The sequence below is a fragment of the Sciurus vulgaris genome (assembly GCF_902686455.1).
Source record: "Sciurus vulgaris genome assembly, chromosome: 3".
Lineage (NCBI taxonomy): Eukaryota > Metazoa > Chordata > Mammalia > Rodentia > Sciuridae > Sciurus > Sciurus vulgaris.
The window spans coordinates 144,533,309-144,803,014 of NC_136463.1; the positions used below are offsets into that span (position 1 = coordinate 144,533,309).

Below are 269,706 nucleotides of genomic sequence, written 5' to 3' on the forward strand. Positions count from 1 at the left end.
AGAAAGGGAGAAAGGAAGAAAGAACAAAATAAGGAGAGAAGAGAGGAGAGGGAAAATATAGGTCTGTAAATCAAGACGACAGAGTGTGGTCCTGACCTTACCAAGTCATTTAATATTTGTCTCTTGATTTAATCTTTGCCTCTTGATTTCTCACTCATAATAATATTTAGCCTGTCTCAGAATTGTTGCGGGTACAAATAATTATAAGAAGATACTTCAAAAAAGTACTGAACATGTATTTTGTAATGTGAGTTAGCATTGTTATTCATGTGGAATATTGTTTGATCAAAGCTGCACTTTCTGCAATTTAAATCCTCCAACACATTTTTAGCTCAAATGATGAAATCTAGTGCATTATTTCCGATGGGGCTTTCCAGGCATTTTGAGAGAAGCCAAAAGCTTCAATCGATAAAGATGTCTGTTTCATTGAAGCAAATGTTTAAAACATCTCCTACTTACCAAAATATCTGAAATCCCTATCTTCCTCTTTCTTTTGGTTTGAAGAACTGAAAGCTGCATGCCAAAATATAAAAATCATAGGAAAAAAGGAAATTTTCTTTCATGTCTATGAAATAAAATGTGTGGCAAATTGTTTGTGAAGAGAATAGAGGAGATGATTTGAAGAGCTGAGTCATAGATGACGACCCCGGGGAAGATATTTCTTCTTTCTTTTTTTACTTTCATGTTTCAATCATTATTTTTTCCACATTTTGATCAGTGCAAGGTAGTTGTACGTTATGGTGGGATTTGTTGTTACATATTCATACACACACACACAATCTAACAATATAACCTGGCCAGTATCATTCCCCAGTATTTCCCTTGCCTGCTCTCTCCTCTGTTCCCATTCCTCTATTCTACTGAGCTTCCTTTGATTTACATGAGATTTCCCTTTCCCCCACCTTTCTTTTCCCTTTTCCTCTCTAGTTTCATGTATGAGAGAAGACATGACTTTTGGATTATTTCACTTAACATAATTTTCCCTAGTTACATCCATTTTCCTACATTTGAAATAATTTCATTTTTCTTTGTGCCATTGTGTATATATACACATATATATTCATTCATCCACCAATGGATACCCAGGCTGGTTCCATAGTTTGACTTCTATGAATTGTGCTACTATAAACTTGGGTATGTAACAGATGTTAGTATGTTTGTATGTATATATCACTATAGTAGATGACTAATTTTTTTTTTTTTTTTTTTTTTTTGGTTCCAAGGATTGAACCAGAGATGCTCAACCACTGAGCCATATCCCCAGCCCTTTTCATTTATTATTTTGAGACAGGATCTTGCTAAGTTGCTTAGGACCTCACTAAGCTGCTGAGACTGACTTAAAACTTGTGATTCTCCTGCCTCAGCCTCTCAAATGGCTGGGATTACACTTGTGCTCCACCATGCCTATCTAAGATGACTAATTCTTTAGAACAAATATAATGGTGTGATATAGCTGGGTCATATGGTGGTTCCATACCTAGCCTTTTGAGGAACTTCCATACTGATTTCAATAGTGGTTGTACTAATTTACATTCCCATCAACCTTGTAAAGTGTCCTTTTTTCTTTACATCTTCTCCAGCATTTATTATTGTTTGTATTCTTTTTTTTAATTTTATTGTAAACAAATGGGATACATGTTGTTTCTCTGTTTGTACATGGCATAAAGGCATGCCATTTGTGTAATCATAAATTTACATAGAGTAATGTTGTTTGATTCATTCTGTTATTTTTTCCCTTCCCCCCACCCCTCCCACCCCTCTTTTCCTTCTATATAGAGCTTCCTTCCTCCATACTTGCCCCCCTCCCTAACCCTAACTCTAACCCTAACACTAACCCTTCCCTCCCCCCATTATGTGTCATCATCCACTTATTAGCGATATCATTCTTCCTTTGGCTTTTTGAGATTGGCTTATCTCACTTAGCATGGTATTCTCCAATTTCATCCATTTGCCTGCAAATGCCATAATTTTATCATTCTTTATGGCTGAGTAATATTCCATTGTATATATATACCACAGCTTCTTTATCCACTCATCAATTGAAGGGCATCTAGGTTGGTTCCACAGTCTGGCTATTGTGAATTGAGCAGCTATGAACATTGATGTGGCTGTGTCTCTGTAGTATGCTGATTTTAAGTCCTTTGGGTATAGGCCAAGGAGTGGGATAGCTGGGTCAAATGAAGGGTCCATTATTGTTTGTATTCTTGAGGACTGCCTTTCTGACTGGGGTGAGATGAAATCTCAGTGTAATTTTGATTTGCATTTCCCTAATTGCTGATGATGCTGAACATTTGTATTTCTTCTTTTGAGAAGTATTTGCTTAATTCATTTGCCCATTTATTTATTGGATGATTTGGTTTGGGGGTTTTAAGCTTTTGAGTTCTTTATATATTCTGGTTATTAATTATCTCTCAGAAGAATAGCTAGCAAAGATTTTCTTCCATTCTGTAGGTCCTTTCCTCCCATTCTTGTTTCTTTTGCTATGCAGAAGCTTTTTAATTGAATGCCATTCCATTTATTAACTGTTGGCATTATTTTATTTCTTATTTCAATGAGAGAATCTGAGTAATGGAACACAATGGTGGGCTTTATCAAATTCTTTTTCTGTATCTAATAAGATGATCATATGCTTTATGTTTTTAATATATTTATATGGTGAACTACATTTACTACTTTTAATATTATATTATTTTTATATTCTTGGGGTAAAACCCATTTATTTATGGATTTTAAATATGGTTGAAATATGGTCCAAATATGACTAGGTGTTTTTTACTAACATTTAAAAATAATTTTGCTTTTATTTGTTTTGTGTTCTATTCATTATATCTATTCTTGGCTCTCATGTTGCTCAAAAAACTTTATTATTTCTTGTAGGGAACATCTGGGGGTTTATGTGAACATCTTTTGTTTATCTGAATTTCTGGATGTGGAATTCTGTACTGATGGTTTTCTTTTTCTTTCAGTACTCTAAACAAGTTGAATCATTGTTCTGGTCTTACCTAGTTTCTGACAATAAGTTGGTTTATTTTTTTCTTTTAACTTTGTTCTTTTATGTCTCTTTTTTTCATTATGCTTACTTTGAAGATTTTTCTCTACCAGTGACTTTTCAGAACTTGATTATGATGTCCCTTTCTGGAGTATTTTTTAAAAATATTTACTCTATGTTTGCTGCAATTCTTGAATATGTTTGTTTATAGTTATTAGGATGTTTTAAAGTTTTAAAACATTGTTTCTTTAAAAAAAATGTGTTTCCTCATTTCCTTTCCTTCTGAAATTTCAATTGTATATACTTTATATAACTTGATACTATCCCACAGATTATTAATATTGTCACTTTTTTTATTCAGGCTTTTTTCTCTCCTCATGAGTTCAACTTGGATAGTTCTATGTCTTCAAATTAACCAACCATTTCTTCAGATTTATCTGGACTTCTATTAATCCCATCTGGTAATTTTCATTTTATATACTATCATTTTCATTCCTGGAAGTTTAATTTTATTTTTAATGCATTTTGTTTCTCTCCTCAGCATTTAAATTTTCATATTGGGAGCTTCTTATGGTTTAGATATGAGGTGTCCCTCAAAAGCTCATGTGTGAGACAATGCAAGAATTTTCCAAAGTGAAATGACTGGGTTAGAGCCTTAACTTAATCAGTGCAAGAATTTACTTGAATGTATTAACTGGGTGATAATTCTAGGTAGGTAGGCTGTGTCTGGAGGAGGAGGGTCACTGGAGTGTGACTTTGGGGCTTATATTTTGTCCCTGGTGAGTCAAGCCCTCTCTCTGCTTCTTGATGGCCATGTCCTGAGCTGCTTTCCTCCACTACACTCTGCTACCATCATGTTTTGCCCCATCTTGGTCCCAGAACAAGGGAGCTAGCTGTCTATGGACTGAGACCTCTGAAACAATGAGCACCAACTAAACTTATCCTCCTCTAAAGTTGTTCTTGTCAGATCTTTTGGTCACAGCAATGAAGCAAAAAGAGGTCTCCAATTGGGGTCTCATACTGCCAGGCTCTGTATGGATTTCTTCTTCCTGTGCTATGACTGGAGTCTCTCGGTGGAATACTCATAGAGCTTACCTGGTTTGCTTAGCCTTTCTCAGAGATCATTGCCTTACCCTGTTTTTCACAGTGTAAAAACTATTGGTTTGTCATATTTTGCCTGGTTTTGTTTGCTTAGTTGTTTGGATTTTTGCTGGTTTAATGCCGGGAGTAAAACCAGTTCCTGTTACTCCACTTTGGCCATGGCCTTCATTTTAGAAAGAAATTGACAGTATTTTTGCTTTTAGCATGTTAAATCATGCTTTGATTTTCAGTATGTCAGAGATACTATAATATTATTTTCTGGCTCATGCTTTCGACAAGAAATGAACTATTATCATGTTTCCAATAGCTTATTTTTCTTCCTGGTCATAGATCACATTTTTCTGCTTCTGATGGTCTAGTATTTTTTATTGGACACTGGACATTTTTGTTTTCCATTGTCATGTGTCTGGATCTTGTTATCTTGCTTTACTTTTTTCCTGTGTGTGTGTGGGTGTGTCGGTGTGTGTGCGTGCTGAGATTTGAATCTAGGGCTTGAGCATGCTAGCATGTACTCTATCAATGAACTAGACCCCCAGCATCTGGATCTTCTTGTCTTTATGATTCCTATATCCTTAGACCTGTTTACTCTGCTTGGATTCCCTTACCTTGTGTTACAGTCCATAAAGTGTCTTCATGTAGAAAGCCAACCTGATCATAGGAAAAAATTGATCTGATTCTTTTTCCTCAGGACTCAGTTTCCTGCACTGCCTATAGTTTCTAACTTCTAAAAGGTGTTTCTCTCTTTTTTCCCTCCTATGTTGTATCCAGTGTTCTAGTTGTTTACAGAGACAGCACAAGTCCAACACCAGTTATTATAACATTTTTGTCAGAGGTACAAATAGTTACATTATCAAAAATAGCTGTCCAGTGAAAATGTAAATAATAGATAAGGGTTTCCGTGTATTAACCAATGAAGAGTATATCATAAGTCATGAAATTCTTAATTTTTATTGGATCATATTAATTATATAGAATAATGGGTTTCAATTTGGTATATTTATACATACACATAAGCTATTTTGATTAATTTCAATCCACTGCATCTCTCCTTTTCTTCCCATCCTCCCTCCCTTGATCCTCTCCCTGTTTTACTGATCTCCCTTCAATTTTCATGAGATCCCTTTTTTCCAACTTCCATATATGATAGAAAACATGCAATCCTTGACTTCATGAGTCTGGCTTATTTCATTCAACATGATACTCTATATTTCCATTCATTTTCCTGCAAATGACATAATTTTGTTCTTCCTTATAGCTGAATAAAACTCCAGTGTGTAACCATCCCACATTTTCTTTATGAACCATAGTTATGATTAATTAAATATCACATTCCTGAGGCCCTTCTCAAATTAAATTGAAGAAGTTTTACATTTATATTCTCTATTTTTATACACAACACTCAAAACCCGCATTGATTAGCAATACACAATTTTTGCTACAATGCACACTTGTAGGTTTGGTATAAGACTTTTTTTTTCTGATGTGGCCTCATTCCCCTTAGTTTTATAAAGAGATACTACATGCCATAGGAGAATTGGTTATTGGGGACAGACTCAACGATTTCTAGATGGATTCTTCTAGAAATAAAAAGGTATGCTATACAGTAGGTTCTCAGAATTTTCTCCCTGCTCACATTAATCCTTCTCTTTTGTATATCTCATCCCTTTCTGTATCTGTTAAAATTTCATGCCATCTTCAATATTTATATGGTATGTCACCTTTATCTATTCTTTCCTTGTCAATATCCTTAAATCAAGACAGCTTTCTCAGCTGTCTCCACATCTCTTTATTTATACTTCACAAAGGATGTTTATCACAGTCTAATTTGTTTTGTAATTATTTATGTACCTGTCAAATTTTTCCTCCTAGGTTGTGAGTTTAGCAAGACCAAGTTATTTTAAAAAGAGCAAACCTGGCTCCTTTCTAGTATCTGGCCTCCTGTCTTGTCATGTGATCTCTGCCACTTGTGTGCATTCCCACTCTGATGCCACCTGCCATGTTGTGACAAAGCCATGGGGTCCCCTCACCAGTTCTTTATAAAGTTCCCAACTTCAGGTATTTGGTTTGAACAATAAGAAATGAATGAACACTATTGTTTAGCAGTATATCATTGCATTTTGTTTGATTTTGAGTTTAGATTTTTGACTTGTGGCAATCTTGTGAAAAAAAGTTCAATACAGGAATAAACTTGGAGATTATGGTCATAATCTAGAAATATGTTTCTAGATTATGGAAGCCGGGAGAGGAAAAAATCCATATAATCTATTTCAAAGACAGAATTACTAAAGCCAAGGGATCATTTAAAAGGAATATATTTTATATAGTAAGTGCTTCTTTAGAGATATGCCCTTTATAATATTTCTAATACTAAAAATATTAAAGTATTCATTTAGTTTATTGACATAAATAGTTTGCCTTTTGACCTTTGCTGTGTGGGTGGTTCCTTGTGGTTTCCAGGGAACAGGGAAAAGAAAACCCACAAGCTTTCTCCCTAGAAGGTCTGCACTGGGACTTTTAAAGATAAGGAAATAAAAGCTAAATTATGTACTTTTGAGTCACATTTAAGGTGTGGTTCTTTATGATCTTACTAGGCAACAGAACCAATATGCAGATCTTGGTCTTTTAACTCTAAGATAGGTCTTTCTCTCTAGGTCATAATAGCTTGAATTTGATTTTTTAAAATTCACCACACCCATCCTTTCCCTGTATTTGTTTTTAAACCAAATATATCTTACCATCTATCTGTAATTAGTCTGTACAATATCACTATTGTTTTCAGAGTAACTTTGGAAAACCCCAACAATTTGGGCAATATTTGCAAATTGTAGTTAATTTAAGACTATCTACACTAAAAAAGATTTTAAACTTTAAATTAAGAGGTTAAATTAGCCAGTTTTATTGAGACAAGAGCATTAACTTGTAATTTGTGGTTGACTCAAAAAAGTGACTCTTTGGAAGGGGGATGAACTGGGTATTCCCCGAGTCTTCACGCCAACCTAGATCAGGCAATTGAAGCAAAGCAGAATGGCTTAGAAAAAGCATATTCCAGCCAGGAAGGCACTCAACTCCACTAATTAGGCCTGGAAACTGGTTCAACTGCTGAATCAGAAAGAGCCAAGCAAGAGAAGTCTAAAAAATATAAAATGTTCTCTTGTGATATGCAGGTGGGATGCAGTAATTGTCAGGTTAATTTAAATCATCTTTAGAGAGTTGATATTCCTCCCATCTTGCTAAATAGTAATTTAATTGAGCAATTTCCCCAGTTTGAACTAGATTGGTTGTTCACCAAAGGGTCTCATGGACTAGAAAATCCAGTCGTTGGGAGATAAAATGTCTTAAATTAGCATTGCTCATCAGTGGTGGAATTCAAATGGGCCCCAGTGGTTCTGCATGCCACTACTTGGCTATGGACCACTTAGACCGTTCAGTGCAGTTAAAGTGTCATGTATTTAGTGCCTATTATGTAGAAGTTATATGTTGGGTACCTTACTAACTGAAAGTATTACATCTGAATACTTTCCTAATGGATTGGGCTACTTGGGAGGATTTCAAACAGTTTGTCATAGGGTTCTCTCTCTGATTGTGAGGAGGAGATACTATTTATCTCCTGAAAAGTTGGACTGATGGGGGTCATGCTGAATGCAGAATTTCTGCAGTCCCACCCTCCCCAGTGGGAATTTTGACAAACTCAGGGCATGGAACAAGTGCAGACAGGGATTTGGTGGTTTGGAAGAATTTAGGAGGTAAGACCCCAAGATCTACTTTTTGATCCTAGCTAAGAACCCGACTTAATTCTAACAGGATATGGTGCATTCAGGGTTTAATGGCCACTTCGGTGAGTAGGGACCTATTTCTTCTGCATCCCTGCTCATCTATGCATTAATTTTATTTGAATAGAGATTTGTTCTCTGGGAGTTTCCTCCTCTGAATGGGAGAGTTTACCTTCTGATGATTGATGGTGGAGAGGAGAATTGACAAGACAGGAAGTCTTTCATAAAATCTGTATCTTACTGGTGCTTTCTAGAGCAAGTAGAATTCTTCACAGGAATGATAGGAGGTACCATGTTCCGCTTCCTGGTGGGTAAAGGGACAGAAGAGAGTGAGGTCCAGGTTTTTCTCCTCTGAATAGAGAGTTTTATTTTCACTTGTATTTTAAACATTCTTTTACCTGCCGATGATTAATGGTGGGAGGAAGAGGGCAAGACAGGAAGCAGATAGATAAGCTGACAAAAATGACAACAAAACCATTTTGATGTCTGAATCATGACAGAAAGCCATTTATGAGTTATGTTCTATTATTTGATGTTGAAGAGTAACACAGGCATAATTAAAGTCCCTCAGCCCAGTGCTTTATCCAGAGAGATCTTTGCAGAAATCCAAGCAGTATTTATCTCATAAAAGCAACCTTGTTTTATGGAGCTCATTTATATGACAGCTTTATAACTATAATGTCTAGACTATGGTGCCAGAAACATGGTCCCAAATAGAACCTCTCAGTACCCACAGCACTGAAAGCATGATCATGCATACGGTGTTGTGGGGGAGTATATTTTATAGTTTTTTTTTTTTTTTTTTTTCCTTTTTCAACACCCTTTCAATCTATTTAGAAGGTGAAATTGTGTCACTTACTGGTTTAATTTTTTTCTTGGTGATCATTTGGCTACCACTCTATAGACCAGGCTATAGATATAAGTTTTTAACTAAGAATCTTAAGGTCAAAAAGGATAGTCATTAATACTTACTGGGGACTCAAACTGTGAGACCATCTTGAGTCCTTTCTTAAAATCCAAATTGACCTGGTGGAATTTCATGATAATGGAAGACAGAACAGTGGAGTAGAGGAAGGAGAATGGGAAGGAGGGAGGAGGGATGGGGAAAGGGAAGAATGGTGGAACGGATCTGACCTAACTTCTTATGTATATATATGAATATGTACATAGAGAATTTCACTTTTATGCTTTCCTGTAAGGCACTAATTTAAAAGGAAATTATAAATAAATAGAAAGATCAGTAGAATAGAGGAAAGGGAAAGGAGGGAGGAGTGGAAGAGAAAGAGGAAGTACTAGGGACTGAATTAGAGCAAATTACCTTCCATGCTTGTATGATTATGTCAAAATGAACCCTAATGTTATGTATAACTAAAACAAACTAATTTAAAAAATTCCAAATACCCCCTGTAAGGATATATCACTAGGTTAACAGCTTAAAATATCTTAGCATAGGTTAGTTGGAAGTTATCTGAAATAGAGTTTTCAAGCCGTAAAGGAAGTTACCTGAAAAGGAGGGTGACCGCAGGAGAGGAACAATAACCAGTGCCACCGGAGATAAAGGTCACTCTAGGTCCAGTGCTAACGTTCTCTTCCCAAACTTCCCGTAGGACTGCTCAGGCACCTCTGATCCCAAATAAAGTCTGACTCTAGGGCCTAAATTATTTGGGGGCAGGGAAGCTCATCCCCCATTGTTGCTTTACAGCCTGCCTCAGCATCTAGCAGGGAATTGGGAAATGCTTATAGGAAGAATGAAATCTTTAATCCGCAGGTTCATGCCTAGTTATAATATTAAACTTTCTCTCTTGTGCCATCCTGTTTTTGAAAGAAATGGCTCAAGCATTCCAGAAATTGAGATGGTTATCTTTTTTCTTAAGCCTGTAGAAAAGAATTCAATTTCTCTGTGAGATAAGTAGATTTGATATACAACATTTATGGAATTTTTGATGTGTGTACACACTAGTCTATCACTTTATACAGACCAATGTATTTAATTCTCACTTCAACCTTGTGAGGTCAGTTCTATTGTTATTACCCCCTTTGGACAAATAAAAAAACTAAGATATGGAATTTAAGTCTACTTGCTTACACATTTTATCTTTTTACTGTTAAATAAGAGAAAGGTGATGAATGACAATTAGAAAAAAAGTTCTTCCTATTTTTTAAATCAAACTTCATTATATGCTTAATAAAAATTAAATGCAAAAAGAAAGAGCCCGGAAGTGGTGGCACGGGCCTATAATCCCAGTGATAGGGAAGGCTGAGGCAGGAGGATCACAAGTCCAAGGCCAGCCTCCACAAATTACCAACACCACGTCTCAAATTTTAAAAATTATAGTAATAATAATTAAAAGGGCTGGGGACATAGCTCAGCAGTAGAGCAACCCTGAGTTCAATTCCCAGTACCGAAAAAAAAGTTAAAAAGAGGAATTCATTTTTCAGGATCCTAGCAAAGTACTAAGTGTATCGTCGGATAAGTCTATTTAGTTTCTAAAATCCTTGTGGACTTGGAGTTAGGTATTTTGAGTGAAGGACTCAAAATTGTATGAACACCATGTCCACCAGGTGGCACTCATTCCTCTGAATGAGGGGCATGGGTGGGAACCCTTGTGTTCTCGTCCCCCTTGGCAGAAAGGTTCAAGTTCAGTACTGGCCTTTAGTTTCCTAGGCCCTCAACTTTTGTCCAGGGCAAGTTGTCGAGCTGTCAGAGCCCTCAAGTGCATGCTACCTACTTTGCAGGAAGTGGAAGAAAATTGTTAGGAATGTAGTCAGTATCCTATAACGAATGGATGCGGGGCTCTATTGCAAATCCAAATTCAAATGCAGATTTCTTCAAATCCCAGCCCTACAGTTACTAGCTGTGTGATCCTGGGGCAGGTTACATGACATGTGCTCCAGGGTACTCATCCCTGAAATGGGGACAATTGTACCTACTTCACTCTGGGTCACCTGTTGTAACTCGTGCTCTGTTCACAGAGGGCCCAAATAAATGTTCCATGAAGTAGAATTAATGCCCTCTGTACCTAGGCATTCAAGTATAATCACAATTTTATTTGGCTCAAAATATGCTATTAGGGGTAGGACCTTGGTTTCAGTTTTATCTGGTAATGTTAGGATTATTTGCTGGTTGTACGTTGGTTAGAATAAGAAATATTGATTAAGCATCTCCAATGAGCCATTTAGTCACTTTTTTTATTTTTATTTTTTCAGAATTCATTTTGATTCATTGTACACAAATGTGGTACAATTTTTCATTTCTCTGGTTGTACACGACGGAGAGTCACACAATTCATGCAATCACACATATACATAGTATAATGATGTCTCATTCCCTCCTCTCCCCTCATTTGCCTCTACACAATCCAGTGCTCCTCCATTCTTCCCTTATCCCCTCTCCCATCACTGTTATGTATTAGCATTCACTTATCAGAGAAAACATTTGGCCTCTGTTTTTTTGGAATTGGCTTATTTCACTTGGCATGATATTCCCCCACTCTATCCATTTACCTGCAAATGCCATAATTTTATTCTTCCTTATGGCTGAGTAATATTCCCTTGTGTGTATATACCACAGTTTCTTTATCATTCATCTATTGAAGTGCATCTAGGTTGGTTCCACAATCTAACTATTGTGAATTGAGCTGCTATAAACATTGATGTGGCTGTGTTACTGTAGTAGTATGCTAATTTCAAGTCCTTTGGTATAACCCGAGGAGTGGGATAACTGGGTCAAAAGGTGGGTCCATTCCAAGTTTTCTGAGGAATCTCCACACTGCTTTCCAGAGTCACTTATAAGTGCTACTGCTACAGAAATGAGTCAGGCAAATCCCACCCCCACCCCCATGGAGTTTATGATCTGGCAGGCAAGATAAACAGTAAAGAAACAATGACATGGCTGGGCGTGGTGGGGCATGTCTGTAATCCCAGCTGCTCGGGAGGCTGAGGCAGGAGGATTATGAGTTCAAAGCCAACCTCAGCAATTCAACAGGGGAGGCCTTAAGCAATTTAGTGAGACTCTGTCTGAAAATGAAAAATAAGAAGGCCTGGGGATGTGTCTCATTGATTAAACCCTCTGGTACCAAAAAAGGAGAAAGAGAAGGAGAAGGGAAGAGGGAAGAAAAAGAAGAAGGAGGAGGAGGAGGAGGAGGAGGAGGAGGAGGAGGAGGAGGAGGAGGAGGAGGAGGAGGAGGAGAAGAAGAAGAAGAAGGAGGAGGAGGGAATAGGGGGGAGGAGGAATAAGAGGGGGAAGAGGAAGAAACGATGACATAAAAGTAAATAATCACATATGTACAAAGGAAAGTAAAACAGATGGATCTAACCCAGCCTGGGGCTCAGGGAAGGCTTCCAAGAAGAAATAACAGTAGGGGTAAGAGGGAATCGGGCAGGAAAAAGGAGGATAAGAATTCTAGGCAAAAGAGTGGGCCTTTGCACAGGCCTCAAAGTGGGAAGGAGGTTGCAAATTCATGCTGAGCAAAGTCCAGTGTGACTGCAGTGGGAGAAAGAGTCGAGTGGAGAGGCTGGAGGCTGGAAATGTCAGCTTGCTGAGCAGAAAGAAGTTTTAAAGGGTTTTAAGCAAGAAAGTGACGTCAGATGATGTGGCTTTAAGAAGTACATTTTTTAAAACTGTCATGATGACTGAAACAAAGAGACAGGATTGAGAGAGTAAGGTTGGGTTGGGAGAGACATGGACTTGAGAGGATTTGTGGATTAGGTATGTGAGGGAGAGAGTCAAAATTTTCTGGTTTAAACAAGAGGGTAGATAGTGTTGCCACTTCCAAGACAAGTAACCATGGAGAAGTAAATAGAAGTTTTGGAGTTTCTTTTTAGGATTAGTTTGAGGCCAGAGAAATATTCAAGAGGAGCTGTTAAGAAAGTAATTGTAAAGAAAAATAATGTGATGTCATTTTCAGGAAAATGGATGGAATTTGAGGTCATTCTGTTAAGTGAAATAAACCAAATTCAGAAGGTCAAGGGGGCCATCTTTTCTCTTCTATGTGGAAGCTAGAAAGAAAAAGGAAGGGAAGGGGGTTAGCTCATGAAAATCAAAGGGAGATCCATAGAGATCTGTAGAGAGAGGGAGGAGGGGAGGAAAAGGGGAAATACAAGTAAGTGACAGAACGGGCGTCATGAGACAGTTGCTACCACCAGAAAGAAAGCCAGGTACCAAGATTTCTAAGTTACTGATGTGAAAGCGCTGATAGCTCAGGAGAAGGACAGATGCTGCCCCAGCAACCTGAAGTGTTTTTAAAAAACAGATTTGAATGTGTCACACTCACACATAGAGCATTTCAGTTACTCTTAGGAAAAAGATTTTTAAAAATCCTTGACTTGACCTGTGAGGCCCATTCCCCTCCAGCTCCAACTCCAGCTCAGGATGCCCCTTCTCAGAGCATTGAAGATGCTCTTTCCTTGTCCTGGAAGGTTCCCTCCTCACACAGCCCTCCAAAGGGTTAACAGGTTACCCTCTCCTCCTCCTTTAACATTAGGTATCAGCTGAATGTCACTGACTTGAAAAGAGCCTCCTCCACCTTCAGACTAGTTCCATGACATCTTCCTTCATAACAATTATTACAAATTATCCTATATAGGGGTGTGTGTGTGTGTGATGTCTAAAAAATTTATTTTTGTGTCTCCCCACATATCTATAAGCCCCATAAAAGTAGCCGCTATGTATGTTTTGCTTATTATACCTGAATGACTAGCACCTAGGAGGTGCTAATAAATATTGGTTAAATGAAGAAGAGGTTAAGTGACTTGCCCAGTCACTGACTGGACATACTATGAATAACAATATGAATATTTATATTAACATTTATAAAATGTGTTCATTGCATTTTACACCTTTGTCACTTTTGCATGTATGTCACAATGGGTGAATGACACAGATGGACGTGCTGATGGTGAAGAATGTGAAAACTTAAAGAGGTAGTGATAGAGGCAGCACAGCATGGATGTTTGAGACCACAGAAGTCTTCCCTGATCCCTCGCACAGAATGAGGGTTATGCCAGAGAGAGGCGGTCCCTTTTGCATAATCGTGGGCAGCTTTATTCTGTGCTGGTCTGTCCGTCCTGCCTGACCATTGTGGAAACTAGCTCCATGCAAGCCTGTTCACTAGCAGGCTATGCTGAACAAGTCTTACACTTGCCTGAGTGTTGAGAGTTAGACTAAATGAAGAACAGGTCAGTTTCTCAGATGAATCCCCAGCAGTTTCTCATCTCTCCCATTCATAGTTTAACCATTCAATTAAATGTTAGATATCAAAATGCCTTCACCTACTGCCGGAGTATTTTTGTTGATGGGTTATCTTATTACCCTTTGGCCCTTCTTCTACTTTGCATCTAGATCATGGTCTCCACTGACTCAACAAATAAACAAGAATTTTTCTCAGTTGGGCACAGTGGCACACACCTATAATACCACTGACTCAGGAGGCTGAGGCAGGAGGATGGCAAGTTCAAGGCCAGCCTCAGCAACTTAACACGACCCTAAGCAACTCGTATAGACCCTGTCTTAAAGTTAAGTTAAAATTAAAAAGGGTGTTAAAGCATCCCTGGGTTCAATCCCCAGTGCAAAGAAGAAAAAAAAAAAAAAAAGAAAGAAAGAAAGAAAAAAGAAAAAGAAAAACATTCTGACTTGAGTTCAAATGTGTAAACTTTACAGGGAATAAGGTGTTCTCAGGCAAAGTTAATGGATTTGAAAGAACACATCATGATACAAGAACAAAATTTTCCACCAAAAAGGGTCATTTGATGGGCCAAGATTAGTGAGTTTCCTTGATTATCAGAGAAGAAACAAAGACGTCAGCTGCTAGCTTGTTTTGGATGGGGACAATAGGAATACCCAGGTAAGTAGAAATAAATTCCCCTACTTGCAGGTAGAGCCTGAGAAGGCTTCAAGATGTCAGAATAGAGATACTGTGGACTTTAGCCACAAAGATTATGCAGATGCATGGATGTGAGGCCACCTCACAGAGTGCCCAGCCCAACTTGATGTGGTTCTGGGGATTCTCCTGAAGAGCACAGAATAGCTATAGGCCCTGGGCAGCTCTCAGTTCCCACCCCAGGCCCAATGATATGAAGGGGTCTCAGGAGGAGGTTTAATAGCGAAGACCATCAATGGTCTATCCAAGCAGCCCTCTGGGTGGGTACAATTCCGCACAGACCAGATGAGGCTACAGATCTCAGAAAATGCCAACTGGGTACCTGCCTATTCCCCTTGTTCCCTTCCCCCACCATCTTCTTTCCCTCCTCAAACTTAGTAGGAAAAGGAAAGAGTTCGTCTTTGAATTGCTCTGCCACTGAAAATACAAACCTGATACTAACGGTAGACATTAACTATTTTCTATATTAATGTGCCTTTTTTATTATGGAGAAATAAAATACTTTGGTCCACACTTGAGTGTGTGGATATATTCTACATGTGTTTGCAGTTATCTTTTTCTTCATTAATGTCTGTTCTCCTTGTTCAAAATCAGCCACAGTTTTTTGAGTAGCTTTATTTATACAAAATTTGTTGGATTATCCATTTGAGTCTCTCAGCTCTAACTTCATTTGTAATTTGTATAATTTCCCTCAAGTATTCGTTTTTCACATTGAGACAATAATTGTTTATCAAATACCTATCATGTCCAAGGCCTTTCTTGCCACCTTATGCTGAGGATGTAGTGCATGTCATCATGTCATCAGGGGACTTGTTATTGGAAGTGGAGACAGGGTGTGGCTGAGTACGCTGAACATGTACTGGCTTTAGGTCAATACCTAAGAGGGGATTTTAGCCTGTTATTTTTATTTCTTGGCACTAGGTATTTAACCCAGGGGTGCTTAACCACTGAGCCTCATCCCCAGTCCTTTTTTGTTTTTTTATTTTGGGACAGGGTCTCCCTAAGATGTTTTAGGGCCTCACTTGTCATCTTCCTGCTGCAACCTCCCAAGATTCTGGGCATTACAGGCGTGACCCACCATTCCCAGCTGCCTATTATTTTTAAATACATGTATAATTTGTTTGCAAAAATGACAAATGTTTAGTTGAGAAAAGTTGCAAAATATAGAAGTAAATAAATTGCACCCACACACTCAAAACCTATAAAAATAGAAGTAAGTAATGTTCATATTTTGGCGTATAACCCTATTTAGGCCTTGTAAAAATGTCTCACAATCTATTGGAATTTGTTGTTTAATGAAATCCTTGATATTCTACTCAGTGTGTGTGTGTGCGTGTGTGTGTGTGTGTATGTGTGTGTGATTTTTGTTTTCTTCTAAAAAGACCAAGGCAGTATTATTTGAGAGTTTCAATGACCAAATGTATTCAGGAACAAATATAGTCCAATGATGAAATAAAAATTCAAAAATGTATTACAGATTAGGAAAAAAGTTTTAGGATTCTGGCAGCTGGATGGGGTGGGAAATTAAAACACAACTTGAATCTGATCCATACAAACACAACTTGAATCTGACATGAAAGTTATTGTTGACTAACTCAAATGTTACCTCCTCACTGAAGCTTTCCACATTCTCTTAGGCAGAGTTAGCCAGCTTCTTCTGTGCTCCCAAATATTTTTGCTATCTACATATAATGATATATTCATTATTTTAATAAAGATGTTATATACAATTATTTCTGTATTATATTTTAGAAAGGCAATGTGGCATTGTGGTTAACATAAAGTCTGTTTTCTTTCATATGTGGAAACTAGAGAAAAATAGGGGAAAGCAGGCAGTGGGAGGGATTGAATATCATAAATATATAGGGAAGATCAGTGGAGTAGAAGGAGAAGGAATGGGAAGGAGGAAGGAAGGGAAAGAGGAAGAAATATGGAATTAATTTAACGAAATTATGTTATATGCTATACAAATGTACCAAAGGGAATTTCACCTTATGCACATGTAGAAAGTACCAATCAAAAAATAAATAAGTAAATAAGGTCAGTGGAGCAGAGGAGGGAGAATAGGGGGAGGGGGAGGGAGAGGGAAAATGGGATTGAAATCAAATTCCTTGCATGTAAGATTTTGTCAAAATGAACCAAACTAATATGTATAATTATAATGGCCTAATAAAAAATGAAAAAGGACATAAATTCTGGATTTAAATAGCCTGAGTTCAAATTCCATACTTATCATTTGCTAGCTATATGAACTAGGACAAGTCACTCAGCCTCTGTGAACCCTGTCCTAATTTGTAAAATAGTTATAATATCACCTATTTCATAGAGTTTCTGTGAGAGCCAAATAGGACAATATTTGCAAAATACTGACCCATCCCAAGACAGAGTCAATAAATAATAGGTGTAATTATTACTGTTACGGAACTTGCCATATTGCATTGCTATGAGTGGTTTAGGAACGCCTTTCTCTTTGGACAGAGGGCTGTGGGTTCTGACCTCTGTCATACGTATTTTCTCCTTCCTTGCAAAGTAGCTGATAAACACTAGGCAATTTATAAACGTTGCTATAAGAGAAAATAGCTATAAAAAGTGCCAGACCAAAAGCCTTCTCCCCAGAAGTCCTGCACTGTTATGGAGATAATCTAGAACAGACTCAAACTGCAAATCACTAACTCCTACTGTGAATATTCTAAGAGCACGTCTACTTTTAATACAAGCAAACATTTATTGAGTACTTATGTGCCAAATTTTGTTCAGTGATTTACAGTTTATTTAAACCACTTTCTAAGGTGGATATTGTATCTTTTTTAACAGATGAGGAAACAGAGGCCCAGAGACAGGGCTGTGGAGTCTGTGATTTCTGACATTTCGTTTGGATCCAGGAGTAAAATCCTGGCTGTCCTTCCATTTAACTACCTAAGCAGGAGGTGAGGAAGAGAAGGTCCATATGTGTTTCTTTCTCTTTAGTGTAAAATGTTTTTTCTGGGTTTTTTTTTTTTTTGTTTTTTTTTTTTTTTTTTGCAGAGTCTTTCTTTTCTCTTCTGTAAAAACAAACAAAAGAAATTCTTGCTTCATTCATGATTTTACCCCTGCTGAGGATTCCAAAGGAGGTCCTTAGAAGGACTTCTCCCCTGCAGAGCCCAATTCCAGGATGCCAAAATAAAATGCTAGTACTCTGCTGAAAGGCAGAAACATCTCAAGCAGTAATTATTTTTTTGAGAGGAGTTTGAAATAGACTTTCAATACATTAAAAAAATAATAGTTCAAATCCCATCTATATATAGAAACAATTAAATCACATGTGAAACAATAAAACTATCAATAGCTAAATAACCTTGAGAGGAAAGGCACTGGGAATTTTTAAAAAACTGCTCTCAAAGAGAATATTTTATCCCAGGTGACCTGTACCGCTGTGTTAATGTCATTTATCAATTATTTGTTCACATTGCCTACATGAGTGAAAGATGTGTTTTAAAAATAAGAAACGCCTTGGAATTATTTAACTTCAAGTAAGCTGACTGGAAGCCTTCCAGGTTCTACATTGCTCCTATTGACCAGAAGCCTTCTGACTTGGGAAAATATTTTTATTTCCCTCCCCCTTTTCTAAATGTCCTACAAGGACCTGTATTAGGATGGGAAACATTCTCTGAGTCCCAAAGGAGCCTTCCATTTGCCTGAAAGAGATACTGGACTGTGTGCAGAGAGGGGCCAGGAGAGAAGTGAGGGAGATGCCTCCAAATGACTTTTTCAAACATTCTATGCAGATTTCTTCATTCATTGTAACAGTTGCCAGATGACAGATAAAATGCGATTCTGGAGAGCTTTATATTATTTTTCTTTCTCATACATCATAAAAGATGCAAAAAAATGTCAACTTTAAGAAAACAATGGCAGGGTGCCCAGTGTATTTATTCAAAAGTTTCTTTAGAGTTTATGGCGAAATTAGACACAGAAACAGCAGAGGCCACTACATCAGCTTGAGATCAATTGCTTTTCTTCTCTGAGGAAATAAGTGAATTAAAAGTAAGGAAGAAAAAAACGTCCAGGCCCTTATAGTATGAAGTTTGCCTTATTTTCTCTAACCTTGCCACCATAATAACCCAAGATACTTCCATCTAGTGAAACCAACTTCTGTTGTGCTAATAAAAATTGACACGTGAACTCTGTAGTGAATATTTAAAGCAATTTAACCATGAAGGTAGTTGGTGCTTGCTCAAGAGTATTTTCTATAGTAAAACCAGTAACCCTTCTTTGGAAAAATCTTGGAAAAACAATGTCATTGTGGAACTTTCTTCTGGAATTGAGGATGGGATTGCTTTGGGCTTTAACTTTTGGAGGGAGATAATTTTCTGAATGGATGAAATGAAAGATGTAAGGTACTCAGAGTGGCAGGTAAGGCCTCTGTTCCAGGTACATAGGGGCATTCATTAATTGCTGAGTAAATGGAGAATGGTCATATACCTATGTTTGGAACTGTCTGGAACACTACAGACATAGTCAGTCTCATTTAATTCCATTTATTGTGAATTCATTTCTTCCTTCACTTCATAAACAACTGCTGATGCCTTCTGAGTCAGGATCTGTATTTGGAAATGCAACTATGAACATCACAGGTACTGGCGTTTATGGAGTTGGCCTTGTAAAAGAGAGAAAAAGCAGAACAAAACCATAAACCAGTCAATGTCCCCAGGTAGTACAAGTCTTCCTGAGTCTGGTCCTGTCCAGCACTGGGTTAGGACATACCTGATGTGAGAAGCAACAAAGAGGGCCTCTCTTGGGAGCTCCTCTCCCTGACCGAATTCCTAGGGGGCTGATGGGCTCAACCTTCCTCATCTGAAGGGCTCAGGATGAAAAATGGAATCAGGAAAGGGTCACTGCACCAGGGAAAAAAGCCTGTCAGAATAGTAAACAAATTTCCTCTGCCTTCTGCTAAAAATGCTCATTTAGGCATATCAGACTTGATTTGTACTCAGTTGCATCTGCTACGGAATAATCAGTTCTTGTAAAGTGAACCGATTTTCTCAAGAACGTGGGTTTGTGATTGGTTCTGCAGTGAGGGTCCAGAGGTTTCCTGCCTTTCCTCGCCACCTACCCCCTTATCACTGCCCTCCTTCCCTGTTTGGCTTCATGTCATTGAGAGGATAACATGGACTTGATATTTTCAATAAGCCTGGTCCACCTTCTCCTTTAATCCACTTCATTTGTGGCTCTATAAAAAGGGCTCTATGTCCCTTTTACTTTCTATGTGGAAGTAGTAATAATTGTTTTCAATGCATGAGATTTCCCTACCATGCTGAAAGAGGAAACCAAAGTCTGGTTCCATTTATTGCTTTTGATCCTACTTTCAGGCCCGCCCTTTGAGTCTTTTACATATGGGGGGCAAGTCCCAAAACAACAGATTGCTGACTTCAAGCATCAGATGCTAAATGCTTGAATTGTCAAATTAAAATCTGCATTAAGACTCTGATGCCTTTATGTTATCGCACAGCCAGTGTTGAGCCTATTTTTTAAGTAGGTCCATTGTTGCCGTCAAGTGTGATCCATTGTTACCTTTCCTATTAACCAGTGCGACCAGATCCTGGAGACCAAGGGCGTGGCATGCAACCAGTCTGGCAGCACTTAGATGGCTTATCCCTGTTACTTATTATCCCTGTTACTCCCCTGGGCAGGCCCATATGGAGGTGGATGACAACAGAGAAGCCAGGCAGCTATAGGAGGTAATCCCAGGTGGCCCTATTTCATGCCAGGCAGGTGGAAGGAATGCAGTTGGAGCACCCTGAAGGGCAACTTCAGGCTATGGTGTTGCATGTCTGAATAGGTGTGGCCTGTCTGGGGACACCAAAACAGCACACTTCTCAATTAGAAGAGAGATGGGAGAGACGTATCTGGTAGTCTGTGAATTAAGGATCAGGACAGATTGTCAGGTGTTGTAGTCAAAAGTGGTGACCCAAATTAAAGGAAGGCCTTCACACAATGAACATGTGTGACACTTACTGAAGAGCATCCCTAAAATGTCCCTAGAATAAAATGCCTATATGGTCTGAAAATACCTAACAAAATTAATTTTAATATCATACCACATATTGGTACATGTACTCACCTTTTAATAGAAAATTCCTGCATGTCTTAGATATCCCAGAGTTGCTTCATGTATCAGTTATTCATTGTTACATTAAAACATCCCAGCTCAAAACGACAAACTTATCTCATATAATTTCTGAGACTCAGGAATTCAGGAATAGTTTAACTGGTTGGTTCCATCTGAGGGTCTCTCAGGAGGCTGCAGGTGAACCTTAGGGGGGGTGGAGGGTACAACGTTTTCAATGTTTAACAGTAAGCTGTGTGAGTGTGGCTTAAGATCAGGGGGCTTCAGCTGCTCACCATGTGGACTCCTCAAGGGCTGCCTGTGTGTCCTCAGAACATGGCATTTGCCTTTCTCTAAAGCAAGTGACCCAACAACAAGGTAGAAGCCAAAATATTTTTTGTTTTTTCAGTGCTGGGAATGGAACCCAAGGCTGCATGCATGCTGGACAAGCAGTTTTCCACTAAGCCACATCCCACAGTTGCTTTTGTTACTGATCTTAAAAATACACAGTCTCACTTCTGTCATCTTCTGTTTGCCAGAGAGGAGTCACTAAGTCTACCCACCCTCAATTCCCTGGGTGGGAATTGGGTCCCAACTTTTGGGTGAACTATTGGAGAATTTGTGTATATATTTGGAATTGTCACATGCAGTATTCATCTGAAATGTCAGGAAAGTGGTATCGTCAAGACCAGCTTCAAATTTTGTGAGGCCCTGCGCAAAATTAAAGTGCAAAACCTCTATGTAAGAATTATTAAGAATTTTAAGACAGTGGTAATATAGAATTAAACCAAGTGCGTGACCCTCCTAGGCATCTGTCCCTGTGCTAGGTCCAGGTCTCACAACCTTAAGTACAGTGGTAAGAGCAGGAGCTTTGAAGTCAAGAGTTAGAATCCTAGCCCCACTGCTTAAGTACTGAAATTCTTAGGAAAATTAATCTCTTGAGTTTCTGTATTTTTCTAAAATGGGCATGATTAATTTACCTATCACTTAAGATTTCTTTTTTTTTTTTTTTTTTGAAGTCAGCATAGTGTCTATCTTAATGTTGGCACTTGATAAAATGTAAAAATTATAATGATCACATTTTCAAAGAGCTTTAGGCTGGAGAAAAGAAGGATGGAACTGGTAACTCAGATGGGTTATTCAGCTGATGATAATAAATGTCTTAAAGTGGGAATTGCATCTGAAGGTCTCTGCAGGACCAACATCTCTTTTACTCAGTGTGGACTCATATGTTCGTCAGTTTTGAAAACCTTGGCGTGTAAGTTACAGCAAGAATGTCTTGGAAGATATTTTTTAGAAATGGCACACTTTTAGCATTGCAACAGGTAGGACCAGGACTATGGTTTTAAGAAAATCCATATATGAAGATCAGGGTTTCACTGGATGCTTTAACAGTAGGCATTTATCAGCACCTTAGAAATGGTTGCCATGAACTACTTGCTATTAATAACTCAGTTGATGAGACTGAATATTAAACAGGAACTTTCCCTTAGCAATAATCTCTTTGGGTGGCTCAAAAAATAACAGCTAAAATTCTTTCTGGATGAGGACTTGGTATTGGCAGAAGGATTTTATGAAACAATTGATAGCTTTGAGGCTTTCTGTTTTCTTTCTATGCAGCTGGGCAAGGCCTTGCAAAGACAATGACGATCCATCCAGTGGGGCTGTGTCAATGCCCCGTCATGGCTCAGGTGTGTCCTGACTGGGGCTCCACCTGTGCCACTTTGGAGGTTCTATTTCGTGCCAAACAACTGGCTTCCAAAAACCCTGTCAACTGTTTCCATGTGGACCTTATTCTACTAAGTTTTGTTGTAGTTGTTGCTTTTTTTAGTACCAAGAATTGAACCCCAGGGTGCTTAACCACTTTGCCACATCCCCAGCCCTTGTTATTTTTTATTTTGAGACAGGGTCTCACTACGTTGCTTACAGTGTGGCTAAGTTGCTGAAACTGGCTTTGAACCCGTGAACCTCCTGCCTTAGCCTCCCAGGTTACTGGGATTACAGCAGGTGTGTGACACTATGCCCAGCTTCTACTAAGTTCTTTTTTTTTTTTTTTTTGGGTGCTGGGGATTGAACCCAGGGCTTTGTGCTTACAGGGCAAGCACTCTACCTACTGAGCTATCTCCCCAGCCCATCTACTAAGCTCTTAACTAAAGTTTATCTTTGGAACAAAACCTTTTTGCTCATATGGCAAAATCCCATCTGCCCGCTGAAGGAGTGGAGTCCACAGAATCCAGGTAGCATGTACTAGACTTCAGACCACTGAGTGGTGCCTGACAGGTAATGCAGGCTCTGGAGATGCCTCTTCCTAAAAGAAGTTCTCATTAAGGACTTGAGAAAGAAAAGCAGGCCGAGGTGCTGGTCCTTATCTGTGTGAGCAGCTTCACAGGAAACATTAAGAAAAATAGTAAGAGTTGTGTTCTTTCACCACACGTTGACACCACAAAATAAGCCCGGAGTAAGAGTGGCAGGGTTTGTTTTTCTCCATAACTCTAGGCGGTGTCCCATTCTTAGCAAATTGTCTTCTATTTCTCAAGGAACTTCTTTATTTATTCCCCAACCCAAAATTAGTTCCTTAATTTGAAACAGCCATAAACAAACATTACTGAAGTGATCCCCTGGGCTCTCTTCTCCCACACCCTATCCCCCCCCACACACATTTTTTTTTCCCCCTGCTGCTTTGTTTGTTCTCAGTTTTTTCCTTTGTGCTGGATATAAAGAAGGACCCACAGTGGTTTGGCTTTCTGAAATCCCTCCATGAGTTTCTTGAAAGATACTTAAATTCCATTTTGACAGGAGAGAATTAAATTTACATTAATTTTGATCAATTACGTATTAAATCTAAACAAGCTTCAATAGCATCAAAGCACAAATTTCAGTACCCTACTGGTTTCCAAAGGCACTTGCAGTTCTATAATTCTTTCCCTGGCCTATTCTAACCGCACTGCACAGTGAGTATGAACGGAGCCTCTAATCTGAGCCGCCGCTCTAGATGACTTGGAGAGGGATTCCTGTCCTCTCTTCCCCATCACTTCTTCTCTTTTTTCTTTGCTGCCCCTCTTTCCTTTTCTGCCTGTCTTCTTTTCACCCCAGTTTCCTACCCCATATCAATAAAGAACTCTCTATCCAGTTGGCTTTCTTCTTCAAACTCATCTCAACATGATCGTTGTAAAAGGGAATGTGTGCTGGTCATTTGCCTGGGTGCTCTGGCCTTTGCCCTGCTCTGTTCTCCTTCACAGGGGACTGCCTTTTCCAGCTTCCTTGCCCTCTGGTATTCTACACAGGCTGAGCCAATGGGAGGCTTAGGAAGAGAGGAGGGTGGGAGGAAGGGAGAAGCCAGGGAATTTTACCTCCTCTCTGTTTTGAGTAGTTTCTCTGGCAGGCTGCTTCTCTCTGACTCCAGCTGCTGTCAAACAGCACCTCACATGTTGTCTCAGCATCTGCCAGAAATCCCCCCACTGTGCTTCTGATTCCTCTGACATCTTATCTTCCAGGCTCTGTTAACACCATTTTAACACCAGCCCTGGGTGAGTTGGTGGCTTCTGTTTGCTGTGAGTCTTTGGGTTACCCCCACCACTCCTGTTTTACTCCTTAATTCTGCTTTTCCCATCACATGCCTAACAAGTTCCTATGTTAAATTCCCTCTGTTTGAAACACCTACAGTGGTTTCTGTTTTTCTAATTGAACCTCAACTGAAACAAAGGTTCAAGATGATAAGAACAATGATAACAAATGTTTCAGATGAGCAGTTCTCTAGAGTGGAACGTTGCCATGTATTACCTTATTCTCTGTTCCTTTCAGTTTTTATACATGCAGTAAATCATGCAATAGCAAACAGTTGCCCAAGTTCAAGGTCCATGGTAAATCTGCAGTACACATAGGTGGGAAAATGAGGGAAACAGCGTATTTCATGCGTGTGCCTGGAGCATCCAGTGGCTTATACTCTCCAAAGCTTGGATAGCAGAATTCTCTGCCCTTGCCTCACTGTTATGGGTTTTACAGCAAACTGTTACATGAGATGTGTGAGGGACTTTCCCTTTCGTTTCCATCAGTGTGGGCATGTCCCATCTGTTTTGTGTCACTGCTTCAATACTTGGTAATGTGGTTTTAGTCATCACATGTTTGGTAAACTTGAATCTCAACTGATAGCAACACATTCTTGCTGAAGAATCTGAGAAATATTTGATGTAAACCAGTGATTTGTAACATTCTGTAAGCCAAAGGTCTTTTGAAAAAACCTAAGGATTGGTCAGGATCCTCTCATCAGAGGAATATTCATATTCACCACGTCTGTGAGCCAGAATGTGTACTTCTCAGTGTGCGCAGATGTGCCTGCCACATACGTGCACATACATGCACACACACCTACACACAAAGGCAGACATGCACTTAGACACACACCCTTTGACATAAATCTCAGCAGGTTTGCAATCCCAGATTAAGAAGCCTACAACCACCCTGTATGATCTTTGGTCATATATCCACTTATCTTCTATCCGAATCCAGGATGCCTTGGGTGGTACCTAGTCGTGTAACTGAAGTCTTATAAGTAACTTATTTTCTTTTCATTCACCTCCTTTTAAGCAATGAATTTAACTTTGAAACACAAAATCTGCCAGACATTATTCATCTGTCAGATACTTTGGACTCATCCTAAGGCAGATATTTCCATGTTTAACTTGTGTTAAAAGATCTCTCTACAGTGATATTAAAAGTTTCTGCACGGAAAACAGTAATTTCCTTTGAGATATTCCTCTTTCTTATTGGCACCACATAAGATAAAGTTCTGTGACTGGAGCAGAGATTTATGGAGTGTTATTGTCAAATGTATGTGTATGTTGCTTTCCTGTGGTGAAAGACCCATGACCCCAGACTTCCGCCTGGGGATTGATTTGGGACCCAGTGTAACATGTATACTGTAATAAGTCACAGCGAGCACAGCCATTCAGCCCCTGCCATCCCATGTGGGCTCCAGGGGTGAATAATTTTGCTCATTCTTTTGGCCTTGGCAGTGGTTTGTCAGGGACTGGACTCGTTCATTACTCTGAGAAGTGCTCAGCTGTGAAATAAGTACTGAAAAGATGAAATGGAATTGATCCTGAGCCATTGTGACCTTTCAATCCCTTGTAAGCAAGAAATAAGTATTTAAATTGGCCCATAAATCTTTTTGAGCTTAAAAGTTCATAGATTAAAACTACTTATGGGTTGACTTGGGCAGGAAAAACATATGTACTAGCTCTAAAGTAGAGAAAGAAGCCATTATGGAACATTAGTGACAAGCTAATTGGGGTGAGTTTGTTCCTGCAGAAACGAGAATTCCTGAGCATCATGGTGTGAGGACTTATATCAGAAGTGTAGGAAAGGTCAATTCAAATAGTTTAAAATGAAAAATTGGCTTTATTTTAAACCGTGGCTATCTGTTATATTTTAGTTTTTGAAATATAATCTTACACACACACACACACATACACACACACACACACACTACTTGGGCTTTGCCATAAGAAGATTGGATAATAAGTGATAAGATTGGATAAAATGAGTGATAAGAAATGTGTAGGAGCTATGATGGAAGATACCAGAAACACTTGCATTCATTCATGAATGCAACAAACATTATTGAATACCAACTATATTCAAGGAATTATGTCAAACACAGAAATCAGGAAAAGAAAAACCTAGTTCTGCCCTTAAGATTGTCTCAGTATAGTGAAAGAGATTGTGAATTAAAAAAAGGTGATTTGATCATGGTGTGGGTCTCTCTGTGATAGAAATGTAATGTGTTATTTCAACACTGAAGAAGAGCTCCCTCTTTGTTTCAGGGTGCTAAGAGACCTTTTCGAAGGGGTTGCGATTGGGCAGAGATGATGATTTCTCTTCCCATGTGGTGTATGAGGCGCTTGTGAGTTTCTGTGCTGAACCTGTTGAATTTGATGTGCGGTAGACACTTGGACACATGGAACTTAAGCTTAAGAAATAAAAGTTTGAATGTCATCAGTAGTAAGCCCTGGGTGTGGGTGGAATAGAAGGGTTGAGAACAGACCCTAACTGAGGCGCTAGCATTTAAGGGGCACAGGCAGAGAGCAGAGAATGCTAGGTAATATTAAAAAACTCAGCAAGAGTGGCAAGAGGAAGAGAAGGGGGGAGGGTTGGTAAACAGTCAAAGAAGCAGAAGGTTTAAGACAGCACTAGGGCATCTGTGGCAAAGGAGTCAAATGATGGAGGAGTCAAATGAAGCCTTGACCATGTGGCGACGAAAAGATCTCTGAGGTCGCTAGAAAATATTTTAATGTAGTCATAGGAACAAAGGCTCAGTGTGTGAAAGGAGGTGAGCAAATGGAAACCACGGACTCAGCTTCTAAAAACCTTGACCAGTGGAAGACAGAGCTTTGCAATCCAGGTTCCTCTTTCAGTAAACAAAAATTCAACTTTGTTACCTCAAAATTCTGATCAAATTGAACACAGATCTCTTTCTGATTAAAGAAGACACAGCTCAAACTTCTGAATACTTTTATCCACTAAGCAGACTTTCCCCCCTATCTTTACTCAATTGTATTTAAAAGCATTTTTTTTTTCAAAAATGTCTTTATAGGATGATATAAAACATCATTTACTCCTTAAGACTTTGCCGGGCCCTGCCATCCACTGAGATTACCAATGTAGATTTCATCTGCACACCCAGTACAGTGATAGGCATTGGGGGCAGTTACACAATCTTTAAGTTCCAGGCTTGATTTCTAAAGCAAGAAGTCATGGATAAACTATTGAATGGAAATCAGGTAAAACTATGACGTTTGCAAAAGCGACTAGCCTAGATACAGTTAGCTGGGAATGTAAAGATACCACCTGTATTAGTTTGGACTGCTATAATGAAAAGACCATGGATAAGGCCATTTAAACAACATCTATTTCTAATGGTTTTGGAGGTTGGGAATCACGGTGTTGGCACATCTGGTGGCACATCTGGTAAGTCTTCTCACTGTATCTTCATGTGGCTGGGAGGGCAAGCTCTCCTCTCTTTCTCTTCTTATAAGGACACTAACATTGTGAGGATTGAACTTTCATGACCTCATCTAAACCTAATGACCTCTCAAAGTTCCCACCTCTTATAACCATTCCACTGAAGATGAGGTTTCAACATATGAATTTGGGGGTGTGGGGACATAAACATGCAGCACATAATACCAGATACAAGCCCTCCCATGCAGGTAATGGGCTGACCATTTTTGAGGGCTCCAACAGAAACATGTTCCCCTTCTTCCGTCTCTATTGGCCCTCCCTCTATTTCCTACTTGGATCACTCTCCTTTGCTTTAAGACAAGCTCATCAAACTGGCTCAGGGACTTTGGATGCACCACCGTTGGCTGGTGGTCCTTCTACTGACATACTTCTCCTTCAGGGTGGCCAGCCACCAGGCCTGTGATTGACAGGCTTCCTCAGCACTCCTACTTAACGCTCATGTTCCCACACTACTCCCATAACCTGTGGGTACACAGCTTCATGAGACAGAAAGAGGAATCTCTTTTGGAAACACATGCAATTAAAAAAAATCCAAGGATCTACATTCAAAGCAAAGGCTGTCCATGAGTCTTTAGTACAAATCACTCAGCATGGATTGGTTGTCAGATTGGCCATTTTCAGACTTTTTTTTTTCAGCATGAGGATTGAACCCAGAGCACTGTACCACCAAGCTACATCCACAAGACCTTTATATTTTTTATTTTGAGACAGGGTCTCACTAAGTTACTGAGACTGGCCTCAAACTTGTGATTCTTCTACCTCAGACTCCTGAGTTGCTGGGATTACAGGCATGTACCACCATGTCTGGCTATTTTCAAACATATTCTGATGGAAAAGATCACCAAGTACTGACATGTTTGAAGGAAAGACATTAGAAACAGTATGAGAGAAATATTTATTTTTCAATAGGGCCAATTTAGAAAAACACCAACAAAAAGTTTACAGTCCAAATATTTTTTTCCAAAGTGAAAATATACCAGGTATAGTGGCACATGCCTATAATCGCAGTAACTCAAGAGACTGAGGCAGGAGGATCCCAAGTTCAAGGCTAGCCTTAGCAACTTAGCAAGAACCTCAGCAACTTAGCAAGAACATCAGTAATTTAGTGAGACCTTGTCTAAAAAATTAAAAAAAAAAAAAATGAAAAGGGCTGAGTATGCTTTACAAAAAGTACCCCTGGGTTCAATCCTTAGTTAAAAAAAAAAAATAAAGAAAAGTAGAAAAAGAATTTTCCTGATTATACAAAAATATATGTTTATTAATTCAAAAATTTGAATGTTGTATGAAAAATAAGTAAATATAGCTTGAAATTCTAAAGTCCTTTGGGGAGGGCATCATTTAAAGATAATTCAAGTAGTTACTTTGATATTTTACTTTACTGATTAAAAAATGTTGAGTATCTTTTTAGTTACTCAATTTTTGATATGTGAAATTAGATATGTAAATGTTTGAAAGGGAGGGACAAAAAAAGCAATTTTCTAATCTTGTATTTAGAATTGTAATCCTGACTATACTTGAATCCCTGGGCCTCTGTGTGCACTTGGGGTTGGGTGGGCTGATGAGGGCTGGAGCAGCCCAGGACCAGCACGAGGGCCTTTTTTGCATGGGAGCTGGGAGGATGTCACCAAAGAAAAGTGAGTTACCTCTGAGGTGTCGAAGACCCCAAACTGAATCCTACCTTTTCTCGGGTGCATTGGCACATGCCTGTAATCTGAGTGGCTCAGGAGGAGGCTGAGGCAGGAGGATTGCGAGTTCAAAGCTAGCCTCAGCAAAGATGAGGCGCTAAGCAACTCAGTGAGACCTGTCTCTAAATAAAATACAAATAGGGCTGGGGATGTGGCTCAGTGGTTGAGTGCCCCTGAGTTCAATCCCCGGTAACTACCCCACTTGCAAAAAGAGGTAGGATCTATTTTTTATTTTTATTTTTTGGTACTGAAGATTGAACTCAGGGGCTCTCAACCACTGAGCCACATCCCCAGCCCTATTTTGAATTTTAGTTAGAGACAGAGTCTCACTGAGTTGCTTAGTGCCTCATCTTTGCTGAGGCTAGCTTTGAACTCATGATAGGCATATGTTGCCACTGCACTCAACTTAAATCCTACCTTTCGAGAGATCACAGATCCTGTCATGTTCACAATCCATCCTTGGGATGGGACCAAATAGACACTCAATAAATACACGTGGCCCTCGGTATCCATGGGGTTTGGCCGCTCGTGGATTCTAATGAATGAGTATTGAAAACATTCAGGAAAAAAATTTCATTTATTCCGAATGTGTACAAACTTTTTTTTCTTGTCATCATTCCCTAAACAGTACAATGTGACGTTTATTTACCTAGCATTCACATTGAATTTGGTATTATAAATCACTTAGAGCTGCAAATACCACATCATTTTAAATAAGGAACTTGAGCATCTGTGGGTTTTGTGACATTCCATTGGGTGTCCCAATCCGCCTTAGGTACTGTTGGGTGACTGGACTTCTTAATCTAGGGCAAGTGTCACCGACTTTACTGCTTTGTCCTGGGGCAGGGATGCCTGACTACAAGATGGGAGGAGTCCTCAGGGCCAAGGTGCTCACCTGTCTGATAATTTAAAGTTACAACACCAGTAGGGACAGAATATTTAGGCACCAGGAAAAATAAATATTTAGGACAGAATATTTAGGCACCCCTGCTAGGCTACAGCTGTGTGGTAATAGTTGCATTAGGGTGATAAAGATTCACGCAGAAAATTGTATAGTTATAAAAAATGCTTTCTATTCTAGCAGTAGAAGCATGCCCTGAAGGGTCCTATCAGGGAGTGGATAAGAATTTTTGAGGAAACTTCAAGATAGCAAGAATGTGTGAAGCAACTTAGAGACCCTATGAGAAAATATCTGAGCCCATGAACTGTGCCATAGTGCTCTCAGGTCCAAATTCAAGATCTGTGGAAACCTTGCAAAGCTCTCACTCATGGTGTAGGTGTTGGGGCTGAGGAGGTTGGAGACTGGCGAGAAGGTCTTCAGGAATCTAAGGGTGACGCCTGCTCTCTTCTTAGCCATGTGACTCAATTTCCAGAGAAACACATTTCAGCATGTGTTAAACGCCTTCTAATAGGGAAGGTGTTTAAGTATCTTTTCAGTAAACATCAAACTTGTTTTGGGGAGTTGGGTTCCTTGTCAATGGGCCCACTTGGTTTAATTCTTCCTCCGTATGAGGTAGGCCATTCTGATTTTACTCTCTTTAAAGATTTTTCCAGCTTTATTAAAAGTTTAAGATCACCGCTGCAAATCCATCAACAAAATCTGCTTTTGCTCTACCTTATTCTCTGGCAAGACTTTGAAGTTGCTCTGAGTGCCATCTGAAAAATCTTGTCTGAGATTATAGGCCAATTCAACAGTCTCAAAAAATATTTGGTGTAATTAGTACATCAATTCAATTATATGTATTGGGTAGTTTGTATATTCAAGGCTCTGGGGACACACGAGTGAACCCAATGGACAAATCCCACACCCATGGAGTTTCTCATATTGCACAAAAGTTAAGATTGAGAAAAAACAGGAGATTGAGCTCCTAACGATTAAGTCAAATTTTGGTTGATTTTGTCAATAGTCACTAAACCAGATTATAGGACATTTTGACCATTGATAAATTAAGAGGTGTTTGAGTTACTAAATTATCTTTCTCTATCAGCATTTTCCTTCACTAAGACCTTTAATGAATGTAGGCACTAATTCAAATAAATGAACATTTAGTTTTAAGAACTGAAGCAGAACAGAATATTATTTCATATGTTTGCTAAATTGCTCTTTGGTACAGACAGCTGATATTTTTTCTTTTGCCATTTTCTTTTCCATACAGTCCTCCTCAGATCTCCTCAGCAACAAAATGACAAGCTCCCCAGTATTGCTGGAAAAATGAAAATAATTTTTAAGTTTGGAAAATAAAATCCAGTCATTTTTCAGATTGATTTATTGTGTCATAGCAAGGTTTTGCCCTAATAGCACTAACTTGCTGCAGCTTGAAAAGAAATAGAAAAGACAATTCTTAATCATTGAAATGACAAAATGCTAAATTACAAAATGTCGGGGGAAAAAATTCAGGCAATTTAAATTTCCTGGCAATGGGTCTTCAAATAATTTATTTGAAGCTAGACAAATGTATTTTTGTGGAGAAAAAAATTACATTTTGAGTTTCACTGCCTGATTTTAGTGCTCAATTACATTGTTTTATATATATATATATATTTTTTTTTTTTTAATAAAGAACAGTTGTTTTTGACTTTGAAATAATTGAGTACCTACAAGAAAAACTGTGAGCTTTGTGAATTCCTTTCTCTCTCTCTGTTATTTTTGGTACTGGGGCCACTTTACCATTGAGCTACAGCCCCAGTCCTTTTTATTTTTTATTTTGAGAAAGGGTCTTGCTAAATTGCTGAAGCTACCCTTGAACTTATGATTCTACTGTCTCAGTCTCCTGAATCCCTGGGATTATAAGTATGCCCCAGCACAACCAGCTCCCCTCTATTTTATTATCAAAAACCCTTAGTGAATTTTTCTACATGGGAGAAATTCCATCAGTCTTTTTACCCTCTAATATTCCTGTTCTCTAATATTTATCTATGATTTTTTAAATACTTAGAGTAAGAGTTAGGTTTTTTACTGCTGAGACCTGGGGGCTGACAATAGTACAGAAAGATATTTTTAAAAAATACCTAATTTGAATTTCAAATAATATCTTAACACTAAGCACTTAGTTTCAAAGTACTCTTTAAATATATGTATATATATATATATACATATATATATGTTTTTTTCTGCATGAAACTAAGAATTTCTAATTCAGTGCTTACGCTGTTTGGAAGACTATTCTAAACAAAGAGATAAATACTATGAAAATAGGATAATACTTACTTTAGGGGACAAAAGGGAAAAAATTTTAAGAGCACACAGGTTAAATGCTCACTGAGGTGAAAGGAAACATGAACCAAAGAGCTGAACTGTGAAGCTAGAATGACTGGATTCACATCCTGCTTCTACTAACTGTATAACCTCAGGCAAGTCACTTAACTTTTTCTGCCTCAGTTTTATCATCTCTAAAGTGGGATGATAATGACTACCTACCTCACTGGGGTGTTCTGAGGATTACTTGAGACAATTTAAATATATGCAGAGCCTTAGGAATGTTCTCTTAGTGATCTAAGATGACTCTTTTTTGGGGGTTGGTGAGGGGAAAGTTACCATAGTAAAGACATCAGGGTCCAGTTAAGGATCACTGTCAGGAACAAGTGAGTTCTGAGTTTGGTTTCAAAGAACAGGTAAAGTGGATGAAAATTAAGCATTTGGGTGAGCAAAGGAGGGAAAATATGGCAAAACCAGAAATTTAGAGCTAGTTGTAAAATACCTAAAGAAAGAGCGTATGAACGTTCAGGCCCAAATTGCAAAGCTAGCTGCAGACAGGCTCAATGACAAAATCATCATGACGTCTAGTCCACTACTAGGTTTGTTAACACTAAAATGAGGCAGAAGCAGGTCACATGGTTCTCTTCTAGGTCTTTTCTCCAGTGTTAAACTTTTAAAAAAATATTTTTTAAAGGACTCAGGTAAAAACAATAAAGAAAAAAATAATCCTACATGCTTAGTAGCAATTTTTTTATTACTGTTATTTCTGTATTTTTTCAAGAATAGCAACATTTTAATTGTTTTAATTTAGATCATTGCATATTTTCATAAGCATACTTCTTATATTCTTTTGCTCTTATAATTTGATAATTTCTGTTTTTCACCCTAAACACTTAATAATAGTATTTATGCTCTTCATACATTGTATTTCCTCAAAAACAAAAACAAAAACAAAAACTGAGGAGAAAGAAATAAATGCCTATGTAGTTGACAGATTTATTTACTCTTGACAATTGTGAGAACAACCTTAATCTGCTTTCCTTAAATTCAGAAGTTGTTGATTGATTGACTTTTGAGAAAAGAACAGTCAGGAAGTTAAAGGTATGTTAAAACTTCATGGTATGTATTCAGAAGTTTAGATTTTGAGATTTATGAAAACTAGGTTAATGTTTTTTTGTTTGTTTTTTCTCTCGGTACTGGGGATTTGAACCCAGGGCCTTGTGCTTGTGAGGCAAGCACCCAACCAACTGAGATATATCCCCAGCCCTGGTTAATGGTATTTTTAAAAAGAGAATCAAGGCTTGCTCTAGAAACATTTTTGACTTTCTAATAGTTTCTTGGTTAATTTTCTGTGTTTATTAGGATATGTTCAACAGTTCTCAGTATTTTCTTCTTTGAACTTGCTGAAAAATAGAGAAAGCCTCAGTTTTCCCTGCTATGCCAGGTCCTTTCCAGAAGGAGAACTATTCTGACTTAAAGTTCCTCATCTCTCACTGAGGCAGGGGCTCCTAACCTTCCCCCTCGAAGCTCTTTCCATAGTCCTATCAGCACATACTTCTTTTCTCAAACCTAGCCAATTTCCAAGATCAAAAGGTTATAGAAATCCCTCATTCCTTAAGCTATTTTTCACATTTTGTATTCGTGAACCTGTCATTTGCATATCTGCTGTTTCTGAAAAGCTGGATTGACCAGTAGAGGTCAGAGGTTCCATTACTGCCAAACTACTAGAAGCAGTCTCTTTGCCAAAAATCTGAGTCCGGGCAAAACGGAGAAGTGAGTCTAAATGTGTTGCCAGGTAGCGTGACTGTGTGCTGTCTGTTGTAAAAGCTGGGATCTCCAGGGTCTTCATTATGCTAGGTTATCATGGCTGGGGACAGTGTACTTGATAGCTGGTGCTGAAGACCACAGACTCAGTCACTGAGCCAAGTGTCTTCTGCTACCTCACAACCAACCTAGTGACAGCCTTTTATTATTATTGTGATCACTCATGTTTCTGGGGAATGACTTGGCTGAGCTGGGGTTTTCTCTCTAGGTCTCTCCTACTATATGGTTAGTCAGTGACTGGGGCTGGAGTCTCCTCAAGGACTCTGTAAGAGATTGATAAGAGGTTGTAGGCTGGGTCCTCATCTGGCACCATCAGCCTGAACATCCTCACATGGCTTTCAAGTGGCTTCCTTACAGCAGGGCAGCTGGGCTCCCAGGGTGTGTCCCCAGCGGGAGGGGAGAATGATGTAGGTTTCAAGAATTACATAGCAACATTTCTGCTGTATTCTATTTGTTAGAATCAAGTCACTAAGTCCAAGCCATCTTCAGGAGGAGGACATTGAGATGCCACTCTTTAATGAGAGGAGCGTCAGAATTTGTGGACCTATCTTCAAAACACCATAGTCACTTATCAGCTGGAAGACCTCTCTGTCCTTGGCTTCCTGATCTGTAAGACAAAAACACTGAAGTGATTTACCTCATCGGTGAAGATTAAACAAAAGTAGTGCCTGGTACTCAAAATATGTTTGTTTAGACCATTATGGTGCCCAGTGCAGATCTGACCTGTTGCTGACGGTGACATCAGTGATGGTATAGTTCCAAGCAAATGCAATCTGAGGAGGTCCCACCTTTCCAAACGTTACTGGTGGCATTTGATAAATCCCAGGGTCTGTGGTTCTTATGCCTGTGGGAACAGAGTTACTATATATGGTCTGAATTCTTTGGTTCACCTCATTTTAGTGACAGTTTCCAGATATAGGTCAGTCCACTTAAACCTGGCCCCATTTATGGCAATTTATTTCATTATAGGATAAAGTAGTTAGACTCATGAGTAATAATTACTGTGTCTACAGTGCTTTTAACACCTCAGCCAAGTAATCGTCACCTCACCCAGTTGAGTAAGTTTGGATGAGCACCCTTCAATCCTCTGGGATGAGGAAACCAGAACCTGGGTCGAGTGGCTTGTTCTAAATTCTACAGAGTAGCAAGAGGGCAGATGGAATAAGAAACTGGGGGTTCTGATTTTCTGGTCCCTTCTAGTGTGCCGAAATGAATAACCCATTATTGGTCGTTACCCAATGCCAGTTAGAACACTATATTGACTGCAATGCCACTGAATACACTGTATTTTAACATGTATGCGATGTTGTTTAAACCGTCATTCATTTGCAATTCAGAAAATTGACCAGCGTCTATGTAATCTTAGCGGGACGAAGTAAGGTTAATAGATAATAAGAGCTTTGTAAGTGAAGGCACGTGAAGAGTCGCTTAGCACTTTTTTCTCTTTCGGCCAAATTAATATTTTCTTATATTCTTGGATATCCAAACTTTTTTGTCTAGGGGAGGAAGAAAAACTGAGAACATTCCCACTCTGCCGGTGTTTGCCCTAGGTTGGCTTCTAGCTGTGCAACGCCGTGTTTATCACACAATGTTAGTGAATCTGGGAGCAGAAAGGGTGAGAAAGACCAGAGCGTTCTGATCGGGCCGGGCGGCCGCTTCTGCTACCTTTTCTACTTTTTCCTCGCACTTAGGCTCGCCCCCCGCAGGGGTCGGGCCGCGGTTCTGCGAGGCAGCGCGCGCTCACCGGGGGGCGCTGTGCGGCCTGCCCCGGGCGGCCAGAGGTGAGTCGGCCGGGGGGCGGTGGCTCTGGTCCTGCCTGCGCGCCGAGGGGCGAATCCCAGGCTGCGAGGTCGCCGCCCCCGCCCCTCGGCCGGCCCCTCTGCCGCTGGGAGAGGGGAGTGGCTGGCGCCTCCGCCGCAGCCCAGCACTCTGCAGCCAAGCGCACACGGGAGCGCGGCGCGGAGGCGGTGCGGGATCGTGGGCGCGCAGACGACCGGCAGCCGCGCGCAGGACATCCTCGGCGGAGCAGCGGCGGCTGGAGCCCCGCAACCTTGGGCTGGGCCCGCGTCCCAGAGCGCCTCCGGGGAGCTAGGACGACAGGAGGCGGAGTGGCGCCTGGCGAGCTAGCGCCCGGCGAGGTAGCGCGAGCGCTTTTCCTCTCCTCTGCCCTTCCCGCTCGGCCCGGCCCCCGCGCCTTTGTGCCCGCGGTCCCCCTGGCGCTCCTGCAGCCCGTGGGCGCAGGTCAGGGGGTTCTGCAGTTCCTTGGGGCGAGGCGGCGCTGCGGGCAGAACCTTGGCACGTTGGAGGTCGCGCAGCGTGGTCGTGATCCGCAGTGGCTTCGGGGGCGGCGGGAGAGGAGGGCTTGTAAACTAAGTTGCTCTTACTCCGCCTGGTCCTTTTTGTACCTGTGGGCAAAGTGGAATCCAGATTCCCCCAGTCCACTCTCACTCCCTCCGGCCCACAGCTGTTTCCTGGCCTCACTTCTATGGAAGGACACGATGTGGCTTTCTTTGGGAAGGAGAGTAGAGGGAGAACAATGGGGCGTCCTGGGGAGTGGGGTTCAGGTGCGGTGTGCCCTGGCGGCGGCGGGGGGAGGAGGTGCCCAGGAGCCGATGGGACTCCTTTCGCGTGCAGCTGCGCTCTCCTTTGTTCCGCCACAGCGGAGGGGGCTGCCCTGGGTCTCGTTTCCTGCCCAGGATGGGATTGATTCACAGACCCAGAGAGGGAAGGGGAAGGGGGCGGGGCTGGAATGGAAACCAGATTGGGAATGGGAGCCCTGGAGGGTGCTGGGGCCGGGAAGAGACCTGGGGAGGGGGTGATGAGAGTGCGTTGGGGAGTTAATTACAAACACAGCATTTTGTCCAAGGGCCCTGTGGGTTTCTGGAGCCCATTTGTAGCGCTTTGTTCAGGCTACGACCGAGCATTTGTTGTTGCAACAAGTTGTGTGCTTCCTTGAGTTCTAGGAGCTCCCACTGTTAGTTTGCTGAAAGCAAATCTTGGTTAACAATGGAAGAAAGCTTTTTTTTGGTTTTGTTTTTAAGATTTAAAAAAAAAAATATGCTACGATGATTTGTATGTATGTGTATCAGGATCTGTGTGTATAGCTAGTGGATATTGGCTGGGATGGGTACAGGACAAATTTTATAAAATCAATTTTGACATAAAATAATTTTCTCCATTGATAAGTATACCAGTTTTCCAAAAATGTTGGGTTGGGGGATGGGACCACCAAACAATTAGACATTGCTGAAAACAAATGGATTACATTATGTAGCACTAAATTGAAGAACTCTTTTATTGTAGGTCTTCAACACACCACAATACCATTTGGATTTTGAGCTAGGGAGCCATGGCTTTCAAACGGTGTGTACTTTCACTCTCCCTGTGAGGACCATGTAGAATAAGAAAGAGAACACTTTGTATTATGATGAATGGGATTTTTTAAAAGGGGAAGGTGGAATTAAATGTAATATGACAGGTATTTGTTAAGTGACCTGTTCCTAGATTGGAATCAAGAATCCCAAAAGCATTGGCTGACCTCTGGGGGGAGCCATGGGGATTGAACACTGGGTGCTTTTTGAATGGGGTATTCCAAGCAAAACTGTTTTGGGAGGAGGCTGACATTTGCTGGCATTCATGGTAGGTGCCTATGGGACACTGGTGGAAGGATCCCAGAGGCTGACTGAGGGTTAGAATTACTGTGGTGATAACTTAGGAGACTTGCAGTTATAGTAGTCTGGTTGCAGACTGGGCTGGGCAGTCGTCCAGCACTGCTTCTGACAAGCCAGAGGGTCTACCATTAAACTGCCACTTTGGCCATTCACTTTAAGATGAACCAAGTTGGAAAACCTATTAACCTTAGAAGGCAAATTAGGAGCTTACGCTGGGGGAAAAAATGCTTCCTGCCCACTAAGTGGTAATGGAAAAGATCTGTACTAGCTACTGCTGAGGATCTGTCTTTTTCGTGGGGGATGTGGTCACATTTTCAAGCCAGGCTGAAAAGCAGTGGGACTTGTCCTCAGGAGCCATTATGATGTGAGGTTAAAGTGGGATAGTGTCCAACCATCAAGCTGTTTGTCGTTATAACTAACACACTGCCTGGCAAAACATTGTGCCATGGACAGCCAACAGAGGGACTCTTTTTGTTGTTGTCTTACCATTCCTGAGTTTTGTGAATTGTTTTGTAAAATACAACACAGTTGGATTCCCCCCAAGAGATGTCTATACATTAACAAAATGCAAAGCCTAAGAACATTACTGCTGCTAGAGACTGGATGGGGGAATCCTTAAATAGCTGGTTTCTGGCCTCTGGCTGTCCTAGTGGATGCCCAATTGTGTGATAAGGCTGGCAGCAGGCTGCACCCCCTTCTTGGGATAAATCACCACTTTGTCAAGCCTGGAGTTTAAGACTGACTTTCCCTGGTTGTTGTACATTTATGTAAAGAAAGGAGGCCTGTCTTCCATTTGCAGGGAGGGAGTGGGGGTGAGGTGGGTAGGTGGCATTTGACTGAGAAGATCCTGAGCATCTTCAGTGTGTGGTATTCAGACTTTTTGTGTTTGTCCTCCTTTTGGGTGAGACTTTCCTTTCCACCTCCATTCTACTGTTTTCAATAGCTGGACATTTGGATTTTAATTAGGTAGGCTAATAATGATTATAGTTATCACTTAGTGTTTCTTATGTACAACGAGTTTTCATACATCACTATATTAATCCTCAGAACAACTCGACAAAACAAGTATTATCTCCATATTACAGTTGAAACTGAGGCCTGCAGGAAAGTACAGTTTTCTCCTGTCTTGTACTGTATTTGTATAGGTGGCTAGTAAGTGCTGGAGGTAAGATTTGAATTATTGGTTCCAAAGGCCATACTCTTTAAGTAGACACTGTATGCAGATCTTTTAATAATAGGAATAACAGCAATTTGATAGTGTAGTTGATTGACCCTTTCCAGATTTCAGATCACTTTCACATGCATTGTAGTTAATCCTTTCAAAATCCATTGTGAGATAGATTAGGAAGTCCAGATTGGTGTGACATGGCAACTCTTAAGGCTATATTGTTCAAAAGCTATGTGTTATGGCCTGTGTGAATGAGCTTTAAGTGCATGGAGCTTTATTTTTAGAAAGTTAGTCTGCACACATTTAAAATAAGTTCCTTCCAAACATTTAAAATTGGTAAGAATGGAAGTAGGTCTTATACAGTACTCAAGCATTCTGTGCTTCTTGAAATCTGTTTTAGCCCTTTTTATCTTGTAGCCCTTAATAGAACACTGCACTTTGCTCCTTAACTGAGAACCAGTGCCATAGTGTCCTTTTAGAAGAGAAATAAGGAGGGAAGGAATGTGCTATAAAGAGGAAGTGGGACATCAGAATTGGAAACACACGCAGCAGGCCGTGGATTTTCCCAGCACATGCCTTTTGCCCTTTTACAGATGACATTCTTCCTTAGGGAAGTGTCAGGGGTCTTTCTTTACAGTATCCTCTGAGATCATCAAATTTCTGAACTCTGTGGGAACACACATTCCACATGATTTCTGTGCTCACAGGGGAAGCACTGGTTTGGGCATCAATATAAAAGGGGAATAGAAGTGGTATCCCTCCTTGGGGTGGAATGGAGAGTGGTGCTGGCAGGACGTACACGACCTTGACCAAGAGTGATCACCAAGTGCATGAGTAGAATGGAGTTTAGCACTTGGCATCCTGACTTGTTTATGGATTTCTCAGAATGCTCCTGGGCAAGTAGAAAAGTCAATATTGGCTTTTTTGTGTTTCTAAGATAAGAATTTGAAGACTGAAAGTTCTGCCTGGTTTAATGATTTCAAGCTGGAACACCATTGGGGTCTTGCGGGTCTATGTTGTAGGTGGCAGTAATTTTAGTCTCCTTTTGCCATTAAATTCTCCTTTGGATATTTTTAGAGGTTTGCTTTTTGAGGGGAGGTAGACACTCGGCCTGCTGAGTTCTCTGAGGTGAGCCCCTTTCATCCGAGCAGCTGAGAAGTACCATGGGGGAGGAAGAAGGATGCTCTGCAGCTTTGTGCTGTTCACCCTTTCGTCAGCTGGCTTTTCAGTGTTCAGGACCTTCTTCATCAGTTCATATTTTATTAAGCCCAGGGCTGATGCAAAGGGATGCATTAGACTCCTTTCAAAAGCAGTAAAGGAAATCCACCATGCTGCCAAGGACAGTGCAGCAGGGCAGATGGGTGGGCCTGGACAGTGGATGCTGGTGAAATGAAGAAAATGACTGTGACAGCTGTGGTGGCCCAGGCGGAGCGACGCATGCTGCCAAGGCAAAAGCTGCAGACAGACAGAGGCTAATGAGTGGAAGGAAACTGCACACGAGTGCCAGCTCCTTCCCTGGTCTTGGTTTTATTTCCATCAACCTGTGGTGATGTGAAAAAGTTAGGGTGTAGGATTCAGTGGTCCAAAAAGTGGTGGTGTATCTATCAAGTGCCATTCTGTGGGGAAGGGTTTAAATAACTGGCTGCATTGACACATAGTGAGGCCATGTCAGGCCTCACACTGAGTGCCATTTAATCCTCGTCACTTGCCCTGAGATCAGGCTCCTCATGTGCTTTTCAGAACAGCACGCTGCCACCAAAAGGTAGAGTATACTATGAAATGTTGGGGCCACTTTGAAGGAGTTGGTTTTAAGGTGCTCGAGGCGAGTGCCCACCTGAGAGGGAGCCTCCCTCCTTCCTGGCTTGTTTCCATTGTCTCCTGGAGTCAGGGTCCCTGCGAGTGCCCTGGGCTGTCCATAGCTAGGAGAATGGGAACTGTTTTTCACATTTCTCTTCCTCTCTGGCTCTTGTGCTTGACTCCCCAGTCCTGTCATTCTTTTCCCCCAAATAAAGGAGACTTGGTGAAACAAGGTCCAGGCTGCTGGCCAGAGAGAGCAACTGGTCCCTTTCCGGTGATCATTCAGTCCCCCTACTCCCCTTGTCTTCTGCATGCCATGTTTGTAGGGAGTTCACCTGTCTGGGCTTCAGCCTGCCTGTGAGCGGTATGCTGCTGGGCATCGGGCAGGAGCTCAGGGGCTAATGTGAGAACCAGTTAGTGTGTGTGCCCCGCAGGGCTGGGACTTAGGAGTCTTGGACGAGGTTTGGCATGGAATGTATAGTCTTCCAAGACAGGCAGTTTTAGATATTGTAGTCTTGAAAAAAAAAGAGAAAATTGACATTCTTCCTTCATTTATCCAATAAACAACAACACTGAGCTTCTAAAAATATCAGGTGCTTGTCTTTCCTTGATAGCGCAGGGGCCTAAAAGGAAACCAGAGCTCTGCCTTCCAGGGACTTTCAGTCCAATCCTGTGTGGACTCAAGAGGCTCTGAGATTGCACAGATGGCTTAATCTTGCTCTTAACACGGAGATGCAATTTAGTTTTTCAAGTATTTAAACTTGTTAACAGAAGGAATTGGGTGGGTGGATCTGGTCAGTGCATACTATATGCATGTACGAAAATATCACCTGGGCACTGTGGCTCACGCCTATAGTCCCAGAGACTAGGGAGGCTGAAACAGGAGGATCATGCGTTCAAAGCCAACCTCAGCAAATCGAGATGCTAAGCAACTCAGTGAGACTCTGTCTCTACATAAAATACAAAAGAGGGCTGAGGATGTGGCTCAGGACTGTTTCCCTGAGTTTAATCCTCAGTACCAAAAATTTTTTTTAAAAAAGTACAATTAATATGTACTAATAAAAAATGTTGGAGCTGGGGACGTAGCTCAGTGGTAGAGGGCCTGCCTAGCATAGGAGGCCCTGGTTTTGTTTCCTAGTACCACAGGGGGGGAAAGTTTCTACACAATTTAATTGAGCAGATTATTATGACTTAATGATTTTTTATAGCATATGTATGCATGATGTGCCTACTCATTTCAATGGTTTTGTGAAAGCATTTTCAAGTACTGCATCCAAAAAATAAAAATAAATACACATGCATGTGCGTGCACATGCGCGCGCGCGCGCGCGCGCACACACACACACACACACACACACACACACACACACACCCACAGACTCCAAAGAACCTTGATTGTAAGATTCCTGCTGGCCCCACTTAACATTTTCCAGTGTATAACTTCTTTCTCATTCCTCATTGCTACTTCCTTTTTAATTGTTTATTATTAGACCCTGCAGTGCTGTTTGCAGTGCTCAGATTGCAAATATGCTTGGTTCCTAACTGATCATTTTTTCACTTGAAAGTGCTTTAAAAGGATGGCCTCTGTTGCATTCATTTTTTGAGCCACTGCCTAACTGCTTTTAGGAATAGCTTCATTTTCATGAACATTGATTAGGCTCATGCCAATTTACATGACTACTGATTTTTGTAGTCCTCATGCAATCTACTTAATAATCGTACTAGACGGACCACAGTTTTGACTTACTCGTGATACTGTGAGCCATCTAGGAAGGAACCCCACTTGCCTGAAATCTTCAGGTTGTGGAGAGGTGGTCGCAAAAGTATATGAACTGCTACACTGGTTCAAATTCAGGGCTTATTTCTTTAGTATTCTATTGGGGCAGAGAAGCTGTTAGACTCTTCCATGTCAGCTTTATAAGAGTTCAGGAATGTCTTTTGAACATCCGTAATTGCATAATCTCTTAAAAACCTCTCATGCATGTAGTTAAATTCATCTTGAATTGTTTATTTTTATCCTTCATTCTATGTATTTCACACCTTCTTTAAAGATAGAACTTGACTGAATTGGTGTTTTGATTTCAAATCCTCTAGTTCTGAAATGGTAGAATGTGACGTTGTTATCTCCTTCATTGTACTTGAGACCTTCTCAGGTTCAAAGTTAACAGGGACAAATCTAGGAACTTGAACACCAACTCTTCTGACTTCTCACTGCCTCCCCAAACCCTCTAAATCCAACTTTAGTGCCCATTTTCTAATAGTTGGTCTCCTTTTGACCTCTCTGTTTTGCTAATAGCCTTCTCATCATCATGAATTTGGATTGTCCTGCCTGCTGCATTTTCTGTACCCTTACATCCACCCAGTCTGTCACTGTTTGGCTTGTTGTTTCCTTAAATATTTATATTCAAACTCTTACACCCTATCCTGGTTCCCATCTTTATAAGACTGGGTTACTAGAGTGTAGCATTACCCACAGTTGGTTGTTCTGTGAGAAGTTAGAAGGTTAGAAATTTAAATCTCATAAAGTTAGTAGATGTTGGTGTGAAAAAGGGTTCTTTGGCCAAGGACATGTTAGAATTGCTGGGTTAAACAGTGTTTCAGGTAAGTTTGTTTGCAGCATGTCTTCTCATGGTCTTTTTTATAACTGCAATGTGATTTTCCAAGAGAGTTAAATAGAATTGGCATGTCCCAAATCATGTCATGGCTATACACCTGTGGGGGGGGGGGATCACTTTTTCTAGATAACACCCCTGTTGTCACTTCATTGTGTCGTTTTATATCTCTTATTCTCTGACTTTCTACGGGGGTGTTTCCTATATGAGCCATGTTTGGTTCATTCTCAGTTGCTTTTTTAAAATCTTGTCCTTCTGGATCTTTCCTGCTCCCTGAAAGTCCTTTTCTACCTATCACATGGACACATCTTTTTTCTTTTTCTTTTGGTACCAGGGGATTGAATTCAGGGGTACTTAACCACATCCCCAGACTTGTATTTTATTTTGAAGCAGGGTCTCACTAAGTTGCTAAGTTGGCTGGCCTTGAACTTGTGATATTCCTACCTCAGCCTCCTGAGTAGCTGGAATTACAGGCTTGTGCCATCTTTTTATACCCAGTTTTTGTTCCCCACTTCTTTGCCACCTTTCCCTAGACATGCTGTTCTTGCTCTTCTGAATTTACAGTGCTTACTGTTTGACAAGTTAAAAAAAGAGAAAATATTTGAAACACAATAAAATACTGAAAATAACATTAGACACCCATCAAAGTGAAATAGTTGGAATTCACAAAAAAATGCCATTTTCCAGATTCGTGTCAGTTGATGCATCAAAGAGCATGTTCTACTTTTCTTTCCCAACAAACAGGTTAAGTTGTTCTCCCAGCTTGTTGCTTGTGCCCCCCACCTTTTGTGTTATTGCATTTAAATAGAAATTCAGGGAGAATTGATATCTTTATGGTTTCATGGCTTCCCATATGCAAACCTGATAACCCACTCTTTATATTTAGGACTTTTATGTCCTTCAGTAAAATTTAATAAGTAATTTTAAGTATCAAACTCTTTCACATCTTTTGTTAGATTTATGCCAAGGACGCTTTATGGTTTTTGTGGTCTTTGTGAATGGATTTGGTTAGTACATTTCTGATTGGTGTTTCTGATGCACAAGAACGGGATTGATTTTGTATTTGTTCATAAATGATTCTTGATTGATTAAGTTCACATCTAAACATATATTTGCCATGGAAGCCTGAAGTCAGATGGCTTTTTAATAGAGCATGAAATAACTAAAGCTGTATTGGAAAATCACAATTTACTTTAATTTTAAAATTATATGCAATACTCATAGAAGTAAGGAAGGGGCGACTTTGAGCTATTCAAATGCATTCATTGATTCATTCATCAAATATTTGGCTTTCTACTGTGTCTCAGGAACTATACTAAGTGTGCAGTCTTTAGTAGTGATGTGGTTTCTGGCTTTCATGAAGTATAAGGGAGAGAGACAGTACAGAGATGAACACACAATGGTATATTTTCATGAATTGGGTGGATTCTGTGAAGGAAGAGGATGGTGTCTGGAGAAAAAGAGAGAGAGGGAGAGGGGAATTTAGGTTGGGGTACAGGGGGCATGTTTGAGGGAGTGTGTATTCACGCAGCTACCAGAAAGATGAGTTGGTGTTAGAGGGAGAGTCGGAGGGAAGAACCTTCCAAAGAGTGAAAAAGAGGATCCAGAGCCCTGAGACTTTAGCCCCAGAGCCTTTAGCAATCAGTGACTCAGATCAAGTTATTACTTCTCAGTAAATCATCAGACTGGTTTATTTAATAGTGTTTAAATTATGACAACATGGAGATACTTCTTTTTGATCAATATAACCATGGAGATATTTCTTTTTGGTTAGTATACTCTCCTCCCCCAAATGAAACTGCTAAAATAAGAGAGAACTGCTCCTACAGATGTGACCTGAACAGATCATTTATAAAATGACACCTCCCCTTGAGTATAGTCTCCTTTGACGATGGGGTTTTTTACTTTTTTTTTTTTTTAAATACTGTATATTGAACCTTGTAGTGCTTTACCACTTAGCTACATTCCCTGCCCTTTTTATTTTATTTTTTTATTTGGAGACAGGTCTTGCAGAGTTGGTCAAGGCCTTGCTAAGTTGCTGAGGCTGGCCTCAGATTTTTTATTTTCCTGCCTCAGCCTCCTGAGTCACTGGAATTACAGGTGTGGACCACTATGCCTAGCTGTTTTTTTGACTTTCTGTGGTGTGAAAGTGATAAGTATTCAGTAGAACTACTTTGGATCTTGGATTTTGCTCTTTCCTAGGCTGAAGCCATTTATGGCACATTACTTTCTCCAGATGCTGGGCAGTGGCAGTAAACCTTGACTCCCATTCAGCCAGAGAATCTCCAGGATTAACAACCTGTGCTCCACCAGGACCTGTGTTGCTAAGCTACACGGTTCTGTACATTAGTTGTATTAAATGCATGTTTTCCATTTATGATTGATATATCAGGATGTAACCCCTTTGTAAGTTGAGGAGCACCAGTGCTGCTTCTGCCGTTGCCACTAATGCTGGCGTCTGTTGGTGTGTCCTGCTCAGCACCTTCCTTCTGGGCTTTGCACTAATGGACTTCGTCCTTGCTCAGAGGCCAGTCTGCCCTTCTTGGAAGGGGTCTTGGGCGGGCCCCTCAATGGCTCTTCCAGTGGCTCAGTTCTCCCCTTTTCCTCCCTCCCACCCATCAAACTCATGGTGAGGACTTGGGCTTGACCACAGGGTAGGGAGTGGGAGGGAACGTGTGTTACACACTCCCTGTCCCACCTGGAATTGCTGCTATTCTTGGTCATTAAGGCTTTGCATCTGGGCCACGTGCATCTGAATTTTACACTGAGATGAACCCTCTTTAGTGAGAAGCAGTGTTGGTGCACTGGTTATGGGCTGGACTCGACAAAGTATTGGTTTTGAGACTTGACTTTTCTGCTTAGCGTTAGTAACCTGTATCATTGGGCTTGTAGCTTATTCTGTGTCTGTCTCCATTTCCTCATTTGCAAAATGTGGGTAATGATAGAACCTTCTTTGGGTTGTAGGCAGGATTAAATGAGCCAGCGTATGGGTGGTCCCTAGACTAGTGCCTGCACAGCACAAGCACTCAGGGGACAGGGAGCATTATTACCACTGCTTAGTGTTTCCATAGTGGATTCCTGGGGTTCCCTCTTCCCCTACCAGGTATCACGTCTTTCTGAATCCAAGCGGTGCATGAGTTGTTTATGACTGATGTGGGATTTCAGCTACTTCTTTGAAAAATATATAGGAAGAAAGGTGGCAAGAAAAAGATCAAAGTGTTAACTGTGATTGTGTTAGGGTAGTAGATTGAGGTGACTTTTACTGTTGTTATCCCTCTATTTTCTAAATCATTTATAATCTGGTTATCTTACTTCTGTACTAATAATACTGTAATAAAACCATGTGAAAAAAGAAAGGCCCGACTAGCAGCTGCCCGGTGGTTTGATAAAGGAGGTTGGAGTAGAAGGAAATTCTGAGGTCCCAGCTCTAATGGCCTTTGTAGGTGGGATAATTTCCACCTTATGCTTATAGGTATAGAAATGCAACTGTATGCACACATCTTTAGAAGGAGCCCCACAGTCAGAAGATGGGGATGTTGTTCCTTGTGAAACTTTCTTTGAACGTTGCTTTTGCTGTGACCATTCTTTTTGTTTCTGTCTGTGCTTCCCTGATGGGCCTCTGACCATCTGTTACTTCCTTCTTTGGGTCTCCGCTTACTCCTCCCCTTTCAAAATCGCTCCTTTTAGTGCCCCATCTTTTTTCTTCACTTGCTGTTATGCATCGTGACACGATGCACACACTTCTTCGATACAGAAAAAGAGTAGGAGATTTCTTCACTGACTATCGTGGGAGAGTGATGCACACATACATTACATTCAATTTCCTACTTTTTAATGGTCAACAGATAACTTTTCACCCCCGCAAATCTAACTTGCTTTTAATTTACTTACACCTAAAATTAGTTAATTTACAAACTAACTCTGGGGGATCTGTGGACTTCTAAAGGCACCAGGAATTTGGAGGACAGGGAGCATGAAGGTTGAGAGGAGCGTTCCCTGTTGACTGGTTTTGCCTAGGGTTGTCTGTGTTGCTGCCATCTTGGTGTGTGTCAGGAGTTTTAAACTTTTCCAAACTGGAAGAACAGAACTCTGGAATATTACCAGAAGATATTTTTACAAAGGAACCGTGTAAAATTTGACCAATTTCCTCAAAAGCTCATTGATTCTAATGATGTCCGTGATAAGTTCAGTGAACATTCTGGCTTTCCTCTCATGCTCCCTTCTTTATAACTGAAGGGAGAAATGGGCTTTCCTGCAGCTTGTTTGTTTACAGGAATTTCTTCCTGAGCAGTGGCATTCTATAAGTATCTCAGAATTATCCTGACATAGAACTCAAAGAAGATGTGTGGGTTGCAGCTGTGTTGCTTGGTATCAGTGGAAGAGCTATTTGAGAAATACTGCTAATTTCAGTGAGATTGCACAGTTGAGAGTATTTAGGTGAATGAAAGGAGGTGCTGTCTTCCTGTATCTTATACTGTAATTTTATGATGTTTTTCATCTCTAACGGCCAGTGCCAAATTTGAATGTAAGAAATGTATTTATGATAGTTCCTTCTCTGGTTGAAGGAAGTGTAGTGTGCTTGCAATAAAATTTGAATTTATAAAATGGGCATACTTAGGGTTTAGTGCCTTTCAAAAGTATTTGTCCCAGGAATTCTTTAAATCAGAAACAGTACTTCTTTTGAGGGCAGCAGTTGAAGGAGAGTTGGTCTGTATGTATTGCTCACTGGGTTTTGTCACAGAGCTGCATAGGTGCTGGTGAGGACTTCGTGGACTCTAAGATGTGACACCTGACACTCTCCACTCTGTGGGCAGAGAAGATGCCCCTTCCTTACAGTGAGCCTGTGAGGTGTCTGATGTAGGCTGCTTCACCTTCTCTCTGGTTTAGCTTCCAGCTTTACAATTGTTCTCTTGGCAGCAACTCGTACATGGTGATCTTTTCCTATGAGAACAGTTAATAACTGTGGCAGATGTTGGGAGCCCAGTTCTGCAATTGTGCAGCTGTTTATATGACCAGTTGGAGTTCTTGAAATAATTAATCAATTTTGCGGCTCTCATGCTGAGAGCTATATGTGTAATAGGATTTAGGGGAACCTTTTAAAGTGGGCACTTGTACTGATACTGCAAGCGGATGTATCAGGGAGGTGGAACAGGAGCTGAAGGGACACAGGACTTCCCTAGTTGTCCTGAAACCAAGTCCCTCAGAGAGTACAAGATTACTGGAACTCTCTTTTGGATATTTTGTATTAGAGAATAATTTTAAGAACATTATAAAAGGTTTGGAAAATGGAGTTGAAAAGACACTTTTGAATCTGTTCCCTTAAAATATCAGCTACAGTCGTTTTTGAATAATCCTTTCCAAGCTTTTTGTCTGCACGTTTAAAAATGTGGTTGTAATCATAGAGGACATTTTCCATATTGCTGTATAGTTTTTTAAAATATGTTTTTACTTGAAGTTGTACGTATTTGTGGGGTACAGTGTGATTTTTCAATACATATGGTATTTGTATTCAGTGTGTAACGATCAGATCATCACCTCAAGCATTTGTCCTGTGTTTATGTTGGGAACACTGCCTGGGTTTTGAAATGCATTTCATAGTTGTATATTTTTCCACTGGGCATATAATTTCTGAAACATCCCTTTATTGTTGGGCATTTGGGTTGCTTCTCCCACTTCGCTGTTGTAAATAATCCTGTGGATGAATCTTTTGGAACTTATAACCTTTTCTATATTGGGAGATTTTCTGTCAGTAGATATTAAGGGAGAGATGATTAGGTCGGAGGTGGTTGTGGAGACTTTGCACCCTCTTTAATCATGGGGTGGATGGACTGAGCAGATTGGGGTGCAGGGGAGTAGGAGTGTGGGACAGTGCCCAAGGTTTGGGATCATATGATATTGGGAGTGGTTGGTATGGATAGGGCTGCAGGTGAGGGGTTCAGTTTGGGACTAGCCAGGGGTCGGAAGTGGATGACCAGGTGGAAATGGCCACACAGAAGCCAGGTGGGGGAGAGTGTAAAAGAGGGACAACAGACAGATGGTGACATTTTATAAGAGATGGCCTAGAGGCATGTGCTGAGTGATGGGAACCCGGAAGGATGGCAGCTGTCAGCGGTAGGCTGTGGGTGAAGAGACTGATAGGCACTTGCTGAGGGCTTGCAGGATGGCGTGTCAGTTGCCAGGGCTGCCATAACTGAATACCACAGACTAAGCAGCTTCAATAGCAGCGACCTATTTTTGTACAGTCTGGAGGCTTGAAGTCCAAGATCAAGGTATCAGCAGGATAGGTTTCTTGGGAGACCTCTTGTTCAGGGTGCCAATGACTGCCCGCGTGCTGTGTCCGCTGGTGGCCATCCTATGGTTTGTCTCCTCTGTGTCCTACTCTCCTCTTATAAGGGTCCATTCTCATCATCCCATTTTAACTTCAAGTTAGACTTTAAAGGGCCTGTCTCAAAGAGAGTACATTTTTGATGTACTGTTGTGAGGCTTCAACTATGAACCTTGAGGGGACACAGTCCATGGCACACAGACGGCTATTCTACATCCAGTGACCCACTGGTCTCCCTCCTTGCCCCATGGCCATCCCTCCCCACACCCTGACACTCTGCTCCCTTGGTGTTGGTGGCCTGTCTTCTGTATCTCCTCCTGGTCCCTTTGCCCTGGTTTTGTAAGGTTTGGGCCTTGACCTCTTCTTGGAATCAAGCTCATCTGTCTGTTCAGCTCCCTCAATCGTAACTCAGTCTCCCGTGGCTCAGGTTTTGCTCTTCTAGACATAACATTCGTTTCAGATGAATTTGAGACTATTTTGTTTGATTATGTGGATAAAACCATTGTGTAGTCCTGCCCTTGTGGTTGCTATTATTGTGTCTGTCAGCTCATGGTTGAAACAAAACAAAACAGAACAAAACATAGTGGGACATTGATTTAGGTCAAGGTTCAATAAAAATTTATGTTTTTAGTATACCTTTATATTTCACAAATAAATATTTTTCTCCTCAGAATTTGGTTTTGGGTTCCTTTTCTTTCAAACCTACTTTGGTTAAAATAAAACTTAGTGGGTTAATGTCCCAGTAGAGTCTGGGGGCAGAATTATTTTGGCAGCTATGGTATCTCTGCCTTTTCCTCCAAATGTATTAAGGCTACATGGAGTTTAGCATCACATTTGATGCTGTGCAAGGAATCTTTACATGGATGATATTGATGAAGGGGTCAGGGTTGACTTTTGAATATATGTTAAACTGTGTTTAGTTGTTTTGGGTTTCTAGTATGTATATGTTTACCTGAGTTTGGTCGTTTTGGGGTTTCTGGTATGTATGTGTGTCTTAGTCCATTTTCTGTTGCTGTAACAGGATACCTGAGACTGGGCAACTCATTATCAAAAAAGGCCTGTTTTAGCTCGTGGTTCTGGAAGTCTCAGAGCCTGGCACCAATATCTGCTCAGCTTCTGGTGATGACCTCGTGGCAAAAAGTAAAGGCAAGTGGGCACATGTGGAAGAGAGAAGGGACAAAGGAGCTGTCCTGCCTTATAACAGATTACTCTGGAGAGAATAAATTCATTCCCTTGAAAACTAATCCTGTCCAAAGTGGAAGACATTAATCCCTCCAGTGACCTAATCACCTTAAAGGCCACCACCTCTCAATACTATTACCTGGAGAATTTAAGCTTTAACATGAACTTTTGGTGGGAACAAACCATATTCAAACTATAACAACATATTATTTGTTATCTGTCACAGTAGGCTATTGAAATATATCAATATTATTTCTATATGAAAGATCTTATTTTGAAGAGACTGAATATTAAGTTTCTAAAAGCATATAAATCGTGGCTGTGTCAACTCTGGCTACTTAGACAGGAACACTCAACTTTCTCTGGGCACCTTCATTCTTTTAAAGAATGTGACTTTTCCCAAGAGGAACATTTATCTATGCTGACGGTTTTAAAGGTGTATAGTTTTAAAGGATGAAACTAAAATTTTTAGGTTTTAATAGTGATGTACATGTTTAGTCTTTTAGCCTTGTGGAATGACAAGTAACCTTGGGCTCTTTACTCCATGGCTGGCTGTAGGTTTGAAGGGTTATTTTTGTGCTTTCTCTAGTGACTGAAACACTTATAACTGCACATTTGGGACAGGATCATTATAGTAGTTGGATATAGTTTGAAAAACCAACCAGATTTTTTTTTTTTTTTTGTATTGGGGATTGAACTGAGGGGTACTCAACCACTGAGCCACATCCCCAGCCCTTTTTTGTATTTTGTTTTGAGATAGGGTCTCACTTAATTGCTTAGGGCCTCACTAAGTTGCTGAGACTGGCTTTGAACTTGGTGATCCTCCTGCCTCAGCCTCCTGAGCTGCTAAGATTACAGGTGTGTGACACCGTGCCTGGCAACCAACCAGATTTTGAACTTGGTAACTAAGCAGTACTCCTCATTGTTAAATTGCCTAGATGCACAGCCTTAGAGACAGCTACAGGCGCGTATGGCACCGCAGATTGGCTGAATCAGTTGGTGTGTTCTTTCCCTCTGAGGAGTGTCTTGATGCCCACCCTACACTGGCCTTCAGCTGGAGAGCTGCCCTGGAGTGTGTTACCTCTTCCCACCAGATGGGGTATTCGTGTATCCAGACTCGACTCTTTATTCCCAAGCCTGCATATGCCAGTTGTGCTTATTATCATGTTCAATATAGTGATCTTAATATGTGTTTGAGAAGAATTGTTGTTTCTATAAAAATCTATTTGAATGCTTTGGAAACCACCTGATGAGACTGAACTTGATTGAAGCCAATCTAGGAGCAGCTGAGGTAACTCTAAAGGATTGGAGGGATCATAACATAAAAATATTCTAATATGGTCTGTCATTTGGAGTTGTGATCATATAAAACCCAAGAGTCTTAGGATGGATAAAGGTGGTGGCTCTGCTCTGTGTTGTCCTTTTCCTTAGGGATGCAGGCCCCTCTGGACATCTGCGATCCCTGCTGCACTTTCAGGCTACCTGCCTGAAGTCACGGGCCATTTGTGAAGGGGGATGCCATCTCCCACGCCAACTTCCCAGGTGCCTTTACAGCCTCACTGTTCTTCAGAGAGATTTGAACCTGGTGGATGACGTCTTTGAGAATGGCTTGTGAAAAAAAGACACAGAGTACTACAGTCAGTGGACACACCCAGAGAAAGTGCTTCAGCAAAAGATTGGCAAATGAATGTATGTTTATAGAACTTAATTTAAAATAATGTTTAGGCCAGGTGTGGTGGCATATGCTGGTAATCCAGTGACTCAAGGGGGCTGAGACAGGAGAATTCTAAGTATGAGGCGAGCCTCGGCAACTTTGCGAGACCCTGTCTCAAAATAAAAATAAGGCTGGGGATGGTGTTCAGTGGTAAAGTACCCCTGGGTTCAATCTCCAGTACAAAAAAAAAAAAAAAAAAGGTATACATGTGTATAAGTCTTCTTAGGCCTTCTAAATTCCACCTTAAAATTTTTTTTTTTTAACCAATCAGTCAAGCTATTGTCCTTGTGCATTTAGGTAAGAGGGCCTCTAATTTAGTCTTAAGCTCTCCTATCTCTTTTGCACCTTCCATCAAATTAGTCTCCCTCCTTTTATAATAGATTTGTCTGTGACTTCTTTTGCACCTCTTTTGTTTCATTTTCATTAGCAATCCTGTAGTTCTTATTCCTGAACTACTAGATTTGAGCCCCAGTTGAATTCCCTGTTGCTTGCTGGTCTACTTTTGTGCAGTGCGCAATCTGAACAACTACACAGAGTGCTTCTCCCTGTGTATAGTCACTCTACCAACAAAATCAGATTATCCCCTCTTTATACCTCCTTTAAATTTTTAATGTCTCTGCTATATGTTAGATATGAAATGTACCTCCAAAGGCCCATGTATTAAAGGTTTGGCTGCCAGCCTAAGGCACTATTGGGAGGTGGTGGAACCTTTATGAAGTGGGGCATAGGGAAATGAGCTAGGTCTTTGTGTGTCCTTGAAGGAGATTTTGGGACCCTGGCCATGTCTGTTTCTCCTGGCCACCATGAGGTGGAAGGGCCCCCTGTACCAGGAAGTACTGTGCCACTGCAGGCCCAGAGCAATAGGACAAAGCAGCCATGGACTGAATCCCTTAGAACCATGAGTCAAAATAAACCTTTTCTCCTTTTAATTTTATTGTCTTAGGTATTTTGTCACAGTAACAGTTGACTAATACAGTCTCTATCCCTGCTGAAAGATGTGTTGGTGACTCCCCATCATCTGTATGTAATGACTGTCCTCAATTTTATTTTCTGTTAGACTATCACCAATCCTACTGTTGTCATCTCGATGTACTGCCATCAGTAAGGACTGTAGCACATACAAAGTAGATAAGGTTGTACAGTATTTCCCTCTCTACCCTATACTCCAAAGCTGTAAGTTTTGTAGATCTGACTCCCAGTCTGGACTCAGCTTACCAGTCATCCAGCTTTGTTGCCTACCAGGGCCCTATTTTACTGTCCTCTGCTGCTATTTTGTGTATGATTTATATTTATTGCCTTAAATTTTCTTTTTTCTCCTTGATCACGTCCTACTCATCCTTCAATGTCAAGGTCAGATTTTACCTCTTCAGTCATCTTTCTCCATCCTCCTTTGTTAGGATAACCACTGCACCTCTAAACATGATGTAGATCTCTCTGTACCTCCTTTGAGGTGAATCAGCTGCCCTGGGTGAGCACTGGTTTTACTGCTCATGTTGCTCTGAAGGGTTTTTTTCCTCCACCTAGATTGCAATTGCAGGAAGCGATGGAGCCACAGCCTCTCTTCTCCAGGGTCTTGTGCAGACCAGGTGCCCCTTCAGAGCCACAGGTTGTGGCTAGAGGCGAGTCCAGCAGGGTTAACAGTGCGGTCCTGGGTGGAAGTGGAGGCCGCCTCTTCCTAGCCTCAGGATATTGACCTACTTTCCCCGTCTTATCTGTGTGCAAAATATTTGTTGTACTTAGTGTGTTCTCCTGTCACAACGAATGTTTGTCTCTTCCTTTCATATCAACTGAGTGCCGAAGTGCTGGTTAAATCAGGGGAAAGAACAATGGGGAAGAAAAGTTGGTAAGCGGTTTTAATTTCTAAACGAGGGGGACAGTGTATTTATGTCATTTAGAAAGGACTCTAGTTTTCCTATACCCACCTACCTGTCGAGGTACATTCTTAAGGGTACAACTGTGAATTTTAAGTTGTGGGTAGTTTTCATTTGCTGATTTATCATCTATTGATATATTTCAAGAACACTTTTTGGCTAAACTACTTGTAGAGGGAAGTAACTTTTCTTAATGAGGATTTTACAGTGTAGTTCACTATAAAACATTTTATTTCTTACTAAAATTTCCTTTGAGAGTTTGGCTTTACATGGTCAAGCTGAGTAACTTTAAAACTGGATTTTTGTGTAACTTCACAGGTTAATAACAAAGTACGTGGTGTATGCCAGGGGAAAGAAGTGTGCATTTGTATGTATGTGTGCTTGTATAAATATGTGAAATAACTGCTGTAACATGTAGAATGTTTGTATATTTGCAGAACTTTTGTTCAGTTTAGTTAACACTTATAAATGTAAATTTGTAAACAAATTTTTGTGAACATTTATGTGTGACTTGTTATTTATGGTGTACCTTGTAGGTCTCTTGTGTATCTCTTTGTAAATACTACAGAGTGCATTTAGAAATGAGTAAGAATTAGGATGTCTTTGATTTTGAATTAAATAATGCTTCCAATATGAAAAAAAAAAAAAAAACTGATTAGAAATTGACTCAGAAAAACTTCTAAAATGTGACGTGATTGTTGATCTTAATCAGCTTAGGTGAAATAGCCCACTACAGTGATTTAGCTATTTTCTTTAAAAATTCTTTTTAAATGACAGTAGTTTTGTCTGTCCATTATCAGGGTCTTCTTGGGAACATCTTAACTATTTTTGTTTGATCACTTCTCAACCCATAAACATTCATGAAATCCTAATGTAAATGTCTAAACATCTCTCCCTTTGTTTACATAGTTTCTCAGACTTTATTTTCATAGCTAACTGCTTGAGGAAGCCTCTGAATTTTTATTATTCCAAAGAACTTTTTCTTAACCCTGAGTACAAAGGCGTTGCCGAAGCTGCACTGTTGAGTAATGATGTCCTTCTCTTCCTTTGTATGTATGGATTTTTAAATGTGTAATTAAATAGATACCTTGTTGCTTTTATAAGTAGGTGAATTTTTAAAAATAATCAGTTCCATTTGGCAGCTAACCTTGTACATAACTGTAAACACACAGAGAAGGCTTTTATGTGTATCTCCATGGCTTTACTGAACCCTGTTGATCAGCTGTGTCTTTTCTATGCTGCATATAGTTAGACCTTTTTTTTTTTTTAATTTTTTTTTAGTTGACAATGGACCTTTATTTCTTATTTATTTATTTATTCATTTATATGTGGTGCTGAGGATTGAACCCAGGGCCTCACACATGGCAGGCAAACGCTGTACCACTGAGCCACAACCCCAGCCCTAGTTAGACCTTTAATACATTTTTTTGATGGTGAGGTCAGAGCAAAGGAGGGCTGCTTTCCTTTGCCTCTGAGAAAATGTCATTGAGAAAGATTTTTGTGGACTGGCATTTGCTGGCTTTTGTTTTTTAACATTCTTTAGAACCTCATAAGATAGGAACTTAGTCCTTCCAGAAGCAAGTCTTTTTTTGTTGACTCAACAATGATGGAAATTGGGACGAGATCTTAGAAGCTGACGCATTACATACTTTTGTGGGTAAACTGAGGCTCAGAGGTGGCAGCATGCCCAGGGCTCAGTGAGCGAGCTGCTGAACAGAGTCTGCATCTGGGGTCTTCTGAGTTCTCTGGGGGAAGTGCTGTGATAGTTTCTGACCTCTGTGGGCTGTTGCAGAATGCCAGAGCTGCTGTTTCCTTGAGGAATAACCTGCTTCCTTACTTGGGACAAGAATACACTCAGTACATTTCTTTCTGTCTGAATAATGCAAAGGCCCATACTTTTCAAAGAAGGTAGTTGTAGCTCCAGTGTAGCCGGCTATGTTATGTGAGTTGTGAGTATCTTTGTTCAGCCATTTATCTCCGAGATCTGATTTGGAGTGGTCCCTCACCGCACCAGTATAGAAACCCCCACGGGAGTGCCTCCAGGTGCAAATCATTCTGCGTTTAATTTTAATTAGCACACACCTTGAATGGTTGGATGATCCGATCAAGTATAAAGAGGACAGAGGAGTGGCTTTACAAGTACTCTTAGCAGAGGGGGAGGGCAAGCAAGGGACAGGAGGACTTTGGTGAGGATGTTAGCATGTGGAACAAAACAAGATTTGGACTCTCTGATTAACAAATTGATTCATTTGGAAAGGAAGTTGATTTTCCCCTGGTAGCTGTATTTAGTGTAATAATTACTGGTCGTTTTTGGCGTCTGTATCTACTAGGGCCAATCAGAGCTGTTGGATGTGCCAGTTATATTTAAGCAGTTTTACATTCGCCCAGGGGTTCCAGGGTCTCAGGTTTGCCAATCTAAACACATCTGACTTCTTGGAATTTTTTTAAATCTGCCTTGAGGGAACAAATTGAGAATTCTGTGGGTTATAATTAGCACATTCCCTCGTGCAGCCGAGTTTGTGTTTCAGCATAGAACAGTGGTTTATAGTTTTTGGCTACCTTGTCCTGCAGGGACTCGTAGCCCTTCAGACGTTAGCTCATTGATTCTCATAACATTCAGTATGAGCTGGATAGCATGACTGCAGGTCCCCCCTAAAGCCAGGGCTGCTTGCTGTTCCTTCTGGACTTTCTGGGTAGTGGCACGTGAGAAGTGCCACAGTGGAGTTGGGGGGCAAAGAAGGGAGGGCTTGACGTGGCTTTCTGATAGACCTTGGAGAGATGGCCCTCTCTGAAGTTGCCTCGATTTTTGGCAGCCATTCCTGCCATGACTCTGCAGAACTTCCTTCGGAAAATGACTGTGGGGACAATGATGTTGGCTGTATTTCCTCCTCAGGGAAACCCCATGGAAAGTCTGTTGCCAATGAGGCAACTCTAGGTTATCTGGACACACTTGCCAGAAGGCAGGATGGGTGAGTAGGTGACAGGCTCTTCAGGATCAGAAAAAGAAATGGGAATTGGGATGAGTGGGAACTGGCATGTGGGAGTTTGCTTTCTCAGTCTGTGAAACAGTCCTAGGGAACGGATGTTGTCGGCCCTGAGTTTGTAGATGGAGACCTGAACTGCAGAGATGAATTCCCTTGGATCTGAGCCTGGGTCTGTGATCGCAAAGCCTGTGCTGTGCAGTATTGATGTGGACTGAAAGGGACCTTCATGGTCAATTGTTCTGACTTCTGTATTGCAGAAGTGAAGCTACTCTTTAAAAAACCCTGGGGTATTGTGAAGAGTTTGACAATTTAGGAGTTAGACTGAAGGGTAGGTGCATAATATAGCAAGACCACCCTCCAGCCACTCAAGGAGGGCTTCATCCTTGCCCTGGCTCTTTCAGAAACTGGACATGCTGTTCCTCTGGTGTCCTGTGCTTTCTGTTAGAAGGTTTTCCTGGGTTCCTGAGGTCTGACTCCTGGCTCTTTAAAGATATGCAAAAATCACTTTGGAAATTTAAAATTTTGCTCACATGCCAAAAGAGAGATTTGGAAACTACTAATCCACAATCTTCAATGTTATTATAGAAGCCGCTGTTTTGTTATTTGACTCAAAAGTCCTTCTAGTCTAGATGGTATGTTTGTCATACTTTCCACAGTGGGAAAGAAAAAGCTTTAAAGTCCTAGATGGTATTTTTCAAATCCTGTATAACTGGTCTGTGCCTTAGACCGAGGATACATCAGGGTACATCAGCTCCTGGCTGGCAGCTTTTGTTGATCAAGGTCAGTCTTTTTTCAGGCTCCGACAGAAGTCAGCCTTGACCTTTATCTTTGGTGATTCCTGACCCATCTCTGGCTCTGCAGAGACACCTCTGGAGTGTTAACCCTTAGACAACTATAATGTGGAATTAATTGTCCCTCCCAGTCACAGGGCTTTTCCAGGCTGGAGACAGGCTGTATGGCATATGGCTTCCATTTGCTTTTGTCTGTTTGTTTTCACTCCTTGTTCAAATCTGATTCCATTGCCTGTTGATGTAATGTCCTTTGTCTTATCCAGAGTTTGAACAAAGGCAACATCACACTCTGTGGAAATGGCCCCATAGTTGTGCCTCTTCCCATCCCTAATCCAGGACTCTAATGAAAGCCCTCCTAGTAGCAATACATTAAATATTCTTAACAGAAAGCTTTAGAGAAAGTGTAGGGGTGGGGAAACCTTCAGTATGTAGTGGCTGTAACAATGGAATGCAGGATTGGAAAGTCAGATAACTATAATTTGTGAAATAATTGCCATGGATAGACACACCTTTTAAAAATTTCTCTTAGCAAGTGTATTGGTAGGAATGAGAATCAGCCCACTTGACTCTTTTCACAAATGCATGTGGGCCCACGTTCTCACATGCTCTGAGCAACCTTGCATATACCCTGTGTGGGTCTGGGTGGTCCACTAGCCCCATCTCCTTTGAGAACCGTGCTGCTTATGTAAATTGCCCTGAAGAATCCAGTCTCTGTTCCTCGTACCCATAGGTTGGTGAATACTGATCAAGTGTCTTGTCTTGGTTCTAATTTGAATCCTTGGTGAAGATGTTCTTTGCAGGTTATGACCTGGGCTGGGAGAACAGAGGTGTGTTGCAAACAGTGTAGGACAGAAGAATGTACTGGGCCTCTCTAATGCATGTTCCTTTACTCTACACCCTGAGTCTATGCGCCAGCAGTGCTGCCAGGGAGTGCGGCCTTTGCACGTTGAGAATCCCAGCCCTCCTCTGCAGGGGAGGGGTGGAGATTCTCATTCCTACAACACACTTGCTAGATGGATGTTGGTATATAGTGTGTGAGGACTGCTGTGACAGATACCATAGATTGGGGACTTAAACACTAGACATTCATTCCCACAGTTCTAGAGGCTGGGAAGTGCGAGACAGTGGTGCTAGCCCATTTGGTTCTTGGTCATGGTCCTGTGTGCTTGCAGACAGCTGCCTTTTCAGTGTCTCCTCAGATGAGGATGGGAGAGAGCTTGAGAACTCTCGTCATCTTCTCTTTCTTCTTATAAGGGTCTTAATCCCATTGTGCCTCTCCCCTCATGACCTCCTCATCCTAGTCACCTTTCAACGGAATCAGCTTCAAATACCATCACATTGGAGGATGCGGCTTCAGCTTGTGTCAGGTAGGGGACACCAGCATTCAGTCCATAGCAGTTGCTGTGCTCAGAGCATGCTGGCTGTGACGGATGGCTTCTCACTGGAGTTGAAATCTGGGGGATTAATTTAAGACCAGAAGCCCAGCTGAGCCCCTTGAGGGCCCATAGCTGGAACCACTCTTGGCAATCGTTGTGTCCCATTAACCACCACCCATCCTCCGAACCTCTTCATCTTCCAAACCTGAAACTCCATAAGCTCTCCCAGCCCAAACATGGTGACCATCCTTCTACTTTCTGTTTTCATGAATTTGGCTGTTATGGGTTCATCTTGGAAGTGGATCATAATGTCTATTATGACTGGCTTATTTCACTATGAGTAATGTCCCCAAGGTTCATCCATGTGGTAGTGTATATCGGAATTTTCTTCCTGTTTAAGGCTGAATACTGTTCCATTGTATGTGTCTTTCACATTTTTGTTCAACTGTTCTTTCATCGATGACCACTTGAGTTACTTTATGGCTGTTATGAATGTGCTGTTATGAATATGTGCTCTTACGAATGTATGGATATCTGTTGGAGTCTGCTTTCACTACTTTTCATTGTATATCCCAAAGTGGAATTGCTGGGCCATGTGGTGACTCTAGGTTTAATTATTTTTGGAGGATCTGCTAAAAAATTGAAATATTGACTCAGAGGTACCCAAGGGTCATTGATGGTTTTAAAGCAGGGTGTACCTGATCAGATCATAATTTTCAAAGGTGATTTGGGTATTGTGGTGCCTGGAGTGGGAAAGGAAAGGGCTGGCATGTGTCGTGGTGGCCAGGCAAGACAGGAAGACCACTTAGCAGGCTGTTGGGGAGCAGAGATGGACATAGAGTGATTAAAGCAATATAATCATTGAGAGTTTGGATGGCCAGAGAAAGTAGGAGACAGAGAAACCAAGACTGAGAACCTGGGTCAGTTGGGACTGTGGAATTTAGAGGGAGGAAGAATTCTTTCCATTCTTTTTCATCTTTTGGTGTGAGATGGTGGAAGATATAGGCTTGGGACAGGTATTTAGATTGGGGGAACATGCAGGTGATTGATATACACTTCGTTGATAAAATGAGTTGGTAATTTGGGGAAGAGGGATAAGCTAAGAATAAAGGGGCAGATGGCCATGCGATTTGACTGAATTTAAAGGTGTTTGGGGGCATTACTGCTGCAGCTCTACATTTTGAAGCTCCTGTTGAGCTTTTTCATATTCCTATCTTGAGACTACATGTCAGAACCTACAAAACCAGAAATGACGGCCAATTCTTTGCTTATAAAAATCAGATTTCGAAAGGATTCTAATAAATTCAAGAGGGCTTAGACCAAAGCATGAGGATGTTGAATTCAGCTTATATTCTTTTTGCTCAACTAAATTGACTCATTTTTTTTTTTTCTATAGGAACACATATTGCTTTTAGGGCGTCATTTGAAATTTCAGACATGGGTTGTTTTCTTGACTGTCCTGAAGGACTGTGAGCTCTTGATGGGCGGCTTGGGGAGGACTGTTCACTGTGTCCTTAGCATGTCACACAGTGCCAGCAGTGCAACAGGACTCAGTACTGTACATGCTGGTTGAGCTGACCCGAATGGAAATTTAACCTCTCTGAGAGAGATGAGGTCTGGCACTATTTAAAAAGATCTAGGAAGAAACTTGCAGTTTTCTCAGTCACTTGTCTCCTGACATTAGGTAATAAACCATGTCCTATAGACTTTGCTGCTTAACTCCTTTGTCTCTTTTGCCATCAGGATTTGCTGAGTTATTTTGTTCATGAAATCTTGCCACATTGGCCCCGTTTTCTTACTTAAATATGTTTTTCATGTCATTCTTAAAAGCATTAGTGCTCTCGCTGGGAGCCAAGTGGCTCAATTCTGTTTCCTGTCCTTTGTTGATATTATGTTTTTGGAGGAGTGGATCAAAGTGACTTGAAGCCACAGTCATTATTTTGCCTGTCTACTGCTGAACCAACCCAGGGGACAGCTGTGAGAATGTGCATTGTTGTGTGACTCAGTTGCTAGGCTTACATTTGCATACTTGTTTTCCCTTTTGTATTTCTCTGAATGCCTACCATGTGCAGAAGGCTGTGCACTGTGCCTTTGGGGGAAATAAGGATGAAAAAGGAGTGACTCTCGACACCAAAGAGCTGATTTTCTAGAAAAGGCACCATCATGCACTGTACAAGGAGGTTAATGAGTGGAACTGGAGTCAGATAGAGAACAGTTGTTACCATGTTAAGAAGTGGGCCTGGTGCTATTGCCTCTGGTGTATATTGCTAATGACATTATAATAGACAAGTGTTAAATGTCCTCATTTAGCTACCAAGCAATAAAAAATCTTTCATTAATTTTTTCTGCAAATAACTTTTTTGACTTTGTTTGAAAAGTTGTTTCAAATTTAGTCATGTTAGTGAGTTAGTGACTTAATTCTTGTTAATTGTAAGCTCAGTTCTGATTTGTTTATGTACTTTCTAATTTTGCAATGCAAGTGTTTCAACTTAGAAATATGCATTTGTTCTTATCTAAGGTACTCTGAGAACTTTGAATTCAGTGAGGGTACTGCCAGCTAAGATGTTCTTTATTTCAGTTTATCCTCTATCTCTTGTTAGTTATTCCTATGACATTATTAATTGGGAATAGCTATTCAGCATTATTGTTTTGATATTACAGTGGTGTGATTGTGCACTTACAGGGAGGTACTCTTTTGTCTGACTGTTTCTGTGTGGAGCTCATAGGTTGGAGAGTTGATCTTGACATTCCTCAGCACAGATGACGTTCACATGGTAGCTTGTAATTTAAGGTTTGGCTGGGTAGAGTAGTTATATTTAAATGTTAGGTTACAGATGGCCATTTTAAGATGCTATAGGATGTTTATGCTGCATTCTCTTTTTGATTCTGAGGAAATTTTGAAATGATGCTCTCAGTATTTTAAGTGATATTTTCGTACTGCTAAAGATTCTAGCAGAGTGCTGCTAGAATGAACTAGTGTACTTTGAAATATAGGCAGTGATTTTGGAAGTCCTTGAGATGAGAGTAGGTGGGGGTAGGAACAATTGCAGTCACATATTTTGCTTTTTTTTTTTTTTTTTTTTTTTTTTTTTTGGGTAGATCAACAGCTGGAGAGAGCCTGGCACCAGTTGGTGGGCTGGTGACTGGCCTAAGTCAGCACCCGGAATTGGAGGAGCTCTGTTTGCAGCCCCACCCTCCTTGGGGGCTTCTCAGGAGGCTCCACCAGCCATTGTGTTTTGTAGATTGCTTTCACCAAGATAGGGGAGAAAGGTTAGATTTTATGTAATAGTGAAGAGCTAACATACTGCTCCACGTTGGGCACAGTGTTTAGTTTCATGTCAATTAGGGATCTTGGTTGCTGGCAAGGTAGGAAGACTATAGAGATATACAGAATTGCAGAGAGGTTGCATGACCAGGAATTGGGAGGCAGGCAGGAGGCAAGGAAAGGCCAGAGGACCAGAGAACCACTTGATCTCCATGCTACTGTTGCTGTCGCTGCTGCTGAGTGATGGGTGTGACCTCCAGCCATCACCACCTGCTGTCGTCACCTCCCAGGAGGATCCGATGGGCTGCACACAAGCCAAGTTCCCACCTTCTGCCTATCTTGGGGTAGAGAGAACAAATCTGTCTCCTTTGGATTCTGTAATGGAAATTGGGCACTACTTCTTACAAGACTGCTTGTACCCAAGGACTCCCTAAATGAGAGATCAGGTGCAAACAGGAAATAGAGGACTGTGTAACTGGATAGTGTTCCCATTGAGAGAGAAAGAGAGAGAAGTGTCTTCTATGGCTGTCCTCTGTGGCTGTCTAGTACTCACATGAACTTTGCTTACCATACCTTTGATTAGGAAAATAAAATGTGCCAACCAATATATGCAGCTCTCCCTGTGTTGCTGAAAACATGGTCACCCCCCTTCAGAGGTTCTGCTTCCCAGGAAGATCCCCTTGGTCCTTTTGTCTTCATGGCCACGTCTGAGATGAGCATTGGGAAGAGGACTTTGTTAGGGGTTGGTGTGCTTTAGCAGTTCCTTTGTGTTCCTGTGAGTCGAAGGACTTGGGGGTTGATTGTGTGAAGAATCAGACAGTGATCGTCAGCCCAACTTGCTTGGCACCTTAGCTTCCTTAAAAATGTGGTTGGCGTTGAAGGATTATTTGCTACTGTGGACTTGTCACCAAAGGTGGTGATAATGGCAAGTCCCAAGGTATTGAAGTTAGAATCTGGCCTGAGAAGGTGTCTCCTGGCCCTGGTTCTCTACAGAGTGCCATAGCTCTTGGTTAACAGAATCCATGTGGGGCCAGTAAGAAGTGAGGGCAGCAGTGGAGCATGGTAGTACCTCTCAGTCTACATCTTCAGGCTGGGAGGGCTTACCCCTTTCTCAGGCTGTAGAGGCAAAGCAGTTGGCTTGGGATAGGTCAATCCCGGCCCAGTGGCGCCTCTGAGCAGCAGCAGGTTTTCCTCTGACCTTTCTCACAGGCCAGTTTCACTAATGCATATTCTGGCATCCTGAATTTTCCTCATGTTCTTCAGGCACAAGGTCCAAGTCTCAAGGCTATGACTTCATCAGCTGTTTGTTCGATATCAAAGGTGATCGTTTTTCTAGTTAGAGGGGATCCCTTGCCCTCCACCCTGTGCCTTAACCAGCTAGTTCCTGCTTTTTAATGTTAAACTTCCTGCTAACAGTTTCTTTTATTATTAGGTAAGTTGCTTTCTGTTGCAAATAACAGAAAATTCAACTTAATCAACTTCAACAATAAAGAACACTAATTGGCTTACTTTCCTGAAAACTTGAGAGGCAGGGGAGCAGTAGGATTCAAGGGCAATTTGATCCAGAGGTGTGTGATGTCATTGGCTCTCCATCACTAATAATTCTCAGTCATATTCTTGCCCTGCCCTCCTCCATGTGTTGTCCTCTTCCTGGAACTGGCCTCTCATGAAAGCAGAGATGACTGCAGCAGTTCTAAGCGTCACGTCTGCAAGTCATGCCATCCAAAGGCAGAGAGAACCCGTGTCCAAGCCCAGTCACATACCTTGAGTTGAATCTTTTAAAAGTGGCTTAGAACACTTGGAATGGAACTACCATTTGACCCCGCTATCCCACTCCTTGGCCTATACCCAAAGGACTTAAAATCAGCATACTACAGAGATACAGCCACATCAGTGTTCACAGCTGCTCAATTCACAATAGCCAGATTGTGGAACCAACCTAGATGTCCTTCAATTGATGAATGGATAAAGAAACTGTGGTATATATATATACAATGGAATATTACTCAATCATAAAGAATGATAAAATTATGGCATTTGCAGGCAAATGGATGAAATTGGAGAATATCATGCTAAGTGAGATAAGCCAATCTCAAAAACCAAAGGACGAATGGTCTCGCTGATAAGCGGATGATGACACATAATGGGGGGTGGGAGGGGTTAGTGTTAGGGTTAGGGTTAGGGTTAGGGAGGGGGGCAAGAATGGAGGAAGGAAGGACTGTATAGAGGGAAAAGAGGGGTGGGAGGGGTGGGGGGAAGGGAAAAAAATAACAGAATGAATCAAACAACATTAGTCTATGTAAATTTATGATTACACAAATGGTATGCCTTTACTCCATGTACAAACAGAGAAACAACATGTATCCCATTTGTTTACAATAAAAAAAAAAAAAGTGGCTGGGTGATGGCTGGGAATGTTGATTGACTTAGTGTGGATCACACGCTGATTGCTGAAGCATGACTTGGAATTGGCTTCTCTGGGACAGTGTGGATCCCCCTGAGGTCTCTTGGGAAGGAAGAAGATCTATCCATCCATCTCTCTATTATCTAGCTGTGTCTATACATGTTGTAAACAAAAGATATCCTCCATTTTCTATGTACATTCCCATTTAATTCTCCCTGTAAGTCCATGTGGATTCTTTGATGGTTTATGGAAACATTGAGTTAACAAGTGGTTCTGAAATTTGTTCCATTGATGAGTATAGCTTTGTCAGAGGGGGGGAAAAACATTTTCTTTTGGTGGAGCCAACATACCAACTAATTTCATTGAGATATCAAGATGAACTGAACCCAATTTGGAGATGGTGGTGACAGCATGGGAAACCAGTCCATTTGTAGGGTGATATGTCAGTACCCCCATGCCATGGCCTGTTTTGACCTTGAGAATGAGGGAAGTTGTCACTGTATTTTCCTTCAAAGTATCTACATGCTGAAAAGATGAATGAACTGTGTTTGAAGGACTAAATGAATCTTGGCATTGTCTTTTTGCTTGCATTGTTCTGTTGTCCTATTTTGGTTTGCAAAAATTGTGTTTTCGGTTTTTCACTTTTTTTTTCAATTGCCTGTTGCACAGCATTTGTGTTGCCCTGACACCCCACCTCCTAACTTTGGGTTGTAAAGTTGGGATAGGAGTGTAAAAATCAGAGCCCATACAAACTTCCTTGAAACTTATATTTGTAAAGATGGTGAAGCAGGTTTAGTTCCAGAGATAGACTGGCTGGTTAATTATTGTTACCTGCAGCAAAGTGGTGTTGTCTTTCTGCAGCTGTTTCTATAAATAGACTATGTACAGAAATCCACCCCAGGCGGGCAGAGTTCCCATTCAACCACTTTTCTTAATTCAAATTGCTGGTTTGAGGTAGTTATTTTTGAAACCCTTCTCAGGTTGACTTCCCCCTTAATCCCTAAGCCTTCTTCCCTCATCTGCCAAATTGTATGTAATGCATTGCAGCTAGAGTGCTTTTGGCATTACACAAGAGACTGAGAACTTGAGATCTGATTTAAATGTTAATCTATTGTGACAGAGGTTGGCACTCACAGTCCTATTCTTGTGCGCGACTTTCCGTGGATGCTGGCGTCAGCTCAACTGTCTCTGGCTTCTTCTCCATCCCCAGAAAATTGCAGATGACTCCCACCCTCACCTATTTTGTTCCAAAACAGAGCCCAGCCTGCTTCAAAATACATGAAACCATTCTTTGGGCTGCTGTTGTTGCCAGTGATATCTGGGACTGTTTATTCCAGGTGTGGTTGGCATGAATTAAAAAAAAAAAAAATTAACAGAAAATTAACAGAAAAAAATTAACAGAAATTAAATACTTCTTATATAGTAATTCTTTTTTTTTTTTTTTTTTTTTTATTTGTACCAAGAATTGAACTCAGGGGCACTCAACCACTGAGCCACATCTCCAACCCTATTTTGTATTTTATTTAGAGACAGGGTCTACTGAGTTGCTTAGCATTTTGCTGTGCTGAGGCAGTCTTTGAACTTCTTATCCATCCTCCCACCTCAATCTCTGGAGCCACTGGGATTCCAGGCATATACCACAGCACCTGACCTTATGTAGTAATTCTTACTGGAGAACCTACTGACTTCATTTTAGTTTCTCTTTTGGCTTTCCAGAGTTGGGGGAGGAAATTTAATGAGGTCATAAATAAAAGATATGTTTATGAATTCATTTACATTGCTATTTATATTTGAGACCATAACAGGGGGAAATTTATTTAAATTGCTAAAATTTAAGCAGACAGACCAACTTTTATATGATATAGCATGTTGGGTGAATCCATAGTAGGAAGAATCAAATGTACTTACCACCCAGTGTGATGGGCACATATACATATATGTATTTATTAGGCGTGTTATTGAGTATTAGGATACCAAAGCTATATAAACCTCACTTCTGCATTGGAAGAATTTAGAGGGGATGGATCTTAGTTCTACATCCTGGTAAAAGTAACAGTCGTGGGCATACACGTCACACACACACACACACACACACACACACACACACTTCACACACTTTCTTATGTTCCAATATTTGAAAAGAACCTTAATATACTTGATAGTGGTCAGATTGGGAGCCTTGGAGATTCCTCTGTTGGGAGACCCTACAATTTGCAGTGGGGGTAGCATGCTGTCTTTGTAGCATGCCTTTGTTTCTACTGGTGGACTTTCCCATTGAGCCAAAGGGAAACTGTTGTTTCTGGTCTAGTCATTTTGCTGTCATGGTGGCATGTTTGTTGGAATGAGAACTAAGAACATGGAGTCTCTCTTGGCAGGTTATCTTCTACGGGCAACCTCTCTTTACAAATGAGTTGTGTTCTTTTCTGTATATCAGTGTTGGGTGCCTAGAATGAGGTCTCCTGCAGTTCCAGTGCTCTGAGTGGTGGCAGAGTGCTTATACACTAGGGGCAAACCACGTCTAAATAATTGTGGCAGGTTTCTTCATCTCTCCGAGCTTTGATTTTCTTATCTTAAAATGGAGATAACAATACCTACCTTCTAGAGTTATTTTGAGGATCGAATTAATTAATGTGTGCAAAGTTCTTTGGTATAGTGTCTGCTAGCTGGAAAATGCCCAATAATTGTTAGCAGAATTATTTTTCAAACAGTATTCCTTGAGAAAATGCATTCTGAATATCATCAGGGAATGTGGAGGATCTCATCTTAGAGAAAGCCTGACTTTGGTATGCAAGGTCTGGGAGGGGTGGATTGGACTTTGTTACTGAAGTTTGTTAGTCTGTCGGGGAGAGGAGATGGCCTAAAAGAAGAAACTGGAGACCTTGGCTTCCTAGTGGCTCTTTCTGTGGATGGACTTTGCCTGGGAGGATGGACTGGGCAGGAGGTTTATTTTTGGGAGCAAGTTCTCAAATGGCGCAACAGCAGCATGTCAGAGGCCTCTGACGTAGGTCTTTGGGAGGAGAGGTTATGACATTTTGAGTCAGGTGAAGGTCATTTCTCCATTGGTGCCAAGAACCCATATGAAGTAATTTTGCGGATTTAAAGTGACTCCTTTTCCTCTCTCCTACAGTGGAAGACCATGGCCAAAATGGAGGTGAAAACGTCACTTCTGGACAATATGATTGGAGTTGGAGATATGGTTCTTTTAGAACCTCTCAATGAGGAGACCTTCATCAACAACCTCAAGAAGCGTTTTGACCATAATGAAATCTATGTGAGTACACAAGCAGGTCACCTGTGGTGTTTGGACTCTGTGTGTTGAAGAAGAGAGCTGTCCTTTCTATATCAGACTTTTCTACTCTCTCTGTTCCTTGGAATCCAGAGGTATTTGTTTATACCCTCAGAGAGTGAGTTTTGAGTACTTGCTGATTGGCACATGAGTGATATTGATTAGAGTCAAGTGTCTTTCCTTATGGTGTTTAAAGAATTTCAGCTGTGTGCAGTGTATTGCACGGGGTCTTGGGGAAATTCTAAAGCAAATGGAATATTTTAGTTCCCGCCCCCTGAAGAACATCTGTGCAGATGGAGTTCTGAAATCTATAGACATCTTGCATGCCTTCCTAAGATTAGTAAAGTCTAATCATTGAGAAGCTACTCATTAAAATGTAAGGCAGTGATCTGTCAAAAAAAATAGGAATCTTCTTGACATTTGTTTTTAGCAAATTACTAGATAAAAATACATGCTTGGTCCCTGGATGTTTGGGAATAGTTGTGTCCTGCATTATACAAAGTATAAGGCCATATACACAAATGCAATCATATAAATGGAGGCAACAGTAGAAAACTCTTTATAAAGGATTTCACAGTTACTTTAGCAAGTTCTCTAAATATATTGAACACATTTGAAGATACCTTTATCTGAAGCTTTTCAGGAGTTTGCATAAAACACAGCACTTGCATCTGTGGAGGTAAAGGTGTATTGTTAACCAAGGAGAGGGAGCATTGATCCCTCATTCCAGTAGCTGAGGAGGAAATGGGATAGATGGGATGGAAATAGCTTTAATAGATTTTGTCTTGCTTCTGAGTTCTTTTTTCCTCTTTCAAAAATGTGCATCTGTGCATGGAGAAGAACTGGATTCTTGGGCTATGCTTCATTTTTCTATCAATGTGGGAAGCAAATATAAATAAGTAAATAAATGGAGATACAAATAGGAACAATTATAACTTTTGTGGAACTAATATATTTTAAAAAATGATATGCAAAATTATATTTCTGTCATATAACAGCTTTCCTTTTTTTTAGACAACTGTCTTAGTCTGTTTAGACTGTTATAACAAAATAATGTGAATTGGGTCATTTATAAAGATAAAGAAAATTATTTCTCCCAGTTTTGGGAAGTTGGAGGTGAAGGGGCTGGTAGATTCAGTGTCTGGTGAGGACCTGCCCTTGGTTCCTAGATGGTTCTTGGAACCCTCATGGCGGGAGCCTCTTTTGTGACTAACCTCATTCAAACAGGCTCCACCTATAACCTGATCACCTCCAAAGGCCCCGCCCCCCTGAATCCATCACAGCCTTGATTAGGTTTTCACATACAAGTTTTGGAGGAACACAGACATTCAGACCACAGTACCCAGCATGTTTCAAGGATCAGTTTGGGTAATTAATTTCTTCATGAGAGTGAGACATCATCTGGGAGTTGAACTTTTCATCCTTCTTGAGGTATTGTCGGAGGTGGGGAGGGTTGATGGTAACCTGAGACGTGTGGATCCTACTTTTGGAATATTAATTTGATAATTGGATACTGATCTGAGGTGTAGTTACAGTTCAGGGGTTATTTAAAATGCTGATCCACATGGAAAAGGTATGAAGGGCTGCTGGGAGCAGGGCAGGGGTGCTGTTTGGCTTGGCAATGAGGCTCGGTGTCGCTTTCCCTCCAAGTACAGCAGTCGTGCTTTCAGGTGGGAAAGCCTGACGGTTCTGCAGCTTTCATTGAAAGCGTGATCTGAGAGCACATAAAAGACAGCCTTTAAACACTGGTCTGTGAGATGGAGATAGGAGGAATCAGTTAGATTGTAACTAACATTACTGATCATTTTTCTTTTTGGCTCTAAGAAGCACAGTTCGCTTTTTGATGAATTGAAAATAGGAGGGAGAGTAGAACATTATGTGCATTTGAATACCTGGTTTGTTGAGGCCACTAAAAAATAAAACAGTCTCCTTTTTAACAAAACGCCAAGTGTTAACATTCATGAGTCTTTAGCAGACAAAATGTCTGGGTTTCAGCTGTATATAATTTTATTTTCTAAACTATTTTTGGAATGCTCTTTCTGGTTAAAACAAAAGCAGAGAATTGGCTTTTGCTTCCAGGTATTGATATCAATTAATGTTTTCCATGATGCTTGTTTTAGTCAGCTATTTTGACTAAATGATCTGACCAGTACAAATTATAGAGGAGGAAAGGTTTATTTGAGGGCTCACGGTTTCAGAGGTCTTAGTGCATAGAAGGCCGGCTCCATTCCTCCAGGCTCAAGGTGAGGCTGAACTTAGTGACTGGAGAGGGTGGTGGAGGGAAGTAGCTTACATCATGGTGATCAGGAAGCAGACAGAGAGAGACTCCACTCTCTAGATACAAAATATATACCTGAAAGCCATGCCCCAATTCCCACCTTCTCCAGCCACACCCTACCAATTCAGTTAATCCCATCAGGGATGAATTCACTGACTGGGTTGAGATTCTTACAACCCAATCATTTCTCCTCTGAACCTTCCTGCATTGTCTCACATGTGGGCCTTTGGGGGACACCTCACATCCAAACCATAACAATGCACAAGGGCTACCATTTCACGAGATGTGTGCCAGCATTTTGTAACTTTAAATACATATCATGTTGGAGGGCAAGACATTTTCTATTTTTAAGTATCATAAAAAGACTGATTATAATGTGTGTAGTATATTCCTTTTTATTTTAAGTGGGGGGATTTATAATTATACCTATGTTTGTGTGTATTTGTATGTGCACAGAGAAAGCCTTGTTAACTTTTATAAATTTGATTACCATGTTTCCCAGCCCCATATGTCATGTATCCCACCCTTAGGAAATCTATTTCTGGCTCTTATTCTGATGATATTCCTAGTTTGCTTTTGTTCATGGGTTACTACAGAATTGTTATGCTTGATACCCAAGGCTGAGTTAATATGACACACAACATCTTACTCTCTTGTACTAACTTTGTTTTTAAATTCTCAGAAAATGAAGTTGCTGTTAGGAAAAAAAATCCCTTGTATAGTTTTATAGCTTTGTTTTATACTTCGGGTGACTTTCTAGGATGAACCCTCATGTAAGCATATTGAATTGTCATTTATATGTTCAGAACCATGGTTGATAAGGGGATCATGAGCAGAAGGATACTTGACTTTTAACCTCTGGGTTCAGCCAAAACCTCAGCAGCCTCCAGCAGTCTCCTGTTGTGAACCAGCCCTAGGTCAGGGAACTCTGTTCTTCCGTCCTGCCATCCATCTAACCCTCCTTCTTCCCTCCAGTAAGAACTAGTCCCCACTTTCATGGAGCTCTCAGGAGCAGTCGCTCTGCCCTGGATGTGTGTTATCAACTTTCCAGCACATTCTCAACCCCCAGTGGTCCTTTGAATCTGTAGTCAGCTGACTGCTAGGTTGACTTCCTTGCTGTCACACTAAACTTGAAGCTTTGAATAGGATGAGACTTTTTGGAACTGGTCAGAGTGTTGGGTTGTGTATATTTGTTGCTGGTAGTGGTCACCCAGCCCAACCTGGTCTAAACAATCAAAGGAGATGTGTTTACTTGTATTCCTGGAAGTCCAGAAGTAGTTCTGCTTTCAGAAGTGGTTTGACTTTGTGGTTCGCTGATATCACCAAGGACTTGACTTCTTCCTGTCCAGGTGCTTTGCCTGCGTGGCTATTGCTTCATTCATGCCTCAGAAGGCTTCCTCATGGCAAAGCAGCTGCAGCAGTTCATGCTCTGCATTTACACGCTGCTGTCCAGAGGGGAGTGGGTGCCAGAGTCCTGGGGTTCATTCTGGTTACCCACTTGAGTCACATACCCTTCTGAATCCACTGAGCATGACCAGGTGACAGGAATGAGTCAAGTGGCTTAACAAAATGTCATCTAACTCTAGGACTGGGTTTGGGTCAGCTTTTCCAAAGAAGACAGGCTGTGTGTGAGTTATCTATCAACATACTAGGAAGAGAAGGGCTGGGTGGGAGGTCGCCTACCGTAAACCCCTGGCTAGCACAGTAGGGAATTGCATAATGAAGTGGCTTCACTGATGTTGCTGCCACACTGAAGGATGTGCCCCACGGGAAGCATTCATCACATGACTCCTGGGCTGCAAGTGCACCCAGAGGCACATTCCCAGACGGTTCTACTGGTGAACTTCTAATGGCAGAGAAAGGTAAATAGGTTTAACAGGGCATCTGGAGTGTAGTTGAAGTCTGCTCCAGGCAAGTTTTGCTGACGTCTTTGCTTCCAGAAGTAATTCAAAGTTTTCTTCTGATCTCCAGTGCATATGGGTTTATTTTAATCTCCTGTACACCTCACAACCTTTCTTTGACTAAAACGCATGCTCCAGGAATATCTGCTCTTTGCTTTGAGGTGGGTTCACACACTTGTTTAAATAGCAGTGAATTGGTTCATAGCCATTCATGACCCCACAAGAGTTTCCAAATCTGGGACTGTTCCAGAAGATCTTTGCAATAAGGGCTGTGGGCTGCTCAGTTGTAGATGCAGGAGGATCAGGTATGCTGAGGTGGAGGGAAAGGTTGGGCAGATGGGTGATACCCAGGGTCAGAGACTGTTTGCCTTTGTTCCTCCCTCTTGGCAGAGAGTGGCTCAAGCTGGGGCCAGCTGCAGGATGTGCCTTTTGGTCTGGCAGGCTCTGTGTGGGGTCAATGGCTGGGAAACGCTGGTCCTGACATTCCTGAGCGCTGCTTTTCTGTATGCTTTCTGTCCTTTGTCAGACCTTCTTCCGGCAGCCCCACCCCCGCTCACAGGCCAGATTGCAGTGGTGGCAGGATTTCATGTGGACTTATATTGTGTTGTGGGAGGTGGTGCAGCTGAGATCCAGCCAGACACGGCTGTTTTTAGGGTGACTGGTCAGGACAGTGGTTCTGTTTAGGAATAGGAAGGCTGCAATTTAGGTAAGAACAAGGCCCAGGGCAAATTTGGAAACTGAAGAACCAAGGTGTCTGCTCTTTGACAAGAAGTATTTTTGGTGCCTACCAATAAATTTAGTTTGTTTTCTGTCTGAATTGTCAGGTTAGGGATCATCCAGATATGTAGTCCGAATTAGCCCAATTTTAGGATCTTATGTGAAACTAATTGTACTTGTAAGAGTGTCTGCTTTGAAAGTCTGGTAAAAATTGTCTTAGTTTTTAGAAGTTAGTACTAGAATTAGAATCCCCATAAGGATAGTACCAGGCACTTTTATGAAAGATATATTCAATCAGTACTTTATATACTTTATACTACTGGTTAACATTTATACCTTTATTTGAAATTTCAAAAGCACCTTTCATTTATACACATGGCAATCTCTATTATATTGGTTTAACATATATATTCCTGGGAATATGTAAATATATATGTTTAGTATCAATGGATTTTCCCCCCCTGCAAACCAAATTGCCATAAACTTTAGTGACTTAGATTAACTGGATTCTCTAAGGTCTTACAGACTCACAAAGATGTCGGCCAGGCTTGCAATTCCATCTGAGATTCGGACCTTTTCTAAGCTCATGGGGTTGTTGGCAGAGAGCAGGGCTGGAGTTCAAAGTGGAACTGAGCATTATTCCAGCTACCCAAATGCTCTCCAAGCTTTTTTTTTTTTTTTCATTTTAAAATTTCTTTTATGAAGTCTTTTGAAAAAATAATTAGAAAAGTAACAAAGGCTTTTGAAAAAAAATTCAAATGTTACAGGCATACAAAGCATGAAAATTAATTTTCTTTCAGCAGTACTCTGGTCCCAGTCCCAGAAGTAACAGTGGTACGTAGAGTAGGGGGTGATCTTCCACATTGTATTTGTTTGATTAAAGATCACTTTTCCTGTTCTACAGTTGGAAGTAGGAGGTTTGCTCTATAGGGGACTCAGATCAAGCAAGGTTTGAGTGGGACAAAGGCGGTCTTTAATGCCACCTCCCGTCCTACCTAGACCAGCATGGAAGGAAGGAGGTCTGCAGGACTCCTTGACATGAAGTGCCTAGATGTGACTCTGTGGGAGCCCGGTGCCACCATCTAGCACTTGACCTTCTCAGCTCATCGAGGAGATCGACCGTTCAGGCACAGACAGAGAACAAACTGGGTGAGCTTTCAGGAATGTGGCTTTGGTGTTTGGGATAGAGACACAATATTAGAAGGCTAAGATAAAGCTGATGGAAAATAGTAAATCAGGAGGCTGAAGAGAAATGTTGTATCTAATTTCTGAGCACAATCCATCTCCTGGACAGTTTTATAACAACAGTCATTTTTGATAATAACTTCTCAGTTTCAACTCATGCAGGTTTTCTCATAAAACTTTTGGTGACTGGAAATTTTCTTCCTCTTAGAAGTTTTTAAGTTGATATGCATTTCTCTTTTGTTTACCAACCTTAGTTCTTTCATCTTGCAAGCCTTATAGAGTACTTGAAATATTTGTGTAATATTTCTAATATGTTAATTTAAATATTCTGGTTAAAGCCATGCCTGAAGTTCAATCTGGAGGAAATGAAGGTCTGACATTAGGTCTGCAGAAGTGTCTTGTGTTGGAAGTGTTGGGGTAGGCACCAAGGAGCAAGGACTGGAACTCTAGGTCTGCTGCTGCCATCTGTTGTCTCTGAGACCTGGGCGAAATCTCTAAACTCTTTGGAGACTGGTGTTTTCATTGGTAAAATGATAAAGGATACCAACAAGCATTTAATATGTCTTTGCTGGTACCAGGTGCTGTTTTGAGCACTTCACATGTTTTTTAGTTCATTTAATTCTCATGACCTCTTTGTGCTATAGTTTTTAAAATTATCTTCATTTTATATATGAGAAAACTGAGGCTCAAAAAGGCTAAGAAACTTGCCCAAAGTCACATAGTGAGTAGGGGATTGGAGCTAGGATTTATACACAGGAAGTCTGACTACAGAGTTCATGTTTTTGATGATAGTCCTGTTGACTTTACAGTTTGCTATGGGTCTCAAATGATATCATTAATATGAAAATCTTTTCAATCTCCTAAATAATTGGGCATGATATTGAGGATTGTGTTGGCTTTGGAACAAGGTAGCCTCTAAATGACTTGGGTGAATAATGGAGGTGCCAGTCAGGATTCCTGCCTTGTATTGAGTTACTGCTCCACAGTATAGTGACATGAACTCGTGAAACATGCAACAAATATGCAAATATGTTTGGTTCTTGAGGTATAGATTATCATTACATGATGCTGGCTCATAAGTCAAGGGAAAGTATTAGCAACTAAAAGGATCATGCCCCACCCCCAGTCCTTTGGAAAGGCGGGAGTAGATCTTGGGAGAAGAATATTTTCATCATGGTCACTGGATGACAGGCATATGGTCCTTCACCTTCCTGAGCATAAAGTAGAGGAGAAAGAGGAAGCCATTCATCCGCAGAGCACATGGCCAATTTTGTGGCCGGTTTAACTGTCCCCACTTCAGATATGCATGCATCTGTTTCTGCTATCTATAGTGCAGATGAATTTTTAATGGTAACCCTGACTTTTAAAGAGAAGCTATTTTGTCCATCAGACTCCACTTTGGAGGAGGTAGAGGGTGAGCTATCTTGGGAGAGGCCCGGCCTTGGGACTGAGAGAGCTAGGTTCACATGTTGGCCACTCCCAGACACTGTGACCACTGTGAGTCACTGAAGTTCTTTCATTTGTAAAATAGGTGTTGTGATACTTACTTGTGGAGTCGTGGCGGAGATGAAGGGGCATCTTTCTCCAAGGCCTGACACACAGTAGGAGTGGCATACATTGTAGGTGCTATGACTGTCTAAAGCTTAGAAACCCACAGTGGGTTTTCTTCAAGGTTTTAGATGTTGAGATTTTCTTTAGTTAGGTTTTCCTTGGCCCTTTTTCTATTGCTTTAACAGTACCTGAGCCTGGGTATTTATAAAGCAAGTAAAGAGATTTATTTGGCTCATAATTCTGGTGGCATGCTGCTGGTGTCCCGGTCTGCATCTCCTGACTGCATCTTGATATGACAGAGAAATGGAAGGGGACGTGGCTGCACACAGAAGAAATCATGTGTTGAGACAGGAAAGCAGATCAACTCATGGTTCAGAGTGGCTCATGTTATAACAGCCCTCTCTCAAAGCAACTAACCTACATTTCTTTTAAGGGTGATGTCCCCAATGACCTGATTACTTCCTTCTGGGAGTGTGATGGGCTGACAGATCTAGCTCCATGAGAATGTTATAGGCCAGACTCTAAGGGAAATGACTAAACAGACTCCATTTTGCTCTGAGACTCCATGTTATGTAGGAAATAGCTTCTCCCATGGGAACATTCCCCCCCCATACCCATCATCAGTTACTTGGTGTGACATATTTAATAATATACAATGGCAACTGCTGTGTAGTAAAGAATTGCTCTCTTTTGATTTCTATTGCTCCTAAACAATGTACCATGTGAACAGTGATTGTGTGGATGTTAGTAACCATTCTTCATTTTGTACCTAGGTAAGGGTCATTTTGACCCATGTCCCCCTCTGTCGATGATCTCATGATGTTAATGTGTAATTTCGAATCATAGCAACAGACACGTATGATTAATGTGATTTTTGGCATAAGAACCCCTACAACCCTGCGGTCGGGGCTGTTCTCCTAATAGCCATTTTTGGGGGCATTGTGTGAGACAGTCAGCTGGCCAGCTTAATAAAGACTCTCAAATTTGGACTTCTCAGTGGTGATCGGTCTGTTCTTCAGTTGCGCCCCATAACAGGCGTACCTCTTAATTTCCACCACCTCAACACTGCCACACTCCTGACCAGGCTTCCAGTATGGGGGGGAATACTTCCAAACCATACTAGAGTCTTTCTCTTTCTTCTTTCTCCTCCTCCTTTCCCTCTCTGCCTCCCACTCTCTCTTCTTTTCTGTCATTCATTATACAGATTTCATTTTTGTTGTATTTCTGCTCTCAGTTAACCACATACTATTATTTTTCAGATTGGTAGCAAGTAATATATCCAAAACTCAGGACTACTCAGTACCTTAGTAAAGAGTTGTATTAGGTCTGGAAAATGGTGTATATATGGAAATATTTGTCTCATTACAGAGTTTGTCTCAGTAAAGATACAGCAGTGTTGTATTATCCTGCTCTAAAATAAAGGCTGCCTGGGGAAATATTTTTAGCTGACATTTCAGTGCGGCATAGAGCTCATATATAGTCCTTTAATTTATAGTCTGAAATGACTGGCAGCCCAGGCAGAAAAGATTATAATGTGATGGTAGCATAGGCATGTCTTAGACTAGACCACAGTGCCTGGTGATGTCTTTTGCCGCCATGGTTTGCAAGACCTCTTGGTCTATTCATGGGCTTCTGATCTAAGGCCAGTGTGATTGAAGCCACAGACAGCCTGGATAAAAAGATGAACAGGGATAGATTCTGTCTCCAGACAGAGAAATACTGAAAAAATAAAATGCCAACGAAAGCAAGATGCCAGCAGTAGTGACATCAGGAGAGCCATGATGGGTCATGCACAAGCAGACTGTAAGTAAGAGTCTTCAAAGTAGAGTGGTTGTGGACTAGGTGGTGAGAAGACCAGCTGGTAGAAGAAGCAGGAGCACAGGCAGGGGCCAAGGCACATTGATATTGGAGCTGAGCTCATACTCACTCTTGGGTCTCACCTTCCCTGTAGCTTGCTGATAGGTTTTCAAGGGTTCCTGGGTGTGCATCTCTGTGCCCGGCAGATGAAAGAACCTGACCAAATCACAGTTCTCTTTCCTGACATCACATCGCATCCTGAAGTAGAGCTTTGGACGAAACTTTACTCCTGCTGTTCGTTGTAAGACCCTGGGTGATTCATTTCAATCCTGTGCATCCAGTTTCTTCCCCTGTGCAAGTGAACTGTTTATATCTCACAAATGTGCTTCTGAGATTGGAGAAGTCAGTGTTCACACTGAATTACATTTTTTTTAAGTTATAAGTCTCAGAAAGATACTTAAATCTGTTATCGACCTTATAATTTTCATCTAAGCCGTTTTGGACAGTTTTGAACTGTGTGAAAAACAACCCAGGTGCTTGGTAGATCATACTATATCTTAAACCAAAAAGCAAAGGCCCTCTTTGGGGGAATTTGGGAAGTCTTATAGATGTTTAATTAAAAACACTGCAGTATAGAAGATCTTCATGTCTTATCATCAGATTCCCAGGATCCATGTCCCCCCCAAAAAGGGCAGATTCTTCACCATGAAGAGGCTAGTTCATTGTCATTGCTGAAGATTCCCCTCAGCTTGTCTCACATAGTCATTTTCTTGGTATTCTAGAATTTTATTATTAGTTTCATCAAGACATACTGATCATTAAACTGGTCATCAGTTTCCTATGTACCAAAACCGTTTTGTAACAGACTTTGAGACTTTGGCATTGTAGGCAAGACTCACTAATGAGTCTAGCAGAGATATTAATGAGTTTAGCAGAGATATTAATATATTTTGAATAGGTGTTTGAGTTCCTGATTTGGCTGTTTTGCTGTGACCAATAGATTCCAGTACAGCCATCCTTAATTTATATAATTGTAATAGGTAATTATGGAATGTGTGATATGTGTCTGGTGTTCAGTGCTTTGACACACAGTCTCATTCAGCCTTCAGAGTTGGATGAGGGAGGAATTAGTGGCATTATTTCTGAATAGATGAGGACACTGGGGTATGGAGAAGTTCAATAATATGTCCAGCTTCACACAAAACTAAAAAACTTCTCTTGCTGGATAATTTGGATCCACAGTTTGCATACTATTCCAGATAGATGAGAAGCATAACTAATAGGGTAGGACATAGAATCTGAGTTAGGAGCTCAAATACTTAAGTCAGGGTGGTCTGTTTCAAATTCAGCCAGTTTCATCATCTAGCCCCCTCAGCATATATTGATTTTTCACTTCAAAACTGCTCTTAGACTCTTCACCTTGAAATTAGACTTGCTATAATCTGGTCCCAGTCTTTTTTAAAAAATTATTTGTTTTTTATTTTTCTTAGGTTCTGGTGATGTGATCCCAGTCTTAATTACTCACAGAATGACTTTGCTGTTCCATTTCCTGTCCCTATAATGTACTTGGGCCGGCCTTTGTGCCTCTGTCCTTGTTTTATCCATTTGTAGTAGGTGTCAGAATTTCCTTTCTTTTTTAAGACTGAATAATGTTCCATTGTTTGTATCATCTACTTTTTGTTTTTCCATTTTTCTGTTAATGAGTATGGGTCACTCTTGGCTGTTTTGAATAATGCTGATGTGATCATGGGTATACAAATACCTATTTGAGTCCCTGGAAATTCATACCTTAAAAAATAAATTTGAAAGAGATAATCTTAGCAAATTTAAAAAAAGAATAAAAGAAAAGAAAAAGAAGTGTTTCAAGTGCCACCTTAAACCTAAAATCTCATGTGCCACTCTTTGGGGAAACCTTGTGTTATCTGAATCATGGCCATCCTTGAGACCTTCTTGGGTCCCCTTCCCTAGAGCCCTCAGGGACTTCTGCAGTTCATAGGGACCTGCCCTTCATTGAAACTCAGAGATTTCATTTAGATAGTAAGATAAGAAGAACTCATGACTCATTTAGGAAGAATCCCTTAACTTCTTTTTCATTTGCTACTGTGTCTAGAGTAGTTAATTTTTAGACTTTTTCTGTCTTAAAGACTCACCGGTTAAGGTATGTTGTGAACAGACCACAGGACATTCTTTTATTTCTCACTAGGTCTAGCATGATGTTTTCCATAAAACGAGCCCTTAATAAGTTTGTTGCTTGCTGCTTAAATGGTTATAGCCCAAACTCAGTCTAGGGATCAGTTTGATTGTGCCGCCTCTTGATGGGTAATTTTTTCCTGAGTCCTGAGCCATCCTGTATTTGAACTGTTACTACTACAGAGGTAAAAGAAAGTAGCATGATTTAGAGATTCAGACTTAGGGAAAGCTCACACCTTCTTTGATATTTCTTTGAAGTCATTTTAGATTGTAATCGAATTACATAAGAAATTTATGTAAATTGTCCATTGCATTGCCTCTTTCCTGATGTTAAGGAATGATTATGGTGAAATCTTTTCTGTTGAGATGGAAAGTTTCCTCTGCACTAAAAGATGGTTTCTTTTTCTCCTTTTACCCATTCCTGGAGGTCTGAGGATTTCATCATCCCTCAGGGGATCTAGGTTCTACCCAGCAGAGTAGCCCTTCAGTGTACAAAGGTTGAAGACTGAGTCAGCTTTTTCGTCACTGTTACCAAAAGACCTGATAAGAACAATTTAGAGGAGGGAAAGTTTATTTGGGGTTCATGGTTTTAGAGGTCTCAGTGCATAGATGGGCAGCTCTTTTGCTCTGGGCCTAAGGTGAGGCAGAACATCATAGCAGAGGAAAGCTATTCAGGTCATGACAGCCAGGAGGCAGAGAGAGAGAGCTCCGCTCACCAGAGAGAAAATATATACTCAAAGGCAAGCCACCCCTGTGACCTACCTGCTCCAGCCCTACTCTACCTGCTTAGTTACCACCAGGTCAATCCATATGAATGGATCAAAGTTGCAACTCAGTCTAATTATTTCACCTCTGAGTATTCTTTCATAATCTCACACATGAGCTTTTGGGGAACACCTCATATCCAAACCATCACAAAGATGCTTTGTAGAGCCCAGCTTTCCTGGGACTAGGTATTCCTTTTGGCTACTTTTTGCCAGAGCTTTCCAGGACTGACCACCAGCCTGGATTGCAAGCTCTGATTAATAGGTACTGATTCTTGGCTCCTTGTCTGAACACACTTCTGCTAGTTAATGTGGTCATGTCACTTTGTGCTACATTGTTATGGGCATTAAGATAAAGAGAAAATTCATAACTATCTTGTGTGGGTTTAGTTAAAAGGTGCATAAGTGCATATGATTTGCCAGCACTTTAATAGGTGTAGGGATGAGTTTTTAAGGAACTCCAAATACGTGTAAACAAATAATTAAAATTGATTCTGAAGTAAATAAGAAAACTGAGTAGATTCACAGATGGGATGTCTAGTTAAAGCCCCAGCAAAGCAGCGTGTTTAAAAATCTCTTTTGGAAGAATTTAATCTTTGAAAAAGCATCAAACTCATCATCATGGTGAAAACAGGTCATCTTTGATTTCTTTATGTGTATTTAATGGTTTAGTAATAATTTTATTTTTAATTTCATATTTGCAATTGAAATGTCCACTTTCAGGCTGTAAGGTTTCTGAAGATTTTAATCCTAGCTGGGAAGAACTGTGGTTTAAAAGATGTGGTACTAAGCTGGGGATATAGTTCAGTTGGTAGAATGCTTGCCTTGCAAGAATAAGGCCCTGGGTTCAATTCCCAGCACCTAAAAAAAAAAAAAAAAAAAAAAAAAAGTGACACTACTCTGACTTCTCTGTGTGTACTAATGTTTTATTTATGTGGTCTTTTGGAGGACTATTCCATGTTATTGAGACTTAAAATATTAAAACCATGCTTCACTTTTTAACTTTTTGGTGAGATGTCTTTCCAAAATGTATGTATCCTTGTCAAAAACAGGCTACTTTCTCTCCCTTTGACCGAACTGTTCTGATTCAGTGCGATAACACATTCTCAGGGCTGACAAAGCCTGGCATTTGGTTCTTACTGTGAACATTTTATGGTTTTTAAAGTTATCAGGATCACTTCTTTTCTTCCTTTGATTCCCCTCCCTTTTCAATCAGTGACCTTTGTTTCTTCCCTTGAGGTGGGAATTCTTAACCTGTTTCTCAGCTGCACACGAACTTGACATGCAGGTTATACCTGTGTTTTTTTTTTTTTTTTTTTTTTTTTTTTAAGAGAAGGTTCATGGCTTTAGTATTTCAGGGGAATCAACAACTGAAAGAAAGGTTAAGGGGAGAATCTTGCAGCTCTATTTTTTAAACTGCAAGTTTCATTCATTAGTGGCTCTTGGATACCATTTAGTGGATTAGGACCAGCAGTTCTAAAAAAGTGTTTAATGAATAGAATTAAACAAAAAGGATCATTGCATTGCATATATTAAGGTTATTTGGGTTTTGTGAAGTTTTTATCTCATATAGGTGTGTGTGTCTGTATAATTAGGTACACACACATACTGGGTTGTGATGAAAATTTTGTGTCTTACAGTGAGTCATCATCAAACATTTGAATATACTGCTGCAGGGTGGCACCTTTTGGTCTCTCCCAGTTTACAGATGTACAGCTCTTTTCCTGTTGTGTGCTGAGATACCACATGACCAAGTTTATTAGAAATGTGACTAAAATTGAAGTAAGGCTAGAAGGGTTTTTCTTTTCTTTTCAAAATGTTTTGGGAGTTAGTTATCTGAGAATATTTAAAGGGGAAGGTGAGATAGGAGATGGGTTAAGAGTGGCGCAAGCATGGTCTTTGCAGTTGAAAGACCAGTAAAAGCTGGTCTTGGGAGCGCTGAAGGTGAGCGCATTGGTTTTCAATCCTGGTGATGCATCGGTTTATCTGGGAACTCCTAATAAAATTACCCATCTCTGGCCCTTCCTGAGCCTCTTGATATAGAGCCTTTGAAGACTGAGTTTGGAAGAAGTCTCTTAGAGAATACCACATAGGCCTTAAGGTTATAAGTTTTGAATACTCAGGAACTTTCTTTTGGATTCTGAATCGTGGTCCGGAGAGGGAGAGTTGCTGGTTTGAGGTCCTCCAGAAAAGACGTCACTTGTACTAATCACAGTGGGAACACTCAAGTATTGTTTGCTTATTCACAGGACGTCTGTTTGGAGGGCTAGAGATCCTTGAAATATGAAGATGGAGATGGTTTTGACTTAGGAATGTTTGTACATTCTTGATTTAATGTCTGTCCTTGAGAAGTGAAAAAAACCTGCTATTTGAACGTGCCTTTTATGGAGAGACAGGACTTTTCTTCTTCCTCTTCTTCTCACCTTTGCTTCTTGTTCCCTTCTGTTCACTTCTTCTCCCTTTTCCCCCTTCCCTGCTCTTAGATGTTAGAGGCTGGTCCCACAGGGAGCGTACCATGGTCATGTTTTGGGGTGCAGACACTCCTGAGGGCTGCTGGTGCTGAGGTTCAGGAGCATGGAGGTAGCCAGCTGGGAACTTAATCAAGAATCTGTTTACTATCCTTTTTAGAGCATGGTGCAGTAAGAAAATAACCTGTGATATCATTTATAAGTCCAGATATTAATTGATGTAAAATTGAACTGCCAAGTCACTATTATTCTGATCCCTGAAAAGATTTAATCTGGTACTATGGTTACTTCAGTGTGGCTCCCTAAAACTGCAGTGAACTTTAACTCCCACCCAACCCATTGGTATCAGGAATGTCTTTCTGTGTCTTAGAGGAAAGATGCTTGTGACTGTGAATGTTTGAATTATTCTACTGATGCACATGGAAATATTTAAATTTTAGCTAATGCAAAAATTTTGGAACCCTCAAGGAAGAAACCCACAAATAGGAAGGACAGATGTCCTGGGAATTTAAAGCTAGAGGTTATATACCTGGACCATATACACAAAGTGGAATGGGGAGACAGTGCAGTAAATGTTTGCTTATTTGTATTGATAGGTCTTGTCCTGCTTGGCCCCTCTTTTGGTTTGTTGAACCTTGCAGGTGTATCAGTTATTGTTACCAGGTAACAAACAACTCCCAGAAATTAATGATCTAAAACAACAACCATTTATTTTCTCATAATTCTCTGGGTAGATTGAGTTCAGCTTTGTGTATATTCTGCTGGTCTCACCTGGGATTACCTTATCAGACTTTAAGCATCTGATGGCCCCAGTGGGGCAAGGTGGTTTGGGAGGCCCTAACTCATATGTCTGATGGCTAGCAGACTGAGGGCAGGGTGTGTTGGCTCTCCACCTGACCTCTCTGGCAGGAAAGCTCAAGGTCATTCACATCATGGCCTCTAACCATAGTTAGAAAAATCAAGGGGCGCACATTCCTAGTACACAGATGTGCTTCAAGCCTCTGGTTGGGTCTCGTTGGTTAATGTCTGTTTGACCAAGTCAAGTCACATGGACAAGTCCAGATTCAAATAAACTCTACAACTTAATAGAAAGAGTGACAAAGTCATGACTCATAGGGAGTATGCATATAGGGATGGAAGACATTTTTCTGTCCATGTTTGCAAATAGTCTACCATAGTAGGACAGGAAACCGGAGAGGAAAGGACATAGTTTAAGGATTTGTTGAGGGGCGACACAGGACATACAGGCTTAATAAAATACCTGGCCCTGTATATAGTGAATTTGGTATGATATTCCAACACAAGAATAATTACGTGAGAGTCAGTGCCTTGAACCATTGACTTTCTTAGTAATGAATGTACCTGTATTAGACAATATCAGTGGACAAGGTCCTATTCTAGGTGGTATGGGAACAGCTGTGGGGAGGAGTACGTAATTTAGTGTGTATAAAAGTCACAAATAGCAGAAAGAAACTTAGACCTCATCACATGGCTTTTGAGTTTGCTTTTGAGGCAGCCGGGTTTGTTTGGTATGCAAGAATGCCACAGAGGCAGATTTTTATCAAGAATTTAGCCATTGTAAAGTTTGGTTTTAAAGAGCAAGTCAGTAATTGGTTTCTCTGCTAACATAAAATCTATAGATTTAAAAAATTACTGCATTCAGAAAATCGCTTCTTTTAACAAAAGGAGAAAGATTCAAGTACTTTTTTTTTTTTTTAACCTAAAAACTCATCTTTTTGTCAACAGATACTATAGGAATAGCTAATGGTTATATTTCGTATCTATCAGTGTAACTGATTTTGATGTTTTAGAAGCTATTCAGACAGTTACTGTGTCTTAAGCATCTCCCATCCACCTCTCAGGAGGGTTGGAGTGTGAGGGGACCATCAGCTTTCTGGAAAAGTCTCATTAAATGCATTCAGTTAGGAAACCTGGAGTCATCCTTTGTTTTAACTGGGTCCTAATGATAGAATGTCAATGGCAGACATTGCATGGAAACAAACTTTTCTTTTACAACAGCAGTCTTGCCCACTCTTGCTAAGATAATGTTCCCATAGGATGAAAGCATGGGCTCCTCAGGCTCAGGGTGAATCTTTAATAAAAATCATTGTGACCCATGCTTAAAAAATTCAGTAGAACTTTTCTACTATTTCTTTGTGTTTTCTATTTTGTTTAATTTCCATTTCCTGGATTCCAAGTGGTGGCAATAGTGGGAAGACTTGTTCGTAACAGTGTTCTCTTTTCCTATGTGACACTGGACGGGTGGGGAAGTTGGAGCTGAGCCCTGCCCCCTCCTCTTACATCTTTCTTTTGCTTTAAAAAATTTTATCAAGCATATAGTTTGTTGCATCTTTTCCCCTCCTGCTATCTTTATTATGTTGACACAAAGGAAAATGGAGCTGCCAAGATGAGTTTCCTGCTAGGTGGCTCACTTGTGACATTGTGCTAGGCCTTGTACAGAATGAACTAGACCAAATTCTACCTTGCATTGCCAGGAGTTTAAGTTTGAAGAAGAAAGGAAGATAAATAGTGTTCTGGTTTGCTTGTATCAGTTAAAATACTGCATCAATCTCTCAGAAAGTATATTTAAATATCACATTACATGTAAATTTGACATTAAACCTACTTTCCTTTGGAAAGTACATTTCAATTCTATGCTTAAATTCTGTATTACAGTACATTAGCTATAATATGGAATTATGTTGTTCAAATCTCCAAGGGAGAACTGTGACTCTTAACCGAATTATCTATGGTCTGAGCCCACTGTAGAGATTGAGAAGCTGTAGAGGGCAGTGCAGAAGGGAGGGTCCTGGGGTTTAGGTGTGGGTGTGGGAGGGGGTTGGGAGGAAGGGAAATCTAGATCACTATTGCGTGAAACAGGAGGATGAAGGAAGAGGGGGACCACCAGCTCCTCATGTCAAGGCATGGCTCTTGCTTACAGTTAGCAGTCGTTGGTGATGAAAATTTTGGTGGGTATGTCAAGGGGTTTGGAGAGCACTTATTCAGAATCATCAACTAATCGAGAGATTATTTTGAAAGGTATTTTAAACATATTAGTATGCTTTCCATTTATAATACAAAATGGACAAACATTACTGACCACCCATCTTCAAAAATGCAGAGTGTTCTCGAAATGTATAAAATCAGTGGTGAAGCTGTAGAATATTGGTTTGAAAAGGATGGAGTCAAATGACAGGAAACTTTAAAAATTGCAGCATATCTATGTAGTCATCCAAATATTTTATTCTTTCTTTTACAGACATATATTGGAAGTGTGGTTATATCTGTTAACCCCTACCGGTCCTTGCCCATCTATTCTCCAGAGAAAGTGGAAGATTACAGAAATAGAAATTTTTATGAACTAAGTCCACACATGTAAGTATGGTGTTAAAGCACTAAGTTTCTCTTTTTCTGTAGAGATGCGTAGTTGACAGATGTGTGCAGCTGTCTCCTTTGAGTCTCGGGAAAATGATTTCATCATTTTTTTTTTCTTTTTAGATCAGTTAAAGGAATGTAGAAGTTAGTAGTTATGCCTTATTTTAAATTTTTTAAAAAGGCAGAATACTTGAGGATGTAAAATATTTTCTGTTAAAAATTCTGTGTAAGTAGCAGCAGCTGCTGGTAATTAGTTTTGCAAATAAAACAGGAATGTGCATTGTTTATTAAGAGACCCGGCAGCATTTTCATAGTCTTTTTTTTGGGCCAAGGCAGATCCCAAGTGGTGGGTTGTGTGATGGTGTTTGGGTAAGGGCCAAACAGTATCTTCAGTTGGTAATGAACTTCAAGGACATTGTTCACCAGCTTCATGGGGATAAGCCATTGGCTTTCCTTCTCTTGAGTTAGTCACCTGTGTGAGTTTTCTGAAGAGGTGGCTTGAGGATGTATACAGTCCCTTCATAAAGCCAGTAGATTCCTTTCTTCTGCGCTTTCAAAGTGAGTTCTTCGTTGTCTGCTTTAGAGACGCTTAAATGATTCTATCAGTTTATACCACTCAAATTGTGTCTTCTAGTCTGAATGACTGAAAAATACCCCCAGGGGAAGTTTTCTTAGGTTTGGTGGATCTAGCAGCAGAATTGAATTATTAGGTCCTAGAACTTTTGATTCCCCAAATAAAAATGTCTCAGAGTTAGAAGGTTAATCTTCAGAAATTATCACAAACAATAAGTTATGTGCACTTACTGATTTCCAAGAGTAATCTGTTCACTGTTTGCATTCTCCTGTCCACTGTTGAGTGGAAAGAACAGGAAAGAGCAAGATGCTAAGTTGGGCCAAGTTGTGGAATGAGTGGAGAGCTTCAGTCTTCTCTCCTGTTGTTTGGGCAGAAACATTTCCTGTCCCCTCCTCTGCCGGTGTTAGAAAGAATTCATGTTCTTACTATCGTCAGTTGCTTCAAGTGGTGCACGTGACTTACAGAGGTGTGTTGGTAGACAATGTTTAATACTTTTCTCTGATAAACTGTTCAATGTGGATTTAAAATATTTGGGAACTGCTTCTGAATACTGGGCTGGGACCAGTGTATGCCAAAATATCTTGAGAAGGATCAAGTGTATTCAAGGGTGTTATTAGTACCACCATTATTACCTTTAGCAATGGCATCGTCTTTTTCTCCCTGAAAACAGATAGTATGTTGAAAACAACCCCATGTTACCATGAAATATGTATGAATGCATGCGTATGTACATGTTGAAGAGGAAATGTTGGGAATGTTGTCTCAACTGGGTCGAGGAGTGATTGGTCCTTGGGAACCTGGGAATGGCATTTGAAGAGGGTTAAGGTACCACCCTTCAGAGTCTTTATAGTGAAAGCAGTAGTTTTTCAAGCAGGGCTGATTTTGGCCCTGGAGCTACTTGACAAGGTCTGGAGACATTTTTGGTTGTCACACTAGGGATAGAAGGGTGCTGCTCATGGGTGGAGGTCAGGGATGCTGGTGAACATCCTGCAGGGCACATAGCAGCCCCTACAATACAGAATTGTCTGTTCACAGTATCAGTAGTGTTGAGACTGAGAAACCCTGGATGAATATGAAAACCTGCAGAAAGTTGTAGTTGTTTCGTAGCAGAAAGAGTCTTCCATTTCCTGTGAGATTAAAATTGGCTGTTACTTTTGATTTAAAAATAAGATCTCATAATTAAGGAATATATATTTATATATAGATGTCTAGTTGTTTATTGTCATAAATATATCCTATATGACATTCTATATATATATATCCTATATATATATAATATATATATATATGTCTAGATGTTGCTTTTAGTTTGTCTTGAAAATATATCACTCAGAGACATTTTTGGGCTGTTTGGAAGTAAAGATTTAAATAATCTATAAAAATGGTTATTAAAAACGGAGTACCATATATTTTACCAATCAAATGGATTCTGATTATTCAGCTTTCTTCTAGAAGTAGATTTTGCACCCCGTGCAGTGGCACATGTTTGTAATCCCAGCGGCTCAGGAGGCTGAGGCAGAAGGGTCTCCAGTTCAAAGCCAGCCTCAGTAACAGTTAGGTTCTAAGCAACTCAGTGAGACCCTGTCTCTAAATAAAATACAAAATAGGGCTGGGGATGTGGCTCAGTGGTCAAGTGCCCCGGAGTTCAATCCCTGGTACCAAATAAATAAATAAATAGAAGTAGGTTTTGCAAATCTCATTGCACCTTCAAAAAATAAAATTTGAAATTGGTGTTATAAAAATCATCCCTATCGTTAGACTCTTGCAATGAAATATTTATTTTAAATTTTATGTCTTGAAGCATGCTTCTCAAAGTATGGTGCTTGTACTAACAAAGTATGTACAAGTATGGTGCTTGTATCAGAATTCCCCAGGGACTCATGGAAACTCTGGTTTCCTTGGCCTTAACTCTGACAGGTGAGGAACCTACATTTTTCGAAAGCTTTCTGGGTTATTTGTATGCAGTTCAATTTTGAGAACATGTTGCATGTTGTCTCAGATGTATATTTATAGTTTTTTCCTTTCTTAACTGCTTATTGTATATTATAATCTTTTATAATATTATTAAATAATAATAGTAATTGCAGCATTTATTGAGTATTTGCTGTGTAAGACTACTACCCTAAATACTTTACATGTATATATTGTTTCATTGTGAAAATAATACTTGGGGGTAGATGCTATTACAAGTGGAGAAAATGTCACAGAAAGACCTAGTAATTTATCTAAAGCTACACAGCTGGTGGGAGTGGAGCAGGGATGTGAATCTCATTCCTCTCATCTGGAAGTGGGTTCTGTGATTTTCATGGCAGGGCCTCATGCTGTGTACTCCATTCCCCTATGCTTGGGTTGCCTGTGCTTCTGCGTCCTAGGCCCTCCAAGAAAATTGACCATACCTCAGTTTACTCACAGGGTCTAATCCACAAACTACTTCATTTGCAACTCACATCTCCAATTCGTGGATGTGTAGATGTGTGATAGAAGTCTATTCTAGAACTTAGTAGTTCATGCTTTGGAACTCATTTTTATTCCAGCCCCAAAAGATTCCTGTAAGAGGCAAAATGGCAGGGCTACCCTGGTGCACCCTCCAAAGAAAACTGTCACCACTAGCAATAAAATAATATGAATTCTCATTGTGCTGAGGATAAAGGTAAACTCTTTGTACCATGGCCTGTAGAACACTCTACATGGTAAGCCAGGTAGAATTGCACCTAATGCCTCTAAATTTCGTGTCATACTGGTCCCTATCTTCCTTGACTCTTCCGGTCCTCAGCCCACATGTGCCCTCTGACCACAGCATCTCTGCATTCTTGGTCTCCTGCCTGGAAGGCTTTTCCCTCCTTCTGCTCCAAAGCAGCTCCTGCTCTTCCTTCAGAACTCAGATGGCTTTAGAGCTGTGCAGGGAAGAACCTCCGCTCACCTTTGCCCTGGGGAGGCAGATCTGTCAGAGGGTAGCCTTTGCTGCAGGGATTATCTGACTGCTGTCAGCTTTGCCTGCAGAGTCGGCATTTGCTGGCAGGGTATGGGCAGTACTGAAATTTGGAAAGAGGTCAGTAAGACTATGTGGAACAGGACTGGAGTGTCAGCTCTCCCCACTTACAAGTTTTATAATCTTCAGCAAATTTTAGAGGTTTTAATTTAGAGAAGTTAAGTGATTCACTCTGTTCAAAGGGAAGGTGATTATTAACTCATAGGATTTTGAGGAGGGATAAATATCTCATTGATACTTAGATTATGAAATTATCTGGTATGTGTGAAGTGCTTGTCATGAAGTCTGCCATAACCATAACCCTGAAGTAAGGAATAGCCATCTCTATTAACAGTAATAATTATATCAATTGTTATAATAATAAGTTACGTGGGATAGTCTCATGTTACCTCAATAATAATATTATCTCAATAATATTCCAGTATTCTCACAAGCTCTTTTTCACCATTTACTCCTCTATGGTGGGACACTGCTTCCTTCTGTTAATGTATCTTCCTGCGTTATTCTTTGTGAATGTCCATCACTGATAGTATATTAGAATGGGAAACAGGGCCAGTGCTAGCTTGGTTTCCTACTGACACCCAGCCTGGCATTCTCAGGAGTTTTTTGATATAAGGGGATAAGGTGACAAAGACTTTTGACACACTTTCAAGAATTTGATTTTAATTTGAAAAACTTAAACAGATGCTCAGACTTTGAAAACATTTTTTTTATTCCAGATTTTGTTTGGAATTTAATTTGAGATGTTGTTCACTGCTAGTCTGTAAAAGCATATAGTTTCCTTATAATTCATATATTTGAAGGTATCCCAAACTTATCTTTCTTCAAGTTTCAGACAATTAAAAGATATTTGCATGACTTTCAGATAGTGGAAATGTCCAAATGAGTGATATAAAGAGAGAGTGATTTCTTACCTAAATTTCTTTCACAAACACTTCTCTGTTGTCATTTCTGGGATTTTTGGTCCCTCAGATATCCAGCTCCTTGTGGGACTTCCTTCTTTCTCTGGATTCCTGTCCCCTTTGTAGGTAGACCTGCACCTTTGAGCATGATCTCAATGTGGCAGACTCTACAGTTTGTTTCTAATTAGGTAAGGAGTGTCTTTCCAGTGTGATTTTTAAACTCTTTAAAGATCAGGATTAAAAAAAAAAAATCTATCTCAGGAGGGACTTTATACATTTCATACAACTCAGTAACTGGGTTCATTCAGAACTTCGATTGCTATAGCTCCAGGCCAGTTCTTTTCTTTTAAGAGCTCAATAACTATGTAACAAAGGGGATTTTAAATAATTTTTCATTTCATGTGACCCATATTATCTCATATTTGATGGTTCAGTAAAACCATTAGGCAGTTCAGTGAAACCATTATTAGGCTGTTAAGGAGTTTTTTAAAAAATTCAGATAATATAATGAATTTTCATTAAAAAATGAGCTAAAATATTATTTTTATGGTGCTTGTCAAGTATTTTTTGCAATTTCAGTTTGTTCATGTTGTATATGTGCTAGTTGAAGGAATTTGCTACTAGAAGGAAGAATATATCGTGTCACCTGCTGCCAACCCTACCTGGCAGTCACAGTGCAGGAGAGAGCTTCAGTCTGTCCTTAAATTAGGCTATCATGTGGCAGTCATGTTGTATTAGGGTTTTCAAGCACTGTTTGAAGCAAGCAGTGCTTTCCATTTTTGTAAATGGAAAAACCCCACCAATAAATCTTGAACACTTTGAAAAATGACTTAAGTCTTTGAAAAAAATTTTGATTACTCTTACATAAAAATGGGAAAATAATTAGTGGGAGGATTTTGGATGTTGGTAATGTTAGTTGTTCAGACATGAGGGATCTGTCTCTGGAAACTTGGACCTTTAAATCTGTGCCGCACTGATTTTACAGGACCACATGCCATTGCCTATAGAGTGAAATGACTAGAATGCTTGTGTGTTGAGCCCCTGATAGTAGTATTATCATTTTGCTGACATTCGAGGTGAACCAGATGAGTGTCGTAAAGAACAATTCTGATTATATCTGAAAATGTATAAGTGCTGTGGTTGGGTATCCAGAAAAGCTTAGGTTAAGGATCAAGGGTGGAAGACCCAGGCATTGTCCCTGTTATATAATCAATATCATCAATATTTTTCTCTCCAGCATAGTTGAAATTCTGTGAATAAGACTGTTTCTTTAAGAACTCTTGTGACAACTGGATTATGCATTTTCATAGAGGTTGCTTGAATAGCTGGTGTGAAAGTGCTTTCTCAAAGGGGTGTGTGTGTGTGTGTGTGTGTGTTGATGTGATGTTGCTGAGGCGGTTGTATTATTTCTCATTTTACTTTTGAAATAGTTGAGTGTTTAATTGATCTAGTGCCTCCTGAAACACCATGTTCAGGAAAGTGTTTTATGTTTTCCTTTCTAGTATGCTTTCTACTTACTGCTTTGGAGAAGTCATTCGTTTACTGAGCAAATATTTACTGAGAAGTTACCACATGCCAGGAACCCCTTTGGACCTTGGGATACAGCACTGAACAAGCAAAATTCTCATCTTCATTAGGGAGAAAATACTCTGATGGAAGTATTAGAGGTGAAGATTGTTTACACCTTCAGGGAAAAAGGAAGGAGCAGGGGAGGGGAGACTTCAGTGAAAGGAAAAGTGGTTTTCAGGGGTGTTCTTATAAAATGCCTCTGGAGCTTAGTCTCTGAAGTACTCCAAGTCAGTAGAGGGTGGGCTGTGGTCTGCCAAGCTTTCATCTCTTATCTCTGACAAACCTGTAAGTAACTTATGCAGGAGGGAATCAGAACCCTGAGTTACTCTTCAGCTCAGACACCTAAAATTAACATTGCATAATGACACCATCTTGGAAACAGCAACAGTGTTTTTTTTTTTTTTTTTTTCCCATTTACAATCATCATGGGTCCAAATAAGCAGAGGCAGGTGTTTTGTCTTTGGGAATATTCGTTTGATTCTGGAACACTATGGATTCAAAAACTTCTGGACTGCTGAGTTTTTTTTCAGCAGTGCAGTAGCCGTGTGGTGGTGAAGTTCAACTGCTCACTTGAAAGCTTCCTGACTCATGGTCTGTGATGGAAAATATACCTGGGCCTAGCACATGCTCAGCTTCTGTAAATGCTCCTGAATTGAATTTACTGCTTTTGATTCCCAAACTTTTATCCCTGGGAGAATATTGTTTCCCTGGGGTTATTTCATTGTAGTTTCTTTTAGAATATATTCTCTTGGCAGAAGGAGACCTCTGCTGATTTCACTTTTCAGATTATGAAGCTTCTTCAACTAAAGTAGGAAGGTTGGTCTGAAGCCAGCCTAATGTTTTTATCATGAAAATTGCCGTGATAAAGCATACGTGTTCCTTGTGTTTCTGGTATGTCTAAGAAGTCTCAGCATTTTAATTTCTAGGCCCCTAATGAGAAATTTTATCCATTCTCACCAGATGCATATCCCAGACTTGAGAGAATTTATTTTGAAAAGGCTGTTTGTAAGCACAGCTCATGTTTGTGCCAGCATACATGATAATTGCAGTGATATGATCTTAAAGGGCAAAGTTTGGGTTTGAGCAAAATAGGCCATTTCCTGCCAGAATGTTACTCTGGGTCTTTGACAGACCCTGAGAAATCCTATAATATTCTGGAAAAGATCCATTTCAATCAAAGGAGTGGCATCGAGGCTGCAGCCCTGAAAGGATTAGACTAATCCTTTATCCCTGAAAAATAGAAGTATAGTTGGAGTTCAGGGAGCCCTGGAGTAGACAGGGTGTGCTTAGGAGCACGGGGAGGGATGCTGCCCCCCACCCCCTGCCTCAGTGTTGAAATAAGAACCATTGCCCTGCTCTGTGTGGCAGTAGGACCATGTGGTAGGGCAGAGGGAGCCATGTGGGAGTTTGGACAGGGCGTAGCAAAATGTAGGGTGATAAACAGAGCCTTGCAAAGTGAGTATGGGGCCCTTACTCAGCAGGCCGGGGAACTGAGGTGGGACCTGGGGCTGTCACGGGAAACAGGCCCCCATGTGCCAGTCCAGGAGGGAGGTTTGATCTTCCCCCATGGTCCAGGGTCTGCTTCCTCCCAACTCCAACCTGTCTCTGGGATCTGAAGTCCCCAACGGGCAGTAATTGTTCATTCATTTTGTTAAACATGTTTAAGCATCCACAATAAGTGTGAGGTACTGAGGATATGAAGATGAATTTGTCTTTATGGATGCACAACCTGGTGCAGGAAACAGACCAACACATACATAACTCCAGAAGGGAGAGAAATGCCAAAAAAAAAAAGAAGGCAGGGACATGTTCTGGTTCTTCCCATTGTGCCAGTGTGATTGCTAGTGGAACCTCCTTGCTCCCACAGAGTGAGAGTGGACAGTAAATGGTATGGCCCCCTGTGGAGAAGGTATTAGGAAACAGGACAGTGGATTGAAGGACAATCCTTGAAGGATGAATTTACTGCATGGATAAAGAATAGGATTTTAGGCCCAGGAAAGAATTTCCCAGTCAGAGGCAAGAGTGTTGACTCAGAATTCAACATATATTACTTGAGTACCTACTGTATGCCAGATACTAGCACAGCTACTGGATAAAATGAGTGCAAATCTGGCCCTCATTGGCTTACATTATAGCACAGAGAGACACAAGGTGCAAGAGAAGTAAATGGAACAAATGATATTTGAGGTGGTAACGTGCTTATGGAGAGGCAGCAGGGCACGGACCTGAGGGCTGCCTGCTTAAGTATTTAATTAGGGTAGCCAGGCAATGCCTGATTGAGACAGTAATAGTTCAGGGTCTTCCTTGGGGGATAAAGCAGGGAGCCCTGTGATGAGCTGGGAGAAAATGTTCTAGGCGGAGGGTACAGCAGATGTGAAGGTGCAGGGAGGCCTGGTCTGCCAGGGATCTAAATTCGTGCGGTTCCCCAGGTGGGAGTACATGCTAGGGAGGGGAGACGAGGTGGAAGAGGAAGGCCAGCCTGGGCAGGAAGAGCTCATGTGCTCAGGGTTTGTACTGAGCAGGCAGAAGGAACCATAGGCCAGCTTTGGGATTTGGACTGTTTCGAGGACACAGGGCAAGAGGGACTCATGACTAGACGGTACAAGGATAGAAAGCTTATCTGGGGTGGAAGATGTTTCAGAGGAAATCCCTATGGGTTCTGCAGCAGAGTGGCTGACGGGAAGAGGTGAGGAGCGATGGGGTGGGAGGAGGATCAGAGGCCAGTCAAGACTCCTGGCTGGGATAGGGAGTCCCATGATCAGGATGCCGAGCGGCTCCTGAAATGTTGGAGTAGCTTGGAGATAGCCTTGTAAGGCAGCCGTGGGCCCCTGGAGGGCTGCGGCATGGACTTGGAGTAGGGTACTTCTTGCCCGCACCTCCCTGCTCCATTTCCTGCTGTGGTAAGGGTGGTTTGCTTGGACTGGGGAAGACCGCAGGCTCACCTTCCCAGGGTCGGACCTACTGTGAGTGCTCACTCACTGGCTGTTTACAGATGTCCACATATGCTTCTACAGACTTTCAGGCAAAATCTGATTCCCTCTTTGGTGTATGAGTTCACTGTGTAGTTGTTTTATTTTTAAGGTAATTATTAACTCATGCTCGGCTGTCTCTGGCTCATGGACTGTGTTGCTTTGATCTGAACTTCCTCTTAAGGTATTTATGGCTTGGGAAGCAAATCAGACCCACCGTGTACAGCTCCCATCCCATTTTCTGTATTTAGAGTTATCTGTTATGCTTGTGTCTACTTTTAGGGAAGCAGGTTTTTTAGTCCTATTTTCTTATTCCTTAAACTTAAATTTCATCATCAAGACATTAACTCCTGTCATCAATTCCTGTGGACTTCCCTTACTCTTTTTCTTTTTTTAATTAAATTTTTTTTTTTTTTTTTTTTTAAGGACTGCACTTTGAGTCATTGAACACAAATAGGGTACAACTTTTCATTTCTATGGTTGTATACAATGTAGATTCACACCATTCATGCAATCATAGTATACGTAGGGTAATATTGTTTCATTCTACTCTCTTTCCTTCCCCCACCTGCTCCCACCCCATTTTCCTCTACACCATCCAAAGTTCCTCCCTCCTTCTCTTCTCCACACCTGCTACCCCACCTCGTTATGTATCATCATCCACTTATCACAGAAAACATTCGACCTTTGCTTTTTTGGGCTTGGACTACTTCACTTAGCATGATATTTTCCAGCTTCATCCATTTACCAGCAAATGCCATGATTTTATTCTTCTTTATGACTGAGTAATATTCCATAGTGTTTATATATATATTATATATATATATATCACAGTTTCTTTATCCATTCATCAATTGAAGGGCATCTTGGTTGGTTCCACAATCTAGCTATTGTGAATTGAGCTGCTATAAACATTGATGTGGCCGTATCACTGTAGTAAGCTGATTTTAAGTCCTTTGGGTATAAACCGAGGAGTGGGATAGTTGTGTCAAATGGGGTGTTCATTCCAAGTTTTCTGAGCAATCTCCTTACTGCTTTCCAGAGTGGCTGCACTAATTTGCAACTCCACCAGGAGTGTATGAGTGTGCCTTTTTCCCCACATCCACGCCAACACTTTTTATTGTTTGTGTTCTTGATAATCGCCATTCTAATTGGAGTTAGATGAAATCTTAGGGTGGTTTTAATTTGCATTTCTCTAATTACTAGGGATGATGAACACTTTTTCATATATTTGTAGATCACATGTATCTCTTCTTTGGAGTGTCTGCCCAGTTCCTTAGCCCATTTATTGATTGGGTTTTATTTTGCCATCTAACCATAGATGTGTGTTTTCTAATATCATCTCTGACACCAAAAGTGTGGTTTTTCTTGACACCAACAAATTCTCCGGCTCTAACTGGATGTCTAACTGTTCATCACCTGTGATGCTAACTCCGCAGAGGCTTCACAGGTCAGAGGCTCCCTGCCACTTCCTGTGCTGGCTGCAGATGGAGTGCCCTCGCTACTCACAGTTCTGTCCAGACAACCATAAATTCAGGGGTTTCCATGGCCCCGTGCTCCCTTCAGTTTTGTGAATTGGCTAGAACAAGTCACAGGACTCAGGAGAACACCTTACTTAACACCTAAGGACACGAGGCAGGAACAGCATATGGAACAGAGGTGCAGGCCAAGTTTGGGGGTGGGGTGGGTGCAGAGCTTGCACGCCCTCTGGGTGTGCCACCTCCCAGCACATCAGTGTATGCTCATCCACCAGGACTCCCCTCCGGGAGGTGAATGTGCTCACCCTCTAGTCACAGGGCTTTCTGGTGAACACCCCCATCCTGAAGCTACCTAGGGGCCTCCCTGTGAGTCACCTTGTTAGACTAACCTCAGGTATGGGTGAAACGGGCCTTTTCATGAATAGTAAAGACACTCCTATTACTCAGGAAATTCCAAAGGTGTTAGGAGCTCTGTGCTGGGAACCTGAAACAGGGACCATACATGTGCACACGTGGTTCATGAGCAGTCTTAGAAAGCTGTTCTTAAATACCTGAATGTTAGCTTCCTGGAAGCCAGGGTCACATTGCACTGTCTATGTAGCATCTTAGAAATCCACATGAGTGGGCCACCCTTTCCCAAACATTTCTGGAGGTTGTTCAGCAAGTCAGTCAACATTTGAGTGTTGTGAAGACTCGGCCGTCCAGCTCCATCTCAGGCAGCTCATGCAGGTGTGCGGGGACCCCACCCACTCCGCCTTCGGTCCTCAAGGCCTCCTCTCCCATCTCCACTGGGTTACCGACTTTTCTCTCCCTCTTTCACCACCAGCATACACATCACATTATTTCTCCTGATTCCGTTCTCCCAGCTGTCACCCCATCTGTCTGTTTACCTTTATTAAAGAACTCTGATAAAGTTGGGTGCACTTATTTTCCCCACTTGAACTCCTTTTCTTTAGTAAAGTCACTGTCATCAAACAGTCATCTTCCCACTTTATTAAAACAGTTTTTTTCAAGATTGTCCATGTTGCCTACTGGTCAATTTTGAATCCTCCTCTTCCTTTAGTTATCAGTGATGTTTGACACCATGTCCAGCCCCTTGGCATTGTGGCCTCCACACGGGTCTGTTTTCCCACCCTAAGGGCTGCTCCCTCTTCAGCCTCGCTGGGGGCACCTCTTACACTTGAGTTGACACATCCCAGGGCCTGGCTGTGGTTCTTTCCCTTTTCTGCTCTGTAGGTACCACTTCCATGAGCCTTGTGAGCTTTGAATGCCCTCTATGTGGTCATCCCTCCCAGGTTTCCATCTCCAGCTGGAGCTGCAGGAGACTCAGCCACACTCAACTCTTCGACATCTCCCTGGATATCAGAGGACATGATTCACATACTTCAGCATGCTTCAGGCCGGACTCCCAGGGTTGCCCCACTCCCTGTCTTTTTCTGGCCTGGGGAGTGGCAGCACCACCCTTTGGTTACACACCCTATAAACCTTTTCTTCCCTTTCTCCTAACCCACACCCATTCCAGCATCGGGTGCAATCTCCGTCTGACCTTCCATTGCTACCTCCACTGCCACAGTGTCATTGGGCCACATCCACTATTGCCTCCTATCTGGCCTCTCTGCTTCAGCTCTCCTGATGGCTCCTCCTTGTCCCTCTCACCTCCCGATTATCTTTTCTTCAGCGGTGTTGGTAGAGCTGGCTAGAGCCATCTTTTTCAAAGGTGCCTGTCAGATTGCTTTCCTTTGCTGCTCAAAAACCTGCAGTGGCTTCTGTGAGGCCTGCCGGCTCCACTTGGTCTGGGCTGTGGCCTCCTCTCCATCTGCATTTCTTTCTTCCCAGCACCTTGCTCCAGCCACACTGGCCTCGTGCTGCTGTTGGGAAACTCTGTGTGCTCCCGGTGTCCCTCCTCCCCTACCTAGGGCTGTAGTGCTTTCTTGCCTCAGCCAAGAGATGTCTCAGTTGTCAGAGAAACCGGAAAATACTACCTAAGGCAGCAGTCTCTGCCCCGTCACTCATTACCCCTAGTTTGCTTTTCTGCAGTCTTTGTCATGGCCTGACACTGCACTGTGTGGTCATTTGTTTCTGTCTGCTGCCTGCCTAGAGTGTCGTCTCCATGAGGACAGGGGTTTTGTTTGTTTCACAAGTCCATGCCTCTACAGCATGCCTGGCATGGTGCAGCCACTCCATAAAGACTTCTGGCTGCACGAATGAATGAATTTGGGGGCTGCTGTCAATTAAAAGTGGTGTAGAAGACATGGCCTCTGTCTTTAAGGAGCTTTCGGTCTCGTTGTGGGGTTGAGGTATGGCTACATAAGCCTGTCATTTTAATATAACAGCATACAGTCATCCCTGGATCTATCCATGGGGGATGGGTTCTAGGACCCTCTCAGGATATCAGAACCCATCTATGCTCCTAATATTAACGGATATATCATTTGCATATAACCCGCACAGTCCTCCCATTTACTTGGAATCATCTCTTATTTATACTACCTAATGCAATACAAATGCCATGTAAATTATTGTGACACTATCATTTAGGGAATAATGGTAAGAAAATTAGTGTGTGTATGTTCGGTACAGTTTTATTTTCTATTATTTTCAATCTGCAGTTCTGTCGAAGCCACAGATGGGGAACCTGGTGACACAGAAGACTGTGCTTGCAAAAGCAAGAAATAAGTTGGAAGCACAGAAAAATTGGGGGATTCAGAGATTCTGAAGGTGCCACCTGCTTTGAATCTTAAAGAAGGAGTTTCTGAAACAGGTGGTCATTATGTGTAATAACTAGCTATATGAAATATACATGAAAAGACCCATTTTGGCTATGGCACAATGAACCAAGGTGTTAGAAAAGGGAAAAAGTACTTAAGTTGAGAAGATAACTACATGTAGAAGTAATTTCTAATTTCATTAAAACTTTCAAATACCAGTCTGCTTGAGTCATCAGGAGGATTGAAGGATTAGGAAGGTTATTCCAAAGTAATGGGAGAGGAGTTTGGATAAGGGTATTACTTAAAATTACAAGCTTGTATGTCTGGAAAAATTACCATCTTGCATTTCATTCACCAACTGGAAAAAATTTTCAGACTTGTCAAATATACCTAAATGTGCATGTGTGTAAATGCAATGTCTTAATGAACGAGTGATGAATGATTGAATGTTGGAATAACTTTTAAGTAATAACAGATGTTAATTCATTTATGTTTTATAACAAAACCTCCAGTTGCTATTAGTGATGAATCATAATGTTATTCAGGAGGGGCAACATTTCATACAAAGTACACCAATTTCAACCTTTATCAGCGTATATATGGTATGTCTATTCCTTTCCATGTGGAGCCCTCCCCTTTGGATAATAGGATTTAACATCTAAATGCATGAATGGTCAGCTGGAGATCTGACTAGAATATCCTCCATTACCATAGGAATATCCTAAGCCTTATAGATGGCTTAGCCTAATTTCACAGAAGTTTAGCACTAAAGTAGTAAATTAGTTTGTTTATCTTTTCTGCTATTTTTGCTCTTTCAGTCTACCTCAACAGCAAAAAGTTGGAAGACCCTGGAGGCAGGGAAGATTTGGATGGTTTGCTCGATGAGTTTTCTACCTTTGGGAAGTTCATGAGGCTTAAGATTGGAGGTCCATTCCCACTTCCATCTTCCATACTTTTATAAAACTTGGGTTGACAAGGAAGGACTCTTGAATATTTCCTTAGGAATTGCTATGCTAGTTTCTATGCTTTCAAAAGACATATTCTCATACTCATACACCCCACCTCACATTAGCCACCAAATATTGCTGCTGCTTCTATATGTATTTATAATTGACTTGGCTATTATTAATAGCAGAGGCTTATATATAATTTGTTCATCTAAGCACTTTGGATAGAAACAGACATTCAAAATGGAAGAGTTGTCTAAGGTTACAGAAATATATTAACAAAAGTGTTACTTCAGTAAAAGATGTTAAAGATATAAATTATAAAATGCACACGTGTGGCTAAATATGGTTACATGATGTGGCTGAGTCATGGCTCTGATTGCTTATTATCTGGAAGCCACGTATGAGGAAGGAGGAAGTGTGGAAATGTGTATGGGCATTGTTCCTAAAACAAATAGAAATGGTATATAATGCTTTTGAACATTTGCTTCCTTTTCATAGCATGACTTTAACTCTAATGGTGTCACGTGTGATGGTGAATGAGATGGTTTTGCAGGCATAGTTTAGGAAGCATAAGTGAATTTTAACACTTGAAAATCTTCGTTGTGCTCTGTGTCTAAGGACTTTAGCTTTCCTTATAGATGGCATTGATCTGAAATAGAATGTTTGAAATTAAAATCAGTCCTAAGTAAAAATTCTAGCTGTGAAAATAGAGAAGTTGAGTTTGCGAAGTTTGTAGCTAGTTTTCAGTTGTTTTACTTGCCTTGGGCTCTTCTTGCCTGCTCTTTCTTTCTTCCCTCTTCCTTTCCAGGCATCCTGGTCTAGTCTTCTGTTAATACTCACTCTCCACTTCCCCAGGTGCCCAAACCCTACTCATCTCTCAAGTTGCACCAAGGCCACTTTGTGGACTTCTCACATTTTGTCCATCCCATGGATTATGTCATGTCCCATGGTACTTTATTAAATATTATCTCATATGTTTTATTGTTTCCTGTGTAAGTATTGGATTTCCATGAGAGTACGCATCTTTAAGCAAGGATGAAGCATTATACTTGTTGCTCTAAGATCAGTGGTCTTAAAATCTACCCAATGTGTTTGCTTATCTGCAGTTGACTTCAGGTAGCACTATTCTACTGTAGTGTTTACATTACAAAAAAAATAAGAACAGGAAATAAAACATTTTAAAAAAATGATGAATAAAGAAATGTGAATAAAATTCTAGTTTATGCCTATAATCCAGGGACTCATCTTGGGCATGTTCTGGTGTACCTACACCTCCCTTTATAGGTCTACTGTTAGGTACATGGTAGGTACTCAGGAAATATTTTAGTGTTCAGCTATTCTTTGGTGACTGCTAATAAAATTTTCACCTGTCATAAATGAAATTCAGGATTAGAGTCTAAGTGTCTATGATCTAGCAAGTGTATGTAGTAAATGTATTAGAATAAGGTAGTGCTGTGCTTAAGTAATGACCAAGGTTTACCATGGCAAAGGTTGTTTCTTGCTAATGTGACTCTGAGGGAGTCACACAACTTTCCTCAGGCTCTCCTCCATATGGCAACTCAGATATCCATGTTGCTTTTATCTTGTGTTATCATCTGGGTACATATTTTTCAAGGTCATGGTGGAAGGTGAAGAGAGAGCTTGGTCAGGGCTTCTTCACAGGCCATTGCAGTCACATGAACCCGGCCTAGCTTTGAAGGGAGCTGGGAAGTGTGGTCTTTCCTTGTGCCCAGGAAGGAGGAACCGGAGTGGAATTTGGTAGGTGTATTACACCATCTCCTGTCTCCTAATTTCAGTAGTGTGGTTACTGTTGGATAATTCAGCTCATGGGTGCTGTGTAAAGTAAGCTTATGCATGAACTTAAACATGAGTTCAGCAGTATAATTTAAAAAGATAGTCCTCTTAAATTATTTCAGATCTTTTTTTCTTACAATAAGTAATTCGTGTATTTCCATATTTCCATTTTAATCTCATTTGAATGCATTCCTACAGAAGTAAAACCTGTTCACCCATTTCTCACATTTCCACTGTTATTCCTTTTCTCATCACTGCTTAGCACAGATACTACTAACTTCTTGCTTTATTATTAGCAAAAACTTTTTAATAGTGTCATATTTAGTTGCTATTGTTTATGGAACTACTTAAAATCAAGTGATTATTTGTATTTAAATGCTTGATAGTTTTTGCAGTAGATCTGTCTTTGGTCCAGATTTTCTTGGAACCAATTATTGATTTTCTTGGAACCAATATGTCTATTGGGATTTTTAGAAAACTAGATACTCATCTCTTCTGTATTGATCACATATTCATCTATTGGGGATTTTGGCAAAATAATTTTAACCAACTTTGAAACTTAAGCCAGTTCAATGTTAATTTTTTTGGATCCAGCTCTTCCCAGGTGGGTGGTGAATAAAAGTCAATTTCCTCTACATTCAGGAGTTTAAGAGTTGTGTTTAAGGCCAACTTAAATTAAATTTTCTTTTCCAAATATGGATGTAGTTAGAAGTAAAAATTTTTAGAAAATATTACAGTGTTTCCACCCCCCCCCCCCGCCCCTTCTCCCAGTAAGGCAGAAAAAAAGCTGGGCATGGTGAAATATGCGTATAAACCCAGCACTCAGGGACTGAGGAAGGAAGATCACTTGAGGCCAGGCCTTTGAGACTTGCCTGAGCAACATAGTGAGACCCTGTCTCAAAACAGACAAACAAATAAACATGAATAAATAAATGTGAAGAATATTGGATATTTGCAGGAGAGGTGGAGAGGTTTTATGTAGTTGGTCAGTGGGCGAGGGGTTAAAGCATAGAATTAGAACCATGCAGATAATTTGAGTAGTTATCATCTAAAAGCCCTGTATGAAGATTTCCTGTTTCCATAAACGAGTCCGGGAAATGGACTTTGGATGCTGCCCTTGACTCAGTGCTATCATTTTTAAACTATAATCTTTTTATTCTGGTAATCCTGTGCATGTCTGTTTGCACACTGAAGATTTTCCTAGATTTGTTAATAGTTTTGAATGTTACACTTGTAAGTAAATCAATGGAAATTTTCTGGGAAATTGTCTTTGCTGTACTTATAAGTGGGCTTCCATATTGCAAGGGAAATCCATCCATCCTCCACCATCTCCCCTTCCTCCCCAAAGAAGAGCTCTGTGTGCATGGATTGTAGTCATATCAGTTGCATTATTTGTCTTGACTAATTATTCTATCCCCTCACATTTATAATCAGCTGGAGGCAGCTTAACCCTTTTCCAGTTGATACAATAAGAATGACTAGCTTTGAAAAGTCAGACTAAGGGGACCCTAAAAAATAAATGATACCCAAGCAAAAGTTAATACTGTGATGTCCTTCCTCTCTTATTATTGAACTTGAACTTTTCATTTCCTGGTAGTCAAAGCAAAAAGGGAAATATGATCAGTTACAAAGTTATTTTTGCATATGAGATCAAAGTGCACTGTTTGCTCAAGAGAAGCATAGCTTTCCTTGCCAAGTTTGAAAGAGAGCTCTCTTATGGGACTTAGAATATGAATGGTGTCTTCATGAGCAACATCTCCCAAAACTTCCCTGCAGAAAATACTGCATTTTATATATCAGCTTCTTACATCACCAAGTGAATCAGAGGATATAATACCAAAGTACAGTTTAGGAAAAAGCAAGTCTATAAGAAGTTCAGGTCTATGGATGTCAACCTTTACTGCTCATTAGAACCACTGAAGAATTCCCTCAGAAGCTCAGGGTTGTGGGAAGGGGGACAGGCATGAGGACCAGCTAATTCCAGGATACATCGAAGGATGACACTCATTGGCACAAGCACCTGGCTTATTGATGGCTTGACTTGATTGAAGAATACAAGGATCAGAAAATTGTAGTGTTTCCTTCTGGTACCTTCTAATTCTGAGGCTTTTCTAATTTTTTCCCCTCATAATTGGGCTTGGATTAAAAGGAGTCTGCAGATCATTGGAAGTTATATTCTGTGGTAAGGGCCCATAGGACACATACTCTGTTGCTAATGAAAGACCCTTAATTTTATTTATTTATTTTTGAGATGCAGCTTATATTAGCCAGGCTGGCCTCAAACTCCTGAGCTTAAGTGATCCTTCTGCTCCAACCCTCCTAAGTACCTGGGTCTACAGGTGTGCACCACCATGCCTGGCTCGGGTCTAAAACACAAAGAGTAATGACTGCCAAGCTGCGATCATTTTATGACAGTTTTGGAAGCTGCAAAGAAGGCTTTTTTGAAATCAATGACCTCTTATGTCTGTAGGGATGTGGGTCATAAGGCATATAACAAATACAGGGTTCTCTAGACTGCAACTGGTTGATGGTGGTAATCTAGCAGCTACTTAAGCATAATGGCGGTTGCCCCTCTTTGGGCCTGGGGAGCTATCGTAGAGATTGTTTTCTCAATCAGTAGATATTTGAAGTATGCATAATTAAAGAGAGCAACTGTGTGCTTCTTTTTTATTATTAAGCAACAGGTTAGAACATTGGCAGTGTCATTGTAGGAGTTAAATTCCCTTGTTGACTTTTCATGAAAATTGAAGGGAAGTCTTTCTTTAATAAGTATTCAGTTCTGAAACCCCCAGGGATAACGTGTTTTTCCCCCAAATCTCTGCAGATTTTCTCCCTTATTACTAAGCCTTCTATTGGCATATAGAAAACTCTAGAGAGGGTCCTCTGGTACATGCTGGGACATAACACTAAATTGATTAGATTCAGCAGCATATCAGATCTCAGTGGCAGAAGGACTCAGGGGTAAAGAGTAGAGGATTGTCATTGCAGCTTTTCTAGCATCTCAGGGATTCAGTTTATAAAGATTTAATGTGTTGAAGTCTTTGAAAATTGATTCTCTATCCAAAAATTTTGAGTACTCCACTCTGCAAGTCCCATTAATTTTCTTGGTGCAAAAACATCTCTTCAAAACATGTGGAGCACTGAAACTCGAATCCTTCTTCAACAGAACATCCTTCTTTTGCTGGGGGGAGGTGGAAAGGGACTGTGATGGGCAACTCTTGAGAGGACCTGATGGAGAGATACCCTTGAACCTGAGCCTCGTTTTCATCTGCATGTCCCCTCTCATACTGGACATGGTTCCTAGCAAATTATAGGTACTTGAAAAATATCAGCTACAGAACTCATGGAGAAAATTAGAATAAAAGTGATCATTCGCTCAAGGGGAACCTGGAGAAGTGACTGCATTGTTTTTGGAGATAAGAGGGCATATCAGCTGGGAACTGTAGGAAGGGTAGCAATAAGATACTGTCAGCAGCCAGCTCTGAAGATGACTCTTAATGGTCTTTGCCCACTTGTTCAAGAATTGACAAGGTCCTAGAATGTCACTAGTACAAATATAACTACTTTGGCCACTTTTAAAATGTGGGTTTTATGTGACTTTTGGCCCCTGTCTTCAAATAGAATTTATGTAAACTAGCATTAGGGAGAATTGCCGGATCCTAAAAAATATACCTAAATAAAGAATTTAGCTGGAGAGCTTAAAATCAAGACAGTTTTTATAAACTTTCTTCTTTTGAGTATTTTAAACCTGTAGAGCTCTTTCTTTCTAAACATAGGAATGTGCACCTACATATGTAGACTTAAATAATATTTCCTTGAATTTCTCCTTTATTTGGTTATTTATAAAATAACCAAAATTGGTAAATAAACATGGACTTTGAAAATGTCATATATTGGGGCTGGAGAGATAGCTCAGTTGGTAGAGTACTTGCCTTGCAAGCACAAGGCCCTGGGTTCGATCCCCAGCACTGCAAAAAAAAAAAAAAGAAAAAGAAAAATGTCATATATTAATTCGATGGATTTTTTTTTCATGGATAGGAGAAAGGACAATGTTAGGATTCATTTAAGCAATTTATTCTGTGCATGTGTCAGGCACCATGCAAGACTCTTGGATGGAACATTGTAATTACTTTGCTCAGAGAACAGAAACTAACAAAAAAAAAATAGTTATAACACTGCATACTAAAACTGTAATAGATCAAGGGTACAGGCCAGGGACTCCCAGAGTAGGTGACAGGCAGGAAGTTCCAGGGAGATGAGCTGGGAAAGATGGCCAGCTGGTTCTGGCAGGGCTCTGCTTGCTTTGTAATCTTTATACACAGGGTGGGAAATGAAGCTTCTTACGGTAGGCTTCTGTCTGAGGGCACCTTCCTGGGTAACCAGAAATGGGTCTGGATATACCAAAAGGCAGCTTTCTTATTGAAGACGTAAGCTTGCATTGAGCTTACATCCTGTAATGAATACATGGACAGGTTCTATGCATAGCTTCCAGGACCCCGGGTCCCTCTCCAAAGAGCCACTGGGGTTAGGCTACTCATCTAATGTCTCTGTCTCCTAAGCTAGTAGAGTAGTTGCTTGTTCAGGCTTTTCTTTATTCTAAAATTCTTAGTCTTGGTTTAAATGGTTAGGTAGTTTCTCAAAGTTTGGTTGTCTTTATGGCCAGGGTCTTTGGCCCTATAAGACGTGTAGTAATAAAAGTCGCTGTCTACTTCTACACTCAAATGCTTCTTTCTCTCAAATATGTATACACTCTAAATGTGTTATTTCTACACATTAGTTTTCTTGTAGTTACTTTGCAGTCATATTCATATGACTTAAAAAACCTTCAAGTGGATAATTTGACTGCTCCGAATTTGGATTCATTTTGGAGCTGTACTTGCTACATGAAGGACCTATGCTGGAGTTCTTTGACACCCTTTGTATTCATAGCACTTGCTGTGTATTGGCATTCAGTCTTGCCCTAGCAGTAGTGTGACTTCAAGCATCTTTGTTTACCAACCATCCCCTGCTTTTAAGTCCCAGCCAGGCTCTGCCAGAGAGTGCTGGAGAACCAGGGAAACCTCTTGGTGTTTTAGGGTAACTCCAGAAAGGAAGCAGAGAAGGGCAAGGAAGGGGACCTACAGGCAGAGTTGTATATAATGCTTTTGACTTAATCATTTCTAGGTGGCCACTTTGAAGCCATTTTAGCTTAAACAACAACAACAACAACTTAAAAAGCAGCAACCAAATAATGTACAGAACAGAGCTGGCATCTTGAGCTTCCATTACCTTATGTTAAAGCCCCTTCCCTAGCATGGGGACGAGGACACTGGGGTAAGGGAGGGAATGGAAGTGAGAACCCCCTGCAAGAGAAGGATTCTCCTCTTGCAGAAGGAGAGGCCATCCTATGGTCCTACATTCACCACACTTGCTCCTCTTGGAGAAAACTGTCAGTCACACTAAGCCAGGAGCCTGCTCATTCTCTAAGAGGACTTCTTTTTTGATAGTCTGAATTGCAATCCTCTGATTTTTTTTCCCCCTCAAGTAACTGATTTTCTTTTTTAGAAAACATACATGGATTTGGCTCTGTCATTATTAAACTTCTTTCTTTCCTATTTGGAAAGCTAGAGGAAGGAGTTCTACATTTTTGGTCTGTGTCTGGAATTTGCAATTCATATTTGAATAGGTATATAGTAAACTGTGGGTGTGGGGGAAGGGAGGCTCTGGGCCACCTTAGGATCCCTGCAGTCCAGTCCAGGCTGCTTAGGAACGCCTCAGACGTGCTGCTAACACTTCTTGCTGTGCCTAAGCAAAACAAATACTTTCCACATAACATCAGAGTGCTCCTTAGAACTGTAGCTTTGGGGGGACAGAACTGATGCAACCTTGCTTTCAGTTCTAACAAATTTTGTTGCAGGAGTCCCTAAGAGCCAGAAATTAAATCTGGCCACAGTGGAGAATGGAGGAAGAGTCATGGCAATGAAAGCAATGCCAGTGTATTCTGACAGCGTTGTTTCTAGTTGGCTTGGGTGTAGGAAACCCCAGTAAGAGAATACTGAAGGCCAGAATTGAGGAACTCAGCTAAGTCAATGACAGAGCTGGTGATCGGGGGAAGGGGTAGATTTGAAAGGTATTAGTTGCCTGGAAGAAAGAAGAAAAACAAAATTTTAATTTTAAAAAAATGTTGTTTTCTCATCGCAGTTTTTCTTTCATGCTTTTGGGTAAGTTTGTTACTTTCAGCAAGCCAATGACTTGCCTTCACATCATTAAATTATTACCTAGTTAGATCACAGTAATGAGTTCATACTGCCACTGGAGTCTATAGAGGTGATATCCTTTGTATGCCTTTGCCTGACAAATATTTCCAGAATGTTTCCTCCTTTGCAGTATTATGATGTGAATTTAGCTGTTGACCAGGAAGACTTGGCATTGTTCTTATTATTTTTTCCTATTAATTTTTCTTTTTCTGCAAAAATGTATGCAAACCCAGACACTGTGGTGTAGACACAGTGGTCTCTATTTATGTATGTACATGCAAGTATCTGTTTATTCAGGCAGCTCATTAATATTAGTTGATGTAATTGAATTTTTGGAGCCACTCTGTGAAACGGCTGCTGATCTGGTTCTTCCAAATGTTAATAGACTTGTGACCTTGATTTTATAAGATAAACCCATAAGTTTAGCCCCTACTGGCCCCTTGGTTTTTTATTGAGTCCCTGCTGCATTTCAGGCACCGTACAGGGAACTCTATACCCATCTCTTACACAGTCTCATGAGGCTTTAAACCAAAGTTTTAAGTTGATAACCTTTTACTCCTGCAGTCCCTTTCCTTTGTGCATTGTTTTTGTTTTTTAACCAAAGTGTAAGTACTTGGATTTTGAGTTTAAATGTATCTCTACCCCATGTCTTTGTGATAATCTCCACCAGATCCCTTGCACCTCTTTAGTACCTGGCAGTACACCAGGTCCGCAACTCAGTGCTTCGTGCCCTGGATGGCCATCCTGTGTCCTGTCCTACTGAGATGAAGCTGTGAGGCCTGCATCATTGTATCCTGTATACCTGGCAGGTGCTCCAGACTCAGTTAGACCAGGTACAGCAGTTTACATGTGAATATTGTAAACCTGCGAAGTTCACTTTACTGGACAAGCTAACTATTTGAGACGTGGATGTGAAGTACCTTAGAATGTGTATTTCAAAGTTAGAGTAAAAGACACTGTTAAACCAAAATTCTTGAGGTCAAAGGATCTCTGAAATAACAGAGTTTATTGAGCCATTACAGATTCTAGCCAGAAAAGGACCCACCCTGGGATGAGTTTCCACAGCTACCAAAAGCCAGGCTAGTAGTGGTTGGAGGTGTCTACTGGACCCGGAAGCCAAGAACATTTTTATAATGAGAATTCAGGGAAGGGAACATAAATTGCTTGCATTGAGCCTACCCTGGCTGTAGATAAGAGGGGTGGAGTAATGCAAATCAGGGAACATTTTGGGGTGGAGGACAGTCCATTAGGAGAGGTACTCATTGCTTCCGGATTGGTTGGGGTTGTAAGCAGGACATACTGGTACCTGGTAGTCTGTCCGCCTGGGATTTGAGTCAAGGTTTCGACATACATTCAGGAATGTGGAGTAGTTTTTTGTTGGTTTGAATCTCAGTCATTAACTGATTTACTTCCCTTATCTCTTCCCCTCTATCCTCTGACCCTTTGGACATAGCAGAATTTTTCTATGATCAACACATAAATTGACATATGAGGTGGCGCTGGTTTAGGCTTTAGGTCAGTAGGGAATATTGGTGAAAAAGAATAGCATTTTGAGAACTTGAAATCATTCTTTTCACTTTTATGAGTACATCTTTAAGTTCAACACTGTCTTATGGGTGATTAGAAAGTGTTTTAGAATCACTTCTGCTGGGATAAGTGTTTCCAGGATTTAGGTGCCTGTAATAAAGTCATAAAAATTGCCTCAAATTAATTGAAATGAGACATTTTGAAAAAAAGTTTTGAACTATTTGTATTGTATTTACCTTGAGCTCAAAAAGGTGTTCTTGTAGACTCTGCAATTATTTTAATGAGAGTTGGGTAATAAAAGATGATTGCTAGAATTCTTTTGTTGGAAGAGATACTAAAACTACCTTGAGGCCTTACTGAGTTTGAACTTAAAAATCCCAATTGTCTCTTTGTTCTTTTCCCAGATCAGGTGTGGGGTTAATTTTTGTACGGGGGAAATAACCTAATTTCCTGTGTTCACTGCTTCCTCCCAGCCTCTGTCCTCACATATGCTTTGGAGGTTAAGTTTTTGTAGTTTTCTGTGATGTATTTTTCTCAGTAGAAGTAATTTGTTTTTTTCCCCTTTTATGAATGTCTTCAGGAGTTTGCTGATGTGTTTATTACCTTCTCCCACCTCCCTTTCTTGGGGGACTTGAGTGTCTTTCCTGTTAGATCATAAACTTCTAGAGACAGATTGTCTGGGTTGTGGTCCTCAGAGCCCTGCAGGTGAGTCCTGCCTCTTCCCTCATTGGTGTGGTGAGTACCCTGGGAGCCCTGCCTTTGTGAATGAGTTGGCTGCCCCGCCTCCACACCCTTCCACCCTATTTAAGGGATTGTCTGGGCAATGGGCACATTTGTGAGATAGGTCCTAGAGTGCAAGGACTGATGAAGACATGGAGTTGCTTCATTTTGACCTCTTGCCAAGCCCAGCAGGACACTGCCAGTGTGAAGGGCTTTTCCTCAGTGCTGGTTTGTTCTAGCTGAGGGCATTTGTAGGTACTGTTTTCTCTGAAGCAGTTGAAGTTTTCAGCAGGAAGCCCTCAGCAGCACAGGGTTTATTAAGTTGATTCCAAAGAGCAGCTTCCAGGGCCTGAAGACAGATGTTTCCTCCTTATTTCTTTCATATCTTAAACCCAGTTCTTTCCTTCCTGGGAAAAACTTGGTCTCTCTAAACTTCTTATCTGCTTCCTAATGCCTGTCTCCAGTACCTGGCTTTTGCAGTCCACCCCCAGCCCAGTCCACCTCTATGTCAGTCCTGCAGAAGGAGAGCCATTTATGCTGATGAGTGATTCTCAGCCAGTCTGTTGGGTCTGGGCAAATGAAGGGGTCATTATGATCTTGATAATGGTCTGGCCTGTGGGGCCTCAAGAATTTGGATATGCCCCTGAGCTTCTTCATTGTGAGAAGATTACACATAAAATTTATAAAAATCTCAAATGAAGACAAAACCTTAAGGTCTGAATTGTTTTCTGCAACTATCTTGTGAACTTTTGAAAACGAAGTGTTTTTTTCTTATTTAATCTAGTGCTGAAGTAAAAAGAGTTTCTTGTCCAATTGTACAGGATTTCTATTTTTCCTTGAAACATTATAACATGTTATATGTTTAACAGTGCTTTTTACATACAGAGAACATTCGTTGTGATTTTGTCCTCTTAGTGATTACATTTGATTGTCAAGATTAAACTACATTTTTGAGTGACCCAATAAAAAATAACGAGAGACCTGTTATGCATGAAGTTGACCCAGCAGTCTATAATCAGACCTGGGGCAGGGCAGGTTCGCTTTTTTTTTTTTTAATTTTTAAATTTGTTTTAACTAGTTATACATGACAGAATGCACTTTGGTACATCATATATAATGGAGTATAATTTCTCATTTTTTTGGTCGGATAGTTATATATGTACATAGGGTAATAGTGTCTGATTCACTCTACTATCCTTCTCATCCCCATACCCCCTCCCCTCCCTTCACTCACCTCTACCTAATCTCAAGTAACTCTATTCTTCCCTAGTCCTGCCCCACCCCCCATTGTGAATTAGCAGCCACATGTCAGAGGAAACATTCCCATTTCAATGTTTTGGGATTGGCTTATTTTGCTAGCATGATATTCTCAAAAGCAGTCAGGTTGTAAAGAAGAAACTTTTTGTGCCTGTTTATCATGTCCTGTTTTAAAGCCTGACTTTTGAACTATTATTTGATGCTTCACTATTGTCATTCCAGAACAGATGTCATCTTAAATGATTCATCCCAGTGATGTAATTTCTATTTGTAGCCAATAGAAACAGGGCATTTCCAGCTCTGTAGCCAAAACAAAGCAATGGGACTACTTCTGTTTAGAATTTAAAAGTTTTTATGAACTTAGAAATTAAATGTTCATAAAATATTCCTAGAAAGTTATAGATTATTTTTAATACAAGCCTTACCTGCACTTGCTGTTATATGTCATAGTATAGCTTCATTTTTATTTTGGAATGGCAAATAGGAATTTGTTTTTAGTTTAGATGTATAAAAGAAAAGTACAGGGAAGTACAGGGGGCTAGAGATATAGCTCAGTAGGTAGAGTGCTTGCCTTGCAAGCACAGGCCCTGGGTTCAAATCCCTAGCACTGCAAAAAAAGAAAAAAGATAAGAAAAGTACAGTGTTCACTGACCCCTCAATGTTTTGCATGGTATACTTTAAGTTTGTCTTTTACAGTTAGCACACACTTGACTCTTATTTTTAATAGCTATTATAACATACTGTGCCTTTTGGTTGGGAGTATTTTGTCCATTAACATTTAATGTAATTATTCATGTGGTTGGTTTAGTTTACCATTTAATTATTTTCTGATTGCCCCCTCTGTTTTTCTTCCTTTCTTCCTGCCCTGTTTTGGCTTATTGTTATTTTTTATTTCATATTTCACATACTTCCCCCCCATTATTTTGGCTGTTACTATTTTAGTGGTTGTTTAGGGACTGCACTGGACATCCTTAACTTTTCAAAATCCATATACAGTAAATATTGTATCATTTTAGGTAAAATGTAGAAATGGTTCCAACTGATTGTAGGTCCATAAGCCATTCATTTTCCCCCAATCTCAAGAATGTTTTCACATTCTTTCCTTTTTACTTCATAATGTATGCTTTGCCTATTTACTTTGAAAGGGCTTCCTTTTGTTCTCTCTCTTTTCTTGCTTTGAAGCTTGGGTAGTTAGGAATGCTTATCAGTGTTGCAGCCCCAAGGAGATACTGTATTGTATAAAATAAGTTAATTTACTGTTGCTTATACTGTAATCAGACAAGAGCACAGTTAAACTTTCCAGGAGTAAAAATGCAAAAAACCATAAAAACTTACTTCCCCTTAAGATATGATAGGATGCCTGTCTGGAGGAAGGGCAGAACACTGATTTAACAAGGTGATATTTTAAAGGTAGGCAAACATTTCTGAATAAACAGTTTGAGACTATTGCAGATACAAAGATTTTGACAAAATGTTTTACCAGTAAGGCCAACATGGTGACTTGTCTTAAAAAACAAGATAGAAAAATTCCTCCAGGTTCTTCCTTTTCCTTCTCTTCTGTGTCCTTCTTGTGGAGTACGTCAGCCCTTGATTAAGTTCAATATGAGGTTAGAATTGTGGAGCACATGGAGATTAGGCATTTTTTAAAAACAATTTTTGGGTTACTTAGTTTAGAAACACTTAGTGTTTGGGACTGATCCAGAGCTAGAAAGGAAAAGAAATAGTTGAGTTTTATACTTCTCAATTGTAGGTTAGAATTTTGAGACAGAGTTGTTTCAGGAGGGTTGAATTCAGGAGGGAAGTTTCTTTGATGTGATTCGAAAATGCACCAGGATTCAGGATTGAATGAAAGGGAGTGCCATTTTTGAAGGCCTCTGAAGAAAATTACTTGAAATACGAAGATAGAGATAAGGCATTGAAGTTCAGGAGTTGCCTGAGACAAATTTTATTCTGGTCAGTGTACTGAGAACCAAGTAGAAGTCCTAAGAATGGACGAGCATGCTTTGAAGAATGAATTCTCAGCTCATCAGGGAAAAGTTGGAGAGGCTGAACCATAGGGCAGGGCCTGGGAGGGCAGAAGCTTTAGGTAGTGGTGATGATATATTGGGTTTCACAGGCATTTTTTCAGTCTTACACTTTGGATGAACAAACTTAGAAAGGAAATGGCAGGGTGGGGAGCATGGAGTTTTGGAAAAGAAGCCCTGCCATTGCCCGTGATGACCATGAAAACAGAAGCACTGTGATTAACACTCGGAGCAGAAGTAAGATGGAAGAGGAAGCACGCACCAGCTGGACAACGTTGAACGTGCGACCCAGCATTCCACCCTGACGGAAAACAACAGATGAGCCCCAAACCTCAGTGATAGATACAGCTGTTTGGAAACTTGCAGTGAACATACTTGGTGCTGGGATTCTTGATGCTCATGAACAGCGGGTAGCTGCTCTGGAAGCGAAAGGGGAGCTGCCTGTAAATGTCGGGCTGGCCCTATTGTTCTTGCAGCTCAACTAGAGGGCAGAAGAAGCTGGTACATGTTCTTGATGTGGTGGGTCAGAAACCATGCTCACCCCCTTACGTTATCGTCATCGTATTATAATTAACCGTTCATTTCTGTGTGTGGTAAATAACAATGCTGACATGGTCACAAAATAATGAGAAGCATATGGGTCACAACTGGTTTTAACTAAAACTTCTCTAAAGATTTATTTAGGTTCCTTAATTATAGAGAGGTTTGGAGGACTGGCATGTGGTTTCAGTTTACAGTTATAAATGTTGGCCTTGGGGTTGGGTATGTGCTAATGTTGCCAGAAAGGAAGAGGAACGGGCTTGCGTTCTCTTCAGGGCCCTCCACTTGGTCTTTAAAAAAAAAAAACCTGTGTTTGCAGGCAGTAGGTGTGATGACATTTATACTGTACTTGAGATGGGTGTGTCAGCAGCACAAGCAAACTTTTTCAGTGCTGAAATACTTTCATTGGTAAAGTGTCATGTCAGTTCAGTCATTGACTATCTAGAGCCTTAACAATTAAATACCTTAGCCTCTGTCTTATGTTAAATCATACTCTCCATTAGAGGAATCAGGCCCTGTCTTTAGGTTCAGGGATACATGGATAGAGTTCACCGTCTGTATCCATGGATTCAGCCAATCTTAAGGATCAAAATTATTAGGAAAGAAAATTGCATCTGTACTGAATATATAGAGACTTTCTTGCCATTATTCCCCAAACAATATAGTTTGACAACTGTTAGCATAGTATTTACATTGTTAGGTATTGCACGTCTAAACTATGGAGTAGAATAAGCTTAGGTTATATGCAAATACTACATCATTTTACACACAGAACTTGAACATTTGCAGATTTTGTTATCCAGGGCGAGTGGGGTGGACGAGCAGGGAAAGGTGCTGGAACCAGTTCCTATGGATGACTACTTCTTTTTGGACAAACAAAAAAATAAGCTAGTTCAGCTTAGGTATTTTACTTTGCAGTAGATCCATGGAGGGTCATTTGGTGATCTCCTCTTGTGCATGCACACATGTGTATGTTATGTGGTTATTCAGGTGTGAAGTCATTTTCCATTACTTTGGATGATGTATAAAGGTAAATTGTAGTCCCAGGAGGACTCTAATTCAAAGGCCTGAATTAAACAATCCATGATGAGTTCAGTAAATATGTATGATTGGAAAACTGCACTTGTGTTTGCCGAAGTGTGCTTTCCTGCATTGCTTGCCAAAGATGATAATGAAAGTGGCATTCTGAACTATTGTTTGGAAGTTGGAGGAGCGGGAGGGGAAGCAGGCTAGTAAGAGATATAAGCAAAGCTTTCCTTGCCTGCATGAAGGCCGTAGAAGAAATGAATTTCAGTGTTCACTGTTCTTCATGGAGCTTCCTCCAGTGTTGGCTTTGCCCCTGCTTGGAGGAAATTCACTCGTTCGTTCATTTGTATCTTGGTATTGATTACGATTTAGGCTAATGGTACTGTGGATGGTATAAAGGTTAATTGATAGAAAGCCCCTGATCCACTAGAAGCTTCTCTTTCTGGTAGGGGATAGAAGGATGGTTCCATAACTAAGTATGACACAAAAAGGTGCTCTGGTATTCATTCTGGGCTTGATACTTTCAAAGCACCTTCATCCACTTCTGTTTGTTCTGCTAAAGTGGTTGATGTGTTAAGAAACAAGTTCAGCCTGGGAGAATGACTTGCTGGAGGTCATCTAGGTGGGGACGTACATACAGATCTGGGGCCCAGAGGTCACATCTACAATGTTTTCTGCCTCCATTTTGCACCTTTCCCTACTACCCGCCCCCCTTATGCAGTGGTTCACAAAGGGGGATGCTTGCTTCTACCCTGGGAATCAAAGAATGCTAGAGAAGACTGAGACCACTGAGCTGCCTTGGATCTCAAGCAGGGCTTTCGTTTTATAGAGTATGGTTTGAAGGGCTTTGAGGGACAGAAGGAGATCGGGCGTACCCTGTTCAAATGAGCAAGCTAGCTGGTAAAGACTTCGTTCGCCATTATACTCTTGATGCCTCCCTTTCCTTTGATTGATACATTTATTCAAAAGTGTGTTTAGATTCTACTTATTTCATCCAAGGCCATAGACTTGTTGATGTGAAGGTTACAAAACAAGGCTGGGGGTGACTCTTTTAGGATCTTACTGAAGTCCAGCTGGAAAATAAAAGATATGCCAAAAAATCATTGTACAAGCAGGAAGAATGTGGTTCCCAGTATTTCTGGGTTCAAGTTAGCAGGCACTTTCCTGAGAAAGGGATCATGGGCTTCCCCTGTTATCTCTCAGGATGATTTTTCCTTAAGATGCCTGGCATTTACTTTGCAGAGCTTTGTTGAATATTAAATTCAATTATGAATATAAGGATACCCCTTCTTCTTCTGGCACATTGGAGATATCCACTAGATATAATGCCTCCACACACCTTCAGAAGAAAAGTGGTGGGGAAAGCTGTATTCTAGTGGCCAAATCTGACCTCTCCCCGCGTCACTGTTCTTCGCTAGTGTCCCTTCCTCTCATGCTCCCCTGTCTCCCTATGATCCCACACAAATGCAGAGATGCCGAATGCCAGTGATGAAGATCCGGCATCCGTTCTGGCTCCTTTGTGCTGGTTTTGTTTTATGAGATTTAAAGTGATTAAGCACAGTGGACTTGGGAACAGTTAGTACATGGTAAATGTTGCTGTTGTTGGTTCTAATGACTGTCTCACCTTAACCTAACCACTCTCCTGTTGACAGTCCTGCAGTGTGGCTTCTGTCTCCTCTGTTGTTCTTAATTTGGAATCTGCCTGTCTGTCTCACCAGCTCGTCTCTCATCCCTCTACCTTATGCTCTGCCTTCCAGGGACATGGAACTGCTCATAAGCCCTCTCTCCTGCCTGTCTCCATTATATCATCACATTGTTTATGCCTAACTAATTCTTTTTCTTTTTTTTTTTTCTGCTACTGGGAATTGAACCCAGGGGAGCTTTTCCACTGAGCTATATGCCCAGTAGTTTTTTATTTTTTTATTTTGAGGCAGGGTCTTGGTAAGCTTTTGAGGGTGTCTCTAAATTGCTGAGGCTGATCTCAAGCTTGTGATCCTCCTACCTCAGCTTCTGGAGTTGCTGCTATTACAGGAGTGCACCACCATGCTGGACCACTTTTTTCCACCTCTTGAAGATTCTCTTTACTCCAGGTTCTATACCCTTGAGGTCCTTGTCTCATTTTATAGTTCTTTGCATGTCTTTACCTTTGGGCTCAGTGTATTGACTAGATATTTCCTCTTTATTATTTCTGTGCTTTTGACTGAGAATTCATAGAAGAGTCTGAATGTTGATTAATCTCCACATATCCAGATTGTTCTTGATGCATAATAGACTCTCAGTAAGGGCTTTGTAACACATGAATTAAAGGAAGAACTTTATCTATTTTAAATATATAATCATATTGCCAGAAGTATTTTTAAGTTAGCTAGGGGGATCAGAATTTATCTTATTAAAATTTATCTTATTTTGAGGAGGGGTAGGTCAGCAGGAGGACTGCCTGCTTCCTTGGTGAGGCTCCTTGTGTCATTGTGATGTCAGGGCAAGGAACTGGGGAGCCTGCGACCAGACAAGAACCATATCAAATCCAATAGTGCCTGGTGGGTCTTAAAAGAGATTCCATTTATTGTAAATGTAGTAGTTTTATGATGGTAATGAGACCAGAGATGATACCGGTGTTCTGAGGAGAGGTTTCCCCCCCCCCCCCCCCCCTTGTTGAAAATTGAACAGCTGAGAAACCTGGAGGCAAGAGCAAAAAGTTTTATTTAAAGGATAGGGGGGAGAGAGAGAGAGAGAGAGAGAGAGAGAGAGAGAGAGAGAGAGAGAGAGAGAGAGAGAGAGAGAGAGAGAGAGATAGATTGATTTTAGATTTTCTTTGTTCTCATGCCCCCTCCTCCCATCCTGCCTACATGACCAAAGTGGGGAGTGATTCAAAGGTGTGGGGAGTGATTCAAAGGTACGGGAAGGAAGGGAGCCACTCAGGGGTACCCATTAAGGACTGCTTGCAGGGAGGAATAATTCTCTGGAGGCAGGTAACCTTGGCAGCAGGTTGGAGGAGGGGGAAGTGCTTTGGAGATACTCATATTTTATTTCTTTTTTAATCAACCTCCATCTTCCTGATCCAATCATTCATTACCTATACTGACTGTCCTTTTGCGCGCCCCCCCCCCCCCCATTATGTTTCAACTCCTGTGCATTGTCTAGTTTCCTCACTGTATTGAAACTCTAGTGTGTTGCCTGGAAAGTTCTCAACAGTATCTAGTTGTAGACATGGGACGTAATGTTTTCTCCTTGGTTCTCTGAATTACGTAGATTTTTAATAAAAAGAGTCATCAGTGTAGCATGGAGGGAGGGTATTGGACTACTCACAGGGTCCAATAAATCAGTGCCATTTTGGTTAACAGAGAATGCTTGGGAAAGGGTAACATGGGCCACAAAGGATGAATTTCTTGATTTGTTGAAAGAATTTGGAGGAAATAAAATGTGATGTCTCAGCATATTTTAAAGCATATCAGAGTGGCCCTTTAAAAAATCCAGAGTTATATCTGATAAAACGTTCTAACGAGCTGAATTCTAAGGACTCTTTTTCCATTCTCCCCTGCAGCTTCGCCCTGTCAGATGAAGCATACAGATCCCTCCGAGATCAAGATAAAGATCAATGTATTCTCATTACAGGGGAAAGTGGAGCAGGAAAAACAGGTGAGGCCACCACCAAACAACCTGACCTTCTTGGTGGAAGGTCAATGCTGTGCTGAATGACGACAGTCGAGAGGGCAGGCAGGGCTGCCTCAGAAGACCATCCCCAGCCGCTGGGACCCTTGCTTTGCAGGAGGCTGTGGTGAGAGTAGGCTGTATTTTATGGGGAAGACTCGCTACAGCTTTCATCTACAGAAGCCAGATACCATTTGGGGTTCCAACCAATGTGGGGGTCTGGTGCTGGATTCTGTTCCTTCTAACACAGTCTCTGGATGTGTTAAGGCCTCACCTTTTCTCCAAGACCTCACAGCCTGTATGATCTTACAGAGTTGATCCATTTCCCCAAGGAATGCCAAATTATTCTAGTTTGGAAAGGCCACAACCACACCTTGTCTCTGTTAATAAGTGAAGGAAGGCATCAGGAAAATGCTTAATTTCACTCAAGTCTCTTGCTGAGCCCTAGAGACTAGAGATACACACACACACACACACACACACACACACACACACACACACACACACACACACTTATATTTTAGACATCTGGTAACCTCTCCATAAGACAAACCCCCAAAGGAAGGGATTGTGTTTCTTTTCTGATGCTTTCATCTGATTTGTGACCTTGAGGGTGAAGGTGATTTTACTTAGGGTATTCGGCTATCTGGAAGACTTCAAAAGAGTTACCCTGTCTGACTCCATACTTGGAAAGGTTAAAATTACTATTGATGGAGCTGGTGAGGCAGTAGAGGAGGCTGAGGAAACGGGTATTTTCATAATGTTTATCTGAAAAAAATTTTTTCATTGTATAACTCAGAACCTCCTAATTGGTCATTTCTTTTAGTATGCAAAAATTGGAATTTTAAATGTTTGTGCTTTGCATGTCTATTTAGTTATCAGACTTAAATATTGATCATTGATCAAGAGAAGGGAATTTGATATAGCTGGTCAGTGACCTGCTAAATCCATTCATAAGCTCTTAGATTTATGCCTTGAGAGTCTCACTGCTTTGACATGGCTTTTCCTTCTCCATGGACTCTTTAGTCCATTTCCTATAGGAGTACCCCCTTCCTGTCTGCTGTGTACCTGAAAAATAGTGGTTAGGCAGGTGTCCAACTCTCTTTCTTGAGTGCTTGGAGATATGGTTCACTGTTACTTAGCAGGGTTATGCATGTTCTAGACTTTGGATGGACAGAATGGAGGGAAAGAGACTGGCATGTAAAATTCTTAAGTAATAGAAAGCATGACATCCCGCAGTTGGAATAGATCCCACATGAGACCCTCCTCATGGGTCAACCAGATTCTTCCTTTTATAGTGACAGAGATCTCACCACTTTGTAAGGTGGCTCACTGAATTTGTCAGGTTCATCTAAAAGTTCTTCTTCTCTTAGAGTTGAATCAAATTCTGCCTCTATCTGTTGGTCTTAACTCTGCCTTCTGGAACCTTCCCAAATTATTCAGCTTTTTTTTCTTTAGACATTCAGTTATTTTAAGTCAACCATCATAACGTCCTGGGGCTAAAAGTTCCATTTCTTCAAAAACTTCTCATGTGATATGCATTCATTTATTTAGGAAAAAAAAAAAAAAAATTACTAAGTACCTAATTGTTGAAAGGTGCTCTGCTAGGTACTGGTCATACATTATTGAGCAGACACCATCCTGGCCCTTATCAAGTCTGCAGTCCAGTAAATGAGAGAAACAAAAGCTCTGTACCATACATACTTGTATGTATCTATGCACATATATATATATACAAATTGCATACAAATTATAAGGGTAGTGAAGGAAAAGTGCAGTGTGCTTATGAGAGCTAATGTTAAAGGAGATTTGGATCTTATTCGCAAATCCCTTATTGTCATGGCCATTCTGTTCTGGAAACCTCTAAATCTGTCAGTGAGCTTCTTAAAATGGCATACCAGGAAGTGAACAACAGCTTAGGTTTGGTCTCGGTTATGGTGTATGGTGGCACTGTCATCTGTCATTCTCTGGACCCTAGGCTTCTATTGATATAACACAGCTTATATTTTCATCAGGCAAGCTGTTGTAGGGTTTTTGCATGTAATATCTGTTCAGTCAAATCTTCTCTAACTAGTATGGTTTGACAAAATTATTTTAAACCTATGTGTAGAATCTTATGTTTATTTTTACTCATTTTGGTCTATTTTTAGAATCTGTTAAGAAACTGACAGATTCTGATTCTGCCCCCTCCCTTAGGACCACTGTCATCTAGTAGCTGTCCCTGGAGGACCTCTCATGCACTGGGCATTGTGCTTTTTAAGCCTATTACATGTGTGAGGTAAATATTTTGTCATCCCCATTTTATGATGGGTAAATTGAGACATGGAAAGGTTAAGTGATTTTTCTAAACTTATACAGTAAGTGATTGGGATGAGTTTTGAGTGGGGGTAGTATGGTCCTAGAGTCCCTTCTTTTATCAACTTTATTTTTCTCTTTTTTTTAAAGAAAAATGTATCAGTGCATTATAGTTGTGCATAATAGTTGGGTTCATTTTGACATAATTATATGTGCATGGAATTTAATTTACTCCATTTCAGTCCCCGATGCCCCCTCTTTCCATTCTCTCCTCCCTCCTCCTATTCCTCTTCCTCTGCTCTACTGGTCTTCTACGTGTTTGTTTGTTTGTTTATTTTTAATTGGTGTTTTGTAGGTCTGCATGGAATTTACTGCAGTATATTTATATACATGCACATAGCATGATTTTGTCAAATGCATTCTACATTTCCTCTCCTTTCCTGTCTTTCCTCCCTTCCACTCAGTCTAAGCTGCATCTTTGTGCCTTGAACCTGTTCTTTTTGAGTGCCTTACTACCATTACCTGGGTTGGTAGGTCTCCTTCCACTAACCCACCTGTGTCTTTTAAGGAAGAGATTTTGTTTTGTCTCTCTATGTAAATATAAATGATTGAGTGAATATCACCCCCAATCCAAGGAGCCAGCCTTCTGACTTTATTTAAGTAACTAGAAAAAAAAAAATTGTGAACAGGACCAGGCCAAAGAATTATCCTGCAAATTGCCCAGTCTCATTTAAAATATAGATCTCTTCTGGTCAGTTAATTGATTGTTTTGCTTAGTTCTGGGTATCTTTCTTTCTCTTTCTGTTGTGTATCCTTAGGTAGTCTCAGTTATTCCCTGATTATGCTCATGTTTTCTGCATTTATGTTTCCATCCAGTGCTTCTTATCAGATCTCCCAACTGGTTTACCCAGTGCCTTCCTGACATCTCCACTTGAGCATCTCAGAAACGTCTCAAGCTGAGCATATACAAAATGGAACTCTCGATTTCTGTCTTTACCCTCTTGCAACCAAACTTTGTAATTTCAATAAATGTGACCACCTCCAACCTAATTATCAAACTAGAAATGTAATTCATCTCAATTTCTTCCTTTCCTGTATTTCACACATCAAACCCACTTTCCAGTCTTGTCAGTTCTACATCTAAGCTATATCTCTTGCCAGACCATTTCTCCTATTCTTCGTGTCCTCATAGAGTCTAGTCCAAGCCACCTGCCATTAACCCTCTTGAGAGCCATTGACAGCTATATGTAATGGTTCTCTGTCTTTGCGCTCCTGCCTGCCCCCAGTCCCTTTTTTACAGTCAACAGTCATTGACTGTTCAGATCTCTTTTGTACTTATAGGAACTTTAACAGGACACAAGCATCTTGGGAGAATCCTTTTACTCTTTCCCTTTCCCTGACCAGTTCCTTCCTGTGAAATGAATTTAATTCTTAGAAGTAGTAGAACTGCGTGTTTGTCTCCAGGTTGACCAAGGGAAATGGTGGCAGACGACACAAACTATTTAGAGCATGAATGTGTTTATGTTTGATTTTCTTGCTTTTGGACCAATATGAAAATAAGATCTACTCGGGTCATACTTTAAGTATTGTTTAATTGGACTTGGGTTGTAACTCAGTGGTAGAGCACTTGCCTAGCATATGTGAGGCACTGGGTTTGATCCTCAGCACCACATAAAAATAAATAAATAAAATAAAGCTATTGTATCCATCTACAAGTAAAAATATTTAAATTTTTTTTAAAAATAAAAAGAAATAGATCTCACAGGCAGATTTTAAAAAAAAGGAATTGTTTGATTGGGCTGGGTGTGGTGGCACATGCCTGTAATCCCAGTGACTTGGGAGGCTGAGGCAGGAGGAAGGAGGATCACAAGTTCAAGACCAGCCTCAGCAACTTAGTGAGGCCCTAAACAACTTAGTGAGACCTTGTCTCATGGTAAAAATAAATAGCACTGGGGAATGTGGCTCAATGATAAATTACCACATGGGTTTAACCCTCAGTAGCAAAAAAAATTAATTGGTGATACCTAGCTATAATTTTGAAAATTAAAGAAAAGAAAATGGTGGCAAAGTAAGGTAAAATTCTGTCCCTTACCAGAAGGCATCGATCCTGGTGCTGTAACCACACACCCTCCTTCATCCTGTTGACTATCTGCAAGCCCTTTTGTTCCCTTCTTATAGTTTCCTTTTTATTCTGGAAGAAGAGATGGAAGTATTCCCAAGACTTTTAAATTCTTTAGTTGTTTAACTCAGTCTTCTTCATGACTAATTTTATACATACATACATATATATATATATATATATATATATATATATAATTTTTTTTTTTTTAAGAGCATTCTGATGATATCAATTTGTTCCTAAGTGAGTCATTAGAAGTGGGTTGCGGTCACTGGTTTGATTGGTCCTGGCCAATTCTTCATGTCCTCTGGAACATATGTTCCAGGCAGGCAGCACATCACTAATTAGCCCTGTCAGGGTATGGCATCCTCCTTCTTCAGAGTTAACTATACCACTTGCTTCTAGAGCCAGAATCTCTTTCCTGGTGGGCTCGTGTAAACTTTCTTATTAAAAAACTGAACGGAGGTGGCTGGTGCTGTTTCAGAGGGTTGGTGGTCATGCTATCTGATCGGGGAGAAAAACAACTCAAAAAGTAAAATACCTCGTTTTTCTGGTAGAACTCAGTGGCATGGAATTTGTCATCCTTTTTGTGTAGGTTTCTCTTTTATTATTTTTCTGCTTAATAACTTGTCCTGTTGTTTCTGTACCCTGATCACCCCTTGGAATCCTTTCCCCCATATTAGTTCCCCCGGATTTAGCCCTTCCTGGGATCCCTTTACCCTCTAGCATAAGTGGACAGCTGCTTCGAGGGCTGTTGTTCCACATGCAGCACAAAAGATAGGTACTGCTCCAGGCAGGAGCGGGAAGAGGGCCCCACAGACTCCTGAGCAGGGCCACACCCTCGTCTGTTGCTGGCTGGCCCATGCTAGCAAAATGAAACAACAAGAACAGGTAGAACATATAAGCACTAATATTTTACTTCAGTTTTAGCAGATAAAACAAATTGTCAAATTGCTACAATAATTTTTAAAAGCCTGCTTTCACATGTAGATTAGTGATGGTCCACAGACTAGCCATCTTTGAGCAGTGCTGGCCCTTGGACTATCCCTTAGGTAACATTGCCTAGAGTCACAGCATTTGTCTTGTATTTGAGCTGTTGTGCTTCCTGAATTTCATGATGAGCTCTAGTCTTGGATGCCTCAGCTATCCATTCTCACTAAATCTAGTACTGTGAGGGGATGTTGCTCCTGAGAGCTGCTGCTTTTATGAACCCACCCCACTACACTCTGGTGGCTGCTAATCCAGGAGCTTTTCCACTTACAGACCTCAACAGCATCTACTACCACTCAGTCTCCAAAGAGACACCCAAGGCTTGCTGACTTCTTGTCCTACTTTCTTTTCAAAACCAGTGGTAGAATATTGCTTCAGATTTGACTATGATTTTAAATTTTAGTCACTGGGCTTTAAAGTTGAGTAAAGGGTTTGTGTGTTGCCAGAAGTCACTGCATCATGAAGATTACTTGCAGGAAAATGAAATGATGGATGGTAACATACAGATTGCATGGAAGAGGAGGAATTTGGAGAGGGGGGTCTCAAGTCAGCGCTGCAGGAAGAGGGATGCTAGAGACTTTTTGAAATGTCACATCACCTTATTTACCAGTTTAACAATTTTAGTTTTGAGAATGTGTGGTTATTAAAGTTTTGTGTTAGTAAATGAAGCGCGAAGAGAACAGATATTTACTGAGGGCCTGGAATGTGCTTTGTACCTTACATAGAGTATCTCTCTTCATTTAGAATCTGCACTTAATAGTTGATATAGAATCACCATGTAGTATCAGAGGGCTTATTTTATAAGAAGTAATTAATTTAAGTAGGTCACCCCCACCCCTGGCAGATGGTGATGTTATTGGTCTTAAACATTAGAGACATTCTTAAGCCGCAGGGTTATATAACATGGGCACTTAGGGAGAGGCGTGAACTCTTTTGAGTCCTTTGGGGTGCTATTTAATTCATCACTGCTGTGCTAAATAAAAAATTCATCATGCCTCATAAAAGTGCCCAAGTATTTCTAGGCAGTGAGCTCAAAATTCACTACTGTGAATACAGATAGTTTGTGGAGAGCCATTCAGGCATTGGTGGGGGTAGGGAGGTAGAACATGAGGGAACCATCAGAGCTACATTTTTCCAGGGACATCAGAATAAATCTTGGTGCCTGAGAAGATGATCCTGAAAGAAGAAAACATTATAAATTATTTGGTTTCTAACTTTACAGTTACATCAGTTTCTAGGAACTCATCAGCCGTCTGCTAGAAGAGTTATGCAGCCTGCCTTGCTCATTAAGACCTTTGGTTCTAAACCCCAAATGACCCCATCCTTCTTTATATCCATGAAAGTCTTACATTAGTGGCAGATACCGCTGACCTGCTGTAGCCTCAACATCCCTGGGCGTCCCATGCCATTGACTCTGTCCACCTTGAAGCAGAGTGGCTCATCAAACTCAAGGCCAAGTGGATTGAGCTATTGTTTTGTGTGTTCCCCATGTGAAAAAGGTCCCTCTTGATCCATATTTTATAAGAATTTATCACAGGTTTTGTGGCCCTCTTTCAGAAGTGGGTGCTATATGGTTTTATTTCAATGAAAATGTCACCAACCAGGACTCCCCTTGTAGGAAAGGCTGCATTTCTTACTACACGACCCATGATTTTTGATCTCTGTTTGGAACAGTTTATGGCTGCTTATCTGATGAATTTGGATATGCTGCAGCTGGGTTATGTTGCAGCCCTGCAGACTCAGGACTGCTAAGTGGCAAAGAGATTGCTTCATTGTACACAAACATGTCTTGTGGGTTTTGGCAGCCTTACTCTTTAGGTCTCTGAATCACTGGATTTATGTAAGTTCAGTCCCTGAAAAAACTTGGGTGTCTTAACCAAGGTGATAGAAAGGTAGAGAAGTAGATAAATATGTCTGTGTATGTGTATATAAATGTGTGACTCTTTCTGTAAGCTGTATGACATATATAACATCTGTGTGAACTACATGTAACATACATGACAATACATTTATCTATGAATATATCCATAGATACCTGTAACTCCTGAATAAATTTATTAGAAGCCCTACTTAAAAAAAAGACACTCAAGACTTGCTTATATATGAATTACCATGCCCATACCTACAGTGATTGAATCCACATGGAACCTCTTAATTAACATGCATAGGTTTTAATGTCTTGGAAATGAGATTCCCAGGCTTTTATCCACATGATCATAAATGTCTTTCTTTAAAAGAATTATGAATTTGTATAATTGTGATTTTGATACTTACATACATAATAACATAATATTTATCATTTGAAACACAATACAAAGAGCTAAAGAATACAGATTTACATTAGTTATTCTTACTCTTACAGAATTCCCAGAATTATAAATTGGCATCTGTAAATAACCCCTTTCCATTTTTTGTCAAATTATTTCTGATCTAGATATTCTCAGAAGTATTTTGTTACAGGTCATTTGTTAGTGCAGAATAACTGTTAAGTCCTAAATGTTCTACCATTTTCTGGTCAAGAGATTTTGACCTAATACTTCAAATTTTGTGTGTTCAGCTACTAACAAATTTGAACATTCAGGTGACATTCAAATATGTTTGTACACATACATGTGCTTATGTAAAGTATCTATCAGTTAGAGAAAACCATGAACCAGGACTTGTTTCTATGTAATGCTTTTATATTTTGCCAATTTTAAATGCCAGTATTAAGTCAACATGAGTCAAAAACTGGACTTGGAAATATGGAGGATGATATTTAATTCTTGATTCTCTTCAGAGATGTATTTTTCATTTATAGAAGTTATTACATGAAAGTTTGCATAAACATACAAATATTTGAATACATATTCAAATTTATTGAAGAGCTAAAAAGAAATGAAATGGTAAGCCTGTGAGAACAGCCATTATTTCCTGTTTCCAACATGGTGAAATGTTGTGGAAACAGCCCACTCAACTTTGGACCTTGAAGCTAGCTCATCCTTACTTACTTTTCTAAAGTGGTAACTATCTCATGAACTGCTTGAGTTAAAGATCAAGCATTATGTTAGGAAAAAATTATTAGAGTTGTCTCTTCTAGAAGTTGTCTCTTCTTTCCAACTTCTTTGGGGGGAAAAGTTTCTCTTAATCCGAGCCTCCAAAAATTATTAAAATAAGCCTAGTAATACAATTCCTGTAGATAGTTAGGAATCTGAACTTAGAAACTTTTTAATCAACTTGGATACATGCCATTAAAACATGTCATTGAACTGTGCCTCTGAATTATATTTAAAAATATTCAAATTGCTTAAATAGAATTAATTAATAATAAAAGTAACTTCTAGTTTTAATTTAAATTAGTAGGTATTATTGTCTTATAAACAGTTTTAACAGTGGGGAGATATAAGCCCAATTCCAATTCAATCCAAGAGATCTTCTCCCAGTGACATTTTCAAACAGATTTGACCCTTAAGAGAACTTGATCCTAATTTGTTCAGCTCATTAGAAGGTCTCTGAGAAACCAAATTAATTTTAATAATCACCAAAATGTTATTTTTCTTGCTATCCCCTACTCCTTTCCATAAGGCAGTTTTTCTCTCAGTCCCTCCTGAACCAGAACCTACTGTATTTAAAGTGTGTGTGTGTGTATGTATATTTGAAACTGTTTATTTTGCCTATACATGTTTTCTAGTCTTCTAGTTTTATAGTGAATATAAATACAGGCCAGAAATTTATGTCAAGAAAGAATATCCGTAGTGTATGTGAGAATGTAGGTGGCTAGGGAGCACAGAATGAGAAAGCAAGCCTGAGGTGAATTGGAGATCAGACCCTGGAGTTGGAATGCATGTGCGATTTCTAGAAAGAGAAAGCAGAGCTGAGAACCAGATAGCACAGAATGTCAGGAACTTGCTGGGCATGCAGCTTCACTTTAACTGGAAAGGCAGCAGGCTTAGAAAGAAGGTATCCTGATGTGACCAGAAGCAGAGTTTGACTTTGCCCAGATGGGTGGAGGAAATGGGCCCCAAGGACTTGAGTGCAGTGTAATGGCACATAGACTGTAGGTGAGGCCAGGTCAGCCTGAACTGAGCAACAGGACTGGGTACACTCAGTTTGCTAGCTTTTATGTAGTAAAACCCCAAGAACAATGGAAGATGGAAGTCAGATCAACTGCAGGATGTGTCGTGTGGGCAGTGCCCTGTGAAGTAAAGGCAGTGCAGAGAGAAAAAGTCTGCTGGGATTGCAACAGTCCACCATCACAGACTACCACGGAATATGTTTGGACCCATTTTCATTATCCAGAAAGTAAATTGGAGGTAAACTACCATCATTGAAGAAGTACCCAACCTCCGACCATACTTCTCAGAGCTCCATGAGTGTTTACTTCCCCTTTACTATACTTGCTAGAGCTCCAAAAATAGTCTTCTTAGGTCTTGAGAGCTCAATTCTTGTGCATGGATTCCTGATGCTCCATGTGGCTTGTTGATCTTTTAAGTTGCTTAAAGGCCCTGAAGCACATGTTGAGCAATGCACCCAGAGTGTCATTCCAGTTGTTCATTTACTATTCCTCAGTGGTGAGAGGTGGAGCTGGAACCCACATGCAGGCCTCCTGTGAAGAAGCAGCAGTGTTGAGACTGCCTTTAGACCCGAGGCCGAGACACTCACACCTGGAGACCTCATGCCCACGCACAGGAGCACTAGAACAAAGACTTGGACAAAACAAGATCGGGGGAGATTCGTTTCCTTACCTTGACTGCCCAGACCAGGCCGTGTGTTTTATTCTGCCAACTATTTGAGAGTTGAGCATTTCCCAGGTGATGATTATGGACTGGCAGAACTGGACAGCTCAACAGGAGACAAATTCCACGGAAAATAACTGGTGGAGAGTAGCATTCAGATCCCTTTCAGAGTTCTTCCACACACATGCACATACCAAAGGCTCCCAGAAGCCCGTTGATAAGGACGTTGGTTTCACAGCCTCTCACTGTGGCCTCAAATTCATTTGACTTTTTTCATTTCATTCTTTATCTTTGAATATTCATTAACCTTCCTTGGAATTCAGTTGTTAAAAGGGTCAGATCTTAGGAGGCAGATGCTGGGAGAGGACAGAGGAGGGCTAGAACCATCAAAAACAAATTTTTTTCCACCATATCAGTTTGAACTAAGAATTTTTTATCTGCCCCATGTGACCTGCTGCTTTTACCAGTTTACCTTTCAGGGATACTGCTGAAGCCTATGAAAATGACCATGTCCTTGAGAGATGGAGCGAGTTCCCACATTAACTGCTTAGTTTTTTAATTGACTTGAAGAGTAATCCATTGATTTTCATTGTGAGCAAACCAATTCGATTTAGAAAATATTTTGAGGAAGATCGATTCTTTTAAAGTCTAAAAATACATTTGGTAAAGATGCTGAGTTTACCAAGTTATTTTTGGCTTGAGTCATCTGTAAAAAATACAATAATTGTGGGTGTACTTGATTGCTTTAAAAATATAATTCTCCTGAGATTTTATTGGCCATGGTACCAAGCGATCTTTCTAATAGCTGAGCAGTAACCTTCAAGTACTGAGTTCTGTTATATCTGAATCAGTGGCATGTCATTGAATAGAAAGCAACACTGAAAAAGCTTTCCAAAGCATTATTTAATCCTAGGAATAAAGCATTTAAAAACACCATTAGTGAGTCTTCTCCCTCAAATTTCATGGCCCCAAAGAGGTTTTAAGGTTTCTGCTTATAATTAATATGGCTTGTTTTTATCCACAGAGGCCAGCAAGCTTGTCATGTCCTATGTGGCAGCTGTTTGTGGAAAAGGAGCAGAAGTTAATCAAGTCAAAGAGCAACTTTTACAGTCCAACCCAGTCCTGGAAGGTAGGATTTTCTGTGTGTATTTAGGTCAGTGTGACTTGAAAGTAGACTCAGTTTGAGGGCACTTCAGGTATCTGGCATGCCGGAAGGTGCTCTGGGATGGAAAAGGAGGAAAGATATTCAGGCCAAAACTTGTTGAGCAAGTAAGCATTCCAGGAACACGTGTCTCCAGCTTGTGGAAAAGGAACACTCACTCTAATCATTTTTCCCCTTTTGATCTTTATTTGAATGACTTAAATTTTGCTTAAAAATAATCAACTGGTATTTGCAGTCGGTGGTGTAACACTGTTTTTTCATTTAAGAGAACACCCATGCCTGGTTATTTTTGTTGTCAGAGAAACATGAACTCTACCAGAGAAACACTTAAAGACCAGTTTTTTTCAGGGCCATAAAAAGCCTATATTTGACTGTAGAGCTCACAGATTTTAGGGTTGGCTCCCTGTATTAGCTTAGGTTGCCATAACCCAGTACCATAGACTGGATGCTTTAAACAACAGAAATTTATTTTCTTACATTTTTGGAGTCTGGAAATGCAAGAACAAGGGGCTGGGAAGGTTGGTTTCATCCTGAGGTGACTTCTTTTGGCATGTAGGGGCTGTCACATTGCTGTGTGCACATGTGATCTTCCTTGTGTACATTGGGAGAGAGAGCAAGAGTGAGCTCTGTGGTATCTCCTTTTTCCCCCCGTTTTTTTTTTTTTTTTTTTTTTTAATTGGTGCATTATAGTTGCAGATAATGGTAGGATTTATTTGTTGTTACATGTTGGTACATGCACACAATATAACAATAGGTATCTCTTTTTTATAAAGGGCACTGATCCATCATGGGAGTCTCACTCCCGTGACTTCATTAAACCTTACTTCCCAGTATCATCACATTGAGGGTTTAACATATGATTTGGGACATTGGGGATACAAACATTTAGTCCTTAAGACACCATCAGAAAATGAAGCCAGGGACAAGTTCTACTAATGCCCTAAAGGATGGCATGTGCCATCAGTGTAAACCATCCTTACAAACATCCTTTCCCTGTTGATGGGATGCCATTAAATTCACTTCATATGATAAGCATGTCTTTACTGTCATACAGTGGGGTCACCAACCTTAGCACTGTTGGACTGGATGCATCTTTGCTGTGAGGGGCTGTCCTGTTCATTGCAAGGGGACCTGTCCTGAGCATCTCTGGCCTCTGCTCACTAGGTACCAGTTGTACTCCTGCCTCTGGTTGTTAGGATAAAGAATGTCTCTAGACACTGCCAGATGTCCCCTGGGGAGTTAAAACCACACCACATTAGAATCTCTGGGCTAGAGAAGTAGTTTATTTTCTTTGTTCCAAGTCAGAAAGGACAAGATTTAACACAGATTGTAGCAAAACTGCTCTGGGCTAGGTGGGTGCCCCTGCTAGTGTGGAAGGCAGCCCTGCCCTGTTTGTCTTTATACTGAAGCTCAGGTCCTCCTCCCCTTTTGGAGATGTTCCTGAACCCTGAGCATTCTCTTTGACTCTGAGACACACTTCTCTACTTCATATTCTCCATTTTATTATAAGAGACACCTTGCATCAGTATCCCTGGATGGTAGGATAAGAGAGAAGCAGAGACCAAATCATCTATTCTGTTGTTTTTGACCTCTCCTCCCCTTTATACCTTAACCAAGAAAGAAGCTATAGAAAGTGATATCTTTTCATTTTGTTATTCTAATATTGGAACTTTTGTTTATTCTCTTTTTGAAGTTAATGTGCTCTTCATATGCTGTTATTCTGTATATGCTTATTTTTAAGACTGCTGTGATCTAAAGGAGCATTGCTGTGGAATGCTACATCTTGCATCTGTGATTAGAATCTGACTCTTTATTCAGTGGTATTTCAAACTAGGCTGCAGTGCGGGAAGTGGAAGAAATGTCCACTGTGGGCATGTATTATCTTTTATGGGAATGCTTTACTTTTGAACTGGAGCTGCTACTGTAAATGAACATTTAGAACAATGAACTTAAAAAAAACAAACAAGGAATGTGTCTGGAGTGTTTTATAATGGAATACTTGTTTTGGATTCTGTGGCTCACAATAAAGGACTTCAGTGTTAGAATTGTGTTTAGTAATGTGCAACTCAGAATTGTTTGATGAAAAGACGGTTTGTAGCTTGCTAAGGGTGCCCTAAATCAAGTTTTTTTTTTTTTTTTGAGCAATTCCTTCACTTGCCCTTGACCTTCAAGCTGCAATAAATTGTCCTTTATGTGTCAGCATCTTGAGCTGGACTTTGGGGCTTTTAATTTAGTTAACTTGGCACCCACCACAAAGGCTTAGCCAATAAAGCACGAGAATGTCGAGTTTTCATGATAACTTGGTCGACATTTGCTATTATCGAGATCACACGTGTGAAAGCCTTGGCTGGTGTGGACAAGGGATAAACATGAGAACCTCCCCAGAAAATTCCCTCTTTTTAGTATTTCCAGGGCACAGGTTTCCTTGCTCAACACAGCATCTCGGTTTCTCTCTGTTGAAGAAAGAATTTGGTGTCAGGGACTAACTGAGCCATCCTCAGTCTAGCCATCATCCCTAAAACAAAGAACTTTTCCTGTGTTGATTTTGCAGATTTTGTCTTAACTGATCTCAAGCCAACTATAATTAATTATTTTAATATAAAACCAAAACAACCACCTAGTGTGAAATAGAGCACGTGGGGGTTAGGTGCCGAATAGCCAGAGTTACCTTCTTTTTTTTTTTTTTTTTTTTTTTTTAAAGTTTTTACAATTTATTAATCCTCATGAAAAAGTCTCATAATCACCGCAAATAACGTCATTGCAGAATCTTTACTCCTTTGGCTGTTATCCAATCTCCAGCTCACTTTTTGCCAGCACCAACATTGGCCTTTGCAGTCCCCCTGACTTTCTTCATTCTGTTCTTCCGTTCCTTTCGCTGTTTTCTTGAGGTCTTTTTCTTTTCATACAAGCCGTGTCTTGCCAGTCTATGTTTGGGTTCATTTTTCTTTGCATAATCCAATGAATCATAGATCATGCCAAAGCCAGTTGTCTTGCCACCTCCAAAATGGGTTCTGAATCCAAACAAAGATGACATCTGGTGTGGTCTTGTACATTTTGGCTAATTTTTCTCGAATTTCTGTCTTAGGTACTGTTGCTTTCCCAGGGTGAAGAACATCAATGACCATTTGTTTCCTCTGAAGTAGTCGGTTGGTCATGAACTTCCTGGTCCGGATAGTTACTGTGTCATTCATGATGGCGGTAGATCCTCAGACACCCAGGGAGGAAAAGAGCCAGAGTTACCTTCTTAAATATGCTCCCTCACTCCTTGATAGGTGACTAATTTCAAAACAAGGACCAGTGTTTAGCCTCTGGGCTCATTTGAGCGATGGTTGCTTCAATTTTCTCCCTGCTTCTCTTGAATCAGTTATGGAGGCCTCCAGATATTTGATGTCCAGACTCTTGTTCCAAAGATCATTTCTGTTGGCCATTTCATCATGCACTCTCCTTTCTAGCTACCTCTGGATTCCAACAATGGCCTGGGTGGTGGGGGACTTGGTAGAAATGCAGTCTCTTTTCCTCCTATGCCTGCTGAACCAATTTACACTTCAACAAGATCTTTAGGCAACTGGGTTGCAAATTGAAGTTTGAGATGCACTGCTGGGCTTTCAAAGCTTCAAATGGGGGTTCCCTCTCCTGATAATGTCTTAAATTTATACTGCTTCTTTCTCTGCCACCATTTTCCTAGATTAATTTGCCCCTATCTTGTGCCCAGGCTTGGTGAAACAGAGACATTCTGCCTGGTAAGGGTCAACCATGTGGGTCTTGTGGGCCCTCATTTAAAAGAGAGACCCATGGGAGATTTGTCTGCTCACAGCAAACTAAGAATGGAACAGGCTTGTATTTTGCATTGTAGATAAGTTTGGTTTTCTTTATTTTGACAAGTTTTACTTAGGTATGCTGGACATAAACTAAAGTAGCTATGCAGCATTTTTTGGCCACTGGAAATGACTGTCATTTCCAAATCTTGGTATTACTTTTTCTGCATTTTGGAGTTATATGATTAATCACATTTAAATAAGTAGTTTTATTTTTAAATTAATTGAAATGTCACATGCTTTCTTCTCTGATCTGGAAACCTCATCCAGTTCCATCAAACCTTTGATATTATAAAGTAATTTCTGAAATAACCCAACAATATTGCTTGCTGGCTACTCACTTGACTCCTATTTGAAAAGAGTTAAAAGGCGTTGAATTAGGCAAAATTAAGTTTGTGGTAATGTTTACAAAAATTCTATGAATCACAGGAATAACATGCTATTTTCTATGAATTTACCATGGGACATGAAAACTTTAGGAACTTATTAAAACTTCAGTTAAGTATATTTTTATGGAAAGTTTGTTCAGAAATGTCATTGATACAAGTTGTATTTGCCAGCAGTTATATTTGCTGTATCTTCTACTTGAAATTATTTTTTTCTGTCAACTTTAACCATGCGTCTGTTTTGTTCTTACTAGCTTTTGGAAATGCCAAAACTGTAAGGAATGACAACTCCTCTAGATTTGTAAGTATTTGTATAAGCTTAAGTGTTAACACTAATATTTAGCTCATGTATGTTTAAACAACCAGGAGATGTTTAATGTTTCTTAATACACACATTTTTTAAAATAAGAAGAGCACCATTCCTATTGAGACACCAAAAGGTCTGTAAGGACAATTTTTGCTTTTTGAGATTTTCTTTTTTAATTCTTCTTGGAGTGTTAAGCTGTTTTTTATCATATTTTCTTGTCACCTTCTACTATAAAATTTCATGAGTAATATAAATGAAACTATTTAGAAAAACTTTTTACTTATCTGAATTTTGGTATTATTATTAATCATAATTAAGAATCAGAAATTATGTAAGAAGAAAAACTGAGTCTCAAGTTTGTATATAGTCTGTCACCCTTTTCCCTTATTTAGTGGGCCCAGAAAAGATAGTATATATTTTAGATCGTTATAGAGGTAGAATCAGTTTAAGACTAATGAGAAATACAAGGGCGTGTGGGTTGGCAGGGGTAACTAAATCTGATTGACGTCTTGAGCTTGGTTGAGCTAGGAGACGCTATTTCCACTAATAGACACCTGGTCCATGCCACCTTTCCAGCCTGGCTCCTGTCATGCTCCAGCACCCCTCCCCCCCAAAACACATAGGGCATTTGGGTCCCTCCAGCTGTGCCAGGCACCTCCATGCCCCTGGTCTTCACAGAGACACCAACACTGCCTGGAGACAGCTGGGGGTTGGGGTACACGTGATGGTGGTGTTTCGAAATGACTCTTGTTTTCTGTGGTTTAACCAAGTTTATACATTTTTGTGACAAAGATCATTTGCTTTCTGAGCTGTTTTCTCATATACGTTACTTGTGCCACTGAGGACCATTTTTGATGATCTTTTATGCCTCCCTACCAAAGACTCTTCCTGATCTTTTCCCCGCTTCTTTGGAGATCCCTTTTGGCTTTTTTCTTATCAGGGTTATTGAGTGCTGCAGGAAGAGAATGACCTCAGCTGAGGCAGTTTTGATAGTTTAGAAAGTGGGAGGCTAAATAAGTTCCTAATTCCAAAAATTCCTGTGAATTTTTTCCATCAGATTAGTCAGTTAAGTTGTTATAACTGATTTGAGCCATACCTTCTCCTGTTGTGGAAACATGGCTAATCTCATTGCATAAATAGAATTAGAAGTGAAGAATGGGCAGATAGAAGCAATTTCAATGATCAAGCTTCTTTATGTGCTAGAAATTGTATTTGATTTCAAATTATGTGCACATACACTTTTAAATATTTACAAATATATTTAGTGTTTAGGCAGTACAAATGCATAAAACCAATTGCTTAAAAGGTCATTACTATTTAGTAATATTTGAAATCTAGCGAAAGGCTTGGCAGGAGATTTAGCTTATTAAGTAGCTTCAGAGAAATCCTATTATAACACGGGTATTAGGATATGAGATTAATGCTTGATTATAGGCTAAGTCATTTCATGCCCAGTTTTTAGTAATTTCTCTGCTTTGTGGTCTGTGACTGGACTAGTAATATGCCCAAATATATGATATAATTTTTGTAGTAGAACGCTACAGTAGTTAAAGTTACTGCTGAACCTAATAGTGGTTTATGTATCATGTACTTGTACTCCAGGGAACTTGCAGTTCCTTCAACTGTGTTTGGTTAACCTAGAATGAATTCCTTAATCTCTTTCCTGAGAAATCAGAAGTCTGCTGTATTACAGTTAATACATGCTCATCAGAGCTGACATTGGAGACCAGCTTACCCAGGAAGGGGCCTCATGGTGTTCCCCTTCCCATCCCAGCAGATCTAGTTTGACATATCAGACTTCATTTAAGAAAGAGACTCACCGTTTTTGAAAAATGTATTTCCAAAGTCCTTTTTCTTGCTTGACTCCGGCTTCCTGGGAGCGGCAGTGCTTTGAGCATCTACCATGTGCCAAGAGCTGAGCTCTACACCGGGAACACTGGAGAGAACTGCCAGTGGAGGGAGATTTCATTATGCAAACTCTCACACCATGACATTTAAAAAAAATTATTCATTTGTTTAAAAACCATTTTAACAAATCATCGGCCTCCCTGTACTTCACCTTGCAGCCTGCAGTTATCTTCGCAGACTGAAGTTCCCTGCTGCCTTGCTGAAGGTGCCCCCTTACTCCTAGAATATAGCATGTGCTGCTTCTGGGGCCTCCTGGGTCCCTGCGCCTCCTGGGTTCCTGCATGAGCGAGGCCTGTCCTGCTGGGACCTCAGCTCTACTCTTCGCCCTTTATCACTCTGTCTTAGCCACATCGGCCTGTGTGACCCTCAGACACACCAGGCACCTCCTAACCTCAGGCCTTTGCAGCTGTGCTTCCTTCTGCATGCTGTGGCCCTCACGTGTCTGGTGGTGTCTTACATCAAATGTCACTTCTGTGACACCTTTCATAGACTTTATGACTTTAGCTTGTTTTTATTTTCCTGAAGGCATTTTTTTCATATCTGGAATCACTGTATTCACTTACCTCATTGATTTCACCACAGCACTGATAGGGGCCATGGGAACAAGTATCCTGATCTTATGCACCAATTTTTGAGAAGCTTATAGACTAGAAAAATTAAATGTGTCTAAAAATAATTATGAGACAACACATCAAAGAGTAAGTTCCCCATGAAGGGTAGAGGTGAGGATATACAGACCTCCAGAAGAAAGAAGTGGAGGAATCTGGGGCAGGGGACAGTCCTGAAAGGCCCGAAAGACTTAAATGTGTCACAGTCGAATGGAGAACAGGGGGAGCTGCTCTTCCAGCCTGAGGAAGCCTGAAGAGAGGGACCATAGGGACCTGCATGTACTAGAGTTCCTGGCTGCTGGACCAGAGGGTCAGAACACAGAGCTGGAAAGATGGGTCAAGGGTCCAATGAATGGCTTGGAGTGTCAATCTTCGAGTCACACTTTAATTGCAGGTGATTGGAAGCTGCTGGTTATTGCTGGTAGACTAGCAACATGATCAGAACCAAGCAGGTAATCAGGATGTGGCTGCACATGAAGAGGGCCATTCCACCACCAGTAGAATTCTTGCTGCTGTCTAGGTCTTTCTCCATGGTCTACTTCCCGTTCCATTCTTTCTACATAGCATAGCTTTAAAAAAGCATGATCCTGGACATCATCACCACTATCATTCAGACCCACCAACTGAATTACTCCTGCATCCTGTGCCTCCCCTACACATACGTATGTTACACTAATCCCTCCACCTGTGCCCAAGGACCACCCTCTGTTCCCTCCTGCAGGGTCAACCTCTAACCTCCTCCTTAGTAACTGCTGTGTCCCCACCATTGTAGAGGACCTCAGTATCCACTCAGTTGCCCAGGCCACATCCCTGGACTCTTTATACCCTCACTCATTTCCTTCTTCAACTCAGGCCTGTCATTATGATTCTCTGGGTAGCTCTCAACTTCTTTTCTCTTTTGCTGCTCCTGCTTGAAGCCTCCAGCATTTCCCCCGTTACCATTGCAGATTTAGCTAGTCTTGCTCCTTTCTAGTTCATACCACACTAGCCCAGTATTCTTATAAACTGGCAGATCTGATCCTGGCCTCCTTATTTAAGGTCTTTCAATGATGTGGTTTGCTCTCAGGAGGACATCTCAATTTCACAGTCTGCTCCAGCTTTTCTCTTCACCCTTGATTCCCCACTCACTATCCCAGCAGATTCCAAACCTTTCTCATTCTACTCCTTGCCTGTGTAACTTCTCCTGAGTCTTTGCATTTCAGTTGGGAGCAACTCCTGCTCTTACTTTGTCCTTCCATGCATAGCAGCATGGCCCATGGTAGGGTGTATCCGACGCCAAAATGACCTGTTTCCCTGTCTCAGTCCCCTCCAGGGTGTATGCTCCTTGAGAACAGGGACTATGCTTTGCTTTCCTGTATTCCTACTTTGGCAATGAGGAAGTGCTCAGTAGACATTTGCTTAATGCATAAGTGAAGACTTTAAAGGGTAGATGACAGTGAAAAAGGAGCATGCCTCAGCTGGTGAAAAGTCACAAAGTGCATTGTTGACTGAGTTCCATGTGGTCATGTTTCTTCTCCCTCCCCATTGTTCTGAAAATCAGAAAGAGTTAAAATAATACTTAGACTGGTTTATAAATAATTCTTCCTATCTATTACTAAGGTAGAACTTGAAACAAAAACCAGGATTTGACTTACTAGATCAACACATCTTTTTCTAAACAAGAAACAGCTGTTAGGGTTATCCTTTTGTTCCTGTTACTCTTTAGGCAATTATAGGCCAGTTCTTTAAAAATCACAGTATTAAACTCCATGTGTGTCTCATGATACCATCTGTGGAGTGTAATATGAACCTGGGTTATATATTGCTATATAATCTAGGTTGAAAGCCAAAAAAAAGTAATAATGATTATTAGTCTTTGATTCTGAGCTAGTCACACCACATAATTGTGTATTTGGTTTAAATAGTTACAAAAATGGAAGGTTTTATTTATCCACTGTCCAGTATCTTCGGAGTTTATAGCCATGATTTAAACTTTTTTTGCCTTTAAAAGTAATTTATCTTTCCAATCAGTGCCTATGGAAGGACTACTTTATTTTCCCTGATTTTTATGCTTAAATTGAGTACATGTACTCAAGGAGTTTGAAGCACATATCTGAAATGGAAAAGTCACACAATGGCTAAGAAGATCTATTCTTAAATTAGTACCAGAATAGATTAGCTTTGAGCTAATGGGTATTTAGTATGAATTATTTATGGAAGCATATTGTTTTACATCATGGTCAGATAAACTGACTTTCTTAATTACATTTAAAGAAGTGCATAAAAATAAGGACTTAGTTTGCCGTTCTCCAAAAGTATATTGACTGATTATTTTGAATTGGACTTGAAAAATCACCAAGTCTTTCTTTTCTTTGACAGGGCAAATATATGGATATTGAATTTGACTTTAAAGGTGATCCACTGGGAGGAGTGATAAGTAACTGTGAGTATTTTACTTGAATCTTTGTAAAGAAGTTCAAGGGGCTGGGGATATAGCTCAGTTGGTAGAGTGCTTGCCTTGCATGCACAAGGCCCTGGGTTCAATACCCAGCACTGCAAAAAACAAAACAACAGAAAGAAGTTCAGTAAAATAGAATATTTTAGATACCTGACCTTTTTAAGAGATGGGTATAAGGATATATTTCCTTTTCTTATATTTAGACTTTTAGCTTTTGCATTTCACATGGCTTCATAATATAATTTGTAAGTCTTTTTAAAGATCACTTAATAGTCTTTGAAAATCTTTTTGGAAGTCTGTAAAAGAAATAAGTTTTTGTCTAGCTGTTTTTTATATTCCATAAGTCTTTAAGCCAAATCTGTATGAAAAAGATCTATGGGTTATTTATTTTTTATTTTTGGTACCAGGGATTGAACCCAGGGATTCTTAACCCCATCCCCAGCCCTTTTATATTTTTTATTTTTAGGGTCTTACTAAGTTGCTTAGGGCCTTGCTAAGTTGCAAAGGCAGGCTTTGAACTTGTGATCCTTCTGCCTCAGCCTCCTGAGCTGCTGGGATTATAAGTGTGTGCCACCATACCTGGCTCTAAGGGTTATTTTGTTTTACACAATGTTTATGATTAAAAACAAAATACAGAGAGTTTGTTGTAAATGAATAATTCTTGGAAACATTTATCAAACAAAAGGAGTGGAACTGTACTACAAATATTATTTTGAAAAGTTTTGTTTCTCTTTGAGTATATTTAAATGGTTGAAATGTGATATGTCTGTTAATAAAACAGGGATTTATTAGCCTCCCTTAGACATGATTTGTGACTGTAGACGTGAAGTGTTCTCTGTTAAAAGGTAACAAGTGAACCAAATCAGGTGAGGTCTGTTTAATAGCCCCAGGTCTGGAGTTTTCTGAAGCGGGCACAAGTGAGCCACAAGACATAGTGTCTATAAGAATGGCTTGGCTGTCAGCTCTTTAGGGCTGGGGTACCCGTGGTGCCACCTGCTCTCTGATTTGTTCAGAAAATTTAAGATGACCAAATAGGCCTTTGTGCACCTGGTCTGGTTATCCTCTTGAAGTCTTCTGCGTGTTTTGAGGGTCATATTTCTGAATCTCCCATTGCCCCTAGCTGCCATATCACCCAAGAGTGCTGTTGGGGTTGTTAGAATAAAACTTAAGTTTAGACTGGATGAAAAATGACAACAAACCAAGTATCCTGAGTGTGTTCAATATATGGCATTGTTTCTTTAAGTGAAATGTTTACTGAACCCCAAATAGGAAACAGGTAAATGAGCCCTGGTCTGGTGGAAGAAGAGATGGATAACTTAGAAACCTTGGTTAGGTTAGTGCTGCTTAGTTTAGATGACTTTATATGCCAAATAGAGAAATATAAGTACTCATGAGGTAACCAAAAGCAAATGATTGTAACCCTGCCAGACTTGTTAGGCACATTCCTTTCATGACTTACATCAACTGATGAGAGCTATCTAGAGAAAGATGCCTTGGTTTAAAGACTGCTTTTACCGAAATGATTAGTTTTTATTCTGAAAGGTGTTTGTGGATCTTTAGTGCTTTTTTTTTTTTTCTGTTTATTCTTTTTTTTATTTTTTAAAATTTATTTTTATTGTAAACAAATGGGATACATACTGTTTCTCTGTTTGTACATGAAATAAAGGCATACCATTTGTGTAGTCATACTTTTACTTAGGATAATAGTGTTTGATTCATTCTGTGTTTTTTTTCTCCCTCCACCCCTCCCACCCCTCTTTTCCCTCTATACAGTTCCTCCTTCCTCCATTTTTACCTCCCTCCCACTCCCCACTATGTGTCATGATCAGGGAGCTCATTCGTCCTTTGGATTTTCGAGATTGGCTTATCTCACTTAGCATGATATTCTCCAATTTCATCCATCTGCCTGCAAATGCCATAATTTTATTATTCTTTATGGCTGAGTAATATTCCATTGTATATATATGCCACAGTTTCTTTATCCATTCATCAATTGAAGGGCATCTAGGTTGGTTCCACAGTCTGGCTATTGTGAATTGAGCAGCTATGAACATTGATGTGGCTGTATCTCTGTAGTATGCTGATTTTAAGTCCTTTGGGTATAGGCCAAGGAGTGGGATAGCTGGGTCAAATGGTGATTCCATTCCTTTTCTAAGGAATCTCTACATTGCTTTCCAGAGTGGCTGCACTAATTTGCAGTCCCACCAGCAATGTATGAATGTACCTTTTTCCCCACATCCTCGCCAACACCTGTTGTTGCTTGTATTCTTGATAATCGCCATTCTAATTGGGGTGAGATGGAATCTTAGGTTGATTTTGATTTGCATTTCTCTTATTACTAGAGATGTTGAACATTTTTTCATTTATCTTTTGATTGTTTGTAGATCTTCTTCTGCGAAGTGTCTGTTCATTTCCTTAGCCCATTTGTTGATTGGGTTATTTGTATTCTTAGTGTAGAGTTTTTTGAGTTCTTTATAGATTCTGGAGATTAGTGCTCTATCTGAAGTATGAGCAGCTCTACTTATTAAATTAATAATACTCTTTTAAAATGAGGGTAAGTTTGCTTTTGTTTTTATTACAGAATTTGTCATTGAACTTTCTGGAATGATTTAGCCATTATAGTCCTTGAGAATTCTAGGAAAATAATTAGGAATTACTCTATTAATATTTTAAGAATGAGAAAGAAACTTCAGTTTTAAATTTTAAAGTGTTAAGTTTTAAACAGAAATGTCTTCCTGCCCCCTCATTCTTACAGTATCCATGGAAAATAAATATTAAACATTCAGTTCTTTTCCAATTAAGATTACTGTATCTTCATGAATGAGTTTCATATGGTGTTTGTTACTGTCTGTTCCCACAATGGAATTATATTGAAGTTAGTGGTAGTGGGAACACCCTGGTGATCAGAAGTGTCCATTGCTCTGGAGAGGGAAGGTGCACATTAGTGGTGAGGGAGGACTTTGCTTCCTGTGTAGATGGAGGACTGACTCATAGCTGGTCACTGGGAGTTGCTGCCTACTGGCTTACAGGGTGAACAACAAAGAGTAAACCCACTTGTGTTCTCTCCAGGCTGCTAGAAGCTGCTAGTTTCCTGTAACCTGGAAAAGAAGACTAGATTTGCCATTTTGTACAAAGTATTTGTTGTCTCCTTTTCCAATAGCCACCTGGTAAAAGCAGATATTATTGACTAAAAATATTACCCTGAAAAAGGCATAGGATCCCTCCAGCTAGTTGTTTGCCCAAGCAGTGGAAAAGAAAGCCTAGTAACTCATCTCTTTCTAAAAGAGGTGTGTGCTATAAAATTTAAGTCTGGAATTCTTCTGAAATTTGTATATCACTGAAGTTAGTGTCATTAGGAAAGAGGTGTTACTAAAATAGAAGATGATATCGATCAAATTATGTATGTGCATTTATGAATATGGCATAATGAATCCCACTATTATGAATAATTATAATGCACCAATTAAAAAAAAAGATTTGTTAAAGAAAAAATAGAAGATGGCAAATGTTTGCTTCAATAGAAAAGAAAATATGAAAGTACATCCAGATGTTCAATTGATCTAGAATAACACTTCTCCTAGTTTGGTAAGGCCTAGTGGTCTCCTAACATTTATACCTTTATATTTTAGGATTTTGTGTTTAGTGTTTTGAATTGTAAGTTTTTCTAAACCCAATGCTTTTATCGATAGTCCCAGGTAGCTTCTTATATCTGTGACTCTCGGTGGCAGTTTCTTTTATTTGTTGGTTTGTTTGGGTACTGCAGATTAAATTCAGGGATGCTTAACCACTGAGCCACTTCTCCAGCCCTTTATACTTTCTGTTTTGAGGCAGTCTCTCTTAGTTGCTTAGGGCCTTGTTAAATTGCTGAGGCTGGCTTTGAACTTGCGATCCTCCTGCCTCGGCCTTCCAAGTCACTGGAATTATAGGCACGCACCATTCTGCCTGGTTTGGTGGCAGTTTAGACTGGAGAAAATATGATATAAATCCAGAGATTTTTATTGCTAAAAGGAAAATAACAAACATATGCTAGGAAAATACTTTATGATTTCAAGCATGTACATACCTGTGTAAATGAAGGACAAGAAATATGGTTGTCCTGTTTACAGTAGAGCATAAGAACCTATTGTAATACCTGGCATGCAGTAGGTGTGTCTGTGCCACAGAGGAGCATGGAATTGGTTAACTACAGGCAGCCCCTGTATTCCTGCTTCATTATTTAGGGCACATTCATGAGCCTGCTTGTGTAACTCTTTTTGGTTTAATCATGTGATTAAACATGATTAACCAGTGTCTACACAAAAAGCCAGGAAGTTCCCTAAATCTCTGAGCTTCTGCTTCTTCATCTTTGAAATGGGAATAATAATAGTTCTGAACTGGGGTTATATGAGGTGTCAGTTATTTATTAGCATCTATTAGCATCACAGCAGACTTGGCATGTCCTTACCTGGCATGTAGGAAGCACACAATAAGTGTTGGTGGTTTTCACTATTTAATACTAAACCCTTCATCAAAGATATGCTGTATCAGGTCAGAGACTTAGTCTGGTATATTACTGAATGATCAGCAACTAAAATAGACATCTAATATATACTTGTTGAATTAATTAATTAATAATCGCATAAGTAATTATGCCTCTGCTTTTATTGGACAGTTTTATCTGAATATTCTATGCCACTCATTTTAAAATAATTTTAGCAAACAAAATTATCGATAGTGAAACATCATCCTTTACTGTGTTTTTTGTTCAACTTGAAAAGATACAGGATTCATGAATCATGAAGGGAGGCAGATGTTGAGACTGGGTGTATTCTGCTTATTCTTGCTGCCCAACAAACTCCCCAAACTTAGTAATGTAAAATAGCAGCCCTTTTCATTGCTCTGGGTTCTGTGCGTTGAGAAGCTGGGTGGGGCAGGGCAGCAATGGCTTGTCCTCACTGTGTATGGACCTTCAGCTGGAAACACAAATGGTTGGGGGCAACTTAGAATTCTCCGGAGCCTTTGACACTCGTGTCAGACCAGCTGGTAGAATTCTAAGGCCAGACTCTCACTGGAACTGCCTCCATGTAGCTTTCCAGTGTTTTCCGGAAGGGAATGCCCTGACAGCAAGTGCTCGGAATGAATCAGGAGGAAGCCTGAAGTAGCTTAGGATGTCATAGGGCATGTTACTCCTGCAGTATACTGTAAGTCAAAGTGGGTACAGACTTGTCCACTTTCACTGGTAGGGCCATAATCCCTTTCTCAATAGGAAAGTGTCAAAAGAATTTATGACCATTTTATTTTAAATAGACACAAATTGATGACGTATTTCAAAATGACCACAATAATTTCTCACCCTGTGTCTACACCCTTGGGTAGTTCCCTCTCTCACTGACTCAGGCTTGGCCATGAGATTTGTTTTAATCAGTGGAATAGTTAGCAAATATAGTACAACCAAAGACTTGAACATTACGCATCGAAGTTTGTCTTTCCTTGATGATCTTGGGAACTCTCTCATCACTGCCATGTGAATGAGCCTGACTGGTCTGCTGGATGATGATTGGCACGTAGAATGAACTGTCAGACATGAGCGAGGACTTCTTAGATTGACTGCCAACCCTTGACCAAGCCCAGCGGAGATCAACCGTGCTGACTCAGAGGAGAACTGCCCAACTGACTCCCAAAGTCATGAACTAATAAATGGTTTCGTTTTAAACTACTGAGTTTTGAGGTGGTTTGTTACACAATCAAAACGAATACAGTGGTCTGGTAGAAATATCCTTTCCTTCACCCAGCTTGGAAACACATGAAAAATAGGCATGGGAATCAAATTGTAGAGGAAGTGGCTGTGTTCCTATTAAAGTCAAAGTTGAAGAAAGTGGCTTTTGGTGTATTACCCAAATATATAGGTGTGCTAGTAGTCCTCTGGCAGTTTGGCAGTTAGGTGGTCATCCAGGCACTAAGTACTGCTGGGCCTCTCCTGTGTGGATCACCCCACTGTCTCCACACTGAGGAGTGGAGCTGGATGGGTGGACAGCATGAGGACCCCAGAAGACTGAGCCTGTGTGCATGCCCAGACCCTTCTCCAAAACTCACTGGCCCAGTAGGAGGGAAGAGGAGCTGAGAGGCTGGAGAGTGTCCAAGGAAGATTCTTCCCAGGGGAACTAAAGCAGGAGGAGGAGGAGGCCCCTCCCTTTACAGGGGGGCTGAGGGATGGAGCAAATTGCTCTGAATTTCCTTTCTTTTATGTTTCTTTTGAATTTATGATATAGTTGCCTCATATTTTTATATGTGCTGTGTACCTCATGGCACATTATCTAATCTATATATGTGGCACCCTCATGCCATTTTGTAGGGTATACAACATAATTTTCTTTTAAATTGAGATTTATCACTTTGTTCCTTTCTTTTATATCATCTCTTTGATTTTATTGTTGGCAAATCATTGATTAGGAGTGAAACTGCCTGTTACAACCTGTTCTCAAGGAGACTATAACCTGCTTTGTTTCCTGGGACTAGAAGCATTGAGGTCAAATTGGAGACTGTCTGTATATGAGTCAGTTCTCAGTGGCTAGCAAATACTTAACCAATAAATGGTATCTGTTTTTAATCTGCCTTCTTTATGGTCACACATCATGAAAAAACTAAGACAGTACATTACCTAGCTTAAATATCAGACTTTTTTTCCTTTAGCATTTTGATTTTTAAAGTTCCTTAGGAAAACAAATAACATTGATTTTGAAGTGTCAGTAGTAATAAAATTGACATTTCAAATAACTGTTATGCAATGATGGATGTCTTTAGATAAAAGTAGATGTTTTGTCTTGATTTTGTATTCTTTTAACCAAATTATGTTTACCACAAAAAGTGTATTTATCATGAGATAAAACTACATACAAATAAAGAAGAGACCAGGTGTTCAAATATTTCTAAACCTCATACTGAGGAATGAATCTGTTTATTAAGATAATTTGCATAATAACTTTAAGTTCTAGATATATCATTAGTTTTAATTCTGATTGTGTCTAGAATTTTAGATTTAGATACATGCATGAGTAAATTCTCAGTTAGGTAGACCTTAAATTTGCATCAGAAAACAGTCTTGTAAAAACACATGTGTACAGTGTATGCAGCCATATCTTTTTAATAAATAGGAATTAGTTAATTAGGTTGATAATCAGCCAAGTTTTCTTATTGCTTTAGAGCCCAAGCTAATTTTCATGTGTAGACTCTAGCTATCCTGTTAGAACTTTTCACATTACATGTTTAATTACCTTTAGTGCTGATTTCTATAGCTTCGGCAAACTGATCTTTGAGCAAGAACTTCAGACTGATTCCTTAAAAAAAAGAAGTACTGTAAAGTGCTATGAAGATGAGGAAGGGTTATGATGTCACGGCAAGCCAGATGTTCAGATCTCTCAAAGCCTTATCCTGGAAAAAGGTAGAGATCTACCTGAGACTGGGATTGCTCAACAGGCCTGAGTTGGTATCACAACCAGTTTTTTTTTTTTTTTTTTTTTTTTAATTAACTGTAATAAACATGCACAGTGAATGATTCTTAAAAAGACTTTGCCCAATCTTTTTAATATTTAAAATTTGTCAGTCTTGAGAATTTACATTTTCTATTTCCAAAAAATAGAGAGAGAGTTGATTTTAGAATACATGCCCCAATTGGTAAGTAAACCTAAGTTCATAATCAAGATTTTCCATAGAAGCTGCAGTGAGTTGTGCCTAGTGACTCACTGGTTATTTGGCATTTTTGGGGGGTTTCTGGGGGATTATTATCTAAGATGAAGAAAAACAGTAGAAAAATTTTATCTACTTAGATTACGGGACATGCTATTGTTTGGTGTATTCATCTGCATTAATAAAAAGGCATAAATTCCTTGGAAGAACCTAAATGTCCCTGCCATGCTTTTTCCAAATATTGGCCTTGGAGTTCTTGGAGAGCTCCTGGGGGTCAGCATTGTGAGTCATAGAGTCTTGGTGGGGTTTTCCTTGTCATTCTGACCTCACTTGAAAAATAGAGCTGAGGTTGATTCTTTCTTAAGCCTTCATCAGGAATTTGCATCACTTATTTTTCTAAGAGAGGAGATGATGCATAAAATAAATAAATTTTTATCAACTGTCTAATCCTTCCTTTACCAAAGTAATGAGATTTTTTTTCTTCCCAACCTTTTTATTCTTTTTATTCCTTCGTCAATTAAAGGTCTTCATTTGCCAGCTGGTTCATTCATGGACGTTTTATTTTTTTCAAGTTATGCCTTGGGGAGGATGTTCTGTGACATGCACCTGCACATGTACATGTCGTGGATTAGCTGGAAATTAGTCAAATTAAGAAAGCCCTGAAATAATGACATGTGCCAATAGTCCGGTGGCAACAGCAGGACTGGTGGGGTGGGGGGCAAGTTCTGATTTCCTTGTTTCTTTGTCTCTGCTTCTTTAATGCCTCTCTTAGAAAGGCTCAATAAGTTTATCTCTTCCTTTAAAATATAAATGTATATTAAACTTAGTATAAGCTTTTTGTATTGAGGGGTGGATACAGGTGCATTGGTGTATCTGGAGACTCTCGAACTCTCTCTCGTGTACTAAATATCTGGCATCTAGTAATCATTCTTCTTTACTAAATCTCGTTGGTAGAGGCTCAGTCAGCAGTGGCAGAAGTACCTAAGGCAGAAGAGAAGGCTGTGCCAGTGTTCTGCTTTGACTTAATTCAGGGGCACATTTAAGTAAATTAAAGTGGTCAGGTGGTATGTCCCATGGTGAATTGAGTTTATATTCTCTACTTTGAGTAATTATTTAATATGGCTTCATGCTGTTAGGTTATGTTGGTGCATGCACATTTAGCAGGGAAAAACACCAATAGGGAATGGTTTTAAGCACCAGTAAATTATTTGGGGGCAAACATTATCCCTAATTACTTTTCTACCTGGAAGCTTGTGACTTACGGGAAAAGTCATAAAGGAACTGAAATAGGAGGCTCTGGGGTAATAGAGTAAGCATTTTAAGTGGTGAAACCTTCCAACAGCTTTGTAATAAAGATTCCTCATTTGGTGATGAATTGCTTGGTGAAGTCATGTATTTCATATAAAGTACAACATTTCCAAGGATTTAAGGATTTTTTTCTTTTTCTTTTTTCTTTCTTTTTTTTTTTTTTTTTTTTGTACTAGAAAATCAGAGAGTACAAGTTTGATATCCTAGTCACCCAAAGCTTTTGAGTTCCAGCTCTGTTGTCAAGAGTGTGAGCCTCATTTTCTTATATGTAAAATAGTGATCATAAAACCAACCTCAGAGGTATTCTGGGCTCAACGTGGTAACAAATGGGGAGTGAGGAGTGTGTAGTGGAAGGTCAGTGCAGGCTCCCTTTCTGCTTCCCCTTTGTACCTTTCCTTTTAGACACAACATTATGCTTCATATTCAGATATGGTAGTCATCACTGATTATATCAGCGCGTGTGGTTCCAGAAGCACATTCAGCCAACATTCCTTTTCACAGCATGCACAAGGGAATGTTATTTTTTAGCCCAGGGTTATTCTCTGCTGAATCTTACAGCTACTGCTACTTCTGTTCCCTACGTAGTCCACGAGCATCTGCTCAAAAGTGCTACACATTAAGCTGCAGCATGTTGTAACTGCTTTTTGCAGGCATTATTATTGTCTGGGGATATCACTTTGCTTTTGGAATGTGGTCATGTAGGTGTTGCTGGTTGTCATCATAATGAAGGTGCCACTATTGGGTGGAAGGGCAGCAGGCTTGCAGGATGCGCAGGGCTTATGAGTAGCAGCACTGCTCTTAGAGCTACAGAAAGAGCCAGAACTTCCTGGTGTCTCTATCTTCCCCACCTCACCTTCTCCTTACTCTTAAGCACCTTGTCATCTCCCTTTGAAAAGAGCCACTGCTATTGTTTGGGTGCCATGAGTAACTGAGATCTTGTGTGACTCCTGTAAAAGGAGAGAAAGTCTCCACGTTTACAGTCAGTGCTGGGCCTGTTTCCACATCCTTCCTGGCACATAGTGGGTGAGCAGTTGAAGGAATGTGTGCATGAATGGATAGAGTCAGTGTAGCGTATGTTTATATTTTTCATGTAGTCGAGTTAACTTTCTTCTAGATTGGGGAATTTACCTTGAGGTTTAGTTTCTCAGAGAAGAATCTGCCTATAGATTCTTCTTCTAAAACTCTGCTACTCTGAGAACCTAGCAGAAGCTCGACCACCTAGTAAGTATAAGCACAGTGCACACTTATCTTGACCTACTTATTCCATCTTTTCTTCCACATATCAGTGTTTATTTAGTAATTGAAACTTTCATTTCTTTGGAGATAAAAAATTCCCAGTTCTTTTTTTTTTTCCCGTAAGTTTTTTCCTACATGCAACTTTGCCTTTCTATTTTCCTTTTTCTAAATACGAAGTCTTCATTGTTCTCCATCTGTGATTTGAAAGCATTGGCAGTTTTCCATGTCATGTGAGAACTGGAGATGAAAATGAAAAATTCACAGCATCTTGTTCTTAATAATTTTTGTTTTCACATATTTTTGTTCTTTTTTCAGTTGGCGTGATTTTGTGTTTCCTTACAACCCATCTCTTTCTTCTTACAAACAGTCTAATGGATTTGGAACACCCTAGAACTTCTCTTTCATCAAATTCACCTGACGTAGGCTCCTTCCTCAAATGTTGCTGTGGATTCCAGAAATATGAATAAAAAACTTCAGCTATCATCCCCAAAGAGATTGTACATCATTTTGTATTGTTTTATATTTCAACCTGATTAGGAATCAAATGTCTGTTCTCTAGAATTAGTGTTCAGTAATGAAATTATCGATTTGATATGCTATTACTAAAACTGACCTTTCCTGGAGTCCAGACCTCTTTCGTATCACTGTCAAGGGCTAACCAGGGTTCTGGGCAGGAACCTCCTCTAATGCTGTACCATCTGCAGTATATTCTTCAATGACTCCCTTTCTTTCTGGTTTCTTTTTTTATTCTAAAGTCTGAAAATTTGATAAGACCTTTAATTTGTGAAATAAAAAAATAATCTGTAATAGATGAAAACATACAACCAACACCAAATTCCAAGACTTCAAGATATCCAGAAAAATCTAGTTTACTTCTCTCTGGTAGCAGGCAGTGTGACTATGAAGTACAGGCTGCACTAGGGTCCAGTGGCCTCATTTCAACTCTTGGTTCCACGAGTTATCAAATAAGTTGCTTAAACTTGGGCCATCAGCTATTAAATAGGAGAATTCAGTGAGATAATGTATCTAAAGCACTTGTGAGCACAGTGAGATCTTAAAATTTACTCTTATCATTGTAATTAAGTGGACTCATAATTGAATAGCTGCATTTCATTGCTTAAATTTTTAATGTTACACTTTGAAGAATTAAACATAATTAAAAAGAAAATTTTAGTATTTCATCAGGCTTATTGAATGTAACTTATTTTGCATATTCACTGTTTAAAAAGAACCTAGTTTGTTTAATTTGGTGATTTTGGTTAGAGTTGTGCGACTTTCCGAAAGTAGAATTGAGAAAATGTAATTTCTTTTACTATTTTATTTCATTGATACAAAGTAGAAAATGAAGAAGAAGGTGAAAGGGAAAAAAGATGCATGGTGGATTTAAAAGCAAAATGAGTTTTATAACGTGAGTTAATTCTTTTCTCTTTAGATCTTTTAGAGAAATCTCGGGTCGTTAAGCAGCCAAGAGGTGAAAGAAACTTCCATGTATTCTATCAGCTGCTCTCTGGTGCCTCTGAAGAGCTCCTTCGTAAGTCCTTGTGTCTGTGTTTTAATTTTTAGTGCTACAGTGTTTTCCAGAGCATTCTCCTTAAAATGTGTTCCATATGCTTCTTTCTTCTTAAAGTTTCCATGACTCTGGTTGAAGTGGAGAAGTGGTGTGCTTGCTTGGGCCCCACCCTAGCGTTTGTCTCATATCCCATACCTTACCAGAGACTCAGCCAGACGTCTCAAATAGCTTATCAAAGCCTGATGTTGAGGGGAGGGGCTAACCACAACTATAAAAAATAAAATTAGAAGAATGTAAAATTTCACTTGGGGAGAGAAAATTATCAGGGAACGGTAAATGAATACAATTATATAAAAGCAAATTGCTCAGTGAGAATTCAAAAAATTGTGGATAGTTGATACAACAGATTAATAACCTGACCCTCAGATATTTTAGAAAATAACAGCAGTGTCCAGAGTCAATAGGTAAATGATAAAAATATTGAACAAGTAGTATAAACAAGAAGAGCTATGGAAAGCCAACCACACTTGGGGAGAAAAATCCTCCTCACTAATAATCAATAAAGATACCTGGTACAGCACACAAGTATCCAGTGCATGTGTATTAGCAGTTCTATAAAAAGATAAAACTGACAGAGTTGTTACTGATGCATTTAGACCCATGATCCACTGATTTATTTAGCCAAATAACAGTCAAAATGACATGAACTTACCCCCCAGTCACACCACTTTATTTCCCTCCAGAATAATTCAAATGAATCCAAAAAGCAATTCACATAAAGAATGCTTATCACTTGGGCTGGGATTGTAGCTCAGCAATTAAATAAATAAATAAAATAAAGGTATTATGTCCATCTACAACTTAAAAAAAATAAAAAAATGTTTATCATTGTCCTATATTATTATTATTATTATTATTATTATTATTATCATTATCATTATTATTATAAACTGGGCACAACCCAAATATGCAATGGTAAAGGAATCCCTAGATGGGCATCATATGTTATCATGGAGTAGTATGTTAAAGACATTTTATGTTATAAAAATATAAAAAGGAAATTACCCAGTAAGAATCAGTGTAAAAAAGCAGAGTTTGAATGTGTCCAACAGTGATAAGGTAATTTTAGAGAAATGCTATTATTGGTATTTGGGTATTTGCTTTTGTTCTGTTGATTCAGTACATAATATGAAAGTCATCTTCTCTGAAGGGTTAAAAATGGAGTATTGATGCCAATTAGATTTATTCAAGCAACTTACCGATTCATATGTGTGATTCAATAGATAAGCTTAAGCTTGAGCGGGATTTCAGCAGATACAACTACCTGAGTCTGGACTCTGCCAAAGTTAATGGAGTGGACGATGCAGCCAATTTCAGAACTGTCAGGGTAAGATGGAATGATTTTATTACACTTAAAAATGACTAGCAGTCGATTGCTCCATCAGAACTGGTGATAGTCCTGAGTTTTCTTTTGAGCATAAATTATTCTCCCGAAGGTTTTAGAATTACACAAGAATGTGTTACATTTTTATTAGTTTGGTTTTTTAGTACTTTAAGAATCATACCAGGTTACGTAGACCACACTTCACCAGAGCAAGTGATTTTAGCATTTATCAAAAGGAGCTTACATATATTATCCTGGGACTTTACTCTTATAATGTTATATTTAAATTCCAAATGTTTTTATAGCCTGAGTTTTATAGCCAAAGTTAATTTCCAAGTGTGAAAACTGCCCTTGGAAACTATTAAATCAGAACCGGCTTTGAAACAGAAAATCTTGGTTTTGCCCCGTTTTAGAATGCTGGTGTATATACCAGAATGATTAACATTCCACATCCATTAGAAAAGGAATGGCTTTACATAATACTCTTATTTTCTGTCTTTATGTGGCACATACTATCAAAATTACTCCTATTACGATGTGATGTGGTAACTGGGATTTACTTCCAAATGAGACAGCTGGGGTTGTGGGGATGACGGGGAATAGGTCGCTTTATAGATTAAACAGGATTGGCATCGACCGATCCTTGCGGGCGAGTGAAAAGGATGTGAGGATTCTTTCCCTCTTCTCTCTACTTTTGTGTATGTTTGAAATTTTTATAACATCAAAATATACTTCACTACCATTGCCATATAGCCTAGTTGTCCTCCTCGTGGTCATCGTCATCATTATCATAATGATACCAACTGTTCTTAAAAAAGAAGCATCCCTCAGAGTATACCACTTTTTAAAACTCTGTAAACATTCTTATATGGAAGCAGTAGTCTTTTGTCTCCTGGACATGATTTTGTTCAAGACTTGAGTCCAAGGACAATTCTGTAACCACTCTGCCTGGCACATATAAATTTAGGAATGAATGAGCGTCCCTTGTACCCATCCTGTCTTGGATGAGGTGCTTACCTTTGCAAACCAGTTTTTCTCATATGTAAAGTCAGTGAACAGTTTTCTTTGTTGGAGTAGTAAAAAAGGCAGATGTGCAAACCAAGTTGCAGTGGTTGGAGTGGGGCAGGGACCAAGGCTCTGGCAGCCTCTTCTGTCTTGCTCTTTGCTTGTCTCCCCCACCCTGCTGCCACAGCATGTAAGGTACCCCTTGAATCCCATTGTGCCACTGAGAAAGATAACAGGCTTGTCTTAAGATTTGAGCTTTCTCCCCAGAAATAAATCTGTGATATGGTTCTTTAAAAAACACAACAAGAACAACAAAGAACTATAGAAACAAAATAGGTGCTTTTTTTCTTTCTCTTGCCAGAATGCCATGCAGATTGTGGGCTTTATGGATCATGAAGCCGAATCTGTCTTGGAGGTGGTGGCAGCAGTGTTGAAATTGGGGAACATCGAGTTCAAGCCTGAATCTCGAGTGAACGGTTTAGATGAGAGCAAAATTAAAGATAAAAATGGTAAGTCAGTCAAGAATCACCTTGTTTAGTAAACTTGTGTTGACTTTCTGCCCAGTTTTAAATCTAGAAAGTAAAACTTTTGTTTTCCATTGGTTTGAAAAAAGCTTTCTAGTGAAACTGAACAGAAGTATAGTTGCAGTTAAGTTTTAAAAAAGCCTTTTAAAATTTATACAGGTTAGATTGTTGAGTTTGAGTGCACTTTAGAAGAAACAGCCTAAGCCTTGGTGATGATTATCAGTACACATATAGTTCACCTCTTGTGTCCATCTTCCCCTGCTCCCCAACAGAGTTAAAAGAAATTTGCGAGTTGACTGGCATTGATCAGTCTGTTCTAGAACGAGCATTCAGTTTCCGAACAGTTGAAGCCAAACAGGAGAAAGTTTCAACTACGCTGAATGTGGCTCAGGTGGGTAAATCATAATGTACGCAAGAAGACATTTTAAAATTTGGTGGTATTTCTAAATGAAACTTTATTTTGCTGGCTAGTATCTCAACTGTCCTACTAAGTTCCAGGTATTCTAGGCCCTGGATATAGCGATAAACTCAATAGATGAAGGATCCCTGCCCTCAGAGAGCTTAAAATTCCGGCAGCAGGGAGACATGATATGTTAATGCTATAGCAAGCTAGCTGGTGATAAGTTCAGTGGACAAAGAGAAAAAGTAGAGCAGAGTCAGGGAGATCCATAGCGGCAGGGAAGGAGGGTCAGGGTGAGGTGGGAAAGGACTGGAGTGTTTTGAGTAAAAGAGTGGCAGGTTCTGCCCTTTGTTTCACAGGTCATCCTAACTGATTGTGGAGAGGAAGGAGGCGAACAGCACTTCCTAACCCAGAGATGATGGTGGCTTGGACCATGTGGTCACAGTGACTGAGTCAGTGAGATGTGAGCCCATTGTGGGTCTGTTTTGAAGGTGGAGGCAGCAGGGCTTGCTCATGGCTTGATGAATGATAGAAGAGTCGAGGAAAACTCAGTAGTTGCCATTTACTGATTTGGAGAAGACAGTGGGAGAAGCCAGTTCTGTGGTCAGATGGTCAAATTGAACTCCTGACCTTTCTTACTGTACCCCCTCTTTCCTCCACATTGAGGCCAATCAGTGTTCTTAAGATGCAAATCTGAGCTGCCTCCTTATTTCCTTTTGATTCAAGTTAAATGGATATCTGTTTGGATAGATGGATGATGGGTGGATGGTTAGGGGGAACCAGGCAGCATATGGAGCCCCTTGTGCTGTGCTTAGAAATTTTCCTACCAGTCCATACTGGTCTGGTCTAGAATTAAATGAGTAATTCAGGACTTTTCCCACTCGGCCTCGGCCTACTTTGTTTATTCAACTGTATTCTTTATCCCGTCCTCCTTATAACTAGCTTTAGGCATTTGTAAGACAGTAGGGTAGAGTTTACCCTTTCTTGTTCTAATTAAAGTTAGACTTTCCTGCTAACCCAAGAATGCCTGCCTTCCTTTGCTTTCCTTCAGCATTAAGTCTTACTTAACATGAGTTACTTGGACTGTGGAAAATACTGTAATTTTATGTACATGGAGATTCGTTTATAGCAGTCCTTACCTGGTTGTGCTGTGGTGTCTTTCTGAATTGCTGCATCTGCTGTCATGTCTGTCCACTTCAGCCCTACTTTTCAAAGTCAGATGGGGAGTAACTGACTTCGTGGAGAAGATGTTGAGAGCCTGAACAACACAGGCGCCCACTTGGGCCCTTGGTAGGGAAGTAAGGGATTAGGAAAGGCTTCATGGAGAGATTGAAGGATTTAGATGTATAAAGAATGGGTGAAAGGGCATTTCAAAAAGAAAGCACTGAGAAAAGCCAGATTGGAGCCCGTATCAGGAATAGGATCAGTCAAGCTTGACTGGAGCTTTAGATATGGGAAGAGGATTCAGCAGCATGGCTGGGAAGGTTAAGTTTGGGGTCAGAGTGGAACGTCTCCAGAAGTGGTTCTTATATTTGGACATGCATCAAAGTCACTGTTGAACACCCCTGGAGTTTTGATTCTGTGGGTCTGAGTTAGGATTGAAGAATTTATATTTCTTTCCTTATTATTTATTTATTTTTTGCTGTCAGGGATTGAACCCAGGGGTGCTTAACCACTGAGCCACATCCCCAGCCCCTTTTAATTTTATTTTTTAAATTATGAGACAAGTTTTCACTAAATTGCTGAGGCTGGCTTTGAACTTGCAGGCCTCCTACCTCAGCCTCCTCCCAACCTGCTGGGAAGGATCTGCATTTCCACTAAGCACACAGGTACCTCCACTGCTACTACTGCTGACTCAGGATCACATTTTGAGAGCCCCTCTGCGTGGATGTTTTCAGTGCCCAGAGTTGAGGTCATTAAGTATACGTGATGCCATAATAAAGCCTGTGTCATTAAGGTCCCTTTGGGGGCCTGTCTTTTGGATCTGTTTTTATTGTGTGTTTTGCTTGTCATACATCCTCTGTGAAAACCCAACACAGGCACCCTTTTTTGATGAGTTTATTTGAGTTACTTTGTTATCACTGGTAGAACTTTTTCCACAGGTTTTTAATCTTCGGATGAAAGAAATTGGCTTGAGATCTTCATTTTTTCAGCACCTTTATCAAGTGTTGCTTTTTAATGTGGTGGTCTGGGTGTGTGCTTCTACCAATCTTACCACTTGGCACAGTTGGATTCCTACGAGAGTGATGTGTCTTAATAGCTTTTTCTCACAGCTTCAATCCTTGGGCCCGTATCATAGTTACTGCCCTGTACTCATTTTCCCCAGGGCATTCAGATCTCCCCAGATAGGATAACTAATACTGAAACAGTGGATACCCAAGACCATTTTTCACCTACTACATAACTCTCTTCTTGACCTCCAAGGTCCTTTCTAATCAGACCCTACATGACCTATCAGTTTACTGTTTTCTAGTTCTCTCAGGCTGTACTTATTTTTACCTGCTTACCCATCACCCCCATGTCACTACTCATTCCGTCTGCCTGTCTGAACAGCCACCCAGTTGCACCCTACCCAGGAAGCCTTCCTCCATCGCTTAGGCCCCCAGATTCTCTTTCTCTGAACTCCTTTTTCTCTGCAATTTGGTCTTGGCCCTGCCATTGTTCTCTTTGCATCAGTTTGATTTTCCCAGCTCCAATTTGAGCTTCTGGAGGGTGGGAACCACATCTGTATATCCCTGGTCTCCACCTTGCTCAGCACATTCCACCCAGGGCTGTTCCTGACTCCTGCCAACTCACAAGCGGATTCCACCTGGGGTTTTCCTCTGTGAGCTTCGTGCAGCCGAAGAAATACTTAGTCTTTGCACAGTATGCTCAGAATCTGAGGGTGAATCAGTGTGCTTGCTATTTCCCCTTATTTCTACATTCCTTGTAGATCCTTTCCCCTCATTTCTACTTTCCTTAGAATAAACACCCCTGCCATTTCTGCTTTATAGGATATTGTGGGGATTAGGTGGCATGAATTGGACCGAAGAAGTCAGGGGTAGCAAATTGACAGCCCCTGGGCCCAGAGATAGCTCAGTAGGCATGTTTTATTTGGCTGAAGGGTAGTTTTGCTTTTGTTTGGATTATTTGCTTTTTTCAGTGTTCGATTTGAGTGCCTTTGACCTAGAATATGTCTCTCCACTGCTTCCTGTTCATTCCTATTACACAGTCCTTGGGAGCATTTGAGTTGAGGTCCCTCAAATGAACATTTGTTTGAAAGAAGCAAAGAAGACCAATACTGGCTGTGAATACACCTTAAGAACCATAAAGCAGTTTCCCAGAACAAGTTGTCACTGTTGTTCTATTGCACACATTGAAATGGTGCTTTGTAGGAAGCAGATAGCGTAGAGGTAAAAAAAAAGCTGGATGACATTAAGATGAAAAAACGTTTATTCACAAACACATAGTGTTTTGGGATTTGTGGGGTTTTGAGACAACTTAAATTTACAAGAAGAAAAGGGAAAGGATTAAACAATTATATAGGCTCATGAGACTATAGTAGGGGAAATGGATACTTCAGAAATCATAATGAAACTCCATCTGTAGACTGTGTGCCAAGCTCTGTTGTAAACACTTGAATTACCTATTTAAGACAGTGAAAACTATAAGAAAGGGTATTGAAGAAAGGATGTATATCCAAATTACATTTCTCTGCTTAGCATTTTACATGCCTCTTCTACTATTGAATCATAGCCTTGCCCCCTCTCCCCAAACCCTCCTTACTTGCTTTGCCTTTTTTATTTATTTATTTTTTTGGTGCCAGTTTCCAGGTCTGTTTTCTACTCCTGATTAGAGCAGCTGAGAGGTGGGGAGGGAAGTTTGGGATTGACACCTGTGTCCAGTGAAGGGAGAAAGTGCTTTCTTTTCATCTGTGATCCTAGGGAAGCAAATATGTTATTAATGTTATTCTGTTTCATTGAGGTAGAAGGAACAGGAATTCTCATACAATCTAACAAACTTTCTATGAAATAAAAATGTACCAGTTTATTTTAACAGTAAAACCTGACTCTCTACTTACAAGTAGCACACTTCACTTATAATGGCCAATGTGTTAAAAACAGTGGCAGAACTTCCAGCTTTCCTCTCCCGGGCCAGCCCCAGCTTCCCCAGGAGAGCTGGTGTTAACCTTGTCACTGGTACTGTTCACCCTGGGCCCTCGTGCTGACTCCTTCCAGCCTTTGGAGTCTAAGACATATATGTTGGGCCGGGCTGTGGCTCAGTGGTAGAGCACTTGCCTAGTGTGCACAAGGTCCTAGGTTCCAAATCCAGCATTGCAAAAATAAAAACAAACAAAAAAAAACAAAGACATGTATGCCTTTTATGTCCTTTGTTCCTTCTTTGTCAGGTAGCCCTGAACAGCTCTAAAACTACATAAATAATACATTTGGATTTTATCTTCATCATACCAACTTTTTGAGCAAACACTCAAAAAACTAGTACAAGAAAATTTACAGATTCCATCAGTCTGAGACATTTGAATGTGCTTTCATTTTCCTTTCCTATGTGTAGGAGTTTTAAAAAAATAGTAGTTGTATTACATATGCAAATGTTTTATTTTCACATGATGAAACATTTCCATTTCATTACTCAATTCCATGACTATTTTTCTATGATGACTGTATAACATCATAGTTTATTTTGTCCTTATTGTTGGACTTCTAAATTGCCTCTGGTTTCTCTCTGTTCTGTAGCATTGAGATGAATAGCTTTATGGCAAAAACTTGCAATATTTAGAATTAGTTTCCTAGGATGCAAAAAGGGAAGGTAACTGTGTATAAATGGTTCACCTAATTCTCTTAACAGCTTGACTTCCCATCTAGAGTATAATAAAAACTAGTTCTAAAAGAAATTTGAAATAAAAGGACTTTAAATATTTTTTAAAAATATTTTCATTGGTTTGTGGAAATTGTGCTTTGTGATAATTGTGGGTATTAAACCCTTTTTTTTTCTTTTTTAATAGGCTTATTATGCCCGTGATGCGCTGGCTAAAAACCTCTACAGCCGGTTATTTTCATGGTTGGTAAATAGAATCAACGAAAGCATTAAGGTACTCAGTCTTTATAAGCAAAGAAATCAGTTGTAATAAATGCTATTCACAGGATAAACATTAAGTTAGATAAAGTTTAGTTTTATAATCGAGATACTTGATTACTACTTAAAACAGTTATTCCTTAAAAAGAAATAACCTGGCATAACATTGAAATCTGCTAGAGATTTTGTTTATTTTGTCTTCCATGTATGTTTTATCTCACTGGTGAGTAGTCCAGTAGTCTTCGAAGAGTTACTCAAAGTCAGAATCCCAGGTCTCAGTTCTGGCTTATTTGCTGACTAGCACAGACTTGACTGAAAAAATGTCTTTACCTTTCTGGGTACTGATATGTTGTTCTTTTAAACAAGGGTATTGGACTAGGTAATTTTGAAAGGCCATACCTTTTTGTCAGTTTTAGTTTTTTCTGTTTCTCTTTCACCTTCTCTTTTTTCTTTTTCTTTTTTTTTTACTTTCTCTTCCTCCTTTTTCCTTCTTTTAATTAATACCACTAATGCCTTTTTAAAGTTGTCACCTTTTATTAAAATTTCTATACCTATATCCTGTACTTTTTTATAAAACAACTAAATTACAATTATTCTTCAAGAAAAATAATTAGCATGTCATATATGTCATTTATAGTGTTATATTATACCTAAATTAACTTATTAATTTGAAACTTTTTTAAAGGCACAAACAAAAGTGAGAAAGAAGGTCATGGGGGTTTTGGACATTTATGGCTTTGAAATTTTTGAGGTAAGATTTTAACAATTTCTAGTAGTATCTTTATTAAGGTGGAACACTTGGAAATGATATTTTATGAACAGCTTTTATAAAGAACTGACTTTGTGGATATAACAACATTTGGTGGTATGTGTATGAAGTGCTGAAGCTATCATTTGGAGACAAATCTGTTTAAACAAAATTTCTTATATTAGTACTTGACTTTTGAGGTTGCAAATTTAAAATTCTTACATTGAGCTTCTAATAAGCAACAGGATCATTAAACCTGGGGCTATTCGATCGTTTATAGGTTGTATGGAAAGTGAGGCAGGTTAGTGTCATGAAAAAAAGCCAGGAATGGGAGAGCTGGGGGGTGTCCTGGCCTGGATAGGGCTGGTCACTTCAGCTCAGACGCAGAGGAAAGTTCAGATGAGATGATTTCCTTGAGTGTCATTCAGGTCTCATTGGGCCGTGATCTTACAATAAGGAATTCTGTAGAAGTCAAAATAATTTCTGCAGAAGTTCAGAATTCATTTTTTAAAAAATTCCATGCTTGCTACAAATTAAATATTTGAACATAACAAACTGAAATTTTCCTTTTGTTGACTTTGACATTGAGAAACACATTAGGGACCTATTAAAACATAGTCACTCTTAGGAACAGTGTTTAATTTGATTTAAGGAAATGACAGGTAGATCAGGCTCCTTTCTCATTTCTCCCTGCTACAAGTAATGATTTCTGAATTCCTGTAAGTAACCAGGCCTTGCCCAGAATGACCACCCACAGAATTATGTGATCCAAAAAACTAGGGTGATAGAATCACACACACACACACACACACAAAATCAGAGCATCCCCTTCAGCTAACCCAGGCCTTTTTAGCAAATTCCTTTTCTGATAACATTCATGTTGATGATAGTACCTTCTCCCTAAGTCATGTTCCATGCTTAACAACTGATTGTAAATACTTTACCAAGGGCTGATTGTGTGTCAGCATTTCGGTTAGTGCTGTGTGTATTGTCTGATTGAATTTTCAGAACAACCTCCTGAAGTAGCAGCTGCTAAATACCCATTTTACAGATGAGAACATAAGGCCTGAAGGCCAAGCGACTCTCCTACAGGAAAGTGGCTACTAACTGACAGACACGGGAACAACACCCCAGACCTCCTAATACTCCTAATATTTTTATTTATTATTTTCTCTTTACTAGGATTGAGACCATGGCATTTTCTTTACCTTTATCCCCAAACTCACAGGTTCCTCAGTATCTGGAAATAAGGAAAAAAATCAAGTGTTGTGATAAGTCTGTGACTCTCTGTGACTCTACCCTCCCCATCACTTCCAGCTCCTGGCCAAGGTTGGGTGCTATCCCAGATGAAGTGTGTGCTAGCACCCGCCCCCCATAGAGTTCCCAGAACACAGCTCTTCAGCACAATGTCTGCTTGTACTGGTGCCCTTTTATCAGAATCTGCAAAGAAAAGCTGCCAGTTCCGTAGTAAAAGGGAAGAATTTGAGGTTTATAAGTTAGAGGAGTTACTTGTGTGTACTCAGAAATCCCTCTGCCAAAATTAATCTTTCTAGCAAGCAGGTTACTGTCACTTAATTGGCAGAATGTCAAAGTCATTGCTCATAGTTGGCAGGGAAAAAGATTTCTTACCTGGTATAGATCTGATCTAAATTTAAATGGTCTCGTGAGCAGGGCAGATGGTAAGCAGAGATTTTACTAGAAAGTAGAAAAATATACAGTCAATATTGTTTGTAAAATTAAAAATACTCATTTTATTTTAATTTTGGTAGAAAAAATGATTTATTGATCTTAAGCCAGTGAGTAGGTGCTTATTAATGCCCTAATACATACATGGAAACTTTTACAAATAGATAATAGGATTATAATGGGGTCTCACTTTACTTCGTCTTCCATTGTGTCCTGACATCTCATTACCTATGGGAAAAAAGACCTATTAGAACTCAGAGGAAACTGAGTTATACACCATGAGGAATTGGAGTCATTTCTCAAGGTTTTGTTGAGTGCCTAATAAGGCCACATACCAAATGGTAAATAAGATTAAGGTACCCTGGCCTCCTTGGAGCTTCCTGTCTTCTTGGCCTTAAAACCGAAGGCCTGTTGCTCCCTGTGGACGAGTCCTATCGGGTAGCGAGAGCTAATCAAGACACTAGGTTACTATTTGAAAAGTGTTTGCTAATGAATCTAATCAAGAGAAATTGTATATCCTTAGGTAAAATGTCCTTGAACTTAGCACTGGGTGAACTACCTTTGAGCAATCCAGAAATATTTTTTACTTATGGTTAATTCAAGTCTCTCTCTAAGTGTCTTGATGAACTTGCCTTCCCTCTGCAAATGATGGTTTGTCATCATTTAGTGGTACTTCTTTCAGTACCACCAGCGACTTCAGTTAAGGAAAATGAGCACAGTATGTTTATAATTCTCTTCTTCCATTCCTCAGAAAGAATACTTTACTTGAGGAGTTCTCAAACTCAGCTGCATGCTGGAATTACCCCCGGGGAACTTTTGAAAATTCAGATGTTCAGGCTGTACCCAGGGCAATGATATCAGAATCTCTAGGGGTGGGGCCAAGGCAACAGTATTTTTAAAGCTCCCAGGTGAATCTAGTGCACAGTCAAGGTTAAGACTAGTTGCTTTGGTAGACAGTGATCTCCAGAGAAAACTGCAAGTTCCAGACACATGTGATGTTCCAGCTGTCTGGCCTCTTTGCAAAGTGCCCTGGTAAGACATCAGGCCTCACCCATTGTCTTGTCAATATCAAAATCAAATTTCTGCTTGTAATATACCTAAAACCAAGCAGGTTTGCATTTTTACTATTTTTAAATGAAACTTTCAGCTGAGAGGGAATCCTGTCAATTATGTCAGTAGCAAATCTTCTGGTTGTCATAAAATCATTAAATGTTAATTTTTCCTTTTCATGTAGCAAATGCTTTATTTTCTTTCCACTCACCCATTCCTAGTACCTTGAGAGAATTAAGATTTGATTTTTTTATAATTAATTGTTCTCTCCATTTTTCTGTCTAAACCATCAAGATTAATCATCAGTCTTTTTAAAATAATTTAGTTGTAGATGGACAAAATACCTTTATTTTATTTATTCATTTTTATGTGGTACTGAGAATCGAACCCAGTGCCTCACACATGCTAGGCAAGTGCACTACCACTGAGCCACATCCCCAGCCCTTAATTGTCAATCTTGATTTTTAGTAAACAAAATCTGTTAATTTTTTATTTTAAAATTTATAAGCCATTTATATTTCTCAATGTCTACAATTAATAATGTGTTTGAATAAAGGTTAAAATACTCTTAAAAAATTTATTGGGAGAAATTCAGAATAGAAATTTGATGGGTTGCTTGTAGATACTTTTGTCTGCTTTTTGATACTGAATTTTTTTTTTTAACAAATTATTAGCAGACATTCCCAGTTCACAGCCTATGCTTTTCCTGAATTCTTAGCAATATTAGAACATATGGGAATGTGAGGAAATACATAGCATTGAACAGTAGGAAGCCCAGCTATTTAAGAACTTAAATAAGTGCAACAGGCTGAAGGATGAGGGGTCAGAATATGGGAGAAGTATTCAGAATCTACACCAGTACACAAAGGAACAGTTCTGTTTGCCACCCAAAATAAACTGATAGAGTATAAATCAAACCCTGCCTTTGTTCTTCAGCAAAAACTGACTATAAAAATTAGGAGTTCTACCTTTTAGAATACTCAGGGCATCATTTTAAAATTTGGACAGTAAAAGTCCAGAACAGTTTTTAATGTGCCTAATTCTGCCTCCAATAACCCCACTAACAGTTTCCATGGAAACATTTTTCAGCTGAGCTGGTGGAAACCTTTCACTCTCTTGGGTCCCAGTCTAAAGGGAAAGGGGAAACTGATACATTAAACCATGGGATGATGACACATGGATTTGGCTGCACAACATTCCGGTACCAGCTGCGTGAATAAGCTCTGCCTTGCTGGCTGCATGTGATCTGATGTCAGTTTAGAAAACAGATTTATGAAACGGTGATACTGAAAATAAGGTGACGGGAACTAACGTTCATAGAAGAAAAGAATCTAGCTGTCAATTCTGGTAGAACATTGATCCAACTTTCCAAAGGAAGAAAATTACAATCCACATAGTTAAGTTTGGATGTTCTTAAAACTGAAAAGATGGCCTTTGGTTTCTGGGAAATATTTATGGTTATCTCCATAAAAGAATGAATGTTATTCAAAAAATGATACTACATTCAAAAATAAGTTGAGCATTCTAAATTGATTTGGCTCTTATTCTGAGTACTGGGTATTAAATTGTCAGGTAGTTCACTAGAAAAGTCAAATTGATCATGAGTATTCCACAGACAAAAGCAGGTGGCAATAGCTGATTATTTTGCTTTTCATGCAGTTGAGCAGTTTTATCCAGGCAGAATACTAGTTATTTTTGATTTATGTACCCCTTACCATCTTGCCCTCATAAACCTCTTTGAAAGTCCCCGTGTATAGTAAGATTGTGATAGGCTAAACATAATAATCATTCAAATGAAACAACCTAATACTTGGGTAAGAGACAGTAGCCTAATGAGTCTGTCACATGATTACAGGACTTGTTTTCTAAATTGTTTAAGTTCTGTTTATAGTCAATAATACCTTTGTTCTAGTGTTTCACCTTCATTGTTATCCTTCGTGTGACAGAGAGCTTAGAGTTAGAGACAAAATTTAAAGTAGATTTGAAAATGAAAGTGGGAACATAATGGGGAGTTGGGTGTGTTTTATTTATATATATATAGTTACTCTTGCTATGGCTTTTAAAATTAAGACCTATTTTAAAATATTTAAGAAGTCATTATAGTATTTTTTTTTTTTTTTTTTTTTTACTAATTTACTATATTTGAGTATATACCTGGGAAGAAAATTTTCACAAATTTAAAGGAAAGTTTTCTAAAACTTCAGCCACTCGTTCAAATTTATTATCAACCAAAAGAGAATATTTAATGTTAAAAGTTTTTTCTTTTATATTTTGAGGACATATTTTAAGTTTACTCTCTTTAAAAAAAGCAGGTATTATTTTGGTACCTGTTTCTTAACAATGGATTGTAATTAAGTGCTTTATATTGTTCTTTAAAAACAGTGATATAATCGGAGACTGCCAAAGACTTTACACCAAATGAATTTTTGCTAGGACCAACAGCACATTTTATAGCATTATTATAACCTGGTTTCTCTAAATTATGTTTTTACACTCAAAATCCTATAATTTTATATATGAATGAATCATTTGATTTACTATGCAGGACACTTCATGGTAACTAACTATGGAACCCCATTTGACATGTTTTGTTCAAGATTTGACCTAAAATGAAAATGCTGAATTATAAAAAACATCAGTTAAATTTTTGATTCACAATACTTTTTGCTTGAATAAGTCATGGTCTTTTGAGTGTGACTGCTCACTGTTTCCAACACATGATATTCACCTGCAAACTTCTTCCTCTGTGACCATTCCAAATACTGAGGGGACAGAGCTGCTCCTATATTTACCTCTTCCTTTTAATATTTATTGTTGCAAGTTTTTAAAAAATAACTGTCTTGGGCTGGGATTGTAGCTCAGTGGTAGAGTGCTTGGCTAGCACGTGTGAGACACTGGGTTCGATCCCCAGCATCACATAAAAATAAATAAAATAAAGGTATTGTGTCCATCTACAACTAAAAAAGTAAAAAAAAAAACAAAACAAAACAAAACAAAAAAAACCAAAAAAAAACTCTTTCTTAAAGAATATGAGATACCCCAGGCGTGTTCTGTTGCCAAGGAGAATGTGCATATAGGCCAGTATTTTTTGATATTTTTTTGAAATCATTCCACGTGGAAGTTCATGATTGATACTTGGGAGTATAAACTAGTCATGAACTCTGCTGGGAGTATGATTTTCTTTTTCTTTGATGTTGAAAGGATGGACTTGTAGTCTAGAATTTTTTAAACAGAAACCCTAGAGTTTCAAATCTTGGTATATTATCTACTTCTAAATATAGAAAGTGCTCTCTCCCCCAGTCTACAGGGTAAACACAGAGTGAAAAGCATAGAAACCTGGCAGCTTGGTCTTCCCTGTGTTCTCTGAAGCACTCTGTCAAGGATGGGGTTTGCTCTGAGTTTCACTCAAGGGGTCATAAAATAAAATTTCCACAATATACTTGTTTGCACACGTTTCTAAAAGTTTTAGTCTTATCTCTCAGTCTTTGTGGATAAATGTGGGTAAGGCAGTAGATAAAAATTCCATGCACGGAGCTTGGGTAGAAAACTGGAGAATAGAGATGAGTCATTGGCGATGGTCAGCTCCTGCCCACTTCCTCCTTTGGAGACTTTGATTCATGAGACTGACGTGGGAGAGGTGTTGGCTACTCATATGGTTCTTGACAAACCAAAAAAAGTATCCAAATGTAAGCTGCTTCAGGGCCTTCCTATTCATGTGATGGCTTCTAGTCTCAGCTTAGCTGTTTTTTAAAGGAGCGGGGAAACCCATGTTAAAAAGGTTATGTTAATTTAACACCTGTGTAAATGGAGAGATGTGTTGGACTTATATAAATTGGAGTTCTTTGGTTCAGAGGCTGACACTTGATTTTTTGCAGGTTATTGCTTGTTCTTTAAATTTTTGCAGATTATTTTTTAATCATGTGTGAAAAGTCCCATTTCCCCCCAAATTTGGACAGTGTCAACAATTGAAACTTAGAGATCCATGTGTCTTTGACTTTCAGTTTAGGCAGTTGTTATTGCCCTGGCCATTTGGGAGTCTGGAGTTGTGTTTGTATTAGGTGCTCATTTCCACGAGGAAGTAAGTTAACCTCTGCCTTGGTGATTGTGGAATCCTCTTTTTGTTTTGGGAATTTTTTTGTTGTTTGTTTGAGTTTTAGCAATAGCATAAGGTCAGACAGGCTTTTGTTCTTGGGCCATCTCCAGGAGAATACTCTCTCCTTACCATCTAAATTTGCTTTGAAGGAAAGGCCTAGCAAGGTATACACAGGGATGGGTCTCAGGGGTTTGTGAAGTGTGGATACTTCTGCCTCTTGCTGAATCTCTTCAGTAATCAGTGATTTGCCAACTGTTTCTGCCCCTGGCTCTTTCTTTAGATGCTTATGGGCCTTGGTTGCATATCATGCATTTCTTTTCCCTGATTGTTTAAAATTAGAAGCATTCTATTCTGAAGCTTTAGGGCTTCAGGCAATTTATATGATTTATCATTATTTCAGACAAACTTTTTATCCTGAATAGACCTCCCCTAGCAGAACATACCTGAGACACCACATATAGGTATGGTTGCCCTGTCTTTTGGATTGTTTGGACATGAGTCTTGATCTAAAAAGTTTTACACCCACCAAAAATAGTAGCCTGAGTGGTGAAAGCAGTTCTTTGCAACAATGAATAACTCTCAGTAAGTGCTTACTTTTAGAAGTCCATTGCTAATTAAGAACTGACTGCATTTTGTGTGATCTGTCCCTCTGCACCAGAATGCAGTAAGTATGAACCGTGTGCTGTGCCAGTCTGTCGCATGCTCCTGTGTTAATAGCCTCTTAGCTGTGTGAGTTTTGCAGTAAATGGTTGTTGATTAACTGTGTGGCAATAAAATACAGAATCCTTACAGGAGTTTTTAACAATTGATAGAAAATTGAATTTAGCTCTAACTTAATCCTTAAGTTGTGTTGTTAATTGTGAAGCTTTGCCTCTGTTCTCTAATCTTGTGTGCATTTCATGATCCTATTTTAGAAGTGTATGGCAGGCTCTTCGTAGCCACATAATGCACCCAAGGACACCAGTTGCTTTCTCCTTCCTTCTCTTCATTATTTGCCATTTAAAAATTTAGCATAATTGTGTTGAAATAGCTCCTTAAGCACAGCCCTGCAAGTAACAAAGAGGATTTGTTCCGTGCATTTATTTTTCAAAATGAACCAACGATCTGCTTGCATTAGCCATTAAAATTGTGTTTTTCATTTGCCATAGTAGCATTATGTCAGGACATATCTTAACCAAACTGAGAATGCTTAATTTTCTAATATAAAATGGCATTATGCTGGTTAAAATAATAAAAAGACTTTCATACCAGACTGACCTCAGTTTCTAATCAAAATTGTTAGCTCTGAGGTTTTATAAACTGTGTGAAAATGAGCACTGAAGAACAAATGTTTGTCCTTTAGTAAGAACCTTCAGGATTTTGAAAAAACCAAACAAACTTTTATCCTTGACTAAATTTAGCCTTAAGAAGATTAGTCAGTGGTAGTGCTTTCACATGTGTCGTTTATGGTTTGGAGTCAAGCATTTCCTCAGATTGGGTCATCGCTGGTGACTAGAAATCCTTAGCTGACTTCCAGGAAAGAATGTGGTCACATGGCGCATCATAACTGTCATCTTAAAATTTGTTAGAGGTAGAAACAAAGTTGAATTTAAAAGATTGACTTTCAGAATATTCCATAGCTTTACTGCTTTAGTCATTCATGGAGGGATGTGAAAGCCCCTTGTTCTGCAGTCTCAGTGAGCAGTGAGCTTCACCACCACCATTACACATGGACCTCCTTGTTCTTTAGACCACGACTGGCTGTGTAGGTGGCCAAGTTTGCCTGGGATGGAGTCTTCCTGGCCCTTGTTCCCCTTGACACCATTTCTTGGCAAAGAGGAGAGAGAAGGGTGAAAATGAGAAGCTTTATTGTCAGAACCATTGCTTCCAAGAAGGTGTGGGTCTAGGTGAAATGTACTCCTTTAATAGACGCGTGTTTTGTGCCTTCAGTATGTTCAGCCATATGTTAAGCCCTGCCAATTGTTCCAAGTGATTTAGGAGTTTCTATTACAATAGAGAACCCTTAACCTAAAGGAGAAACTGCCAAGACTCAATGATGAAGTGCTGACCTTCTGAGAAGAGAGAGGTTGTTTCTTGCTAGGGAGCTGATTTCAGTATATTAATTCCCTTGAGTCTCTATTTGGTAGGTGCTTCATTCATTCACTCACTCATCTTGTCCACACTGAGTACTAGGAGGTACAGGGCAGGCCTGGGAATATAGTGAACAAGAGAGCCTAGTCAGCCCATGCCCTTGAGGAGTGTGCAGTCAAGAGGGACATGTCTGTGAAACAGGTCAATGCACGTGTCCACATGTATACACACACGTTCATGCAACATGGTGCCAGAGGGATCTGACCCTGGATGGTGGGGGAGACGATGACAGGTCAACTCAGGAGAACTCTGCTGTGCTCTGAAGTCTCACCTGAGAATGGAAGATTGAGAAGTTGGTGATAGATTGTGACTCTATCTTTACTGATCATCAGAAGAAATTTTTATTTATTTTTTTAACCACGAGTGCTTCTTTGTCAACTAAAAGGCTTTGTTCTTCCAGTGCTGCATCATTTGTATATACTTCATTCATTCACTTACTCATGAGCCATTGCCCAGGTGCCTGCAGAGGGCAATGTCTGTCCTAGGAGCTTTGTGCTGGACCATGGTTAAGTCTGAAAGACAGTGTGTGGCATTTCTATGGATTGAGATGTCTGCATGTCATTGTTAGGGGGATCCAGTGGCGTGGTTTATAAGTCTTCTTCATTTTCTCCATACAGGACAACAGTTTTGAGCAGTTCATTATTAATTATTGTAATGAAAAGCTACAGCAAATCTTCATTGAGCTTACTCTTAAAGAAGAGCAGGAGGAGTACATACGGGAGGTAATATAGAAATGCTTCTTAAAAATATTATTCCTGTTTTATTCATAATTTAAATCCTGGATTCAGAAGACTGTCTAAAATAGAGACCATAGAATCAGTTTTATCGAAGTTTAATCATCTTGTGTCTTTTAAAAACCTGTTTGGTATGACATCTGCACTAACTGGGATTTTCTTTGGTACTGTGCAGCTGGTGTCCAATACAATGCCTGGCACATAATAGGTGATCAATAAATGTCCATTGATGGACTGTAGTCTCATTGTATTCCACTGTAATGATGTGAAATAATAGTATATTAAGAAAAAAGTCAGAGATAAATAAACTGTTGTGGTACATCCATACAGTGGACTGTTGCTGTGCATTAAAAAGAATGTCATCAATATATACAATAGTAAGAATGGCACTCAAAAGCATTGTGCTAAGTGACAGACACCAGATTAGAAAAGGCTGTATCCTGGATGATTCCCTTTATAGTCATTTGAGAAAAGGCAAAGATATAGAGACCAATTGCCTGTAGAAGGCCCCAGAGTTGGTGACTGCAAGCAGATTGAAGTTGTGGTGGGGTATGATGACAAAGGGACTGTGTAAGGGAATTGGAGGGACAGGTGGTAGTGGTGGTCACATGACATTATGCATTTGCCAAAACTTTTGTAAACTGTATACCAGAAAAAGTCAGTATCACTCTAAGTAGATTTGAAAAGAAATTCATAATAAAAATAAGTAATATTTGTCAAGTAGTTACTATATACCAGGTATCAGATTAAGTGCTACATGTGGGTTATCTTGTTTAATATAATTTAACAATAACCAGAGGTAATGTTTGCAAAGCCCCTTTGTCTTTTTTTTTGGTGAGGGTGCTGCTGGGGATCAGCAAAGTCCTTTCATCTTTAATTCTCTAACACATATTTGCTCTTCACACTTAAATTTTATAAATAAAAGGAAAGAATTATTTTATTGTATTTATATTTTATTTATTTTATTTCCTTTTATTAACATTTTAGCAATATCATTACTAAAATTGCCTATTTTTCTTCATTTTTTTATAGTGTTGTTTTAAGCAATTAAGCACACTGAATTCTTGTTTTTTAATCTCTCAGTATAGATTCTTCTAATGTGATTGTTAATCCTGTGACTTAGTAAAACTCTCCATTTACTCTTAAACTCAATCAGAAATATTTCATCTTTGTTTTAGAATGATCATTATACTTTAGAAATGTTTCATACTTGTCCGGCACCTTTGGGTAATATAAATATCTTAAAAGCAAGATTCATGTTCTTCCTGTCTTCTCATCATAAAGAGGATACCCAAACTTTGATGTGTTTCTTAAAAACAGTTTGTACAGATTGACTAAAACACTTCTTGGAGTATATAGGAAGATTCCCTAACTTCCTTTATCAATTACATTTCTTCCCCTTAGAAGAAAAATAAATGTTTACACTTAGGGATGCAGTATAAGCAGACAGAGTGATTGTACTTGGCCTTCCTGACTGGGCTTTTTAGCTAGTGGCTGAGCCAGTGCATAGGTTTTCGTGTCTTTCCATATGTTGAAAATACTTTGTCTCAGCACTGGGCTTTTTGTACACTAGAAATAGTTAACTGCCCTACTGCTTGGATTGACTCTAAAGTTAATTTTTTCTTTGTGATGACAAATAAAGATCAGAAAAGTCTAGGCCTTAGATTCCTGGGATCAAGTTCTGCCTTATTTCCTTATAAACATTGTAAATATACACAAAGTAATATTGACCCAGTGGCCTGTCCATTGGGCCCAGAGCCAGTGAAGTGCATGGGAAATGGCCACAGATGGGAGAGTGGAATGGGAGGCGGGCTTGGAACAGGTCAAGGGCATCGGCTGCAATCAGATTTTGTCGCTGGTGGACTGCTACTCTAAGTAGGTTTTAAAAGGGAACCAGAAGATGATGTTTGCAGCACCAATTCTATAAAGAAAATAAATTCAGAGAGACAGAGAAATGTGGTTAGATGGGTGATGTTTTCTTTCTGGATGGTTTCATGGCATCATCATGCAGACTTGATTTTGTTCTGTTTTTTTCTTTCAGGACATAGAATGGACTCACATTGACTACTTCAATAATGCTATCATTTGTGACCTAATAGAAAATGTGAGTACTTTTCTAAAGAAATTTATGGTAATATAATTCACTATATAGAAATGGCCTCGCTGCCTTGGATGTTAAGCATCTGTGTTTTCACTATTTTCCACTTTTCTTTAAGGAGCTACAGTGTCTGGAGGCTTTACTGTAGTCCTGAGAGATCACTCACAGTTTGTGAATACATAAATGGGCAGCTGGACATTTTGGTACTTAGCCAGAATCCCCCATGCTGATCCTATTGCAATATCAAAATCCTTTCATGACCTTCAGAGGTCAGACCCCTGAGTGCACTATCCTTTCTTGTGTGATTGGAAACCAAATATAATCCATGGTTTCTGGGAACTTGAGTACTGATCAGAGAAGGTTCAGAGCAGTCTACTTCATTTCTAAAACTCTAGTAACCTCCTATTATACTGTTGCAGTTAAGATAAAGACAGAAAAGGGACACCCTCTGGAGCTGAATTAAGTGGGATGCCAGAAGTGGCTCAGGTATAGACCTAACATCAATTCAGAGAATGTATACAAGAGGGTAATGCATGTGTGACTGTAGGTGGCTGAGGACCCTGGGATTTTTCAGGTGACCCAAGTATGTGTACAAATAAGAAAAGGCTTCAAGTGTGAAAAAGTATTGGATAATTTTTAGAAAACTTTCTGAACCCAAGATACTTGTTTTAAAATCATGTTCTATGGTTTATTATAAATGGATTACTTGTAGGAAGATCTGTTTCTGTGTGAAAACAGGGAACACTTTTGTTCATGATTACTAATACCCTGGAATTTGATAAAGTGATTTAGACAATATGTGCCTTTGTCCTGCAGTCTTTGTAGCTGTCAGGGCAGGTTAATGCTGTGTTTCAGGAATGCCATCCCAGGCTCTGAAGGTACAGCAAACCATTTCTAGTCCTCTTTAGTAAGTCCTTTTGGAAATTATGTAATCAGCTAGTTTTTCCAACAGTATTCAAGATATTCTTGAAAGCTGCATCTTGGATTAAACTAATTAAAATAATGACTACTTTTCAATAAAGTATAAACTTTGTTTTTAAGTATCTGACCAGTGTTGGAATGAGAACACCAATAGTTCACATAAAGAATTTAAAACTTTTTAGCCTAAAATCTAGACAATCGGTAGATTCCCTGAAATTTTTTCCTGGTAAATTGTGTGACCAATATAATTTGGTAATTTTCAAAATTCCTAAGTAACATTGTTTTTTCCCCATAGACAGCGCACTGATTCTTTCCTTTCAGGAAAGGGGAAAGAAAAGTAATATGCTTAACTTAGATCATCTCAGCCCCAAATCCCCTTGCATATATGATTGAAGAAACTCATGTTCATTTAAGGGCCTGGGTACATAAGGGAAGTGCTTCCTTCCAGAGCCATTAAACAATAATGTTTATTCTGGGGATGTTATGAACACACTTGATTCCTGAGAGTCCACACTTCCCCTGGGTTTTGTGTGGAATGAATACATGCTGGTCACAGGATGTCATGGCCTTGTGAGGAAAAGGAGAGAGGAATGGGAGCCTTTGCCTTGGTGGAAGTGGGTGGGGTTGATGGTCAGTGAAGTGGATTGTTTTTGGAATTAAGACTTATGGGCCTATAGGGGCGATTCAAGGAACAGCATCCTATATTTAGCAAAATAGATTTGCTAACTCCTGATTCAGTTTAACACTGACTTCTCTTGAAGTAAATATGATCATAGGGTCTGAATACACAACAAGGAAATTGTCACTCATGTTTAATATCCATTTAGAAATTTTATATGGAATAAGAATTTTATTCTAAAAGATAGTCTTAAAAATAGCTTAATTCCAAAGATCATTAAAAGCAGAATTCCAAATCACAGCATTTTATTTTGAATGTGAACAACTTGGAAACATGAAATTAATTTAATTCTTAAGGTGTGAATCTAATAATGGCTTTAGGAGGCTGCTTTGTGATTTGTGACATGTTATGGAGACTGCATTGTCACATTTGTGTCTCACTTTCTGACTTGTTTTTGAATCTTGGTGGTCTAATGAATTTCAGTTCTACTGAGGTGGCAGAGGTGACTCCCAGGCCCTGTTCTGTTGGGGGAGGGAGACACTAATACAGATACTTCCACCCACACACACCTGGGACACGGGGTGGGGGGAAGAGCTGACTTCTATGGATTGTGTTGGTTGTTTTTATTCTCTACTGTTTTGTTTGTAACTGAACAGAATTTTTTTTTGTGACTAAGTTGATTGTGTTTGATAGTGTAATTAGGACTAATTATTAAAACAATACAGTGAGGAAGGAAGGAAACATTTTTGTTTCCTTTCTCCCAGAACACAAATGGAATCCTGGCCATGCTGGATGAAGAGTGCCTGAGGCCCGGCACAGTCACTGATGAGACCTTCTTAGAAAAGCTGAACCAAGTATGTGCCACCCACCAGCACTTTGAGAGCAGGATGAGCAAGTGCTCCCGGTTCCTCAATGACACGTCTCTGCCGCACAGCTGCTTCAGAATCCAGCATTACGCTGGCAAGGTATGGGGGCTGGGGAGACCCACCAGGCCTGCAGAGCATTCCCACAGGAAGAGCGCACCACAGAGACGGGTGTTCTGGACACAGTTTACTTCTGGGGATACGTCGACCTGCGATCCGATGATTCATGTTCAACAGAAATTGGATCTGGTCTGTGCAGAATAAAATTCTGCTAATACAGAGAACTGAAAGTAAAGTCAGTGGACTTAATGAACAGTCTGAACATATATTTATAATCGACTTTATTATTTTCAAATATTAAACTTTCCTAAAATAAAAAAAAAAGAAACTACTAATAAAGGAGATTAATCAGTAAAAATTAGAAATCACTGAAGACTTAGAGTAGGTTTGAAAGCACAAGCCACTTAGGAAAAATAATGAATTCTTGGATTGAGATTTTGAAACAGCACTGCAAAACATATCTGCCTTTTTAAAAAAGCACTTATTTACTTGGTTAATATTGAGGGAATTAATTGTATGTCATCAAATCCATAAAGATAATGTTAAAAACACTTGATAGTAGGCTAATTTTTAGAATCCTAAAAATTGGATTATTGATTATAGATTATATAATATTATTGATTAGAGCTAATGCCTTCTTTATTATAAATAAGATTTTATACTTTAAAAGGGAAAAACCTGGGCTGGGGCTCAGCTGGTAGAGTGCTTGCCTCACAAGCAAAAGGCCCTGAGTTCCATCCCCAGTACCGCAAAAAAAAAAAAAAATAAAAAAAAAAAAAATAAAAGGGAAAAACCTTAATTATGTGTTTAATAAAAATTGGATAAATATAGTACCTGAACTATTTCATTTCAACTTTGGTGCTTTATTTTTTTCATTAACCTATGTTATTAAAAGATACATTTCTGATCAGTTTCTCTGTTGCTTGAGTATGTCTCGGAAAATATTAGTTATTTCTGTTTTCCCTGTCTGTTTTTTCAACAGACTAGAATTGGCATATGTGAACCAAAAAATAAAAATAAACCTCAAAATATGTTAAAACACCAAAAAAAATGTAAAATCCTTTGAAAATGTTATGATAACACTCATGGAGTTAATTCTTGCAAATCTTGAGGGGTAGTAGAATTTATTTTGATGAAATGGAATTGAAACTTGGAGGCAAACTTGACATCAGTGTGCCTGATGTACAGGGGTTTGGAAGGTAAAAGAAGTAGCTGCGGTGTAGATAGTCACTTGGTGTTACTGTGTGTATGGCGCCCACCTTGAGTCCTGTGTGCTGCTCCGTAGGTGCTGTACCAGGTGGAGGGATTTGTTGACAAAAACAATGACCTTCTCTATCGAGACCTGTCCCAAGCCATGTGGAAGGCTGGCCATGCCCTCATCAAGTCTTTGTTCCCCGAAGGAAACCCTGCCAAAATCAACCTGAAAAGGCCCCCAACAGCAGGGTCACAATTCAAGGCATCCGTGGCCACGCTGATGAAAAACCTACAGACCAAGAACCCAAATTATATCAGGTATTTGTGGCCCAAACAAATGCTTTGACGGTGCAAATGTGAGAACACTCTCAAGGAATGTCATTTTTCTATTTGCTTCAATCTGAGTGTAGCCCAAGTACAGGGCAACAAACAGAGTTTAGATCAAACTAAACTGGAGTGGGCTTGCAAAATGCTCCACCACCTTCCTTTCCCCAAATCTAAGGTAGGGATTAAAAATTATGGTGGGATAATAGATATTTTATGACCCTGGGTTGTTGGCACATACGATTTCTGAACTTCTTTATATTTAGTCTTTTTTAAATGAAGAATTAAGGAACAAAACATAAAATGTTCTCCCGGTAAGAGTTTGCAGAAAGCTTTTTTGTTGACATAACTTTGAATTCCTGGGTAGTGACTTTGGGCATATTACTGTCAAGGGCAAGAGGCAGGAGGAGCTGGGATTGCAACTCTGGTGTGCGTGAAGAAGTTGCACACTTCGTTTCCAAGGAGACTCATGAACCAGGAGAGCCACTGACTCCTAAAGCAGCCTGAATTTTTTCAAGGCAATGTAAAAGACTCCTTTAAAGCTTCTAGGGTCTTTTTCTTTCCTGCTGCTAGGACTTCTTAGTTACTAACCTCAGGATTCAGGAAAGACCAATTAGGATGAGAGTTTGCCGTGTGTGAACTAGAAGATAGGAAGAATGCTCTCTGGTGGGTCAGAGCTGAGCCTACCCACACCCTCTTTGAAAATTCAGTTATGAGGAAATCAGGGGCTGGGGAGATAGCTCAGTCGGTAGAGTGCTTGCCTTGTAAGCACAAGGCCCTGGGTTCGATCCCCAGCACCCAAAAAAAAAAAAAGAAAAAGAAAATTCAGTTATGAGGAAATCGAAGTAATGAACAGTTTTGTGCTTGGCTTCTTTCCCTGATATTTATACCAGAAAAAAACATAAATAGACAAAGACTCATATATTGGGAGAAAATCTAGTTTCCAAAAAACAACCAGGAAACTTTCTGTGATCATTTACTTTTGTTACTCTCCACTGATTTTTTGAAAGCTGTGATTTATTGAGGTCACTTATATGGAGTGATACACACAGATCCTAGGTGTACAGTTCAATTATTTTTTAACCTTTCTACATGTGAGTTGGTAACCACCACCCAGGTCAAGACATAAACATTTCCACCATTCCATAAAGTTCCTTTACTCTTCCTTTAGCCATTTTTCTAATATTAATATTTTTTAAATCTTAATAAACCCTGAGATTTTGAATATATTATTACATGTTTTCTTCTAGGATCTTGTAGTTTCAGATTTCATATTTAGGTTTACTACTTTTCCCCATATAGATATCCTGTTGCTTTGACACCATACATTGATAGGGAGAAAATCTTTTTTTTATCCAGTTGTCTTGGTGACTTTATTGATAATTAGTTGAATGTATGGATGGGGATGTAGGACTGAACTTACTAGGCTGATCCATCTTGATCTGTTTGTCCTTATTTAAGCCAAAGAGTGGACATTATCTTTATAGATGGTAAAACACCAAGGCAAAACTAGTTAAGCAGCCATAATTGTGAATATTTAAGCATTGTACTAGGACAGGGGGATTGCTGCAGTATGATCCAAAACTAATAATGGCTTAAACAGGACCAACATTTATTTTTTATGTAACTCTTCAGTGTAAGAACTCTGGGGCTAAAAGGGTTGCTCCTTCTCTTTTGTGACTCTGCCATTTCCAGGTATTTTCCTCAATTCCATGACCAAATATGGCTGTCCATCACATCAACTTTCACAGCCAGTGGTAAGCTGAAGTCCAGCTTAACTAGAAGAAGGGGACAGCAGTTCCCTTCCTTTTAAGCACACAGATAAATATTACAACAGCAAACATACTTCTGCTCTGATCTTAGTGGCCTGAGTTTGTTCACATGGCCACACCTACTTGCAAAGGAAGCTAGGAATGTAGTCTTTACCTAGGCAACAGAATACCCTGTTGAAAAGGAGACTAGAGCAAGACATGGTGGTGCTTGCCTGAATTCCAGCTGCTCAGAAGGCTGAGGTAGAAGGTTTTAAAGTTCAAGGCCAGCCTGGGCAACTTAGCCTGTCTGAAAACTGAGTAAAAAGGGCTGAGGATATAACTCAGTGGTAGAGTATTTTCCTCTCATGTGCTGGGCTCTGGGTTCACTCACTAGTACCATCACCCAGAGAGAGAGAGACGGAGAGAGAGAGAGAGAGAGAGAGAGAGAGAGAGAGAGAGGCAATACCGTGCTTTGTCTTTTTATTGAGGCATAATATATGAGTCTTAATGTTACATGTCGTTTAATTTTTACATATGTATGCATGTGTAACTTGATTCAGACCAAAATATAAAATATTTTCATCATCCCAGTAGGTTCCCTTGTTCCCCTTCCACCTTGATCCCCACAACTATCTCTTCCCAAAGATAACAGTCCTGACTTGCTTTAGTTTTGCTTGAACTTGACACAAGTGGGATCTTCCTCTTGGCAGACTTCTTTCGCTCAACAAGATGTCATTTCATGTATTAGTATTTTGTTCTTTTTTTAAAAAAATTGCTATGTATGTAGTATTTTATTTATTTGTAGTTTTATTGTAAAATGGTTTGAAACTACTAAAAAGGAAATGACTAGGTTTCCCATGAATAACAAAGAATTATTTTGCTAGGAAATGAATAGACCCAATATTTGTATAACATAGCACTGTTGCAACCATAAAGGCAGAATTTCAAACCTAAAATATTTGTAATCCTTCAGGTGTATCAAGCCGAATGATAAAAAAGCAGCACACATCTTCAATGAGAGTCTAGTGTGTCATCAGATCAGGTACCTGGGTCTTTTGGAGAATGTCCGAGTGAGGCGGGCAGGCTATGCCTTCAGGCAGGCCTATGAACCTTGCCTAGAAAGATACAAAATGCTTTGTAAGCAAACATGGCCTCACTGGAAAGGACCAGCAAGGTAAGAAGTTCATGATCAGATGGAATTAAGAATCTTTAAAGTATACAAATAACTTTTTTTTTTCTCTTATGCTATTAGGCAAAAACAGAATTGTATGAAAATTTGGTTTGTAGACTTCCATTAGGATACCTTTTTGGCTAATTCTCATAGCGTCTCAGTTTTCTTTATGGTCAAAAACAGGACCTTCCAAATCTACATTTGGAACTCACGTGTCAATAAATTTTTAAAATATACCTGTGGTTAATTTGTGAGAGGCAATTTATACTTGAAGTGTATGTTTGTATAAAATCATAAAAGGGCAGAGTTATTAGAGGCATCGTGGATCAGTACTCTCACCTTTTCACTTTTCACGTGTGGAATTTTACCCCAGATAGAGTTGGAGAGTGGGGTGTGGTTTCCACTCTCTGCCCTTGTCTGCCCTAGTTGAGAAATAGATGCTAGGAACAGATAGGATTCAGATTCCATGTTATCGCTAATCTAGCTGGATTAGAGAGCATGGCTTGGTCCTGGGGCTATGTGGCTGTCAGCTGGGCTATCCTGAATTATGCTCACATTCCAGTCCCAGACAGGGTTCTAGATACTGCAAGTCCAGTCCTCAGAGCATCTCCATCACCCAGTAGCTTCCCACATGCAGAAAAAACTTGTGTACTGGTGGGTAGCTGCTGCAGGAGAGAAATCAGGCCTGGCCTATGCATTGGCCTTTCTTCTGCTGTCACCAGAAAATGCCCCTTCTCCTGAATACTGCAGGAGGCCTACATACCTGCTTCATAGACAAGGACAGCACTTGGATTTTCGTTTCACTTTACTGATGTTGTTTCCACATTCTCAGTGAACCTGGCCTTTCACAGGAACATCAAGAGTCATTAAGACTATACACCCTGTGTTATAAGAAGATAGATAAATCCAGACATGTGGTGTGGTCTGTGATACCTAATTCAGTATCCAAATAATGTAGGATCAGTATATTTCAGTTCTCACTGCTGATTTCTTGGGTATCATGGTAAACAAGTGTCCGAATACAAACACGTATTTGTTCCCTGCCTGGCACGTGGTGCACAGGTTGGAAGAGTGAGTTAAGTTTTGAAAATTAATGTTGAAACCATGGTCCAGGCCTCATTCCCACAATGTAAGGCCCATGTTCTTTAGCATCCGTTGGCCTGGCTCTGAGCATTATCTCTTGGGTGTCTGAGGAGCAGGCACAATGTTTAAATATTTCAGAACTCAATTGAATAGGTTCAGTATGGATCTGAGTTACTTGCCTAGCTTCCTGACCCTGGTTAATACACCAATATGTATGTGTTTGATACAAGTATTATCTGTGCTAATGAAATCAAGAAATTGGCTTTCATACCACATTTTCTTAGATTGCATAGTTTCGAACTCAAATTTGCTTTTTTAGTGTTTAGTAGAATTGGTTTAATTTGTGGAATTTAGTCTTGAACTTTCTGTGGTGAAAGAATGATTCCTTGGAAATGAAACTGAGAATCTGATATCATGATATAAGACAAAACTATTTATCATAATGAGAAAAGTCATTGTTTTTATTTTTGTTTATTTTTCTTAGGTCTGGTGTGGAGGTTCTGTTTAATGAATTAGAGATTCCTATAGAAGAGTATTCCTTTGGTAGATCAAAGATATTCATCCGAAACCCAAGAACAGTATGTAACCAAAACCTTTATGCTCTGAACTTAAGTTAGAGTCTCATAGGCAAGTTTTTAAAGGATGGTTAATATCATGACATTACCCGAGATGCTTCTGTGAGTGCCACACTCCTGTGTTTATCTGCTCATGTCTAAGAGGTCGTGCAAGTAAAGGTAGTGGGAGAACGTATGTGTTATTTAGGACACATCAAATCTTCAACCCAAAGACTGTGCAGCACTTAAGAAACCATAAGAAAACTGTCACAATCAGATGAAACCTTCCTGATTTACATCAATGGGAGGTAAAACTGGTCTGTGTTACTTTAGAAGCTACAACTCTATTTTTAGAAGTATACGAAGACACAGTAATGAACGTTTTTTAAATCTTAAAGAATACTTCTGAAAGTCTACCATATAGAACTCCAAGGGAGGTTTTTCACAAACATATTGGAGTGTAGCAGTTGATTTGATGATTTGGAAATTTGGAGAACTTGGGGAGTATTTAAATTGTTGAGGAGAGAAAATTCGGCAGCCTCCACCTCCCATCACAGGTAGAGTGTCCCTTATCCTAAATACTCAGGTTCAGATCTTGGATTTTTTTTTTTTTTTTTTTAATTTTGGAATATTTGTATTGATTTTACTGGCTAAAATTCCTAATATGAAAATCTGAAACCCAGAGTGCCCCAAAATCCAGAACTTTTGCATTGATGCATTGATGCTGAACCATTTCAAATTTTGGATTGTGGATGCTCACCCTAAACTAGTTATGATTCTCATAAACAGCATAGAGGTTTACTTAGGTCCAATTCAAGACCTCTCTGATTTGTCATAAATGCTTATCACTGGAATACAAACTGAATCTTTCATGAGTCCATCCAAATATTTTTCTTGTGAGTGATGATCCATATCCTGTTTAATTAATGTAGTTGACTTCAGCTTGCCATTTAACCTTCTGAGAATTGCTGTCATATATACCCTGAGGTATTGGAGGATTTTTGATAAGTCCACCTACCATTTCTTTTTTAGTTATTCAAATTAGAAGATCTGAGGAAGCAGCGGCTGGAAGACTTGGCCACTCTCATTCAGAAGATTTATCGGGGCTGGAAATGCCGCACACACTTCCTGCTAATGAAGAAAAGTCAAATTGTGATCGCTGCATGGTATAGGAGATATGCGGTGAGTCTCAGTCATTTGTAATCTGATATAGAGATGCTAATTTGCTGACAGTTATCATGTACTTACTATGTATGTAATTTTTACATATTTAATTCTCTCAATAACACTCTAAGAAGGATGCTCTTAGGATGCCTGAGAAAACTAAGGCGTTGAGCTGTGAAGTAATTTCCCCGCCGCCACATATAGGAGGAGGAGTTGAGTCCAAGGAAGTTTCCAAGCTTGACTTCAGTATACAATACCAACTTCCACTGATCTAGATAAACATAGTGAGAAATTTACCCTTTTAATGTGGACATCAGTTCGGAGGAAACAGTGTCATTAACTCTCTCACTTGTCTTGGGTCAGTTTTCCAAAATGACTGACTCATCTATATTTATCGTAGCAGCATTAAGATGGCTTATTTACAGAAAGCCAAAGCTGTGTTTTAGTAGAATTCTGGTTTTGGTTAAAGGATTGGATTTTCTTCATTTTTCATATATTTGGCCATATTAACTCTGGGGAAAGATTCAATAATAAAGTATATTTACTCGATTACTATGGAATTCCTTTTTGGAACTTTCTCACTCTTTTGTAAACGTTTGTTGGAAGCACAACACAGATTTGAAAAAAGCCTGAGATTACCCATAGGCTAGATTGAAATTGAGTCATAGTCTTGAAAAATGAATTTAAGTGATAAGAGAACCTCTTCCAAGTGTTTTTTATTGTATACTTCTTTATTACAGAGCAAGTTGGAAAATGAATTAAATTTGGAATCAAATCTCAGCTTATTTCTTTTTTCAGTTACAGAGAGATTTTGCTATAAGGCAGTTATGAAGACATATGTTATATTTACTTATTCTTGTGTAATACATTTTAGTGTATTATTTCCAAGCTTTGGAAATTAACGAGGTACTTAAATGATTAAACTAAAGAAAATGTGCTTGATCTTTAAAACACTACAACCAGCTTGGGGCACAGTGGCACACACCTGTAATCCCAGCCACTTGGGAACCTGAGGCCAAAGGATCACAAGTTCAAGGCCAGCCTGAGTAACTTTTTTTTTTTTTTTTGTGGCACTGGGGATCGAACCCAGGGCCTTGTGCTTGTAAGACAAGCACTCTACCAACTGAGCTATCTCCCCAGCCCTGGCCTGAGTAACTTAATGAGACTCTACCTAACAATAAAATAAAAAGGACTGAGGCTCTAGGTCAGTGGTAGAACACACCTAAGCAGGCATGAGGCTGAGGTCCTTCAATCCTTAGGTCCATCAAAAGAGAGAGAGAGAGAGACTACAGCCAACAGTACAAGTTTTAAAGCATGAACTTATTTAGCCATGTGAATGACAGATTCATTCATATGCATTCTGCAAAGGCATTGAGAACTATTGTCACCTAGTAGGTGCACACTGCACTACTTAACTCTTCCACGGGGTCACAGTGCTATTTTCTGTTTGGCTTAGAAAGGGAGGACCAGCAAATAGCCAGTCTTCAAGGAGCCCTTTTTACTATTCTTTATTTTGCAGTCATCAGGAAAATCCCAAGTTCAAGAGAATACTGAATTCATCTGTCTTAAATTCTACAAGTAGTTTTGAAACACCTACGATGCTAGACTCTGGGAATAGCAAGGTGGACAAAATAGCCTAATCACTGACTTGCTAAAGTTTTAAACTAGCAAGGGAGGTATGCATCTGAGAAAATAAATAATCAGAACAATTGCACATCATTGTGAAATAGAAATGGAGAACTGAGATCAAGAGTAATCGAGATGGACTATAACTTTAGATAGGAAGGTGGCGGAGGGCCTTCTTGGGAGGATCCAGACAATATAGAGAACCAGAAACACCAAGCAGTATTTGTAACCTCCCTCTAGTATAGAGCTTTTATATCACAGGTTGAAAACAAGTCACCATAAATCATTAATTTACAATGGTAGATGTTATAAGCAGTATTAATTTGCAGAATGGAAGTAAACAGAAGCCCAATTTTTTTTTCAGTGTGGGGGTACTTCTTGGAATTGAACCCAAGGGTGCTTAACCATTAAGCCACATCCCCAGCCCTTTTCATTTTTTATTTTGAGACAGGATTTTGTTAAATTACTTAGGACCTCGCTTAGTTGGTAAGGTGGCTTTGAACTTGCAAACCTGCCTCAGCCTCCCAACCTTCTGAGATTACAGGCATGCACCACCATGCCCAGCATAATAGCCCCTTTTTTAGAGAAAGCATTGACTTTCCCCTAGTATTATAGCTGTTTCAACTTTGAACTGAATACCTCAACAAGGTAACTATGTGTCATTCAAGCCAGTGGTCAATCTCAATATTTCCTCTCCACAAAGTAACTCAAGATTTTCTGAATTCTTGTCTTTAGTTACTGATTACTTTTAAATTATTCCATATTCTGTAATAGTTCATTGCTCCTTAAGATAAACTTTAAAGTGAGATATAGTTGTTTTCAAGAATATGGGAATTGAAAAAGAAAACATAGAAGTACCAAATGGATGCCAGAAGTAATGGTAGATCTTATAGATTTAATTGTTCATGTATACTTGGAGTATTACGCTATGAGGAATCATAGATGTTTCCTAGCTCCTCATTTGACCACTGAGGAACTGAGAAGGTGAGTGGCTTATCCCAGGTGCCAGGGTTTTCTGGCCTTTTCTCCCTGGCTTCCTCCTGTTCTGCTGCCCATTTTTCCCACTGATCTTCCAAAATGGAGCTTAGGATCCTGAAGGCATCTCCCAATGTCAGGGAAAAGGAGCTGAGCAACTAGTGCTTCCAGAATGAAAGATTGACAGCCTGGCTGGATTTTCATCAGAGATGCCCACGTCTCAGCATATATTTCCAAACTAAGTGCTGTAAGAGCTCACTTTTCTAGGGAGGGTGTTTCAGGAGTTTCTACTCTGAGGTATCAGTCCTAGAAGTGAGCAGGGCTTCTAGGCATTGAGCCAAAGGGTGGTGGTGCCTTATTGGGTCTTCCAATTTAACCTTCCCCTCCCAGCAGAAACCTCTGCTGCTCTGAGCTCTCCTGTTGTGCTGTCTGCTCTCTGTTGCTCCCAGGGATTATTTTCTTTACATTGTTGACGTGTCCTTTTCAAATCCTTGAGGGCAAGAATGGAGTCAGCTCACCTTTACTTTATAGTTCTGTTATAATGGGGGCTCCATATATAAATGTTCAGTCAATTGATATTAGTGTACAAAATTTTTACCTGATTTCCTGTATGGAAGCAAGATGAAAACAACAAACCTAAAAGGAACTAGGGAGATTCGAGGTGGGCCCACTAAGGTGCATGTGATAAGTGACACCAAGAAGAGAACACTCAAAAGCAGATGGATCCATTCAGAATGGGAGGCTCTGCCTTAGAACAGTATAGAACAGGTGGTGACAGGAGTATCTCCTGAGCCACTTGGAAGTTATTCGATTGGCATCTTGATGTGTATATTGGATTTATTGTAATAATTTTAGACTTTATGTTATTTTGGTTCTTTACATGTTTGCTTACAGAAGTGTGGATGATCAAGAGTCCTTTGTGTTAAGTGAGGGAATATTCTTTCTCAGCCTTGCAGTGTCCACATCACAGATATGTAAATATAGCTGCTAATATCTTCCCCTTTTATCCTACAGCAACAAAAGAGGTATCAGCAGATAAAGAGTTCTGCCCTGGTAATTCAGTCATATATCCGGGGTTGGAAGGTGAGTTTAAAAGAAGTCTGCTTTGTTTATTTGGGGGGTGTTGGGTTCTTCACAGAGGATGATGTATTTAGGCTCACCCTGCAGGGGAGGACTCCTCTGCCTCCTGCCTACCCGGTAAACAGTCCGATAGAAACAATAAATATTATGAGCCAAGCGGGGGCCCTGGTGACCACGTCTTGACTGCTTCCTGCTAAGCAGCTTTCTTTCTGAGAGCTTTGTTCTCCAAGCAGGAAGTCCTTGACATAATACTGTACGTGATCTCAGCATCCCCTTGCCCCAGGTTTTTGTCAGGAGCTGTGGTCCAGAAAGCTCTTACAGCCATTGCTTCCATGCCTGTGTATCCTGTGCCATCTGAGCACCCCCAGCCCAGCAATTTCCGTATGACCATCTTGCAGATTGCCCCATAATGACTGAAAAATCCTGAACTCTGGCCATGTCTAATGGAGGGAGGGTGAGAAGGGGTGGTCACAGTGGGTGACCTGGTTCTAGTCCTTCCTGCCAGGGCTTAATTCAGGCTTCAGTGAACTGTGTCTCATGCCCCATATCTAACCTGTGACTTGATTTTTTTCAACCAGCAAGCCAAGAATGGCTTTTATATCTTTAAATGGTTGTTAAAAAGCAAAAGAAGGAATTTTGTGACATGTAAAAATTAATATGAAATACAGATTTCAGTGTCATAAAGATTTGTTGAGACATAATCACATTCATTTATTTCACAGACTGTCTAGCTGCTTTAGTATAGCACTACAACGGCAGTCAGGTGGTTGTGTCAGAGACCATCTAACCTGCAAAGCCAAAAATATTTACCATCTTACCGGCTCCAGAAAAAGTTCATGAACCGCCTGCTCAGGGCCTTTTCTGACCACTTTCCTGTTGGGAGATGTTATGGAGTGGTCTGGATCCAGACAGGATACTTTGAAGCTCAGGGTGTGTCCAGGCTTGGAGTTCCTTCACAGGGTACAGCCTAGGCCAGGAGTCTAGCAACATTGATGGACCTTTGTCTAAACTGACCACCAAGGCCTTGGTTGTCCCACAGAAAATGTCAGAATGCAAATCTGAGCATGCAGAGTAAGTGACTGCTACCTACATGTCTTTCCCTGACCTCATTACTGGAGCCTGGGACTCCATCTACAGGCTAGAGACTTCAGAGCCTGGACCCCGAGTCCACCTCCAGGCCAAGTACTTTCCTGGCTTTCATGAAATCCATTCCCAGCCACTACTGTAAAGAAGCCCCTGGGTTTGGATCAGTAAGGTCAATGTTATTAGCAAATTTTAAAAACCTCTTTTAAATAAAAAAAATAGCTACAGTTATATTTGAGATATGTCATGATCAAAGAAGTACAATGGACTGTATCTCCAAAGATCCCCTGAGCACATTCTGAGAATGCTCCTCTCCCTCTGAGGTGCATCAGCTTGCGTCACCGTGGTCAGATTTTCCTGTTGCAGTCTCAGGCCAGGAGGCTCCTGTTCCCATCTGGCAGGAGGCTACCCCGTCATGCTCAGTGCTGTCGTTGTTGACTGTCTCATAGTCATTTCTGGACTTTGCAGTCTCAGCTTTCCTTTCTTAAGCCATTGATGTTTCACTGGGGTATGGGTGTTAGGACTTTCATCTCTTCTGGAATTTTCTCTTGGTCACTATGAATTTCATTTTTTTCTTTTTTTAAACATTCCCTTATTTGGGTAATTCTGTATCCTAGGCTCGAAAAATCCTACGAGAACTGAAACATCAAAAACGCTGTAAGGAGGCAGCCACAACCATTGCCGCCTACTGGCATGGGACCCAGGTAGGCCAGAGGCCCAGAGGAAGGTGATGGGCCGGGAGTGACGTGCACAGAGCCATGGACCCTCAGCTCCAGGGGCAGAACATGTTTCACTGGCTTAAGCTACTGAGCACGCGTTTGCCTCTCGCTCTTTCCAACATATTGGTGTGGGGTGGTGGCACATGCTTTTGCATTTACCGTTGGTGGTGACTGGTGTCTCTCTTTTTCTTTCTCCATTGGAAAGCAGCAGTAACCTTTCCTGCCTTAAACTTTTCTGTAACTCCTTTTCAAATGCATCACAGGCGCGAAGGGAACTGAGACGGCTGAAGGAGGAGGCTAGGAATAAACATGCTATTGCAGTTATTTGGGCTTACTGGCTTGGATCTAAGGTACTTGGTGCTCACATCCCATCACTCCATCCTGGAATTCTGCAGTAATCAATCTTTAGTATTCAAGGGGATAAATGATTACAATTAGTAGTGACTCAGCCTGGTGCATGTCCTAGCAGCCAGATTTAATAAACCTGGAGATGTATCATTAGTGTGCCTAGGAAGCTTAGGCATGTATAGGCCAAACAACTAATTGCTTACTAATAAGGCACTAGTATGTAGTTGCTCATTTTGAAAAACTCTTAAGTAACCTGCATGTTTGGTTTCCTGCCCCCACTGATGTATGCTGGCAGTTTTTAGAGATTTTTTTTGGGGGGGGTGCGGGGGCATGTTGGGAATGTTAAGATTTGGGCTTGAATCAGTCCTCCATGTGTTGGCAATGAAAATACCTTTAATGCATGCCTTAAAAAATTAATTCATGAATGAAATTGAAATTTTTGGCACTCCGTGGCAGATATTGATTATTAGAAGCAAAATATTACTTGTGAAAAGAGTTATCTGTAATTTCACAGAAAACTGTGTTCATGCAAAGCTAGCTATAATTGCCACCGAAGAATCCCAGGAATTTCACCATCAGCTGTTTGCTTTCAGAAACAAAGGCCTCCTGAAATGTTCTCCCTAATCCCCAGGCAGAGTCGTGGGCTCTGAACATTTCACATACCCCAAGGGACAAGGTTTTTAGATGTTTTCATTACTTAGAAAACCAAAGGTCATCTTTGCTAAAAATGTGTATTTCAGTTAGAGACACAAATATCTACAGAGTCCTCTGTTTTTAAGTTTACCTTGTTAACATTATGATCCCATCTTGTGAGAAAAAATGAGAAAAGTCAACCTTTGCCTGCATAAAGAACTTAGTTTGCCAAAAACTAACCAAAATTGTTCATTGGTGTTTTTCCTAAAAAAATCTATGAAAAACAAGCTAGTTCCTTTTGTCATCTAAGGGAAATGAAATGTCCTAGCACAGGCAGAAGGACTCTTAGATGGTTTTTGCTGGGATTTCTTCATGGATGAATCTGATTTCCCAGTTGATGATGTCTTGAAAAACCAAGACATTTCTATTTCTTTCATTTAAAATAGCATGCATTAATTTTTCCATAAGATTAATTTTCAAACCTTAAAGTTATTTCACTCTTTGCCTTATTTCAGTCTCCAAAATTTTTCACTGTTTGGAACCTTGACTAAAGTTTAATTTTTATACATACTACTATTTTTTTAAACTGGAAAGAATTCTTCAGTTTTTAAGTTTTCTTTTTCTTTCTTGTTTGCACTTCAATGAAACAACCTTTATTCCTTCAGTTTTGCAATGGTCATTCATGAGCATTGCCTTTGTATTCATTGAAATGAGGTTCATAGCCTCTGTGGCCCCGTGTGCTCTCAGCAAAAGGAAGTCTGGTGAAGTCACTGTGTCACTCACAGTTCTAAGGCTTCAATGAGGAAATAAGAGAAAGGAGAAAGAAAGAAAGAGAGCCAGAACAAGAGAAAAAAAGAAGAATGGACAGGGGAAATGAGGGACAATTACCTTGGGTGCCACACAAATTGCCTTCTCTGGAGTAGAATCATCAACAGCCTTGCCAGCTTGACACTGATTCCTTGGGTTGAAGTGGTTTTGCGCTATTCCTCTGTCGTTCTGGAATCCTATTCATAAATTGACTCTTCTGTTTGGTGGGGTATCTTTTTCTGGTCATTTGTGCTGTCTGCATTGGGCCGTCTCTTTTATTTACTATCTAAAACATTCTAGGCTCGAAGGGAATTGAAACGCTTGAAGGAGGAGGCTAGGCGTAAGCATGCGGTTGCTGTCATTTGGGCTTACTGGCTTGGACTGAAGGTACTTCCTCCACCACTTCTTTCTGTCCAGGGTGAACTCCATAAAGCCTAGCACCTACTAACCTGAGAAAACTACTGATAATGCTTGCTGATGGTCTGCACAGTCTGTAAAATGTCATCTTGCCTGATTTTCTTTTTGAGAAGAAACATGTATGCTAATATTTTTGCAATTTTAATTTAAGTAATAGTTGTCAAATAGGTAACAGTGTGGCATATTTTATGCAAGATGCTTTGATTTTGTGTTATCTTTTGAGCATATTTTTTTTATAATCATGAGACAGAACACAGTGGTGGAGCTGAAAGCTCCCATGCCCATCCACAGTAACCAGCCTGGGCATGGCAGGTTTCCTTTGCCTGCGTCCGCCTCTTCTGCTCCACTAATGACTGCTTAGAGTCAAGCATTCTTCAAAAGCAGCCATCATCATGCACAAGACCCTGGGTCCAATCCCCAGCACCAAAAAAAAAAAGCAACCATCATTCTAACTGTTCAGTATAGACACCAAAGGGTTTCGCATCAGTCAACTTACAGATTTTCATGAGTGAGATAACAGAGATCAGTGGATCGTTCAGTTAATGAGAACTTTAAATTCAAATGCCTTGTGATTAGGACAGGTTTTATTCCAAAGTGATGCTTATTGCTGTGGTAGGATAAGGATACACATAATTAAATATGTAAATATGACTGAGCTCTGAAAACCTTTAGAATGACCTGCAGACAACAGGAGGATTTGGTCTTCTTATATTCAACAACTAATCACCATAACAAATCATCCATATTGCCTGTTAGGAATAATTAGCCCCACATCTCTTTTTTTACAGTATTCCTCTTCATTATTTTTACTTTAATCTGATAACATTTGTTATTCTAAATATTTGAATATTAACTGAGAAATAATTAACTCTGAATCTGAACAACCCTTAGAAATATCCCTGAATCTTTGAACAATCTACATTTTCCCTGAAAGTTCATCCTATAAACTTTAAGTAAAATGTCCTTTTTAATCCTGATTTTTCATGAAGTAATTAAGAAGTTACTTAAATGTGAATTTAACAGGTGTTCTGTTTGAAGAATTCTGAATACGTTCTGTAACTGCATTTTTTTAGAAGCTAAACAAAACCAAACATTTTTCCATTTTAGTTACATCTTCTAATTTGCATTCTAATTTTCATAAAAAAGAAGGGAAATAAACAGCATTAAGTCAGGATTTTTACTCTGTAATAATTTCCATTAGTAATAAATATGTTTATCTTCAGTTCTGGGTTTAATTACATATCATTTCAAAATATTTTTGCGTCCAAGGTGTGCATTAGCAACCTGCTGTACAAATTCAGCTTGTAGATAAATGTTATTTTAGCAGAAGTTAACTGGACTTACTCTAGTAATAGCTTTTCCCCCAATTTCCAATGAGACAAAGTATTTTAATATGTTTCCACTATTATTGTTATGGAATAAGATTAAGCTTCTTTGAAGTCCAAAAATTATATTAATTTTGTCTCTTTTTCTTAAAAGCAGATTATATTGATATGAACAATAGCTTTGTCCTTTGAAATAACTTGATTTTCTTTTAGAAATGGTTACAAAGTATACCAGACCCTTTTAGGACTCCTGGTGCCCATGAGGGGACCCCATTGTATATGCCAGCATGTTGTCACCAGCCTTTTACTGTATGTGACTATGTTTGGGGGAAAAAATGGCCTGACCTGTAGAATATCAAAGAGCACTTGCTAACACCAACTCAATAAACTCAGAAAATTGTGAATTTTTTGAATTGACGATGTGTTTTTGGTAATGATATTAAATTATAACTGTAGCCAGGTGCAGTGGCGCGTGCCTATAATCTCAATGGCTCTGCAGTGAGCTCAGTTATAATGAGTTTCAAGTAGATGCAGCAGAACTTCTAATCCATGTTGAAAGATGTTCTTATGTGACTTGTTCCACCTTAATTTGCGTGCTTTCCTGTGCTGTTATAATTTCAGGAATTTTTCAATTTCTTCATGTCCTTTCTAGCATCATAAGTTAGAGATTCAAAACATTGGTGAATCTAACAGTTCTATGGCTAAAAGGGAAATTATTAATGGAATATAAATACAAGGAAGAACTGCCTATATGGCATATGGCCAAAATTTTAAACCTTAATAATCTTCAGTTGCATAGAATGGGTCAGAGGCTCAAAAACCCAGAGGGACCAACTGGGTGACAGACAGAGAAACAGCGGGTGGAGGGTAGAGCAGAGGCTACAAGACTTGTGTGGTTTGGAACCTGCCTGGCTTTTCAACAGCATGCTTCTCTACTCTGACCCACCAGGTCCCTTTCTTGTTGGAACAGAGCTCACTGTTGCTAAACCTGAAAAAATTATAAAAGAAATCTACAGTCTTAACTATTATATTGTGAAATTCTTAACTTACAAATACTTACATAAGATTATTTATCTGCAAACTGAGTTTGGTTAGAAGGTTGGTAGCTTTCTCATGTAGAAATATTTTGAACATGTGCATTTAAACCTAGGAAACTGGAGACAAAAGAAAAAGCTACATAATTCCTGGATTATTCAAATAGAGTAACATTTTGCTAAATACTGCTCTCTCATTTATATCAGGATGATAAAAAATTAATTATTTCTCTTTCAACTTCAAAGTTTAGCTGCATCATTCATTCAGCAGACATCTCATTTAGTTATTGTTATTGATTAGACAGTATATGAAGTAAATTATAACCATGTGGCAAGGGAAAGTGTGAATCAAAACTATAATATGATGTTTTAAGTGCTATGATAACATTAAGTATAAAGAGTAGAGATGAGAGAAAGTAAGTAAATGGAGGATAATGGTAGTTTAAAAACTTTTAAATACTTACTTATAACCACAGTTAGTTCTCAGTGTACAACTTTGAAGTTCTGTCTTCATATACAAGGTTTTTGGAAATTTCAATATAATTCCTCAGATATTTTCCCCCATTTGTTAAAAAAAAAAATGGAGAATATCTTATATAGTACTTTCTGACGTGTATTTTAATTTGTGACAAGTTTGCACAAATGTTTCTTGTCAAATCATCTATTTAAAAAACCTACTAATAGGATTTAAAACATCAATTCATTTTGGTATTATCATTTTGCATCTCTCAATTTCTTTGTCTCTGACTTAAGATCTACCATCTGAGTGTGCTTCCATTAGTTTACTCAGTCCAGAAAGGACACTTATAAATTGCTTGTTTCACAAATTGTCTTTTTTTAAAAAGAGGTGTATCATTGTGCTCATATGCTGTCTCTTCTTCTTAAAGGTACGTAGGGAGTACAGGAAGTTCTTCAGAGCTAATGCTGGAAAGAAAATCTATGAGTTTACGCTTCAGAGAATTGTAAGTTGACACTTCATGAGTATGGCTAATTAACCTTATTGGATTAAGAACTTGCTAACACCAGCTCAATAAACTCAGTAAATTGTGAATTTTTTAAATTGACAATGTCTTTTTGGTAATGATTTTAAATCATTACTGTAGCTGGGTGCAGTGGCACATGCCTGTAATCCCAGTGGCTCTGGAGGCTGAGGCAGGAGGATCTCGAGTTCAAAGCCAGCCTCAGCAAAAGCAAGCTGCTAAGCAACTGAGTGAGACCCCATCTCTAAATAAAATACAAAGTAGGGCTGAGGATGTGGCTCAGTGATCGAGTGCCCCTGAGTTCAGTCCCTGGTACCCCTCCAACCCCCAAATCATAACTGTAACAGAGTTAATAACCCTTCATATCATTCCCCATGCCCCATATTCAGGAGAATATATTAGAAAGATGATAGTGGGCCCATACATGATTCATAAAATTGTCATCTTATTTGACAGAAAAACTTTGAGGAAAGTGATTCACCAGGAAAGTCGGACTCTTCCTCTGTTCAACTGCTTGAGCTACAGCAGGTCAAAAAAGTTAGGAGTGAAGGAGAGCAAGGCTGGGTGAAACTGGTTCTGTTGTTACCCTTTGTTTCTAGAGAAGTGTATGCAGTGGGGAAAAGAGTGCAGACACTGGGGCTGGCCCATACTGCTGCTTACGATTTGTTACTTTGGCAAGTTATTTAGCTTCTGCCAAACTTGTTTGGTCATCTGTAAAATCTGTAAAATGTAATGCTGTGAAGCTCTTACAGTGCCTGGCACATTAGGTCAGATGCTCCTCCACTTATGATGGTGCACTCCCATTAACTCATCGTAAATTGAAAACATCCTGCTGAGAATGCATTGAATAAGCCAAACCTACCAAACTAGCCAGAGCAGCACAGCCCACTGTGGAGTTTCAGTTGTGCACCCTCCTGATGCATGGCTGACTAGTGTTGTGCTCACTGCTGCCACCCAGCATCTGGAGAGCATTGAGCCACACGCCACTATTCCAGGAAAAGACCAGAATTTAAAGTACAGTTGCTACTGAATCCACATTGCTTTTGCATCATTGTAAAGTCAGAAAAATCACAAGCTGAACCATCATGAAGTCAGCGATCATATGTTCTCTATAGCAGTGCTGTCCACTGTCTACAGAGACGAATGTGTTCTGTAACTTGGAGATACAATAAAGTATCTTCTTGCCACTATAGTTACTGAGCATTTGAAATGTGGTAGTGTGACTAGGAACTGAATTATTTTTAATATTATTAAATTTAAATTTCCAAAAATTTAAATACAAATAGCCACATATACCTAGTGGCTGCTTGTTTGACAGTACAGCTCCATAATGTTGGCAGGTGTTAATACTGCTGTTCATGTGACTATTTGAGTTGCTTTTCTTTTCTCTTAACCATATCATAGAGCTCTGATTTTTCCCCTTGGTATGAAAGACTGGAATAGAGACTTCTCAGAGGAGTTTAAAAAGTTTTATGGACTAAAACTTGATAAATTCTACTGAAGACTGTGGTTAATTTGATCATGGAGAATCTAAAACAGTGTCTTTTCCGGTATATTTTCCTCATCCAGTATCTTCTGTCAAACCCAACACAGGTGCAAAAATACTTCTTGGAAATGAAAAATAAGATGCCTTCCTTATCGCCAATAGACAAGAATTGGCCATCCAGACCTTACTTATTCTTGGATTCTACTCACAAGGAACTAAAAAGAATTTTCCACTTGTGGAGGGTAAAAAATGTCATTGATATATTTCAGGTGTTTGACAGCTGTTATGTGAAATCAGATTTTTAACACATTCTTCCTTGGCCTCAGAGGGACTTATTTGAGGACTTTGATATTTTGAGTCTTGCATTCACTGTTCTTGACTTTCTGTGGGAGATCCTTCAGCAGCCCAGGCATTGCCTTGTGAGGTCTCCTCTTGGCTGTGATTAGAAAGAAGAGCAAGAGGCTGCACTGACTTTTTGTTCCAGGTTCCAGTTGCTTTCAAGTAGTCCAGTTTGTGTTTTTGTCTTTGTCAGAAAGATATCATAGGAAATAGAAGCCATGAAATGTAAATACCTTCATAGGAGATAGTTAAGTCCTACAGTTGTGTGAGTTTATCAGATCTATTGAATATATACGATCCACATAGGATCACAACACTTGGATTGATGGGAAAAAGGCATTAAAGTCCCTAAAAGACAAAATGTCCTCTGCCTAAAATAAAGGGAAACTGAAAATCTATTTTATATTGCCTTATATCTTAGTACTCTCAATTTCATAGGAAAGTACAGCATGCAGTTTAGGTGTTAGGCCACATGGGGTACTTGTTATAGATGTTGGCTTTATTTCAGAAACTTGGTTCAACTAAATATGTGGATTGCTAAATATATGCAATTATCAAATGTAATAAAATCATTAGGTGGAAGAGTTTATATTTAGTCAGGAATGAAGAGTGGATATATTTTCCAGGTAGCACTTTTCTGCCCAGCAGTGTAGGCTTGTCCTTTGTCAGGATCACACATGTATAGAGTGACATTATTGCTAATTAGCCTGATGAGTGGGACTTGCTCAACATATGGAACTGAATTATGAGTCTATTCTGTAACAGATTCAACAGCTTTTCAATTGTTCATCTTCCCCTTTGAGTCTAACATGGAAACTGTTTTCAGAAAGAACAACAGGGAGCTGCTAATGCAGGGGTCTACCCTCCCCTCCGACCCCATCCTGGCCTCTCTTGAACAGGAACTGGGGGTTGAGAAACCTGTTTCATCCTGAAGGGGGTCTTTTTGTGGGAAGAATTAGCAGCAATGCTAATGTTTGTGCATGAAGTTATTTCAACAGTGGTATTCAACCCCGCCTTTAACTGAATTTCTTGGAACATTTATCTTAGAAGTCTGTCCCTGGTTCTCTGGCCATCCCCGTCTTCTTTCACTGCATCCTCAGAGTCAGGGTGAAGTGGAACTTCTCAGGTGTCCATCCACATTGTAAAGTGGTAGTAGGAGGATTTGTACTGGTGTTTTTCAAACTATTCATCATAGCGTATTTGTGAATCTTAAAATCAATTTAGTAGATTGCTACCAGGGTTTTTTAATGAAATAACTACAGAATAGAAAATAGCAGAGTGCACAAATTACAGAAGTATTGTTTTGCAAAGCTTTTGGGTCATCTTCTGTGTGCGGGTATAAATATGTGCAGTAGATTGCTAGGTCCAACTTTTACTTCCTGTCTCTCTTAAAGACTGAGCCTCAGGACTCAGATCCTTAGGAACTAACATCACAGCAAAATGTGTCTGCCCCTCACAGGCACATGCCAGTTGGGCCCTGGTGGGTTTTGAAGAAGTATTCCCGTTCTGCAATACAAGTAATAGCCTTTATGTTCTTTTTCAAGACCAACTTTTAAAAATCAAAAAGGAAAAAATGTTTTTGGCCTCCTAAATGAATGCTTTTTACACTTTTGCTTTTATTCTTATCGCTACTAAATTAACTTAGTATATTTAAGAACAACTAATGGTTTATTTGTACAAGTGATGTTTTCTTTTTTGTTGTTGATTTTCTCCTAATATCTCACAGTGTAAAAAATACAGGGACCAGTTCACAGACCAGCAGAAACTTATTTATGAAGAGAAACTAGAAGCCAGTGAGCTCTTCAAGGATAAGAAGGCTTTATACCCATCTAGGTATTCTGGTTTTGCTTTACCTATAAAAGTCAATATTTTAAAACTTGTTCCCCAATGTATACGAAGGTCTTTCTTAGTGAAGTTCAGTTTCAGTAATGGATGATTATTAACTTTGTGAATCATTTTCTAATTAGCTGGATATGAATGCACATAAATACACTTGAGCAATAACTTCCATAGTACACTTTAATGAAATGAGATTACAGGTGGTTTTACTCTATTGACATTAGCCTGCATACTTTACTGAATAATTAGAAGTCATATAAAATAAAAAATATATAGGCTATTAGGATAAACTTGCATTGTAAATTCCTGTTTACAGAATTCTCTTTGCAATATGCTGTAAATACCATTCCAATCTTCCTGCCCTAACAAGCCAGGCCAGAAACTCATTTGTAAGGTCAAGAAAATGAAACAGTGTATTAGTCTTTGGGTATTGCATAAACATGGGTTTGTGGTGTCCTTTGGTCAGCTAACTCGGCGGTCATGATTTCAGTGGCCTATGCAGCAATTTCAGCTTCTTTATTATCAACACCACATACTCAGAAAAAGAAGGAACACAATTGCAAGTTTGGCAATGGAAGTCCTCAGCAAAGACTGCTCATCTGAGTATTTGTATATATCCTGCATCCATCATGTCCCCCCACAATTACTATTTTCATCTGGCACTTATAAAAAAGTACTCATATAATTTCAGTAAAAAATCTTCTAACTTCTTTTAGTAACAACTTTTTAACTTCTTCTAAACAGCAACCTAGAAATAAAAATTGTATATTCTAAGTACTCACATGTATTTCATATACTGTCTCCATCTTCATACCTGTTTGGAAGTTCTTCTTTTTAAAGGATTAAATAAATACAAGTTGCCAGTCTCATTGGCTTTAACTATTTTAAGTTGCACAGCTTCCTTGTTAGCTGATTTGGCTATTCCAAGTCAGACTTAACTCCCTTACATCCAACATAGTGCCTGAATCTAGAGTCGTCCCAAGTTCCTGCTCTGCGAAGCCTACTTCTGCAACAGGAGAACTGTCTGGATGCTTTCTCTAGCAACTAATGCTATTCAGCTTTCCTTTTATACACTTAGAAAGTCACCTTCTTAATGAACATTCCCTGTAGATGACTCTTAGAAACTGGAGGCTGGAGAGTACATTTTTGAGGAGGCACACTCAAAGGCTCTTAGCACTTTTCATTATTTAAAACATGCTTGAATATGAACACATAAAAAAAGTTAACTTCAAGCCAAGTCCTTTTTGGGTGGTTTTTGCCAGTTGTCAGGGATGGTGGTGCTCTCACACCATGAGCAGTGGGAGAGGTGGAATAATCGGTCCTCCCACCACTCTTCAAAACAGCAGCTCCTATGGGCGTTGGCCTTTCATATCCCAGGAGCTGTGAAGCACTGGCCACCTACATAGATTTTTTCTTCCCTAATCCTCCACCCACGACCCAAGCATTTAAAGTTGTGTGTGCACACTGCCAGAATTGAATAGCTCAGAATGAAGCTTGTAGATCTCTTGAAGCTGCAGTTTTTTCCCTTGGTATCTTTGAAGAAATTTCCCTGAGACAGTCACCCCAGTCTTCAGGGAAACTGACATCCTAGTGACACATGCGTGTTGTACCTTTCTCCAGAAGTAATTTGTTTGAAAGAAAACTGCCCTGATTCTGAATGTGCATCTTCGCCGCTCTGTCCACTTGGAGGCACATCCTAGGAATGGGTTCCCTTTCATACTTTGCCTATTCAGAACCAGAGCTACATGCTGTACTAAGTGCTATGTAGTTCCCTTCTTCAGTGATTACCCTAAATCCATTTTTCCCCAGAAGGCCTATTGATTTTCTTATTCTTCGTGAGAAAATGAAATTTTTCTTTGGAGAGGGTGATAGGAATGATTTCATTTATTTTTTCAGTGCCACATATTGTTTAAAGATGTTAGTAAATCCTCTGTGGGCAGCCGTTAACTTTATATTAAAAGATTAGAAGGAATTGCCTTTTCCTTCACATGAGGCCATGTACTTGAGTCTGGCCCTCATTGTTGGTGATTTCTATCTTGATTGTTCCACGGGATAAGATAGTTATTAAAAGTCCTACCTACCAAATGCCATGATCACATCTACAATATATTTGAAACAGTTTTAAGTTTTCATTTCCAACTTATATTTAGGACAGGTGCAAGTGAAATAAATAAAATAAATTGATATTACTTGTCATGAAGTTGTCAGCTACTCTTTAGAAGTAACTGACTTCTTTCCTTTTGCCTGTGGTACTTCCATTTGAAACCATTTCTAATAGGCAGGAATTGTTTCTCCTTAGTGTTGGTCAGCCATTCCAAGGAGCTTATCTGGAAATCAACAAGAATCCCAAGTACAAGAAACTCAAAGATGCCATTGAAGAAAAGATCATCATTGCTGAAGTTGTGAACAAAATTAACCGTGCTAATGGGAAGGTAAAAATGCTAACCTTGAAAACTTGGGAGGCCTCAAAGACAGGCATCCTTAGTTCTTGAATGTTAAAATTTATATTTCATATTCTCGGTGGAGTTAACTTGAGGTGATTTCGCCTCACCTTTAGACTTAGGCAGAATTTTGCTTACTCTCTGAAATGTATATGAATTTAAATTTGTTTTTCATCTCCTTTGACATGTTCTCAGTTTATATAGGAATGCTCACTGAAAGATACTGGAATAAAATATGCACTTCTGCACATAACTAATGCTTTAAACTTGTAGACCATTTTGGGGCGCTTGTGATCACTGGCTTTATATCCCTTTTGGTTTTGTTTTAGAGTACATCCCGAATTTTCCTCTTAACAAATAATAATCTCCTTCTCGCTGATCAAAAGTCTGGACAAATCAAGTCAGAGGTTCCCCTGGTGGATGTGACCAAGGTGTCAATGAGCTCTCAAAATGACGGCTTCTTCGCTGTCCACCTCAAGGAGGTAAAAGTTCAACTAGTGACTTGACAGTAATGATTCTCCCTTTGTCCAATTTCTCAGCCATTGAGTTAAAATTTTCCCCATCAGATTAGTCCTGTTGCCTGATGTCCTCCCTACTGATTTGCAGATTTTGTCTATGTTAACTCCTATATAAAATCTCATGTTTGATTTTTCAATAATTGAATAAGGTTAGTCCCTTTTATTGACTTGCTCACTTAACATTTTGAATTATGTCTCTTGCTTTTGTTTCTTCTGTGTACCAACCTACAGATGTCTTCTTGTTCATCTTTCATTTGTTTTTTTTTTTTTTAATCAAAGGACAAACTGCAATAAAACCATCACCTAATGATTTTGACCTAAAGCTTTTTTTTTAACGTTCATACTTTTTGCTTAACCAGAACCTACTAATTGAATGGAGTGGTTAAGTGTAGTAACTAGACTTGTTCTCAGTAACTGTGATGCCTATGGCCACATCATTTAACATACATAAGCTACCAGATTTTTCTTATCTTTAAAATGGGTATAATCTCCCTACTTCATGGCATTGCTATGATGATTAAGTGGTAGTGTACGTAAAGTGCTTAGCACAGTACCTTTCATGTAACACATCATTACTAAATACATAAATGTTAACAAATGTTAGTTATATTTAGGGACGTGCATCCAGATAATATAGTGACACTGATTACTCCTAACAGAAAAACCCAAAAACTTTACCTTAGCCTGTTTTCCCTACTGTGCATCTTAAAGGGGGCATTTGGAGTCCCAGGACAGTGATTCTCCACCTCAAGTACACTTTAAAGTAGCATGGTACTTTAAGAAATGCTTACTTTCAGAGTATACCCTCACAATGAAACATAAGCATCCTGTTTTTGAAAAGATCCCCCAGATAATTCCCTGGTACAGTTTAGGTTGAGAGCTGTTACTTTAGGATATTTGTTGCAAGTGTTATTGTTGTTTTTGTTTTTTTTTTTTTTTCAACCAAATCACTGAGGAGTTTTTTAAATAGCCTTTTCAGATTGAGTCATAAGCTAGGTCAGTGCTCCTTGATCCTGAAAGTGCAGACCCCCCCCCCACCCAGGGATCTTGCTGTGGACTCTTCATATTCAGTAGCTACTATAAGTGGAGCTGAGCTCCTGCTTCTCTAACAAGCTCCCACGTTATTCGATGCTCCTGCTTGTCTGTCAACCAGCTTTGGTAGCAAGGGGTCAGATAACCTTACTCAAGTGCCCTGGCTGGTTGAAAGAAGTACTGCTCTTGTCCTTACTGTTTACTCTGGGGAAATGGACTCTGTGTCTGAAGTTTTAATAAAATTGTAAATAGGTTTTTAGCCAAGCCTGTAAACATTTTGCTCCTCAGCTGTCTTTAATTATCTCTGACTCTTGACTTGTCCTTTCAGGGCTCAGAAGCAGCTAGTAAAGGAGACTTTCTCTTCAGCAGTGACCACCTGATTGAAATGGCCACCAAGCTGTATCGCACGACTCTCAGCCAAACCAAACAGAAGCTCAATATTGAAATTTCTGATGAGTATGTTCATGTATTGTTTAATACACCTTTTTGCTTTTAGTTGTATAATTTTAATTCACATCTCTGATCTCTCATTAATATAGCAACTTCTTATGTACCTTATGTGTCTAGTATTTGTGCTGGTTAAAGGACAGGCAGTGAATGACACTGTCCAAGTCCCTACCTTGGGTACCTGACAATCTAGTGGGAAAGAAGGTGCCCAAATGAAATAATAAGTAGGTGATAGATTTGGGCTAGTGACAAATGCTTGTGGTAGAGGAAAGTAAAGCAAGAATCAGAGGGGATTCTTCTTGACAGGGAGTTCAGGGAGTTCTCTTTGATACTGTGACTCCAGTAAGGGAGTGAGCCACCCAGCAATCTTGAGAAATGCCTTAAAATGCAGAGCAGCATCAATTACAAAGGCCCTGAGATGGGAGCAAACTTTGTAGCAGAGCAAATAGTAGAAGCCCCTGCAGAGAAAAATGGAGCTGGTCATGTAGCACTTGGTTTCTGAGCGAAGTTGAGAGTTTGCTAAGGATGATGGGAGACCATTATAGGTGTTGAGCAAGGATGTGGCAGGACTGATTTATTTTCAAAGATGGCTTTGGCTGCAGTGTGGATAGTAACTATTAGGAGGCAGGGATCAAAGCAGAGAAAATAAGTTAGAAGAATCTCGAAGCTGTCCAGGGCAAGGGTGATGTGACTTAAGCTAGGGTGAGGTGGTGAGGAGTAGCTGGCTTCTGAGAGTAATTAGAAAGAAAACAAAGTGTATTAACAGATTGGGTGTGAGCTTTAAACCTGAGCCCATCTGTTGCAGAAGTAGATCCTGAGGAAAGAGGGGGTTTAGAAGTGGCCAGGGAGATTCTGAATTGTTACATTTGAGATGACCTTTTTTATAACTGGAGTTGGAGAAAAGGCATTCCATGTTGACAAGGGTCTATTAGTAGTGCGAAGAGTGATGTAAATTTGAAACTTGCTTTTTCTTCATTTCACATTTGTGTTCAAATTGTAAAGCCTCATTATTTGCATATAGGATGGGGCATCCCACCATTTATTAAATATAGCCATGGGAGGCATTTGAATGAATTTGAGTAACTAAATTGATTAATACTTAACTGATTATTTTTCAGTCCATAATTCATCAACTACTTATATACATCTTTGCATGTGTTATAAAAATTTGATAACCAGATAGCTTAGGAAGATTTTATTTTCTAATTAAGAGTTTTCCATGCTGGGGACATAGCACAGTGGCAGGGTACTTGCCTGACACGTGTGAGGCCTTGGGTTCAATACCAGCACTACAAAAAAATAAATAAAAGAGTTTTGTAGTTTTTTAAAAATAAGTTTATATCTATCTCTGCCCCTTTGAGAATCACCCTCTTGGTGATATTAGGATTGATTTATGGTGCCTTCAGCTCATCCTCCGTTCTCCCTGAACACTAGAGATATGGATGGGGTGGGAGATGAGACTTTATGAGTACTTTTATGTTGGGAATAGATATTTGGACTAAATAACTTGTTACTCTCTTGTAAAAAAAAAAAAAAAAAAGAATATTAGAAGAAAAAAAGATAACAGCAGGTTAAATTCCAATTAATTACAGTTTTAATCTGTCAGGGCCTGTTCAAGTTTTAAACTCCCTTTGGTAGAGGATTTTTATAATTTGGGATTCTGGGCCTGCCATTTCCTGCTCATCACGAGATCATATTTATTCCATAGGTTGATATATTTCTCCTTGATACATGAATGAAGCAGTCTCATAGTTGGCCCAGGGCATTAAAAGGATCAGTCTTATCATAGTACTTCTCTGAACCCCTGAAATCTTTTGACTCTCCTGAGGGGCTTTGGAGGATGGCATGTACTGTGATTCCCAAATGTGGTCAACCACAGAAGCCCTCCAGTGGCTCTCCTGGGCTGTGTTCAGAGGCACACCACCCAGGAAGCACTGTTGGGATGAGTTCACCTCTGGGCATCAGGGACCTTGCCTGTCAGAAAGGTGTATGGTGTTCTGGTGCCATAAGCTTTCAGTAAAAAGTTGCATGGTGATGATGGTATAGTGGTATAGTGTGGCCACATGAAGACAACAGATGCTGACAACATTGTCACTCCTCTCCTCTGGTTGCTAATGGTTGGTTGTTCTCATAAAAATGAAGCACCTGTTGGAAACTTGCATAGCACCAGGGGAAGAAGTTTCCATTGCAGTTCTTTCAGAACTCTGGGTGCTCCTAGACAGGGATTAGAGATCCCCTTTGAGAACATTTTAAGCCTTGGGCCAGGGATACCTGGTTCTGTATTTTCAGCCAATGGTGGCTTTATTCCATTTTCTTGCCAACTACAGAGAAGTAGCGTCATAAACAGCAGGCAATTGAGTGACTAACCCCTACCTTGTCACTTCCTTTTCAGAAGAAATAGTGATTCTAGTCATTATGGATAAACTGGACGTTGGTTTTCAGAAAGGGAATCAGTCTCATTTGTTCCTTAGTGCAGTTTTTAACTTGCCCAGGTAGAAGTGAGGATTGAATTCATTGAGAGACTCAGCTATCTTATAATTCCTAATCCTTAACTCAAAACGGTTTAGTTGGTAAACATTGCATATTGAGGATAACCTGCAGGAGTATAGCATTTCTCAAAATGAAGCCCTAAATATGGTGAAGCCTACAGTGAATTTGTTCTATCAAACATATATGTATGTTGTTTAAATTATACAATTGTTTCTCTGAATATTTTAAATCCAAATAACTAGTCTGTGTTGCTTTTACTTTGAAATACTAAGTGGTATTAATGCTGCAAAATAACGCATTCCATGTAATTGTTTGCTGGAGCATGATTTTTAGTTTTCTCCTCTAAGAAATGGAGGTAAATAGTAGTCGTCCCCTCCTAGGATCATGTTGCAGGTGAGTTAATACAAGTAAGAGGCCAGGAACGGTGTGGCACATGGTCCCCCACACATTTGAGCTGTCAGTGTTTCTAGCATGAATCTTGATCATGAGCTATGAACATGGAGACGTTTAATGTATGTTAATGTCAATAGGAAAAGAAGTTCCTACACGCTGCATATTTATATTTTTATATCATATTTTTGCCAGGAACAAGATGGAGATAGAACATCTTGGTCTTTCCTTTTGAAGCATGGAAATAATTATTCTCAGCTCTTGCTGCCTTGTTGGAATTTGTTTAGTTAATGAGCTCTGGCTTAGTTAGGGCTGAATGGCTATTGGAAGTGAAAGACAGTGATACAATTCTGTGTTAAGAAGTGTTAATGAGAAGGGGTAATACTTGTCAAGATCAATATCCCATTAAGAAACAAAATCTAATGTTACTGTAATTACCATCTGTTTTGTATATACCTTAATTTGTTTGATTCTTTTCTCCTAGGTTCCTGGTACAGTTCAGGCAGGACAAAGTATGTGTGAAGTTCATTCAGGGCAGCCAGAAAAATGGGAGCGTCCCAACGTGCAAACGAAAAAACAACCGTCTCCTTGAAGTTGCTGTCCCCTAACTGGTTTCTCCTCTCTGCTTTCATGGACTCCTTGTAATAGTGCAATTTTGTTTTGTTTTATTTGGGGTTCATTGTATGTTTGGAAACTGCCAAAGGTTAACTGTTAGAGTCCCTTGGCAAAATAAAAGTATCTGACTAATCAATTTTTATTATTGTAATAGTTTAACCCTTAAATACACATTTTGTCCAGGGGCAGGATCGTAGAAACTAACAGTGTCTGTTTCTGTCATACGTTTTCTCTTTAGTTACCATTTTAGATCTGTGTACCCCTAAATCAGTGTATTACTCATAAATCATTAACACATGTAAGTGTAGGAAATGGTCTTAAAAGATAGTACATTCATTTATCAAATATTTATTGAATGCCCTCTCTATGCTGGGCACTGTGCTAAATGATATAAAAACTTACTAGGAGCCTTTTTACTTTTAAGGCCATTGCATTCCGACTGGTTTGTGCTGGTTTAACAACAGCTGAGAAGGTTTGACAAGATGGAGACCGAAATAATAACTGCTAATGATGGACAGCATTTTTGGTTGGAACCCTGTAACATGATCATAAACAATACATACTTCAAGAAGGGCCGGTCCTGGAAGAAATAGAAATATGACTGGGTGAAACCCCTCTACATCTTTTTCTATTGGAAAAACAAAAACTGACATTTAAACAGGACGTTTTATTTGTTCAGATCTCCAATAATTACTTTTAACAGTGGAAAACAGAAGTCCTTCTTATTTTAGGAAGAGTGACAGTAGCAGTCTGGTAAGATTGTTTCTGTTTCTGGTGAACAACATATAGGATCCTAGTATGTTAATATCTGCAGTGTTGGTGTCATTGGAATTGTAATGGCTATTTTCCCAGCTAACTTGGTGAAGTAGGCTGAAAGCCTCTCAGAGAGTGCCAGACGTTCTGCATGATGTGCAATAAACATCCAAGATCTTTTTTGAAAGTTTTATTTATAGTATACATTTTTGTATGAGAGCGGTGGTTGGTACAGGGTGCATATTTTAGTCAAGGATCAAAACTAAGTTTATGTTAATTTGCAGAGCTTTTTTTTTTTTTTTTCCCTTTCAAATTTACAATAAGGATTCATTTGGGGAATTATATTTTGAATTTTGAAATCAAATTGTTTCTTATTTGGGAGGATAATGTACATATCTTGGTATCTTGTTAAATAATAAAATTGTTCTAATTTGGTGCCATTTGTTGGATCACAACTGTATTTTTGTATTCCAAACTATTTGCATATGTTGTGTGTCAATGTATTGTCTCATGGAATGGTTTTACAGTCCAAACATTATATGTTCTCTGTGCTAATTGAATTCCACTAATCTTTTATAAGCCAGAAACAGTCATTGAAAATATTTTCCAAGGATTTTCTTTTGATTTTTGTACTTAAAAAAATTGCTCACATAAAGAATTTCTCAATAGTCTTTGTGTTTATCGGTGCAGGTAAAGGATAAAATTGTCTTCATTCTTTTCCACCATGTACCTAAAGTAGTACATTGATCATTCCTATAATAGGCAAATAGAAATTTGGGACCAAGAGTAGTTTTAATTTTTTTAAATAGGGAATACATTTACATTGTTCAACATATTAGGAAGTGTAAAAAGGTGTAAAATACAAATTCTCCATCCCCTTAGTCACCCATCTACTCAGTTCCTGTCCCTCCCCCAAAAAAGTTAACTTGCTTTCAGTTGCTTTTACTACTTTTTGCAGATGCTTGCAAGGAAGTAAGACTATAGTTCTTATCTTCCCCTGTGTTGGCAGACAAAAGCTGTTACGTTACCTCACAGTGTTCCCTTGCCTTTCTCTGCCAGTGAAGGATCTTGAAGAGCTCCTTATTCTTGTTACCAGGGCAGTCCTCCCTGGTATAGATGTGCCATGACTATTCACAGGTCCCTGGTCGTCACCATTGGTCGCTTTTTGAATGTAGCTTCAGGATGAAAGTCCTGAATGAAAGTCAGCATGGAAAAGACTAATATTCTGCGGGTCAATGTGTTAAATTTTTCCAGATATCTTATTTGCAGATTATTCATTTGGAGTTAGCCAAAATAACAGTTACCAACCACATATTTTCCAAAGTATTTTTAAATAGAGAAATTATTTAATCTTAAACTTCATTGTGAGTGTTATGCAAGGATTTAAAAAAAAAGGTCCACAATGAGATTTTAAATGAGAATTTTTTTAATAACTTCCATCACTTATAGTTTTTGTCATTGAAATATCCAATAATTTGGGGATGTGGAGCTCATTCTATATGAGCTATGCCTTTCCTTGGTGGGAAAAGTTGGCTGAAGTTGATCCAGAAGACTTCCTGTGTACCTAGGTGCAATGTGCCTTCCTGGAGTTCTTAGTACTCTAGTTGAAACCTAGAGTGAAGCCCTCTTTCCTTTTCCATGGAGCAAGCAATTAAGGAAAATGTATTTGCTGAGAGCAATTATTTAGAGATTTTCAATTTAGAAATAGGATATGAAACCCCCTTTCCCAATCCTAAAGTTTAAATTGTCTATACCTCTCTTGTCCTTTTGGAAATCTTCATATTCCCCATAGGGGAGAGCCACCTTAGTCCAGATGACCCCATACAGCAGTGTTTCCTAAATGTCACTGAGCATCATCAGCCTGGATTAAACCCATAGGGAAATGTTTTAAGAAAAAACATTAAATAGCAAACATCCAAGGCTGGTTCCTGGACTGTATCCTGTACCAGTGAATAAGAATCTCCAGAATAGGGTCTGAAAATAGGCATTTTAAAGAAGACCACCAGAGCAGAGGGTATATAGCTCAGTGGTAGAAGACTTGCCCCATGGGTGAGGCCCTGGGTTCATTCACCAGCACTGCCAACAAAAATGATGCACATATTAAAGTTTGAGAACCAGTGAGAAAAATACTAGAGTTGCTTTTTAGCTACACACACCAGTCTAATCTACACTGATCTTAAAAGTCCTCTGGTGATTCTGATTCTGCCCAAGTGTAAGAACCACTGTTCTAAAACTTGTTTCCATCTGCCTGTGGCACTGTTGGCTGCATTTGCCAATACTGCTCATTCCCACCCCACTCCCAATTAGTGGTTACTGATCTCACTCTATGACAGTGGGCAAGTGACTGATACCTGTATCTCTGAATTTCTGTGAATATCATGCTATAGAGTTAAAGTACTGATGACACTCCAGAACTCTTGTGTATCTTGGTCTGGTCACATAGCCCTGTCATGGTCCAGGCATGGCTTAGAAGGTTATGCAGCCCTGGGATTGACCTCTTGAAGTAACTGGAGTTATAAGACCTGGTTACCCAGGACCTAGACTCCTGGATCTAGTCTAGGAGTGACTAGGAATTACCCAGAGCCTGAACCCCTGGAATGACTAACAGAAGATGTGCTGGAAAAAAGTAAATAGATAATGAGTATCAAAAATCAGACTATAGTTGCCAGGTTGTACGGCGTGATTGGCGAAGTTGCCCTTGACTTTGATTCCAGCAACCATGGTGCAAGGAAGGAATGTTGGAATAGTTCCTGTCACATTCTGATTAGTTTTGTATTTCACACTCTTGGAATAATAACTTAGACCCAACACTCAGATGTAGCGACTTAACTCAAGTTTGAATAGCTTTGCTCACAGCCTCCAGAGATAATGGAGTGTCTCTAAAGGCAAAAAAACAGGCCAAAAGTTCTGAGAACCACAGGTACATCCTCAGTATTAAGGGTTTGAACTCTAAGAAAATGAACTGTTTTATTATCCTATCACCTCGATTAATATGCTGAGAACTCTCATTCATGTAATTGAGTTTTACGATGATAAATTCTTTTAGGCAGAATCCAAAAGACAAGTGCTTTTTTTCATATCTGTTTTCATAAATAGGTTGATACTTTCTAGGCTTGTTAAAATTTTCAAATAAAAGTACTCTCTTTAAAAAGATGTGTGTTGTTAGGGGTGGGGATCTAGTAGATTCTTTCATGTGCCTCTTCTGTTCTTCCCTTAAGTTTTAACCAATAGGCATCATGTTAAGACCCTTTGTTCTTAAGCTGGGCATTGTTTCTCCAAGGACACTGCTGCCACCATTCACTAAAATGAACAGAGGGAAGAGAAGGAAAGGCAGTAGTCTTGCTTCTGAAATTCCTGTGAGAAAAATAGCTGTAAGTTTCCTTCACCATTTGGAGATTTTCTGTTGGTTTCTTCACTATCATTAGACAAGCTCTCTTTGCATCTCATTTTAATAATTCTATCATGCTCTCTGGTTCTCGGGTTCTCACCAGCAAAACCCTGGGAAGTGTGGCCTTCCTGAGCTGGCCCTTGCCGCTGGTCTCACCAGCTCTGTGTCAATAGCCACACAGGAGAAAGCTGTTTTGAACTGGTTCCTCCAAATCTTGGAATGTTTGCCTCATTCTCTTTGGTTTGACGATCATTTTCAAAATCTGGAGTTAATCACAGTTCAGCAAAGCCGCAATCTCTTCCTCATTAACTTTTCCCCTGGCATGGTAGCCAGATTCCCTCCACCCAGTTCCATAAAATTCAACAAAAGTCTAACTTCATAACCAAGGAAAACAGTGTCAGCTTCTAAGTGTCTTAAGGAGGGAATGGGAAGCAGAATCTAATTCCATGTCCACCCAATACCGTGACTGTACTGAGGGAATCAGGAGCAACTATTTACCTCAGCATTTCAGTCATTTTTATACTCAACTTTTTATTTTCTATTTTTGTTCACCAGTTAACAAATCTGGTGTTTTCCCTTTAAAATATACTTTTTAAATGATGTACACATCAGAAATATGCATTTGAAAATGAAATCAACCACATACCTATTAGCACCCAAAACACATATTCCCAACACAGCACCCAGAAGTCCTCTGTCTCAGTCATAATCCCCCACAAAAGCAACTTGTCTACAACTTTAAAAGGAGTTAAATACATGTAGTCTCCTGACTGGCTTCTTTCAGTCAACAAATCATCCGTTTGCTGCATGTAGCTTATTTTTTTTTTCTTCTGGCTGCATTGTAACTTATGTGGGTAGACTACAATTTTGTAATCCATTTTTATTGTTGATTGCCATTTGGCTGTTGTACAACAGGCTGCATCAAACATCTGGTAAGTACGTGCGCACATTTCAGCTGAATATATCCCTAGGAATAGAAGTGTTGGATGGTAGGAAAAACGTATGCTCAGCTCTAGTCAATTCCATCAACCTGACTTCCAAAGCCACTGCCAGTTTACATGCCTCTGGCAGTTGCTCTGCATTATTGACACACCTAGTATTGTCACTCTTTAATTTGGGGCCTTTTGGTAGATCTTAGTTTTAATCTGCACTTTGCTGATAATGAATGGGCTTGATCATCTTTCAAAATCAGCCATTTGGATATCATCTTTTATAAAGTGCCCGTTCTAGTATTTTGCCAATTTTTCTGTTGTCTCTTTTTGATTTGTAGTTCTGTATGTTTTACATGTGTTAACTTTATGTGTATGGTGTGTATCTTTTCACAGCCCTTGGTTACCCTTTTATTTCTTACCAGCATCTTTGGATAAACAAATTCTATTTTAGTGTAGTCCAGTTTATCAGTTATTTCTTTTACTATTACTATGTTTTGTTTCTTGTTTAAGAAATATTTGTTCATCCAAGCTTATGAAGATAATTGCCTATGCTTACTTATAGAAGTCTTACTGTTTTACTTTTCACATTTAGATCCTCAGTCCAACTGGACTTGATTTTTTTAATGGTGTAGAGGGACAAGATTTCTTTTCCTTCATGTGGATATCCAAGGAACCCCACACCTGGTAGTGAAAGGCCAGCCCCAATACAGTGTTTGTAGATTCCCTCTTATACTACCTTCACCTTTGTGTCAACACTAAACTGCATTAATTATGTAGCTTTGCAGTGTGTTGGCACAGTATTTTTTAAAACATTTTTTTAGTTTTCAATGGATCTTTTATTTATTTATATGTGATGCTGAGCCACATTTCCAGCCCTGTTGACACAGTATTTTAAAAATGAAAGTCATAGCTCTTAGCCATCCTAAGCTCTTGTGATAGGAAGCATTAAAACTAATAAACTAATTAAAATATATGAAACTATTGTGTCAGTTATGTGTATGTGGAGTAGCAATAGTTCATCAGAATTCTCAAAATATGAACATTATCCTTTAGCCACAGGGATTTGAGCATGTGAGTTTCGAATGGGATTATATGGGGAAATAGTAGATGTTTACATGAAGTAAATTAACAACTTCTGATTCTTTGTGATGTTTTCTGTTGACTCAGTGATTCCTATTCATAGTACCAATCATTCTCATTTTAAATTTTCCCTAAGGTCTTCCAAAATTTACTGTCTTTTGTAAATGCATGTGAATAATTTCTTTGTTTATAGATTTGACTGTTTTTCTCACTTAGATTTGGTTCCTTTGGTAGTGAATAATGACAATCTCAGTGGTTTTCTAATTCTTTCAATGTTGCAGCTGATTTTCTTGTGAGGTAATAATAGCTTTTAGGTGAAATAGAATCCATGTCTTTCTTTGGCTTCTCCACTAATCTACTAATTTAACTTAAGTTAAAATTTTTTTTTTTTTTTCTAAATCACATCCCGGTAATCACCCAGCTCATTCTCTTGTGTGCAGTTCTGAGCTAGATAAATTCAGAATTGCCTTTTTAAGCATCCTTAGCTTTGCTGAAGTTGGGAACTTAATTAACAGAAAGAAGTAGTACCAAAAAGGCACATGAACGGTTTTTTCTTTTTCTATCTTTCTTTCTTTCTTTCTTTTTTTTTTTTTTTGGTAGTATTAAAAGCATATACATCCTATATTTTTGAAGATAAAGTGAGACAAAAAGGAAACATTTAACTCGATTCGTTTTGCATCTGCCAGTAAGAATTAATTGCCTGAAAAGGTAAGTATAAGTCATTAGAAGTAAATAAGTTTGTACCATTCTAAACAACGACTGAGGGAGGAGGATGGAGTTGTGGAGGTATTGCATAGCAGAAGATCGAGGTGGTATTATCCCATTTTTTTAGAAACTTAAAAATCATCTTTAGCTTCAGTGTTACCTTCTTGGTTTATTTAACAAATATCATGGATATGATAATAATGTTGTTCTGTTGTCTCTTAAATCCTAACTTCTAGAAAAAGAGGATGTTATATTGAAGCAGAGCAATCATTAAGACTCATTCTCCTTAAGTCTCTTTTAAGTGACCTGAAAATGCATTTCTTGAAATTTGAAAACAGAAACTTTCAGAACAGAAACTCTCAGAGCATGGGACTGTATCTAAGAAATGGGGCTCAGCACTTGTTGTTTGTTTCAAATTAATACCTACTACATTCATGATGGGGGAAAGTCAAAAAGTTTCTTTGCAAAATGATCAACCCTCACTATTCAAAACCAGGATCAAAAAGATTTACAAGTTTAATGCCACCACAAATGATTTACACAGACCTTGAGAAAGCTTACTCCTTCCTTGAGCATTTTATAATATTTGAAAGATCAACAAAAATAAAAGAAATATGTTTATAGGAATCTGTTTCATTAAAACACCTTCACTTTACTGTAGTTTTACCAATGGTCAAAAGTTCTCACTGCTTGGCATTATGGACAGATTAATGCAGAGATCCAGGAAATGGCGATTTGGAATCTGGTCTTTCCAATCATCTTGGAGGCCGTTTGGTAGCAGCTGACTTTATTTCCTAGCACAAGTTGGACTTGGATCTGAAAAAGGAATGAGATCTGGTAACATTAAATGAAGCACTTGGGAGCTGCTGCTGAAACATTATTAGAAGGGAAGGAAATCCACCCACCAATTTGTTCTTTCCACTAGGAAAAAATTCTACAGATGAAGATGCCATGTGTGGTGTTTGAATTGTCCCCAAACCACACTAGACACAGACAAAGTTTGAATTTATCTCAAAAGTGTGGTTTGATATGTATAGGTGTAGATGTATATCATTCATGTCACTGTATAAAGATGCCATTTCAGATAAGCACATGTGGCAAATTAGAAAAACTGATGGAGGTCTATTCTGTTTATTCTTCATTGCTACTAAGTCACCATTAGTCATGTGGTGACCACTTGGCTGCAAGAGGAAACCAATCTTTGAACACATCATCTCTGGGGCAACCACTTCAGGATTTTTATTTTATTTTCTGCAAAGAATGATACATTCTAGTAATACGAACTGCTTTATGTTAAGTATAGAGATTTAAATTCTTCCAATTTTGCCATGATGTCCTGTTCTTATGTGACCAAGTCACTTATTTTCCAATAACTCTATGACCATTTGTTCTTTTCATGGAGCAAATAAAATGCTTTTAGGCTGAAATCAAATACCTGAATGAACCATTTTGTGCTTTGACTTAGACTCACCTTGCCAAAAATGTCATTAGCTAAAAAAGCCTGTCAATGGCTTGGCAGAAATCCTGCAGTTGATGGATAAATGTGCACTGCAAGTGTCTTAAAGGTTGCCATCTTGATTTAGAATATAGATACTAAGGAGTGTCCTAGTGAAGGACATTCTTTCTTATCTAGAAAGAATATTTCTCCTTTGCATATGGGATTTCAAAAATACCAGTGAAACAATATTAAAATATCTGTCTTCTAGCCTGATAGTTCCAAACATTTTCTAGTATAAAGACCTCTTTTTAGTTTCTGCATATACACCTATGTAATGGAAGTCACACTCATAGCATCCTCTGATAGGGCCAAATACATAATTAGTATAAGTTCAAGACTTAAGTTAATTTGCATATTTTTTTTTTTTAGCCATAACACATTTTGGTGTTTTGGAAAATGACATTACATGTATTTTCAAGTCTTATTTAAGATAATCGAGAAGCAGTTCTTGGCCCATGTTAACTCATGAACCCCATGCAACACTCCAGAATCTGGAAACTGCAAATCTATACACTTCAATTCCTTCCCTTAATAGATAAGAAAAAATTGGAACCCAGAGAGATTCAATGATGGGTTCAAGGTTTTTTGGTTACTGGCAGAATGACAATGCATCCATGTTTTCTGGTTTTCCCACTCTTAGAGGCTTCCTTAAGCAGATTAGGAAAAGATAGCTAAATGGAAATTTGCCTGGCACATGGTAATTGTTCAGTATGTAGTGCAAACAACAGTATGACTTCTTTTCCATATCTAACTTTCTGCTCTTGCTGAGCATTCCAGTTCCCTTTCTTTCCACTAAAAAAAAATTCTACAGATGAAGATGCCATGAAGGTTTCAATGTTCTTGCTCATCCAAGTAATCCAATTGAATGCCCAAGCCTGCTTTTCCAAAAATATTTACAGAGATTCTGTTCCCACTCCCCTCTACTCTCACTGCCCATACCATTTTGTATATTCCCTGTTTATGAGACTTACCTTCTATTACTATGGACCATCCCTCGGACAAGAAGTGGGCACAAGCTGATCAGTTGTTCTCAGTTCTCTAAGCCCAAGAAATGTTTCAGAAAGTCTTTTGAGGTGTCCTGAAGAAAGTAACATTGATAAAAAGGAAATTTTCCCTGGTCTTCATTCTTTCTGGTATTATGGAAATCATCTCTAAGTTAATTAAGATGCTACATAATCCAAAACAAAATTATATCATTATGTCCTAAATATAAATTATTTCTGCAATACCAACACCCATTTCAGAAAATACATTTGGGTCTCTTCCATCCCCATGAAAGTATTACTTGAGTCTCACAGGACTCTTGCTTATGGAAAAGCAAACCAATGTCCAAGGAAGAGTAAATCCATTGCAGGTTTTAAACAAATAGACTTGGCAGAATATTTGAAACAAAGAAAGATTCTTCAATGTGGAAGCACTCAGAACCACAAGAGGTTCAGAGCTCCACCCAGTATTTTGAGCAGCAAGCTTTTATAGGCTGGCACAGAGGCCAAATAGAGAACTCACCAGAGTGGCTTCCACTAGCCATCTGTCTTGTCTGGACTGTGGTGCCATTGGGTGTTTTCCATAATTGGCCTGGTGTGATGAGTTAGCTGTCTGTGATAGGCTGAGATTCTGCTCTTTGTTATAAGCTTGTATGTTTCCTTTTGTACAGAAACAACTTTGGACTGAGGGTCTCCGGCTTATTTAATTTTACACATGTAGAAAAGTGGTTTGTGAGGAAAGCCAGCCTTGGTTCAGATGGCCCTTTCCTGGATTCAGGGCTCTTTGAGACAAGGTAGACTATGCTCTTCTAATTTCCCCCAAAGCAAAGAGGAGAGAACTCATACCTCCACCTACCTGAAAAGACATAAGGCATTTAGATATTTTAGCTCATAAAAGAAAGTTGTTATTTTTAAGTTGGTAGTGCCCGTGTATCAAAGCAATAATATGTCAGTATGAGAACTAGGTATTTCATGATGGCGTTTTTATTTTTAGAACAATTGTGGCATCTTGCCACACATACCATTTATTTTTTAAAAAATATTTTTAGTTGTAGATGGCACGATACCTTTATTTTATTTATTTTTATGTGGTGCTGAGGATCAAACCCAGTGCCTCACACATGCTAGGCAAGATTCTACTGCTGAGCTACACCACCAGCCCCATACCATTCGTTTAATAGGAAGGTTAAGAGAAACAGATTGAGTACATGAGGCTGGCAAAGGTCAATGCTAGCTACCCCCAATGAGCAGACCAAGAGAGTACTTGTTCCAATTTGTGCTGCTTAGACTTAAGGGCCCCAGTATCTTTAATCTTTTAGGGAGAGCATTTTAGAGTAGATTGGAGGTTCCTTCTAGAGTTGGCTTAATTCCGATTAAGCCATTAGATCTTAATCCTGATTTAAACACACACATACCACAGAGCTTCCACAGCACACCCACAGGTAGATTCTTGTTTGTTCTTCAAGAACAAACCTTAACTGACATTCACTCTACCCTGTTCCTCCCACGTGTTTCAACCTCTAATCACTTCATGTCTCTCTGCCTGTACCCTGCTCCATTTCAAGATAAGTGCAAAGTAGGAGCCCAGGTTATTGGCATTATGTTTAACCCTGAAGCAATCAGATGTATGACGGGAATTAGGCATGCTTCTCATGAAAAACTACTAACTCAAAATTAAATTGTTCAAGATTAAAATGGCACACAGTGGATTGTGTTACCAACGAACTATCATATGAAAACTACAAATGTAACTTCCACCTGGGTTCTCTGTTGAAGCAACTCCGGAGTCACCTACTGTCCTCAACATTACAACAGTATCATGTCCACCTTCAGAAAAGGGTGGGTTTGATACCTTTGTTTCTTTACCCATGTGTGGTGTGAATTCCTGCCCTGGCCAGCCTGCTGACCTCAAGGTAGGTAGTGACCCTCTGAAGATGCAGCCTCCAGAATTGAGCACGGTGTTCATCAATGTCCCAGCCTTGTGTTCTTCTCTGTTTCTGGAGGAGCTGACGAATTTGAAGTCACTCCCAGTTAGAGGAAAATAAAAAACAAGCTACTGGAGGAGGACAGAGCAAAATGATAAAAATAAAATTGGCAAAAATGCTAAACTTTCAGAACATGCCTTGAGGCATGTTTGTATGATCCCATGGGCATAGATGAGTCTTTTCTGTATAGCATGTGGGGGTGAAGGAGTTAAGCAGGCCACTAATTTTCATTGCCTTTCTCCCATCTTCTAGATTCTCTAATAAAATAATTCTGTTACACAGAAGAAATTAGAGTAATATGATCAGGTTTGGTTTGTCCAAACAAAATTGGCTACTTCCTTGAAAACATTTTTCCAATGACTGGAGTTTGAAGTCAGAGCATCTTGGGCATGTCCTTCAGCACTTAGTGGGAATGACAGCTAAACAGAGAAGAGACAGACGGGCAAGCTGTTGCCTAAGTTCCAAATGGCTCTTGAACCTCCACAGCTGGTACTGTGGATCATAAAGAGAATAATTGCATCCACAGAGTTTTATTTACGCTTCATTTAAGATTTGTAAGAGAATGGTTTACTACTGTTCCCCTATAAAGCCTGGGAGCTCAAATGCTGAAGAAGCTAACTGCAGAGACTCTCCCTCTATCTACTTCTGGTACTTGTTCAACATGGAAAGCCTAATATGCATTTAAATGTTCGATATGGGGTTTTTTCACTTAGCAGTACTATTATAAGATATCAATCAAACAGACATTTTAATATAAATATATTTCCCCCTTTGGAATGATATTCTTCAGTCTCTTTTGTGACTCTTTTTTTCCAAAATAGCATCCAAAATCCTTAGCTCCGAGGATGTCAAATGTGCTTGTGCACACGTACATGTGCACACAGTATACATAGAAAAATCCTTGCTATGTGCTCATTTCCTTGAACTTTAACCTCATCTTGCTAACAGGCAGATCTCCTCAACTGCGATTCATCTAATCAGGAAGTACTGGAGATATTTTTGTAACTATTTTGCAACATATTGCTGCATCTTTTCTTTAAAACGATGTCTTGAACTTTAAATATCATAACATGTAAATTACAATTTTTTAAAAAAGCCAAAGAAGAAACTAGAATTTCATGATGCCAGATTGAATTGTATCTGCCATACTCAACCAAGTAAAGACCCAGGCGCCAGAGGTCACTGTTAATTCCTTGCTTGCTCTTGGAACAACATAGCTTCCTTTCTTATCATCGGAAAAATACTCCATTGCTCACCTGGGGTGAGCCCAGGTGGCTCTGGGCCATTCTGACAGATGATGGCAAGGCAGGGAGAGAAATGAGAGCACACTGGTGCTATCATCCTGGAGAAAGGGAAGTGGCCAAGCCTATGAACAGGGCAGTGGGCAAAGCAGGGCTAATGAGGGGTTTGGACTGGAGATTATATGTGAGGGGCTCATCTGCAATGGCAAGAGAGCTGTTAGAGTTGGAAGCCTTAACATGCTCTGCAATTAATAAATAATATTCAATTGTATTCTTGCATTTATCCTCCAATTAGTCTTCTAGAACTTGATTATAAAATTTATTAGAAGTTATTTGATTAAATCATAAAATTAGTTTTTCAGAAAGACTCAACATGGGACCTTTCTAGGTTATGAAACATTCCTATATCTGCGTGGAGCTGTGTTCTGCCTCCCCCCACCCCCCAGCCTCTCCCCTCTGGACATCAGTGCTGTCGGCCTTCGGAGGGTATCTCTCCTCTCTTTCCACCCCAGCCCCACCTGGGGGTGTTGGTCAAGACTCTGCTTGGCACTTCACCTCTGTCTTCCCCTCAGCTCAGTTTGCTGCCTCTCTGGAAAGTTCCTTCTCTTGTACGTGCACGCACACATCTTCCTTTCCTCTTGCCCCTTGGCCTCTCAGTTTTCTCAGGAGAATTTATTTTTTCTTCACCACATTTTTGAGATAATAATTTGTACTTATCATGGCGAAGTGACTCTTTCCTTTAGATCACTTTGCTAACTATTTATATTCACTTGTGAAATTCTTTTATGAGTTTTCCCTGCAATATGGTAAACTCCATGAAAGTCGGGTCTTTGTTTTTTCTCAACTTCTTTCGTTTTCTATTCCCAGCTCCTTTGTAATTGCAGGCACTCAGCAAATGTTTGCTGAATTGTTGAGTGAATGTATGCCATAAGTATTTACTGAGCATCTGTTATATGTCAGTTGCTGTTCTAGGTACTAGGGATATATGGTAAATAAAATTGGCAAGTCCCTAGGCTCCTGGAGCTAACACCCCAATTGATGAATGGGTCCAATTATGTCTATTTAAATTTTTTTAAACCATTTCAACTGAAAATAGACATCATTAAAAAGTCAGTCCAAGTAACCTTTAAAATCCTGAAAATACACATCAGATTCTATCTCATTTTTTTTTCTAGTTAAAACTTCTCAAGTACCAATTTACAAAATGGAAATATTTCTTACATACTTAATTACCTTTCTCTCCCTGTGACTCATTTATAGGAGTGTTCTTTCCAGCTATGTGTCATTGCAAACATGAGGAGTGTCAGCCACAGTATGAATAGTCTTTGGGGATGAGTGTAGAAACCCACCAGTCCTTTAGAACGAGTTTTATGGGAAAAGATGTTCATAGTCTCTAACAATGAACTGAATTACCTCTTGAAATACAGTCTGTGTGCTTAGAGAGGATTTCAGCACAGGTAAAACCCAAGGAAATGTTGAAAGAAGCATTGCAGAGTGTTAACTTAAAAAAAAATGTAAATATTTTATCTACTCAGTTACCCAACACCATCATTTTCAGGAGGGAGCACTTTGATCGTGACCCTGCAACATGTCACTGCTGCTGCCCATCACACAGGCTTCACATCTTACAGAGGGAAAAACCAAGTATCTGTGACTCCCATTGGTGTGGAAGATTATTTACCAGCTAGGAAAACTGGACGACTTTTTCAACAGGTCACATGGATTCTCACTAGGTACTAAAAAGGCATTTTATGAGAACTTCCTTTCCATAAAACTACTATATTGCTTTTGCAGAATTCCTTTTATCTTCTCTGTGCTATTGTTTGTATAGTCATTCATTTATTCATTCATCCATCAAATTGTCACAGAAAGGAATATTATGAAAACTGTGTCATAACAGCATAAAAGCATGTAATACTCCCCCAGAAAGCCTGGAAATCAAAATTGTTCCCTATGTACAAAATATGCACATATGCTACATGTCATACTATCATTGTTTTTAAAAGACTGAAATTAACATTTAGAATCTGTGTCTCTAAATTAGACTTGCACGAAATTTTCACTATCTTCTCTGTCATTCCTTTTATACAATGAGTGTGGCAAAAAGCAACACTAATGATTATTAAACACATTAATGTTTAATATAATGAGGGAATAGCATATGTTCAACCAAGTACATTTAACCTTAATTTTTTATTCATATCAATTCTGCTTAAATATTTTCAAATATTTTGATAATGAACCTTTTAAAGACAAAATTTGTTTCCTGTTGAGGCAAATGCTTTCTTTTGAGTCTTGTTATCCTTGCTGAAAAGTCTGGGGTGTGCATACAGTAGGCCTGTGTAAATTAGCATAGAGAGTCTGCTTACTAAATATGGGTAAGCCAGTGTCAAACAGTATTTACCACCTCACAAACAGTGCTAGTCTGGAGATTCCACCTAATTTATGAGCTAGACCTTTCTATGTATGTCCCCCAATTAAAGTTTCTGAGACTTTTTTAAAAAATATATTTTTTGTTTTAGTTGTAGATGGACACAATACCTTTATTTAATTTATTCATTTATTTTTATGTGGTGCTAAGGATCGAACCCAGGGCCTCACCCGTGCAAGACAAGCCCTCCACCACTGAGCTACAACTCCAGCCTTCAGGCTCTTACTTAGACGAGTTTAGGAATAGTTTTGTTCCATTCAAGATTTCTTCCCTTTAGGAAAGAATTTCCCATGAAGTTTCTGTAGGTAGCCATCAACAGTGGATCTTTAATACTAAATTTCTAACTTTTCAGAAAGACTGATACTGCTGAAAAGGGAGGAGACCCTCCTGGGCCCTTCAGGTGATTCTCACATCCCACTAGATCACCCTGGTTCAGCATCTCATTGCTTTGGTGTCCCTGGCTGGACAAGCACACCAGCTTTCCTTCATCGTGTGATGGTCCTGTGCTCTGAAAAATGTAAGACTTCCACTCTGCGCTTCTGCTCAGGGCAGGTACTTAGCTAGGAGGCGCTGGCTGATTTTTCTGGAGACCAAAGCTTTCATCTCAACCCTGTAGGGAACGTGCCACATAAATCATCAGTCAGTGACACCCATGGAATGTAGCACAGGCCTCCAGCAGAAAGGGGGGATCTAAGCTGGGACGAAGTCCTGTCTGGGGCTGGCCTCCCCAGGACGGTTTTCACCGCACTCACTCCCAGTGTTGGTATGACAAGCGTGTTAGGAGCCCAGGAATCAAAGTCAGACTGCCGGCACCGCCCCACGTGGAGGATGACTCCAGCTGGCCAGATGTTCTGAGTCACATGTGGGGAAGTGTTTGTGGTGGGATTTTGTTTGAAACTGATTGTTGATGCTCTCATGAGACAGCTTGTGACAAATTGTATAATAAAAATGTTAAAAATAGCATATTTATTCCCTGGAAAAGCTGAGTTCCCACAATTCTGTGAGCTGGGAAAATTGCTAAACTTTTTGGACACAAAGTGCTGATTCTCTGTACTTATAACCCTTTCATTACACATATGATTTTTCATTTTAATTTTTTTCCTGAACTCCTAACAGTGCTCTAGCTAGCCTTTAAAAAACAAATAAATCAAATTATAGTTTTGAAAAAAATTTAAAACCCAAATAAAATGTACATATATTAATGAGTTAATTATAAAAAGTGAATTTTTCAGAAAATTCTACGTAAGTATTAGCCCTGTCCAATAGAAATAATGTGAGCTACAAACATAATTCACATATGTAATTTTGAATGATCTAGTAGTCACACTGGAAAAATAAAAAGAATCAAGTAAGATCAATTATGTTATATGTAAATACTTTCATTTGATCCCATTATCTAAATTTTTTTCAACATGAGAGCAGTGTAAAAAAACTAAGATATTTAATATTCCTTTTTCTGACATTAAGGTTTAAAAATTCTTTGTGTATTTTATACTTACAGCACATTCTCAATTCAAATTAACCCAATGCCACCTGTCACTAGTGACTGCATACTAGATATCATACATCCAGACCACAGTAAACATTTGAATGAAAATGAGGTTAAAAAATACTGTCAAAAATTTGTAAAACTTTTTGAGGGTTTCCTGAAGATTTTGATATACAATGCAGAGGTAGGATTTTTCAGAGGCATAGATCTAGGCTGGGAATGTAGAAGATGAATCATGAAGACCCAGCAGGGAAATGTGTTGTGTGGTTGTGACCGAGGAGAATTAGGACGATATACATTTAGAATATCTGGGTGCTTCTGTTCTCCTCGGGATGTCCAGTTGGAGTCTAGGTCTTTGGTGTCTTGAACAAAGAATTGAACAAGACACAGAGAAGTAACAGATAAAGAACAGATTTATTGAAGGTGAGGTAAAGCAGAGTGGGCCCCGGGAGACAAAAATAGAGATAGAAATAGAGATAGAGATAGAGGTAGATAGACAGAGATAGAGGTAGAGGTAGAAATGAGGTAGAGATAGAGATAGAGAGGCTCAAAGCTTCAGTGTCTGGAAATTCTTGTCTGATATGCTGAGCTGTGAGGTATTCAGACCTGACTGGAGACCTTACCCCTTTTGCCCCCATTGGTTAACTTATGGTACCTGATTAGAATATTATTCAATTTTTCCCCATTGGTTACTTTAGAAAACCTAAATTAGAATACTGGTCACTTTATCCCCATTGGTCATTTTAAAATACCAAACCTGCGGAGGGAGTAGTCATGGTGGTAAGTCCTCAGTAGCAGGAGTTGTCATGGTAATGGAACTTATTGTAAACATGGACAGGACTCGTCTCCTTGTCTTGTCCTCCAGTGGCTTCTTTCTAATAACCTTCCTTCACCATCTTGGTGTCTGTGAACTCCCACCTAACACTTTCAAAGATTTCTAATAGCACTATGTATCAGGAGTACTTTTGGCTGCAAGTAACACAAACCTGTTATAGAGAATTCCATGTGTCAGCTTGGCTGGGCCATTATGCACAGATATTTGCTCAAACATTGTTTTGGATGTTCCCATGGGAGCATTTTGAATGAGATTAATATTTAAATTAGTAAACTTTGAAAAAGCACATTGCCTTCCAGAATATGGGTGGGACTTATCCAATCAGTTGAAGATCTTAATAGATCGATGACTGACCTCTCCTAAACAAAAGAGAATTGTTATAATCATTATAGTTATTAAGACATATTAATTGTACAAATTAAGAGGATTCACATATTTCCGTATGTGCATATGTTGTGCATTAATCATGATTACCCACTCTTCTTCTTCTCTCCTTCTTACTCCCTTCTCTTCCCTATCTCCCTGCCTGCTTCCCAGTCACTACCAGTCCTTCTTCTACTTTCAGGTTAAATTTTTTGTTGTTGTTTGTTTCCAGGAAGTTTGGGTCTTTGGAGAATGATAAAAGTGTCAAAGTCATTTAGAGATCATTTGTGGCAGAGAACTATAGCGCAGGGTTCAAGGACAAGCATCAGTGCTTCGTGAGAGCATTGATAGTATCCACCACACAGGTCTCCTGCAAGAGAGGGTGAATGGTACTGGGCATGGCACCTGGCACCAAGCGAGCCCTCCATATCTCCTCCAGGTATAGCATGAGGTCATTGGTCTCTGAACTGTATTGAACACCTCCTCTTTGTGCTCAAGGTCCTGTGAGAGTATGGGTACCTTAGTTACTCCAGTCTCCAAATTTCAGCCTGTCTCCTAGAGTGAAGTTCCCTGATTTGCAGACTTATTACTCACTCCTGGCTTTCTTACTTTGTTTTTCTTAATAATAGCATAAAAATCACTATCATCTATTAATTAAAGTCCAGACCTTATGACCTGGCATCAGGGTAGCTCCAGAATGTTCACATAGGATATCTGGAGGCAACAATTTGATGAGAGAATTGAAAATTGTCTTGTTACTTGGGTTGCATTATACATACCTAAAAAATTAGCAAAGTTAACAACAACAAAACAGCTAACATCAAGTATCTCAGAATGACCATATCTGGAACCATTTGGGTAACAAAATAAATAATAATGGTAATAAATTTAAAAAGATAATACATTAGGCCCTACTAATATAAATAATTGAATGAAGAAATAAATAGAGGAAAAAGGAAAACTCTTAAAGTAGAAATATAATTAATAAATGTAGAAGGAAATGTTGGCAAACTCTAATAATAATTGCTTCAGACTAAAATCTTAAATAGTTGCCAAAATTGGTAGATGAATATATGAAGAGAAGCAGAATATTTACATAATTATGCTTAACACATGATATTAATAAGAGGGAAAATATCATATTTATAGTGGAGATATCTGGCAGAATCACCTTAACCAAGTAATTAGAGTTAACATTACCAGTAATGGTAGTAATTATGCCTCCTGATATGATGTTATCAGAAGGACACATACTGCTTCTGTACTATCCTTGCCAAAAATAGATAACCTAAATCAGTGCTTCTTACTGGGATTATTTCTTCCTATATCAAGGAAGTATTTAAAAAAATGTCTGGAGACTTTTATTTTTGGTGTAATATTTTTAAATTTATTTTAATCGATGCATTATATTTATATATAAAAGTGGAATTCGTTGTGATATGCTCATACATGCACATGACATAGTTTGGTTAGTTTCATTCTGTGTTCCTCCCCTTTCCTATTCCTCCTCCCTCCCTCTCGTTTGCCTTCCTCTACTCCACTGTCCCCTGTTCTATTTTCATGAGATCCACCTACCTCCAGATTTTTAAAATATTCCTTCTCTCCACATATAAGAGAAAACATTCCACCCTTGACTTTCTGCATCTGGCTAATTTTACTCAGCATGATGTTCTCCAGTTCCATCCATTTACCAGTAAATGACATAGTTTCATTCTTCTTTATGGTTGAGTGAAACTCCATTGTGTATATATATACCAAATTTTCTTTGTCCATTCACCTATTGACAGGCACTTTGGATAATTCCATAACGTGCCTATTGTGAATTGTGCTGCTGTGAACATTGGCATGCAAATACCACTGTAGCATGCTGATTTTCGTTTTTTTTTTTTTTTTTTTTTTTTGCATAAATAACAAGGAGTGGGATAGCTGGGTTCATTCCTAGTCTTTTGAGGAATCTCCAAAGTGCTTTCCAAAGTGGTTGGACTAATTCACAGTTCCAGCAACAATGTATAAATGTACCTTTCCTACATCCTTAACAGAGTTTATTATTTCTTTTATTCTTGATGATTGCCATTCTAATTGGAATGAGATGAAATCTCAGCAGAGTTTTGATTTGCATTTCCACAATTGCTAAGGATGTTGAATATTTTTTCACATATTTATTGGCCATTTGCATTTCTTTTGAGAGATGTCTGTTTAGTTCATTTGCCCATTTATTGATTGGGTTATTTGTGAGGTTTTGTTGCTAAGTGTTTTGAGTTCTTTCCATATTCTGTTTATTAATCTCTTGCTGGAAGAGTAGGTGGCAAAGATTTTCTCCCATTCTGTAGGCTCTTTCGTTATCCTCTTAATAAGTTCCTTTCCTTTCCTTTAAAAGCTGTGCAAAAGCTTTTAAATTTGAAGCCATCCCATCTATTGATTGTTGGTTTTGTTTTTCAGTGTCAGGAGTCTTATTAAAGTCAGTATCTGATCCAGTATGTTGAAGTATTGACCCTATGTTCTCTTCTAGGGGTTGTAGTTTTCTGGTGTAATTCCTAGGTCTTTGATCTATTTTCAGTTGATTTTTGTGCAGGGTGAGAGATAGGGATCAAGTTTCATTTCTCTATCTGTGGATATGCAGTTTTCCTAGCACCATTTCTTTAAAAAACATTCTCTCTTTCTGGAGATATTCTTGACTCTCAGGACTGGAGGAGTGCTGCTGGGGTTGTGTGAAGGCCAAGGATGCTGTTGGAATGCAGTCAACGCCTTGCAAAGGACATCCTCCTACCATAAATTATTTGAACAAAATATCAATAGTGCTGAAATTGAGAGTTCCTGCCCTAGATTTAATCCTGAAGAAACATCAGATAAGCTAAAGTTGAAGGACTGTGTACGTTTTAACTAACCAACCCTTTTAAAAAAATATAAATGATAAAGAAAGACTTGAAGAGTTGTTCAAACTAAAGGCGATCAGTGCGGTTACTACTGAATAAATGCAATGTGTGTTGTTGGCTAGAACTTTAGTGGAACAATTGACAAAATTTGAATAAGGTTCTAGAGCCCAGATACTAGAGTTATAACAGTGTGAATTTCCTGACTTTGATCATCGTACTATGAATATGTAAGATGTTAACATCTGGGGAAACTAGGTGAACAGTAGAAAAGTGTTCTGTGTACTACTTTTTATCATTTATTTGGCAGCCTGAAATTATTTCAAATTGAAAAAATATTTAAACAGAAAACGTTTTAAAAATAAAGGACAGAAAGGAAATGAAGAAATACACAAAAGATTTGAGAGAACATGACAAGATAGTCAAATAAGACAGAACATTATATAATTTGAGAACTTTCCTAAAATTAAAAGAAAAAAATTTGAAATTAAATATTGAATGAGCACACTACCTATGCTGAAAATATCCAGAATGACAAATGCCAAGATATATTCTAGAAAACTCACTCAAAAGAAAAAGAAAATATTCCTTGGATATATAGAAGAAAGGAGTGTGTAACTTATAAGGTAAATAAAATTGAATTATTATAATTTTTGACATTAATGCTCTTTGAAAGAAAACTATAGAGTAACGTACCTAACATCTTCAAGGAAACAAGTATAAACCAAAGATTTTTGGTCCAGTATAACCTTTAAGTACAATGGGCACAGAAAGAACCCAGAGAATATTGTGTTCATGAACCCTTCCTGAGAAATATGAAAAATGAGCTTCAGATTAAAAAGTAATTATGCAAATATTGACAATAAAATGACTGTTGCAAGCACCAAGTATGTCAGCTCCCTAGAAGTAAGAAAGAATGCTTGCTCTGTAGCCTCTGATTGTGTAGCTACTGAGCAACTATTTAAAGTGTAGAGGGGGAATAATTTCATTGATCCTATTAGAATTGGTCTTAATATTGTTCTTCTGTTATGTGTATTATATGGAACAGAATAAATAAGTCATTATGAGATATTTGATTTTATCATTCTCATTTTTCTTATGAACCAGGATTCTTTGTATGGAAGGAGACACTGAAGTAATAAGGTAAAAATAAAAACTGAATGGTAGTAATATAAACCCATGAGGTAATTTATCTTATTTTATTTCAAGGTACATTCACTGCAAAGACCTAGAAATAACCTACACAGTAGCAATGAACATCGCTAGCATTCACTTTGTGGTCTTGCGATACCATTCATGACCACAAGGAGCCAGGTCTTGTAAGGACACCAGGTGTGAGGCAGGCAATGAACAAGAAGACCCTGGAACATCTATCGCACCAAATGGCAGGGACACTATTAATGATTACTAGGGTATGTCTAAAGGATTCAGGAGTCAACTTGAAGAGGTTGCCCCTGGCCCAAGATGGAAACTTTTGAGTTAGTAAGAATAATTGCAATGAATTAAAATTCATCAAATATGTTTAAGTCCATGGTTTCATAACACTATGAACAGTAATGACTAATTTTGGAAGATGATGAGAAACCACATCATTATCCTGAAGAACCAAGCACTTATCCTTCCTAACTTACATGAACTGTGCCATTGTATAACCAAATAAGGAACAAGGAGACATGACTGTATGAAAGGAGTCCAAGCAATAGATGAAAAAGAAATGATAGAACTAGAATGTCAACACTTTGCAACATCTAATGAGTGACCCTAGGCATCAACCAAAAAATCACAAAAAGAGAGACAAGTAGATGTTATGTGCCTCTATTGTCTTCAGAAACACCTCCTATAGATTTTATAAGGGGATGGAACCTGAGTCTGGCCTCATCTCTAGATGTAGCTTCCAACTTGCAGGAAATACAGAGACCAGAGGGACAAGTCAGGATGTTGGTTCCTTAAGAGGAAGAGAAGGGTTGGGATTGTTTTGAGTACATTCAGGGAGCATCTGGGGTGACTGATGATTGAAGTTGTTTCATGACCATTGAGGATTTGGTCTTATAATAATTCACTAAGCTATACATTTGTTTTGTGTAGTTTTCTGGATTAGTGTTTTATCTTACAATAAAATTACAAAGAAAAGATAAAGAAGACAAAATAACCACAAACTGAAGTAAACATTTCCATAACTGTTCAGTCTGGGAAGGCAATGCTTCACAGAGGACCTAGGTTGATTTAACAGAAAATTCACTTCCAGGGACTCTGGGTTAAATTTCCTCCAATTTATTGTAACCTTTCATGAGCAGCAGGGTTATTTTTAAAAAATAAGTAAACAAAACTGTGATAAGCTTTGTCCCTTGGCCTCCAGGAAGTGGTGAGAAAATAAAGTTATGTGTTTTCTCTTGCAAAGGCATTGCTTAATATTACCTAAAACTTCTTTGTAATGTATCAGGGCAATGCGTTTCTATGATACATGACTCTGGATTGTTTATTCATGGTACCTATTAATTCATATAACCTAGGAGGAATCTTTTGGACATGTGGATGCTTGCACCATAGCACAGGAAGATTGTGCCTTGCACATGGAAGATATTCAATAAAGACTGGTCTTATAAAATGTGAGTGAATAAATTGGACAGGGGACATATTGAGCTGTTCCATGAGTATGGAAACATCTAAGTCCAGACAGTGAATTTCATGCTGTTCATATATTTAGAGAGACGGGTCTTCATCAGAAATACCCAAAAATCAGCCTTCTATATTAATTTCCTACTTCATCATGGCTTTAAATAAACTGAAAACTACCAAATTTATATTTGCTGTCCAGATTTCTCTCCCGCGAACTCCACATATATATTCGAATGGCCTACTGGACAACTCTGCTTGGATAGCTAATAGACTTTTCAACCTCCTTAAGTTCCAAACCAAATTCCTGAATTCCACCTCCACAAACTTTCTCCACCCACAGTTTTCCCATCTCAATAAATGCTTACTTCTTCCTTCCAATTGCTTTGATCTCCCATCTTGGATCCTCCTGTTGGCCCCCTTTCTCATGCCATTGCCAATCCATCAGCAAATTCTTTTGATTCTACTTTCAAAATATATTCTGAAATCTGACTGTTTCTTATGACATAAACCACTACCACTGTGGTTCAAGCTGCCATTATTTCCTTTTATTTCAATGTAACATATAAAAAGTTGACATAATAATGCAAAGAAACCCCATGTCCCTATTACCAAGATGCACAAATGTTTTACATTTTCCTTTAATTGCTTTATCAGTCTCTAATACCTTTTTTCTTCCCTCACATACACAAACACACCCCCGTATAAATACATATACACACACATTTTCTATTGAAACTTGATCATTTGATTGAAGTAGTAGCTATGTGATTTTTCATTGTTATTTCTCTCCCTTTATAATTAATACATTCTTTGTGGGGAGATGTTTTAAGACTATATAAATATGCTTTTCCTCATTAAATTTCAAACCAATAATTTTGGTTCCCACTGATGACTTTTTTTTAAATTCCACCATTCCTTCTACTTGTATTAGTTGCCATTATCCTGTAATAAGAGCTTTCCCTTCTCCCCCATTTATTCATGTATTACATAATTATTTACGTCAGTATGAACTCGTGGACTTACCTTATTCAATATCTTATATTTTATTAGCTCAATCATATATTTTGATACTTGATTGTGCTAGATTTTTGCTAGAGATGACCTTCCTAAACTGGTTCTTATGTTCTTTTTTTGTCCCCATCTACCGTGGAACACTTCCTTACTTTCTGGCACAACAAGGCATTTCAGGATTATTTTGTCCTTTCCCTTCCTTAGCCCTTAAATCCGCTCTGCTTCCTTTAAATGGAAAATGATATTTAGAAATTAATATATGGATTCTGTTTGTACTTATTGTTACAAGAGCTATTGCTTCTGAACATATTTATTGGGAATAGTTAGAAAATTTTCTATTAACTACATATTGTCTGCCTTTATCATCTATTTATCAATCTCTTTAAAAATATAAATTCCTATGGATACCTCCAATTCCAATCCCATATTTCAGGGTCCAGTCTAATCTTCCTCTTTCCATATTCTAAACTGCCTTTTCAAATAATGAGATATCTGACTATCATTATTTTTACACACCCTCCCACATATTTATTCATACTGAAAGAAATCTCAAAATTGGTAATTCATTCTTGCAAAAAGCAAATTCAATCTTTTTATGGTTCTTCTTAAGGTCAAATTTACATATAGTGAAATCAAGCGAACTTAATGATACAATTTAATGAGTTTTCATAAGTGCATATATAATCACACAAATCAAGATACAGAAAATAATTTTATCACCCCAGAAAATTCCCATTCACCCCTCTTAAGTCATGCTCCCCTCAGAAGCACACACAGTGCAGGAATCTATCATTATCAGTTAAGTGCCTGTTCTCAAATGAATAGAGCCTTTGAAGTATGTGTCCTTCTGTGTCTGCTTTTTTTGCCTCTTATAATGATTTGAGGGAGCATCTATGTTGCTGTATGGAAAATAGTTAATTTTAGAAACTTATTCTACACTGGAAAGCTATGGAGTAGTGTATATCTAACTGCATAAAAAACTGTCAATTTTTCTCAAAATTTTGTGCCATTCTTCACTCCCACCAACTGTGTATGAGAATTCCAGTTTCTCTTCTTCCTCACCAACCTTTCTCTTAAGCCATTTTGGTGGCATAAATTTAGTGAATAGTTTAGTGTCATTATTTAAATAACAAATGCCACTGATTACCTTTCCATATGCTCAATGATCCCTTGTATACCTTTGTAATGTTCTCTCCAGACATTTTGTCCATTATGTTTCTAAGTTGTTCATGCTTTTTCAAAATTACTTTGTAGCAATTTCTGTATAGTCTGGAATCAAGTAGTTGATCAGATATAGGCATTATAAATATTTTCATTTGATACTTTGCCTTTTTCTTAATGCTGTTTTTTGATGAGAAGTCATTAATGAAGTTCAATGAGAAGTTTTTAATGAAGTTCAATTTGACGATTTTTAAGTTTAGTATATTTTGTGTCTTCTCTAAGAAATATTTCCCTGCTCTAAGGCTGTAAACATATTTTTATTTTGTTTTCTCCTAGAAGTTTTCTAGTTTCAACTCTTTTATTTGGATATATAATTAATTCCAAATTAATTTTTGCATGTGGTGTGAGTGGAAGTTCCACCTTATTGACTTTACTAGCTTTGGGTCTTAACTCCATGATCACCTTCGCAATGAGGCCTTCCCCAAACATTTTGTATAAAACTCAGGGTTGAGAATGTTGCTCAGTGGTAGAGCACTTGCCCAGCAAGCCGAAGGCCCTAAGTTCAATTGCCAGTGTGGAAAAAAAAAAAAAAAAAAAAAAAAAAAAAAAAAAAAAAATATATATATATATATATATATATATATATATATATATATATATATATATATATATATATATCTCCTTCTCTCTCAGTACTACCACTGGCACTTCCCCCTCTCCCTTTGTTACTTTAGTTGTCTTCATAACACTACCACCTATTATCAGTTAACTATTATTTTATATATTGTCTAGATATAGTCAGGATTCTCTAGAGGAACAGAATCAACAGGAAGTTTGATTATAAAAAGGGGATTTATTAGACTGGCTTATGTGACCAGAAGCTGGATAGCCCACAATGGTCGTCTACAGTCTAGAGAGCTGGAAGAACCAGTAACTGCACAGTCCAAGAGGCAGAAACCCCAGAACAAGAAGGATCAACAGCGCTACCCTAATCTGAGACCAAGTCTTCTGGAAGCTACCTGGAGAATTAGTGGCAGAGTCTGCTTTGGAAGAGTGAAGAAGCCGGAGTCTGATATCCTCAGATGATAGAAGCAGCAATGAAGAACCCGTTCAAGGAGAGTCAAGCTTCCATCAGCATCTGCTTCCTTGTTCTTTCAACTTTTATTCCATCGAAGCTGCCATCCTATTGGGCGGTGCTGCCCACCCTTAGGGAGGGTCTCCACTTCAGTTCACTATCCCACTTTCCAATCACTCCTAAATACACCCTCACTGACACACCCAGAAGCTTCTTAATCATCGGCATCTCTAAACCCAATCAAGTTGATGATTCAAATTAACCATTACAGTCTACCTACTTCCACTGGGAAAAAAATAGGTGCATGAAGGCAAGAGTTTTTGTATGTTTTGTGCATTGCTCTCTCCCCAGTGTGAGAATAGTGCCTAGCACTCAGGAGATGCTTGTTACACATCTGTGTAAAGATGATTGAATAAATTTGGGTCATTCATCTTGCTAGGCAGGCCTATTTTTAAACCACAGATACAAATTCAATGATGGAACTAACTTCTCCTAATTAGGGATCAGGCAATAAGATAGGTCTCCCAGACTCCTATAATGAGGTGAACCTATATCCTTTAGTCCGCCAAATGAACAACAGCTGTAGTAAGCTTCATTCTACTGCCCAGCTCTAAATTTGTATGGTAATTTAAACATAGTATAGTACAAAGAACATGGGCTGTGGCATTTGATAAAAAACATTACTGTTAATTATTCTGTTTTTTTTTTTTTTTTAACAATTCTGAGCCTCAATTTCCTTATCTAGGGAAGAGGATAAGGGCCATTTTATTATTTGGGAAGAGTTAAAGCTGAGAGTGACAGAAAAATTCCAAATCATGTAAGTTCAAACAAGTGAGAAGTTTGTTTATCTCATGTGTAAGTCTGGAGGTTGGTCTAGTGAGTTGGCATGCCATGCCTGGAGGGATGAAAGCTCCTTTCATCTTGAGATTCTGTTCTTAGTGTCCTTCATTCCAGAGGTTGCCTGAAATTCCAATAGAGATTTTCTAGTCCAGCTACTATGTATATTCTCCAGCCAGCAGTGAGGAGAAAAGAAGTGGAGGATAAAAAGGTCTCAAAGTCAAGGACCAGAAATGAGGTCATGAATTCATGAATGTGGAAGAGAGACCATTGGTGTAGAGGGAGGAAAGCGGGGGAGGGAGAGTAAGGGGAGTGGAATCGATCCAATCATGTTACTTGCATGTATGAATAGGCCACAGTGAAACCCACTGTTCCGTATAACTAACATGCACCAATGCAAAGTCTTCTGGTTATCTCAATAAGCAGAACTTAGGTAAAAGTCTTCATACAAGGTGACTAGAAAATGTAGTGTTTGTTCTGCATAGCTATTGACCCATCTGAAAATTTCATTACCATGGAAGAAGGAGAACAAAGAATATTTTCTACTCTAGTTTTCTATAAAGATTGTCTATCGGATTCATGACATCCAGAAATTAAACAGTTAGCTATCTTTCTCCCTTTTCTGCATTAAATCATCTCTTCTTTCCCTTTGATGAAAATAAGTTAGCATTCTTTAATTCATTTCTTCTAGCTCTTATTTCTTACATATTTCTGTTCTCCAACTATTATGGGTGGAGATGAAATCTACTCAATTTTTTTTTTTTTTTTTGAACTGGGAGTCAAAGCCAGGGCTTTGTGAATGCAAGGCAGAAGCTTTGCCACTGAGCTACATCCCAGTCCTGGAGATGAAATCTAAACCTACAAATCTAAATGGAGCTGATATAGGTAATCCTAAGCCATTGATGCCCGTTCTTAAGTGACCTGTCATCAGAACAGAGTTACCCTAACATCAAAACCATCTGGATAGCTGATTTTCAAATTGTGTCACTTAAATCAACACAATTCCTTGGGATAAGATGTAATAAGGCGAATGTACAGTATTTGATTTGTATCTGTTCTTATTCTTCTAGCTCTTTGCTCAGTGCTGACTATAAAGTAGCACTGACTACTTTAGTATAAGTAGTATAAGATGTCACTAACAGTCCCTAAAAGATCAATATTTTAATTTTAAGTGGAGTTATTTTTTAAGTAAAATCTCATAAATATACCTCGAACAGATTCTAACACAATAGTATTCTGTGTGTGTGTGCACACGTGTGTGTGTGTGTGTGTGTGTGTGTGTGTGTGTGTGCGCTGGAGGGAGTGGAGCTGTTTGCAAATGAATGGTGTACATCATCTCTTAAGTTGTTGAGAATCAATTAGGAGGAGATGAGTGTTATTGATGTGAAAGGGGTTGCCAAACACTTCAGTAATTCCAGCTATATATTGGGGTCTGGTCACCTAGCAACTCAACTCAAACCAAGAAAAGCCCTGCCAGTATTCCCCCCAAGAATCTGCAACTAAAAGCAGAGCTAATGATTAAAAGTCAAGAAACCAATTCACAGATTTATCAATAAACATAAGTGAGCAAACGCCCATCAGGCCTTCAACATGTTGGGAGCCCCTAGGGCAAGGGGGTAGAGCCGGCAAGAAGATGAGATAACTGGGTCTGCTTCCAGGACAAGTCACGTGTGAGTTTGATTTCCCAACCACTGCCTTTCTGGGCCCCCACACAGCATTACCGGTCCCACTGCACTGTTGTCTTTGCATTTTACCTTCTCTTTCCTGGCTTTTCCCGCAGTTCCTGTTTTAAAAATAGTCTTTACTGCATTTTGTCAAAAATCCCGTTCTTACTTACACCTCGATGTACCTCTTCTTTTTATGTATCTGCTGCAGTGGTTCTAAATGAGGGCAATGCTGACTCCCAGGAGACATCTGGTAATGTCTGGAAATATTTTTGATTGTCCCAACTGGCTGGGGGTAATGCTCATGGGATCTAGTGAGTAGAGACCAGAGATGCTCTATCCAGCCTGGTATGAATGTCTTACTGTGTGTATGGGTCAGTTCCTGATGACCAAAGTTTATCTGGCCCTAGGTCTCACTAGTTCCAAGGTTGGCAAACTCTGGTATAATACCTGTATTCCCCAAAAGGGGAGTAACTTAAATACTAAACTGGCCTATGACTCGACCCTAACTGATAAAATCTAATTCCTTAGTTCCTTAATGTTTAATTTCCTGGGGAAGAGTAGTGGCAATTAGGGGGAAAAAATGTCTAAAAGGTCTTCTTATTGGAGCAATAATGGGGAAAGAAAAAAAAAGGTTGAGAAGCACTGGTCTGATGTTAGAAACCTTTTAGAGTGAACAGTCAGTTGTATTAAACTCTTGTAAAGTGCACGGTTGCAATTCAGCAAAAGTTGGTTCCTGGCATTGATAAAAACCAAGCTCTAGAATTAAATATGAGTTCAAAATAGTTTAATCCTGATTTTCCTGGGGCGAAGGGCAGACAGGCCAACCATTACTCAGTGATCTGGTCCTTCTTTGAGAAAAGTGTGCACTCCTTCATGCCCCAAAGGTACTTTGAGATGTTTTGGGCCAATCACTTAATGATACCCAGTGACTTAGAAGAATTAATGTGCCTTTAAATGATGAGTTTTTATGTTTTCCCCACAGGCCCTAATTTGTTTGGTAGTTGAGCACTCTAATGTTTGAAACAAAGGCAACATTTTGAGAGCATCCCTTTCCCACCACTGGGGGAAAGAAAGTCTTCTTTTGCAACTTGGCATGCTTCTTTTTATTTAAGGGTATGTCTCCTGTTAAAACCTTAAAATCACATATCTTTCTGGGACATTTTATCCTACCCTGGGTATTAGAAAACTCATGTTATAAAATATGCATATATATTATATAACACACACACACACACACACACACACACACACACACACACACACACATTCACAACTCCAGACTCTAGACCAATAACTTTTGTTTACTCTAACCAGTAAACATGTTTTTATTATTGATACAAATTTTTATCAAACCTGGTTGGAATCCCTTGAGATATTAAATTTTTACTAAGGGAACATAGTGGACGGCAAGAATGTGCAAAACTTGGCATCCTTTCAGTTTGATATTCTTTCTTGGAGGCTGTTTGGTTTTACCAAGCTCTCCCACCCTGTGCCTGGGAACAGTCTCAGGGGACAGTTTACTCCAGGAGAGGAAACTTTAAGACTCTTCAGGAGGTGGAGCCCACAGTCATGCTGGTTTCTAATCAGTGAGAGGTCAAAAATTAAAATCAGAAAATACTCTTGCATCGTTGAGGACAAAGTGTGGAGCCTGGTAATTATATGGAGTTTGTTCCAGGAATGTGGCCCCCTGGATCCACACAGCTGCAGAAGGCTCTGGGAAGAGAGGCGCTTCACTTCCTGTAACTGTGGGCTGCTCCATTGGGACTTCCTGTCACAAGCTGTCCTGAAGGAGCCAACAATTTCCTCCACCCCCACTAATTTTTCCTCTTACCAGTTTGCATTATCTTTAAACAAAAGAATAAAGGGAGAGTGAGCTCATTGAAATTGATGCCAAAAAGATACTACAGAACTACTTACTAAATGAATTCACATGTCTCAGAAAATTTTATTAAGTAACTTTGGTTATAACTTAAAAAATAAAATGAGGCAGGAACAGGAAAGAGAGAAAGGCTTTAAGAAGTCAAAATAGAAGTTTTATTGGATTCAGTTCCAAAACTAGAATTCCTAGATGCAGTTCTATGGATATGGTTCAATGTATTATGATAACGTAGCTTGTTTTTAAGAGCATACAGTATTTTCACTTTAAACCTGTTCTGGTGTTCTGGTGTTATTTTGATATTGTGAAAGCTGGCATTTCTGAGTCCTTTTAGAACAACTTGATAGAGATGCTTTTTTAAATTTTAATGTCACAAACATCAATGTTTATTTAATAGTACGTGGAACATGTATAGTCTTTCCTCAACAAATACATGATCTAAAGGCCTAGAATGGCAATCTCATAAACCAATTATAATGGTATAGATAAAGTTCATGTGTAATTTTGTAGTCTTATCCCTTCTTGCTTCCAAGGTAAAGTGCAACCAAGAGAAATTTCGTATTTTATATTGATAATGTGAATCAAACACAAAACAAAGTTTTCTGGCCCCAAAGCTCAGAGGTATTTATAATGCCTTAAATGTATGGCATATTACAAGTTTTCAAACACTTTATTCGCATATACTGTCTTGCTGATTTTCTCAACAATCCATCGCATAGGCCTGACAAGCATTATATAGAAGATCTGGATCTCATGTGCAGTTTTGGGTGGAAGAACAAAACTTGCCTATAATTTCCATTAATTTCTGATTCTCGGTTGGTGGAAGTAGTTAAATTTCAGGTCTCTACTAGCACATAATTTTCACAAAGCACCTCTTCTAGGTAGTAGAATCACAGAACATACCTTGGGTAAGAAAATTATACAAAGCCTCTTCCTCTAGGTATAAGAATTAGGGTGCAAAGGAATCAATGGATCTCACCCATCCTGCACCCATTTCCCTGCCCAGTCATTTTTGTGTGGGTCACAACCAACAAGGTTGTTTGTAGTCCTCTTGGCAACCTGGGCATCTCTCTCTTTTTACCAGAGTAGGATACTGTGGGTACTTGGCTACTATGAAGTTCTACGACCTCATGAAGTGTCGGGTAGCAGGACCTCGGCTTCTGCATTTCCACAAACATTGCCATGGTGAGGTCCTTCATTCTTGTCTGTGTATCTCCTGTAAGTCTGGTGGCTTTCTGCTACTTCCATGACATCCTAGGGGAACAGGGATGCTAGCTCAGAAACATGAAGTTCCTTCCCCCAGATGCACTATGCAGCCATTTTCTCTCAATGCTTCTGGAAAGAGTTGTACTGGTGGCTCTCACCTTCTCAGACCTCAACTCTATCTCTCAGCTTCACCTGCTTTCTCTTTTTTCTTTTTCTCCCCACATGCAGGACAGGAATCCTCTTCTATTCTGGGGAGGGAAATGGGGAAGGAAGAAACAGCTTTCCCAGACAGACCAGATCTGCTTCTGCGCCCCTTCTGTTCTAGCCCACTACAAACTTACAGAAGACCATGAGAACTGGGTTGACCACCTCCTTGAATGGAGAGAAGAAAAATGAGCAAGAATATAAAGTGAAGAAAATCACCCACCCACAATTGCTGTTTTTTTTTTTTTTAAATGAAAAATAAGCTGCTATAAAAGTTAGAATCAGTATACGCCTGAGGGCAGATTCTGCTGGCTTTTTTACATCACAGCATGATAAAGCAAGTTAGGAATTACATTACCAGAGAAAAAGAATGGGAGGCCAAGTCTGCCCAAGTTTTGAATGGACTATCAGATCAATGTGGTAAAGGAGAATGAAGTTGCTTCATTTTCCATTCTCTACTCTATCAGATAAAAGATTTTCTCTTGGGAGTGATGGAATCCAACACTTCCAATGATCTCTGACAGACTGTCAGGCAGATTGTCAGGCAGTGATCCTCTCTGGGAAAGTGAAGCTAGATAGCTAACCTGGGCATGTGTACCTGGCTACCTCGCTGTGCTTTCCCCCCTAGGCTGGGCACCCTGAAGTCCCAGCATTCTCACAAGAGCTCTTTGATATATTCCTTTCCTAAAGGAGAGTGATGTATGCCTTGAAATGCCTAGGAAGGCTTTCTATCAGGATGGGGGAGGAATAATGCTTGTGGGAGGGGGTCAGGGAAAGAAGTGCCACCTATGGAGACACCTGAAGGCTGAATAGCAATTAACAGGGAGAAGAGTTTGAGGGAGAAAGTAAAGGAAGGAGTATACAAAAGGCTTATTGGTGAGGACTTGGCTTGTTGACAGAATTGAAAGTAGTTTGCTCTTGCTGGAGCAGAAAGTGCAAGGGGGACGGTACGGGATGGGAAAAGAGGTTGGAAAATCAAGGTAGAGAATTGAGCACCAGTTGTGTTGGCTGCCTGTAACAGAAAAATCTCAAACAGGACTTTAATAAGACAGACATTAGTGTTTCTCATGTCATAAGTAAGAAGTGGGTAGTAGTGACTGGGTAGCTCAATGTCATCAAGGCCAAGATCTCAGTCTCTTGACCCTTCTTCTATGGCTCAGGCCAGGACTTCCACTTTTCAAAAAGAGCAAAAATGACACATACTTGTTGAGTTTGATTTTTAGGGAGTTTTCCTGGAAGTTTCACTCTAAAACTTCAATTTCCATCTCATGGCCCAGCATGCTACGGAGAACTATTTTTCCCCCAGACACCTAGGGATTCACTTTGCCTGGATAAATTTTATACAAATTTCTACTTTCCTGGGTCAATATCTATGGCCAATGCACTGACTGGCACAATCTAGGCCATTGCTAGGATTCCTCAACTATAGCAGGAATTTCTGGTGTAATTTCATCCTGCCGGGCTCTTGTTTAAGAGACTTCAAAGACTTTCCATTACTTGAAGGCTGGCATTCAGGACTGTCCTCCAATGTGCCTACAATTAAATTCAACAAAAATATATTAAGTACCTACCAAATGCAAGCCAACTCAACAAGTAACAACTCCCTTTTTTAAGCCCTCTGTTCAGACAGACAGGACTAGTCAATGTTCCATGGTCATTTCCATCCCTGTTCTTGTCCCTGCTCCCCCTCATTCATCCTATGCACCTTATCTTCTTAATTTTAGTGTACTCTCAGGACCCTGCTTAATTCCTCACTTTCCCTGGGTGTTGTAATACACATTAACTCATGAGGACTCCTTCCTCCTTTAAATTTGTGACACTTGTCCAATGACTCTCAACTAGCAACTAGAAATGAGCAGCCTTGTTGCTACTTGTTAATAATGTCATTAAACTCTTGTTCTAAGTTTCCATATAGCATTTTCTATCTCATCTTTACATCTTCCACATGAAACCTTCAGATATGTTTGATGTTATAGGAAGAAAACCAGCAAATGAAAGATCACTACTTAACTGATTTGAAAAGGTTCAATTGCAAATTTAAGATCATTGAGAAGCTTCCTTGGGTTGGAATTGTTGCTTGTCTGCAGAACTATGAAACCAGATTTTCATTTAGGTAAATATCCAAATACTTCGGAAAGACTTAAGACTATCCTCCAGATCTGTATTTGTTACAATCACTTTCTTCTGAAGATGAAAAAATTTTCATAGAGCCTTAAACAAATATTATTCAGGGTGCTAAATAGGTGTTAATAACATGAGAGTCTCAGCAGGTTGCATCTGTCCAAGCAAATGGAGCATATGCAATTGCTAAATTGCTTATTGAAACAGAAGAAATTCAAATTCCACAGTTATCATTTAATTCTGATGCATAGCAATGAATGTCTTCAGAAAAAATAACAGTTGATTGCCAAGTATAATTACACCTAAGTAGTAGTCAAATTTCTAAGCAAATAAAACTCATCAAAGTTTGGAGAGTTAATCTTGAATATAGAAAACATTCAAGTTAGACTTCTGTTGTACAAGTCCTCAATCTAGCTTTAGGGCATAATTCTCAAAATACATAAAGTAGGCCTTTGACTTTTAGTAAAAAGCAACGAGTATCCAAATCCTGTGATAGCATTTGATTTAGGAGACAACGATTAAGTGCAAGGTGGATGTGCAAGGTTTGTTTTCAGGGTGTGGTATTTGAAGAGAAATTAAAATGCTTTCCTAGGCCTGCTGGCATTTAATATATATGGACTTGTTTTTAAGTATAGAAAAATTTCAGTCATGAATCATGCCTGGAATAATTTTTTGAGAATAGAGAATATTTTACTTTTTTACTTCAAATAATTTTGTTCGACAAGACTAGCCCACATACTACAAATTAATGTCAAAATCTTTCACAATGTGAATTAACCTCAGCATCTCAAGTTCTTTCTGGAACTGGGTCAAAATTCACCTTGAGGCTTTTTACACCCTCTGCCTCTAGATAGCAGTTGGAGCCCCAAGTTACCCAGCCCTGTTGGCAGCACAAAATGGGTTGATGGCAAAAAGTGTCTCCTCTGGGATCAGTGGTTACCTTCCCTGCTGCTTTCTGCTTGACTCGAGAATCCTAATTCAGGACTGTTCTTCCTGTTCCACCTCCCATGACTACCTACCATCTCTGGAAACACCTGTCCTCCTGCTCCAACTAAACTTCCTCAAACTGTTCTCTTTCCTGTTTTGATCTACAGGGGCATCAAGGAACCCCCTCACTACCAATTTAAACTGGACTTCTGGCCCATCTTGACCCAAGCCTTTCCTCCCCATCCAGCATGTGCCCTTGTGTGACATTTAATTAATGAACTCTCCATTTTCCACCTTTGCCTCCTGGATTTGGAACACACAAGTATTAAACACAGCTGTGGAATCATATATATCCTATAGGATCAGGTTTGGGAGTTGGTAGGTAAACTTGAAAGCATAAAATCATAAAAATTAAAAATTTTTAAAAATTAAGAAAATCATCATAAAATTAAATCATAAATAAAATCATAAATCATCATAAAATTAAAGCATAAAATCATAAAAATCATATGTATACATCCTAAGCCTTTTATTTTAACTAATATCACTTTAATATATATATATATATTTTTTTTTAAACTGGTCTTTTCAGGAAGGGCCAAGTTCTCTCTGATTAGACTTCTGAGTGTGTTTATAGTGTGTTGTATATAGTTTCTAGGTTTGGTTTCTTTATAGTGGAAGGAGAATTTGCAGATGCTTTTAAATCTAAATTTTCATGATGTTTTCCATCGTTTTAAGTATTCTTGCCTACACTTAAATTAATTACAACTTGAATCTGTGTAATACTTTGCTTTTATCAAATCTTTTCAAAGCATTTGACTTGGTTTTCATAGGCACAGCTCTCTTTACACACTCATACATCATCAATTTATATAACATACATACTGGCATACAATTATAGTAAATAACAAAAGTATAAACAAGTATAGGAACAAATGCAGTTGATTCTTGGTAAGTGCATAACTCAACTGGTAGGAGTCGAGATAAGAAAACAAGAGTCCCCTAGAACTCAGTGAGCATTTTAAGAGCTGTGTGCTTCATTAGGGATGTTCTAAAGAAGAAATGGAGAGCACCAGTTGGGGATTTATAAAAAATTAGTTGAAAGCATCTGCTGATCAGTATTATAGAGCATCTTCATTATAGGCAACTGAAGAGCAAGAACTCTCTCTCCACAATATAGGGAAAGATCTTGATAGGGTCTTGTTACTGGGGACAGAAGATGTTTTGAAAGTTCAACTTGGGTCACGCTGAATGTGAATGGCAACACTAGAGTAGTTTTCAGCATAGCCTGTACAACCTGTAATGAAGCCCCAGAGACAGCGACGACATCAGTGAGTACACTCCAAGGTAGTTAAGAGCAGGGGCTCCTGGTGGGAAATGGCAATGGAAAATTCTTGTAAAAAGTTGTATTCACTCAGTAGTAAATATCCCTTTCCCTTTTAAAAGATTGCTTAACATTTCTTAAGAGTAAAAGGTATGATATAATAATAATCATAATAATAAATGGCTACCACTGATTGAAATGTTAGGATGTGACAAACACTATTCCAGGTACTTTATGTGTTAGTCAGATTTTTGTTATTGTAACAAATGCCTGCAATGATCAATGTATAAATGTATAAGTGGCTCAGTTTTGGAGGGTTCAGTCCATGGTTTATTTGGGTGCATTGCTTTGAGGCCTGTAGTGAAGGAGCACACCATGGTGGGGAGTGCCTGGTGGTGGAGCAAAGCCATTCACATCATAGCCAAGAAGCCAAAGGAGAAAGCAGAAGAGACCAGGTCCCAAAAAGCCCTTTGAGAATATGCCCCAAATGGCCTCAAGCCTCCTATAAGACCCCACATCCTAAGACACCTCCTCCAATAGCTCATGACTGGAGAACAAACCTCAAACACATGTGCCTTTGAGGGACATTCCAGATGTGAACTACAGGACTTTGTATGATTATTACCTCATGTATCTCCTTATGAATATTACTTTCTATCAGGACCCTTACTATTTACTGCTGCCTAGCCATTTGACAGCATTTCCCCAGTTTATTCATATTTCCTATTAAACCGTTTCATACCTTCACACTTTTCTTCAATCCCCCTACTCCACAAATCTTAATTTGCTTATTTTACTAAGAAAAAAGAAACTGTGAGAAAGGTTTTTACCACCTGTGTACCTACCTACCTATACCTATATCTCTCTTCTCTGCCCTCCCCTGTGTCACTGTGAATCAACCATCCACACCCGTGTCTGTGGCCAACCCACTACTTGGATCCTGAATCCCATCTATTCCTCTCATATGCAGAAAGATGGGATTCCTACCATTATTTCCTTTCCCTGGGATATCATCAATTTTTCCCTTTCCCCCTACCATTTTCCGTCAGCACTCAAGACTACTAGACTTTCTTCTATCTTAAGGAAACAAATGTCTTTTGATGCCATACCCCAAGTTTCCAATTCTTTTGATAAAGTTATCTGTACCTGTTGTCTCTGATTTCTTTCTTGAACCTGCAGCAATAAAGTTTTTGCTCCTATATTTGCACCAATACTTTTATTCTCAAGGTTACCAATGACTTCCAAATGACTATTAATTCTTATTCTCATCTTGTTTGATTTATCATCATTATTTAACAAAGCCGATCCTGCTTTTCTCCTGGAAACACATTAATCACTTTGTCTCTAGAACAATCTTTGATTTTACTGCCATATCAAAGACTGATCTTCCTTATGCTCCTTTGCTAATTGCTCCTTACCTCTTTGACACCTACATGTTGGGATGCCATACCCTGAGGTAGCCATACTCTGTACTCAATCCTGGGATGATTTCATAGACTTAAATATATGTATATAAACTGATGGCTTCTCAGTTTGTATCTCCAGCTTTGATTCTTTTCCTTGTATTCTAGAAAAATGCCTCTTTAGTATTTTCATTTATACAATAGGCATTTCAAGCTCAATATAGTCAATTCTGCTACAACACATTTTTTGAAATTGTGAATTTGTTCCAACATGATCAATATACCAGTGAATACTTTAGGCATTGCACAAATTTCACTTTTGCTATGAGCCATTTCATCTGTGATAGACATTAGGTGAATGCAGAAGACTGCACCCAACTGAACCACACAGGAATATGCTAAATTCTCACATGCACACATCTACCAATTATCTCGGTTTATGTTGGGTGTTATCCTACAAAGCTGTGTAATTCTGGGATTTTAGCTCTCTCCTGAGCATGTTCTTCTCAAGGTTAAACAGTTTCTGTTCCCTCAATACTTCCTCATATGGGATGTTTGCCAAGACCCTTAACCACACATGTGCCTTGTTTTACATGGATTCTGTTTTGTCAAAGTCCATTTTAAAGTATAATATAGTGGACTGTAATGTCCAGAATGAAGGTAAACTCCAATATGGTGCTTTCAAAGACGAGATTCTGAGATATGGCCTCCTTTTACTTCCATACAGTGCAGCTTCATGAATTATTTTCCTGTTGCAGAATTGGTTCAAGGCTTTTTCACATGAATGCCTAATTAATTCATCCATGAATGATGTATTCTGAGTTACACAATTGATTAAATCTAAATATAAGATTTGACATTCATTCATGTTCAATTTATCTTAACATTCCCAAAAGCATCTAGCATAGTCAATAAATATTATTGAATCGAGTAGCTTTTTCATTTTGTTTTTTAGACTGTCAACAAAACTTAACAAAAGCTTTTTGAATTTTCACTAATTTTACATTCTATAATAACCTGAACCATTCTTTAAGAAGTGATTTGAGATAAGAATCTTGATTCTACATTTCCTCTCCCCTGCATGCTTTCTGTAAATCAGGCAAACATGCTAGTTTTGTATTCAGGAATTAATATTAGCCTGGTATTTGCCACTAGCTTTCTCCACTAGTGCATAACATGTACCCTGTTAACTAATAGTGCTAGCCACGTAAAGATCATGGAGTACACTTAAAACAAAAGTGGGGTCCTCAGTGTGTAGTTTCTTAAGCCATTACAAACAATAACATGGTCCTTCCATGGAAAGATTACTGGTGCAAATCCTACCTGGAGCAGGAGATGCCAAATTCCTGAAGTACTCTATCAGTTACTATATGGTCTAGGACTCTACTGATTTAAAGTGCAGAGTTGAAGTCTGCAAGTTTCCATTAGGGCTCTCTTGCTTTTTTAAAAAGAATTTTAAAATGTATTCAAAATTGAATTGTTCAAGGTTGTTTCCATGAACCCACAGGAAAAGGCCCTTGGATGAAGGAACACTGCAAGAGCCAGTGTGCTTCCTTGACATGGATTGTCCTTTTTAGCCCTGAAACCATGCCCAACCCTGGGAGGCAGAGGCCAGCCTTCCACAGGTGACTCAGCACCTTCCTTCCCCCTCAGCAGATGGAGGTTGAGGAAGGAGGTGGAGCCAGGAGGGAAAAGGGGCTCCAATGACGGTATTTTCCAGCAATTTTTTTTCTTTGGATTCTGGGCTTTTCAAAAACTGTAGGAGTGGCTGCATGTAAATAGACCTCTCTAATAGATGTCTGGTTGCCATTGACTCTGCAGATTTAATCCATTAAGTACCTTCTATAGAAAAAGGAAACAATGCCCCACAATGCAGAGGATCCACCTTAACAAATAAAATACAACCTGAATAGGACAGTGCAAGAGGAGAAATCAGAACCGTTTCAGATGGCAAAAGGCTCTTTGTTGTTCGTTTATTTATTTATTTTCCATAAGGGAAGCTAAATCAGTAGGCTGATGCTTGTGTTAATCTTTTTCTTTCCTTTTTTTCCCCCCTCCTCCCTCAGGAAGGAAGCCATTCAGGCAACAAGCAGGTTCTTATCCAGGCGTTCTTATCATCAACTAGAGGAGCCCGCACTGGAAATGAGATTCAGAGCCACAACCAGAAAAGGCTGTTTCCTTAATTGAGCATCTCCCTTTTGAAGTCCTGTCTCCCCATGGAGCCTGGAGCTGGCTGGGTCCCCCTGGCCAACATGACTGGTGTGTAATCTCTCACACACCAGAAACAGATGCTCAATGGCATGGAGCTTTTTCGAAAGGCCTTTAATAGGATTTCTCAATCTTCCACATGTCGGGCAGGCAGAGGGAGGGACAGTTTTCAGAAAAGCCCCTGATCAAAGGGTTCAGGATTTTAGCACTCCAGGGGTTTCCTGCCAGATACACCTCAGTCAGGATTCTGCAGTTTGGGGGGATTCTCGGCGTCCTGAGACCACGCTGTCCCTTCTCCTGCCAACACCCTGCCTGGCCCATGAGCCTTAGGACCATTTCTCTTTCCACTTCCTCCAGTTCATGGAAATTAAAACTAATATTCTTTTTTTTTTTTTTTTTCTTGATGACTTTGGGTTGAGACACATGATTTGTTAGGAACTCTGATTGATCAAAAGATGAAGCAAACATCTCCTTTGAAGTTGATTTTGGGGAAGGGGCTATTAAAAACAGTCAATCTCATATGCTATCTCTATGCCATATATCCTCCATAAATATGGGTAATACCAAAGGTAAAAACAAGATTGTCTTGGGAATTAAATGATATAAAACATGAGAAGCCCCTGGCACAAATATCCTGAAGAGCTCAGAAATGTTTATTATTTGGTTGTTAAATTCAGTCTAATCCTGAGGATGCTTCAGTACTTAAGTCCTTATGTGACCAATTGCAACCTGGCTTGGTACATACACTAAGTGGAAGGTGAACTTAGGGGTGTGACCGATGGTAAGTCCCTGAGTCTTAGTCAATCATAACAACTGAACATCTGTCAGTCACTGGCAACCAGCTGATTCAAAGAAAGAAAAACTCTCAGTAGGAACCAATGTAGTTGTCTGTACTTCACCTCTATTTTCTGTCCATAAATGTGGTCTGAGCATGTTGTACCATTGAAGTTCTTTGAACTTCTGGTTCTGAGGCTGTCTGAGTCTAGAATCGTTAAGTCCGGTTAAGATCTTTCTAAATTTGTTGCAATTTTGTTTTTTGATGAATTCATTATTCACTTTTTACCCACATGAGCTGGAGAGCTCTTAGATATCTGCGACTGAGCCCAATACAAAGAATAACAACACTAAAATATGAAGCGAGTAAAGACTTTGTGGGCTGCAGTATTATAAGTGTACCTGGGAGATGGAACTCTGTGCTGTGGTTTGGATATGGTTCATGTTCCCCACGGGTTCTTGGATAGGATATTTGGTCCCCAGTACAGCAATGTAGAGAGGTGATGGGTCCTTTAAGAGGCGAGGCCTAGTGGGTATCATTAGGTCATTGGGAGTGTGTCCTTGAAAGGGATTAGGAATAGTCAGTTCTGTTTTACCAGGTGGTCTCTACATCTTGCTTACACTCTTGTCTTCCCTGATGCCTTCTGCCATGAGGTCCTAACCAGAGCCACGCTGAGGTTAGTGCCATAAGTCTGATCTCTACAACTGTGATCTAAATAAGCATCTTTTATTTATAAAGTACCCAGCCTCAGGTATTTCATTATTGTACCAGAAAATAGACTACTACTCCCCCTGTTAAGACATATGTGGCCCTTTCGTATATCCTCTCCCATTTCCTACTCTTTTTTCCATGTCTACCAGCGCTTTCCTACCTTCTTCCTCTTTCTCCTTGGACATATTGTCTCCTCACACTGAGTAAAACCCCCAAATCATATCAATATAATTATGCAAATTTTTTCTCTTCTGCCCTGGCTACTGAGCTTTATAGAGAAAAACCCTGCCCAGACTTACATCACCAAAATGTTATTTCCAACATGAATAAGGAACACCTCTACACGTCCCTAGTCCATATGGAAAAAGGGACATGCTCCTCAAGTTCTACTCACCTCCTCCCCAGATGGCTCTGCAGATAGCTCTGTCTGTCTGGTGGTAGAGAAAATGGAGGCAAGATCATGTGAGGCCATAATCCAGGCAGGACTGGTTATATAAAGGAACAGGTAAATTACAGTAGAGTCACCCACAAAGGAGCCTGAGTAGTGACTGCAGAGATGGAAGAACTGCTGAGGAGTTAACATGATATGTGACAGACAGATCTGACAGTACAAAGCCTGGAAAGGGCATATGTGACTCAGAAACAATGTGGATTCAGTGGAGGGCAGAGGAAGAAACCAGACTTCAGGAGGCAATGGGTGAAGCCTCTCAGGAAATCTGACCATTAAGGGAAGATGAGAGGGTAAGGGTAGAAGCTGGAACAAAAGGAATATGGAGGCAGGTGTGCCTGCGTATGTGTGGGTGTGGGTGTGTGAGAGACAGAGACAATTAAGTGCATTTAGGAATCCCAGTAAAGAGTAAGACTCAAGAGATGCAACTCTGAGGACAAGAGAAAAGGATATATCATAGTCCTAATCAGAGAGAAGGCAGCTTGCTTTACTGTTATGTAATTGAAGGAAGCAGAACTGAGTCTGGGTCCAGGTAAGTGTGTAGACAGAGCAGTAGCATATCACATTTTCCCTGGTTATCGTAGCTTCAGCTTTTGCCTTTTCTGTTCAAGATCGCTCTGCTAGGCTTTAAGCATACATAACAATGGCCTATGCCTCTACCCTGACATGCCAAGGCAGCTCAAAATCATGATCTTATTAGCTAAACCTTGCATTCTCTTATAAAACCTGCTCTCATCTCCCATATCAAACCTATCACCAAAGTCAATTTATTTTAGCTCTTACTTTCTTGAAATTCCTCTTCAGCTCTCCATTCCCGTTTAAATCTTTCATGTTCCCAAAGGACCCATGTATTAAAGGCTTAGATCCCAGAGTTGTACTATTGGGCCAGGAGATGGAGTCTTTAAGAGGTAGGGCCTAGTGAGAGGTCTTTAGGTCATTGGGGGAGTGCCCTCGAAGGGGATTTCAGGATGTTAGCCCCTTCTCTTGCTCTTTTGCTCCTGGACATGAGATGAACAGGTTTGCCCTCCTATGTGCTTATGTCCTGTTGTGTAGCTTCACCACAGGCCCAAAAGCAAAGAGGACAATCAGTCAAAGACTGGAACTGCCTCAACTGTGAGCCAAAATAAACTTTTTATCTTCATAAGTTAATCATCTCAAATGCTTTGTTATTGTAATGAAAGGCTTACAGTCCCCAGTCTTTAACTAGATCAGGACCCTGTTTCTTCTTGCCTAGATCACTGTAACAGCCCCCAGTGCATTGCTGTCTGTAGTGCTATTGCAACAGAATTGGTCTCCCACACTTGAGAGAATCTTCAAAGCTAGATTTAATAGACCCAGCTGGGTCCTTGATGACCTCCTTATCTGAAAACCCAAAGGAGTGGCTTCCTGCAACTATGATATCATTGTATGATCTCAACTCTCCCTGGCTACAGGTGACTGGATTGAAAGACACTCATGATCCAAGTTAGAACAATCAGACTCTTTCTTTTGATAATTTACAATGAGGACTTAGAAGATTTTAGGCAGTCTTAGTAGCAGTTAAGCTAAATAAGTGCTCTCTAGGTGATTTTTACTTCTAATACCTTTTCTACTTTGCTTTTCCTCACCGCCCCCCCCCCCCCCCGCATGCTTATTATGTATATCTGGTGCACTTAAAGACATCTCACATTTTTCTGAGGCTCTGTTGATTTTTTTTTTTTCACTCAATTTTGTCTCTGTTCTTTGGATTGCATAATCTCTATCCATCTATCTTCAAATTTGCTAATTTACCAGCTCAAATCTGCAGGGCCCTTCTAGGGAATTTTTCATTTCAGTTATTCTACTTTTATTGAAGTGTTCCATTTAGTTCTTTTTTTATGACTTCTATCTCTTTATTAATATTTTCTATCTGATGAGATGTTGTCACCATACCTTCCTTAACTTCTTTAGACATGATTTCTTTTAGTTCTTTGAACATCTCTATAATGGTGGCTTTGAAGTTTTCCTATTAAATCCAACATCTAGGTTCTGTCACAGGAAGTTCCTGTTGCCTATCTCCCTATCCCCATGGATTGGTCCCACCTTCCTCTTTCTTTGATTGACTTGTAATTTTTCTTCTTGTTCTTGAAGATGATTTTAGGCAATGTACTATAGCCAACTCTGAATGTTGATTCCCCTCCTTTATCTCTGGAGTTTGCTTGTAGTGTTTGCTCATTTATTCAGTAACTTGGGTAGACTGCTTTATGAAGTCTGTTTTCTCCAACAATGTGAAGTCCTTGGTGTTGCTCCTTGGAAGGCACAGCCTTGGGTATGAACACAGTCACCCTGGATGGCAGCAGGTAAAGAAAAACTCTATGTGACTCCCCTTCCTTGATCTATCAGTTAAGTTTTCTGCCTCAAACTCTGTTGTTAAACTCAATTTTTGGCTGGTTGCTCCGTTGTTCTATGAAAATGCTCTGGGGCATAAATTTCTTAGCAGTCAGATCTAATTAAATTCAGTCATATTCAATGGTAATTTTTGATGTTCTTTATTATGACTCCATATGAGGTCTTCTTAGCTGTCTCTTTGCTGGTCCTCTCTGGTAAATGAGGTGGTCTATGGTTTAGTCTATTATTTTTAATTAAAAAGAGCTATTGTTATCAAGAGTGCTATCTATTCAAATGTCCCCATACTTTGCTACAAAATAAGTCCCTTTTCTTTGGGAGAGAGCATTAGAGCTCCCTTTTCTTATGAGTTTCTCTCTTCCTGGTCAAAATCTCTAAGCAATTATTCTGGGTGCTGGGTGAGGACATTGCCTCTAGTCTTTTTTTATCTTTTGACAGTCCTAGGGATTGAACACAAGAATCTGTGAAAATGCTCTACCACTGAGCTACATCCTCATTCTTTTTCCAATTTGATTTTTTTAAAAATATTTTTTAGTTATAGATGGACACAATACCTTTATTTGATTGATTGATTTATTTTTATGTGGTACTGAGAATGGAACCCAGGGCCTCGCACATGCTGGGCAAGCACTCTCCCACTGAGCTACAACACCAACCCCTTCAATTTGATTTTGAAGTTGCCCAGGCTGACCTTTAACCTGAGATCCTCCTGATTCAGACTTCCAAGTTGCTGAGATTACAGGTGTGCACCAAAGTGCCTGGCGTACCTCTGTTCTTCTTGGTGTCCCTCCCCTTGAGTAGAAACTCTGCCCTATCAGAAGAGCAAGGCAAAGGTGATTGGATCTCAATATTCTTGGTATTCCATGCTGGGATCTCTGTCGTATGAGTGGTGGCTGGGTGACAGGAAAAAGCCCATAACCTCTTGGCCCACTAACAAGGGATTTGGGCTCTTTAACTAAGAGTTGTGGTGATAAGACATGCTAGTGGGCTGCCCCTTCTGGAGAGGTATGGAAATGGTGACTGGTTGTTGAGAGGAGGGGAACTGCACACCTAAGCCAAGTAGAATTTTCATCAAGCTGAGCTGCAAGAAGGAGAAGGTAAGAAGCTGATAATGGCCCAAATGTTATAGAATTGTTCTGTTCTTGAAATCAAATTTTAATAGATAGTCTAAAAGATATTTTCCTCATTTGCTAAAACTTTTAGGACAATTTCTAGACTTTTAAATGTTGTTGTTTATAGCAGTACTTCTTATACTGCCATCCTAAAGTCATGGGCCTCATTCACATTGGAGCTATAGTGGATTTCTATCTTGATAATAAAAAACACTTTCTGGTGTAGGGTTGGAAGATGTCTTATTCAAACATACTCACTATGTTCCAGTAATTTTCCATCAGACAATAGTGAAGTGTCTTTTCAAGCACAATGACAGGCCTATAATCCCAGCAACTCAGGAAGCTGAGGCAGGATGATTGCAATTTTGAGGACAGCTGAGGCAATTTAGTGAGACCCTATCTAAAAATAAAAAATAAAAAAGGGCTGGGGATGTAGCTCAGAGGTATCGTGCCCATAGGTTTGAGGTCAAGTGTCTTGAGGAAGGCGTGCCTTTTTTCTAATTTACATAAAGTTTCCTTTGAATCAGGCATCTGGCTATGGTGATGAAGGTCAGGGGGATGGAGTGTGATGGTGATTGGAGATAGAGGCAGTCATGATTAGAGTTTGGTGGCAGGGCTGCTGCATTTGGCTGTATGTGTTGTTCATTGTGCAGATGTAGGTCATTATAGATTTATATTTATTTCTATAATTATAATTATGCTGAGTTGTTTCCTGTTTAGTCCTCCTAATCCACTCCTTTTGCTTGTCTCCTTTTCTGTGTCCCAGGGAGTTGCCTGAATGAACTATCCCAATGGGCCACCTTACTTGTCTGGCTTCAGGCTGAATTCAGAGATCAGAGGACAAAAGGAACCCGAGGAAGGAATATTTTTTACCCTAATTCTGTCTTCGCTGGTTTACCACGGGTTAGCAACATCCCTCTACTAAAGGTCAAAGTTCCTGTGAAACAGCCTTTTGCATTCAACCACCATTCTCTGGTTCGTAGTACTGCGCCCTGCCCTTGAACCCTTAAGCCCAGCGGGTGATAATGGCTTCCAACTGTTAGGAGTCCTGAGGTAGTATCTATTATTTGTTTCCCTAATCCTGCCCATAACTTTGTAAATAGTTCGTTCATTAAGCTGTCCTTAAATTACCCAATTTGAACACACCATCTGTTTCCTGATGGAACCCAGGTTGATGGCAACAATTTCCCTGCAGGTGGCAGTCAAATATCATGAGGACTGGGTGCCTTTCTCTACCTTGCACCTGAGCTGGCCATCCTGCGGTGTAGAATATCAGTGGTGATGATTGGGGTAGACAGAGATAATGAAATAATTTCAAATGACAGAATAAAACTAAGATGTGCAATTGAAAATTCAGATTTATGAACATGTGGACAATGCTGTATGAGGATGATCATTCTAGCAGTTCATGAGAAACAGGCTGGGATAAGGGGTAGTTTGAGAAAGACAGGTCAATTTGGAAGCTGCTGTTCTATTCTTGGAACAAGATAGAGTAGGAAAAGAGACATAAGAAAGAAGAGAAGTATTGGAAGACCATGGCAAGCAGTGAGTAAGAGAGGAATTGAGGTTTTTTTTTTTTTTTTTTCGGTGCTGGGGATTGAACCCAGGGCCTTATGCTCGCAAGGCAAGCACTCTACAAACTGAGCCCCAAGGAATTGAGTTTGATTCCAACAAGTGGATTTTATTCACGCAACACACGCTCAATTTAACATTCCCAATAATAGCAAGTCAACTTAACATTCCTATTAATAGCAAGTAGCAAATACATTTAAGATTTACCTGCTTATTGACCTAGAGTCCAAACCCCATGGATTTACTCAACGCAACATCTCTTAGCTAAAAAGTCAATCAATAAGACCAAAGGAATTCTTCTCAGCCGTAGCCTCTCTCAGCTCCTTGGATGTCCACGAATGTCCTCGGATTGTCTGATGAGTCGGAGGCTGAATATTCAGAATAGCAGTCGTTGTCGTTGGAGCGGTGGTCAGCCATCCAAGTTTAGTGACAATGGTTGATCAGCGATCAGTGATGGTGTGGCCAGCAGCAGGGGCAGTCAAGTGACAGAGCGACGTGGAGTTCTCTGGTCATGGTGCTGCTGACCATTTGCTCCAAAGTCCAGTGACTTAAGTAGTGATTTTTAGCCTAGTCATGTTCTCATCTCATAGATAAAGGTTCATATTGACATTGGTCAGGAGTATCAGCCTGCCACACACCCGCCATACTTGCTCCATACAGCAAGTCTGTAACAAGTTGACAAGGCATCTTCTACGTTTTATGATTTTAATTTTTACAAGTCCAGGAAAATATCAAATACAACTTATTTTCACTATATAACACACAACTATAGCAATTCCTATTATTTTTCTTGTCTAGTTACAAAGACCCAATGCAAGGAAGCAGTAGAGCTTTCTGGAAACTCGGGGATAGAAGGAAAGACAAAGAACAAGAATAAAACATCACCATGGCACATATGGGTAGACTACAGGGTTGAGGAAGATTCTAGAAATAGCATTAATGAGGAGGAATAATTGCATCTTAGACTTATTCAATGCTTCCTGAGTTATGGCAGAAGAATTCTAAGAGTCTAACGAGTATTAACTCACTTAATCTTCCCATCAGTTTTGTGAAGTAGATCATGTTATCTCCATTTTGCAAATGAGGAAACAGAGGCACAGAGTTCTAGTTAAGCAAGTTGGTGAGCAACTGAGTGGAACTAACTCCAGAGCCTGAACCCTGCTGCCTCTCAAGATATGTAGGAAATGGCTCAGGACCCAGTTGTCCCGAATTCAAGTATCTGACCTCATCTCCACCTGATGTGTCCACCAAGATGGTGAGAATTAGCTTCTTGCTGTTTCCATACTTACTAAATCCTTTCCTACTTCTGACAGGAATGCCTTCCCCTTTCTTGCCCACCTGGTAATAATAAGCTGCATCTGCTGAGAGTTTCTTATGTGCTATCACTGTTTTGTGTGTTTGACATGTATTCACTCCTTAATCTTCATGATGAGATGGATATTGTTATTATTATCAGCTAGAAGGTAAACTACAGAGAGAAGGGATTTCTGTTGGTTTTATTCACCATAATGCTACCTTGTACAGTGTAACACTCCACAAACATTTGTTGAATGAATGATATTTATACTGATGAGGAAACTGAGGCACAGCTAGGCCTAAGATGACATTAAGCAGGGGGCTGTGTTTGGGCCTCAGAATCTGGCTTTACAGCCTGTGTATGTGGTTTCATAAACTCACTCCAGGTCAGTCTTTAAGATCAGCTCAAATGTCAACTCCCATGGGAAGTTAGAAAGGAAATGGTTCTTCTGAAAAAAGAACCTTCTGAAAAACCTTCCCATTCCTTCCCACTTCCCATGGGAGGCCTTAGAAAAAACAGTATGTCCCAGGCTTGCAGCAAGAGCATCACAGAGCATCTTGCTTTATCTTTGATTTTGAAGCTGCTTCCTTGTGGTCCTCTTCCCATTTCTTTGTTCTCCTCTCTTGTCCTTCCCTGTGATCCTGTCCTCTGCTATACTCATTTTGGATTCCCAGGACCATCCTCCCACCCTTGGGCTCACCCTTTTCTCCTTTGGTCAAACTCTGATAGTGACACTGTCCATGCAGACACTCCCTCCCCGTAGCCCCCTGGGGCCCATCGTGCTTGCTTGCCCTACAGAAAACCACACTTGGGTTTCCATTTCTATCCAACCTTTGATCCCCCTAAAACCATTTTTATCATTTGCAAATTGCAGCTCCTGCTTCCTCTCAGGCTTTGAAATTAGGCAGTGTGAGCCAACCTGGATGTAGTGCTCCATCTAAAGTAGGATTGGTCGCACCTCCTTGCTGACTGCTCCTTGTAGCAGCAGAGAGAGGATTAGCAATGTATTGATTAGACACCTAGTAGAAACCTAGCAAGGAGCTAAGGCGAGTATGCCTGTGGGGGTGAGGGATGGCTCTTAGAGGTGTGCTAAGATTGCAGAGTCTTGTTTTGAAACCTCGCCAAATGGACGAGTAGTCTCATCAGACTTCCCAGATCGGAGCAGATTGTATCTGTGATTGGATTCTGTTCAGCACTGCTTTTGTTGTGACCTCATGCTCCGTAAAGGAGCTGTGGACCTGACAACTGATAGTGATAACTAAAGCTAAACATCTAGAATTTTCCAATTAGAGGATTAGGAATTCATTTCTAAAACTATGAGTTTGTGAAGAAATACTATGTGATATTTCATAAACCACAAATACTATTTTCTCTTTGGGGAAGAACCCCATTCTTAGGAAGTCAGTTATGGAAGGCAAATTGCCTGTTGAGGTCTCGTTTCAATTCCTGGCTCTCAGAGTTTGTGACTCATAACCACAGAGCATTCAGCCTAAGCCCAGGCTGCAGCCTGGAGCTGGGAAAGGAGGTTATTGCTGTAGGTGACTAAACAGCATCCAGCTGAGGTAGCGGAATCTGGTGCTGCTAATGAGAAAAGATGACTACTGCCTCTTCTTTTCCACACACTGGAGGTTTTCTTTGGCAGATTTTCATTCTCTGCATGAAATGGCTGACTTGTCTTTCCAGACATAAAGTTTCCACAGATATAGAACTGTGGAATGGTCAAACTAGGAAGTTTCTCATGGACCATCTTTTTGGTTTGTTCAAGTTAGATACAGGGCAACCAAGAAAGTGACCAAGTAACTTAGTTGAGGTGATATAATATGCTAAGCAAGGCCTGGACTGATATCTCTGATCCAGGGATTTTGCTGTGGGTGCTACAAGGCTGCCTCTGTGGGCCATCTGGTAGTCTGGGAGCAGTGTCATCTGGAACATGGGAACACAAAGACCATTGGGCAGAGAGGAGCTTGTGCAGCTATAGAACTGAATTGGGCTGGCCACGTTGACCAGAGGGGCTTCTTGTACAGGGCGTGTTTTCAGGCTGCCAAGTACACATACTCTGTGTGGTGGATTGTGCTGTGTCAACTTATTAAAGCTGAGAATGTTGTTTTTCAAAATCTCCTTCCTTTTAAGGTTAGAATTCCTATTAGGTTAGAGTTGACAAGAAGTGTGAGGTTTGAAAGGTGGAGGAAAGACAGTGATTATTAATTACCTTCTGAAGTTCTTTTCAGGGTCACATGTGGTGATGGGAGAACAAAGGCTGCTCTCAATCTGCTCTGCATCTGTGACTACCAGCAGCTCCAGGCCCATGGCTAGACACCAGGCTACAGATCCACAGAGGTAGCAGAGGCAAGAGGTTCTCATGATCTCTCCAGGAATCCCCACCTAATGTCTCACTTCAGTCACTGGAATGTGAGTAACTCCTCCGTGTGACTGGTTGGTGACTCCTTTTCTCATCCTCCAACTCGCCCTGTACACATTCACTTGCTCAGATCCTCTCACACCTGTGGACGATCTAATTCCTACCAGAAGTCCTTCCTGCTATTGCACACAGCGTGACTGTGCTCCCTGATGGAACCTGAGTGATTCACGCTCAATCTTCAATTTGCTTGACTCTCCCTGGGCTCACAATGAAGCCAAAGTGGCAAGGAGGAACCAGGAAGTTATCTCATCATAATATGTACATATATTCTATCAGCACCTCCCTGAAAAACTCCTAAGGTAAAGGAAGAATGTTCCTCTTAAAATTAATCAAAATGGAGTCATTTGTGTCAAGCACTAATAAAAAATAAAACTGAGACCAGGAAGGAGGAGATCTCATGTACCTGAGCCTTATAATAATCTCTGTCACGAAAGACTCTGCCAGAACCACAGCCTTGCACAAAGGCCATTGCAACCTTACACAAAAAAGTACTTCTGCAAGGACATCTGCCCAGCAACTGTCTATTCAACATTGGATGGATGCCACCCTTCTTATTTATCTTTGTAGCCAAGAATTATTGTATCAAAACAACTTACGTAATTCTCATTTTGTTTTTAAAAACTTCCTCTTGGCCAGCCTCCTTGAATATGCACACCCTTTACTATGGTGTGCATATTCCCATTGCAGTGCTACTCCTGAATAAAATTCCTTCTCTGTGGAGAATTTCTGTTTCTTTAAAAAAATGCTATTAGGGCATTATAATGATATATAATAGTGGGATTCATTGTGATATATTCATACCTTCAAACAAGATAATTTGTTTGATTTCATTCCCTGGTACCTCCTCTCTGCCCACCCCTGATCCCCTTCCTCTATTTCTGTTTTTAGGAGGATCCCCTTCCCCCTGATTTTTGCTTTCTATCTTCCACATATGAAAGAAAACGTATGTCCTTTGATTTTCTGAGTCTGACTGATTTCACTTAACATGATCCTCTTCAATTTTCGCACAAATAACATAATTTTGTTCTTCTTTAAGTGTAAGCTAAACTCCACCAGGTATATATACCACACTTTCTTTATCCATTCATCTGTTTTGGGGCACCTGGGCTGATTTCATAACTTGACTTTTGTGAACTATGCTTCTATAAACATTGGTTTGCTGACTGGTTCTTTTGGATAAATACAAGGAGTGGTATTGGTGGGTCATATGGTGGTTCTATTCCTAGACTTGAGGAAACTTCATATTGATTTCTATAGGATTTGTACTCATTTACAATCCCACCAACAGTGTATATGCTGGCAAAGGTGCACCATATGCATCATCCACACCAGCATTTATTATTTGTACTCTTGATGACTGCCATTCTAACTGCAGTGAGCTCAAATGTCAGTGTAGCATTGATTTGTACTTCCCTGTTTGCTAAAGATGTTTCCCATGTTTGTGGACCATTTGTACCTCCTCTCTTGAGAAATGTCTGTTTAGCTCATTTGCTTATCTATTTATTGAGTTATTGGGGGGGTTGTTCTTAAGTTTTTTGAGTTCTTTATGTATTATGGATATCAGTCCCATGTCAGAAGAATAGGTGGAGAAGGTTTTCTCCCATTCCATAGACTCTCACCTCACACTCTTAATTTTTTCTTTTACAGAAGCTTTTAAATTTGATTCTTGGTTTTTATTTCCTGAACCTCAGGATTCTATTGAGAAAGTCATTGCCTGTGCCCATATGACAGAATATTGACCTTATGTTTTCTTCTAGTAGTTGCAAAATTTCTGGTCTAATTTCTAGGTCTTTAATCTACTTTAATTTGACTTTTGTGCAGGGTGAGAGATAGGGATCTAGTTTCAATCTTTTATGTATGGATATCCAGTTTTCCCAGCACCATTTGTTTCAAAGGCTGTCTTTTCTCCAACATGTTTTTGGCACCTTGGTCCAGTATCAGATGGCTGCATCTGAGTGGGTTTGTCTCTGTGTCTTCTGTTCTATTCCGCTTGTCTATTTGTCTGTTTTTAATGTCAGCATTTTGCTGTTTTGTTACTATAGATCTATAGTATAATTTGAAGTCAGGCATTGTGATACCTCCTGCATTGCTCTTAATTGCTTTGGTTATTCTGGGTCTTTGTTCTTCCAAGTGAATTTTAGGATTGTTTTTTCTAGTTCTGTGAAGATTGTCATTGGCATTTTGATGGGGATTGCATTGAATCTGTAGATCACTTTTGGTAATATGATCATTTTAGCAATATTAGTTGGAGAATCTCTGTTTCTTTTGTAGGTTGACATTTCCAACTCTGAAAGCAAAGGACAGTCATGGGGGATGTGGAAGTCTTGGAGCCACATATCCTAGTGGCATGCCCACCAGAACAGTGCATCCATCATTCACAAGTGTTTTTATAACCTCTGCAACCTCTCCAATCTTCTTCTTCTCCTCCAATCCCCAAAAGAACTAAGCTGTTCTGTGGGACTTTTGATATCCTTGTCTAATTGATTCACAGAGTTGAAGATGAGCCTCCTTAGTCTATTTTGACAATTTCTGCTCTCCTGGGAGCAGATCAATTTCTCTCTTTCTTTCTTTCTTTCTTTCTTTCTTTCTTTCTTTCTTTCTTTCTTTCTTTCTTTCTTTCTTTCTTTCTTTCTTTCTTTCTTCTTTCCTTTTCTGTGTGTATGGAACTGAGGGTTGAACACAGGGGCATTCTATACTGAATTACATCCCCAGCCCTTTTTGGTTTTTAAATTTTGAGACATGGTCTAAGTTGCCCCAGTTGGCTTTGAACTTGTGATCCTCCTGCCTCAGCCTCCTGGATCACTGGGATTATTAGCCTGCACAATGCCTGCCATGAAAATCAGTCTTAAAAGAACTATGATTAACTGAATTTTTCCAGCTCCTATAAAATATATAATTTGCAGTTTTGCACATTCTTTTCCCTGTCCATTTAGAAACATGAAATGAAGTGATAAGAAGTCAGAATATCATTTGAATGAGTATTCTGATGTCCAAGGGGGAAAAAGACCCCCAAATTAAAAACCTGTTTAATTCACCATATTCTACCTGATCTCTAAATGGTGAAGGAAGGATGAGACTGCATCTGACATTTTTATAAGAGTTTCCCTTTTTTCTTGTTTTTGGGCAATGCAAATATTCCTTTTAAATTGTGCATTGATTTTATGTTTTTTTAAAGAGCTAAATCAGCAATTCCTGAGAACACTGATTTGCAGGCTGTTAAACAGATGTTACAGTGAGAAAGAGTTCTCTGCTCATATGAAGTGTGGAAAATACTGACTTCACTCAAAAAAGGTACAGTGAGTACTTCCTTGTCACTGGAGCTATGAGGGCACTGAACAAAATATACCTAGTCCCAGTCCACTTCGGGCTCATGTTCTAGTAGAATATAGTTAAATGCTTCCTTACTGGAAGATTCTGGTAGTGTCCAGGATGCTGATGTGCATTGTGAATACCAAGGGAAAATGCTGTGCCACATTTTCCAAATCAACTTGACCAAACTTCTACTTCTCTATTTACTTATATATATTTGGGAAGGGGGAGGGTACTGGGACTGAACTCAGGAACACTCTATCACTGAGCTACATTAGATCTTTTTAATGTCTACTTAGAGAAAGGGTCTCACTAAATTACTCAGGCTGACCTCAACCTGCCTCAACCTCCCAAGTTGCTGGGACTATGGGCATGCACCACTGTGCCTGGCTTCTCTTTTCTTAAACTTACAGAGTAGAACAAGTTAACTTTAAGGTACCTCTTTTTAAAAAGTGGACCTAAGTCAAATAAAATCCTGACAATGGGTAATTTGTAAGAAAGTACATTTCAACAGAGCACTGCTAGAACTCTTGTCCAAATTGAGTCTTATACTACTTAAACAAACATAAAGAAAACATGTCATTCACTTCTCATAAAGTATGCTAATAGTGTTGAAATCATGTTTGTCAAATCTGCCATGCAGAGATTTGACATTCTTATAACTTTCAGTGGAACAAGTGTTTAATGTAGTATTGATAATTCACAAAATACAAACAGACAAAACCCAGTGGATTCTTGAATTAGGGCTTTTATACTTCTACTGTAAAAAGTTAATACAATTTGATGGTATGGAGCAGAGAAAAACACCGGGGATTCTGTATTGCTGTTGGAGAATAATAATCCAAATGTCTGTGTATGACCTTTCAACGGTTATCTTTTCTGGTGACTTTGGAGAAGAGGGAGCTTGTCCCACTTTTACTCCAGGGACAGCCCTAGCCAGCCTGCTTCTCTGATGTCCTCTGACGGCACCTCTCACGTGGATCTCCACTCTCCCGAGTCCTGGTGACTTGGTGGATTCCACTGCTGTCACTGGCTTCTGTGGAGCAGTGGTGCAGCCACATTCCACCGCATTCTGCACCAGGATCTCCCAACTTGCTGTTTGGGACACGCACACGCACACACACACACACACACACACACAATTATTTGTTTTTTTACACAATTATTTTTTAAAGAACTACAGTAGCTGAGGAAGGAAACAATTTAGATATGAATCCCTTAAAATTCCTTAGCCACTTCATCATGGAAAAATTTTAATCTCAAAGTCTTGGAGTACCTCTCTGTCTTCTTCATACTCACTCTCTGACACCTTGTTTTTAAAGTCAGATATCTGGAGATAATATTCATATAAGGTAAAATCCTCCCTTGATGAGGTACAGCAGTTTCATAAATTTTGCCTAATGCTGCTGTTATGTAACTATGCCACAATCAAGATTTTGTTCATCTCCCTACCTCCAACTTGAACTTTATTGTATTCCTTTCTAGCCATTCATTCACCTCATCCCCAGTCATTGGCTATCACTGATCTATTTTCCCTCCCTAAGATTTTTGCTTTTTTTTTTTTTTTTTTCCTGGTACAGATGCTTAACCACTAAGCCACATCCCCACTCCTTTTTAATACTTCATTTAGAGAGAGGGTCTTGCTGAGTTGCTTAGGGTCTTGCTAAATTGCTGAAGCTGGCTTTGAACTTGTGGTCCTCCAACTTCAGCCTTACCAGCTGCTGGGATTACAGGCGTGTACCACCATGCCTGGCCTGTTTTTGCCATTTTGAGAATAGCATATAAAAGAAGGTAAAAGGAATCATACAGTGTGTAGCTTTATGTACTCAACGTAATGCATTTGAGACTCATTCACCTTGTTTTGTACAACAGTGGTTTGTTTACTCTTATTGCTGAATAGCTGTCACATTTTCTCATAGGGTGGAGGTTTGTGGAGATGAGCCTTCCATCGGTTCTTCTTGGTTCCCCGGGACTCGCACCTTGTGCTCAGCAATTAATTAAACACTGGGGCTGCATTCCTCTTACCTGTGTGCAGCACCCATGTCCCCTCCTCACTCTGTCTTGGGCTAGTGCTCACACTCCATCTCTTTGGATGTACCTGTCTTTTCTCAAATTCTAAGTTAGCTGGTTTCTCTGTGACTTCAGTTGGGCTCAGGAAAATTATGATTTTTGGAGCTTATTCAGCTTTTTCTTGTTATTAGGAGGGGAGGTGACGATGCTCTTCCCAGGAATGAGGCGGAAGTGACCTCCTTGGACTCTCTGTGACCCGACACTCCTTTCACTTTCCAGCTCTCTCGATTCTCCCTGTTCTCAGCTATCAGCAGAGGTGCCAAGTCCCAATTCCATTAAGCAAGGAAACCCAGCTCTCTTTCTGTTCTGTTCTCACACATCCAAGCCATGCTTGGGATTCCTACTTTTCTTAGTCAAACAAAACAAACAAGAGCACATGAAGACCATTTGTAGGACTAAAGAGCTAAGTGCAACTTACAACTTCATGTGTTCAACTCAAAGTACCAGAAAATACACCAACTGTATACAAAATCTCCGTGACTCTGATGATCATGTTGTGAGAAGTCTGGAGCTCATGAATCCCAGGGTTAATTTGATGACTTACATTGTCCTCAGTGACACCAGCCTCAGGGTCTCAGTCTTCCTCAAGCATTACTTCATGGTCACAAGAAGCTGCTACAACACTGGCATGACATCTTTATCAAACAGTGCTCGAAGGAGGAAAGAAGTTGGGAGGGAAAGGAAAAACAAAAGCCTGTATCAGTGATATTTCTTGATGTAGACACCCAAATTTACTCTAGTTAATTTAAGAAGAAATGATGTCCTCAAGGATGGTAAATAATTGACAGAATGTCTTAGAAAACCAGAAAATCATTTTTCTAACCAGGAGTAGGGACAATGCCATTAGGGACAATGCCCAAGCAAAGCACAGGGCTACTTATGGATGAAACACCTGAGGTGCTATCTACCCTCTGGCATCTGCAGCTATGACACCAAAAGCCACCACAGCTAGTTCTGAAGGAGCAGAGCCTTCCATTCCATGAGCCTGGTGCTCACTCATGGAGCCCTTTACATCTGCCAGATCAAACCCAGGTGGTGTGCCTCGAAACCAGCTGCATCTGTCTTTGAAGTAGAATCTTTAAATTCCCGAAGTGGGGCCTTGGGTACACTGTGAGTGATGAATAAGGAGACTCTTTCATTCTCTAGGACTAATTTATTCTCTCCAACAAAACTGAGTTTTGCCAGGCTTGATGGCATACCTAGAACCCCAAAGACTCAGGAGGTTGAGGCAGAAGGATCTAGGAGGATCCCAAGTTCAGGCCAGCCTCAGCATCTTAGTGAGACTCTCAGCAATTTAGCAAGCCCCTGTCTCAAAATAAAAAAATCAAAAGAACTAGGGATGTAGCTCAGTGGTAAAGCATCCCTGGATTCAATCCGCAGTACCAAAAATAAACAAACAAAAACCGGAGATTTTTTCTTGGGAAGGGATGAGGGGAAATGCTCGAATAGTTGGAAGGCTAAATTTATGCCAGATCCTGTTCTAGTTGCCTGAGTTATATCAGAGAACAAACCAAAATTATTCCTGCCCACAGGAAGCTCATGTTTCATCAGGAGAGATGGGCATTATTAATTAAGAACATAGAATTAAGATATGTCATGCTGGAATACGACGAGTGATCTGGAAAAGAGAGAAATTAGAGGAGGGGTCTGGGAGTATAGAGTTAGGGTAGAGCAGGAATCAAATTGCCTTAGTAGAATGGGCTTTTAGAATGGTCTGCTTGGAAAAGTGAACTCTCGCCAAAGACTTGAGGGAGGAGAGAAGGAGCCATGTGGCTATCTGGGGATCGGCTCTCATGCTGTCTTGAAGGTCCCAAGGCAGGAGTCCCCTGGCATATGCAAAGGAAGCAAGGAGGCCAGTGTGCTGAAGAGGACAGTGTCGGGGAAGACCAGAGGAAATGAGTTCTTGGAAGGAACAAGGAACTAGGTTATGTGGGTCAGTGGTCACGTTAAGGACTCCGGTTCACTCTTTCCTTCCTTCCTTTTCAGAGACAGGTTCTTACTATGTTGCCCAGTCTTGTCCCCAGCTCCTGGGCTCAAGTGATCCTCCTGCCTCAGCCTCTTGAGTAGCTGGGATCACAGGTGTGTGTCACTACCAGAACTCCAGTTTTTAGACCAAATGCAATGGAATGCCATTGGAGGCTTTTGAGCAGAGGAGACACATGATCTGAGTTTTAAGAGGATTCCTAACTGCTGTGCTGTGAATAGACAAATGCTCAAAAAAAGAAACAGGGGCAACTATTAGTATCCAGAGACAAAGGGAAGGGAGCTGAGCAGGAGAGCCTGAGCTTGAGGGTGCTTTGCATATTAAGGCAGAGTCAATCCTGGTCGACTGCGGAGATGGCTGTGAACTGGGAGAGGGCACAGTGCAGATGATTCCATGGGTTTTGTTCTGAGCAACTGGAAGGATGGAGCTGTCATCGACTGGGATGGGAAGGCTGGGGGTGGAACAAATTTGGGGGAGGTGGTGACTGGAGTTCAGTTTTGCAGAAGCAAGTCAGATTCTTTTGGGACATTGAGAGGAGATACATCATAGGCAGTTGGGTGTGTAAGGTTACAATGTGTGTGAAAAGTATGGGCTGCAGATACAAAAGATCTGGAAGCAGTACCAGCTGGCACCAGCTTTTGTTTTAAATAGGAGAGTATTTCTTTTCTTCTGATAACAGGGCCTCCAGATTAATAAAATCCTTTGATGTTTTCCAAAGGCAAATGTGCTTTTAGGCTTTGATACACATTTTTATTCTCTTGAGAGATTTAATCAAGATAAAACAGCTAAGTTAAAACAAAAAATTTTTAACAGCGTTAAGGATCTTACTACATTTGTTCATTGTTCTTCTGTCCTCTGGTTGAGTTTTGAGGGAAGGGAGGACTTTTTAGTATGAAGGGTGTGAGCTCTGGCATGAGATAGGCCAGGGTTTGAGTCCAGGTTCCGTCACTTATTAACTGCGTGTCCTTGGCAAATTATTTAACCTCCATGAACTCCAAAGTCAGGAGAAATTATGGCACCTACTAGCATTCCAATGTGTGTGTGTGTGTGTGTGTGTGTGTGTTACTGGGAATTGATCCCAGGGTCGCTCTACTACTAAACCACGAACTTCGCCCCTTTGATTTTGACATAGGATCTTGCTATGTTACCCAGGCTAGCCTCATGCTTGCAATCCTCCTGCCTCAGCCTCCTGAGTACCTGGGTTATAGGTTCAAGGTGCTTGCCTGATGATCAGAGTTTTTAATCAACTTTTTTTTTTTTTTTACAAATTTTATAATTTTTAAAATAACCATTTTACCTAGCACCTATCAGAGTGTCAGGCAGTTCATTTAGTCATTCATCAGCTATATGTGCCTACTCATTATGTGCCAAGCATTGTGCTGGGTAATGAGTATACACCTATGAATAATACTGGCTGTCCATGCCTTTCCGGAAATTACAGTATAGGAAGCAAATGATTTATCAAAGGAGAATCTAGAATATCTGGTAAACTTGTGAAAACATGCTCAATCTCATTAATAGAGGAGAAATGCCAGTTAACTTCATAATGAGGTATTACTTCATATTCATTAGACTTGGGGTGCAGAAAATTAAAAAAAAAAAAAAACAATTTGGTAAGGGCAGGACAGAAACCAGATGTTTTTCAGTGAAGGTGGAAATTCAGACTGTACAACAATTTGGAGATCAACTTGACAATATCCAATGAAGAGAAAAATGTGCATCTCCTTAGTTCTACTTCAGGACCATGCACCAGAGTAACTCATACGAACACCAGGGTGATATGCACAGGGTGTTCTCTGCAGCAGTGGTAGAGATAGACAAAAAGTGTAACCTAAAAGTCCATCAGTGAGGGATTCAAATAATGGAATAAAACTCTGGAGTTAAAAATGAATGGGTTACATACATAGGTCAATGTGGAAGAAGCTCCAAAAAAGTTGGGTTTAAAAAAGCAAGGTACAAAACCCTTTATCCTTTGCCTGATTTAAATATCACATGAAAAATGACAATATGTTATATAATAAAATGCTGAAATATACATGGGAAGGAGGAGAGAGAGGGGAATGAAATTAGAACATGGGGGAAGGTATAGCTATTACTAAAAGAAAGAAAAAGAAAAAGAAGAAGCCAGGAGTGATCGAGTATGCCTGTAATCCTGGCAACTCAGGAGGTTAAGTCAGGAGAATCACAAGTTTGAGGTCAGCCTGGGCTATTTAGTGAGACCCTGACACAAAAGAAAAGAAAAAAGGCTGGGGATGTAGTTCAGTATAGAATGTTCCTGGGTTCAATCTCCAGTACTTTTAAAAACAAACTCAAAGAAGAAGAAAGAGAAGGAGAAGAAGAGGAAGAAGAGGAAGAAAACTTGGCAAACTATAAGCATTAATTATACCCAGGAGTTTATACATGTGGCTGTCATTTTATGAACTTGTTTGTAGGTTTGAAATATTTCATAAGTAAATGTTTAAAATGTATTGTGGTAATATATATATATATATATAAAACATAAAGTTTATAATTTTAATCACCTCTAATGATTTTTAATGGTTCAGTGTTGTTAAGTACATTTACATCACTGTGCACCTGTGACCATCATCCATTTCCAGAATGTTTGCCATCTTCCCAAACTGCAACTGCAATAATTAAACACTAACATCCCATTTTCCCCTCCTCTCAGACCCACCAATCACTACTTTCTGTCTCTATGAATCTTGATTACTCTAGCACCTAATATAAGTGGAATCATCCAGTATTTGTCCTTTTGTTACTGCCCTACTCTCTTAGCATAATGTCTTCAAGTTTCATCCAATCTGTAGCGTGTCAAATTTTCTTCTTCTTCTTCTTCTTTTTTTTAAAAATTTTCTTCCTTTTTAAGGATCAACAATATTCCCTTGCATGGGTTTATCACACTCTATTTATCCATTCATTGGTTGATGGGCACCTTGGTTTACTTATATCTTTTGACTATTGTGATACAAGTGTTTTAAATCAAAATTAAATAAACTAGAAGGAAGTTACAAATAGAAAAGGTAAAAATAAAACAAATTGCTACTCAATAAGAACAGGCTAGGCTTTGCTGCACTAAGTCAGTATCCACTGACCTACGTACTCTCCTGGTAACGTGTAGCACATATGGGTGCCGTGTCTTCTTTGTCATTTATGTGGCACAGTGGCATCCACCATTCACATCAGCTGGCTGTATGCACGTTCAGAAGCAGGGCTGGCTGTGAGGGGCAGCTGCCCTCTTCAACAGCACAGGCTTCTGCATCTACCCCTCCTTATGCTGCTGCTTCCACTTGTGATGTTCTGGCTCAAGCCTAACAGCTTTCTTCTTGTTTAAGCTGGCCGAAGCCAAGAAAGAGAACAGTCTCAGGAGCTTGGCAAATGCTAAACATTGAGACAGAGAAGTATTTAGAGCCCCTGCGCTAGCCAGGCTAGTGCACTTGAGGCAGCCCCAGACCCACCCAACACTTGCTCGTAGTCACTGTGCCTTTTAGGCATAATGCCCCATCTCTGCTGCTTGTCTGAGTGTTTCCAGATGCCCTCTGTCAGGGTTTTCTCAGACTGTTGGAAAGCAGCAGGCTGCTCCCTCCCTACCAATGTTTCCTAGCTTGACATTATATTATAAAACACAGATGAAAGTGGAGCTGCCCTTAGGGGTGGGGCGGGAGGGCATGATGCTGGGGGATCCAACCTTAGTGCAGCTTTGGGGAATCCCAGTTTAAAAATGGCATATAAGATTAGTGGTGAGAAACCCCAGCCCTAAAGCACACTGACAAGGGACACATGAAGGAAGAGGAGGATACTCAGCCAGAGAGAGGGTCAAGCTCTTCTGTGCAAGGCCAACCAGCTATTCATTCTGGTGGAAGTGTGTTTGTGTGTGTGTGTGTGTGTGTGTGTGTGTGTGAGAGAGAGAGAGAGAGAGAGAGGAGAGAGAGAGAGAGAGAGAGAGAGAGAGAGAGAGAGAGAGAGAAGAGAGTGGTAACTGATTGCTGGAGTCCCCTCCATATTACCATAGTGGTCTCTTAGATACATCCTCCAGACCCCCAGGCTCCTCAGGGCACAATTTAAAATTCACTGACTTGCCTGACCTTGTTTAATTCTTACGATGCTCTGTAGACTGTTATCATGCCCACATGAAACTGAGGCAAAGTCCCAAGGGTAGGAAGTGATGGAGTCAGGAAGGCTTCTCCTGGAGGCACGACCCTGTTCTCCCTCTTTAGAGAGGCATCCACTGCAGTGACTTGTAGCAGGGAGATTTCTGGGAACTGTGGGAACGAACCAAAAACGGATCCTCCCCCATGATGGGAAGGCCCACTCTGGCACACAGGAACAAAGCAACTTTCAGCTGTTGGGGAAACAGGCCAAACATGGCAGGCTGAGCCACGACTGTTTCACTGCTCATCTCAGGCCATTCGCCTCTCTCCTCCTCCTCCTCCCAAACTCTGGGTCTCCTCACCCGCTTTTTGTCAGCTGGGAGCCCCTCAGGCTGCTGGGTGACTGGTAGGAAGCACATAAGAAAAGATCTGGAGAACAGGTAATGAAGAAGACAACTGGAAGCTGGTTGCCAGGAAAAAGAGAAGGTTGGAGGGACAGGGGAGTCACAGGCCATGTTGAGAGATGGCTGTGGCCTTTGGTAAAAGGTCTACTTGGGAGCCAGGTTTCAATTTCTTTGTTCATGTACACAGAACCCTTTTCTCTAATGGCCCATGAAAAGGTGAGATATAAAGGGAAGAGAAACAAACTGACCTCCTTTACAAAACGACTAACCTTAAAATGCCTTTGGAAATTTCAAGAAGTCCTTGAACAGAATCTTAGTTTTATTCCTTTTTTTTTTTTTTGGTTTTCCCTGAGGAAATTCAGCATGAACCTGTCTCCCCCTTGTGGAATTAATTTCATCTCTCGGCTGTACAGTATTACTAAAGTTACCAAGTGTGTGAGAATTATATACCACTATGCATATTGAGCCAAATTTCAATGGGAGTAAAGGTCCTTTAGTGAGCATGCTAGGCACATGGCTGGGAGCAGACTGACACCTCAAAGAACTCCCAGCATCTGACTTTTTGAAGTACAGAGTTTATAAAGGCAAAACCCACAAAATCCACAAGAAACAACTAAGGCAAGTGTAGGTCCGAAAGACCCTGTTGAGACAGATATTTTGATTACATGATAGAATTGTTTTGATCATACATTTCAGAGTCATTTTGTTACACATCGGGCCATAGTCAGGGACGCGGGAAGGTCCTACTGTACTGTCACCATAGATACAGCTGTCAGGAGGCTAAAAGGAAAACATTTTAAGCAAGGATAAAATGGAGTCAGGTCAGAACAAAATGGTGTTACTTTGGTTCTTTCCATTTCAGAGTGAAACTGTGGGAATTTTTGCTTCCCTTGTCTCTCCATTGTCTTTCTTAGCACAAGAAAAGGAAGCATTATTGGAACTATCAAAGAAAATGCTTGCTTTAATTTTCTGAATCCAGCAAGTATTTTGACATACCCTTTTTAATCTAATGCTTCATAGTATGAAAATTCTGCCTTGTCAAATCTAGTGCTTAGAGACTTAGCATGAGTTTTAATTTACTTAATTCTTTAATATTAGGCTGAATTTCATCTTTATGTT

General features: G+C 39.6%; 2 protein-coding genes, 1 long non-coding RNA gene and 1 pseudogene across 8 annotated transcripts; 2 read left to right on the top strand and 2 right to left on the bottom strand.

Moving 5' to 3' along the window:
- Nucleotides 1-33,989: 33,989 nt before the first annotated feature.
- Nucleotides 33,990-37,315, bottom strand: LOC306658311 (uncharacterized protein; the record flags this gene model as incomplete). 2 transcript variants are annotated; one of them, XR_013763023.1, is made up of 2 exons in its annotated part: nucleotides 33,990-35,155; nucleotides 36,954-37,315. XR_013763023.1 is itself a non-coding variant. In XM_079135127.1 (2 exons), 2 exons carry the CDS (start codon nucleotides 36,561-36,563, stop codon nucleotides 35,034-35,036), a joined length of 393 nt encoding a protein of 130 aa, XP_078991253.1. In that variant the 3' UTR covers nucleotides 33,990-35,033. The 2 variants fall into 2 exon arrangements, 1 of the variants encoding a protein (XP_078991253.1); XM_079135127.1 differs by lacking the exon at nucleotides 36,954-37,315 and adding an exon at nucleotides 36,293-36,563.
- On the top strand, nucleotides 36,525-207,197 carry MYO1B (myosin IB). 4 transcript variants are annotated; one of them, XM_079135084.1, is made up of 31 exons: nucleotides 36,525-36,686; nucleotides 68,836-68,979; nucleotides 87,105-87,220; nucleotides 120,025-120,119; nucleotides 131,275-131,379; nucleotides 135,868-135,914; nucleotides 140,795-140,858; nucleotides 152,512-152,610; nucleotides 153,873-153,976; nucleotides 155,340-155,487; nucleotides 155,775-155,893; nucleotides 160,905-160,991; nucleotides 161,661-161,726; nucleotides 171,300-171,404; nucleotides 173,458-173,520; nucleotides 175,819-176,019; nucleotides 177,263-177,489; nucleotides 180,220-180,420; nucleotides 181,985-182,078; nucleotides 183,087-183,236; nucleotides 186,834-186,902; nucleotides 188,600-188,686; nucleotides 188,965-189,051; nucleotides 190,790-190,876; nucleotides 194,153-194,227; nucleotides 195,839-195,973; nucleotides 197,797-197,903; nucleotides 200,209-200,341; nucleotides 200,680-200,832; nucleotides 202,229-202,356; nucleotides 205,712-207,197. In XM_079135084.1, exons 2-31 carry the CDS (start codon nucleotides 68,845-68,847, stop codon nucleotides 205,833-205,835), a joined length of 3,411 nt encoding a protein of 1,136 aa, XP_078991210.1. In that variant the 5' UTR covers nucleotides 36,525-36,686; nucleotides 68,836-68,844; the 3' UTR covers nucleotides 205,836-207,197. The 4 variants fall into 4 exon arrangements, with proteins under 4 accessions (XP_078991210.1, XP_078991212.1, XP_078991213.1 ...); XM_079135085.1 differs by lacking the exon at nucleotides 36,525-36,686 and adding an exon at nucleotides 54,377-54,860; XM_079135086.1 differs by lacking the exon at nucleotides 188,965-189,051 and having other exon boundaries at nucleotides 36,527-36,686.
- Nucleotides 134,082-134,647, bottom strand: LOC306658312 (small ribosomal subunit protein eS24-like; annotated as a pseudogene). The gene has a single exon. The product of its transcript is annotated as a small ribosomal subunit protein eS24-like (transcript).
- Nucleotides 207,198-245,325: 38,128 nt separating the features above from the next.
- LOC306656767 lies at nucleotides 245,326-252,581 on the top strand. Its single transcript, XR_013762637.1, has 3 exons — nucleotides 245,326-245,448; nucleotides 245,890-246,082; nucleotides 252,208-252,581. It is a non-coding gene; the product is annotated as an uncharacterized lncRNA (long non-coding RNA).
- Nucleotides 252,582-269,706: the final 17,125 nt, after the last annotated feature.

Coding starts and splice junctions, on each gene's coding strand:
- MYO1B (XM_079135084.1), top strand. CDS start 68,845: ATGGCCAAAATGGAGGTGAAAACGTCACTTCTGGACAATATGATTGGA. Junction 135,915..140,794: donor ATGACAACTCCTCTAGATTT/GTAAGTATTTGT, acceptor TTTCTTTGACAG/GGCAAATATATGGATATTGA. Junction 161,727..171,299: donor ATGGCTTTGAAATTTTTGAG/GTAAGATTTTAA, acceptor TTCTCCATACAG/GACAACAGTTTTGAGCAGTT.